The 288,358-nt window shown below is 42.0% G+C and overlaps 2 protein-coding genes across 2 annotated transcripts; both read left to right on the top strand.

The window, feature by feature from the left end:
• The first annotated feature begins 43,751 nt into the window (after nucleotides 1-43,751).
• Nucleotides 43,752-45,408, top strand: LOC148041438 (uncharacterized). The gene has a single exon (XM_087679469.1). The coding sequence runs from the start codon at nucleotides 43,779-43,781 to the stop codon at nucleotides 45,180-45,182; it is 1,404 nt and encodes a 467-aa protein (XP_087535595.1). The 5' UTR covers nucleotides 43,752-43,778; the 3' UTR covers nucleotides 45,183-45,408.
• Nucleotides 45,409-107,862: 62,454 nt separating this feature from the next.
• Nucleotides 107,863-221,236, top strand: SEX1 (Pyruvate phosphate dikinase, PEP/pyruvate binding domain-containing protein). Its single transcript, XM_087679456.1, has 36 exons — nucleotides 107,863-108,026; nucleotides 108,541-108,604; nucleotides 109,436-109,712; nucleotides 110,240-110,281; nucleotides 110,370-110,482; nucleotides 110,569-110,647; nucleotides 110,764-110,855; nucleotides 110,933-111,092; nucleotides 111,216-111,440; nucleotides 111,555-111,896; nucleotides 129,104-129,214; nucleotides 129,313-129,411; nucleotides 129,510-129,641; nucleotides 129,743-129,831; nucleotides 130,069-130,203; nucleotides 130,290-130,452; nucleotides 130,543-130,632; nucleotides 130,714-130,899; nucleotides 131,069-131,131; nucleotides 132,152-132,214; nucleotides 132,539-132,598; nucleotides 132,786-132,938; nucleotides 133,011-133,094; nucleotides 133,305-133,481; nucleotides 133,623-133,729; nucleotides 133,851-134,064; nucleotides 134,202-134,305; nucleotides 183,842-183,980; nucleotides 184,057-184,182; nucleotides 184,454-184,564; nucleotides 184,651-184,749; nucleotides 185,727-185,900; nucleotides 186,001-186,093; nucleotides 220,289-220,404; nucleotides 220,529-220,974; nucleotides 221,074-221,236. The coding sequence occupies exons 2-35, from the start codon at nucleotides 108,549-108,551 to the stop codon at nucleotides 220,731-220,733; spliced, it is 4,479 nt and encodes a 1,492-aa protein (XP_087535582.1). The 5' UTR covers nucleotides 107,863-108,026; nucleotides 108,541-108,548; the 3' UTR covers nucleotides 220,734-220,974; nucleotides 221,074-221,236.
• The last annotated feature ends 67,122 nt before the right edge of the window (nucleotides 221,237-288,358 follow it).

The following is a 288,358-nucleotide window of genomic DNA, read 5'->3' as shown; positions in this document are numbered from 1 at the left end:
GCCTACATAAACTGACTTACCAATCCAATAGCATAGCTCAAATCTGGCCTGGTAATAGTCATATAAATCAAACTTTCTACTATGCATCTGTACATAGTAGGGTCTTCGAGAAGCTCACCTTCATCTGCGCTCAACTTCATATTCTACTCCAAAGGAACTGAAATAGGCTTACAGCCTGTCATCCCATATTTGGACAGCATGTCCAATCCATACTGCCTCTGCAAGAGCCATATCCCACTTGGTCATCTAATCACCTCAATGCCCAAGAAATAACGTAACTCTCCCAAATCCTTCATCTCAAACTTTTGCTTCAATAGCATTTTCACATGAAGGATATCTTTATCACTATCACCTGTGATAATCAAATCATCAACATAAATGACAAGCAGCATAATACCTTTCTCTGTTTTTCTCACATAAAGTGAGAAATCTGCCTTGGAGATCTGAAAGCCAATAGTGACAAGATACTGTCCTATCTTGTCATACCATGCTCTAGGTGCTTGCTTCAAGCCATACAAGGCTTTCTTCAACCTGCAAACAAACTGAGGATGAACAGCATGCACATAACCTGGTGGCTGCTCCATATAGACCTCTTCTTGCAAATCACCATGCAAGAAGGCATTCTTTACATCCATCTGATGTAAAGACCATCCCTTTGATCCAGCCATAGTAATGACTGCTCTTACGGTTGCCATCCTTGCAACCGGACTGAATGTTTCTTCATAATCAATGCCATATGTTTGTGCATACCCCTTGACTATTAATCTTGCCTTGTATCTATTCACAGAACCATCTACATTGTGTTTCACCTTATAAACCCACTTACAACTAATTGCATTCTTATCTTTAGGCAAAGGTACCAATTCCCATGTAGCATTTGCTTCCAAGGCATCCATTTCTTCATCCATGGCTTTCTCCCATTTTTCTTTTCCCATGGCTTGCTCAAAAGAAGTGGGTTCCGGTTCCTATATCACTTTAACCATATGTGCATAGTGAATGGCTGTAAATCCATCATATTTCAGCCTATCCACAGGATACCTAGCTCTGGTAGACCTGCGCAAAGTAGGTTCACTCCTAGGTGCTCTCAAAACATCCCTGGTCTTCCTTACTCCAGGTGTAACAATAGAAGGAATACCCAACTCATCATCAATACTCTATTCTGAGCCACTCGATTCACCATCCACATAAGAGTGACATGCATTCACATCAAACATGGGCTGATCTACCTTCTCTTTTCCTTTTCGTGATACCTGCATACCACTATCTGTATTGCTTTGAGGAGATTCTCATGATCTCAATCTGCATATCCATGGCGAAGAATGTGAACCACTGCTAGAGGACACTCCAGATCCACTAATATTTTGTGACTGCTACTGTGAATTATGTGCAGCATTACCATTTTGTGCATCTACATCATCAATCACATTTACTGGTTTGTACCAGCTACTCATCTCATTAAAAACAATATCTCTGCTCACTGTAAACTTACAAGTAGAAGGGTTATAGCATCTATACCCTTTTTGCAGAGAGTAACCAATAAAGATGCACTTCTCAACTTTTGGATCCAACTTGGATCTCAGCTCATCTGGCACATGAACATAGGCAATGCAACCAAAAATCTTCAAATGAGAAATATCTGGTTTCCTACCAATATACCTCTCCTCTGGAGTCATCCCATGTATTGCTGCAGTGGGAGTCCTGTTCATTATGTAGACTGTTGTAGCAACTGCTTCAGCCCAGTAAAAATCTGGCAAGTCTTTTTCGTTGAGCATGGCACGAGATACGTCTCTAATATGCCTGTTTTTCCTTTCTGCAATTCCATTTTGTTGTGGGGTATGACTGCATGAATATTGCTGCTTTATGCCATGCTCCTGAAAGAACCTTGCAAACTCATTTGAGAGGTACTCTCCCCCTCCATCTGACCTTAGGCATTTTATTTGCAGGACTGTTTCTTTTTCAACCATAGCTTTAAGAGTTTTGAAATGCCCAAAAACTTCACTTTTCTTTTTCATAAAATACACCCAAACTTTTCTGCTATAGTCATCAATAAAAGTGACAAAATAATGACAGCCTCCAAGAGATGCAGCTTTAGTAGTCCACACATCAAAGTGGATTAATTCCAATGGCTTCTTACTCTCTTGAACATGTCTAGGAAATGGTTTCCTTACCTGTTTTCCAAACTGACAAGCTTCACATACCTTATGCATTTCTGCAACCTTGAATTTAGGCAATCCTGCAACAATATTTTGGGCTTGCATTGATTTAAGTCATTGTACATTAACATGACTAATGCGTTTATGCCAGATATCAATATCTGCAACTACACCGGTCCCATGTCCAAACATTGCTGCACTCAATTCAGGCATGTCTGCATCCAACGTAAACATTCTACCCTTCTTCTTTCCTTTTGCTATCAAGTGACCTTTATTTTTTATATCCTCAACAAAGCATCCATGAGAATTAAATCTGACCTGCAAGCCCTGCTCAACCATTTGACCAACAGAAACTAGGTTCTTGGTGATATTCGAGACATGAAATACATCCGACAGGTATTTCTTTTTCCCACCCTACATAGACAAAGGAATTTTTACAATCTGCACAATAGGATGTGTAGTATCATCACCAGTCTCCACAAATCCTGGTTTTTCCATTTTCCTTGCATCATGCATCCATTCTGCATGACCTGTCATGTGGTTTGATGCACCTGAGTCAACATACCACACATCGTTGCTTTCTTCTGCACTTGTCACAGAATCGGTCATATGTTGCACCATAAACAAATGCTCATTTCTGTCATCACCCTGTCTACTAGAAGATGCATAATTCCCTTGTTGCAATTTTCCATTCATGATGTCATTCTACTTTTTATAGCAGTCTTTAGCCATATGACCCATTTTACCACAGTAGTAGCATTCAACATTGCTGTTTGCATTTTGGCCTCTTTGCCATCCACCACGACCTCTTTGGCTCCCCCTGCCTCTAGAGTTACCACGTCCTTCTCCATAGGACTGGTTTTCTTGAGTTTGCTACATATTCTGATTTCTACCACGGCCTCCAGATCGGCCTCCTCTACCTCTGCCTCTACCTCTTCCAGCATTTGAGTAGAAGACATCTTCTTTTTAAGTTCCTCCTGAAGAAGATGCACCACCATTTCTCTGCTCCTCAGAAATTAGAAGAGCAATCAACTCCTCAAAATCAAGAAATCTTTCACGGACGGAAATCAATGTTCGGAACTACGCATAATCCTTACCTAGACCATTCAAGGTCACAGAAACTAAATCATCATCTTCCACTAGCGACCCAATGGAAGCAAGTGCATCTACAATCTTCTTCACCTTCATGTGGTAGTCATTGATGCTCATACTTTCTCTTTGCACATTGTGCAACTCTTGCTTGAGCTGCATTTTTCTGGCTTGCATGTTTGTGCTATACATTTTTGACAGAGTATCCCACGCCTCCTTTGGCGTACTTGCATCTTGAATATGCACAATCATAGAGTCTGAAATGCTAATAGACAGCCAGTACATAACTTTTCTGGCTCTCTCATGCCATGCTTTAAATGCATGCATTTGCTGTTGATTGGGAACATCAAGAAGAACTGGTTCTTCTTCATTTCCTGCAACGAATTCCCAATATCCTTTTCCCATAAGGAAATTCGTCATTCTAAACTTCCATGCTTGGAAGTTGTTCTTGTCAAGCTTTTTAGTGACAATCTGTGAAAGAGAATCAGACGCCATTACAGAACACTACAAAAAATTATGTCACTGCAAAGAACATAGCTTCAACCTTACAAGGGCAAATCTGCAAAACTGACGAAAGTGGTATTTGACCACACAGTCACTTCCTAGTGACGATTTTGCATCAATAGGCAATAAGGATGATTCTGTACCTCCCAATGTCTCTGCGCACACGCATACAATGCAATTTCTACGATAACTTTTCACCGACCAATAGAACAGTGGTCGCACAACATAAAACAGGGACTTTTCTTGAGTGCGTGCAGAAAACTTCCGCCTCCAAAACAGGGCCCGAAATGGCCTCAAATCAAAAAAACAAAGATACCTAGGGCTAAATCCCTATCTCGCAGCATATACTGCTCTCTTGCTACACCGCGAAGGGCGTCTCAATCTGAGACAATGCACTCTTGCACTTTCCGGCTGTGCTACCTGCAGACACTTGCTCCCAAATAGAAAAATGAAAGCAACACTGGTCCTCTTACCAGAACACTACGAACTTGGCTTGCTTTCTTGAGCTCCTTACCACAAACAAGGCTCTGATACCATGTCAAGATTGTGGGAGAGAAGGAAGGAGTCTCACTTGTAGCTTTCTTGCTTGCACAATGGGGGAATACACACACAAGTGGAGGCTGAAAACAATTTTCCTCTTCTTAGTTGTGTAAGCCAAAAAGAACTCAAGTACATAGAAATAGAGAAACCCTATATATGGGTCTCAAACCAAACTCAACTAACTAAGGTGGCATACTAACTGAGCCACGAACTAGAGTAGATAAGGATAGCTGCCATCTAGCTATTATTCATGGGCGGTGTACCAAGCGCATCTGCAACTGACAAGTCAGTGACATAAATGCACAATGATCACCCTCGCATATCACGAGTGGAGCTCGATATCTCAACACACCTTCCATGCCAGGACTCAAGACTTGCGTCCCCTTATCCCCTTGCTTAGGGTTTCCCTCGACCGGTTTTGCATTATCTTTATCACCCTCTTTAGCCTTTTGGCCTCTTGTCACGGCTCGTAGGTTAGAGGTTTCAGTGCCATTGACATGTGTAGCCTCAATAAGGCTGACTCCATTGCCTTGTGGCAACTCTTCTATAGTGGTCTTTCCCCTTTGCAATATTTATCTTGGTCCATCATTTTGTTGGAGGTTATTACCTTGCGCTCTATAATTAACTGGACCTGGCTATTTACTCCCTTGTTGGAGGGAACTAATCTTACTCCAATAGGTAGCGGCTAAATGGCCCGACTTCCCACAAATATCACATTTAACATTTGGACAACTTCTAGGGAAATGTTGTCCGCCACACCACTTACAGCTGAACCTTGAGGGACCACCCTCTTCAGGGCGTCGACTCCCTATCAGATTCTGCTGCTTCTTCAGGAAATTGATGTCAACAGCTATTTTCCAATATTGTTTAGAAATCATGTTGGTGTAGTGCTTCATCATGTCCTTAACTTAGCCAAGGACATTAGAGGCACTCGACTCATAGCCTTGATCGTCTATCCGTCGTTCCATTGGCCTAACAATTTGATTGGACATTGGTTGTTGACTCACAGGAACAACATTAGGGTTCGAAGCTTGGCCTCCAACATTTGGTGGAGTCAACTGACTAGCCATAGGCATAGTCACACTAGGAGGAGCTAGCAGCAAAGGTGCATTTTGAACCATGCTTCCTCTCCCATTAGGGTTATTCATAGGCATCCCTTGACTTCCATTTATCAATGGTAGGTTGCCTCCAGGTACTAGACCCGCATTAGGATTTATTCGAGAGGAGTAGGCCGTTTGTAATTGTGACTCTACTCCTTCTGCCCGCGTGATGGCAATGTCTATATCAGCCAAAGCCACAATGCTCAATTGTACCTGAATATTGAAATCCAATCCATGCAAGAAGTATTGCAATTGGGCAGTCAGCGGAATGGGAATGTAAGTTTATAACTTACGAAACACTTCCTTAAACTTCTTGGCATAGGCTTTCACATTCTCATGGGGGTCTTGGCGTGTTACATTCAAAACATGCAACCAGTATTGGCCACCTCTTTCAGGGGCATATCTTGCTCGAAAAGCTGCATAGAATTGGTCTATTGTGGTTATCATAAGATGTCCCTCATCTTGGATACGATAATTAAACATTAATCTTTGAAATTCACAAATGTGAAACTCTGCATCTTCTTTGGCTAACCCATTAAAAATGGGCAATGGCACTCCTAAAGCTGGTAGATCTGACGTCCCTGCAGGAATTGCAATGGGTTGTGCCATGACGATAATTGAATTGACAATAGGAATTTGAACTGATGGGATCACACCCTCACTTGAAGTGGGTTGACTTGGTGGAAGAGAGGAAGAACTTGCGCTTCCCCCTGCACCTAAAGAACTATGTGCAGCAGTTGGATTACTAAGACTACTTCCTCTTATGCGTATCGAGCTACTCCTTTGAGGAGAATAACGACTTACAATCTCCAACCACCGTCTAGCCCTCTCAGCACGTTCTGCTTTTTTTATTTCGGCTTGACGGTTCTTGTCAGAGGACATAAACCAACTTTTTGGTCCCTAAAAATCCTAAATTTGTGAACCACCACTTGTTGGCAACTCCCGAAAAATGCAATACTGATGGGACCTCAAATGGGCCGGCACTGGCTATGGCACTAGCCGGACCTCATACTCATAACAGACAAACACACCCTCACGGCCTCGCGAGCCAAGAGCGTCTATCTGCCACTAAAGGACGAACTGTTCTAAAGCCTAATCTATGCGTTTATAGTTTTATAGTCCAACGTTTCCCTTTCTATAAACTCCTCAGAGGGAAAACCCACACATATTGGCAATGCCACGATAATCACATATATGGGAGGAAACCTCTCGATGGAAACACTGCGGCCCCACTATAGCTCTCCTACATCGCAGGGATTGGCCCCTTGATGCTCTACTCAACATATAAAACAAATGAGCAAACTCCACTCTTTCATTTTGCAAGTACTCCAGGAGATACCATGTGTCCTTTCCAAATAATTCCCCAAGAAACGAACGTCTATCCTACGGCTTAGGATGCCTTTCCACACTCAAGCGTGAGTCATCGTCATTGAAAACAGGTGCTATGCATCCAGTCCTTCTTTATTCTAATACCCTGGTTTACATGCACATGCAAAGTGAATGATCCTAAAGTGCTCAAACATAATTTTCAATGAGACACGTGTTGTGCACAACCAGGCTTTCCAATGCTTATTCCCTAGATAGGTTGCTTTCAGCCTGACATCATGATCATGAGGGGGGAGGGCACATTTTTCAGCCGTTTTCTGATCACGACGCCATCTTCTTCTTCACATTTTTTTTTCATTATTTGGGCGCGCGCGGGGGGGGGGGGGGGGGGGGGGGGGGTGTCGGCGGTAAAGTCCCCAAAGGGCACCCCCCCTTTGGTCCTCTCAATGTCCACCTTTTCGAATCTTGGCCAATTTTTGGCCTCTTCCACGTCCGGGCTCCGTTTCAACCTCTAAAAAATCCTGTACATCCGTCTTGACATCCCGCACTGATTGGCAGCTCCTGACATCCCGCATGGCATTCGGAAAAATTATCAAAAATCTACAAGTGTCTCTTAGACGCCTTTTAAAAGTCGTCTTTCACTTGGTGCTCAAAATCGTCCTAGCTGCAGCCGCCACCTTCGATGTTAAATATTTTTCCTCTACATTCCAGATTTTTTGGCAAATTTTAGGCACATCCCGGGCACAAAACTCCGCTCTCACTTCTTCCTCTTTTCATTAAGCACATGTACGTAGGCAATGCAACCAAATAACTTTAGGTGACTAATGTCTAGCTTGTGCCCATACAATTTCTCATACAGAGTCAAATCATGAATGTTCGGTTCAACATATAAACTGCAGTAACCATTGCTTCAACCCAATAAACATTTGGCAAATTCTTTTCATTAAGCATTGCCCGGGCAACTTCTGTAAGCACCCGATTTTTTCTCTCCGCCACGTTGTTCTACTGAGGTGTGTAATTGCATGTGATCTGTCATTTTATGTCATATTTAGCAAGATGCATGTCAAACTCTCTAGATACATATTCTCCACCTCCATCAAATCTCAAACATGAGACAAGATGCATGTCAAACTCTCTGGATACATATTCTCCACCTCCATCAAATCTCAAACATGAGATATAATATTCAAGTTCATTTTCAACATGCTTCTTAAAGTCCTTAAAGACATCAAGCACCTCATCCTTGTGCTTCAGAATATATAGCCACGTGTATCGGCTAAAATTATCAATAAAGGATACATAATACCTAGTACCACCAAAAGATGCATTATGTGTAGGACCCCATACATCCGAATGTATCAACTGCAAAGACTGAGAACTGTTTTTGACATGTCACATGAAAGGAAATCTTGCTTGTTTCCCAAATTGACAAGTAGAGCATACATGTCCAAGATCAGTGTACTTGAACTTCGGCAAACCAAGTACCTCTTTCTGTTGTATATTTTTCAGCTTCTGTTGATGGGACCTAAAATGGACCGGCACTGGCTATAGCACTAGCCAAATCTCATGCATACGACAGACAACCCCACCAAACGGCCTCATGGGCCAGGAGCATCTAAAACTCACTTTGCACTAAATGCTTATGACGATTTTGTGTTTGTATCCAATATGTAGTCCAACGTTCACCTTCCCTTCTCCTTAGAGGGAGATCCCATAACATATATGCATAATGCCTCATAATACACACATAGGGAAGCACCTCTCGGCTGATTGTCGTGGCTCCACTGTGACTCTCCTACACCTCGGGGATTAGCCCCAAGATGCGTCGCTCCAATATATAAAACATTCGCACAAACTTCACTCTTTCATAATTCAACGTTCTAGGAGATCTTGATTTGCCTCACAAAACTTTCCCCAACAAAAGCACCCATCTAAACCTACAACTTAGGTTTCCTGTCCTACATTCAGTGGCTAAATGTCCTACTTGATGGCACTTTCCACACTATGTATTAGAATGCATCACATCTCTCCCACCTCCCGTAGGATTGGATATATTAGTGGCATTCACCTTCAACATTTGTAGCTGTTCTGTAATCACATCCATAAGCGCATTCTTGATACTTGTGACTAAGTTGGATAGGTAATCTTTCAAATTTTCACCTCGTGGAGTACTTGTAGTAGGGTTTTGGGAAGCTTTTATTACTACATACACTATTTAGGCTGATCTAGAGGATCCTCTATTCTGGTTCTAATTTGGAGCTCGTGTTGAGACTTGGTGTTGTTGATTCCAGTTGGTAGGATTCCATTGTTGTTGAGTCACCATTGGAGAAACTGTTTGGGACCACTATTGTTGTGGTTGAACCATCATTTGAGACATTATCGTCTGCGGTGGCCATTGTGGATTAGGTGCACTGTACTATGGCATTGTTTGCATCTAGGGGTAGGAGTAGGAAACTGCCCCTGGGACTGCATTTTCTGGGTATGCCATTCTTGGCATGGGAGGAGGTAAGACTCCTCCTCCTGAGGTCATTGCCAACCTTGCTTCAACTTTGTCATACAATTTTGCACCTTCCACTACAACTTGCAGATTGACTAGTCTTCTCAATTCCACAAACTTGCGAACTTTTGGTTGTAGGCGTTTGAGGAAAACTCCCTTCTAAATGCCTTCATCCAAATGATGGTTGGTTCATCTCTTCAGTATGGATTCCATTTGCAAGACATAGGCTTCTACTTGTTCACCAGAGGACTAACTTGGGTTCATGAACTCCTCTCACATCCACTCTTCAAAACCTTCACGCCTGAATTTAGTGAGGAAGGCCAATGTCCCATGTGCCAAAAGTTCATGTTGCTTGTCTCTCATACCACTGAAATACCGTGCCTTTGAAAGTGGCACGGAATATTGTTAACCAATGCTCGAGGGTTCTGGCATTGTTAGCCACACATGCTACCATAAACTCTGCTACATGAAGATCAGGACCTTCATTGTACTCTCCCTTAAAAATGGGCAATGGGACTACATTTGCTGGCTTGTCATCAATATTTCCAGGACGGATTTAACTAGGAAGGGGACCTTGAGTTGCCATGAGGACTTCTGTAAAGAGTGATTTTAAAGCGTCAAAAGAGGCTTCTACTACAAGCTTGTTCTCGACCTTGATTTTTTCCTTCTCTTCTCACGTATCTGTGGACTCGTTCTAGTGCTTGCCTCTTGATTGTGTCATTCATCAAGGGGTTGGCTCCAACCATTTGGTTTGTACTCAACAGAACAGAATCAGAGGGGGCTTTAGTCTCTGTGGGACTCTCTGGCCAACATTTCTTCCACTTCCTTCTTTTCTACGTCTCCGAATATAATTTTCAAACCACTAAGAGAGGAAGGTATTCCGTTTTGAAGGTATCAAAAATCAATCTTTTTGAGGATCGTTGTTGTGCCATCATCATAGTAATGCTAGCTTCTGATGGTTTCAATAGTGTATGTTGTGAAGAATACTCTATCCACCAACTTCCATTGGGTTGCCAATTGGACAAACAGGAGATTGTCAGTGCACCATGTGTCCCACGTATCCTGTTGTTGAGCATCCACTAACAAATGCCAACTCTTTTCTTTCTTGTTTTTGTGAACTTCCACTGACCATGACTCCTGAAGCTTCCTCACAATCTCCCACACTTGATGATGTTTGGAAACTTCTCAATGAATGTCAAATCTTCCATGGATGGTCATTCTCTCTGTTTCTGCACTTCAGCTTTTTCCCAATCAATTTGCCACCAAGATACATGTCTATGTTTCTTCAACAAAAAGAGGAAATAGTCCACCACAATAGAGCCTGCATCATGATGGTAATATGTTTCCACTATTGTGGGATGTACTTCTTATGGAAAGTGGCTTTGATTAATGAGAATCTCCAATTCTTCAGTAGTAGAAGGAACTTTGCAAGCATCCATTGAATTCTTCTCTTCTTGGCTATGCCATTTCCTTCATTTTCAGCCTCTTTTGATGCTTGTTGATGGTTTGTTCCAAAAGTCAAAGGGTATTTGGCTCTTTTATTAGTGCAACACATTGCTCAAAAAAATAAACAATGTACAAGTTAGCTAGGATTACTTAGATGTAAAATTTAGTTTTTTAAACTTTTGGAATCCACAAATCATAGAAATTCAAATTGCAATCCAATTTAGCAAAAGCATCCAATTTGGCTTGGTAGCCAGTCTCCACAAAGATAAGTAATTAGATCGCCAAGCAAGGAAGGTCCAACAAAATGATTTGTTATATGTAATTCCTCTTTAATAAAAAATTTGTCAATCAATGGGTGATATTTTAGCTATGATGATATGTCCATATTTCGAGCTAGGTGAGAGCTAGAGTTTGGGACTTGTTTTTGAAGTGGAAAAGTGGTCTAGGAGGCGCAAAAGACTAATTTTTCATGCAAAATGAAATAGTTGTGGATTGATGAGTTGGAGTTTTCCTAGATAGAGTTCGGTGCCAAGAACGCAAGACAAGTCTCGGTTTGTCAACAATCAGAGTCTGTTTGATCCCCCATTTAATCCCCGCAAGGTTTGGTGTAAAAAGCAGCTATATGATCCTAGAGCCAAAAAGTGTGTGGTGGAGGTCAAGTTTATAGATTTCGACTTCATAGAGCCGATTGGCCATATGGATCTTGAATTCAAGTTTGTTTGCCCCTCAAAAATGCAAAAATCCACTTACTGGGCAGTGTGAACACCTAAAGTGTGAGCTGAACATTTTTCTAAATGAAATGACATGTGAATAATTAAAAGACATGCAAGAAATCAATTGTGAGTAGGGAGGGGGCAATTTTTTTTGTGCCCCTTGTGGAGATTTGTGCCTTCTCAATGCTGGGAATCATCAAGGAATGAGGGCACATCCGTGACCTACTGCTCAAGGGCTTTGATTTCATTGTGAACACGCAAATTTTCATGAAGGAAATCAAAATTTTTATTTTCAATTTTTCTCTCTCCTCTCTCCTCTTGTTGTGTGTTTCCATGCATTAATGTATCAGAGAAAGGGGTGGGTTGAGTGTTGAATGTTTAAATGACTTGGTTTTTTGGTTGATTTTTGTTGTTTTTGAAAGCTGAATGGTTGATTTTTTATGGATTTTGAATTGTTTTGCAAGTGTTTGAGAGTTTTTTGGATGAGCTTGATTATGTTTTAGAAGCTCATGAATATTTTCAGTAAAGAATAATGAGACTCTGTGATGTTTTGATAGGCTCTGATGCTTTCTGATAGCTCTTGTTTAGCTTTTGTTTTGTTCTGATTTTCTTCTGTATGAAGGATGGAGCGTTTATTGTTGAAGTTTGAGAATGTTTGAAAGCTCATTGAATAGTTTTTGTTTGGAATGGTTTTAGTATGAGTTATCAAGTTGTGATGCTTTCTGTTGAGCTTATGTAACCCTTTGTTAAGCTTCTGTAGAGCCTCTGTTTCTGTCATATTCTATTCTATATTCCTCTATAAGTGTTCTATGGAATGTATGTATGACTTTAGGAAAAAAATTTAGCCTTGAAAAGAGGTGAATGTAAGCCATGGGAGAATTATTTCTATGATGCTACGTGAAGATTTCTTGCTCGTGGTGTTCTTTTTCTTGTTGTGGTTCTCTAAAGAATGAAACAAAAGCTTGTTGATGATAAAAGATAGATTTTCTTGCAGTAGAAACCCCTTTTCCTTGGTGTCTCTCTTGGGGCTCCATGTTTTTGGTGTGTAGCTGGGGAAATTTGGGAAGACCCGCATGTGAAGAGGGGCATACTCTTAAGGTTTATAACCTTAAGGAAATTCTCATTATTAAAAAGGAATAGAACTCCACTAGATTGACGCTGACAAAATCCACATATGCACAATCAAATGGGCAGCGATGAGAACAAAGAACACTATACCACTGTGCCAACAAATGAGAAGAATGAGATTCGATGAGCAGTGATGAAGATTACCAATGATGAAAACAAGGGAGTTCGAGAAGATGCCGTTGTAAAAATCAATAGCCATTAGGATATAGCCATTGCCAAAGACTATAAAGCCTTAGCCTTAGCTTAGGCTAATGTTTTTCCTTGACCCACCAATTGCACAGAGAGAGAGAGAGAGAGAGAGAGAGAGAGAGAGAGAGAGAGAGAGAGAGAGAGAGAGAGAGAGAGAGAGAGAGAGAGAGAGAGAGAGAGGAGAGGAGAGGAGAGGAGAGAAAAGAAAAGAAAAGAGAAGAGGTGGAGAAATAAGGAAGAGAAGGAGGAAAAGAAGAGGAGAGGAGAAGAGGAGAAGAGATCAGGTGGAGAAACAAGGAAGAGAAGGAGGAAAAGAAGAGGAGAGGAGAAGAGGAAGAAAAGAAAATAAGAAGATAGGGGAGGAGAAGAGATGAAGAGAAGAAGAAAGGAAGGGGTAGATGAAGAGAAGAGGATAATAGAGAGGAAGAGAGTGAAGGAGGGAGAGAGTGAGACAAAGAAGAGCAAGAGGAGGTCATCATCAATTGTGAAAGAGAGCACCACTCTAGATTATGAAAGATGTGTCTACCCTTCTTGCCTCTAGTGCCTGTGGAACAAGCCCTTCTCCTCTCTATGAAGTATTTGTCTCACTGGGAGCTCACCTAACCGTTTAGAGTTCTAATCAAGACCAAGTTCGAAGCTAGAATATGTGGACTCCCTACTCATGATGACCCCAATAAGATGGTATTCTAGAGTGCAAGGATCCTGGAAGTTACAAATACAATAGCGAATATGGTCAACGAGCCCTCACACACAACATAAATGTATGTTCTTCCATAGATTAATGATCATTTATTAATATATGAATAGAAACCGAAGTGAAAGAGTTTTATTACTTGGTGAAGAAGTTATAGCTTAATGAAAAATCAACAAGAAGAAAATGTTATAATAAATGAGGGTTATTAATTTAGAGTTTTAAACTCCAAAAAAAATGTAGAATCAATTGCATGATATTGCAAGGCATTGAATAAATTATCGCTAGTTACTTATAAACAAGGTGCATCAAGGAAATCAATTTTTTATTCAATAAGGATGATTTAAAAACCCATGATAAATTTTATAAATAACTAGGAAGTAAGTAATTGCATCAAGAATATTTCTTTTAGCATTTACAAATTACGTAAACATAGAGAAAACTGAAAATTATATCAAAAATCTTTTTTTAGTATTTCATGAATTATGAAGATGTAAGGCAAAGCAAAAATTACATCAATGAGATTTTTTAGTATTTATTAATTATATAAATATTGAAAAAAGATAAATAAATTATATATTTAAAATTATTGATTAAAATTACCTTCTTTAGAGAAAAAAATTTCCATTATTAATTAAGTGAAAATTATGGTGTGCATGGCTCATTAGAAATTATTAAATCGAATAGTAACTATTTTGAACCTAGGATATTTGAATAAATTCACTTTACCAACGCGACAAAGTGAAATACGAGTCCTAGTCACATGAGATAACCAAAAGAACAATATAATTCTCTTTTCAGAAAAATAGTCAAGACTCTAATAAGGTCAAGTAGCCAACCTTTAACAAGGGTTACAAGCAAGATAGCGAACAAAGACTAATGATAACCAAGGAAAGATCCAATGAAAGAAGACTAATCAAATTTAGATCTCAAAAAGGAGACTTAGAAAAAGCTTGCTTTGCATTAGTCGGAATAGTTACAATAAGGATTTTCTCACCATATATATGTGATCTTTTCCCATTCCACTCGCATGCCCTTAAATGCCAATTAATTTACAATTTGCATGGGAGTGAGCCCGTCTCGCCGCTTGAGAACTATTTTACAAAAAATTATTTGAGCATTCTTGGTATTGATTTTAATCGTGATTTTTTTGAGCACCCAACACTTTCATGTTATTTTTGTATTTTTCTCTCTTGACAAGCATTTTTTACTCCAAGCTTTGAATTTTGCCAGTTGGATGCGATTAGTGTATCCTCAAGCTGTCACTTTTGGGTTCTCCTTGATCCTTACACACATCTTACTTTTGACTTCTTTTGACACCTATTGCTTCTTTTTGTATACACTCACTACTTGTTGCTTTCTGCTTTTGTAGCTCTTTTACAAAAAAGGTTGACATTACCTCTCTCCTAGACAAGTGGTAGTCCCTTAGCACTGGTGAAGGCGCTTGGGACTTCTCTCGCTCTTTAAAATACTTGCATTGAGGAAAAGTTACGTGCAGTGAGCAGCAGGGTGTAAATGGGTGGATGTGTGATTGGGAGATGGGTCTGCACTAGGTGAATAGAGATTCCCTAGGTTTTATCCACACTTGAGGACCCAATCGGTGAGAGGTTTGGGTATAGTGAGGTAGTGTTCAAGGTCAAGTCTGCCAATTTCTTGGGATGTCTTTGCCCTTGAGGAATGTGAGAGGAGTGGGGTTGAAATAAGAGAGAATGGGGTTTTAGAGGTTGAAAAGAGCTAGTGGATTGCAACTATGGGCCATTTCCCACATGGGAATCCCTAATAGTTTTTTTTTTTTGGCAACTATTCCCTGTCTCTCCTTTGATCTTAGGCTGATGGAAGTGGAAGTTGTTGTCTCTATTTGCCTAATTGTTTTTTCCTCCCCTACTTTGGGTCTCTATTTGCACCTAAGGAGGATGACTCTTCGAGTGAGCTCTCTAGTTGTTGTTGTGTGTGGGATGGTTTGGGAGCATCTTCCACATTCCAATCAACTACTGGTAATGAAAGGTCAGAATCCTCATGAATCATGAATCCCAATCTTACTAGCTTCTCCCTTGTGAGGCATTCTTGTTCAAGCTATTGGGCCACTTCATCTCGAGTGGGCTTGTACTCTGATAGTTGTGGTAGTGGCCTCAAGGTGTTTTGGAGGGCTTCTTTGGCCACTTGAAGTTTTCACTTCAATCTCTCCATTGTGCCCTCTTCTTCTAGGTTGGTGACTTCTATGAGAGTCTTTATAAAACTCTTATGTTGAATTCTCATTATCTTTTCTGTTAGCTTGGCTCTATCTTTTGATACACCTTTGTCATGCTTAGCCTTTGTAAGGTCCTGCATAGGTCTTGAGCTTCCTTTCTCCCATTGGTCGATCTTTTTCCTTGCTTGCTCCAACCCTTGCTCTTGCCACTTTGTCAGGGCTTCTAAAATGCTAATGTGTTCTTCCTTGCTTTATTAGAGGTGCTCCTTCTCCTAGGTCAGCATGGCTATAGTCCTCTTGAGATCTTCTTGTCCTTTGGTAGCTTCCTTCCATTGCTCTACTAATTTGAGGGTTCTCTCTTTCATCTACTTCACTTCTGCATCATCTAGCCATAATTGTACAATTTGTCAATCTTGCTCCTTCAGCCTCTCTTCTAGGTCTACCATTATTTTTGAGGTCTTCTCATGGAGGCCTTCCACCTTTTCCCTATTCTCTTTGTCTTGAGTATACTGTGCCAATAACTCCTCATACATGTCATTATCCATCAATTTTCTAGCCAACCTGGCTAGCTCTATTCTGGGAGAGTAAATCTCCCTAGTGTACTGCCGCTGGAGCATTACATAGGCTTCCTTTTCCCTTTCCAAGGCTAATATTGTGTACTTTTTTTCTTCATCCTTTTGGTCCCTTTGCTCTTCCAAAGTCTTAAAAAAGTCATCAAAGTCCTATCTAGTTCCCTCAATGATATGGGAAACCTGAGATGATGTGTTCTCTAGTTGTGGTGCCTTCTTCATCCTCTTTTTTTGTTCAACTTCTTCTGCTCAAGCCTCTTTGGCCCTATAAGGGAAGATCCCACTGATGGACTTCTCAAAAAAAATTATTGCAAATCAGAGTTGAAGGCTTGAGAGAGTGTGCACAAGAGGGAGAGAGAGAGAGAGCTCAAGTACAAGACAAGATCTTGTTTAGTTAGTTGCTCAAAGTACAACTAGTAATCTGTTTATATAGCCACTGGAGGAGTTAGGGTTAGGGTTTCCCCTGTCCTCCATCCCTTTTACACCTAGCTACCCTTATCCTCTCTAATGTAGGGAGAGTTCCAATGCTTATCTTTCAACGCCCCCCCTTAATGCCAAGTGTCATTGGATACAAACATAATAGGATGCCTCCCTTAATTCTCAATGAGATGCCTTTTATAAATCGGGCTACAAGAAAAGGTTATAGGTAGAGAGTGTTACAAGACTCAAAAGAGTCAGTGACCTGTGGATTGGGAGGCAAAGTTTACCTCCAATTCCTTAGGTACTTCTGGAACACTGGGACACTTACTGGTGATATGCCCGGTCTTTTTGCATTTATTACACTTCATTTTGTCAGGATATTTCTTCCAACAGTTGCTCATAATATGCCCCTTTTTGTGACAGAAGGAGCACTTAGTAGAAGTTGTATGAACTAACACTTGCTCATGGGAAGTAAATGCTAAAGACCCTTCAGTATGGTTTCTCTTCTCTTCATCCAAGCATGACTGGATGGTACTTGCTAAAGTTGGGTTCAAGATATTAGTTAGGGTAGTCACAAGGGTTGGAAAAACCTTCTTCACTGACTTTAGCAGGATGGCAATGGCATCTTCATCATGGATAGGTGCTTGAACGGAGGCAAGCTATGCCATAAGCCCCTTCATATGTGAAATGAACTTGCTTAGATCTTCTCCCTGTTTGTATTCCAAGCTAAAAAAACTCAAACTTGAGAAATATCTTGGCGTTCTTCCCTGTAGCACCATAGAGCCTTTCGAGCTCATCCCATTTTTCTTTTGCAGTTGAGAGCTGGTCAATGTGATGAATTAAGGATTCATCTAAATGAAGCATGATGATGGCTTGAGCCCATTCATCATCTTCTACATCAAGGGGATTAGATGGGTCAATTACTTTGGTTCCTTTTATGAAGGGCCAATATCCTCTTTCCATCATTTTGTATTTGATCAAAACTTGCCAAGGATGGAAATTTTTTCCATTAAATTTCCGAATTTGAGGACAGACTTTAGCATATGTTATGGCCATTGGGAAGGTCTTACCACTTGTTAGAACAAGGGCAGTGTCTAGTCCCTTACAACCTTGCCACTGAATGTGAAAGAAAATCAAACAATTGATATCAAAGTTGTAATGCAAAAAAAGGCTAAAAATCATACATATGTAATATTTCAAAATATGACTTGGGTGGTCCTTTCTTATGTGCAGTCTTCTTTCGAGGTTTAATGGTCTTTTTAGGCTTCAACGATGTGAACCTAGACTAGACTTTGGGCTCCTCCTTGTGGTATGGCTTAGTGGATGAACCTTGTGTTGGACAAGGATGGTCTATGATTTTAATGCTTGCTGCTGATGATTCCAAGGGGAGTATAATGACACTCATCCCTCTAATTTCATTTACCAGTGTACTTGAAAAACAAAGTCACACAAGATATGCAATATAAGTTTAGGGTATGATGGTCTATGTGTTTATAATTGTACACATAGCCTTGCAACATGAAGTAAAGTACTCAATTGTTTTAATTTTCTAATAAAAAACATTCAGATTTTGTAAGTACTAGCAATAATAACGATTGAGCAATGTGCCTTAATGCTTACAAGCACTCATCTATAGCTCATGTTGCTAGAGGTGGCGATCTTGATGAGCTTGATGATGACCTTCCAAGTACAATAACCTCTGAGATAAGATTCCCAGATTAGTAACTGACTTAGGAAGACTTGACTCAATGATTAAAATCATTGTTAATGACCAGACATTGAAAGTTTTGAAAGTTGAAGAAGCTTAAAGCTTCATGGCTATGGCTGCCAACAAACTGACAATTAGGGTTTGGTTGATTTCAGCTAATACAGGAAGAATTTTAGCAAACCCCCTTAGAGGGAGATAGCTCACTTGTGGATCTTTAAAAGCCCTATGGTGGCCAAGGAGATTGCATCGTTTGCTGGCCACGCCATGCCTGGAAGTGTCATGCTGCCAAAACTGCGCCGATTCTAAGTTTAATGCAATGTCGTCCTTCTGTGTGGCTAATGTGGGGGTTTATGGTGCTGGGTTGTTGTGCCTTGAGTTGGAGAAGAGTTACTTAGAAGGAGTCTTGAGCTAAAACCTCCTCCTTTGTTCTCACCAAGTCCTCCATCAGAGGTGGGTTTGGTTTGGCTATGGAGGTAAGAGGTAAAGATGAAGATGATGGAAAATCGTGTGCACTTAGTGAAGGTGAGGGTATAGGAAGTTGAAGGGATCAAAGAAGGCTTTGATATCATGTTGCAAATCAGATTTGAAGGCTTGAGAGAGTGTGCACAAGAGGGAGAGAGAGAGAGCTCAAGTATAAGACAAGATCTTGTTTAGTTAGTTGCTCAAAGTACAACTAGTACACTCTCCTGTGCCTTGAGTGTGTACTTTAGGCTGTTTATATAGCCACTAGAGGAGTTAGGGTTAGGGTTTTCCCTGCCCTCCAGCCCTAGGTACCCTTATCCTCTCTAATGTAGGGAGAGTTCCCATGCTTATCTTTCAACAAAAATGAGTAGAATGATTCCCTTCACTTGAGATTTGACTATCTCCTTCTGGCCTAGGAAGCGATGGCAACAGTATTGGGACAATAGGTAATGTACTTCTTTCAAGTGGTTGGGTAGGTTGTAGTAGTGGCGATAAGGGATGGATTGGCTCTTTCACCTTACCCTCAAATAGCTTGTGCCCTTCTCCACTAGTTATGCTTTCCGCTCTGCTTGAGCTAATGCCTGGTTGATTGGTATTAGGTGGGGCTTCCACTAGGGTTTCTTCTCTTCTACATGTCTCCTCCATTGGGTTTCATACAATCAGGTGATATTCCTCCTCTCTTTTTTTTCCCTTAGATGTCTTACTACTTTAGCTTTTCTAGACTTCTCTATGGTTATTTCCAATGCATCTTCTTCTTCTTCTTCTGATGGAGTCTTTTTTTTTCCATCTTGTTTCTTGGTGGCGTCCTTCTTCTTTACCCCTTTTCTAGAGCTTTTCTCCTTGTTCTTTTCCTAGTCATCTTTATGTGGCTCTTCTTTGTTCCTAGCCTTCTCTTCCTTCTACTTTTTAATGGCTTCTAGCTCTACTTGTTGCATATCTTCCACTCTTTCTCTCCTCTCTTCTTCAGTCTTCTTATGTATCCTTTGTTTCTTTTTGTTGAGTGTTGTTTGGAACCATTCTTCTTCTTGTGTTTGCTCCCACCATTGTCATGCAGCTACATGGTCTTAATGTGCAAAACTCCAGAGTACGGCTTTCTTATTGATCTAGAGAGCAAATTCCATATTAGTTATTGATGTCGATGTTCGTAGTGTGGATGGTTCAAAAATACTAGATTTTAGAACAAGTTTAGTCAATTTTTGATATTTTAGATATTATCTCTTATAAATATCCAAAAAGCTATAGACAACTTCTAGAATAGGATGACATGTAAAAGAAAGCAAGTGGCTTTCAACCATTTTGGGAGGACTTTATGTAAAAAGAAGAATTGGCAAAATCACGCGATGCGCGATCACAGTTTTCTAGCAGTGAACAACACTCCGAACTAGGAGAAGAAGAAGGAGTGATCCAGGAGACTTCTAGCCAAGTGTGCTGGTATTTTTTCAGAGTCAATAGAAGCATTAGATTGGTGATCTAAGCAGCATAGAGGAAGGTATTGTTTTATGCACGTTTTTGTCTACAAGAGATTTATCTTCTCATAATGCAAAAATAAATTAACACTCTTCACCTATGTGAGTATTCTTCTACATATTCTATTTCTTTGAACCCCTTCTCTTCCATGTACTCCTCTCCCTGAATCTCTCTTCACGCTATTGTCTCTTACCCCCACAGTAGACTTTCGACCACAAATGCTCCGACACTGGTGAACCCAATGTGAAAGTCAGTAATAGAGGTGTGTAAAGATGGGGGATTCTGCAAGTTCAAGTGGTGGTGATGCTTTACACCAGATGATTGTTGTTACAACAACATATGCAAATTCGGCAAGAAGCAAAAAGAATTGATTTCTTAGTTGTGAATGCATTGCAGGCAGTGGGACAAGAATTGAAACAATTTAAGGGTCAAAATGTTTCATCCTTCATCCGGTTGTATAAAGACAAGATGTTGTTTCATGGGGTACCACAATATGCATGGAGTCGGTATTTCTCCCATTTGGCCATGCATGCTTTGCACAATTGGATTGACGAGTTACATAGAAGAGGTGTTGATTGGGTAGCTTTTAAGAAAGCTTTGAGAGAAGAGTTTTTCTTGGAAGATGCAAGATTGGTAACTAAAAAGACATTTATAGATTCGATTGAAAAGCCCAATAAAGGGTTGGCTACTACAGCTTTGCTCCGTGAATTTGAAAGTCGGTATGCGCAATTGGATGCCGATGAGCAACAATCATTGGAGAGTCAAAAATTTGATTTGTTTTTGAAGGTTGTAGATCGTGTCTTATAGGAGAAGCTGACTGATCATTTAGAAGATGTCTCTTCTGAAATGTGGCTGAAATCAGATTGGGCTAGTGTAACTGAGACAGTGCATATGTTGGTAAAGAGAGAGCAGATGAAATTAAGATGGGGTATAGGCACTACACCTGCCAGTGCTCAAGACGGGGGCTAAAATTATAGCCAAGGTGCCTCTAGCTATGGCGGAACAACCAACTATACCTATTGGTCCAGCTCTTAAAGGTGACACTATGGATGAATTAATCAAAGGCATGCGTGATTTGAGGCTGAATTTGACAGAAATCTCTACAAAGGTTGAAAACTTAGATGTCAAGGTAGAAAAGAAGGCTTTGGCAACGGCCCAAAGGCTGTATAGAGAAGGATACAAGAGGAGATGCATTTGGTGTGATAGTTTACAACATGAAAGCGAGATTGTACAGCCTATCGTGAAGCGGAAGTGAAAAGGTTAGTCTTTTGGAAATATGGCAAAATACATGCAACAAAAGCTAGTCTTCCAATAGAGCCAAATTTTGGAAATGGGGGCATGTAGAAGAGGTTGGAAGATATGGATGCAAGGACAACATTTATTGCCATAGATGCAGCCACTTATGGGTTGAGAATTGAAAGGACTGATGACGCTCATAAAGGAGGCATGGCTGGGAAAACATGATGGAGTGCACCAGTGGATTCATTTTCAGCCTATGCTTATTTGGCTGAGGTTCATAATCAAGAAGCTCTAGTGGAAGAAAAGAGAAGAAGAGATGAGGACATTGTTGGTCCTTCCTCTTCATGCCCATCTAAATGCATAATATGAAGTAAGAGGGAGTAGCAGAAGGAGATTGAGAAAGCCATACCTGAGCATGTTATGGAGGATGCATCTCAAGAGAAGAAACAAGAAGGGAAGAAAAGGGGCAAGCAGCCCGATTATAGGTTACAATCAGATCTTGAGACTGGCACAAACCTTAAAAAGTCTTGGAAGATCACATACTTGGCAGTAGAGTGGAATTCACACTTGGCAAAGTTCTTGGAATCGTGAAGCATAAATTTCATGATGCAATCATTGATATGCTAAAACAAAAAAGATAGTTTGATGGTGAAGTTTTGCAAGCATTGATGCAGGTTGACAAAGACATAGTGAAACATCTTGAGAGGGAATATGATAATGCATGTAATGATGTTTTGAAACACACTACTGCTGAAAATGGGCTAAATAGAAGTATAGATAGCAAGCTTGTGTCTAAAAATGGTATTATGGGTAGCACTAAGCATAGAGAGAAGGCTATGTATAATGGGGATGCCCATCAATAAGCACATGAAGAAGAAGGTGCTCATTTTATTCCAAACAGTCATTATTCATGAATGCATTAAGCTCGTGCTACAACAGAGACAATTGTTAAAGTGGGAGAAAGAGAGACTCCTTGCATAGCTCTCTTGGATCATGGTTTTGACATCAATGTTATGGCACACAGCTTGTATGAGAATGGAGGTTGGTTGATTGATGTAGATCTGGGATGGCACATGCGAGCAGCAAACAATTCATTAGGGGATCTTTATGCAACTTGTCCAAATGTACCCGTGACTATTGGAGATGTTAGGGATGAATATCATTTTTTTGTGCAAGATTCATGTAGTTATTTGGTGATTTTGGGGTAGCCCTATAATTCGGAATCAAGGATGGAAACAAAAGCCTTGGATGATGGTTCTTCATATGCTCAGATTTGGATAATCCCATGCCACCTAATGCACGAGAGTTTAAGGGTTTTTAGACAACATTGTAGTAAGTGGAGGCTATGACAATGCCTCTAGAAATATAATTATGCCTCCAAGAAAGGGGAAAACTGTGTTTATGTCTAGATTGCAGGAATGTATAGCATGTAGTCTTGGCAGTTTTGAGAATATTTCAGCCATGTGTAGAGCTAAAAAGAAATATGTAGGATGGGCTGAAAAAGAACTAAAGACATATGGTTTGATGGCTGCAAATGAAGGTATTTCAAGGTTGTTTTCAGGATTGGTTGATGTTGATACAATGGCTAAAATTTCTGCAACAATTAATGCTGAAAAAAAGGTAGAAAAAGAGGTTATTTATGTTGACACTTTAGAGATGTATGAAGTCATTCAAGATTTTGATGAGTATGAACATGAGAATATGGAAAAAGAAGAGGTAGAAGATGAAGACATTGACATGGCAAAGGATATTTCTTTTGACATTGCAGATCCATAAGACTTTGGCATATGCCGGAGGATGTGCAGGTTAGGAGGGGGTGGATATCATGCCGCTACACGATCATAGTGTGAAAAACTCTAGAGTGTGGCTTTCTTATATCTAGTTTTCATTCTATTGAAGATTAATCTATAGAGTTTAACTATCCATATACCTAATTTAGCATTCTAATGCTAACTTTTGCATTAGACATTGAAACCACTTAATATATAATTCTAGTTTGCAATCGAAAAAAATCATCTTTAATGTATTAATCTATATATTACCAAGTCGGAGCATTTGTTCCTTGATGAGCTTCATATGTAATCTTCATTTTACCTAGGATTATTGAGCTTCCAAAGATCTATATAGTTTTTGTTTAACTATTCACATACCTAACTCAATATTGTAATTTTAACCTTTGTACTAAACATTCTTAATGTTTTTAAACAAATGCTTTTTTGTTGGTACACCTAATAAACTATTGTTGCATATATAGTGTTCATAGTATGGATTGTTCAAAAATACTAGATTTTTTGACAAGTTTAGCCAACTTTCATTATTTTAAATATTATCTCTTGTAAATATCCAAAAAGCTGTAGACAACTTCTAGAATAGGATGACATGTAAAAGAAAGCAAGTGGCTGTCAGCCATTTTGGGAGGATTTAATGTAAAAAAAAAAGGATTAACAAAATCGAGCGACATGCAATCGCAGTTTTCAAGCAGTGAACATCACTCCAAACTGGGAGAAGAAGAAGGAGTGATCTAGGAGAATTCTAGCTAGGTGTGCTGGTATTTTATCTCCCTTTCAAAGCCAATGGAAGTGTCAGATTGGCGATCTAAGTAGCATAGAGGAAGGTATTGTTTTATGCACGTTTTTGTCTACAATAGATTTATCTTCTCATAATATAGAAATAAATTGATAGGCTTCACCTATGTGAGTATTCTTCTACATCTTCTATTTCTTTAAACCCCTTGTCTTCTGTCTACTCCTCTCCCTGAATCTCCCTTCACCCTTCTTTCTCTTACCCCCGCGGTAGACTTTCGACCCCAAACACTCAAATACCATCGTTGATCATTGGATCCCATCTTTCTTATCTTGTCTTTTGTTGAGGATGTGATCGTATCCTCTTCGGCACCTGTTATCACATCTTTGGGCATGTTGGGATCATTCAATGCTTCTTCAATGATGGTTGTTAATACCCCTCCAAATGCAACCATGTGTGCTCTCCTAGTGGCTTTTTCCCTAATAGGCTTCCGACTTCTCACTGTGACCTCTTCAAAACCCATGGGCTCCCTTAGTAGTGCAACCACTAAATGAATGGTGCTCCTTGTGTATGCATTCAGGTCCGCATCTTTTAAATCTCCTGTGACCAAATCTTCAAACATGTTAAGGTGGATCCGGTTTATCACAGCATTGTGGCGAGCACTTGAGAATAATGTGTGGATGAACTTGGCCTATAGTTGCATATCAAGGTCAAGGATCACCTCAAACTTGATGACATCATTTTCCATTTGCTACTATGTGAAATTAAACCAGCCATAACATATTTCTTTGCCTTTGGTTTGTAGGGGTATTGTGGTAGATCTAGGGCTCGTTGCACCAATCCTACTAAGTGTGGAATCTTTGCCTTTTGTAGTCCTTCAGGCATCTTCATCATGATGGTCCATGTTCTTTTGTTTCCATCATAATTTGTTAGGAATTCGATGCATTTTGGGTGGTTAACTCTGCCCCTGAATTTCTCCACATACTAAGCCAATGAACAAAGTTCCACCAGTTCTTTGGCTTTCTGTTCCTTGTCCACCACTTGTTTGAGGTTCTATATCTGTCCACTGTACCTTAGATCTCCATTTCTTAAGATATCAGCATTCATGTTGTATTTTGCTTGTTTTGCATCTGTAAAGGGGATTTCTGGCTTCTCATGTCTCTTTGTGGACAACCTTCTCATCGGCTCCTACCATTTTTTATATGTCTTTTGTGGAAAAGAAAAAACTACGATGACAGGAAGGTTTTAAATATTATATGAACTTGCACCCTTCTCTTGTTCAAAAATGAAGTGTTGCTTTCCTTATTGCAAAAATTCCTTATAGTGATATGCAATGACTAACTTTGAACACTTTTGAATACTTTATGAACCATCCCCTCCTTAGAGAGTTATCAATGCTTCCTAGTTTGTAGGGGGTGAGTGGGGGGAGAATTGGGGTGGCACAAGTCTCAACATGTTAGTATGAAATGACAAAAAAGATGAAAATAAAAGAATGAAATATGTACACGGTGACTAATAGAGATGCACACAATCATGGAGTTTAAGGAGATGGTGTTGGACCTTTTTGCACAAACCAATCATAAAAATGAGGATTGTATTCCATGGCATGGTCCATGTCAGTTGGGTTGATGCCCACATGTGTTATATAAGTGAGAACATCTATGAGAAAATCTCTGGTGTTGAGATGATAAGCAATTTGTAGCTTCTCCTCACATAGTACTCTATCCAAATACGGATGTAGGAGCACATGATCTCTAGAGGGGTCTTTCAAGTGATGGCCAACACCAGAAGGAAGTGGGTGTAGTTTAAGTGGGGTCATACTCAGTGACCTTGATGGCTTATCATTGTTTTGTGTTAGTCATTATCTGACAAACAAGTCATTTTGATTGTGCACACAAAGTGAACCACTTGGGAAGGAATGCATGTTCTGACATGGCTAGATTCTTTATGTTTGCTATTTCTATTTTTGAGGCTTGACAACTATGCTTAAAAGATGTGATTAATGGGCTGTGTATGGATTTCTCTTTGCCAATTTATGTGACAATGAGTTCTTCAACAATAGAGGTGTGCTTGGTGAAGATGAATTTGTACTCTTCCCAAGAGCAAGGGAGGCCTCTATTGCCATCGTAGTATCTTCATCTAACAAACCTAGGTAAAAGCGGTCACAGTTGTTGCAAGCAAATAGGGTGAATGTATTGTCAAGATGCCAAATGTTGTCGACTATACTACTCATATTGGTAGCCATGTTTGCTGTGAGTTCCACTATGGAAGGTCTGAAATATGTGGGCAATAACTCAATAGGGGGTTCTGGTTTAACATGATTCACTAATGATATACTTATACCTAACCTCACTAGAGGATTTGCCATATTTCCATTCAATGTTGGTGCACACTCAAAAGTAGTTGTGGTCTTTTAGGACTGTCCTTGTGGGGTAATTGGATTGGAAAGGAGGGTAATTGTTGAATCTTCTTGAGATGGAGAAGAGGCTACCTCCAGATCTAAATAGTTGGTATCTATTCATGTAGCTTCCATTGATATTGGTGTGAGGGTAGTAGCCTTCCAGTGCTTAGGTTTCTATTTACATGTAGATGGTGGTGGTTGATGATTTCAGAGGTCATCTAGGCCTTGATTGTGACATCATTGAATCATTCCATTTGGGCACCAGATTAGGTGGCTTATTGCATTACTGGCTACTACAAGAAATCATAGTGGTCAACTTAGCACTAGTGTAACTAGCCACATGAGAATGATTCCTTTAGTCTATGCGGTTGTGAGAGTGGTCATGGTGGGATTCTCTGGCAGCCAATAGCCAACAGTTGTCTTCATAATACCCTTGTGTGCACAGTAAGGCCTTGGGGACCCATCACAGCTTTACATGTATTATTTTTCCATAGAATCAACTTCTTCATTGAGTTTTCTGATAGTAGGTTCAAGACTTAGGTGGCCTTGAGACATAAGTTTTGTAGAAAGAATGTTCTGTGTCAAAACCACACTTGGCATAGATGTTTTGACTAGGGGTTAGCTTGCTTATAGATTTATGTTTGGTCATTTGAGCTTGTTGCAAGTCATGCAGCATTTATTTACCCCTCTCACTAGAGTTAATGTGGTAGATTAAAACCTTGGTGACAGCATAGGCCTAGTTGAGGCTTGGGTTCCCACACTAAAAGTTGTTATTATTTTGACATTTGCAAGAGCGAGGTGGATATGTTAGGTTGCATAGTCAACATTGCATTGAGTTTGTTTCTTGAAGGTTCGTTCCAATAGTGTTTCTTGTCTCAGTCCCTCAACGTTCAAAAGCACATAAAAAATAGCAAGAAGGCTTTCAATCTTGATGGTGATCATGACTTTGCACTTCCTTATAGCAAGGAGTATGGTTTTCCCCCATACATATTAATGTTGGGATCAATTGGGATTGCCTCAGTCGTCGTATGTGAGTATGTTATTATCAACACCTTCGTCAATCATCAATGCATAAAGGACATGGTCATTTTGGGTTGTAACACATAGCCACACAAGTAGGCTAGTGCAATGGTTTCCTCATCTTCAGGGTTGACTTGAGTAATTGATATTACTCATATGTTTATGGGTGGCATTAGCATAGGGGGCTCATATAGTGGGTGCGTGGGTGGGTAGTATTTCTTAGTGCAACTTCCATTGAAGAAGCCTATGCTCTCCCCATCTAGGGCTTCAAGCTCCACATTGCTAGTTCTACTAATATGATGGACCTTAAATTGTCCTAATATGTGGAACTTCATTTTTTGCTTATGACCCTTGATCAAATAGAACACTAGGTCACCCTTTTCAAAGTCACATTGTATGGCATGCTTATTAAACCATGCCTTCCTTCGTGCCTTTTCACAAATGAGTGTATGAGTGGCGATAAGTCGTATTTCAAATAATCTTTTCAATTTAGCTAAGCATCCAATCCAAGCCTTCTAGCATTCTCATCTCTCTTGCATAGCTATCCATGGGCTCAAAGTAAACAATTCAACTAGCTAAATCACTACCGCTTCGTACATTTAGCTTGAATGGCATTTTCCAATAGCTATTTTGTAGGCAGTGAGATACACCCATAAGGCTACCATTAGCTTATTGTCCCAATCAATTTGTGAAGCAAAGAGAATTTTTGTCAACACATTGATCAATATTTTGTTCATTGCTTTAGCTTTGACCATTGGCTTGGGGATAGTATGGCAATGACTTTCCATGGATAACCAAAAAGATGAACAACAAATGCTTAATGACCTCATTAATGAAATATGTGTCTTGATCACTAACTAGTTCAATGGGGTAGCAAAACCTGGAGATGGCTTGCTCCCAAAGAAACTTAGTAATGGTCCTTGCATCATTTCTCCTCGTTGCCCTTGCTTCAATCCACTGTGTAAGGTAATCTATGGTTGCTTTATGTTGTAGCAATTTTCAGCTTATTAACCTCGTGTTGAAGGGAGATAGATAGGACTACATGCAAATTTCTATGGTTCTTAGGTGCAAAAGAGCAATGGTGTATAGGTGCATGGATGTAGGTGACCTTGCCAAAAGAGGACGAGTGTCTCGATCTAGAAGAGACACACAACAAGGTTCAAAGATTGAAATTCACTCTACTAATACGATCGCTTGAAGCGCAATTTGGGCTACCATAATTGTTAGGGCTCAAATTCCATCATCTATTTAGTACTATTTAATACCTTAGTACTTTTATGCATGTAGGCTTTTTGGATCAACATGTGTAAAGCAACTTTATATGTCATATGATGTTTCACCTGAAAGTCAGGCGCAGGTCCTAAATGTCAGGTAGTTGTATTCAATCAAATGTTATGTGATCATGAATGGAATATGATTCAGGGCAATGCCCTGATGTGGTTGCTGATGTTTGATCCTATTGGTCTATGTTTGTTTCTTGAGTACTAATGCTATTTTTCTTTCAATTTATTAAATCAGGGATGGTCATGATAATAATAAATTGTGTGATATTTCTATGGATTGCAGTTTTGTGTTACTAAATATGATATGTGTTTCATATTTGAGTGTCTTTCTTGAATATTATATACTTATAATGGCTGTAAACCTGTTCAAGAAGTTTCCTGCAATATTCGGGTCATTTGAGGCAAATCAGTGTGTCTTGGGTTCTTATGATGTTTTGAGACGCCATAACACTCTGGCGATCCCTGCCAGTTTCATGGAAATAATTTCCTAATCTAGGCAACCAATTATCATGAAATTAGGATAAAAGATTGGGTGGCAAGAATGTTAATGGCATTGACAGAGTATCATGTGCCTTCTATGGGCAACATTTATGTTAGACAATTACCCTTATCTATCCAATTCTATTCATACCAGGAGCAGATCTCGAGAATTCATGGAAGCCCTAGCAAGATAGCAATAGCAGATTGCAAGACTGAATGATCGGAGTGGAGCAGAAGGCCTAGGCAAGTTGGATAAAGCACAATTTATTGATGTAGGGCAAACTTCTTTGGAAGGGGGTTACCTTTGCAGGTACCTCGATAGGGTTTCATTCCCCTGCCACTTCAACAGATTCACCCAATGTGCCAGATGATGAGGGAATATTGCCTCTTGAACGTCAGGATACTCCTCCTAGATAGGCACTTAAGAGGTTACAACATATAGTTCTAGGGAGGACATTTCTATTATGGAGTGCTAGAATCCCATCTCAGAGGTCTCTGAACTTCAATCCTTTACCACCTCAAAGGAAGCCCAAGAAGCAAAGCATAATGAATCCAAATCAACTTGTTAATCTAAAGGTTCGAGCATCTAAACTTTCAGGAAAAAACCAGGAAGACCCCGACTGCCATGTGGCACAATTTGAGACAAGGTGGACAGCTAGTGGATTCAACCAAATGTATGGAGATCAGGTCAAGAAGCAGCAGTTTGTTGCCACCTTGCAGGGGAAGGCCATGGATTGGTTTGCCAATTATGATATGGCAACTTTCAGTACATATGATGCTTTAAAAACAACATTTTTGGGCAGGTTCCATAAGGACAAAACTCTGGGAGATATTTTAAGGAAGATCAAGAAGATTAAACAAAAAACTATGCTAGTGGAGGACTATCCCTAGAAGTTTAAGAACTTGCTAAACCAGTTAGATGCTAATGATGCAGCTTCAGTTGAAATGCAAATTACATATTTTATGAAGGGCCTGAGGGGTAAGATTAGGAACCCCATCGCCAATGTGAAGATGGGTCAAAATGACACATTGGACACATTAAAGAGGAGACTTGGTACCTCCAGATCAAAGACTCCTAAGAATGAGGATTCTTCAACTTCAAATTCTAATGCATGTTCAGATTTAGATTTAGACGCGAATAGTGGTGATGAGGCAGTGATTACAATTCAGATTCAAATGATGATTATAGTGACTCTAATGATGATGAGTCTAGAAGGAAGAAGCACAAAAAGAAAAAGAAGAAATCATGATCAACCAGGACTAAGAAGAGAAAAGAAAAGGATAAAGATAAGAAAAAGGCAAAGAACAACAAGCTGGATAAAAAGATTAAACAAAAGCTAAAGGATTTGGGTCTTTCTCATACCAAGAAGAAAGAAAAGTATTGTGAAATATGTCATAGGAATGGTCATGACACTAGGACTTGTTGGTACAATCCTAATGTGAGGATGGCACAGCAGATGCCAATGATGTAGCCTAGGCTACGACCTATCTAGCCAGCTGCAGTCAATCAGGTTCTTACTGACACAATACCTCAAAGGCCCTTAAGGGGACCTAGAAGAATGTAGGCAAGACAGCCTTAGGGAAATTTTTTGGCACAGTAGCAAACCACCCACATGGGAGCATGCCACTATTGTGGAGGTCAAGGACACTTTGTTGGACCAAACTGTGAACTTTGGGCAAAGCATCGGACTGAGAGAGGAATGCCATTAGTAGCAAGGTCCCACAATGACGAAAGACCTGCAAGAGCATCTCATCCACAGCATCCACCTGCCCTAGTTGCAACAATCCTCCTTGAGTTACCTAATCAAGATGAGGAAAGGAAATTTCCTGAAGGTACAGGTACTACTAACTGTAAGAAAATTCAACAAGAGGAGGTTCAAGAAAGGGCAAAGGAGGTGTCAGGTAATACTAATGCTGTAAGTATGCATGTTCAATATGACTGTTCTACTTGTACTCAAGTAAAGGATTATCAAGAGGAAGCAATGGTCTTAGCAATGACTAGAAGCCAAGCTGGTATGAAGCTTGATTGGCAAGAATAAGAGAAGACAAGGAAAAAGGCAACAAGCAAGTTAGAAAGTTGCAAAAACTTGCTCAAAATTCTGAATTTGATCAAGTTGATGATGTAGGGGATTTAGGTATTCAAAATTCTAAGCTGTAGAAGCATCTTCCTAAACAACAGGAGTATTTTCCTAAATAGCAAGATTAGGTTCCTGATTGTTAGGAATGGTTCGCTGATAGTACAGTTTTTGCAAAGTTATGGCAAGGAGGTTCAGAAGAGCTATTTCAAGCCCTAGCAAAGTGTTCTCTGCACTTGACCCTAGAGCAGATCTTGGATTTAATACCAAGATTTAAGGAAAAGTTACTCTTGAAGATTAGGCAAAAGCAATAGGAAGTTCTTGAAAGTATAGTTGTCCTTACTATTAGGCAGCTATACCAACCCAACAAGAAGTTGTGGATTATCAAGTGCCTACCATTCTCAGGTCGGGATGGTAGACCAGAGGAGGTTACAGCCTTTGGGTATTCTTCGTAATCAACAAATTCGAGTGGCTGGCCTCAAATTTAGTGTGAGTTTTGTTATCTTAAGAATGTTAGAAATTGGGGATTCTCATACAATGCTTTTGGGTAGACCATGTTTGAAATTGGCCAAATTAAAACAGGACTTGGGGAATGATTATGTGTGTATTCCTAGAGGACTTAAGGAAATCAGATTGTCAACAATTAATAAGGTCAACTTGAAGAGTTCCTCTAGACCTGTAGTAGCTTAGACTATTAACCTTGCAGATGAAGTAGAAGATGATGAGGAGGAATTATTTCTTTCAGCAAATCCTTCAGTGGTTCTGGTCTTTGAAATCGAGGAGTTCAAAACTAGTCAAGACAGAATTTTGAAGGCCTTCCTGAAGGTCAGGAGAAACCTGAATTTTAGGGTAGGTCATGGAATGAGTAGTATAAAATAATTCAGGACCAAGGACGTAGTCATCCTGAAGTTTTCAGCAAGAAATACTTGAAAAGCAACAACCTGCTTTGGACAGTTCTATGGACAATCCTGATATGTATTGAAGGCAAAAGGACAAAAATCCATTATTCAAGATGAACCAAGATATGAGAATACAATGAGAAGATATGCAAGGGTAGTTGAGGATGAGATTCAAGAAGTTAATTTAAATATGTGGAAGAAAACTTCAAGCAGAATCTTATTAAGTTCTGCAAAGAATTTCAAGACATTTTTTCTTGGGATTATACGGAAATGAAAGGATTTGATCTAGCCGTGTGTCAACACATGATCAATTTGAAGAGAGATGCTAAGCCAATTATTCAAAAGAGGTATAGAATGAACCCTAACTATGCTAAACAGGTCAAGGAAGAAATTCACAAGCTTTTGAGAGTTGGGTTCATCAAATTGATTAATGAGGTTACTTGGTTATCTCCTAGTGTTGTGGTGCCCAAGAAGAATGGGAAGATTCGAGTCTGTGTGGATTACAAGAAATTAAATGTAGCTCTACCATTACAGATCCCTTCCCGATTCCTTTTACCGACTCTCTCCTTGATGATGTGGTACGCCATGAGATGTATAGTTTTCTCAATGGGTTTTCAAGATACAATCGAATTAGGATGCATCCAGAAGATATGGATAAGACAACTTTTATCACTGAGTGGGGAGCATATGTTAGCACAGTCATGAACTTTGGACTGAAGAATGGACCTCCTAAATTTCAGGGAGCTACTCATAAGATATTTGAGCCATATCTAACAACTTTTATGAGGGTATTTATTGATGATTTTTGTGTTTTTGGCAATAGGAGAGAGAGCATTTAGAACACCTTAGGTTATGTTTTGAAATATGTAGAAGATTTGGCATGTCATTGAACCCCTTTAAGTCAATGTTTGCAGCAAAGAGGAGTGTGCTTTTAGGCCACATCTTGTCATTGAACCCCTTTAAGTCAATGTTTGCAGCAAAGAGGGGTGTGCTTTTAGGCCACATCTTTTTTGAAGAAGGTATGAGTATAGATCCAAGAAAAATTGCAGCTGTCCAAAAAGCTAAGGCTCCAATTACTATGCAAGGAGTTATGAGGTTTGTGGGGCAAGTGAAGTGGCATAGTAAGTATTCAAGGTACCTGTCACATATTTGTTCTCCTCTTACAACTTTAACGAAGAAAGGGATGTGGTTTGTTTGGAGGGAAGGTCAAGAGAAAGCCTTTAATATTCTCAAGAAGATGTTAGTGTGGTAGCTCCAATATTGCAACCTCCAGCATGGGATTTACCTTTCCATGTTTTTGTTGATGCATCTAATCTAGCTGTGGGAGTTGTATTGATCCAGGATAAAGTACCTAGCTAGTATAGGCCAATCTATTATGCTAGTAAAAGATTGAGTACTGCTGAAAAGAATTATTCAATTACAAAAAGAGAAGCATTTGGCATAGTTTTCTCTATGCACAAATTTAGGCATTATTTGTTGGGAAATTAGGCAATCTTTTATGTGGATCATCAAGCACTCTTAATCCTGATAAATGAACCTCAATTGACAGGTAGATTGGCAAGATGGATGTTACTGTTACAGGAGTTTGACTTCAAGGTTATTCATACCGCAGGGAAAGAACATGCTATAGATGATTATTTGAGTAGATTGCAAAATGATGAGGCTGAAGTAGGTGTTCCTGATCAACTTCCTGATGCTGAACTCTTTGAGGTTCAGGTAATAAACCCTTATTCATATTATCACTAGTTGTTGCATTTCCTGAAAGAAGGGATTATGCTAGCACACCTTACAACAGATCAAAGAAGAAGATTGGCACTAAAGAGCAGGGTATTTCGGGTTATTATGAACACACTGTATAGAAGGGGAGTAGATAATGTCTTGAGAAGGTGTATTCCTGAATTTGAGGAACCAGCAATTCTTCATGTAGCTCATTTCGGACTGTCAGGTGGTCATTTTTCAAGGGAGATTATAGGCAGGAAAATACTGCAGGTAGGTCTATGGTGGCCTAGTGTGTTGAAGGATGCTCATTAGTATGCTAAAGAGTGTTTGCAATGTTTGAAGGAGGGTCAACCTCTTGACACGGACATGATGCAAGATCATCCTGAATTTGAGCAACAAGCAGTTCTTCATGAAGCTCATTTCGAACTGTCAGGTGGATATTTTTCAGGGGAGATTACAAGCAGGAAAATACTACAAGCAGGTCTATGGTGGCCTATTGTGTTGAAGGATGCTCATCAATATGATAAAGAGTGTTTGCAATGTTTGAAGGAGGGTCAACCTCTTGACAGGGAGATGGGATGCAAGATCATGTACTACCACTTGAGCCATTTCAAAAGTGGGGGATTGATTTTGTTGGGCCTATTAAGCCAGCTGTGCAAAAGAGTACACGAAATCAGTATATCTTGGTTTGCACTGACTATGCTACAAAGTGGATGGAAGCTCAAGCCTTGAAGGATAATAAAGCATCTAGTGTAGCCAAATTTTTTTTTCCAATATTATGACCAAGTTTGGTTGCCCTATTGAGTTGGTCAGTGATAGGAGTAAGCATTTTTTAAATCAGGTTATCCAAGAACTAACTATTATGTACATGATTTTTCATAAGAATTCTACCCCCTATCATCCTCAGGCTAATGGTCAAGCTAAAAGTTCCAACAAGATTTTACTCTGCATTTTGAAGAAAATTGTTGAGGATAACATGAAGATTGGGATGCTAAACTTGATTTAGCATTGTGGGCTTTCAAGTTAGCATACAAGGTTACAACAGGGCTTACACCCTTCAGACTTGTCTATGGATTAGAAGCTATGGTCCCCATGGAATTTGTGGTACCAAGTTTGAGAATTGATATTATATATAAACCGGATCCTCAAGAGTCTATGTAGCATAGAATGGAACAACTCCTAAAGTTAGAGAAGGACAAGGTATTGGCTGCCTACATTTCAGGAGTCACACAATAATGGAGACAGTAGGCTTGAGTCAATAGACATGTTAAAAAGAAACTTTTTCAAGAAGGAGATTGGGTTGTAGTTTATAATTCCTAACTTGGAAAATTTCCCGACAAATTAAAACTTTAGTATGCATGCCCATTTGTGATCTCCAAGGATATTGGTCACAGGGCACATTCTTATTAAAGGATTTGCAGGGAAATGTGTTGAAGCCTGCAATTAATGGATTTAAACTTAAAAGGCTTGTACAACCATATTATTCAGTTGTTCATTTAATCATTCCAACTGGGACAAGAGAATCATTTAGTGATAGTTATAGGTGTGAATTGTCACAATCATATGAGTATGAAGTGACATATGGCACGAAAGGGATCGGACTAAGTGAAAGCTTTGACTTGTGCATTTGCATGGAGAAGAACATTCACTCTTTTGGGATTTCATCCCTTTCTCCATTCTCTTCTTCTCCTCGACCTGCAACTATTGATGCCATGATGCATACATGGCATTCTTTAACCCACAAGCTCTCCTTGCTAAAGCGTGGTCGGTTGGAAAAGATATGGTTGTATGAGTATGCCCGATTACCATGGGATCAATGGGCTTCAAATGTACATGCTTCAGTGCAAATGGATGTGTTAAGGCAATCAAATGGTAAGATTGTTGGTCGGGTTGAGTTGACCACTGTAATTGTGAGCCAGAATTTTTCTCTCCCCACATGAATAATAACCTGGCATCATTTCGATGCACCGAAGATCAAATGCAGCATGTTTTTGGAGACCCTACTAGACCGAGGAATGTATATGTGTTGAAGCACATTGATGGGGTTTGGAAATTGCAATTATGATGGTTCATGGAGTCGTTTATGATGTTTATAAAGACTGAAAACATTGCCATGGAAACTTATGGAATTATTTATTATCCTGAGAATTTGGGGATGCCGAATTGGGCTAGCCTCATGTACAATAGGTTAATGGCTGAGATCAAGATCTCAAAATCTAAGAAGGTTTTTCAAAAATCTAGGATGGGTTGTTTTTTGGCAGGTTTGTATAAATATGCTCGGGTTTTGTATCCCGAACTAACAGTTGAATATTTGCTTAATTTGGATGTCAATTCTTTGTTAGAGAATGTAGTGGAAACAGAGGTCAAAGCTGCTACTTCTCATGATGTCAAAGATGTCACAGATGTTCATGGCTTGTTTGATGGTGATTTGGATAAGCATGCCATTTATCACGATTTGGTGCATGTGGGGTATGATGAAGCATATGCTAAATAGATTGCTTCAGAATTTGTCAAAGGGGATAGTAAGGATGCATGTATTGAGGATGCACTCAATGTTGGTAAACATGGTAATGTTGATGCTTCTAGATTGTGAAGTAATATTTATGCAAAGAAAAAGTAAAAGATTGGGAAAATATGGCTTAGGAGTATGTGTAAGTCAAAGGGAAAGCATCAAACTATTTCTCATGATTCTCAAAATCATCCTAATGATACACTTGGTGATCAGCATATTGCTGAGTTTCCAGCAAATGCACCATCTATTTCAGTTCATTATCGAATGCATGATGTTAGTAATGGCAGTCTTTCTCATGCAATGGGGGCTATGCAAAAATTAATGGTTTATTTTTAGGATTATGACAAGCAAAATGTTCAAAAATCCAATTCGGATTAGTGAGTTGCAAGTTTATTTGTCTACTCACCAGAAGACATCTAAGGATTTAACTCACAAATTACAGAAAAAATAGGCTGAGTATGAAACCATGGAATCTTAGCTCGGGGGAAAATTTGCAAAGTTGCAGTAGTTGTTGGACATGAATAAGATGTCTACTACCTTATTTGAGAAGTGGACTAACGAGCTTCAAACCAAATGTTTGGATGAAATCTAGACTTTATGGGACAATATGTCGGACTTCAAATTGATTATAAAATGTTGTTAGAAAGATTTTAGCCACTTCAAGAGGTTGAAAAACAAATCTTGCAGAATGTGGAAGTTGCTCCTAGATCCTTTTAGTTCTTAGCTTTGTTGTACTTTTTGTTGTTACTCATGACATGTTTTAGTTCATTCCACTAACTCTTAGAGCAAGTTATGCAACTGTACCAGAGAGCTTTGAGTATCTGAAAGGGGCTTTACTCACTTTTGCTCAGTGTGTCTTGTCAAGAGGTGCAAGGCCTCTGGCAAGGCATAAATGTGTTCTCTGAGTTGCTCTTCATCATACTTAGTTTCCATGCTTTTCAATAGTTAGTTGCATGCTTGTGGATTCGGGTCCTGACTGTCCCAATCATCCACCGAGCTGTGCCAGGTGTTAGGGCTCGAATTCCATGGTCTATTTAGTACTATTTCATACCTTAGTACTTTTATGCATGTAGGCTTTTTGGATCAGCATGTGTAAGTCATATGATGTTTCACTTGAAAGTCAAGTGTAAGTCGTAAACGTCATGTAGTTGTATTCAATCAAATGTTATGTGATCATGGATGGAATATGATTTGGGATAGCACCCTGATGTGGTTGTTGATGTTTGATCCTATTGGTCTATGTTTGTTTCTTGAGTACTAATGCTATTTTTCTTTCAAGTTATTCAATTAGGGACAGTCATGGTAATAATAAACTGTGTGATATTTCTATGGATTGCAGTTTTGTGTTGTTGAATATGATATGTGTTTCATATCTAAGTGTCTTTCCTAAATGTTATATGCTTATAATGGCTATAAACTTGTTCAAGAAGTTTCCTACAGTATTTGAGTCATTTCAAGCAGATCAGTGTGTCTTGGGTTGTTATGGTGTTTTGAGAGGCCATAACAATAATGTCTCATAGGATTAGATGTACCCCCTATAGAATGTTGTTTGAAGCCTATATCTATATTGGACAAGCTTTCCTTAGCAAAGGGTGCAGCTAAGATCCTAACTCAAAGATGGTGCAAAATTTGGTCCAAAATTGGAGAGCAATTACTCATGGGTTGTACTTGGAAAGGATGGCCTAGTCTAAAAGGCACCTATTCGATTAGTCATTTGGACTAGGCAGGATGCATTAAAGAATGTTTCTCTTTGCATGAGGTTAATCGACACTTCTCTCTTCCATGTTGGAAAAAGGGAATGCAATACTCATGGGTTGTACTTGGAAAGGATGGCCTAGTCTAAATGCAACTATTCAATTAGTCATTTGGACTAGGCAAGATGCATTAAAGAATGTTTCTCTCTGCATGAGGTCAATCGACACTTCTCTCTTCCATGTTGGAAAAAGGGAGTGCAGAGATGTACTAATGTTTGGGATGTTGCTAGATTATGCTTCAATAACCTGGGAAGGGTTGCAAGGGAATTCCACCTTTTTGGGGAGAAAGCAAGGTAGTTGACTCCCTTAATGAATAAAGTCAAAGGGGACTAACCCACTTCTTATGTCCATGTGTACTCTTTTATGATAACCCTCTTTCATAGTTGATCAACAATATAGGCAAATGTAAACAAGGAAAGACTTTACTCGTAGGGATGTAACCTAGATAGTCAAAACATGCATGGAAGAAATACTCTCAACCTCGAGGAGGTGCGCTCTCAACTTAGAGGAGGTATGCTAGGAAGGTATGGAGAGCTAGCCCCTTGACAAGAGTGATTGCCTTTCTTTGGAGAGTTTTGATAAACAAGTTACATGTAAAGGTGAAGTGCAAGTACAAAGGCATGTCCCTTCTTTTCCCTTTATGTAAGAGAAAAGAAGAGGATGTTATGCATATTTTTTGGACTTATATTGGGGTGAAGCCAATATGTGTTGAGATATAGAAGGCTATAAGTCAAGAGAAAAGAAAAGGATGTTGTGCATATTGTTTGGACTTATATTGGGGTGAAGCCAATATGGGCTGAGATTAGGAAGGCTATAAGTCAAGTTGGCCTTACATCCAAGTTTGGCCCTAAGTAGTGTTGAGATGGCAAGCTCAACATGTGCGGACATTGATGATGGACCGCCTGGCTAGATGGGTCTGCACGTCTACACTTAGCACATTGGTGGTCATTATGACACTCACATGGCCACTAACTTATCACTTATTATATTTAGGTTGTTACACCTACCTACAGCTGGCAAAGATATAGCACCAGTCGATTAGTGCAGTCGGTTGTGCACTGTTTGACTTAGAAGGCCACTTTCCTTTATGTTGTATCTTATCTATACTTTGTGTGCATTGTATAGTGTGTGGAAGAAGAAGAAAAAATCAGCAATAAAATTTTTTGGCCTCCATCTCTCTTCTTATGTTCTTGAGTGAGCTTCCTCTTGTGTATACAGTGTGTGTTTGGCGCAGCAGCTCAAGCAAAGTCCCCCACCACACGATTCTTGACAAGTAGGTGTTATTGGGTGATATTAAGTCAAGTTGTTCAATGATAAGGAGATAAAGTATTGTAATATTCTAAGAGTGTTAGTGCTAAGAGAAATCTAGAACATGTGAAGTGAAGTGCCATTTGGAAGAGCAGTGGACAACCTTGGAATAATGTGTAAAGTTCCTTGAAGGTGTCTATAGGATTTAATCGTCATTTTGAAATCCCTAAAGGAAAGTTCTCATAGGGTGTTGTGTGAAAATGTTGGAAAAGGTCTTATGAACACTTTTGTGAAGTTCCTTGTTGGGGGCATTGCACATATGTCTTATATCAATATATATCTACCTTTAGCATTAGATAAGGGAACAATTTTAAATACCTAACTTTTCCAATTGCCATTATAAGGCAAGTCCATCTATGAGAAGAAGGCCACTCTTGTGCCAATTGAAGGCTCGATAGGGGTGGTTACACACTATCACAGAGTGTTAGGGCAGTGAGAATATAGTCTAGCTTTTTTCTTGCACACATGCCATGCCCATGTATATCAAAAAAATGCAATTGGCCTACTTGTTAAGACTTGAAGCTTGTTGTAATATGCCATCCCGCCCCGCATGGGAACCCCCCCCCCCTAATTTTCAATTAAAGAAAAAGGAAAAAATTTCACGTCTTCCCCCCCCTATCGTTGCCAACAGGTGGTGGGGGGAAAGAGGAGGAAGACGACGCTAATGAGGAAGGGAGTGATGGTGATGATGACAAGGAAGGAGTGGAGAAGGAAGACAATGATGACAAAGACGAAGTGGGAGATAACGTTGTCGAAGAGGGAGATAGTGACGATGACACCAATGAAGGGAGGCCACATGGCCTACTATCTCTAGCTCCCTCGGCCAATCCATGAGAGTTCCCCTACCACCATGCAATACCACCCCAACCCCTATAACCCCCCCCCCCCCCCTTTAAGTGAAGGGGATGACGACTTCTCTTTCCCCCTTTCTACCGTAGTCCAATGAAAGAGAGAGAGAGGAAGAAGAAGAAGAAGAGGGAGAGAGGGAGAGGGAGGGAGAGGGAGAGAGAAGAACAAGAACAAGAACAAGAAGAGGAGGAGAGAATAGGGAGAAGAAGAGAAGAAGAAGTTAGAGAAGAAGAGACAACGATAGAGAGAGGAAAGGAAGAAGTTGAGGGAGAGAAGAAGATAGAAGAGAGAGGAAGAGAGAAAAAATAATAATAATTAATAGAAGAGGAGGGGGTCATCTCAAAGGCCCTACTCTATCACCTCTTGCAGAGTCGAAGCCTCTCGCATCTCTTGCGAAGACTCTACTATCTCCATCCTAGCTACTCAAAGCTAGATGATGCAACCCTCAAGTCCATTGAAGTTCTACTCAAAGAAATATGCATCCATCATGGCCCCTAAGAGGAGAAGTTTGGGAGCTATGGCTGCGGAAGTTGCAAAAGCTGCACTTGGAAATGCCAGCGGAGATAACAATTCAACCCCCATCATGCAAACCCAAGTTCATCTATTGCATGAAAGAGGGTGTCCACACGCATCCTTTCTTCCCCCATTGGCCGTGAACCTATACCTGTCTCGTGAGATTATCTCCCACTCGAAAACTCAATTCTCTCCCCAATTGCCCCCACTAATTAAGCACAAGGTGCGGAAGTCTTGTGCGACTCACGTCTAGGGGAGACGAAGATCGAGGATAGGCCCGAAGCGAAAAATAACATGCACGGATGGAAACCCCACAACGAGCAATGAAGCCTCGGGCGAGGGCACCATTGCCAACTCAACTGCAGTACTAGTTGTAACTAATGTATTTCTAAATTAATGTATGCTTGCTTTGATCCATGCATGAGATACATTAGACTCATACCAGACCACATGGGAAGGGATTATTGAAAAGGATAAATTCATCGCAAACATTCGAAAGATGGAATTTGTGACGTGCATGTATCAAGGGAAGTTAGTTGCACCTAGTTGCTATGAGACAAGTCCATACATAGCATAAGAAGCATACAAGATCCTAAAGTACTAAGCAACAATAAGTCTTTGATTAATCTTTACCTAGGACAATATTGTTAAGGCTCACAGATGCATGTAGATGGTACATGCATGGGAAAGATTATATGAAACATACATCGATGGTACACAAATTGATCTTGCATTAAAGTCTTGCTAATATCACAAGCTATTAGCTCATTGGGATCTTGAAGTTATGCATAGCTAGTGCAAACAACAATCATTAGGATTATAACTATGATGCCTTGAGATCCGCGGCCGTTCGATAGCGACTATGTTTATCAATCCTATTCGAGGTTGGGATAGATGCAACAACAACCCTTGGGCAAGCGAAGAGCTCAAGGATTAGGAAACCTTAAGTCGAAGGAAGGACCGATGTTTTTGTACTTGTTGGGAAGAAGGTCGAGTTGTCGGTCAATGCAAGTGACCTATAGAACTTAGGTCACGTACAATATTAAAACCCCTAACATATGCCTTAGCCGAAAGAAGGGTATGTTAGGTAAATTTTATATAGAACCGCTCCTGATCCCAAGGGGGAGAGCAAAAACGCGATGGAAAGGTTATCACGACTATTCCTGCAATGTTTGGAAAAGGATACCATTGTTTTTGTTTATTGATCAAATAATGTCCTAAATGCTTTTGCATTAAACTGATTATTGGGATGTGATTTGGATGATTACTCCAAGTGTCTGTGTTTGATGGTAAACATATGGCAAGGGTCAGTGATAACAAGTTGCCATGGGAAAATAAAGTAATGTTTTCCTAGATGATGATATTAGGCTGATTGCCTTAATTGTGCTTGGTTCTTAATTGGATTAATTAAGGAAGGATATTTTGCACGGGTGGATAATCTCCAAGGTCACGCCTGACGCCGCATTTCAATCCGAGAGGGCACTACTCGATTCACGGGCTGAAGGTCGAGTGGTGAAAAGACCAACCACGGAAATTGTGTCTCACTCCTAGGTCGCTTACGGTCAGTGGAGCTCCAGACGCCCCTTGCCAGAGTTGTAGAGCCCAACATCTGGGGTGTTGGAAGATCCTATTCTGGATAATGGATGGAAATTGTGGTGCCATGTGATTTGGACCAGTTACTTCTACAGGGCAGAAAGGGTACTTCTATTGGATAGAAGGGATATATAATTTCTCATGTATGGGCAAGAGACAAAGATTAACTTGAAGATAAGTTAAGGAACTTGTTTGTCCAAAGGACTGCTTGCTCTATTTTTGTGTCTGTGTTGTAAATTACATGAACGAACCCTGTTCCCTAAAGGCTCAATTAAGGAAGCTAGTTTTAAGTGTCACACGTAATTATGGTAGAACTTAATTAGAAAACTAAAGCTATCAAGGAAAATGGGTGGGTGGAACCCCCAACAGGTCTGTCCTACGGTAGGGTGGTCCCAAAGAACTAGGAGGCTTCTCACAAAGTTTTACGGCATTTGACCTTTAGGTATTGTTAAGTTAAAACCCGATTCATGCCGTTTTAGGGGACCGGAATGGGACTATGCCCTATGGGCAGAGAGGTTGAGTGGCACATCCCTCTCGTTTCCCATTCTCTTTGAACCAAGTGCGGCATGGGTCTGCTTTGGCTTGGGTATCTTTGCGTAAAGTAGGATATCCAAGACCCAACGCTAGAATGCTGTCAGGAGACCTTGTCCACTAGGAGTCCAAATTTCAAGTCGATCCTAATGGGTTATGGATGTTCCATTACGAGGCGAACTCGAAAAACCCTAGGCGATAAACCCCGTGACATTCAATGGGAGTGCTGGGCGGCATCATTTAAATTCGTCTCTTGATGGACCACTAAAAACGTGCTTAGACAGCAGCTGCTAGGTAGGCATGTTACATTTGGATGAGATTGACCAACCATTCAAACCGTGTTAGTCACACTTCATATTTTTTAATTAAATATGATTTTCTTCTTCTTACTTGGGTGCAAAAGCAATGCTTGGCCAAGGGAGATCCCCTGCCTAGATCTGCCCACCATGCGAGAGTTGAGGGCTCAATCAGAAAATTGGTCGGCACAACATCCCACCCTTAATTTTGCACATATCCCAATTTGTCCGAGGCGGTTTGTAACCAGCCTAATTAGGTGATAAAATTTCAAAGAGGGGAAGTAAAAGTCAATAGAAGGAAGCCATGCAACATGCCACGGAATCGCTAGTGCCTGGCAAAATGGTGTTGAAACGGGCATCGCATGTGAATGGCTCACCCGCTAGCACACCCTAGGTAGAATTTTCTGTAGAATTGATAATGTCTCGACCGTGAATTTTACTTTGTTAGATAATAATAAAACTGGTGCGTTAATTTCTTCAAGGCTTTGACTGTAACAGCTGGCCTATAAACGGGCGGGCCCTACGGCCGTCTTGTCTGAAGTGGGCCCTGATCTCTGTTTCTTCTTGCTCCAACCCTGGTTTTTATCAGAGCTATGGTGGACCAGCACAGATTTGAGATACAGAGCGCGGGCCCCGACCCTTACCAGTATCACCACGGCCATCATCGTCAGCACCACCATCATCAGGATGCTTTGCTGCAGGCCATGGCAGACGCTGCCGCCGCTGCGGCACGGCCTGCAGATGCAACAGAGCACAGCGGCGACGAGGGCGACAGTGACGGCATCGTGATTGTTGGCAGAGGCGAGGGCGGGCACAGCCCTGCCGAGTCTGGGCCATGCTCCCTCGCTGTTGCGCAGTTTCCATCAGAGGCTTTCGCAGATGAGAGAGCGGCATCTGCAGAGAAGAAGACGAAGAAGAAGAAGCAAGCCAAGAAGAAACTTGAATGCAGGCGTCGCAGCGGTGGCGGCAGCAGCGGTGGAGGAGGAGGGAGCGGCAGCGGTGAGCTGAAAGACAGGCATATCAAGGTTGAGGGCCGCGGCCGTCGCGTCCGCATGCCAGCCCTCTGCGCCGCCCGCATCTTCCAGCTCACCCGCGAGCTTGGGTTGAAATCTGATGGCGAAACCATTGAGTGGCTCCTCAAGCAGGCAGAGCCGGCGGTCATCGCCGCCACGGGAACAGGCACCGTCCCAGCCTGTGGGCTGAGCTTCTATGGGCCTCGCCTTGTTGAAGATCAGGGCATGAGTGCAGCGCCACTTGCAGACCCTCCGGCGGCCGCTTGTCCTCTAAAGCAGCCTGTCAGGGATGATGTAGGTGCAGTGGGTGCGCCTGCGGCAGCACGCCCTGTCAAAAGATCTGCGCCTGCGGATTTGGGCAGTCCTCTGGAGAACAACATCCATCGTCAGCATCATTATCATCAGGATCACCATCACCATCAGCAGCAACATCATCATGAGAATCATCATCATCATCATCCCCACCAGCAACAGGATCATCATCATCATCATCATCATCATCATCAGGATCTTCATCACCACCACCAGCAGAATTTCAGTCCGCCACCGCCTCCACCAATGCTGGTGCCAGCACCCCTGCCTGCAAAACCAAACCCCCTCACCCAACCCTGCCCTGCTACCTGGTCATCACCTGCCGCCACCGCCACCGCCACCGCTGCCTCCAACCACCGCATGACAACCCCCTTCTTCCTTTACCCCACTGCAGTGGATCCGTCATGCAGCAGTGACCACCATCCTCCCCCGGCATCCTCAGTGCCGCTTCCCGACCTCAGCCTCGACCTCCACCCTGCGCACATGCCGCCGCCCCCGCACAACATACTACGGGCGTTCACACACCATCACCTGGGTACCCTGGCTGACCTGAATGCCTTCAGCCACCCATCTGCAAGCATTCATCATCCTTTGCCCCACCATTCTGTGCCTCATCACTTCTACCATGGCATCAATGGAGAGGAGAAGAATCGAGCAGATGGGGACCATTGATATCGAAGGCAAGGTATAAGCTATGGTGGTGGTGAAGATATTTAATTTGTACTCTGAATGACAGCATCATGGTAGAAATGTTCTGTAGATACAACAGCTTTAATTTTCATGACCGTTTTGGAGCCTTCCATGTTTGTATTTTTACCAACATTCTAGTGCTTCATATGCATTGGATTGGCTTTGGTTAAGGCATGATTCACCACTCCAAAGGCTTACAATTTTGCTACAGCTTTTCTACGTATACCAATTCAATAGTCAAAGGTGAAATGTACTATTTTGCTTATGTGCTGATCCTGTTTGGATACTTCTTATTTGTTCTTCATGGCAACGATACCTTATGTTTGAAGGCGTGTAGTCACAACACATGCTTACTATAGTTTGTTTTTTCAAACTATCATCTTCAAATGGAGTACATTTCACTAGAGTAACGTCATTGTTGCTTGTTTCTTTAGATGTTTAGCCCAAGAGATGTCCAAAGTTCAGCACTAGGGCAAGGGGCTGGTGTCTCTTGATCAAGTTGGTGAAGTAGAAGATTGGCAAGTCCATTGAACTAAAGTTGGTGAAGGCAAGGATTAGCCAATCCACCAAACTAAAGCCATACATGGCATAATCAATAGAGTGCGGGATCAAGGCAATGTTGTGCTTCAATGGAGAGCGCTTGAAGGCTCTATGACATGTTGCATAGAATTAGAAGCTAGGCAATGTTTTCTATGGAGAGCATAGTGCAAGATAATTCTATAGATACACCACTTTGGGTGCTTTGTGAGGAGGGAAATCTTCCAATAAGGTTCTGGATCCATATGAGGAAGATTAAGCTTAGCATGACAAGGTGATGTTTGTCTTGCAAATCCTCATGCTATGATATTTTAATCAATATTGGCCAGAGAATTAATGGATGGGAATTAGCACATGTAACTCATGTGTAGGATGGTATGTTAAGGTAGCATTAGTCGTTTGAAGGAAAATTCATAAGTTTCAATAGTGCAAGAAAGTAAGAGAGGAGAATAGGCGTAGCAGAGTCTTGTTGAGTATTGACCATCATGGTTAGGGAGGTTGCCTATATTGATTAGGGCAAGATTGATTGCTTAGAAGGTGCACCTATAAACCTGAGATTGACTACGTTTTGCAAGAAGCCCGTTGAGGGATAGCGCTTCTTGCAATCAACCACTTTAGTGAAAAAATTACTACGAATAAAACTCCACGTTTCCAGTTATGATGACCAATCTTATTTTAAGATGTAAGGAGCTTTTCAAGGGATGTGGGTGCCAATGCACTAAGGTACCCATTAAAAAGGATAGGATTGAGGTGATACCAATTATTTTCTAACACCCTTTTGAGAAACATGATAGTAGCTTCATAGGATTGACTATCTTGGTTTCTCAATACTCTCAAACATGCTATGTCATTGTCATATTGGACTATCTAACCTATGGGCCAAGTCTAGAGCCACAAAAAAGAATGATGTCAAAACCATGACTAAGTTATTGTTAGAGTAGGTGATCTCTAGAACCGATCCTCTAATTGAGCTCATGAGTGATCAAGGGAAGCAAATTTTGAAGGAAGTGATTGAACATTTATTATTTATTATTCATTTATTTTATCAACTATCAGATGTCCTCACCCATTACTCTCTAACAAATAGGTTTACTAAATCTAAGAATAAGATGTTCGATAAAACGTAGATAAAGACAATCTCCAAATAGGACAAAAAACCATGGCAACATAATGGGCTTGTAGAATTTCTTATAAAGAGGTATAGGGAGAACTCCTTTTCAAATGACCTATGGCATTGATGCCATTGTGCCTATAGATTCTAGTCTCAAGCTTAAGGATAGCTATATAAGACGATGGGACGGTCATGCTTCCATCAAGCTTGATCTTGAGAAACTCATTAAAACTTGGCGCTTAGCTAATCAACACCTAGCTATAGAAAAGGCAAGAAGAAAGGCACTATATGATAAGCATGTGTAGCAATAGAGCTTTAGCGATGGTAATCTAGTACTCTTATATTCGACCAAAGTATGAGCAATGTACAATGAGTAGAAGCATAGAAGAATCAAGATGACCAAGAGCATGGGCATGAACAAGAAACACGAGAACACAATATCATTAGCAATAGATCTACAATAAGAATAAAGACAATATTAAACGAGAGTGATATTACATAGGAAGCTCTATAAGCTCTTTAACTTTCCTCCCTAATTCTCTAAGAACTATGTGATGACATAATGAGCGGGAGAGGAAGCATTCATATATACCCCCAAGTCCTATAAGTGAGATGCCTATAAATAACACGGGTGAGCATCCTCAACATTAATCTAATGAATGCCCCAACACAAGGCATAAATAAAACCTATGATATGCTCAGGCAAAACACCACCAACACCCTCTCTCAAATCATGGGTGATTAATACAATGATGTAAGCATGAGAAAACCTCAACATCATAGTATAAACAACAATGATAATAGATGCACCATGAATACCCCAACACTAGGTGCTCTAGCCAAAAAGTATGCCTCAAAGAAAGCATTGATGTCAATATTGATCATACAAGAATGTTGATCATAAAGGAGTGACAAAAATTTGTCTCAATTTGTCTCATACGACCTTGTCACAAATAGAGCTTGTCAACTTGGCATAAAGCATAGATCCATTGCCCCCGTACTTCTTAATCCTAAACAAAGATGGTTGCAAAAATGCCTATAAAAATTCAAAGCCAAACGCTAGTCCAAGTAGTCAAAAGATCAAAGGAATCAACAAAGACCAACTACTTTGACAATGACAAAATGATGATAGACTTGCATAGCTCACAAGCTCTTTTCATTCCTCTATAGAATAAAGTTTGGCTTGATGCCCTCTAATTTTAATGGCTTGATTGCTTCTTTTGCACCAATACCTACCAAATCTGAGTCTTCAAATATTGGAAGTTATTGCCATCCAACTTTTCTATGTTGAAGAGAGCACTGTCATTGGAAGCATTTGAAGCACCTACGATTATGTCTAACAAACAAAGAGAGTATGTGCTATTGTAATAACCACGAACCGGTTCCAAAACTAAGCAAAAAAGAGTATACCAATCTAGAATGGAAGCAATTTAATAAATGATTGAGTAGTAACTAGGATATATTAGAATCCATTTTCCTCATCTTCTTCATCTAAAAATACATAAAACTATTAAATCATTTATCTGCAATCTTGTGTTAAGCTAAGTATGCTAAATGCAACAACATCTTACTTTCTTGCACAGATTGTTGAACTTCATTGGCATACTTTGCTTATAGAGTATAAGTGGAAGTAATATATTTTGGCATCACTTTCTAAATCATGTTTATGCTTCATTTGAACCTCGTATGTAGTAGAAAAGTGGCTTCAACCATTGGTGTATATAGTGATATTGGGATGCTACATGCTTTTGTTGTTATCTGAATGCATTGTGATTATCTATGCTACTAGTAGGAGAAGTTTGATATCACCTTGACTATGATATCCCATCACCTCAAATACTAATTTTTATATTCTAATCTTAGTATTTTATGTTCAAGATACTATGCATAACATCTAGGAGGTAAGGTCCCACTAGAATATAACTATAGTTTTTATGTCCTAAATCTTAGTATTTATGTCAAAGATACTATGCATAACATCTAGGAGATAAGGTCCCACTAAAACATAACCATTGATATTGTTGTGGCATTGTTCTCTGGTCCTCAAATCATTTATCCTCATCATCAACTCAACTAGACCCTGCATCACCTCGATTGCTATTTTGGAAGTGATATTTCTCAATATCTCGCTTTTTGGGTCATACCTCATGACACCTAAAGGATGAGAATACATCAAGTAGGGATGTCAACCATTGTTTTTATCTAGTTTTGAAGGCCTCAAATGATCACCTCAAATAATAGCATCCATCACCTTGATTACTAGCCTCGAGGCTCTAAAAATCAACCTTACATGCATTTGTAGTTAATATCATCATGGAGAGTATCTATTGAATAAGATCCATGCATAAATAGTCACTAGGATCATTGCATGTCTACTTGAGCACATATAGAGAGTTCTAGCCATCACCTTGCTTGTATTCATCCACCATCATCTCCATTGTATGCTTTGAGGTCATTTAAGAGATAAACATTGCATTTCTTTCAATACTTAGGTATAGTATATAGTAGCTTGGAAACAAGGCCTAGTCATTGCATAACTCTCAAGACATCAAACATTTCTTTTAACCACACTTTAAATACTTGAGTTGACTACCCCAATGGCAACTTTCCATTACCTTGATTGCATCACGTTGAATGTTGATTTGTTGGGTGTGGGTCAAAAGTCTAAGCAAACCTTGCATTTTTTTCTTTCAAGCAAGAATTCAAATATATAAATATCAAGAATAGTCATTTGAAGGCACTAAGCATCATCCAGATTGCTCTAGAACTCAAAGTACTAATCACCTTGAGTTACTTCATCCATAACGCTGCATGGCTGTAAATTTATAAAAATTAACCCTTTCCTTCCATTTGAGTGCTTGGATACTGAATTTCACTAGAAATATCAAGGTCTAATTCACTGATAAGGATCAAAGTGGGAGCCTATTTGGGATCATCCATACTAGGATTTCTCATCAACTCAATTGCTAGTCATGATCACCTCAATTGTGTTTTTGGAGCTTTTAACCACCTAAGTTTATTGTATTTGAAATATGGAAGCTTATGGGTATATCCCATAACTTTAGATCATCAAATTGCTCGTATACAAGGTCATCTGAACGAAGGCTACCATTATCTATGTAGAACGTCCTCTTCACCTTTACTACTATTCAGGACCATCTTGACTACATCATCTTGACCAACCCTTGAAGAGGTGAAAACTCTTGATTACTTGATTCTAAGGGACTAAACCTTGTGGACACCGTCTTGGGGAAAGAGTCTATTGCCAATCAAATGAGCATACTTTTGAGTAGGAAAACCATCATCTAAAGTAAGTTTTTATATCACCTTGAGTGTTGTCTTGGATTAGGACAATTAACTTGTAGACCCTTGCAACTTTATGAGTGTATGTATTTGAAGCTAAATCATCGCTTTAAATGTTCTTGGGAATCATTTCTAAACACCATCTATCAAGGGGGAACACCATCACTCATCACCTTTACCACCTCACCTCTACTCATCTGAAAGGTTGTCATCACCTCCACTCATTTGGAAGGTGATCATCACCTCCATTATATTACTTCTACTCCATTACCTCCATTCATGTACTCCATTGCATCAGCTCCACTTATCCAAAAGGTGTTCATTATCTCCACTCAACCAAAAGGTGATCATCACCTCCACTCACACGAACGATGATCCAACTCATTGCCTCCACTAGCTCATAGGCCCCATCACCTTGATTGACAAGAGCATGTAATCATCCAAGTGTTGAGACCATCACCTCTCGTCCATAAAACTCAAAGAAGTAGGTGATTTAATTAAAAAACCAGCATCACCTCTAATGTCCTAGAAGTCCATCACCTCTACTTATCTAAGAGGTAATCATCACCTCCATTGTACTGGAAGGGGATCATCATCTTGGTATCTACCACATCCATTACATCACCTCTTGGGATCACCTCAATTAGGGAAAAATTATCACCTTAAGTGGGTAAAAAGCATCAACTTGATGGGGGGAAAAGCATCGCCATCTATATCAAACATTAATTTGATTGGGAAAACTCAAAAATCTAGACTCAAAGGCAAAAGGAAAAATCATTTTTGCTACCAAAGAATAAGCATGTACATTGCATAACCTCATCTGTACTGGAAACATTCAAGAATTCATCATTAGGGCTTGCTAAATCAACATGACTACCTTCGAGACGAGAACGAGCGCTACCATACAATCTAAAAGCTACATATTATCTAAGTTTTCGCAACATCTCACATCTCTTCAAGCCATATCTCCAAGTGTTGGGTGATTGTTGAGGCTTAGAGGCCGCTTGTGCCTAGCCGCCTACACTTAGTGCCTACACAATTATTGTGGGAGCTCTCACTCAACTGCCAAGACCCATGGACCACTTATTGCTTCAAGTATTCCAAGCCGAGTACTAATGGCTACCTCTCACATAGCCAACGCACCATCCATATCTACAGGTGTAGTGAGCTTATCTCCATGCCGATCGAGTTACCTCATCTCCTGCGCACTCCAATAGCTCCACGATCAAAGTGCAAGATTTAAGCAAGCTCCATCCTCAAGCTCCACGCTCCAAGGTCCATTGTCGCGAGCAAGACAAGAAAAGAGAAGATAAGAGAAGAAGAGAGGAGAAGATGGAGAGCTTCTCCTCCCCGGTCCCTTACCCTCACACACTCACTCCTTCACACTCTCACACTCCCTCTCTCAAGCACAAGCTCAAGCATGCAAGAACAAAAAGAAGAAGAAGAAGAAGAGGAGAGCCACTTTTGGCCACACACAAGAATGAGCTTCTCATTCACTTTTCAACTTTATATATATAACCCTAAATCTCTTTTGGGCGATCATCCCCTTATCCCCTGTTTTACAAGGCTGGCAGTGGCCTAGGCCCTTTTTCCTATTGTCCTTCTATCTTCCTAGCTTCCTTCCTACCACCCATCTACCTTTACACAGTGCACGAGTGAGAGCCCGGCGCTCTTTAAATTAAACCATGATGCGCTTGTGCTCTTTTACAAAAGTATTGACTTGTGCTTTTTCTTGTGCGTATTTTTCTTTTATTTAGGACTTTTATGCACTTCTTGTGCTTCCATATTTTTATTGGTGCGCCTTCATCTTCCATTTCACTTTTGCCTTGGCCTTTGTCTTCTACTTTAGATTTTCCACATTGTTCATTTGACAGTTAACATTACCCCCCTCCTAGACGAGTGCTAGTCCCATGGCACTCACCGTCGTAGTAGGTAGCAGGCTTTGGCATTCACTGAAGACGTGGGTGGAGGGGACATCTATGATTGCCATGGAGGAGTGTTGGTGGTGGTGTGGAGGAAGGTCATTGGGGGCATGTTGGTGGCCTAGGTGGCTAGTGGTAGGGTTGTTGGAGTTGGTGGTAGGGCTGTTCTTTGTTGGGGATTTCACTAATGGTCAGCACAAGTGGCAGTTTGTTGGGGATTCTGCACATGACAATTCTTGGCAGGCTTGTAGGATGATAAAGGATTAAAATTCAAAGTTGAGTGTCGATGAAGAGCGATCGGCACTTTCGTTGAAGTCTTCAATACCTGCAATCTCAAACCTCTCATATGTGGTCTCTCCCTAGGGGTAGTGCTAGTCTTCTTTATCGTGCACAAGATGTAGTTCAATTAGTTTGGGAGATAGATCGAACTCTAAGCAAGCTAAGAGTATTGCCTTGCACTTGAGGACCCAAACTATGTATATATTTCGGTGTAGATATTATGTGAGTGCTCGTGCATACTTAGATATTACGTTTTTAGAAGGCTCGAGGAACAGTTGTTGAGATGGGGAGATACACTTAAGGTTTTGCAAAACCTCTTTGTAACGTGCGATGTTGGTACAATTGAGGTAACAGCTGCCGTGAGTGCCAAGTGTAGAGTTTGACCAGAAAGAGAAAGTGGCCAACTGATCATGCTTTGGGCCATGCGATGTGGACAATCGGCAAGGGTGATTTTCACTTTCAGCGGTGTGGCTTCGTCACAACTCTTGTGAAGTTGGTGGTCTTGCGGTGACTTGGGCATTGAACGCTTTTGCACGAAGACATATGACGTCCTGCATCCACTCGTCAATTCATGAGAGTATATGCAAGTTGCATGCATCAAGTACAACAAAAAGATGCAATCATGACAAGATATTACTTTGTCAAAATCCTATGGTGTGGAGTGCGATGCATATTCCGGTGCTTGTTAAAGACGTGGCATATATTAGCAGTAGGCAAGGAAAGTGTATACATGTAGGGAGCCTTCCCCTTTAACCATTTAAAGACAAAAAAATTTGGCAGGATGGCCTTTGTTAAGCAGCTTATACATCATAGGGGCTACTCTATTTGTACGAGGCGGGGCGAGTCCGGGTGGTCGAGCAACTGAGGCTGTGCTAGTGAGGGGCTCCTGTGAGGCTGGGAGGGGAAGATGTCGACCAGGACCCACATGGTGTAGTCCCTAGCCGCAACTGTTTTCAGAATGCTTTTAAAAAATGCATCAAATTCCTGCTTATCTCGCGCTTCCCTCCCCTCTTTTGAGCACCTGGTGCCCGAGCGTCTGGTGGGGGCTCGCATGGCCAGTGTTGCCACACCTCGTGTGCTCCCTTGAGCCCTCGTCCTCTTTGCTTGGGGAGTTTGCAGCCTGCATCCTGGGTGGTGTCGTTTGGGGCCTCTTTTCGGCCCGTACCTCTTTAGAGTAGGCACGTAGCGTTCTAGTGGGGGCACTAGTGCCTTATGCTCCCTCCGACAGCGGAGAGCTTCCTTGCAGGCAAACTGCACTATATGGTCCATGACTGCTACCATAGGGGGACCCGCAAAATGCAAACCAAGGATTAGGCCCTGAGGCAGGATAAAACTATTTGCATGGGAGGGATTACACAGTGGGTTATTAAGCGCATATGATGAGGAGGGGTGAGGTGAAGCATGCAGCGTTTGTTGTAGTAGGACAGCCCCCTATTGATGTTCATGTTGCCTTTGGCCATTAGCAAATCTTGACTTATGCTAAGTTGCATGAACTGGTTGTCATAGAGTGGAGCATGTCTCATCCCCAGAAAGAATAGACCGGAAAGGGGAAAGGTGTATAGAAAGGGATGGTGCCCCGCCTACACCATTAGAGATGTTGGTCAAGGCTTCCTATGGCGGTAATGAGGGTTGCATGCCCTCCTGCTGGAGATGGGAATGGTCACCCGACTTCAAAAGTGTGTGGCGAGAGGAGGGCCTGAGAAGCTCAGCCTGTCAAACCCAACTCTTCTCCCTGTGCTTGACTGTCATTGCTTGTGTGTGTTGATCTTATATATACAGGGTCACAAAATTCATTGTATATTTATGTACATATTTACGAATTCATGTCACTTCACAAGGATAAAAAACAATTGTAGAACTCCGGATTGTACCGGAGTGTGGCACACGCATCCAGTACTCGTGGCAGCTTACTCAATAACGATAGATATTTTGCAACATTGAGTAGCATGGCACCTTGTCCGAGTCTACTGGCAACATGTAACTCCTCCTCATTGAGAATCTTATCAATCAAAGAGTTCTGTTGGGTAGTTCTAGCTAAGTCCGTACCCCGAATGGCAGTTAGTACTCGAAAGGAAGTCGGCGCCACATAGATTGGGTCTCTTTGAGAACACCATTTAGCCAATCGCTCCCTTGAGACTGTCATAATCTAGGCTCCTAGTTCGACCATTGCAACACGGTTTTCAAACCAACATTTTTCGAATTGACTTCGACCCTCTTATTGTCGCTTTAGTTTCTCTATCTCTAAGAGATTTGGTTGGCAGAGCACGTCATTGAATGTCACAATTAAGCGTAGTTCGTCGGCTTCCTCATCAGAGGTGAGTCGCATGCATTCATGCAGGAGCCTTTCATAGTGCTCATCAAGATGTTTTTAATCTTCCCAGGATAGGGAAAATGGCAAGTATTCTTTAAGCTCCCTAGGGAATGCGTCCATGTCTGCAAGGATGTAGACACGTGCGAACACTTTGAGCTTAGCATCCAACTCAGTTAAGCATTCTGTGGCACTTCTATGTTCGATGAGGGCTTGCTTGGTTGCTATCTCATGCAAGGTTCTAGGAGTTTCCCTAGGCTTTAGCATAGCTAGGGGCTCAAGCATAGATGAGCAGGATTGGTCAACACTAGGATTGCTTATGCTCTCAGGGTTTGTGCATTTTTCCTGAGGTTTTACTACTATTGTATCATGGTTCTCCTCGTATGTGACTAGTATAGATTTGTCACCGTATTGTTACAGTGTTATATCCACTCTTGATTGGTCAATGTGAGTTTTGTTGTCGATGGTTTGAGTGTTGCAAGCAACCGCTGATGGTGATGATTGCTTTGACTTATCAGAACACACAAATGTGTCTAAGGTTTCACCGCTGTTAGGAGAGATGGCAATAGGTTCATTGGTGGATGGGCTTGATGTTTTATTCCCAAGTTCTTCCATGCTCTTGGTCTCAATTGTCTTGGTGTCTACCACCACTTGCAACTGCCGTTGTTTCCCTTGTTTTGTCCTCTTTTTCTTGGACAATTGCGGTGTCTCCCTTAAGGACTCATGACCCTAAACTAGGTCAATCGTTGATGTTTACCATAGCACAGAGGAACGGAAAATGGAGCAGAAGTGTGGAAAAAATGGAAGCTTGGAAATTTAAATGATCTAAACGACAGTGTCGTCTCGACGAGAAAAAAAAAAGAGTAAAAGCATGCCATTAAATATGAAGGCGCTCTCGAATCTTTGTAAAAAGAGCGACGGGCTCACTCCTGTGCAAATTGTATGCATTAATGGAAACGGGATGAGTTGGAACGGTGGAAAATAGGAAAAGAGGTCCTAGGCTAATGACCGGCCATGTAAAAAAGTGTGTATGACCACCCAAAAGGTAGGGCATGTATATAAAGCTCAAAAGTGAATGAGAAGCTCATTCTTGGGTGTGGCTAAAGCTTCTTCTTCCTCTTCTCTTGCTTCTTACCTTCATGCTTGTGCTTGAGTGAGGGATTGAGGGAGTGTGAGGGAGTGAGGGAGTGAGTGTGTGAGAGTGAGGGATTGTGGAGAAGAAGCTCCCCATCTTCTCTCTTCATCGTTCCTTCCCTTCTTCTCTTCTCTTGTCTCGCGTGGCTATGGGGGATGGAGCTTGATGGAGGGGGCTTGAGGTTGCTTGAACTTTCCACAAGGATCGTGGAGCTACCGGAGTGTGAGAGAGAGGAGGGGACTCGATCGAACATCAAGGTAAGCTCACTACACCCGCAAGGTAGGTATTGTGCGTCGGCTATGTGAGAGGTAGCCATGGCCGCTCGGCTTGAAACGCTTGATCAATAAGCAGTCCCTGTAGGTCTCCGGGTAGAGCTCTATAGCTCCCCTACATTTTGGTTCCGTTGCCGGGACTGATGGAATTGAGCCTTGAGCGCCACGTGCGTCAAATCGAGCATGGCAGTAGGGTTTGCAGCCTGAATCGGTGCTTGAGATAGTTAGGAGGATTAGGAGGTTTTAATCCCTGGAGCAAGTAAGTATTTTGATTTGCTGTTGAATGTTAGAGTAGGACCATCTGTCTTTATTTCTCTTTCTGATTTCTGTTGCAATACGTTAAGGGTAGGATAGGAAAAAGAAGGGAATAGAAGGGTTCTGCTACTGCTGGAGACAGGGAAGTTGGGGCACAGATTCAAAAATCTGGCTGGAGGAGTGTATGAGATTAATCTTTGAGTCTACAGCAGACTGAGGTGAGGTAATAAGGGGCCCAGGAGACCAAGGGAGGCCACATTTGACACCCTGCCTTCTAAGAAGACTATGAGCCTGAGAGAGCGAGAGAGAGAGAGAGAGCCACGGGAGATCGTGAAGTGCTGACCAATCGAGCGTCCCATTACTTCGAGGTGTGCCAGAAGTTTCCCTCTGTTTCTCGCATCTATTTGAAAAGCACGGCACGATTTGATAGAGTAGGTGTTGACCTAAAGGTCCGTGTGTAACTTGCGGGCCGTCGTCCGCACCGTCAGACTAGTGTGTCCGATTCCCAGAATAGGACCGTCCGATTTCGAGAGTCGGACAGTCCGACTCCCATAATCAAACTAGCTGAAAGAGAATCGGACTGTCAATCCAATCCGACTCTTATATTCGGACCATTGGTCCGATCCGATTCTTATAATCGAACAAGCCCATCAAAGTCAAGCCACGTGTCCTAGTCCCGGACTCGAGTCACTCAACCCATTGCAGTGGTCGGACCACCCCCGTCCGACTAAGGGAAGTCAGACGGACCTGAGTAGGACTGGACCTGCCCCATCCGATTCCCATAATCGGACCACTCCGACCGATTCCCATAATCGGACTAGTTCACCAAAGTTTGAATAGAAGGTTGTTTACATGGGCCACAGTCCTGGGTACCTTAGTCACGTCTCTGATCCCCTAGGGAACCCAGTTTAATCTTGGAAGCTGAAGACCAGACAGGGTGACCGAAGATTCACCCCAAATGGCTAGACACCGGCCGGACCTAATTTGGAATTGGACGTGACGTTCGGCGACCAACCAACCCTGAAGCAGAATAGGGAATGCAGGAGGGTCTTTCTGTAAGACTTTAGATTGGCTAGGACCTGTGCCTAGAGCCACATCAGGCTACAAACGTAAGCAGTAGGGTGAATTCTGCATTAGGCATTTAGTGCATCCTCACCTCACCTTTAGATTTCATCACCTAGGGTGCACTACAAGGAAAGAAAAAGCTTGCTTCCGCACTGAGAACTAGAAAGCACGAAGCACAAGTTGTGGATAAGATTGACAACGGTTTCCAGTAATAAGGAGCTCAATAGGAAACATAATAACATCAAGGAACCCACTATTAGGAGAAGATCCCAAAGCATAGCTGGCTACTAGAGAACCCCATCCGTAGGGCCCTAAGAGGACACGAAGATCCGGAAGGCAACAACATAGAGAATCGAACGTTGCTAGAGTTACTCAAGCTGATTGACGACCTTGTGGACCCGGAGGTGGGAGCAATGTCAGGATCACAAGGCGGACAAGGAGAGGACCACCAACTGGACTTGGGAGAATTCCTAGTCATGGTGCAAGAGTTAGTCAACGAGTATGACTTGCTCACCAAGACGGTAGTTCAGGGTAGGCCAGTAGAGGAAGTGGTAGCAACCCTAGAAGAGAAAAGAAAGGTGATCATAAGGGCACTAGAGAGCATGATCGCCTATAACCACGAGCAAAAGGTTAGGAAAATTCAACAAGATATGGATATATATGAGGCCAGACGCATACTAGCCCTGGCAGCAAAAGCAGGACCAAATGCAGAGAGAGAGCAGGTAGTGGAGGCTAACTTATCATTAAGTGAACTTGTGCCCAAGCGGCTCATGGACAACACATCCGCTGAGCAGGCCGAAGCAGCCTTAGCCACAACCTTACTCTCGGAATTAGGGGTCATACAAGGGGCAAAGGGGCAATCTAGGATCCCTGTAGTGGCAAAACAACTAGACAAGTATGAACCTAGCAACGACCTATATAGCTTTGTGGAGCAGTTCGAACAAGTTTGTGAAGCAAACGGCCTCACAGACCCTGCACAATGCTCCCAAGCTTTTGGGTTGTGCTTAGGTGATAAGGGGAGGGTTTGATACACTATTCTAGATGCAGCCGAGTGCGTGAACTTTACCCATCTTAAAGACCACTTTATCAAGAGGTTCTCTGAGGCAGGATACTTTGAAACCTCATCGTCCGGTTGATGAATGTCAGTCAGAGGGAAAAGGAGGACGTGAGAGACTACGTCACACATGTACGTAGCCTTTTCAAGAGGATCCCGGCCAATGAGCGACCTAAGGATAAGGCTGTGTCTACAGTGTTTATAAATGGGATCCGAAGCGAGGAACTCTACAAGGCCTTGGCTAGTATCTCCACCCTACATAGAGATGTGCCAGCTAGGGTTTTTTACGAAGCAATAAGGGTGGATGACCAGCTTAGGGAGCGAAGCATAAGGAGTATCAGTCGGGACGGTACAGTCGAGAGGGCTTCAGAGTGGTCAATGACGTCAAGAGAGAGAGAGAGCTCTAGCGCACGGGATGAGGGAAAGGGAGTCGACCAAGGCCAAGACCTTGGCTGAGGTGAGAATGGAGCTTGCACGTTTGCAAGAACAAATAAGGAAGCCTACGCGAACTCACGTGTAGTGTATACATTGTGGTGGAAACCACCTCCCAGCTGAGTGTCAAGATCCTAGATCTAGGCCGTGTTCGAACTGTGGTAGGTTCGATCATGATGCATTGCACTGCAGATTGCCCAAGAGGTTTCCATATGCGCAGCAATACAAACCTCCTCACTTAGGCAACAGGCCATCTAACTTCCTTGGCAGGGGAGCCCAGCTGGCATTCCCAGCACCAAACGACACGAGACCAGCCATCCCTAGGCTAGAGATGAACCCAACAGGCATACCCAGACCACCAGGACCCTTTATAACCCAACCACCACCGAGTGAAGCTCATGTTCACTATGTGGAGAAACCTAGTGAAGAAGAAAGCTACGTAAACCCATACATCTCCTATGACAAGGAAGGCAATCCAGTCCTAATGGATTATCGACCAGTGTGTGGGTGATGGCGCTGGATAGAGGAAGAGGCAGAGACTTTGGAGGACCAAGCGAGGACTCAATCTCATGTTTGACTTGCGGTCATCCAGGCCATATCTCATCACGCTGCCCGGAAAGGAAACATGCAAACCAGGATAAGGCTGACCTTCGATGCGCCGAATGTGGGATCACACACATTTTCCTAACTGCCCTAGGCGGAAACCATCAACCAGTTTGGCCAACGTGCCCTCCACGCACTTGGGGCTCTTTGGAGTGGAGACCTTTGGCAGGGAGGACACACCCAACCCACTATATGTCATGACGCGAGCGCAAACAAGACAAACAGGCATCTCACTGCCTGGGCCAAGTAACCTAGTTGCAGCCTCGCTGGGAAAGAAAAGCCAGAGGAGAAGGAGAAAGAGAACAGACGCAAGGATCACCCTTAAGACTGAGGAAGCTACAACCTTAGTGGCAGGAAAGGGGATCACAGATGCCGAGGCAGAGACCTCAACCCCCAAGACGGCGGAACTAGGTAGTGCCAAGGTAGGGGAATACCCTCATCCCAGACGGCAACTCAAGGCTATAGCCAAGGTTAAGGAGTGGGTCAAGGATGCCCAAGAACACCTTAAGAATGTAGAACCCATATTGGAGGATCCGATGGAGGACTTTTCTAGTGCAAGCACACCTGCTTCGCCATTGCGACCTCAATCAGGGAATGCGTCCACACCACGAGAGATGCCACAAAGGCAAGACCAGGGAGAAGCTTGTCAACAAGCTAACCAGGACATGTGGCCAAAGAATGGTGACCAAGGAGGAAGCCAACTACCCAGCAACCTCCTCACCACCTTAGTAACCACCCCAGTGACCATGAGCTTGTGAGATTTGCTTCGGCAGCACCCTCCATTGTGGCAAGAATTGAGGCACTGGGTGGAGGGAAAGGGGGAGCATGCTGCCATTGACTTGTACGAGCAGGACGCAATCACGCAAATTCCAAGCCTAACGCTGCACTCAGCTCCAAGTTCGCTACACATCAACGCTTTCTGGGAAGGCAAGGAGATGCATGCAGTCCTACCCGTTTTAGCCTTGGGGGATGCAACACGGAAAGGAATTGTAGACACCGGCACCAGGGTCAGTGTCTTGAGCCATGCAGTTCTACAGGCCTAGGGAAACCCACATGTGGAAGCGGCTAGGTTTACAGGCCTGGGGAAACCCACCTGTGGAAGCGGCTAGGTTTAATGTTACGTTGGCCAATAGAATGAAGGTCATACCATTCGAGGTCTTAAAAAACTAGCCAATGAAGGTCGCAAGAGTGCAGTTTTCTGTGAACTTCGTTGTCATGAAGGGTGTGGACTACGACATACTACTAGGCAGGCCCTGGATGAGGAATGCGCAAGTGGTCCTCATATACTTGGGGAATAGGACGGAAGCAGTAAGGGTTGAGATGGACACATAGAAAACTACCCCAGCCGACCTCGAGCTATCTCGACCATGCTAAAAGGTGATGCCCATGCACGCAAGCCCTATGGGACACTGACCAAGTACATCCCCTACCCTGAGGACAAGAGGGATTGGATGCATGTCTTGGCAACCGTTGACCTGCCATTCTCAGATGAGGAAGAGCTCTATAAGCAAGCTGCTAAATCACCAAGCATGCCAGCAAAGGAGCCCACTGTGCCACTCTGCATGATGGCGGGAAGCTCACGGGACCTAGGAAGACCGGTCTCATTCCACACCCCCACTAACAAGCTCGAGCTTCAGGAAATCATAGAGTACCTGACCACTAAACTTAAAAGCAATAAGGCGGCTAATCTAAAACCCCTAAGTGATCTCTTGGGTCAGCCTGAATGGAAATGGACCAAAGTTCACAATCTTAACCTACTATACAACTAGGCTTTGATCACCAACGAAGAGAAGATCGGAGAGGAAAACCTGGGGGATGACGAGCAGTCAGAGAAGCAAGATTCCGGTGATGAGGGGTACGAGCACTGTTGTTCTGAGATGAACGAGAGCGAAGAAGAGTTTAACACGATAGATTATGACACTGAAGGGAGAGCAATCCAACAAATCGAGGCAAACTCTAGGCCAAAAAGGGAAAGGGCGGGCAGGAATGGAAAAGGAGTCATGTGGATGAAATGTGACAGGACGTAGCTGGAGAAGGTGGGAGCCATGGATTATGAGCAGGCAAGGGTGGCGCAATCGCTAGTAGTCCCAATACTAAAGATGGATTCACCTACTGAACTACGACCCCCAGGTGAAACCCCTTCCTCAAGCGAGGGATGTGAGTTTAACTCGGAGTCTGAAGTTAGTACAGAGAGTGATCCAAAAATACCCCAACCCTCTAAGGTCAGATGCACCAAAGGGGACTTGCCAGTCCACTTAAGGTACAGACAAATAAAGGAGGAAGCCAGGAAGCAAACTAGAGACTCAGAGGTAGAGAGGCAAAAGAAGTCGCAGGACCTCCCCAAACGCTTCACGAAGTTTAAGAAGGGTGATAGAGTGGTGGTTTTGCTAGGAGCAAAGAGATAAGGGCAAGCCAGTGAACCAATTGAGGGACCCGCTAGGGTCAAGGAAGTCGACCTGGCAAGGGAGGGAAAGAAACCTCGACATGTGTTCATTGCTGACGACCTGGCCAAGGAGGATGAGGCTAGACTGGTTGCTCTCCTACGAGAGTATGTCGATGTGTTTACCTGGTCCTTGGAGAAACTGAAAGGAGTTGATCCTAGGGTTGTGACCCATAATATTCCAATGGTCCCAAAAGCGGTGCCAACGAAGCAGTGACCTTACCCTATGAATCCCAAACACGCCCATGCGGTGAAGGAAGAGATCGATAAGCTCATGAAGGTGGGATTTATATATGAGATCGAGCACACAGATTGGGTATCGCCCATAGTGATCGTTATGAAAAAGAACGGCAAGATTCGGGTGTGCATGAATTACAAGAAGGTGAATGCAGCTACGAAGAGGGATAACTACCCCTTGCCATATACTGAGCACATGCTGGAGAGAGTGGTAGGCAAAGAAGCTTACAGCTTTCTAGATGGTTTCTCTGGCTACAATCAAGTGCAAGACCCTGACGATAGGCACAAGATTGCCTTCGCCACGGAGTGGGGTGTATTCGCCTACATTTTGTTATGCCCTTTGGGCTAATGAATGCACCTGCAACCTTCCAACGATTAATGTGCACGATCTTCAAGGATATGCTGTGATGCGAGCTGGAGGTGTTCGTAGACGACTTGTGCATACACTCTAGTTGGACCGAACACCTACAGAGGTTGAGAGTTGTCTTCGAACGATGTCGGTTATACAAACTCTCATTGAACCCCTTAAAGTGCCAGTTCTGGGTGAAGCACGGATGCATCCTAGGGCATGTAATGTCAAGGAATGGCATTGCCACTGACTTCTCAAAAGTCAGGGCCATTGCCAACCTCCCACCACCCACCAACTACATAGGCGTCCAGTGTTTCTTAGACCACACAGGATACTGCCGACGTTTTGTACTGAACTGCACGTTGATTGCTAGACCATTGTACAAGCTCCTGATTGTATTCGAGTGGACTGAGGAATGCCAACGCGCATATGAACAGTTAAAGAAGGCTCTCACCACTGCACCAATCTTGCGAGCCCCAGACTGGAGTGTAACATTCCATGTACACATAGATGCCTCCAAATTTGTTATCAAAGCCGTTCTATGCCAGCCTAGTGAACATAGTCTTGATTACCCTGTGAGCTTTGCCAGCAGGCAGCTCACCAAGACAGAAATGAACTATTCCACTACAGAAAGGGAAGGGCTAGCCATGGTGTTTGCCATAAAGAAATTTAAGCATTACATGTTGGCCACGCCCTTCATCTTTTTTGTGGACCATCAAGCCTTGATGTATCTTGTGAATAAGCCATGCGCCACAGGTAGCAAGATGGTTACTTCTCCTGCTAAAGTTTGATTTCTCAATGATTGTGCGCAAGGAAAAGCAGCACTATATGGTGGATCACATGTCCCGCATACCCATAGGGGAAGCTGCTGGTCAAGGCATACCTGACGACTTACCGGATGCGCACCTCTTTGGCCTGTCTAGTGAAGGGGACTTGTTTAGAGTTGATTTGACGCCTTATTGGGTAGACGATGTTGTCCAAGTGTTAGAAAACAGTCTGCTAGAGAGACCTATTGAGAAAGCTAGGCTAAGGAGACTTATCTTAAAAATCCAGCCATACCAACTGATCGTTGGCCAACTCTATAGGTTGGGGCAGGACGGGTTGTTACGTAGATGTGTGTGTGAGTACAAGATGCACGATGTATTGAGAGAGGCGCATTACGGGATAGCTGGCGGGCACTTTACTGGGGACATGACCGCCCATAAGGTATTACAATCCCAACTCTGGTGGCCCATCCTGTTCCTGATGCCGCTAAGTTCGTCAAATACTGTGATGAGTGCCAAAGGACTAAGGTGCCCACGCACAAAGATAAGATGGAGTTAACCCCCATGATAGCGTGACAGCCCTTCGAAAAATGGGGCATTGACTTCATCGGACCTATCAGTCCTACAAGACAGGTTGTTATGTAGATGTGTGTGTGAGTACAAGATGCACGATGTATTGAGAGAGGCGCATTGCGGGATAGCTGGCGGGCACTTTAGTGGGGACACTACCACCCATAAGGTATTACAATCCCAACTCTGGTGGCCCACCCTGTTCCTGATGCCGCTAAGTTCATCAAATACTGCGACGAGTGCCAAAGGACTAAGGTGCCCACGCACAAAGATAAGATGGAGTTAACCCCCGTGATAGCACGACAGCCCTTCGAAAAATGGGGCATTGACTTCATCGGACCTATCAGTCCTGCAGCTCAATACTCCCAGGCACGCTACATCATTGTGGCAAGGATTACCTAACGAAGTGGGCGGAGGCAAAAGCCACTAGAAGGAATGATGCTAGGACCACTGCGAAGTTCCTGTGGGAACAGGTCTTTTCACAGTTTGGTTGTCCAATCGAACTAGTAAGTGATCAAGGCACACACTTCGTTAATGAAGTAATATCCCACCTGCTCTCAACCTTTCTAATCATTCATAGAAGGTCCTCTCCCTACTACCCTCAAGCAAATGGCCAAGCGGAGTCCACAAATAAAATCCTAGTCAACATGCTTACTAAGGTAGTATCCACATCACGAAGAGACTGGGATAATAAACTGATGGCAGCCTTGTGGGCTTATCAAACGGCTTATAAGACGGCTGTCGGACAAACGCCTTTTAAGCTGACCTACGGGACGAAGGCCATTCTACCTTTAGAGTTATTTGTCCCTAGCTTAAGAATAGCAGCGCAGGAGCGTTGGGAGGGAAGAGACGCTTGGACTAACCGCTTAGTGGAGCTAGAGCGTCTCACAGTGACTCAACTTTTAGCCACCCACGCTCTGATCTATGAAAAGGCATGACGAAAGCTGTGGTTTGACAAGCATGTCAACCAGTGCAACTTTGATCAAGGGGACCTTGTCCTACTCTACTCGGTGAAAGGACACAAACTAAAAATGAAATTTTGAGGACAGGGACCTTTTCGGATGCGTGCAATTAGCAGAACGGGCAATGTCGAGTTGGAGACGCTCGAAGGGGAAGAAATAGGCTTCTTCAATGGCAATCGCATGAAAAAGTACTATCCTCCTTCCCATCTGTTGCACGAGCCACTGATGCACGAAGCTCCCGTCACCATCTACGTGGCCACAATTAGAACTAACAGATCAAGATGAAGAAGCAGTAGCACCCATCTACCTCTGAATCACGATCACTGCAGAACAGACATATTCTTTTGATGCCCTAATCGATGAAGGGGCCGATCGTAATGTCTTGACACATGACCATTGGACACGCATTAGTCAACCTAAATTACTGCCCACAAACGCAAAACTTAGCCCATTTGGGGGCAACACTTACCCTCTCTTAGGAAAATGCCAAGTGGTTGTCTCCATCGGGTCTGGAAGTATCCCAGTCGTCTTTTATGTGTTACCAAACACTAAAGGGGTTGGTGATAAATCACTACTAGGGCGCACTTTCAAAAAGCAAACAAACTGCAATATGGACTACAACCTAGATCGCATTCACCTGACCATGGGCAATGTGCGCATAGTAACTACTTTCAGCAAGGGCCATCTTGCACCTTCTACAACTACAGAGCCACCGATAGAGAACCCCATGGCCAAGCCTAAGGAGAAGGGCATGGATATCTTACCCCGTGCCCCAACCGCCAAAAGCAAACTCACCCAAGCCATTCACATGGCCAGGGAGCCCACGCACATATAGGTGCCAAAACAGCAAGTGCCACCTCCTAGTAGACCGCAGAAGCATGCTCCTAAACGCAAAAACTATCAGTTGCAGCCTAAGAGGCAGCCCAGGCGCCATCGACATGGGCGCACTGCCACGCCACAATGGATATCGAAGGATCTCCTACGAGCACAAGGATACTATGAGGGCAACCCCTGGATATGGGGGCCTAAGCATAGACACCCAAGAAGATCAACTTTGGGCAACCCCACTCCAACTGGACAGACCGGCACAGGCAAAGCACAAGTCGCAAAGAACATCGAACTAGCAATGGTAACGATTAAGGGCACCCAACACATTCAGTGTCCCAAACCGGATGATCCAGCACCATCCAGGACAGAGGAGGTGCGCACCCCCATACCCGCTTGAATGGATTGCAGCACGTCTCCTATGGCACGAGAGCCCGCTACAGCGTTTCCAAATGATCGAGAGTGCAAACTCCCATTGACGACGCATGCAAGGGAATCACCACTGTCCAGCCCAACTGCGCCATCGCCACCAACAGGTCTTAAGCCTTTGTACAAAAGACGATCCTTTCTTTCAGCGGCCAAGGATCTTGCTGAGACCTCGGGGAATGACGTAGTGACATGCATCAAGGAGTTGGACGACACCTTCACTACATTCGCTAGAAGTTACAAGAGGCTTGACCTAGGACTTCTTAACGAACCCCTCACTTTCGATGTTCGCTCATTGCCATGCACTTGGGAAGACTACGAGTTCATGACCATCAAATTTCCCAAAGTTGCTACCGAGCTAATCGCTAATGGAGAAATCTCGAAGGAACAAGCTATTCTCAGACGACTAGTCACCTCGTACCACAAACCTGCTCGCTCTACTCCTGAACGAGAACTGGAGGAGCTCGTGCAGCTTGCCAGCTCCGCTTCTCCATTCCTGCAATGGTGGTATGCCTTACGACTCCAATGGGAGAAGAAAGGCCGCCGGATCATGACAAATGCTGAGCAGAGGGCAATCAAAACGATTGAACGCGACCCCACGTATGTGGCACCTCTTTCATTCAGAGTTTTGGCCATTACATGCAGCTTACACTTAGATGATCATGTATTGGCCCATCCGTACATTGACCAGTTTCTCACAGAGGAGGAGTTGCACATTGCCAGTCACCTTAACTCGGGGGACATCTTCCATGACGTCTTGACCTACATCACTCAAGCTTCCCTACAGCCATGCGAACTTGATCGTCATGCCCAGTTTGAATATAACCCTAACCTTTATACCTAGCTTATGGCCAAGTAGCTCACCCCATGCAGCCCATTCGAGCCTTCCCCCCACCCCTACTACTTAGGAAAGAGGGGGAAAGAGCAAGTGACAACCAAGTGATGTAGCAAGTGTAAAGGCTAACAGTGCTCAACTAAATTCAAATAGGAAAGAAAGCAAGGAGGAAGTAGATGTTGGTAGTTAATTGTTTCTAAAAAGTTTCATCCCCTTAAAGCTGCCCGGCAAACTGTCACACACATTTTTTATTGGGATATGCTAGGAATGAATCAAATCGTAACTCTAACGTTGACTTGGGTAATGACAGGCACCTACCATGGCAGGATAGGGTAGACTTCCATTTACGGAAGCGGAGATGACGAAATATGGAATCAGCATTGAGATGCGGGGATTTAGCCAATTCACATTCAAGCATACCATGAACCTGGATGAGGCCATCTCGGAGGAGCCGGCCGTAAGAGAGCTAGTGGACAAATGCAGCCTCCAAAAGTACATAGAGAAAGTCGGGCAGGCTGTAGACTACAGCATGTGCGCAGATTTTTTAAGAAATTTTGATGAAGGACGAAGCTGTGGCACAGTCACGGTAAGGGCAGGTGATCAAGAAAGACGGGTACATGTGCCCCTTAACGCAGTCACTGTCGAAAGAGCCTTGGGACTCGTGCCCAAAAAAAAGATGCCCAAAAAGAGATGTGTATGCCATGCTGGGAGTCAAAAAAGAAGATGTGCACATGGCCAATGGAATTAGTCTAGCTGACATTCCAGACCCGACGACGAGGATGCAGGCTAAGATGATCCATTCTCTCTTCTCCAGCCACAGATACAACGCACTCATGAATAGAATCAGCGTGCCACTGCTGGAAAGCATTGCAGGAGTCCCGGAGAAGGTGGACTAGAACAGCTTTGTCTAGAAGACTATAAAGAGTTTAGCCACCCTTCTAGCTCCAGCCGCAGCTCCAGCCGATGGGGAATCTCCGGCCTCCACCGCACAATCCACGACAAAGAAACCTACCATCAAAGCCTCTACGATCAGATACGGAGGTATCCTTACAGCAATCATTGAACAGGCTGTCAAGGATGTCGACGTGGAGGGAGAGCAAATTGAGCACCAAGGCTCGCCACATCATGAGGAGGAAGGCTCGAGAGAAAGGACGGCTAGCGACGAAGGAGAGCCTGAAGTACCACCCACACAAACGGCCAAGCCTCAGAAGCAAATGAAGGATGACAAGAGCCAAAAGAAGGGGAAGAGACTGAGCAAAGCAGAGCGGGCCGAGGAAAAGAGGGCTCAAAAAGAGTCAGGTAGGTTGGAAGAACAACTGCAGAAGGAGGAGGAGGAAGAACTCGAAAGAGTTAAAGAGGAGTCAAAAAAGGCAGAAGAGGAACGGCAAAGAAGGGCCGAAGAGGAAGCCCACGAGCTGAGCATGAAGGAAATGGCCGAGTTGGCTAAGGCCACTCACAGGTCTGTTGAAGAAACTCATGGAAGAAGAGAAATCAATCCATATGGTCCTCACCATGAGGCCGAAGCAAGTGGCAGCATGAGGGCAACCCCGATAATCGCAAGCAAGGGAAAGTCATTATTACACCCCCTGCCTCCCTCCTTCGTGCCAGCACCAACAGACACCCCAAATGCCCCATAGCCCATGCCCTCTCTAGATGCGGCCCAGCTGATGAGCATGATGTAGATGCTTGTCCGTAAGGTAGCAGAGATTGTCCCAGAACCTGGAGCGAAAAGACCTACCACTGTTGATGCTAAGTCCAGGAAAGACCCGAAACGGCAAAAACTCGAAGCATCAACCATCACAGCTCCTATTCCCATGTTACCTGGTGCAAACTACGACGCCTACGTGCTCCCAGCACAGCTAGATACGGCAAAGGAGGAAAAGAAGGTGGCCCTGCTGGAGCTGGAAAAGAAGGTGGCCCTACTGGAAAAGAAAAGGGAAACCTCGTCAGCCTTGAGGCTCGAAGTTTCAAAGCAAGAGGCTAATCGGCAAAGGGAGGTCAAGGCGTTACAAGATCAGCTGGAGGCGAAAAAGAAAGAGGCCCATGACAACGAAAACCGCCTAAGACAAAGGCTAGAGGACAAAGAACAAAACGTGGTGGCCGAGCAATGGAGCTTAAAGTTGCTAGTGCAGCAACATGCTGACCTAGAGCAGAGAACGGCCAGACTGGAGGGGTATGGACCATTGGCAACTCAAGAAGGTGATCCGAGCGAGTGGCAGGGGGATACCATGGCAAAGCTTCAGTTCGAGAAACAAAATAGGCTAGAGAGAGAGATAGAGTTCCTAGCACGGGACTGCCGGCCGGCAACCCTCGCAACTGAAGCACAAGAACAACAACAGGAGGCACAACAGCTGCAAGGTGCGTTGGAAGTTGCCAAGGAAGACACAGAGGCCCTCATGGCCATGGCCTTCATACAATGAAGACTGCACCTTGCAGAGATCCAGAGCCACGAGCAGCTAGCATAGGAAAGATCAGAACTAATCGCTGAGGCAGAACACAAATTCAGTATCGCAACTCAAGCGAAAGAAATCGTCGAAGAACAGTTGGCTCGGAAGTTGCCAAGGAAGACACAGAGGCCCTCATGGCCATGGCCTTCATACAACGAAGACTGCACCTTGCAGAGATCCAGAGCCACAAGCAGCTAGCACAGGAAAGATCAGAACTAATCGTTGAGGCAGAACACAAATTCAATATCGCAACTCAAGCGAAAGAAATCATCGAAGAACAACTGGCTCGCAAGTCCGAGTGGCATCAACTCTGGGCCTTAACAAACGAACAGCAACAGGTGGTAACCACAGTAGCAAGTGCGCTAGAAGAAAAAAGAATAAAGATGGATGAAAGGGCCAACGCTTGGAAAGCAAACAACTTTGAAAGAATCAGGCAATTAACGAAGCGCTTGGCGGTGGCAGAGTGCGAGAGAGTGCTTGCCGAATCCAGAGCTGAAGGAGCCGATGTATGCACCCACGCACAGAGGCAAGCCTTTCTCAGCACTATGCTACATGTCACCCAAGCACAGGGCGATGATTCAATGGAGAGCGTGAGAAGGAAACTGGAATTGACTACCCAGGCGCTAAGGTATGGCCTTCAGGAACGGGAGCTTTCCACTGGCACGGGACTCATCAAGGAGCAACAATTCCACTACATGCGTAGTGCCGGCCTCTCCACCGTGGAGCTCAAGGAATTGGGGTTCGAAGAGCAGGAGCAACTCCCACCACCACCACAAATGACCCCAGCCGTGGCCGAACAAGATACCGAGGAGGGTCCGGATTTGGAGCAGGAGGCCGACGAAGAACAACGAAAAAAGCCCAGTCCCCCTCTACTAGACCTCCCACCAGACGAGCCTGAAGATGCCCACATACCGGAGCGCATCGTGGCAACCAAAAGAAGGAGGCAGGAGCTGGTAGAGGATGCACAACGCAGAGTACGGTCACTACCCAGACAATTCTCTGACGAGCCGATACCACTACGAGGGGACCGCAACCCTATCGATTGGCCTCAAGAATTGATCATCTGGCATGACTAGGTGTTCCAGACGAGACCTTTTGATCTATCATTTTCCTATCCACGATCGCTGGATCGGGCGTTGCCGCTAAGTATCCTATCCAAGATCAAGGATCTGGCCAATGACCTAGCAAACAGATGGATGGAAGAGAGGAGCCTAATTATAACCAGGTACAGGCGAGAGCCCATTACTGGCAGGACAAGGTGAACTGGATTCCCAAATCCGTCCAAGGCTACGAGGCGCAGCCAAAGTGGCGGAGGAGGATTTGGGACACCAATTTGAGACTTGGACCGCCTTCTGCAGCTCACTCCCCGAGGAACGAAATGACCCCACCTACATGCCCTACCCCCGCCAGCATGGAGTGGATTATGATCGCACTATTCATGGGGATTTTGATTTTCCTAGAATATATAATGTAAATGCCCGAACTCCCGAGGAATGCTTAGTTTTTAGAGTAGAGGATATCCTTCCATCCACCGTTTCCTCACGGACTTCTCCTCCTGCCCAGATCCTGCCTTCCTAACCACCTGCAATTATCTTAGGTTGATCAAATTCCTATTAATACAGAAGCCTACCGCTGAGGAAGCCCACCTTCCCCCCCTCTTTTTTGACATCAATCTAGGAATAGATAGTAGAGCTATGACTAGATTAATGATGAGGGCGACCCTCCTTCCCTCTTTTTGCTTAGAACTCTTAGAAAACATGAATGACACCCGTTTCACAAGGTGTAACCATCCCTTTTTGTCATCCACACCCCTGAAGGCCCGAGCTGCTACTAAAGAATACCTCCAAAGCCATGCCTTTCTATCCCAATGCCTGCAAGCACCCCGCGCTTCGGCTGATGGTGATCGACACTAGCCAAACAACTTTATGTATAATGTCTTCAAAAAAAAAAGCAACCAAGACAAGGGCACAAAGCCTTACTTTGCTCACCATACCTAGGGTTCACCCCTAGCCCCTCTCCCCACTTCACGCTTAGGGCACATCAAGGGTAGGACTTCCAAGCCTGTCACCCTAAGCTTTGCACTGCACCTCCAATAACATATGAACTGGGTCCTCAAGTGTGGGACATTACCGAGGGCTTGCCCAAGGTTAGACTCATCTCCCCGTTCCACTGCACATGCACTTACTCCTCATCGGGAGATAGACACACCCCCTAGGGAGTGTACATCCTTCTCTTGCAGGCTGTTTGTAACTCAGTCGGGGCCTACCATTGGCATAGATCTTGGAACCACGTGCTTTTCCATGGCTTACGAAGCCCCGGTTGTGACAGTCATCACCAACGACAAATTCCAACTGGGTAACAACGGCCGAGCACCTTCATGAAGATCAAAGCAAGCCGGAACCTCTCCAAATCATCAGGAATCAACATCCCATCATGTCTCTTTCATAGCAGCACCTTCTCCATCATGGTCATCTACCCGCCAATTCCACTTAGCACAATTCCCAACTTTACAGCTGCTCCCCACCCTAGTGCCATGGGACTGGCACTCCGCTAGGAGGGGGGTAATGTTCACCGCAGCACAGAGGAACGGAAAATGGAGCAAAAGTGCGAAAAAAAATGAAGCCTAGAAATTTGAATGATTTAAACGATTGTGTCGCCTCAAGAAAAGAAAAGAGTAAAAGCGTGCCATTAAATATGAAGGCGCTCTCGAATCTTTGTAAAAAGAGCGTCGGGCTCACTCCTGTGCAAATTGTATGCATTAGTGAGAACGGGATGAGTTGGAACTGTGGGAAATGGGAAAAGAGGACCTAGGCTAATGACCGGCCATGTAAAAAAGTGTGTATGACCGCCCAAAAGGTAGGGCATGTATATAAAGTTCAAAAGTGAATGAGAAGCTCATTCTTGGGTGTGGCTAAAGCTTCTTCTTCCTCTTCTCTTGCTTCTTACCTTCATGCTTGTGCTTGAGTAAGGGATTGAGGGAGTGTGAGGGAGTGAGGGAGTGAGTGTGTGAGAGTGAGGGATCGTGGAGAAGAAGCTCCCCATCTTCTCTCTTCATCGTTCCTTCCCTTCTTCTCTTCTCTTGTCTCGCGCGGCTATGGGGGATGGAGCTTGAAAGAGGGGGCTTGAGATTGCTTGAACTTGCCACAAGGATCGTGGAGCTACCGGAGTGTGAGAGAGAGGAGGGGACTCGATCGAACATCAAGGTAAGCTCACTACACCCGCAAGGTAGGTATTGTGTGTCGGCTATGTGAGGGTAGCCATGGCCGCTCGGCTTGAAACACTTAATCAATAAGCGGTCCATAGGTCTCGGGGTAGAGCTCCGTAGCTCCCCTACAATTGATGTGCTTGGTTGGTTCTTAGCTCTCTCTTTCTCTAGTGTGCTCTCATGAGACTTAGCTGCAACCTGCTAAACAACCTTGCTAGGTTGATTGGTCAGATGCATCCTCTCCTTGGCCACCTCTTTGAGATATTTCTCCTCAAGCCTTGGCTTTAGGTGCTTTGGAAGTGCTGGAGGTGTCAAGGATGTTGATTGTGACGCCTCTTCCATGGGTGAATTGCTAAGGATGTATTTAGCAAGGGGTGTCATCACGGCCAAAGGCTGTGACTATTGTGATCCCTGATTGGAAGTAGTAGCAGCTAGTTCAGTTCACCAGCTACTGTTAGTAGACTGTAGTGTCAGGTCCTTAGGCAAATCGGAAGTGGTTGTGTCTTTTGTTGCCTTTTGAGCATTCACTTGTGCAAATCGAGCCTCAATTGATCTAGCCACGCTGGGTTGCATAGGCATATCCTTGGGTCGAGAGCTACGGGTAGTATCATGCTCCACCTCTCGTACGTTTGGAAGCTTAGCTGGAGATAGAGATTGGGATTGAGCAGCTGCACTTGACAACTGTTGTTGTGCTTTCTGTATCCGTTTAGGAAAAGAGGGTGTAGAAGACTTGGGACTCCTAAGTGGCTTTGACACTGGCTGGAAGATTTGCTCGTGGCTATTAGATGATTTTGCCATTTGCTTTGTTGAGAATTTAACCTTGCCATGAGCAATGTTGTGCCTATGATGCCTGTTATCCTCTTGGAAAATCAAAGGCTCCTCTGGCACTAGTGGCTTTTTCTTACTCTCAATGATTACATCTAATATCTACTCGTCGCGCATGCTAGGTTGAGGTTCTACCCTTCGAATAGTCCTCGTTGGTTTCTTGATTCCGATCGTGAGGGGCTCAATCACTCCCATGTCTTTGACTCAAGACGTGGTTTTTCGTTTAGATCTCCTCCTACGCTTCTTTGCTATTGATACGATCTGGTCTTCAGTCGACAAAGGAGGTTTAGCAGGGGGTTTTGGCACCCAAATCCAATGGTTACCTGCGTAATACCCTTATGCACATAGCAATGCCTTGGGTATCCATGGCGGCGTTGTGCTAGCTCTCCATTGATGCCTTCGTCTATAAGGCTTGGGCTTCTTTTGGGGTCTTCTATGATATTTGTAAGTCCAAAGCCCATCCTTGGCATTGTCTCCAGACCTTCTTGTTTCAAGCATGGCCTCACTCACTGGTTCTCGTTGTTCAACCTATGCTTGCATAAACTCTTTCAGCATGTCCTTGCTCTCATTACTAGGCTTGCCTGTTATATCAACATCTTCCTTCCCTTTCCTTCGAGGTTCGATGAGGTCACCCTTACTAAAGGTTGCGTTTATCCTCACACCCGATAGTGTCAAGTATATCCTCTGTGCTACATAATCGACCTCACAGTTGGTCGCCCTTTTAAAAGGTCGTCTGAGGAGGGTTTCCTTTCCACAACTAGCACTATTTGAAAGAACATGAAATAGGATAGGCAAGCTTTCAGTTTCAATTGTCGCAAGGATTTTGCACTTCTCTATGAGTACTTGTGGGTGTCCCCCATAAGGACTAAGAGTTGCATTAGTCGGTGTGAGCTCTGGTTGGCCTAGTAGGGTCCATGATTCATAGGTCAAGATAATAAAATATGCTCCTTTATCGACCAGAGCATCGATAGTGTGCTCTCTTTTCGCGGTGAGTTTTACCCTAAGATAAGTAGGTGGTATTATGTCTTTGTCTTTTGGGTCTTGGCTTGTAAATTTAAGCCTTGTGACAAATGCCCTTGAGTCCCCAACTACACAACCAGATGTGGATTCTCCACTAATGTCTTGGATCGTCTGTGCAGTGCTATTCAAGGTGCATCTATCGTCAGGATTGTCATATCTAGTAATCCTTGCAGTTATAGCTTGATGCTATTGATTTTCGCTTTGCTTAAATGCAGTCCGAATGCAACACATACATGTTTTTGCGGTGTGGCCTTTTTGCCATTGTTGACTAGGTTGGCCCATTGAGGTTCTAGGGTCTTTGTTTATCTTTGTTCAGGTATGGCCTTTTAGTTGCTCTTTTGCAAGTGACAATCCATGCTCGTGTAGAGCCATCACTACACTAGGGTCTAATTTGGAGGACCTGTCACAGCACGCGTTTTCTCTCCAACCTACTTAGGGGAGGTGCAAAAGGAGCAGAGCCCCCCGCCCCGCAAGGCCATTACGGTAAACACCATGAGCTATTTGAAGGATTGTTCATAGCCAAGTTTTGAACTACTTACTCTAAATTTCAACCCAGTGATCGATCTATGATATGGTTTCAACTCTATATGGTCTCCCAGTCAATCTCAGGGTCTACATGTTAAAATTTGAAAAAATCCAAATTCAGCCCAATAGGTCCGAATTGTAGGGGTCGAATGTCCGATTTGGCCCAACTGTCCGAGGGCCGAGGGCCGAATGAGAAAGAGCCAAATGTAATTGGTCCGAATGTCAAATTCGGCCAGTCCGAGTGTGGTTGTCCGAGGGCCGAGCGGGCCGAGGGCTAAGTCAGGTCGGCCGAGTCAAGTAGGCGGAGGGCCAAATAGTAAATTCAACTGGGCCGAATGTCAACTCGTTCGAGTGGGGTTGGGCCGATTCGGCAGGGCCGAGGGCCGAATTTCAAGTTAGTCTGAATGTTTCACTCTCGAACGGGCCGAGTGAGAGGTGTCCGAGTGTTAGTGGACCGAATAGCCAAATGGTCCAAGGGCCGATTAGGCGAGTGGTCCAAGGGCCGATTCTAGGACTCGGCCCAGAATCGCCGTCACTCGGATGGATCGAGCATGATGCGATTTTTGTCGGGCTTCAAGGAATTCGTCACACCGAGCGATCGAGGGCTTCCTACACCTCCAAATCCAAGCTACTCATGTAGGGGAGGGTGTGGAATTACCTGGGTTGGGTGAATAACTCTGTCTCTCCTGCTCTCCTGAAACCCTGCAATGCAAAATGTGGCCTTTCTTGCCACTCCTGGGCCCTTATCACCCTGCCCAGGTCTGCACTCACCTTAGTCTTACTCCCTTCACCAACATTTAATCCAAATTTTCATTTTATGTCCTTCTTTTCCTTGTTTCAGCGTGTTATATAGCAACAGAAAACCCTACTATTTGCTCCAATGTTTTGCTCCTATCCTTCTTAAATGCAAGAAAAAATCATAAGGGAAATACCTACACTACTCCATCATGCTTTTTCAAGTCCAAAAACCAACTTGCTAAGGAGATCGACTTCCTATCTATCTACCTCAAGCACCAGTTCAGGGAAAACCCTACTTCAATGCTCGATTCGAAGCACGCAAGCGCTCAAGGCTTGAATCCATTAGTCCCCACAATGGAACCAAAATGTTTGAGCTTTCGCTCAACCACCAAGACCCACGGACCACTAATTGCTTCAAGCGTTCCAAGCCGAGCACTAATAGCTACCTCTCACATAGCCAACGCGCCATCCATATCTACGGGTGTAGCGAGCTTACCTCCATGCCGATTGAGTTACCTCCTCTCCCACACACTCCGGTAGCTCCACGATCCAAGTGCAAGCTTTAAGCAAGCTCCACGCTCCACGCTCCAAGCTCCATTGCCGCGAGCAAGACAAGAGAAGAGAAGATAAGAGAAGAAGAGAGGAGAAGATGGAGAGCTTCTCCTCCTCGATCCCTCACCCTCACTCACTCCCTCACACTCTCACACTCCCTCTCTCAAGCACAAGTTCAAGCAAGCAAAAAGAAGAAGAGGAGAGCCACTTTTGGCCACACACAAGAATGAGCTTCTCATTCACTTTTCAACTTTATACACAAAACCCTAAATCCCTTTTGCGTGGTCATCCCCTTATCCCCTTTTTTACATGGCCGGCCGTGGCCTAGCCCCTTTTTCCCATTGTCCTTCTATCTTCCTAGCTTCCTTCCTACCGCCCATTTACCTTTACACATTGCACAGGTGAGAGCCTGGAGCTCTTTAAATTAAACCATGATGCACTTGTGCTCTTTTACAAAAGTATTGACTTGCGCTTTTTCTTATGCACCTTTTTCCTTTATTTAGGACTTTTCTGTACTTCTTGTGCTTCCATATTTTTATTGGCACGCCTTCGTCTTCCGTTTCACTTTTGCCTTGGCCTTTGTCTTTTGCTTTAGATTTTCTAGATTTTCCACCTTGTTCGTCTTACGATCTCAATTTATTTTTTAGTATTTCTATGACAAAAAAAGAAAGGAAGGAAAGTCACATATTGTGATTGTGAGAGTTCCCACATACCTCTCTCTCTCTCTCTCTCTCTCTCTCTCTCTCTCTCTCTCTCTCTCTCTCTCTCTCTCTCTCTCTCATCCATAGATCTTGCTCCCTCTTACTTTCACTTGTGCTCTCACTCTTGCTCCACCATTTTGTTGGGGGGGTTGTTGGGGGTTAAAGGCTACTTGTGCTTAGCCACCCACACTTTGCACTTAGTGCTTGCACACTTGTACTCTGTAAGTGTTGGCCACCTATCACTATCACTTTATTCTTCATTTTTTCTATGCCAATTATCGGAACAAAAAATGGGCTACCGACACTAGCTTTAAGGCTCTAGCCGGGTCTCTATGCTCAACCAAAACACACCAAGTCTTGTAGCTAGGAGTGTCTTGAGGCTAAACACGCATGTCTAACTTAAACATGAATTCATATTGTTTATAGTCCAATGGATCCCTTCCCAACTCCTCACAAGGAGTACCCAAACATAATGGTCCCTAGCACCTCGTAGCACATACATAGGGAGGATACTTCAGCTAACTGCCACGGCCCACTTCGGCTCTCCTACACCTCAGGGTTTGGCCCCAAGATGCACCATTCAAACATATAACACACACGATACATATTCCTCTCTTTTAATCGATCATTGTAGGAGATAGTTTGTATCCTCACTTAATTAATCTCCCAAAGGAAACGGATCACTAATCCTATAGCTTGGGACTCCTCACTCTCAATGTGGATTGGCATTCATAAAAGCAAATGATATGTATCCAGGATATATGTGTCCAATACCATGTAATGAATGCAATTCAAGGATGGATGATCTATCATGCTCAACCATTGTATTTATTCAAAACAACATTATGACAATGCACAAACAGTTCTATTCATGCTTTTCACACTAATGCATTTACTTCGTTGAATAGGGAATATCACTGAGTATACTCGTGCTACTAAACCCTTTAACCTTAAATCAAATAGAATCTATATGCAAAATACAATGAATAAACCAGATTTAAAGCCACGATCAATACACATAAATCCCCCTTTCTTCCTATCGTTTAATGTTATGCTCGATGATAGGTGTAACGAATGTTTTCATGTCATTTTCTTATTCGAAAAGCAAAAATTCACGCATTATAACAAGGAAATGGAGCTAAAATGAGGCTAAACCTCATGCCTTGAACCCACCATACATCTACGAACACAATTATAATTTTTTGGCATATAAAATCTATTTTTTTCATTTAAAACTCATTTATTTATTTATTTATTTATAAGTTACTTTTATTTTTTAATTTTCTAATTCCACTTGATTAGGATTACTGAGATTCATCACTATCTTTCATTTCATTCCACATGAACATGATTTTCCCATCCGAAACGGAAAAAGTCCTTATTTTTTCACTTAAATACCGCATTTTGGGCTTTTCATTAAAAGTAACGGTCACATTTAATTACAAGTTCTACATATTATTACTTGCAACCCTCAAAGACATGTCAAACAAGGTTCATACAAATTTTCATACCATACACACTTCATTTGAATCATAAACTGTCAAAAACAAGCAAATCTTCTTTATAAAATAAACATATCGTTAAATTGCATGTTTCAGGTTACAGAAATTGAATCCATGGACAACCATCGGACCTGCCATCGATCTCTACATAGCACATAGCATCAATTCTTAGCATTCTCTCAATCTTGCATCAATCTAGTGCATGCTGAACAAGCATTATTCATCCCATTCTTCTCTTTCTTTCACCCGCATGTGTGATTTAGACTTCAAGAGAGAGAAAGAGAGAACTCTATATTCGAGCAACCATTCTTCATGCAGAGACCAATGAATCATATCGAAAATTTGAAGAAAATTGCTTGTAGGATTAGATCCATTCAGTATTCTTTAGCCCCCAATCCCCCTCTCTACAAAACAACATGGCTTGAGGGGTGTCTGCTGATCATACCATTTTTTCAACCCCCTTCCCTCCAATCATTAAATTTTTGCTTTGGCAATGCCCACTCAATCTTGCACTTAATTTGAGTTCGCCAAGTGTCTATTGGCCACTAGTTGCTCCCGCATCCAGTACCCGATTTCGCGTCCAAAAAAATTTTCGTTCGTCTTGAAGCCCTCAATTGCTGAACACTTGTCCTGCTTTGATCTGACACTTGGAAAATTTATAAAAAATCCACAACCACTGCAAAGGTCAGTTTTTTGAAGTAATCTAAATTCCCATCTTCCATGGCCACTTAAAAATTGTTGGATCTGCATCTTCTTCTTCCCTCGATCTTTAAATTTCGCTTTATATTCGTATCATTTAACTCTTATCTAGCACTTCCTGGTGTTTAAATCCCACTCTCATTGGCAATCACGGGATAGCGTGACAGCTCGTCAAATCCACAAACTGATCTACACATACAACAACCATAAAAAGTATCAAGTTGTCACAAAATAAAATACACAACAAAAAACACAAATAGCTCTCACCCTACCCCTTAACAAGAAAACCCACAAGCGATAGGCCAAGTATAACCTCATAGAAATCCAAAGCTAGTCACTAACTGACTGCTCCAACAAAGACAAGCTGAAAAGAACTACCAGAGAAGTCATCCTCTATGGTGGTCTGAACTACCTACCTATCCTAGGACAACTAGACTAGGAACTCCTACTAGTAGGCAAGGACTCTGTCACTAAATTGATTTCTTATTATGTATTCTCTATTTTTTTCAAAAATTATATCAATAAATTAATGACTCACTTTTCTTGGCCATGAGACCATTTAGAGACCAGTATTCCTAGTGCATCACTTAATGGGGTGATCAGAGCACTGTGGCGGGGATATCTGGTACAGGCAGCACAAGTTATGAAGGGGGCAAGAAGTATCTACCAAGTGTAAGAGTGTACACATGAACCAACGAGTTACACATAAAGATGGATTGAGTTCTAAGAAGAGAAAGTGCATCAGCATTGTGTATATGTATTTATGTGTGCACCCGGGGATGCCTGGGAACGTTTACTTGTGTGTAATGAGCATTGCATCCATTTGGGGTCATCCTCTCCCTTACAAGTCAAGGTTTAAGATCTTTTCTTTCATTAAGAAAGACGAGAGAGGTAATTCTCTCACTAAGAAAGACGAGAGACATGATCCGCTAGAAGTGAGGAGAGAAGTGATTTGCTCTTTCTAAGGTCTAAAATGACACAAGCTTTTGTGTGAAAGTCAATCTTAAGATTGAGACCCAATGCAATTTAATGAACTCTCCTTAAGATGGTTGCATGGACCACAAGTTAAGAGTACAAGTTTAAGAAGCTGATTTTTTTTTTAAAGGCATGGTGAATCCATTTTTAAAATATCTCGCGATAAAAAGATGATCTCTAAAAATGACCCGCATGAATTATTGAAAACAACAAGATCTACAACTTTCATGTTCGATGTTTTTTCATCCGAGTAACACACAGAGATATATCTCGAAATTGGTGCTGCAGAGTAGGTCGTGGAACAGCCACATCTTGCATGAAGATCAACTCAAGTCTCTCTCCAAGAAGAGAAGCTCTTGAAAGCCTATAAAAGAGGAGGCTCCCCTTGGGTTTGAGAGAGGTGAAGGAAGCATCACTTTGCAATCAAGTTCCAAGAGGAGAAGAGAAGGTGCAAGTGTTGTGGAACCTATACTAAAATTAAGTGTTGCAGAAACTCTGTTGAAATCAAGTTCCAAGAGGAGAAGAGAAGGTGCAAGTGCTGCAGAAGCTCTACTGAAATCAAGCGCCAAGAGGAGATCCCTACACAATATGTGTAGGAGAGAAGGAGACTCAAGAAGGATCAAAAGGTGCCAACTTCCAAGTTATGCAAGTGTTAGCTGGTTGTATACCGTGCAAGGAACTGTGATCTTGTGTCCAAGATATATGAGTAAGAATTGGTTTATGTGTAACAGAGCAGCTTGCTCCTTGTCAATAATATAACTCCACAAGGGGGGGGGGGGGGGCTGGCCCATCTTCCAGTCCCTAGTGTGTTCTCTCTCTCTCTCTCTCTCTCTCTCTCTCTCTCTCTCTCTCTCTCTCTCTCTCTCTCTCTCTCTCTCTCTCTCTCTCTCTCTCTCTCTCTCTCTCTCTCTCATGGTATGCACAGACTAGAGCTTGGTTTGATAGACATGGGCTGGACATTGATAGACTCCCACCTCTTCTATATGATACTCAGGCTCCCACTTACACCCTCTCTCTCTTTGAGAGGAACAGAGTCATCAGACAGGAGATATGGCATATTTATATACAGAGGACATGGGTCAGCCCTGCACAGCCACTGCCATCGAAGATGGCACATTATTATACACAGTTCTTGAACATATCAGAGCAGGGATTCATAGAGATTCCGAGATATATGAAAATCTATATGCCACATCGATTGAGAGTTCTTATTGGACAGCTCAGGGTATCATCACATTATCTTATGATTGAGAGTGGCAGAGCTAGTGGCATCCCACGGGAGGAGAGGATATGCCCCCTTTGCAGATCAAAGGTGGAGAGTGAGGAGCATTTTGTTCTCAGATGCCCGGCATACTCAGAGTTGAGATCTAGATACACATTGAGCAGCTCACTTCAGGGATGTATGACTGATATGGATCAGAGATCATTTGGCTGTTTTCTGGGAGAGGCATGGCACATCAGAGAGCAGAGCATACAGCGGGTCCCAGTCAGAGAGGGGCCCACCCAGACGACTATTACACAGTTCTTTCAGACAGACAGAGTGAGAGCTACTATACCAGCCTCTAGCCAGACCTCCGGGCTCACACTACAGCAGGCTGAGGACCAGCGTACCCGACGCCGCACGAGGATGCGTGGGTTTCGGACCCCACAGCCACACTGACAGGAGATCCGGAGGATTCTTGATCTACATCCACAGCAACAGACTGAGATCCGACGACACTCGACACATTGGATCTCAGACCTCCAATTTGCTCTTTCTCCACCCGCCGATGTACCACATCCTGCATCCAGGAGGGATCACCTGCTATTAGCGACTTCGACGACTGCTACTACATCCCAGGATAGTATATCTCCCTGCATCTGTTACATATACACATCGCACCACTTTATCACAGCCGATAGTTGTTCCCCTATCACAACCAACATTTGTTCCCCTTTTGTAGCCATTATCTGGAGTACCAGAGCTACATACGCACATACACATACACGACACTTATCACACTCACAACACCGTATTTTCAGTTTCCAGTTTTTAGCTTTTCATTCAGCACTTTTATTTTGGATAGTTGGACCTCATCAGTTGTATCACAATTTGTCTCATAGGCCAGTTTTGGTCTTTAGAAGACGTTAATATAACTTTCTTTCTTTCTTTCTTTCTCTCTCTCTCTCTCTCTCATATATATTCTCTCTCTATGCTAGCATAATATTTACCATATATCTTTTAAGTATATAAGAAAGTCGAGCATGTATTTGGGATCTTATAATAGTGGTATCAGAGCAAGTCTCTTTGCTTTTCTCAAAGTAAAGGCGATCCTTGCAAGAAGAAGGTAAAGATAGCAAATGATGAAGTGCTTACAAGTGAGCAATTACATGCTCAATTGACAAAATATCATAGCTTGTTGGAAAGTCCCAAAGTACGTCAATTGATTGACAGCTTAAGGGCAAGGGAAGAAGCTACTTATGAAGGACCGAATCCTCCAAAAGATGGTGATACTGGAGGAAACACCATTGCACTAATTGATGGTGAAGGTGCAAAGCACCCAATTGTTGAGAAGCTTCCTAAAAGAAAGAAGGACTATTGGGTCAAGAAGAGTAAAAAGACCTCACCTCGAGTGAGGCGGATAAGGAGGGATTCATCTCCCTTAGCAACCGGCAACTCCCTTGATTACTCAAGTTCCTCCTCCTCCTCATCGTCTTCTAGTTTCTACTCTCTTGGTTCTAAGTCTCGTGCAATCCGCAAAAAAGAGGGACCATAAGAGGAGCAAGCTTAAGAAGACTAAGACTTTCAAGTCTAGGGATAAGGACATAAAGTTTGACTCTTACTCTAGTAAGAGAGATCCTGCTAAGGCGTTAGCCTTTGTCAGGCAATTTGAAGTTACTTTTTATGATGGTAATTTCTCAAAAAAGTCCAAGCTTAGGCATGTAGACATGCACTTGAAAGACACTGCTAGCAATTGGTGGTTGACTCTCATTTTGGAGGGAAGGAAACCTACAACTTGGGAAAAGTTCAAGAAGAAGTTTTATGCTTAGTTCTTCTGCCTTTTGATTTTGAGAATGATGTCAAGAAGGAGTGGGATTGGCTAGGCCTGAAAGAGCATGAAAAGGTCACTAGTTATGTGGACAAGTTTTGGTCTACTCTTCTCAAGGTTACTCCTTTCATGGAGATCAGCGATGAAGAGAAAAAAAGGAAGTTTAAAGCTGGTCTACTCTCTCATTTACACAGAACCATGAAGGTGTTTCCACATGAAACCTGATCTCGTATGATGGAGTCTATCATCATAGCTAAAAGTTTGCATACACTTGGTACATCTTGTAAGTTGGAAATGAGCTATTATACAGCTAAACAAGAGGAGTTGTATGATCAACCAAGAGACAAGACTAATCGAAGAAGACCTATCTTTACCCATGACCAATATTCAAAGCCATAGGGTAACAAGAACAAGCGCAAATATCTCTCACCCTCTGAGATACAAAACTACAAAGAGAAAGGAAGGTGCTTTCTTTGTGGTGAGTTAGGGTATATGAAGCCTGGTTATCCTCACAAAAGGAAGGAAGCAAATGTGGTTAAAGATCCTCCCCCACCATCCTCAAATTCTATTTCGGATGTGCAAGCTAACACTCATTCAAATGAGAAGAAAAGACAACTCTTAAAGGGTTTGGGGACACTCAACAATCAACGAGTTTTGATACTCTTTGATCCAAGGTCCACAAATAATTTTATGTCAATAAATAATGTTGAAAGGTTACAAATTCCACCGGATCGATTAGGAACACCAATTGGATCAGGTTGGGCATTTAAAGGACTTACAACCAATTCTACTCCTATCCAAGGGAAGTTGAATCTTAGAATTGGGGATTACCGGGACCAAGAATCTTTTCTACTTGCACCCATTGGTAACTGTGATGTTATCTTAGGCATGCCTTGGCATTACAAGATTAGACCACTTTCCAATTTTATTAAGAAGACCCTTGCATTTCAATTCAAGGGTCGAAACATAGTATGCATTGCTGATGCTGGAGATTGGCCCGTACCAATGGTTTGTCATGTTAGCATTTCTAAAGAAATGAAGAAAGCTATTTTTGCATACATGTTTTTTGTGAGGGAGTCAAAAGAAGCTAATTATTCAAGGGCACTTGATGCCTCTAATGAACACACGATACCAACTAATACTTCTAAGTCTCAAAATTTAAACCCCTCTCTTTAATTGATCAAGCCAGACATGATTTTGTTAAACAATATGAAGATTGTTTTAGTGATTCCCTCCTAGGAGTTACCTCCTAAACGCTCGGAAGATCACACAATTGATATTATCCTAGGCAGTTCACCACCTAACCAACCTCTTTACCGAGTAAGTGCAAGTCAGCAAGAGGAGATCCTAAAACAAGTTCACAAACTGTTGGAAAAAGGGTTAGTTCAACCTAACTCCTCTCCATAATACTGCTCTCCAGTCTTACTTGTTCAAAAGAAAGATGGTTCTTTCCATATGTGCATAGACTACAGATCTTTGAACGATATCACAATCAAGAATCGTTTTCCTATCCCCAAGGATAGATGATATCTTGGATAAGTTGCAAGGGGCTAGTATCTTTAGTCGTATTGATCTCAAGAGCGGCTATCACCAGATACATATAGCACATGAAGATGTTCATAAGACACCTTTTCATACAACATTAGATTTTAGTCATGCCATTTGGTTTAACTAATGCACCTGCCACATTCAATCAAATGATGGAGAGAATTTCTAGACCTCACTCAAAGTTCACAGGTATCCTCTTTGATGATATTCTAATATTTTCACGGTTTGAAGAAGAGCATAGAAAACATCTATCTATTGTTTTTCAAGAGCTTCACAAGTATAGACTATAGGTCAATGCTAAAAAGAGTGAATTCTTTCTTTCAGAAATTCATTACTTGGGCCATATTGTTTCTCACAATTTGGTGAGAATGGATCTTGAGAAGATTCGAGCCATTGTTGATTGGCCTACACCTATTTCTATACATGAAGTTAGAAGTTTCTTGGGCCTATGTTCATACTACAGGAGGTTTATACGAGGTTTTGTGTATGTTGCATTTCCTAGACTACATGACCTTACTAAGAAGCAAATGCCTTTTCGCTAGGGATCAAGGCAACTACAAGCCTTTGAAAGAATTAAGTTTCTTGTGACTCAAGAACCAGATCTCATAGTTCCAGATCTTAAAAAACCTTTTGAAGTTCACCGCGATGCTTCTAGGGATTGCATTGTGCTTAACCAAGAGCATCATGCAATAGCATTTGAGAGCCAATGCCTCAAGGATCATGAGCTACATGCTCCAGTATATGACGAAGAGCTTATGGCAGTGGTACATGCTCTTCAAGTATGGAAACACTATTTACTTAGTGCAAATTTTGTTATTAAAACATATTACCAAATTCTAAGATACTTCCTCACTCAGAAGAAGCTCTCAGAGAAACAGATGTGTTAGGTGAATTTCTTATCTATGTTTCATTTTCAAATCCTTCATACATCTAGAACTAAGAATGTGGTAGCAGATGCTCTATCACTGCGACCTTGAGTGAATGCAATCACAACTGTTTACCATAACGAGTTCATGGATTTATCCAAAATGTGTGCAACCGATTCCAACTTCTCAACCATATGGGATCAGCTTAACTCAGGTCAGTCGATTACACCTTACTCAATTTGAGGTGGTTATTTATATCATCATCAAGCAATTTGTGTAGTATTACCATTGTGACACAAGGTAATGGATGAAGCACATGCATCCCCATATGCTAGACATAGGGGTATTCTACCCACTACTCAAGCGTTGGAAATATATTTCTTTTGGCTCACTCTTAGAGCTGACATTGAAAGATATGTCCACGAGTGCAATATATGCCAAAAAGTAAAGTATGATAGGCATAAACCACCTGGTCTACTAAAGCCATTACCTATTCCCAATGAGCCTTGGGAAAGTATAGCCATGGCCTTTATCATGGAGCTTCCTCGCACACAAGCATGCAATGATGCAATCTAGACTATAATTGATAGATTCAGTAAGCAAGCTCACTTTATACTTGTGTGAAAGACAATCAAAGCCGATCATATGGCTAAGCTATTCATTGCTCATATTTTCAAGCGTCATGGCATGCCTAAGTCCATTATAAGTTATCAAGATCTCTGCATGACTAGCCTCTTTTGGCAAGCTCTCTTCGAGAACCTATGGACAAAATTAAAATTTTTATCCTCTTATCATCCTCAAATGGATGGGAAAAGTGAAAATGCTAATTCTATTGTTCTTGGCCTTTTGAAATCATATGTCTTTAATAATCAAAGAGAATGGGAAAAGTATTTGCCTTCAGTAGAGTTTGCATACAATAATACGGTGCACTCTAGTGCTGGTAATGTTAGAGGTAGAGTCATCCCCTGGACAGGTTGTGCTAGGGTTTTTGCACAGTACAACAGTATACAACATACGGCAGAGGACATGTCAGCAATAGGATGCCACTTCAACATAGCTGCCAAGGCTGAAGCGAGCGTGGGCTTGCGGGAAAGGAGTCTAATCGGTGAATTTGCTGCAGGTTATTGATGTTCAAAGGGGAGGAAGGCTACATTTGAGGCCTTCCATTGCATATTGTACATTTTCATTGCCTCTGACGGGTGAAGAAGGTTTGGGCAGCGGAGGAACTAGCCCTAGAAGGCTACGTTTTCACAGTAAAGGGGGTTGATTTTGCGTTTGTGCAGGTATTGTAGGTTAACATGTCTATAGAGACTGATTTGGAGTTCCAGGCAATCATGGATAGGAAGGTGCCTCTCCTACCGACTCTTCCATCGGATCAAAAGCTTGATGGTGACAATTACCACATTTGGCGAGTGATGATGTTGACCATTTTGGAGTCTTATGATTTGGCGGAACTGGTGATGGAGAAGATTAACAAGCCCTTGGTGAGGGATAAGTCCAAACTCTCTACCAATGCTCGTGCAGAGTTAACCAAGGCCCAATCTCATTGGGACAAATTGAATGCCAGGATTCAATCTTTTCTGTTTTTGTCTTGCACTACAACCATGATAGCTCACATCTAGCACTTGACAGTGGCTCGAGAGATATGGCTGGAGCTTGATCAAATGTACAACTAGATGACCTTGATGATGAAGAGGATTTCTTTGGAGGTGCATATGCGGACTTTGTCCATGAATAAATCTTCTTCACATCGAGAACACATCAACAAGATTCGACAGCTTCAAATACAGGTTTAAAATGCAGGGAAGCCTATTTCCTCCGAAGACAGGGCGATCACTTTACTGTCCTAGTTGCCGCCACGATTCGGTACTTTTTATTCCGCTCTTATTACATCATGGCGGGAGTCGACCCTTCGATGGGAAGAGTTGGTTCCTATGGTCTTGGACCAGGAGGAACAATTGAAGGGACAGAATGCTTCCAAATCGAAGGCTTTGGTTGGTCTAGCCTCTCAGAAGAAGGGGAAGGACCAAAAGAAGAAGAAGGAAGACAATAAATCCAAGAAGGACAAGGAGAAGGAATTGACTTGCCATATTTGTGGAAAGACTGGTCATTGGAAGAAGGATTGCCCCGACAAAGACAAAAAGGACACCAAGAAGAAGGACACGAAGGATTCTAGAGCGGTGGCTGCACCCTCATCAACTACTTTTCTACACTTAGCAGTCATTAAGGACTCTACATTGAAGACTTCTGATGCTGCAATGGCAGCTCCCCAGGCTCGTGAGTGGATCGTAGATAGTGGTATTTCCTGGCACACGACTCCTTCTCCTATTGATGTTGCCCATTTACGACCTTCGGGTGGGCAGATTCTCATCGAAGACAACTCTTCTGTGTCTATTACTGCACGAGGTGAGATGCAACTTATTCCAGATGGACGTGGTGGTACCCACACTTCTAAGGTGTTGCATGTGCTAGATTTGGGGTATCATTTACTTTCGATCCATAAGATTTGTACTCTTGGCCTCTTGGTGAAGTTTGACAATGATACTCTTCAAGTCCTTGATCATGGATCGAGGAAGGTTCTCTCTGCAGGGTATGAGGAGAATGGCATCTACAAATTGAAGTCTTCTTCAGCTCTTACTTCTCTTCTTTTTACTTCTCAAACACAATTTGAGCTATGGCATGCTCGGTTTGGTGACCTAAACTACGAATACCTTCAAAAGGCATCGCGAGGGTCATTTGTTCAAGATTTGTCGGACATAGTGGTGAGCCATCAGCGATGTGTCTCTTGCATTCGTGGGAAACTGCATCGGGATGCGATTCCCAACAAAGCTTCTAGGTGGTCTGCTTCACCCATGGAGCTTGTCTCTATGGATCTTTGTGCCCCGATGAGGACCGAGTCCCTAAAAGGGAGCTTGTACTTCATGTTGACCGTAGATGACTACAACAAGATGACTTGGGCCTATTTCTTGACTTCGAAGTTAGAGGCTTTCTCTCACTTCAAGGATTGGCTTCTTTTTAAGGAGACCATTCTGACTAGTGAGGATTGAAGACCTTGCATTTAGACAAGGGAGGTGAATTTATGTCTAATGAGTTTGCTCATTTTTGTGTAGATAGGGGCATTCACCAGGAGTTTGTTGCTAACACCAACACTCCCCAAAAGAATGGCATTTTGGAGTGGAAGAACGGAAGTGTGATCAAGATGGCGTGCACCATGATGGAGCACTGACAAACACCTCAGATTCTGTGGGCCGAGGCAATGGCTACTGCAGTTCACATCCTCAATCAATCTCCCACTTCGGCCGTTGACAGGATGAAACCTTTTGAGGCTTACTTCGGGACTAAGGCTGATGTCTCTTATTTCAGGATCTTTGGGTGTGATGCTTATGTGCACATTCCGAAGATGCAACGTGATAAGCTTGAGGCGGCTTCCCAAAGACAGGTTTTTGTTGGCTATAGCTCCCAGTCCCCCAAGGTTATCGTCCGTTTGATCGCGTCAAGCATAGGATGTCTACATGAGCCGAGATGTGAGGTTCATGGAAGTTCCGACCACAACAGGGGGTGAGGGTCACCCCATTCTTGGAGATTCAAGGGAGAGTTGGGCTCCTAAGACAGTTCCTTTGGAGCCAGAGTCTTTTGATGGAGATTCTTCATCTGATTCTGAGTCTTCACTTCCACCGGCCACCCCCAAGGACATTCTACCAGTGGATGTTCATGAGTCTTCAGTAGAACGAGAGCGACCCTCCTCCTCATTGGGCCTGTGACACACTCCAAGATTCAGGGATCGAGGGGGTCCTTGAGGAGTGGGAACCGCAGGATGGACCATGAAAAAGTGACCTTATCCTACAGTTTGGGAATAAAATAATAGGTGAAATCTATTGAAAATACAAATGCGAGATTTTCTTGATTGTAGAAGATCTCTTATTATTATATTATTTTGGAATCTCTTTTTAGAGAGAGAGAGAGAGGTGAGAGAAACCCCTTAAGGGGCAAAAAAGAGAGTCTATATTTCTCCTAATTTCATTAATGAAATAGGTAAAATGAAATGTATGCAAACATGGCTAGAGTACCTTGAGATGTTGTGAACAAGCCTCAACCAAGCAAAACCAATTGCCCTATATGAGGTTGAAACAAATCTAAGATGTGACCATCAGGTGAGACGCTCTCCTTCAAGGAGGAAAGTGACTGCAACTCTGAAGTCATAGGTCAACTCTAATAGTGACCTAGAAATTCCATCACCACCTAAGATTCACTACCTAAAGGGGGATCTTCCAGTCCATGTATGACACAAAATATTGGAGGAGGAAAGGAAGAAACATCTACAAATTTAAACACTAAGAATAACATTAAAAACCCCAAGATCTCCCCAAACACTTCACCAAATTTAAGAAACAAGATGGAATCGTGGCATTGCTAGATGTGAAGCACCAAGGATAAATCAATGAACCAATATAGGGACCCACCTAGGTAAAAGAAGTCAATTTAGCTAATGAATGGGAAAAGCCTCATTTTTTATTCATAGCTAATTACCTAACCCAAAGGAAGGAGAGCAATCTAGTGAATCTCTCAAAAGAGTTCAAAGTAATGTTTGCTTGATCCCTGGAAGACAATGTTATTGTGGACTTGCTACCACCAATGAACTACACCAAGGTTTCATGCTTCCTTGACCACATGGGATTATGCATTGATTGCTTGGTACCATACAAGTTGCTAATTGTTTTCGAGTAGATCAAAGAAGGCCAATGTGCCTATGAGACACTAAAAAATGGTCTAATATCAACATTAATTTTACGAGACTTGAATTGGAAGATAACTTTCCATGGATACACATTGATGCATCAAACTTTGTTATGGGAGGTGCTAAGGCCAAGATGACTTGTTAAGAAGATGTGTCTATGAGCATGAGATGCACAAATTCTTGATTGAAGCGCATGAAGAGTTGTATGAGAGCACTTCAACGAAGACTTTATGGCTCACAAAATCCTATAGTCTCAATTATCGTGGTCCACTCTCTTCTATGAAGTTGCCAAATTTGTGAAACATTGTGATGAATATCAGTTGTACAAAGGTGCTAGTGCAAAAGAATAAAATGAAACTTACACCAATGATAGTGCATCAATCTTTCAAGAATTTTAGAATCAATTTCATAGGGCCTATTAGTCTTGCATCCTGATACTCCTTGGCTAAGTATATCATTGTGGGAATTGATTACCACAAAGTGGATTGAGGCAAGGACCACTCATAATAATGATTCTAGGATAACCATAGTTCTTTTGGGAGTGGATAATCTATAGATTTGGATGCCACCTTCAAATTGTGAGTGACAAGGCATGCACTTTATCAACAAAGTGTCTGCTCATCTATTATCAACGTTCATGTTCATTCACCAAAAATCACCATCATACTACCGTAAAGTGAATGGTTAAGTAGAAGCAACAAATAAAATCCTAATTAATATGTTAAACAAAATAGTTCCCACCACTTGAAGTAACTGGAAAGACAAGCTTATGGCAATATTGTGGGCCTATCATTGTACAACAACCTACAAATTGACCATTGGTCAAATGTCATTCAAATTAATATAGTTTTGAGGCCATAATTCTAGTGGAATTTTTTGTCCCAAGCTTGAGAACCGCTATGCAAGAGTGATGAGATGATCAAGAAGCTTGGACCAATCGCTTGATGAAACTCGAGCATGTATCTAAAACAAGATTATTGTTGATACATGCCCTAATCTACGCGAAGGCATGACAAACAACTTGGTTTAACAAAAGGATGTCAAGTAGAGAGACTTCAAAAAGAGTAACTTAGTGTTACTCTACTCTATAAAAGGCCATAAATAGAAGATGAAATTCGGAGCTCTCATCCTTTCCTCATATGCCAAATCAGCAGAACCAACAACAATCAACTTGAGACTCCTAAGAGCGAGGGTATCAAAATTTTCAATGGCAACTACATCAAAAAGTATTACCCACTTGCATACACATTGTATGAACCACCAATGATATTGCATTCAATTGCCATTTGTGTTGTGAAAATTATAAAACTTGACCCAAAAAATGATAAATCTATACCAATAGCCTATCTTAGAATCAAGTTCATAGCAAAGAAAGAACAAATAATGAATGCCCCAATTGATGAGAGAGCTGATTGTAATGTCATTACATATGATGATTAGACTAATATCGATGAGCAACCTCTACTGATCCCCACTACTATGAAGCTTAATATGTATGGGGGCACTCTTTACGCCTTATTGGAAAAATGCAGTGTTGTTAACTATCAAGACTAAAAGCCTATCCACCATCTTTTATGTATTACCTTATACTGAAGAAGTTGGAAAATAGACTTTGTTAGGTTGACCATCTAAATGATAGGTTAAGTGTGAAGTCAATTATGATCTACAACACACATATCTAGAGCTCCCCAATGTAAAAATCATCACGACTTTCAACAAGGATACACTTGTTTCTTTGAAGTAGGATGACACTAACAAGGTAAACCCCGATGATCACAAACCCTAAGGAGGACGTAAAATCCTACTTAATTAGTTACTTTGAGCACAAGAAGGCCACAACATACCAATCACTGTAGCAACTAAACCAAATCAAATTTGTCAAAAGAGGGTCCACACAAATACAAGGAAGTTACCACTCAAATTAAATGGTCAAGAAAATCTATCTCCCACCAATTGACTCGGAAGCATTTGCAATATTTTCCAATGTAGATGGGTCTCAAAGTCTTTGTTGCAAGCATAAGGCTATTATGCACGTAATTCTTGATTGTGGCTACAAAAGTTTTCATATCTATCAGTCCCCCCATGAGCCATAATGACACCATGGCCTTGCAAACAATGTGTACCAAATCAAAGGGCTAACCATTGCCAAAACCACAAAAAATGTCAAAGAAACAAGTTACAAGGCATAAAGCTCCACCTAATAAACTTAACTTGATATATAGAAAGAAACCATCTACCAAAATTCCTCATCTCACTACTGCAAAGTATATTAGAAAGCTCACAAGAATGTTACTGGGTTTGTAACTTCAACAAAATGAACCATGTCATGCACTATGAGAGTATAAAGGCAATACCTTTGCCAAGTGATAGTGTCCTTCTCATAGCCACCACCACAAACACACAAGCTAAAGTTGAAGTTGAACTCATAGTCCCACCCTTATATTTTTGTAGAAAAAAAATGAGAGCCAAGCTTGCTCTAATGCAAATTGTAAAATCACCCAAGGTTCCATTAGAAGACCTACAATAGATGAGGATGTTGTGGACAATTGTATTTGATTTCACCTTCAAATCATGCCCAAAGTGGATTGTAAAGAAAGAAAAATGAAAGAATAGAGGGTGCCCCAAGCCCTAACACTAATGCTATAATGTGTAAAAGTGAATAGAGAGCTCATTCTTATGTGTATAACATCTAAGTTTCCACTATTATATCTTCTTATCTACTTGGTTATTGCCTGTATTGCTTGAGAGTGAGGGAGAGAGACAGAGATTTTGTGTGTGTGTGTGTGTGTGTGTGCGGGGGGAGGGGAGTAAGGGATGAGTGAGAGTGAAGTTCAATCTTCACTCCCTCCTTCCATCTCTTCTTCCCCTCTTGCTTCCATAGCTTGAAGGATAAGAGGTTGAGTGAGAGGGAATGTGTGAGGAGGAGAGTGTAAGAGAGTGTGAGGGACCAATAGAGAGAGGCTCTTCTCCATCCTTTTCTCCTCCTCCTTCTCTTAACATTCGATTGACAATGATGTGGATTCAAGGGAGATGAGGTGGTAGGTTGAGGAGCTACACTTGTACCAATGAGCCTCTCCTCATGCATCTCATACTATAATGTGGAGAAGATAAGTAGGTAAGTCTATTGTAACCTTTGAATCTCCTTGCTTATTGTGTCCATGAGATACTCAAATGATCAACAAGCAATCGTGCATACAATTTTAAAAATCAATTGCATACAATGGACCCCGTTACTTACCTATCCAAAATTACCCATTCATTAAGCATAAGAACATCTCACAAGTTCTTACAAAACAGTAAGAGCTTTGCTTATTAATGCAATATGTTTTAAAAAAATGATTGACTCAAGGTCTCATTATAATTATTTAGTGTATCAACTCATAAATCTGATCTTTATAGAACCGATTAGGATTTGCATTCTCATAGGTTGGTGGTTTTTCTCTCTAGTGTGATAGATAATATATATATTGGGCACCTAGAGGTAATCCCAATATCCAACTCCAAACATGGATTTCTTTGACACAATGGTCACTCTTTCACTTGGTACTACCTATTGATGCTCACCGATAGACCCATAGTGTTTTAGACATTGGTTCATTGCAAATGTCAAGTAATCATTCCCCATATGAAGCATATAAGAAATATCTACCAATTGTCTTTAGTCTTTCCACCCCAATAGATTCTTCTTACTTCATACCAAAGAGGAAACTCTAGCTTGCATAAATTCCTATAGATAATTGATTATGTGGCAAAAAATCAATCATAAACCACCACCTTGATGGGGTTGCAAAATAGCTACTAGAGGAATGAATATCTTCTTTATAATCTCAAACATGGCTTTGCAATACAAAAAAACATCCAAGCCTACCACCACCTAATATATCAATAGAAAGATTTCTCTCAATTGGACAGACTCCTCTCTCTAGTTTTCCATTGGTCATGGTGTGCATTCCAAGATCGTTGTTTTGATACCACATATGAGATGCCTCCTCTGAAACCCTAAGAAGTCCTCTAGTAGTAACTAAAACTTGAGTTTGTGTGCAATGTTATCCAATCTTTCCTCAAAAACTAGTGGATTTACTTGGACATGGGAACTTTGGTTCTACTCCACATGGAAAGGATAGGATGGTCACTCCCTAACAATAGTCTAATGCTTACATAAGAAGGATCACTTTGCAACCAATCAAAGGTGAGAGTGGGTTAATATTACACTTGATTCAAAGAGAGTGAAGACATCTTTTAAACTTCCAAGGCCATTAGGATCGATACGCACTCTAGTCTCCTAAAATGTTGTTAAGTTAGTTCTATAATATTAAATTGGGGGTTCACATTCTAGTAGATATACCTAGTGTTTAGGAAAGCTACCTAGCTCATTGGATCTCCCTAGCCATAAAAGTCATCAAGACCAAGGCCTCCCACTTTCTTTGATGGGTTTGTTGTAGTTAATTAATTGAGAAAGGTATGGTACCACACTATTTGAATATATAAAAGTGGTTTCCCTTGATTAATCCATTACACAAGGTTCGTGAACACATCGTTTAAGCACATAACAAATGCTTCAACAACTAATCATTTAAATAAATTTAAAAACTCTTCAAAACCATCACTTTTGCAAGAGTGGTCAACAATAGTCCCACCTAGGATGGGACCTTCCAATCTTGCAAGCTTGAGCCATATGTGTTCACATTCCTTCCATGATCACAAAGAAGTTATGAGCTCAAAGCCCCACTAAGATTCCTTGAGCCTCCAACCAAAGCCATCTTGCATCACAAGGGCACTCACCACTTAGTCTTTTGCCCTATTAGGCATTTGAGCAATCACAAAACGAAATACCTAACTCTTGCAAGAGAGGAGGATCCTCACCCTACAATGTGAGTTTTTCAACCATCCCATAAGATGCTAAGGTGCATTGACTCGGGGATCCCAATAGCCTATACTGGCATCTATTTTCTATCTTGTTGTTCTATGTATAGAGTTTAAGGGGTAAGATAACAGTCATTTATAATCTAAAGACAGTTAAGAAAACATCACTTTTTAACACTTTATAACGATATCGTGCATGAAACTGCCTTTGCTTTTATCCCATTTTATATTCCTAAAAATCAAATGCTCAACTAGAGCTAATTTTAAGGCTTGTTAGGTTTTTGTCAAGCTACATTTTTAGATCTAGTATAAATTTTTAAGCCAAAGTAATAATTTTACATGTCTTTTTAGGCACTCTTGGGTTTATTTGTAAATTTATACTAATGTGCATGTGACCATTCACATGATTTAAAGAATGGAAATATGAGAAATTTAAAGTGAAATTTGATGTAAATTTATTGATTCATAATTTACCTAAAACTTATTATCCTCATTTGACCATCTATCACTAGGTAGAATCATCGTAACTTCAAGATGCATGATCTTCATGGCCTCCTTAGGTTGAACTTTAGTCACCAGATGCACTTCAACTTCAGCCATGGGCTCATTAATTATGAGTGCACAAGGATTCTCTCTACATCTCTTTAGGGGCATTGAAAATAGTCTTTAGAACATAATTTGTATGTGTTATAGAAAATAGACTTTACTTAATAAGATGATTTCACATTTCTTTATTTGTAGATTCTCATTGTCTATTTGTTGCATAACTGTGACTTATTACACATAAACACAGCATGTGACAATGGTTACATTGTGCTTGATAGATAGATGGTAGGAAACTAATATGTTTAGTGTAATGGTGAGTATAATATCTTTAATATGTATAATCTTAGAATAATAAATTTAAGACATTCTATTATTAAAATAAGCTTTCTTTATGGAATGCTTTGCTATTTTCTTTATGTGGTTCAAGCTTTCATGGCTTTCTATTACAAAGCAGCAAGATCATGTGCAAAATAAGAGAATAGAGCAAAAACTAAATTTTGTTGTTTCTTCCTCGTTCGGAGTTGGAATTTAGAGCTTTTGAAGCTATTTATGGTATTTTGCCACATTTTAGACATGATGGTGATGTCAAAATGTCATGATTTGGCACACAAGATTTTCTACATCAACTGCAACAAGCTTTAGGAAACCTCTAAATTCATAAGACTCTATAGTTTGATTGATATTTATTTTCGCTTTATAATTAGGCATATGATATGAACGCAAATATCTATGTAATCAACGTTCCATAATAGAGGATGACAAACTCACAATGTAACCAGTGTAACATGCAAAGCTTACATGTAGCAAGTCATGATTATGCAACAAATAGATAATGAGAATATGTAAATAAATAAATCCAAAATTATCTTATTATTATATTACTTTTTATAATATCTATTGCACAATCCCATGGTATAAGTTAACCCCTATCGCAATCTTAGCTGTATAATCTACAAAAAAACTCACAAAATGATAAGTAAAGTCTATTTTCCATAATATTATATACATGCGAGAATGGTCTCCAAAGTCAAAATTATTGTTGCTCATGGCAAAGCATGGGTATAGTAGCATGCTCGAATTTTTTGGAGTCAATCTAGACTTATTTTGGCACTCAAATCACCTCCCAAGGCTTGTAAGCAAAATCAAGAGCTTGAGTAGGTGGTTCAAGGAACTCACTACATGGAGGTGATGATTTCTTGCCTAAAAGGAAAGCCTTATATAGATGTTTTTGGTTGGGGTGGGGAGAGAGAAGAAGAAGAGAGTGTGAGATGCTCCTCTCTCTCTCTCTCTCTCTCTCTCTCTCTCTCTCTCTCTCTCTCTCTCTCTCTCTCTCTCTCTCTCTCTCTCTCTCTCTCTCTCCCCAAAAAAGTAGTCTAATTTGAGTTTACTAGTAAAAACATGCATTCTCTTCTCTCAAAAAAGCTAATTCTTTATAGCCCCTCTATTTGCACTTAAATGTTAACTTTTAATTTATTTTTCCACTCACTTTCTTTTTCCTTCCCCAATTGCTTTACTACATGAAAAGCATGTTCTTCCTTGTTCCTTGAGAGTTTGGCCTTTGGTGCTCCCAATAGTGTTGTATAATTGTAGAGTAACTAATTTGTGAGATGAATGCATCTACACAATTGTTTTTCTCAATTTCAATGTTATTATTTTGATTTTCTTGTTATTTAAATGTATATGATGAATTCAATTAGTTACCTCTACATTTGATAATGTGCAAATGTGCGAGTGACTCACATTTCATTATCAATAACACTAATTTAACATTTTTGCACATTAATTTCATTGTTTTGAAATTCATATTACTTTATCAATTTGAGTTGTGTAATGGAGACATTATAGCATTGGTAATATCACATGTATGCCAGGAGTTATTACCAATGTATGCACCCGTAGTTTTACTATGGGGTAGATATCACATATATGAATTGTCACTAATTTGACAAGTGGCCTCCTCGTGGGCCAAGTTAGATATCACAAGGGGATTATATTTTTGTTGTTGATGAGAGGCCAATTTTCCATGAAATTCCCTCAAAGCAAAACACATGCACTTTTCCACATAAGATATTTATGATCAATTGACAAAAGGATGTGCATTTAACTTAATGATCATTGAGCAAATGGATTTTGATTACTCAATCATGGAACAACTACCTAAGATGGGATACATTTAAAGTACTTTGCATCAAACTATAATGCTAAACGTTTTTAATATGTATGGCTAGCTAAGGATCTTTTAAATGCCTAAACATGTATAGCTACATTCATAAGATATGCCTTCTTCAATTGGATTAGATGGCTCCATTAGCATTTTTCATTTTAAATTGATGGATGTCTTTGCAGTTGGTATGCAAATCCATTTAAGTGCATTTGAAAGTAATTGCTGAAGTTTGAAAGACACACACACAAATTGTACCATGCTACATTGAGATGCCTAGATGAAAGGAAATAGCTTGATGTCTTTAGTTCATACATCATGGGACTATCAAATATGTTATGCTTATTAGGGACAATGTGCTCATAAGAGAATTGTATAGATCGATCCACAAGTATCAAAATTTGTAATACAAATGTTTTTTTTAAATTACATACTTTAGAGAAATTTATATTAACATTAATGGTATATTTACAATGCCTCACTAAAATGAGGCAAGTGACAAGCACTACACTTTATACCTTAGCTAAGCACTAGAGAGATAGGTGCCTCGTGGATAAGCCTAAAGAAGCTAGCCATACAAATGTCACATTTGCTGCAAGTAATATGCAATCAAGATCTGTAGTAATGTTGTGTTTGATTGGGGTAATGTACTAATCAAAGTTCTATATAGAGTTAGCCATACAAAGGCCTACAACTCGCCCCTTTAACAAATATCATTCCTAGCATGGAAGTTCCATGAAATAAAATAAGGGAACACCATTTAGAAAGCAACTCTCAAAGAAAACTTGTGTTTTAGGTGTTAAACCATATATGATGCTCATGTGAGACCATGTTTCTTGGAAATACTAAAATACTTAGACTACCTTGTATGAGTCTTTGTAGATGTTTGTAAGCTATTTTAATAATTAGTTTTGGGCTTATATAAGATCATCCTTTTGATACACATAAACACTAAAAATATATATTTAGTGTGATTTATTTCTTAATAGTATATTCGACTAAGAAAAGCGAGGGATTAAAGAGATTCTTTAAAAAAGTCAAAAAGGTAGAGAGAGCGAAATCAGAATCTCTTAACTTGGCAAAATGCTCATGATTCATTGACACTTGCTTGCCAATAAAATAGACCCAAGTTAAGAACTTAATTATGAACCACACATTTATGTTCTATAGTCACTTAAGATCAACACATCACGCACCTTGGCTACACACGAGAGTAGTGAGATGAGATTAGAGCAACAAAAATGTCATTTTTCTTTGCCAAAAACACCAAACAACAACTTTTAAAGTATTTATACTCATGGTTTGTAGAGTTTTTTAATGCATGCAACTAAGAGTGGTGTTAGAATAAGATATATCATGCTACAATTTCTCAATATTGTTATCATCCATAGTAATCATATGGGAATGCCACAATTTCTCACCATTGTTATCCCACATTAATCATATGAAAAATACTTTAAAATTTTCATAAATTTTACTAATGTATGCAATTGAGAATGGTATTATAATATAATATATAAAGATATACCATCCTTACTTATAATTTTGAAATACCACAATTTTCAATATTAGTATCCTGCCACGTCACAATGGATATTTGGTCAATGATTGAATTAAGCAAGGTGCAATTGATATTCAAGTCAATCTTGCCAATAAGTTTATGCTACTTTGTAAAAGAATAGAAGAATAAGGTGGTAGAGGCTAAGGTAAAGAAGAATAAAGGAATTGGTGATGTTGAATAATTGTCATATGTTCCACATAGGATAAGCGTGGTTAAGCCACACATTTACTAGTTCTACTTTAAGATTTTTGCCATGGGAGATTGATAGTATCAAGTTGTACATGAATACCTTTTGCGAAAAAAAGTTTGTTAGATGAAATTCCCTCTATGTTTCAAGGTATCTTATAATATCAATGTATCCTTAATGTATGTTTAAATTTATTTAACTTGTTCACATTTTTGCACTAGAGTGTGGTGTCATGGTGTTTTAGCAAGCATACAAATAAATTAATGAAATTTTTGCTACTACATCTGTATTCTTTAAGTTGGCCAACTCCACTTTGCAACGTGACAAAAGGGTCTAATTTTTTGTAGCTTAGGACAAAATAAATAATATGTTTCTATAAAGGTAGGGTGATGAACTTTGGTGATGCACAAATAAGAATCTTGCATATCCCTAGATATTTCTTGAATCTCTTTACTCTTTAGATATCTCTTCTACAAGGTAGTGTATTGTACATATGCACCTCTCTTAGAGAGGATGGAAGGTTGCTTTGTGGGCCAATGTAGGACATAACCGAAGGAGCAAGGGAAGAGCAAATGAGGTAATTATCACTTTCCATCATCGTGGTATCATAACACACACACACACACACACGCACTCTCTCTCTCTCTCTCTCTCTCTCTCTCTCTCTCTCTCTCTCTCTCTCTCTCTCTCTCTCTCTCTCTCTCTCTCTCTCTCTCTCTCTCTCTCTCTCTCTCTCTCTCTCTCGTGTGGAAAAGGATCTGTGAGAACATAAGCATGTTGGCTAGATGGAAGGTTGGAAACTATCCAAATATCATTCTTGAAGGAGTACATTTTTCACTATTGATGGGTGTCTTTTAACTTCTCCAACTAATTGATGGTTCCCTTTCACAAGGTTAAAGCACATGCACACAAAACAACAATGCTCCTTTGCACATTGCAAATATCTATATCATGGTGGTGAAGTAGACTATCTATATAACAAGAGTTTAATGCCTAGCTAATTTTCTTGAAAAGACCTTGGAGTCTCTAGAGAGAAGCTTTGTGTAAATAAAAACTAAGGGTGAGGTTAGATATAATGATTGAAAATTTCAAGACAAACACTTGTAAGGCATTCTAAGTTATGGTTGAAGATTTTTTGTATTACTTGTTTGGAAACTTTTCCATATAAGGTGACTACTATTGTGATAACTAGCATGCCCCCTATTGCTTGGGCTTTCTTCTTTCAATGAACAAAACCACCTCCATCAAGCCTCCATTAAAGACAAAGATGAAACGAAATCAAAAGATTCTTTGTGAAATTTATGAAGAATAAAGCGTTACTACTTGTCATAAATAAACAAAAAAGCTAAAGCAATTTGACATCATAGGGCTTGTTTTTGTGACATTCCAAGAAACTTAAGATAAATAGGATTCGAAGAATGTAAAATTATGTTCTTGCAATGGAGTTTCTAGATCCCATTCTTCTTAGATTTTTATTTAACTTTCATCTCTCAAGCTTATCCATCCTATAGGCATGGCAAAAGGTCATAGGTTAATGTCTTTTAGTTTACTAGTCCATTGTTAATATCATTAATATTGTTGAGAGAAAGTCATGGAGCATACTTCTACATAGCAAAAACCGAATCAGTGGATCTAATTAGCCCACAATTGTACAACCCAATTTGCCATGTAATAGCTCAACAACCATCAAGTTGGCATACAACCTTATAGATACATATTGCACATCATGTAAAATAATAAAAGTCACTTGTTGATAATGTGATGATAGCCTTGGATGGGTTGATGGTGGTGAAATCCTAACTCATTAGTATTCGATGGTATGAAGTTACAATAGATCAACGATTAGAAAATTTAGACTAATTGACCTAGATGTAGAGCAATGGGGCTATGAGTTGATGTATCATAGAGAGGGGCATTTATAAGAGTGTCTATCTCAAAAAATTGTGTCTAAACCATTCCCTTTGGCGAAAGCCCTTGAAATAGTGAAATATGTGGTTGATGATACTTGAATCACTAATCTCTTAATTGATCATCTCTTGAAAAATATTGGTGAGCTTCTTTCTTTTCTACAAATGTAGTTTGAATGATGTCTTGATTGAAAAGAACAAATATGTCTGAATGGGTATGAAAAGAACATTTTTTAATCATTTTATGGTTCCCTAGTCTCTTTTTAAAATGCACTATTGTATTAAAGAAAGAAAATTTTACAACACCATAAAAGGTAGAGTGTCTCTGTAGGTCTTTTATGGCTCTAGACCCTTCTCAAAACCTTAGTTGCAAACTTCAAAGTATTGTGTTGTTTTCCAAGGCTCTTGATGATTGTTTGTATTTCCCTTTTAAGTCCAAGCCACTCCTTTATATATCTGGCAACACTTGACCTCTTCCCAAAGAGTTTATCATTCGTGGTGCTAAATTTATTCAAACCATCATCACTTGAATGCTATTCCATGGCTTCATTGATTCTTAATTTAGTGATCCCTAATCTCTGAATAAGCCCTTCTTGGGGATAATACTATCATCAAGTCTTGCTTGTGTATCTAGTTTTTTGCACTTCTTCGTAGGGCTCTACTTTCTCCACATCCCCAAAAGAGATGCACAACATTTTTAGGCTCTCTTTTGGCCACAAGGGGATACACTAGATGCATTGCATAGCCATCAATAGTATTCATAAGGCCAAATTAAGCTTTTGGGCAAGCATTGACATCCAAACTCTTGAGACTCTTCTCTTCCACGCCCTTGCTCTTATCCTAGGGAAACATCCTTTGCCAACTCCATTTCCTTTTGGATGTGAGATCTCTTATAGAAATCCTTCCTCTCCTTGCTTTTTGGATGTGAGATCTCTTATAGAAATCCTTCCTCTTCTTGCATTTCTAAAGTTTTGTTTTAATTGGTGAGCTCATGCATTTACCATGGTTATCCTTGCAAATTTTGGTAGTTGTCGCCGATCTTATCTCTTTCTCACTAAAACTTGTTAGAGCTACCTTGATTCTTTCTCGATTAATCCATAAGTTTGTGTTATCTCCCCCATTGTTAGCTAAGGTTGTTGACTATTCCACACTTCAAATGTATTCCTCTCTTGTTGTCATTGCCAACTCATTTCATAGATTCAAATAGGCTTCTTTACGAGGTCACAAGTGCTTTGCCCACTTTTAACTCTTGAATTTTGATATTCTAGCCCACTATGATCATATCCAAGAACTCTAGGTTACTCAACACATTTTTCTTCTTCTAGCCATTCCCTTATTAGGATGGCTTGAGTTTGTTTGCTTTCTATCTTCTTGAAGTAAGAGAAGAGTAGCATTAGAGACATTTGCTTAAGGTTCAAGATGGCAAGACCCCCCTTAGCCTTTTGAGATGTTATCACATTATAACTCATTGCTTCTTTCTTTCTCTTTTGTCCCACATTAGTGCCTCCAACTCCTTTCCAACTCTCTATCATGTCACATTACTAAAACAAAAGACCATTGATAGGTAAATTGCCATATAGAATAGTAATGTTTTCATAATTGCTATGTATCTCCCAAGCTTGGGCCCCGCGGGGGGGGGGGGGGGGGGGGTTGCCTCTACCTTCCAATTTGTGAACTTCTCCATCACTTTGTCTTCCATCCAACAACCCTCTACTATATTGATATACCCACTCCCAAAGGACAACCAAAGCTCCTGAACACCTAGACTGACCCAATCATGTTGACCCCAAGCCTATCTATCCACCCATTGAGGGGGGGTCCTCCCAACTTAAGGAGACTAGCTTCATCTTGTTATAACTAAATGCTAGCTTTCAACAATGCTAAGAAATATGCAAATACCTCCAACATGTTGGTCATTGAATCCTCTTTCACACAACTATGTTAGATTCATAATGAAGGTTTGGGATGGAAAAATAGCTTCTTGGACTCACGGCAATTTGTTGATTGCTCATTATCCTTTAATAAGGGGTCAGTAATTAGAGCATAAAGGATGGGGGCTAGTGGGCACTTTTGTGCCATATATCTTTCTAGCTTGAAGGGCATAAAAATGTTTCCATTGATGAATACTGCCATGGTTGTATTCAAGAATAGGCTTTGAGTCATTTTGACAAAACCTCCATTGAACCACAAAGTTCTCATAACCCTTGTACTAAAATGTCCATTGATTCTATTGTAGGCTTTATCAAAGTCCATGGTTATCAAGACAAATATCTCTAGCTCAATGCACGATCCATCGAGAAATCTAGATTATGAGCTACATCTTGAATCTTTCATCCAAGGATAAATCCATGTTGTATTGGGTGGATAATCCTTCAAAGCATGAACTTGACCTTGTACGCCATCATCTTTGCCAAACTCTTATAAACTAGATTAAGCATAGCTAGCAGCCACCATTGAGAAGGCTTTCTTCTATCTAGAGACTTAAGAACTAACTTTATTAGCCCTTGATTACTTTCTTCATGGAGAGTTCCTTGCATCACAATACAATTTAATGATGTGAATACATTTGTAGAGCATGCCTTGCACATGTTTGGAATACTTCCACTAGGACACTATCTAATACATGAAATTTATATTTCTTCATTTTGCCTAATACAAATCCCAAATCCTCATTAGAAAAAGGTCCTTATCAGCGTTTTCCTTGCTTATCACCATCTCTTTCAACACTTCGAAATTCATTTGATTTTTGTACATATCTTGAGGGCAAATGCGGTCTAGTGCCCATCATAGATGAGAGGTGTTCTACAAATATCCTCATTCTTTCTACTTCATCCTTGTGTGCCACCCCTTAGTTATCATATGTCATTAATGTGATCATCTATCATTTCTTCTTTGCCTTAAGGGCATTTATAAAAAACGTGGTTCGAACATCTCCCATCATGTACCATACCTACCTTTCAATTTGATTTCCATTCCTTATGACTAATGAAATCCTCTATCTCTTTAAGGAGCTACAATATAACCATATCACCAGGGTTATTAACAAAAGCACAATAATACTAATTTCTGCACTTCAACTTTCTAGCCTCCTATGCTTTCAAGCATGAGCTTTACCATGTTTCTTAGCTATCTTTATTATTGCATTTGAGCAATTGAACCAATTCAATATGGGGTTATCTCCATCAACCTTTGCCTCCTTCCATCCTCTCTTTAACTTGTTAACGAATGAGACTGTGCTTTGAGTGTCATGTCAATGGTACATCGTATAAGATCTTCGGGTTGCGCTCCATCTTGATCAACAGTGGATCGTTGAAGTGTTCTAGTTGTGCTTGCAAAGTTTGACGTACTCTTCGATCCTCTTGAAGATGCATCATAATTAGGTCCAATTTTCGCTCCATCGTTGGTTCTGGCAAATCACCTTCGGCCACAAAATATTCCATGGTTTGATCAGACATATTGTAAAATCTCAAACAACCTCACACACTCGAAATCTCGTTAGAGGGATGAGCGTAGCTCAAGTTTGGGTTTACAAGGCTCGCTTTTTTTTTTTTTTGGGTGATCTTGCTTCTTTTGCGAGTACGGTAATTGATGTTGGTGTTCTTCCAATGAATACTTCTTCCATGTAGATTGCGGACGACAGCTTGCTTGCTAGAAATTGACTCTGTCAGGGTGCAGGTGTGAACAAAGGCTTGTTGAAGGTTCGAAATGGGTTTGGGATCACTATGGAGAAGATTAAAGAGTGAGATTTTGAAGCTTTTGGAAAGCTTAATAATCTTAAACTTTAAAGAAAAAGCTTTGAACCATTCTAATTATCTGCGAACAGGATGACGGCATGTCCTAGATGACGTCGACATCGTGCAATTCCTTCCGCCCTTGATGATTGAATTTGGAAGCCTTAGCTCTTTCTTTAGCTTTTATTAAGCTTATAAGTTCAAAGTAATTGAAATTCTCTTATCTTTTTTTTCTTTGAGAAGAAAACGTCTTGCAAAAGAGCTTGGGAAGTGGTCCTTCGTCGCCTGGAAGTGGTCCTTCGCGATCTGATAGCACAACAGGGGGTTCTTCATTGCTAGGAACATGCTGGTATTGATGGCGGTTCGTCGCGAGACTGCCTATAGAGCCAATTCATTCCAAGAGCTTCACCTTCGCGCGAGATGGTAAGTGATTGGAAGCCCTTGATCTCTGCTTCGCTATGATACCATTGGTGCGCAATTTGGATGCTGGATGTGTGCGTAGTGAGCATTGGAAGGTCCCCAAGAACAAAGAACTCTAGTAAAACTCATAAAGTAAGAAAAAGGTTTTGCACGACATGAAGCAAAAAGACAAATTGGGTACAATCTCCCCCCATACCTTGTGTAAGCGCTCCACAAGGCATGCATTTATAAATTTATTAAACTCCAAGCTAAAAAATATGCCAATTTTCAATTAGTACACTTTAGCTTTTGTGTTTGCTTTTGCCCAAATAAAGAATAAAGCGGTTGGGCATCCCAAAAGTTAGGCTGTGTCTAAATATAATGTCCAATAATGAAATATTTAAACTGAGTGCATATGTGCATACAAAATAATAAATATTTGTCAAGCGTTTCAATAAATAAGCACGCTTAAATAAATATTAACACCATGCCTTTAATGATAATGCACGTGTCCATAAAAAACTATAATTTTTTCTAAGTAATCTGAATACATACCATTGCACGGTGCTTCCCAATGCCACCACTGCCTACTCTACATATCAATTGAAGCATTCACATTTGTTGAAAATAATAAAATCAAACCGACAAAAGTGAATACCTAGTAGTCTTCAGCTACAAAATAAATAAATAGGTTGGAGCTCTGTCCTAACATTAATTTAATACGAGTGCACTCTAAACTTATAAACGTCTATTAATTTAAATATGTGTTTTGCGGAATCACCTGCTGTGGAATCACCCACGTGCATATTAAATTAATCTGATGCTCAAAAAGAACAGGCATCCTCGTCATCTTCTTGCACAAGGAATCCACCTTGTGTACGAGCCCTGACAAATAAATATAGTTTTACAGAATCCACTGTAAAACCTCACGAAATCCACCGTGGTATACGAACCTCATAGAATCCACCGTGGAATATGCCTCCTGGCATCATAACATCACTTTCTACTTATTATACCATAAATACACACAAAAGGTTTTGGCATTCAAAGACAATGGTTAAAGACCATTGCTCGATCCACTAAGTGATTTGACTAAGTTGTCCCATTTCTCTATTTCTTGAATGTGAGGATAGAATCTGAGTTCCCCTCGTCTTGGAAAGAGCACGAGCTCCCATGTATGTAATGGCTGAGGCTAGAGTCTATGGAAATCTAAGGCTTAATGTGAAACGAATTTGTATTGTGAACATCAAAAGCTCCCATGTATGTAATGGCTGAGGCTAGACTCAATGGAAATCTGAGGCTTAATGTGAAATGAACTATATTTATGAGGTTGGAGTTTTTAAATTTTAAGATTAATATGTTGTGGAGATATAAAAATAAAGAATATTTTAGATAATAAAAAATAAAAAATATTCTTATAAATATAAAAGCTAGATTTTTTAGAGATAAAAATTTAATAAATAATTTAATCATACAATTAAATAAAAAACTATAAAAACATATTGAACATTAATATAATGTGCCTTTATGTGTTCTTTAATTTAATCCATTTGAAAAAATTTACGTAACAAATGACGGACGTTCATTTTGTAAGCTTTAACCAATCAAAAGACTTATTTAAAGGTTGGGTATTTGTAGTCCTTCACACACTGGAGAGGATTTGATTTGTGGTTTACTTGCTAAACATGTGAACTCCTTGCCCAAGTTTTAGATGGGGAGTCTCTTCTATCCACTCTGTAAAGTAACGAACAAGGATGTACTTTTTACATTCGCAACAAATAAAAAAATTATAAATGTATTATTTTTATCTTTTTATAAATTATATCTATTTGGTGGGTAAAGGTTGCGCCCAATTTTAAAAAGTGCATGCCCACACTTTGAAAGGGGGTTGGCCATCGATCACTCTGTGCATAACCAGCCTTAAACGATTTTATTGTAAAGAGTGCTGGCCAAAGGCCACTATGGCAGAACGTGATGAAAAAAGAGAGAGAGGGGGGGCCGACGTGGCAGGCTGAGGTTGCTGGAAGCTCAAGCCCGTGAGAGAAGCCGGGTGGGTAGATGGCTCAATTTTCAGGGACACGTGTCGGGGCCGGGGAGGGGGCACAGTGTTCCCCCTCTTGGGATTAGCGGCGTCCTAATCCTCCCTACAATGATTAATCGGCATTTTTCCTCCCCCAAAAACAAAGGTTAATTTAACAAAATCGAAGGGCGATGCAAAACGAAAGAGGCTCTCTTTTTCTCTCTCTCTCTTCCGTGAAGACGTTTGAATTAATGAATTGAAATATTTACGAACGCCCTCCCGGCTCGCTCTCTCACTCACTCTCTCTCTCTCTCTCTCTCTCTCTCTCCGTGCCTCTGTGTCTCTGTCTCTGTGGCGCAGGGAGAAGAAGCAGACCACCCACCATTTTTGGCTCGGCCCTGTAAGTCTCTCAACCCCCCCCCCCCCGCCCCCCCCACAACCCATTTCCCCCTCTTAATTGATCTAAATCCTATCTGTTCTTATGGCATTTTTGAACTACTTGATTGATTTCTATGGCATTTTTGAAGTACTTCATTAGTTTCTATGGCATTCCTGAATTACATGATCGGAATCCCTTGAGCGTTCCCTTAAAATCTCTCAATCCAAAACATCCATCTAGTGCTTACAACCCCTGCAAGCTCTCTCTCTTTCGAACTCGGGTCATTCATGTCACTCGCTTTGCTTCTCGCGATTCATTCCACCAGTTCTCTCTCCCCCTCTGATGATCCCCATGGCTGCCCGGACTCTTCCCAATTCTAACTTTTCACCTGTTGCATTTGGTCTTTTCCATTGTGGGCCTTGCATCTCTGTAAGCCTCTTTTTGCTCAAGTACTCATTCTCCTCGCTTTATCGTCTTCGATTTTCCGATTTTGTTTGTGGGCGTCACATTTCTGTGCCTCTTGTTTCTATGACAGAGTCCGCAATGGTCTCTTGTGGTTGCAAGCTTCCAGTCCAGCAACAGGGCATTTGCAGCCAACAGTAAGAGGTGTACCCATTTCGTATTTCGTATCTCTCGTGTTCGTCTACAGTATTGAATTGAATCCATTGTGTGTTGTGATGGTTTGGCAAGTCTGTGAGTCATAAAAGATGCAGGAAGGCCACTAATAATGGGAAGATGGCCCTTATCAACTATAGCAAACCCCCTACTGTCCTTTATCAGTAGCATCAAAATGGACTTACCATCCATTGAAGGCATGATTTGAATTGAAATGATTTGACTGGAAATACGGTACAGTGGCCAATGCAAAAGGAGAGAAAGATGATAGTTGGTCAGTTAGATGTGAGCTCATTCGCAGGTATTCTGTGGTGGGAATCCTCTAAATTTTGATTTCTTCAGCTGCTTTCTGATAATGGATCAGCATAACCTGGCAGAAAATCATCCAATACTGAATCAACTGTAGAATACTTGGTTCGTGATTGAATGAAGATAGAGTCTTCTTTGGCACGGTGTTATTGAAAGACTAGTTTGATTTAGAGTACACGTACAGGGTGGCTCTACTGGATTAATTCAAGGTTGTATCAATTGTGACCATCTGGAATCAGCACATATTCTGCAATCCATCTGGGTTGGAGATGCACTTTCTGCAAATATACACTGTTGTAGGCTTTTATGCTGGCACTCACATCCCTAAATAGCCTATATGTGTTTTTGTTTTTGTAAAGGAAACTTGATGCTTCGGTTGCTGGTCTGACACTCTTATATTCATGAAACAATGCACAATATATTCACCTTTGAAGCTTACTTTAATCTCCCTTGTGGAGCTTTTCAGATTTTGACTGATTATTGTTGTTCATCACAATCCTCAATAGCAGAGTTCCTATCAAGACAAAAATAATGTTTGCCCACCCCTCTGCAGAAGCCAGCATGTCTTTGGCTGGGGGAGCAAGTCCGACTACACTTCTTTGCTGCTCTTGTGACCCTACCAGGGTATCATGTGCTGTTACCTGCACACATATGCAAAGTGCTAGTATTAAGTTTCAAAAGGGGTTCCTTGGAACTGTTATTTCCAAGCCCAGATGTGGAGTAATGAGTTGTCAACAAAAAATGCCACTTTTGAGCCAGGCAGTTTTGGTTGCTCCAACTGAGGTAAATCAATTCTCTCTTAATCAGAGTTTTTTGCAATTTCATGTCTCATTTCAGCTCGGTTGGAAAATTTCTTCACTCTTTCATTGCTCTGCATTATAGAGATCATATGAAATCCTATTTATGGATAGTTTTTCTCATTTAAGTACAAATGGAGGTCCTAGAGAGGAAGAACATAGAAACCACATAATTTGGTCATATAGAGCCTCTAACATAAAAACGACACACATTGCCTGTCAGTTGCTGTCATAATCCCCCCTTCCCATACTGGTTCAACATTCCTGTTCCCACCCATTAGTTATTCTAGCATGGACATTTCCAGCTGAACCTCTCTAGCATCTGAAAGGCTTTTAGATTTACTTGTCTTGAGAACTTGCAAAGGCAGAGGTGCCAAATATAAGTGTTATGAAAATAAACACTTTTTGATTATAGAAGGTAGCTGCCCGATTTTGTTGTATTGTGTCTTTAGAGCAAGATTTTTAGGATGTCTTTTTCATTGAATGTATCTTACACATCTATACCATGGACAGAATTTTCAAGAACATACGTTTGATGGAGGGTTGCAGCTCAAAGTACGTTCATATAACCCAGGCAACATTTCTTTTTCATGTTAATTTATTTCTTCTGTGTGCTGAGTACATTTTATGTTATTTGTGAAAGGTTAAGGTTATGGGTGCACGCTTAGGGTCTCCTGGAGCAGTGGAGTTCCAGATCAGCAATTGCTACTTGGAATCTCCTGTACTTCATTGGGGATTAACAAAGTCTGGGAAGAGGTATTCTGATATAACAACTTCTGCACAAAATACATTGACAAGAGAATTGCTTTCTGTTGATACATTGAAAAATATAATTTCACCAGGAACTGGGTCCTGCCATCAAAATGGCCAGAAGGAACACGTGATTTCCAAAATCAAGCACTGCAAACTCCATTTCGTAAGGTCAGTGTCTCTTCATTAATAGTGGGAATAAATGATTGATGAATGGAATCAAGAATATGCCTTAATAGTCCTTTAACTCTAAAAGGTTACTTGCATATTTGTTTGTGTATTGTCAGTCTGGTGATATTGCATTCCTCACAATTGAAATTCATGATTCGAAGTTTGAGGCTGTAGAATTTATATTGAAGGATGAATCTTCGAATCAATGGTAAGATTTGCAATTTCGACTTTAGCTGTGCCTTTCTGATATTTTTGGTTTGTTTCTAAGAGGTTCCTTCTGCACAGGTTCAAGTTTCATGGGGGCAATTTCCGCTTGACACTGCCAGAGCCAGACACAAGCATTGAGTACTCCAGTATCTCTATACCTGAAGAGCTAGTGCAAGTTCAGGCTTATTTGCGGTGGGAAAGAAATGGGAAAAAGAACTATCCCCCTGATCAACAAGCGGTATGCTTGAATTCAGCTGGAAACAGTCAGCCATTAGCAGAACAAAGCTTCTTCCCTCCTTTACTTTCTTTGTCTGTTAAGATTTCAAACTTTTTAATTTAAACAGAGGCATGATATCTGCAGGAGGAATATGAGAAGGCAAGGAAAGAGCTGCAAGAAGAAGTTGCTAGGGGTGTGTCTCTTGAGACGATATGGGCAAGATTACTACCCAATGAAGCTGATGACTCAACTGTTAGCGATAATGGGCCAGACTCTAAAATGGAAATCCCAGATGATTTGGTTCAAGTGCAATCTTACGTAAGATGGGAAAAAGCTGGAAAACCCAATCTTACTGCTGAGGAGCAACTCGTAATGTTCTCCCCCTAATGTCTGCTCTCTTTCTGAAACTGCTGGCATTGTATTTGCCAGTCCTGTAAACTCTTGAAAACTGGTGGCTTATTGGTTAAATGTTGCCTCTTACAGAAGGAGTTCCGAAAAGCTTATAAGGATCTGGAAAAAGAGCTGCTTAGCGGAGTTTCTCTAGAGGACTTGTACAAAAGATTGCTACCTAATGCTGAAAAGGATGGCAAAAAAAAAGGAAAGAGTTCAGGGAAAGGGAGGAAGCAAACCAAACCGCGAATACAGAGGAAAAAACGGGATCTATCAGAGCTTATTAGCTCCTATAGAACCTCTCAGATGCAGCAAAATGGTCCTGCTCCTTTGTCCACAACAAAGGCTACACCTATAGAACTAGTTGCTGACAGGCTAGAACTTGGAGGCACAGCGCAGAAGAAACTTTTTAAGCTTGGGGAGAATCATGTTTTGGTAAATAAATTCCCCTTTCATGAAGATTACTTATTGTTTTTTCTTAAAGGTTCGTGAATTAGGGATTAATTTGACCATCTGGCCAGCATGCTAAAGCCACATGCACAACCAAAAAAGCCAAAACCTAAAAAGCCACATGGCTGCTAGCAGAAAAATGGAACTTATCGCAGCCCTTGATGACTAAGAGTGTGCTGCACCATTTGATACACTCATTGTGTTCCTCCGAAGTTTTGGTGTGAACACTCTCTTATCCATGGGCACTTTTTACCTTCTAGTTGGAGAAGGGTATTTTTCCTTGTGTGAACACCTATTAGTGGGTGTGGTACTTAGTATTTTAGGGATTGTACTTTCATATCATTCTCACATAGTGGATGTGGCCTTCTAGCAGTCTCTTCCCTCTTGCTGTTCATTTGTTTTTCTGTGAGCGAGCGAGCGAGCGAGCGAGTGTGTGTGTGTGCTAGCTACTGAATCCTAACCTAATAGTGGTATTAGAGCCATACCTCCACTCAACCCCTGCCACCCTTGCCGTATCCGTTGTTGAGCCTCAAGCTCGGCTTCTCTCCTCTTGGTGGCTGATGGTGTACAAACTTCAGCCTTGTTGGCTACAGACTCGATATTGCTTGTGCCAAGCCTCGTCAATTGTTGCTGCTCCCCTGTCCCTTCATTTGCGCAATGTGTCCATCAAAACCAGCCATTGTTGCATCTTGTCCTGTACGTTGGTAGTCTCGCTTTGTGTGCTGACAACTCGAGTCAATCACATGAGGTCAAAAGCCCGAGCTAACAGCTTGGTGATCTGCCTCGACAGCTTGTGTTTCTTTATTACGCTAGTCCTTGCTCCATTGAACTGTGCACAGCCTGTCCACACTTGTCATCTCTGGCCCAATAGTTCTGCCGTCTCCAGTCCAATGGTACGCATTGCGCCAAAGCACAGCCTATCAAACCTGTCGCCTTTGCCTTGATAGTTTTGGTATTGACTTAGCTAAAGTGACAACTTCATTTAATGCCTTGACAGCTTGTGTCGCACGACTCGACAATTTCAGTTTAAAAATAACATTAATTTTTATCCCTTCAATAGCCTTTGAGTTACACAAGCTCTTGTTCACATGCAGTCCCTCCACGCGCTCAAATTTTGGGGATCTTTATAGCAGTCATCGATTTCCACCAAATATCTTTAAACTAATTGGGGCTTTTGCATGAAAATCCCAAATTTCACAATTTCATGCAAAAAATTTGGGGCTTTTTATCTTCAACGCAAAATTTCATCAAATTTCAGCAAATATATTTGGGGCTTTTATGAAATTTGTTCAAATCCATCAACATTAAGGCTAATTATACCTTCTTTACCGACATTCACAGGCAGTGGGGCCTTTTTAGCTGCAAATTTTTCTTTGCCATCATCAGTTTTGCTAATAATTGAAAGTTTTTTGGCCTTTTCTTTGCTTTATTCTTGTGCTGTACTTATATTTGTACTCTGGACAACAATTGGTCACAAATACCAACAATTTGTAACAAGGAATGATAGGGCAAAATTATTTGCCCAATATGTTTGGGGACTCCGATAAATTGAAGGGCACTAATTATTCCATGTGGGTATACATGATGAAACATATCTTAGTTGCTGAGTAGCCTTCGGGCTATGTATGTGGTTTAAAGGTTAGACCTACAGGCCCCGCTACACAAAGTGCCACAGGTTTATCTAGCTCATCCATTGTCACAAGTGGATCTTCCGCTCTAGCCCTAGCTGCACCTCCCATTGCAGATTGTTTGAGATGGGATGGGCATGATGCCCAAGCTCATGCCTTGATTGCTCTCTTGTGCAAAAGATAGGTTATCCGCATATTTGATTGTGCACAAAGGCCAAGGATGTTGGGGATAAGCTTGCTTCATTGTATCAGGTACATGATGAAGCTTGTGTAGCCTATTTGCGCAAACAACTTGAGATGGAGCACATGATAGAGGGTGATTCAGGCAATTTATATATTATATGTGTCAAGGACATAATGGAGCAACTTGCAAATATTTATGAAATAATTTCTAATGTCTCTTTTGTTTCTATAGTCTTGGCAGGCCTATTGATACTTATCAGAGTTTCGTTAGTACACTTCGCTTACTTGCAGAAGGAGATGCCAATGTATACATATTTGATGCGTTGGTGTCATTGTTATTGCAAGAAGAGCAATCAAGGGTAAATTGCTCTAACATAAGTATGAAAATGTACTTGGCATAAAGAAAGAATTGCTTTCAGTTTTAGGCATTGCATGTGTTGATTTTGTGGTTAAATTCCACATGGATCGATGTAGCATCTATGACTGTAGTGATAGGGATGGCCTCATTGTCACTGGTACATTGTATAGTGGGTTCTATCAACTTGATTTATATGAGATGAGAGCATTAGAGGATGCATTACATGTTGATGCCACCATTATGGATGACACTGAGTTATGGCATGCTTGGTTTTGTCATGTTAATTATGGCATTTTTCCCATGAACGTTGAACATTGCTTTGCCATTAGTTAAGAGGGAAGCAATAATGGATGCAAGATAGAAACTATGGAGTAGAGGAGGATTGAGAGAGAAAAGAACATATGAGAGTTATGTGGGTACAACATGAATGGTATCCCTGTTCTTTGTTATCTTCACCTATATATGACTATACATTGTGTATATATACAAGGGGTGCGCGCCTTGTCATAAGCCATTGGCCTTTACCCCAACAATCAATGTATCCAAAGACTTTTGAGTTGAAGGTAAAAATGGCAAGAAAAAGAAAAACATGCCAATCATAGGTGTACATCACGTTGAGATAAACATGCAAAGAATACAAATTTAACCTCTACATGACTAAACATCTAGTCTAACAAATTCTTGGGTGTCATATCCACCTCAATAGGATACTTGACGATGCAGTCCATTTAATTTATGCTATACACAAAACAAGGAAATTGTTGTGGTCAAACTTAGGTGTTTTTGGGAGCATGTCACTCCTTCAAAGTGTATAGGTGGCATTGCTCTTTTGATGTCAAGAAACACATGGTGGCTTTGTTAGCATGTCTATTTTAGTCATTTTAGTTTACCATCTCCTGGTTGTGAGCTCTTGTCAGAGTTTGACGAAGACAAAGGAGCTCTGGTAGTTTTAGGTGTGTATTTCCTCCAATTGTTGGCTTCTTGTGTGCAATTCTACTACGACCAACATTACGTCCTAGTAGTTGACCAGCATTTATGGCACTCTTAAGGATAGGTTGGCTAGTTTTGGACATTTATGGCTATATATAGCCAACCCTCCCACTTGGCAATTACTTATAAGCTTTTTCTAGTCTTTTATCCTTCTTGGTAGGTGCATACTACGATACTCCGACACTCTGTAATTGGTGCTACCATCGTCATCAGTCTGATCTAGTGCCCTCACTAACACTGTGGGTTGCATGCAAGGATTGGTAAGTCTCCTGCTTCCTGCTTGTCTTAGCATTCTTTATTGTTTACTGCTGCAGATTTCATTTTCTATTCTTGCAGTTTCTCTTTGTTCCTTTGTCTTTGTGTTTCCGTTCCTTTCCATTGTGCACTTTCATATTGTCGTGTCATGCGCGGACATAGTGTGTAAAACTCTGGAGTGCATCATCCGACTTTCTTATTGATCTAAAGAGTCAATGCCATCTGAGTCATTAGTGATAGTGTCAATGGCATGGATGGTTCAAAAATATTAGATTTTTGAACAATTTTAGCTTATTTTTGATATTTTGGATATTATTTATTGTAAATATCCTGAAAAGCTAGGAAAACTTCTAGATTAGGGTGGCATGCAAAAAGCAAGTTGCTTTTTTAGCTAGTTTTCAGATTGTTCATGAAAAAGAAAGATGGGCGAAATCGAGTGCGTCGCGATCGCAGTTGACAGACAGAAAACATCACTTTAAACTAGAAGAAGAAGGAGTGAACTGGGAGAATCTATCTTGAGTAGGTATCTCGGGGTTTTACCCCCCTTTCAGAGTCAACGGAGCCATCAGATTTGGGTTTTGAGCAGTAGAGAACAAGCTTTTGTTTTGATGCACGTTTTTGGTCTATGAGGGAGCTCTAGGAGATCTAATGCTCGGAGATTGCTTCTAAGTGGTGCCAGATGAGGGATTCCAGGTTCTATCAATACATATTGATTCGATTCATTGTGCTTTGCCTTTATTGTATTTATCTCTTGTTTATTTTTTTTCTTCTCTTCCATCTTCCATCTCCTATCTCTACTTCCTTTCATCTTTGATTCTCGGTGGATACGACCTTTCGACTAAAATCCCTCAGACAATGTGGTATCAAAGCATGGTATCATTGTTTGAGAGAGACACAGAGGTTCTGATTCTTACAGAGAAGACTATCCACATTCAAAATGCAGGTATTCATCCTTGTGTTTGTTGAGAACATTGGCTTCTGTGTGTGGGTGTCACGAGGATGTGAAAATTTGATGCTTTGCTTATGTTTAATTGACATTTGATTAAAGGATTAATCAAATGTGCAATTAAAAGATGCACATGTGTTGCACATGTGAGGTGCAAGCTACTTTTTCACAATTGAAGACCGAAGGACCTTGTGAAAAAGATGGGTGTCAAAGGCAAAAGTTGTAACAAGTTACACTCGTTAGATTCTAGGTGAATTTTGGTATCAGTTTGCCCCTAGGACCATTAATTGGCCATTAAGTGTCAGTGGTGACACTAGGGACTAGGCATTAATTAATGGATTAATGCTTGTCCAAGGGTCAATTAATGTATGGGACTCTCGTCCTAAGGACGATCTAGCAAATGGGACTTCTATGGACCGTGTAGCTTTATGATATTGCCTCAATTCTCGAGCCAAATCCTTTCTCTTTATGAGTTTGTCAGATTTTGTCCTGGTGCATGTTCGCAGGTTGAAGATTGTGGTAGAAGTGTGGAAGAAGCTTGCATCTTTGTATCAGCAGAAGACGTTTGCCCACAAGATTGAGAAGAAGTTGCAAATGCTCAGTATTGATGACTCCTTTTCCATGATGGAGCACATCACTAAGTTGGGGGACATGAGGGGTGAGCTCGCCTCTCTTGGTTAGATGATATTCTTTGAAGACATGGCTATGATCCGTTGAACTTAGGTACCATCTCCTTAGTTCAATGTCCTCACTAGCCTTATCACATCGAGGACTCGTGAGACGCTCTTATGGGAGGAGCTTTCCTTGCTTGCCTTGGAACATGATGAGTGACTTAGAGAGGTTGGGGCTAGTGGTTTTGGCTTCACCAAGGCATTTATTGTAGGTATAGGTGGAGGGAAGAAGAAGAAGAAGAAGAAGGAGAAGGCCAAGGAAAAGAAACAAGAGGACAAGAAGGATGAGAAGAAGGAGAAGCAGCCCAAATACCCACACTATGGGAAGGGTATTCATCTCAAGGGATTTTTGGCTATTTATAGCCATTTCTCGCGTGGCAGTCAGTCAGATTATCATCTTTTCTCCTTCCTTGGTAGGTGCACGCTTTGATTTGTCATCTTTCTCCGTCTCTTGTGTTGCCGTCCTCATCACCTGATCCAGTGCCCTCATTGACATTGTGGGTTGGGTGCATGGATTGATCAATCCTCCTTTATTCAGCATTTATTCCTTGTTCAATGTATGCTTCTTTTCTTCTTTTCTTGCAGATTGTCTCTCTCTTTCTTTGTGTTCGAGTTCCTTCTTCCGTTGTGCACTCTCATACTTTCTACATGACCTATAGAGAGGATTGGCTTTAGAACTCATTTCTAGAGGGGGCATAATCACCATTGGTGACAACTCTACCATTCCTGTTTGAGAAGTGGGACTATTTCCTTATTGTTAGGCATGCAGTCTTCTTTGGCTAGAGTCCTTTATGTATTTGATTTGGGTTTTAACCTCTCATTTGTTCATGGTCTAATATTGCTAGGTACCCGCATTGTCTTTATAGTGCATGTGGAGGGTGATTCTACAGATGTAGTTCTTTGGACTGGTTCCTAGGAGGGTGGGCTTTACACGCTCACAGCCTTAGTCATGAGGTTCTCCCATAAGTGTGGGTTGCTTTGGCATGCTTGTTATAGTCATTTGAACATTGATGCTATTCATTGGGCTTTTGCAAAAAGATGGTGGAGGAACTTTTAGACTTTCCTCCTATTCACACTTTATGTCCTAGCTATTTGAGGGACAAGTAGCATAGGCAGCCACATCCACCTGTTGCCACTAGGAGGGCTTATTTCTCACTTAAAGTTGATACATACCAATTTTTGTGGACCTATGGGCATGGCCTCCCTTGGGAAGGCCAAGTGTTTGATGTTGATTGTAAACCTCTTCAGTTGCTATGTATGGCCTTATTTATTGGAATACAGGAGTGAGGTATACTCCCAATTTTGCAAGTGGAAGGTGTTCAAACTACTTCCAAAGTTCGTGGCGTACGAGTAGATCATGTTGGAGATTTTACTTCTAATCTCTTTTGTTAGTTTTGTAGGGATCACGGTATTCGGGTGGAGTTTTCCCATTTGAACATACCATCGAAGAATGGTGTGGTGGAGTGCAAATCGGACCATGCTGGAGATGGCCCAATTGATGTTGGAGCATAGGGGTCTTTCTCATTCCCTTTGGGGTGAGGCAATGACTATTGCGGTTCACATTTGCAATCGCCCCTCAACTTTTGCATTATCGGGCTTGACTCCATACGTGGCTTTCTTTGGTGAGAAGCCTTTCGTGCCTTACATTTGTATCTTCGGGCGTGATGGATTTGTCCATGTGGATAAGAAGAAGAGGAAGACAAAGCTTGACTCAAAGTCAATGAAGCTCATTTGCATAGCCTATATCACTATCACGAAGGGATATCGGCTCTACATGTGATCTTTGATGAGGTTGTGGTCTCTGAACATCCTATTGATGGCTCTATTACAGGTGATTCTTTGTCATTGATTAACCCTCCCCCACCCTTAGTTCCTCTCCTTTCTTCCTAGTTGTCTCTTAGGACCCTTTCTTTGTCTTTAGTTTCTTCCTTTCCTTCTCCTCCCACCTTCTACACCAGCTTCCCTACCACCTTTGACGGATGTGACTACTTTTTCTTCGCCAAGTACTTCCACCCTCTCAGCCTCCCCTTTGGAGTCTTCTAGGGATGCTTAGCTGTTCCCGCCTTCTTCAGTTGAGGAGGATTTACCTTCACTTACTGAGGGGGAGTCCTTTACACAAATAGGTGCATTGCAGGTACCAAAGGCTACTCAGTCTTCCTGGTAGTAGGATGAGCCTATTCGGATTTCTCTTTGGTACAATGGCTCATGTAGGATTCAGGTGTTTCCCACTTTCCTTCTTACATTTTCCAAGTAATTTCTGAAGTCCCCTTTGGAAAGAAAAATCTCTAGGATGTCGTTCCAAATGACTCCTTCTACAGGTCCATGCAGATCAGCTCGCTTATAGGCCTGGTAGGATAGTTCACTATGGGTGAACTATGCTCTTATGTTGTAGTTCTTCACGATAGAGAGCCTACTACAGTTGAGGAGGCTCTTGCACAGGATATTTGGCATCAGGCTAAGCAGGAGGAGCTCAATTCTATCGAGTGTAATCAAACTTGAGAGTTGGTTTGGAGTTGACGGAAGTGGAAGGTGTTAGGTGTGAAGTGGGTCTATAAAACCAAGTACTTTGCAGATGGTTCCTTGGACAAGCACAAAGCTAGGCTTGTTGCAAAGGGTTTTCCTTAGAGGGTAGGTTTGGACTATTTTGAGACTTTTGCACCTACGGCTCAGGTGTCTACTATTTGAGCTATCTTGGCTCTTGTAGCCCACCACTGTTATGTGTTTATCAGATGGACGTCAAGGTTGCCTTCTTGGATGGCATCCTTGAGGAGAAGATTTATGTTTTACAACCTCTCGGTTTCTTCTATAAGGGAAGGAGGATGTCACGAGGACGTGAAAATTTGATGCTTTGCTTATGTTTAATCGACATTTGATTAAAGGATTAATCAAATGTGCAATTAAAAGATACACATGTGTTGCACATAGAGGTGCAAGCAACTTTTCTTACAGAAGGGTCAATTAATGTATGGGACCACTTTGGGTTGCAAATGGCCTAGCCAATTAATTTTTGGATGGGCAAGGTCAATTTTCTGGGCATGGATTAAGGGCTGAATTAATTTTCAGAATTAATTAATTTTGAAAATTAATTAAATGGCTGGAAATTGCTGAAAATGGATTAAGAAAGCTGCCACTTGGCAAAACTTTCCCATGCAAGTGGGGGAAAGGCTAAATAGGGCTGAAGGGAGAGGGAAATCTCGTTTTTTCATTTTGGAGCTGTTGAGAAGAGGTGTTGGACTGTTGCTGCCAGCTTTTGGGGCCATTTCCCAGCCATTGGAGACCATTTTGGTGATGGAAATTGCATATTCTTGACCTTGGGAAGCTGGCAATTGCTGCGGATGCACTTTCTCCTGAAGATCACAATCTCTGATGCTCCTATTGTTGTTGGTGCATCCGTTTGGGGCTGGTACAGCAGGGCAGCAGCTGATTTTGATCAGTTCTTCGCGACAAATCTCAGAATTTTCTCTCTCTACAGCATTCTCTCATCTCCTTCAGCTTATGCTCAGCCATTCTCAGCAATTCTTAGCCATTTGGAGGAGATCTCAACCATTTTTGGTGGGCTGATCTGTAATTTTTGCAGTAAACCCTAATTTACAACAGAAATCAGGGTTTAGCAGTCACCTTGGGACCCGTGATAGAGATTGAAGGCTCAAGGGACTGAAATCAGCAGCTGATAATTGAAGATTATCAAGGGATTTCAGGAGCCAGCCCATCCTGAATTGATTTGGGGTAGCATTTGGCCAACCAAGGGTCAAATTGGAGAAGTCCTGGGTGAATCAAGGGGCAAATGACCCAAAAGGCTTGCTGGTCATTTATGATGGCAAGAGCAATTGGTTAGCAGGAGGAGATTGAAGAATCTCAAGTTGTACTCCTTCCAATTGAATGAAAGCTAAAGAAATACCGCAAGGGGCGTCAATTTTGGGGCCAACAAGGTGTCTATTGTCCAAGAATGTTATGGTAAAGTGTGTATTTCATTTTATGTGCATTTATTTATTGATGCAATTAACTCTTAAATCAGGTTATCACCACCCATTCCAGGAAGGAAGGTTGGTTTCAGAGGACCATGTCTATAGATTGGGGAAGGCCCTCTATGGTCTAGAGCAGGCTCCTAGAGCTTGGTATTGATTCTTTCCACAAAGTGGCTTCCATTGATTAGCTCATGACCCCAACCTATACTACAAGGTTGAGGGTGATAGGTGTGCTTTAATCATATTGTATGTGGATCATCTTATCATCACAAGGAACCATGCTCAGGAGGTTGATTGGACTTTGGAGATTTTAAGATAGGAGTTTGACATGCTTGGGATCCTACACTTTTTCCTTGGATTGGAGATCTATCAGATGGTAAAGGGCACTTTCATTTCTGAGCACAGATACATCTTTGAGTTACTCTTGGAGTTTGATATGGCCTATTTCATGCTTCATGGACCCAAAGTCCAAGCTTTTGGCAGCATGATATTCCCTTACAAATGCCACCTGTTACATGTGTCTTGTTGGCTTCTCATTTGGCTTATTCGCACTTGGCCATATATTTCTTTTGTGGTGGTTTCGTTGTCTTCTTTCATGAAGACTCCTACTAAGGAGCATTGGAGAGAAACTTTGGGTGTTCTTGGTTATTTATAGAGGACTCGGTCCTACGATATCATGTATGGAGAGGGAGTTACTCTTTTTGGTTGGAGTGACTTGGGAGCTATCGCGTGGAGCAGTAAGAAGTAGTCTATTGTGGCCCTTTCTTCTACAGAGGCCAAGTATTGTACATTATGTTCTATAGCTATGAAGGCGGTTTGGCTTTGCCGCATGTTGGCGGAGATTGGCTTTCCCTAGCTTGGACCTATGGAGTTGTGGAGAACCGAAGTGCTCTAGTTGTGGCGAAGAACCTTGTGTTCCATATTGGCATGAAGCACATTGAGGTTCGGTATCACTATGTTTGAGAGTGGATTGTGGATTCCAAGTGAGTGGTGGCCTACTGTCCCATGATAAACAACGTAACGGATTTCTTTACGAAGCTTTTACCCCATGCTTCTATGCTTCATCACATGAGGTTGTTCGGTCTTTAGACACTCCCAGGATCTGAGAGGGGGTGTTAGCTTGCCTATTTTAGTCACATTAGTCAGTTATCTCCTAGTTGTGAGCTCCTATTAGAGTTTGACGGAGACATAGGAGCTTTGGCAATGCTAGTTGGCCAGCATTTATGGCACTCTTAGGGGGGCAGGTTGGCTAGATTTGGGTATTTATGGCTACATATAGCTAATCCCCCCACTTGGCAGTTACTCACTCTCTCCAGTCTTTTGTCCTTCTTGGTAGGTGCACACTTCGACACACCGACGCTTTGTGCTTGGTGCTGCCATCATCTCCTTCTGCTTTCCCATTTGTATCAGTATTCTTCCTTGTTCCGTCAGATTTCATTCTTCTTTTATTGCAGTCTCTCTTTGTTCCTTTTTCTCTGTGTTTTTATTCCTTTTTGTTGCGCACTCTCATAGGCTCTTCGATTAGCTCTTTTATATTGTGTCCAATAAACCTGATTTGGGGCATTTAATTCTTTGATTGATTTAATAAAGTGAGTTTGGTCAATGACCAGTTTGTACAATGTCCAAGCTGCCTTTTCCCTGCTGTGATCAGGCTCCAAATGCTATGCTAGTATTTTGCATTGGTAGATGGTTGGTCAGCGAGATTTGGTTGGACAACCCCTATTGTTAGGGGCCATTTTGGTCAGTCTGAGATTTAGGGATGATTAGCTATATATAGCCTTGTTGAGCTAAAAATGCATTAACTTTATTAAAACAGTCCCAAAACTCAAATTAATCGAGGAATTAAAATCTTTTATTAAAAAGAAACACAGTTCTAGAGAGTTTATGTGCCCCACATGCAAATCCTAATTTGGGAGGTTCCGAACTTTCTATCAATACCCTCCATTCAGCCCAATCTTGTTCTTGTAGTTTGCAGGTGCTAGAGCTTTGCTATCCACACCCCATTTGTGGAGGAGATCCTTGTTGGAGCTGCCCACTATTGCTGTCCATCACATGGGGCTTGCTTCCAAGCCTTTTGCTGCTGTACTAGAGCTGCCTAATTGCTGGCGATTTCTGTACAGCCTGTCCTTGCTGCCACCTAGCTGTTCACGACATCTTAACAACTGCTTTTTGCTGTTTGCTCTGCCCTGCCTGCGAGGTTATCTCTAAACCTGTGTTTTGCTACTTGTATGGCCTGTACAGCTGCCTTTCATCATTTAAGCCTGCATTTGCTGTTTTCTCTCTGTCTTTGACCCATTCGACACATTGATCTAGCATCCACTGCTGCATTTGCTGCTGCTAGACACCTTTGAAGGCTGCCTTGCTATGTTTTGGGGTCCATGAACGGACAACACACTCTCTCTAGCTCACACTCTTTGCCTCGGTCCTTGAGACACCGGAGTTCGGGGGTTAGCATTCATTCACTGCATAGTGTGTTTGTTGCATTGAGCATTATATTCTATTCAGATCGATTCATTTCATTATTCTCCGTCTTTATTATCTTTGAGTTACCCTAACCCTAATTGTGTTCTAGTACCAATTTTTACTTTGTCGTATGATTGTATTCGAGTTTCTATACTAGGGCATTTCTTTACAAGACCCCCATCAGTTGGGTAGATTATCCTCTTCCTTTTGTAGGTTGGCGCACAAATTGCAATGTTCATCTCCGTCTCTAGTAGGGGCTGTTGGTTGCATATTTGGTTTCTGGTCTCCGTCACTATCGCTGCTATCATCTCTGTCATCGTTTTCAGTGTTGTTACCATTTTCTAGTTTGATCCGGTGCCTTCATTAATGCTTTGGGGTGCGTGTAGGGATTGCTCAATCCATTATTGTATTCAGTATTCTCTCTAGATTTAGTGCAGATTTCTTTTTCCTCCCTTTTGTCTTCTCTCTTCCCCTTTTCTCTGTGTTAGTGTTCCCCTTTTGTTGTGCACTCTTACGTGGTATCGTCGCCTAAGCAAGGATACAGAGGTTTTCTTTAGAGGAGGCCACCTTGTTATTGAAAACACAAAATTTCAGCCTGTTGTTTGCTATAGAAAACATACATTTTTTGTGTTTTACAATTGCTTTCAACAAACTTTCTTTTTCATTCCTGCAATCTTCTCTCTTCTCCTTTTCTCTCGCCGTCTTCATGTTTCTCTTTTGTTGTGCACCTTCACACGACGGTTCTCTTTACCCTTGCTACTGCCAAAGTGTCCTATATCAAGGGAGTACAAAACACTTCAAAATCTTCTTAACTTGCTCCCATGAGAGACATGGCTATTGGAAAGCCTTTGCTTAGAGCACATTGTTGTAGCTCTCTCACTATTATTCATTCAATATTTGACATTTATTTATTTATTTCTTCTTCATTTGTGTTTTGTCTAAGCTCATTGTATTAGTTGTGTTCTCACACTCTCTGTGTTTTCTTTGCAAATCCAAGGGTGCCAGATGGCTAGGTGGCAACAGGGTGCAAGTTGTCAGTAGCTGTAGAAGATGGGGCAATAGTAGAAGGACAAGTGCATCTGCAAAAATGAGATGATCAAAGATGTTGGACAACCTCTTATTTATAGATGTGGACCCTCCCAAAATTAAGGTTTTGGCTAATGGGACACAAACTTTGGTAATTTGTAAGCTCTAGGGTTGTTTTAATGAGCTAATGAAGATCTAATGTGTGATGCATCCTTTTGAACTTAACACCCCCTCTTAGGCCTAAAAGTGGAACAAAAAAGGGATTGCAAGCATAGCTCATCCCATCTTTTACATGGAAACATCCCACTCCAAGCAGTTAAGGCATTGGTTAAAGGATGCATGGCTGTTGCCCAAGAACCTACCAAGATGATAGAGGTGATGGTTATCTTATCTTGGGAGCCCAAAGAGCCACCCCAAAGAGGTCAAGGCATCAAACAAAGGATGCTTGGCCAATGGCCTACTAGGACCTAAAAAGGCAAAGTCTAACCACTTTGAACTCTTTTTTTTGTTGGTGTGGAAGTAATTATGTCCATGGGTAAAAATAAAGGAATGCTCAGATCTAATATCATATAATAGAAGACTATTTGAATCACCTATCCAAAGTGTTGGTGACCAAGGATAAAGTGGTCAAGAGGTATAGATTAATGGTGGTAAAAGAATTGCTAGTGGAGACATCTCAGGATCCACTTAGGGGTGCTTCGCACAATGAGATGCACAGGTGAATGCTATATGATGAGAATATGTATGTAGCAAGGTGCCACTTGGACAATGTCCCTTGTGGGAAAATTGTTCACTTGCTTGAGCGCCCTTTTACAAAGATGATGACAATGATCGTGCAATGCAAAGGGTAGGTACAACATGGAAGGGAGGCCGATGTCGAAGACAAATGGTAAAACTTGTAGATACCAAGTGAAGGGTGGGAATCCCCTCTTAACCATGGATTTTATGTTGAGCTAAAAATGCATTATATGCTGATTAGCCATATTAAATAGCCCCAAAACAAGCTTAATTAATTAAATTACCAAACTTTATTTGAAAAAAAAGTGTTTCTAGAGTGTTTGTGTCCCATAAGCCAAACCCTAATTTGGGAGGATCCAATCACCACTCAGCCTTAATCTCGTTTTTGCAGCTTTCAAGTGCCCTTATCTTTGCTGTCCACTCTAGGTTCACAAAGGATATCTTAGTTTGAGCTATTGTCTAGTCCCTTGCTGCTATTGGCAGCTATTGGCAGCTAGATTTCAGCTTGTTTGTGCTATTGTCTAGTTAGTGACTGCTGCTTACACCCGTCAAGATCTATCGAGACCAATCGCTTGCTGCCACGCCACATTTGCTGCATTTATGCTGTATGACCAGCTAAAAGGCTGTGTTTCTGCTGTCTGCAACTTTGCCTGAGCTGCCACATCATCTTGAAGGCTGCATTTTGCTGATCAGCTGTCTTGATTGCATTTTGGTGATTAGTTGTCGATTGGTGCATTTTGCTATTTTCTGCACTACTTGCCCATTTGTCACAGATTTGGCCATTAGAGAGCTCTGTTTATGGTTACCGAACATTCTCAAAGGTTGCTTGCTGCATTTCGGGATCCGTCAGTGCGATACACTCTTTTATTCATACTGCCTACCTTGGTCCTTGAGACATGGGAGTTCGAGATTCAATATTCACCTTGTAGTGTATTTTGCATTGATCATTGTATTTATTCATTATTTAGATTTATTCATTTTTTGTGTTCATTGTCTTTGTGTTATCCTAACCCTAAAGGGAAGATGACATCGAACCTTCTGCACCACCTCAGTCTTCAAAGGAGTCTATGCCAAGAACTAAGTTGGAGTGGGTTCCATAGTCTACCTTGGATAGTTTTGACTTCTCCATTAGGGGGTCTCCTAAGTCCCTTGATGATCAAATCACTTTATTCCTAAACAAGCTGCCTAGAGTATATTTCCATTTTGTGTAGCAAGTGATCTCACAGCCTATCATGCCTAAATTCTATGAATTTGAGTGTCAAATACTGTGTTACATTTAGTTGTTCAACTAGTTTCATAGTGCATTCTCCATAGAAGGAGCTCTCATTGTTTCTTCTCAAAAGGGGCAAGGGAAAGGTAAGAAAAAGCAAAAGCAAAACCAAAATCAAATCAAACTTGAACTCAAAATCAAAATTAAGCTAGTGAGCCACAAGGGAACTCCCAGTCATCCTTAAAACCTCGATAGTAGAATGTACCAAAGCAAAACAAATATTGCGAACATTGTCAAAGGGCTTGTGGCTACTTTGACGATGAGTGTCAATCCAAGGCAAGAGGCACACAGCCCAAACAAAAGATTCAAACCCCGCCTCTGAGTTGGGTAATTTCCAAGGTAATTCCCAATAAGGAAGTCAAGGTGATGGCAACCAAAATCAAGGGTAGTAGCAAGGCTAGAGATGCTGCCAATAGTTAGCCATCACAACTAGTATCGTTCTCAACTCGAATGGGTATGTTTGACTGGTTTATTTGACATGATGTCCATTTTGTCTTTGTGGAGATATCCAAGGTTGCGAGCTTAGTCCAAATTCGCGAGTTACCTCTTGAGGAGGCAACCACAGAGGCTCCCTCTACCCAATTGAGCACATCTTCTCGTGTTTGGATTGTGGATAGTAGAGTAACCCATCATATGATCCCCATCCATAACATTTTTATCTTCCGAGTCCATGCAATTGGAAATGTTCAGTTGGGAACAACTCCTTGGTCAAGATTTGTGGTCTAGGTTGCATCAAGTTAGATACTAATGAGGGCCGGGACCTTGCTTTATTGGATGATGTTAATAAGTTTCCCAACTTGGGGTGAATCTTTTGTCCATTCAATAGCTTTATCGATCAACTCCTCAGTCAAGATCCATGGTTTAGGTCATGTCAAAATTCATACTGATGAGAGTTGGAATCTCGCTTCACTAGATGATGTTATTAAGTTCCCCAACTTGGGGTGAACCTTTTGTCCGTTCAGTTGCTTTGAACAATTATCCTTATTGCGACCACAGTTGAGGTCATAGATTCTCAGATTAGTTTAGACACCGTTAGCGATTGCTTGCCGTCAGCGAGGCACAATCTAATGGCCTCCACATGATGATTCAGTCACCACACGGGAGCCAATTAACAATAAGCATTTTTGGTATCATCGCTTTGGACACCTTGGGTATGGCTGGCTCTATGAGCTATCACGTCGTCTAATGGTTGAGGGCCTTCCACACCTTAAATTGTCCAAGGATTTGTGTCCAGCTTGTTGGCTCTAGAAACAATACCATGCACCATTCCCTTAGCACACCACACATAGAGCCAAGGCGCCCCTTTGATTGATTCATGTTGATATTTGTGGGCCAACATCCACTGCTACCCTTAATGGTGCACTATACTTATTTTTGATAGTGAATAATTTTTCTGGATACATGTGGGTACACAGCAGTCCATGATTGATGGAGGCTATCTACAGTCTAGGATGTGTAGACAGCTGTAGAAGATGAAAATCCAGCCTGGTTGAGTAGGCAGACTGAGAAAAAGGCAGAAGTTGATCAAAATGCAGCTTGTGCGGAGGAGAAGAGGCTGTCAAACAGGTCACCTGGATTATATGGTTCTGAACACAGCAGCAGAGAAGATGGCAATCCTTCAAGGGCACAGCTAGCTGGGTGGCAGCAATCAGGGCAGCCGCCAGTGAAGAGGTAGATGATGAAGGATGATGTGATGGAGAGTTGACATATGGATGGAAGGGAATGCCCACAACATGTCCTTAAATAGGAGTTTTTTGGGCATTTGTCCTACTACCAAATACTATGTACTTTTCTTATTCTGTTTGAGGCTGTCTTGATGAGTTAAATAGGCTGGACTACATTAAATTATATTGTAATTAAAGCCTTTAATTTACTTGGTAACCGGTGTTCCCATCAAGCAGGAAATATGTACTACCAAAGTACCAATGTAAATGTGCATAGAAGCTATATTATATTACTAAAATGATGCTGTACCATATTGGAGGCACACTCACTTATACATGTGACACAAATGAGAGCAAATGAGCGATGAGGGTACATGTAGTGGATGACATGAGGAGAGTATTTAAGAGTGCTTGCAAAATGCAACAGTCACCAAGTCTTGAAACCTCAGCTGGGTGCCCAAATAAAAAGGGCAACTGAAGAAAACATTCCCATGCCCAACAAGTCTATGGCATTCTAGTCTGCCTAGACTTCACTGAATCTCGAAATCTCAGCTGGGTGCCCAAACACAAAGGGAAACTGAAGGAAACATTCCCATGCCCAACAAGTCTACGACATTCTAGTCAGCCTAGACTTTGGCTCTGCTCACATCTAGTTTTTAATATCCCCATGGTTGTGAGCTTATGAAGCCAACCAAATGCTACAATGCCTTTGGAAGCTGGTGCTTCACTTGTGTGGAAATAGGTGTCTTAACTGCTTCCCAAATCCACATGTTGCGGACGTTTGTGCAGACTATCACCTTAAAGGATCCCATGTGTACAAGCCTATGACAAATTCTGTGAGAATGCATAGATCTTAGCAATTACATGTTTGAAATGTGGCAGTGTATGAGTGAGGGAAGGATTATATCGTTATTCACATAAACTATAGGAAGTCAGTTTAATAACATAACTTCTAAGGTTCCAAGGTCAAACCTCTTGCATTATTGTGATAAATACAGTAACCACCACCTGGAAAATCGTTTGACTGTTGTGAAGGCACTTGTGAGCAAACTTGAAGAAGATTGCCATGTGATCATAGCATCAGACTTGAGAGACCCTCTTGTACTTCATTGGGCTGTATCAAAAACTTTAACTGGGAACTGGGAGGTATGGTTTATCATTTTAATATACTTTACCTGCATCATGTTGAAACATGGCTACCATGAACTTTCTGCTTACATTTCTTTGATCTTGAAATATAGCAGACTCCACCAGAAACCATTATTCCTCCTGATTCTACAGTGCTCCAAGGTTCTTGTGAGACAAATTTCAAGAATGAGTTTGCTGGTGAATCAGGGTATCAGGTATACATGTGACAAGCATACTTTGATATTATATACTGTCTTCTTCTATGTTGTATTGAGCTGGTTCTTGTGTTGGTGGTTGTTGGCTATGTATGCAGTCATTGGAAATGACGTTGAAAGACTCTGGTGTTATTGGTATCCCATTTGTTTTACGGTCAGGAGGAAACTGGATAAAAAACAATGGGTCTGATTTCTATGTGTCATTAGAGGCAGCCAAAAAACCCAGAAAGGTGTTGTTATTACTGCAGATTTGTTTGACTTTCTGTATGTTTGGTTGATGTACTAGTATTTGTGATCAGCATTTGTATTTGTGGTAATTATCAATGTACAGGATAAAGGAGATGGAAAAGGAACTGCAAAGTGGCTCTTGGAGGAGATTGCTGATCGTGAAAGTGATGCTGAGAGATCTTTGATGCACAGGTGATTGTTGAATGTGTGCTTTTTTTTCTTGAATGTGTGCTTTTTTTCTGGAAAGACCTCTTTTTTCCAGAGAAAGAAGATTCTACCAATACACCTCAGAGAAATTCCTCCTGAGGTTTAAAAACAAAGTATAAAGAAGGCCCTGTAAAGAACAATGCATGCAAATGGATGATGAAAAATTTCTATTATCAATTATACTATATTGTGTAATGCATTGACTGGTCTTTTCATGTGCAGATTTAACATAGCCATTGATCTTACCATGAAGGCTAGAAATGGAGGGCCTCTACCACTTGTAGGGATTCTTGTATGGATGAGGTTCATGGCTACAAGACAGCTGAATTGGAACAAGAATTACAATGTGAAACCACGGTCTGTGTGGTTTAAATCTGAGGTCTCTTGCACTTTTGTATATCCAGGTGACAAGTTCTACGTTTGACAAGCTTTTTTCACTGCAGGGAGATTAGTGCTGCTCAAGATCGCCTTACGAACTTGCTTCAAGACCTTTTCAGGGAGCAACCTGGAGATAGAGAGATTATTAGGACTATAATGTCAACTGTTGGTAGGGGCGGGCAAGGGGATGTGGGGCAGCGCATTAGGGATGAGATTCTTGTTATACAGGTGATCCTTCAGATTATGTCCTTATGATGAGGAATACTTGCATCGTCTTTGTTAAAGCGTAAGCCTCACATAGGGTCTTTAAAATCTCAGAGGAAGAATGATTGCAAGGGAGGGATGATGGAAGAATGGCATCAAAAGCTTCACAATAACACTAGCCCAGATGACGTTGTGATATGCCAGGTCTGGGTTGATGAATGCTACAAGCTAAATCATATGCAGCTCTAGCTTTCCTCCATGTGTTTATGCTGCTCTCCCTTTCAGGCCCTTCTTGACTACATCAAAAGTGACTTAAATATTAAAGCTTACTGGAGAACATTGAAAGAAAACGGTGTCACAAAAGAGCGCCTTGCCAGTTATGATAGACCTATAGTTTCTGAGCCACGGTTTTCACCAAGCCAGAAAGAGGGTCTTATTCGTGATTTGACAGCCTATCTAAGAACACTCAAGGTATGCTTGCGGTACATTCTGAAAATTAACATGGGTAACTTTCATCTCTATCAAGTCTAACTTGATCATGAAGATGTTTTCTAACTATGATCTTTAAATATTTAATATCTGGAACTCAACTGTTTCTACTTTCACTTTGAATGGGCATGGGCTTATTCTTGGTTCACAGGCAGTTCACTCAGGAGCAGATCTTGAGTCAGCCATTGCAACCTGTATGGGTTATTCTTCTGAGGTATGCTGTTATTCTATCTTCATCTCATGTAACTGACAATGTGCTATCTGAAATCTATGAATCACTGTAATGCTTGTATTTATCTAAATGACCTACAAACTCTTAATGCCTTGAAACATTCGATCTTGTGGACACAATAAAGACTCAGCTTAACTTAGTTTAATGGTATACCTCTCGATTGCTCTTCCGATAAGACAAAGAATTTGAATAGGAGTGCAAATCAAATCTTGTCAATATCTAGCAGGTCAGCATGATCACTTATGATCGTAAGTGCTTTAGTAGTGCCACAGACATTCACCGATCATTATTTTACAAAAGATGGTAAAACTTGAAACCTGAGCTGTGGGACGCACACAACAGGAGATGCTATTACTTTTGTATTCCCGGAGAGAGCTTTCCTAAGCTTGAAGAATTCTTCCATCTTGTATATTTTCTTTAACTTGTTCGTATTGCTTTCTATTTCCTCAAGCTTGAAGATTTCTTTGTTATTGTATATTTTTCATGTGATCAAGTCAAGTGGTGACCATGATTAAGCGAAGAATAGAGTGGCCAATATGTCAGTGAAACATACTGAATTATGATCTACTTTTGCATATTGCAACTCATCAACCTATTAAAAGGCATAGACTACTTGATAGTCACTTAGACTGCATCGTGTCATTGTAAATGAGGTTATATCCGGTATAATGATCGAGCTTAAAGGTAAATGTGGGTGTTCCATGAGTTTGAAAAGTGTGCATGAAAGTTATGCATCATGTCATTGTAACTGAGGCTATATCTGGTATGTGGGTGTTCCGTGAGTTTGAAAAGTGTGCATGAAAGTTATGCAGTGACAAGCAATGCTGGACACAGGTCGAATGTTTTTGCATCAGCACACTCAAATTCCACGTTTCCATTTTTATCTACCATAGAAGTTTCTAGGGAATGTTGGGCAATTCAAATATCAATGAAACGTTCTGAATAGAGTGTGTTATTGGGCCACTATAATATTATTTTACTTAATGATGTGTTGTTGAACAGGGTGAGGGATTCATGGGAGGTGTCCAGATCCACCCAATTAAAGACTTGTCTTCAGATCTTCCGGTAATCACTAAGATGAGAACTTCATCACATTCTCAGTTGTATATATGAAAGTGCAAGCATGATCCAGGCTTTATTATGTTGGTTGATTGTACAGTCATATGTTAAATATCTCCATGTGTTGTCTTCAATTTTCTGCTGGTCTGAGCTCAAAAACTTCTGTGTAGACTAATTTATGTGCAATGCTTGTAAAACTCCAATGTGGATAAGTTTTCAGGAGGCTCGATTGAGAGAACAAAAACTATTACGTTTTTGTAATTATACTTGTTTGTGATAGTTTCAGGAGGTTCAATTGAGTGCATAATATCTTATTATGTTTTTGTGAAGGCTCTTTTGGAATTTGTCTTGGATCATGTGGAAGACAAGGCTGTTATTCCTCTTGTTGAGGTGAGAGACCTGAAAGACAAACTGTTTACTCTTTGCTGTGGTTATTCTACGTTGGCAGAACATATTTCAGTGGATTCTAATTTTCATACCTCATAGTATCTGAATTCTGCTAAAATCATATCGCATCGGACCAGATTACATTGTACAGTTTACAGGCTCTAAGTATGCAGGAAAATTTGCTTTTCAGGGTTTGGTGGAGTCACGTCGAGAGCTTCAACCAAATCTTCTAAAACCGCATGACAGATTGCGAGATATAATCTTTCTAGATTTGGCTCTTGATTCAACAGTTAGAACTGCAGTGGAGAGAGGGCTTGAAGAATTGAGTAGTGCTTCAGCAGGGGTATGTGCACTTGATTATTATGTTTGATAAATTTGAAATAGCTTCAAAGTTGATGGCATTCTGTATTTGCAGGACATCATCTACATGATCACCCTGATACTGGAAAACTTGTGTTTATCAAGCATCGATAATGAAGAACTAGTGTATTGTTTGAAGGCAAGTTTTGATATATAATGGCATAATTGTTGTTGAAAGTTTTGGTAAAAGGTGAATTGTCAGTTGCTTATTAATCTTGAATTGTCTGGGTAAAGAAAGGTTTTGATGTCACCGTTATACATTGGATGACTGTTGGCCTTCAATCATTGTTACTACAGGAATGGATGTCAGATAAATACTCAGTGACTATTGGCTATTTCATTGCTGCAGGAATGGAGTAATGTGTATGAAGCGTGCAAGGGTGACCACGAACAGTGGCCATTAAGGGCTAAGGCAGTATTAGATCGAACAAGGCTTGTACTTGCTGACAAAGCTGAACAGTATAATGAGCTTCTACAACCGTCTGCAGAATATCTTGGAAGTTTGCTGGGAGTTGAGCAATGGGCTGTATGTAACAACTTCCTTCTGTACATTTGAAGCTGACTTGTTATATCCAATGCTTTGATTTTCTTCTCATTTGATTGTTTCAATGTCGGCCTTGGAAGGAGGTTGTGACTATATTTGATGACATTTTCTTGGTAAAAACAGATTGACATTTTCACAGAAGAGATTATCCGATCGGGTTCTGCTGCTTCTCTATCTCAGCTCTTGAATCGACTTGATCCTGTTCTACGATCTACTGCACATCTGGGCAGGCAAGTACTGGGACTGGAACTTCATAGGCTGCACATCAGCTTGAAAAGTAGAAAAGATGTTTGGACATTTTGACATATCCTCAGCAATCTGCAGTATGTCTGATGTCATATACATTTGCAGTTGGCAAATAATTAGTCCAGTGGAAGTGCGTGGGTATGTTGAAGTAGTAAATGACCTTGGAGAAGTTCAAGATAAGACCTATCAAAGACCAACGATATTGGTTGCTAACAAGGTAAAAGGGGAAGAGGAAATTCCAGATGGTGCGGTTGCACTGCTAACTCCCGACATGCCAGATGTATTGTCACATGTGTCTGTTAGGGCAAGGAATGGAAAGGTCAGTAATCAGTAGACTTTAATGAATGGGATTGTAAGTACTTTTTTCTTAAGTTCTCTGCTTGGTATCGTTGGTGCTTCATTACTTGTATTGACATCTCCTTACTGGCCTTTTTTTTGTTGTGTTTCATTTAACAGGTTTGCTTTGCCACATGTTTTGAACCAGAAATATTAAGTGACCTACAGGCAAAGAAGGGTGTCCCTTTGAAGCTACAACCGACATCATCAGAACTTGTTTACAGGTATTGGGATTGCTTGAAACAATCCTCCTTTCAAAGAAACAGCCTATTTTCACAGGTATTTGGCTTGCTTGAATCAATCCTGTCCAAAAATCAGCATATCATTATGGGTGATTGAAGAACGAAATATGTGAGGATTCTTCCAAGTTGTATGCATTGGCACAAGTATGTTCTGTCTTCACAGATATGGTTTTGCCACGGCTTCACACAGCCTTGTGGTTTGTAATAGGTTTAGCTTCAGGTCTGATCGACATAGACAGAGATGAGCTGAGTGCCTACTTTGAGAGAGAGCAGTGTGCATGGCTCAATCTTCCACTTCCAGAAAGAAAAATACTGATGTGGTAGTGATGTCAGAGGAGAAGGTCAGCAGGGTGGCCACCAGCACAGCAAACAGAGCAGTAAATTGATGGTGCCTGCAGCTTAGGACCTCCTGGACAGGTGGTTAGACTAGGCAGCCCCTAGAAAAGGGTGACAGCACTCAGGACAACTCTGCAAACTGAGATATGCTTCTGCAGGGGTGTGGACAGCAGTGGAGAGTGCTGAGGAAGAATGAATAGAAGAAGTGTTGGGAGAGTGAATGAGAGTTTGTGGGAGAATGAGTGGTGGGGGGATGAAGGCCCACAACATGCCCTATTTATAAGGGATTTCGGTGCATTTGTTTTACCATGTGAAGTAAGAGACAGTAAGTGCAACTAAAGCCTTTTTGGGCCGTTAATGAAGACTAAAAATTAAGTGTTTATGCACTACTATAATTAATTGTTAATGCATGTGAGGACTTTGGTTCCTCAACAAACCCTCTTTGCCCCAAAAAGGTTCCACCACCCGAGAGAGAGAGAGAGAGAGAGAGAGAGAGAGAGAGAGAGAGAGAGAGAGAGAGCGTGCGATCGCGGAGCGAGCAGCCATGTCGTCGCCTGTGCGCCTATCCCTACTGCTGCCCGTTTGACCTGCGGGTCACTGCCCTTGCCTTCACCTAGACCTACGCGCCCTGTCAGACTGCCCCATCGACGCCTGAACGAGTGCATGCTTGTGGTCTCCTGCTTTATGTCCGCGTGCAGAACTAAGGAAGCCGCGTTGAGAGAGAGAGAGAGAGAGAGAGAGAGAGAGAGAGAGAGAGAGAAAGAGAGAAAGAGAAAACCTCTTCACATGATGGCCTTGTGTCATCATGTATCTTGTAATCCAGTAATCTTGTATTTTTTTCGTAATTAATATAATTACCTTTTACGAAAAAAAAAAAAAAAAAGAGAGAGAGAGAGAGAGAGAGAGAGAGGATGCTGCTCCCGCTCCGTGCCGCCCTGCCATCGCTAGGTCTGGCGCGACCTGCGGGCGCGTTTTCCTGCGCCGCCGCCGCCTGAAAACCCTACCTGTCGCCACCCTGCGTTTGCCTCAGGCTCGTCGTCGGCCCTGTTCGCCAGGCGTTCGCATGTCGTCACCACCATCGCGGCCTGCATCTCTGCCTCTTTCGACCAGTCGCGCCTGCGCCCTGCGCTGCTGGCGGCATCCCTGGTGCCGTCTTCAGGCCGTCCTGCTCCTGGAGCCGTCGGGAGCAGTCGCCCTGCCCCTGGAGCCGCCAGCGTCTTCTGTTCCGGCCGCCCTGTCAACGCCCAGCTGCCCTCTCGCTGATGCCCTATTCAGGATAGCATCCTCCTGACGCCCTGTTCCCGGACGCTGCTGACGGACCCCTACCCGGCATCCCAGCCTGTCCCGTCCTGCTGTGGAGACCGCCCGGCCTGTGTTTCGCCTGGCTGCCCCTGCACGGAGACAGGTAAACCTCGGTTTTCATTAGCTCTCCTTGCTGAGTACACCCCTGGACAGCGCCTCTGTACAGAAAAAAGGGAAAGCGAGAGAGACGGCAAAACAGAGCGTCAGTCCTCATTCGAGAGCAAATCATCATCTACGATGGCTGGTTTGGATCTGGACTTCATAGATCAAACAGTGGCAGCACTGGGCCCGGATTCTGATGCGGAGGAACCTGAGGATATGGTTCCATGCAACGAAGAGCTGCCCCCTTGTCCTGACATCCAGCCTGCGGGGAAACGAACCAAGCATGCGTCGGAAGAGATAGGCGTTTCTCAGGATCGGTCCTATGCCCAGGTTGCTTCGGATTCGGTGGACTCTCAGGAAGTGGACTGGGAACACTTGCTGGAATTTGCAAACACTTTGCTTGGCGATTATGTTCAACATAATCAGGAAGTCTTCTCCGACTCTGCACCTGACGATGTGCTGGATGCCACCATGGACCCAAAAACTGTCCTACGCTCCTTTTCGGTATTTTATGATCGCGCTGTGATACTTTTCTTCACTGGTCGAATCCCGTTGCTTTCCCGTATTCGCCAGTGGTTGCAACCTCTGTTACAAGGGGACTGTGTTGAAGAGATTTTTATTGGCTCCCGGGGTTTTTTCGAGATCCTGTTGAAATCAGAGACGCACCGTGCTGCTCTCCTGTCTAAACTGCCTTTGTTTTTTGAACGCCGGTTGGTTCATGTGGTTCCATGGTGTCCAATGGCAGATTTTCAGCGTCTGCTGCAACGTGAATGCCCGGTCTGGGTCAAGGTGGAAAACTGTCCGGCTGTTTATTGGCCGCTATTGAAGGATGCTATGGCCGTTGTGGGCACTGTTCTGGTCCCTCCCAGTCTCCGGGCTGTGAATCGCAACCGCTTGTGTATGCTTTGGGACACTGCAAGAAAAAGGCCTGCCTGGTTACGCCTCAATTGCCCTGGCATGCACCCATTACACTTTCGTTTGAAATGGGGCAATTTTGCAGGGCATTGCTTCTCCTGTGGACAATTGGGGCACTTTATGGCCGAGTGCCCGGAACAGCAACACACTTCCCATAATGGCCATGCTGTGCCGCCCATGGAGGAGATGGTGTGTGATGCTCCATCGCTGGATGCTACCCATCAGCCCCAAGCTTTGGCCAAAGGTAAACAACAAGTTGCGGGTCTGGATTCTAGCGCCACTAATTGGGTGAAAGTAGGTGCAAAAAAAGGCAACAGGGTTGTTGCGGCCATGCAGAACAATGTGCCTACTACATCACAAGATTCCATGCGTACATACATGCGAAGGAAGGAAATGCAGTCTTCTGAGCGCTCGGCTCTTGCTATGGTTTCCTCTGGCCCCCGTTATCAGTCCGCCAGGAAAATGTCTTCGGATCGTTCTAAGGGTCCCTCTGCTAAGTTGGCATTTGATACCAGAGGTAATGTCATTACCCCGTGGGACCGTCGTTATCCCCGGTCCATCCCAAAGCCAGTAGATATGCCGTCTACTTCCAAATCTGGTCCGCAGAACTCTTTTGCAGTGTTGGCAGATTTCTTGGACGAGGGAGTCCTGGACATTCTCGCTGACAAAGTCAAATCGAGGCAAGCAGCGCCTCGCACCTGATTTTGCTTGGAGTATACATGAAAATCGCCACGTGGAATGTGCGTGGGATTTGTTCTCGCCACAAGCAACATGCTATGTGGACTGTGTTGCATGAAAATCAGTGGGATGTCTTGTGCGCTGTTGAGCACAAGAGTCACGATGAAGCTGGAAAAGTGGTAGATTGCCAGGGCTTTAGACTGTTTTATGCTGGGTCACAGGCCATGCATTATTCGGGTGTGCTCATGATTGTCCATGACAAATATCAGCCTGTTCTGATTAAAAATGATGTTCATGGCCGTTTTTTGGTGATTGAAATTATATTCGAAGGGGAAATCTTATGGCTACTTGGCCTCTATGCTCCGAATGATTCCTTATCTCGTCGGGCGCTTTGGCAAACTTTGCAGGCCTCCTTGGCACTTGGCAGACGGGGCTTCTTCATGGGGGATTTCAATATGTGTGTGGATTCCTCCCAGTCCACATCGGAGCATTCGGTGATGGATACCCCGGAAAGTCGTATGTGGCAGGCGTTGGCTCTTGACGTCCTCAAGCAAGATCTCTGGTCCTGGCTACACCCGTCCTCTACAGGGTTTACTTTCCATTCTGCCCAGTATGCAACAACATGGTCGAGATTGGATCGTATATATATCATGCAGAATGATGATTTTCTTCCTGAGCTGCTCGAAATAAAAGTATTGCAGCAATATGCCCTGTCGGACCATTTCCCTCTGCAGCTTGAGCTGTTTGCACAACCCATTGCCCCGTTCAAGCAATTTCTAGAGAGACTCCCTTTGCGTTTCAATTCGTCTTACCTGAAGCATGCCATCTTTCAGGGCTATATGCAGCAATTGATCGACAGATTTCTCTTCGACTTCTCTTCTCAAGGCACTGCGTCATTTGAACGATTGCTCTCTAATGTGCAGCGGGTTGCTCGGCAGTATGGGATCCACCATGCCTCTCTTTGTCGGCAGCGTCGCAAGGCAGCTGAGGACATGCTGGCTTTGGTTCGTTCTCTGCTGGTGGACACTCCGGATGATGCCTTTCTGCTCGCACTGGCCATGCGAGTGGCGGATCTTATTAAAGAATTGCAATTGAAATCATATCAGCAGGCCAAACTGCAACATCTGACAGAGACGTTGCAAGATAATGCATGTCAAACCCATAAGTTCTTTCGAGCTCTTCACGCCTCTCCTGCTAGGGAGAATATGACCAGACTTGAGGATGCAGAAGGTCACCTTATCATGGATCCGCAGACTATTGTGCAGATGTGCAGGAATTATTTCCGTGACCTTCTCGGCACCACTTCTCCACCTTCAGATCAAATCACTCAGGCCCGTTCGGATTTTTATGACCTGGTCCGCAATCAGCTACCGCAGGACATGCAAGCTATTATGGAGTCCGATATTTGTGAGGCAGAGGTTATGGACGTCTTGTTACATTTGCCCAAGGATAAAAGCCCGGGTTGGGATGGTCTCACCAATGAGTTCTTCGAAGCCTTTGCTACCCAACTGGCGAAACCATTGCAGGCCTTGTTTCAGCAGGTGTGGCAAACCGGTATCATGCCTTCCTCATGGAAAGAAGGCCTTATTAAAGTGCTTCCAAAAGTTCCTTCGCCATCTACGTTGACGCAGTGGCGCCCCATTTCTTTGATGGGTTCAATGTACAAAATCTTTTCCAAAATAATGGCGAATCGGCTTCATAAGCATCTCCCGGCCATTGTGCATCCTCTACAGTATGGTTTCATTAAGGGCCGAAATATTCTGCACAATGTATTGAATGCTCAACTAGCTATTGATTATGCAAGGCATTCTAACCAGGAGGTAGTACTGATTCAAGTGGACCTGGAAAAGGCTTTCGACTATCTGGATTGGTCTTTCGTTGCTGAACTTATGTCGGCTATGGGCTTTGGTCCCCGGATGTCTCGTCTAATCTACACCGTTAGCGCTGCGGCATCTTCGCGAGTCATGCTGAACGGAGGTGTTACTGAGCCATTTGTACTTGCCCGCTCTGTCAGACAAGGATGCCCTTTGAGCCCGCTATTCTTTGCCCTCGCGACACATCCAGTTCTTTCCATGTTATCCCATATGGTAGCCTCTTCTCAGTTGGCCGGTCTGTCGCTTCCTTCAGGACAGCACTTCATTAGCCAATCCCTGGCGGATGATACTTTCATGATTTTGCGGGCGGACAAGGACAACCTCAAGCGCGCATTGGATGTTTGGGGCATCTTTGGGCAAGCCTCCGGCCTTCGCATCAATGCGCTCAAATCAGCCATTCTCAGCTGCACGGAGTCGGATTTGCGGTCCTTGGACTGGCAGGGTCTGGTTGTTCCTCGTGGCTCCATTGTCAGGCACCTTGGGTATCCTTTGGGTGTCGACGTTCCACCAAAGCAGCTTCTGCAGTGGATTTCTCGGAAAATGGTGGCCAAGTTTATGTATTAGAAATCTCAAGCGTGGCCCTTCCATATTCGTCTCAAAGTGGCCCAGACAATTATGTTGCCAATGCTGACATATTTTTTGCCATTGTTGCCCTGGACTACTACCACTCTCAATGCTCTTACTCAGTCTATTCGCTTCATGCTATGGAAGAAGGACTCATTGCATGCAGGTATCTCCTGGATTTCGTGGTCGCATGCCTGCACCCCTAAACGCATGGGTGGCGGAGCTATTTTAGATGCCCAAACTCACATGCAGGCACTCCGTTGGTCTCTCTTCCGCGCCATGTGCTCGGATCATCATCCATGGGTCGATATAGCCCGTTATTTCCTTGAGAGCCATGGGCTTCTACATGGCAATACCCAAATCCGGACTTCTTGGTGGCATGTTCTTAATGCTGATTCGAGGTTCTCCAGTTCCTCTTCGTCGCTGCTCAATCATTTGGTATTTTCCTGGAAACGGGTCCTTCTAAAGGCTAAGTGGCATCCAGCGGAGGATCGCTTGACTACGAATTCTTTTCAATTGGAATTATTGGCAGTCTCGCGTTTACTTGCATGGGAAGGCAAAAATGAGCTTAGACCACAATTCAACCGGATGGCTCGTTTGGGCTTGTCTTCGGTCGCGGATGTCACCCTTGCTAGTCGCAATGTGCTTATATCATTTCGTACAGCCAGGAGGCTTTACAGGATTCCGCGGGGATATAGGCCTTTATGGGAACAGCTTTTGTGGATGCTCCAGAGCAGACAACCCTTTCTTGCCCTTGCTTCAGATCATCCTTGGCAGGATTGGGACCTACAAGGCCGGCTGCCTTTAAGCAAAGCTTCTGCTAATCAAGTTTATCATATTTTGATCAAAGATCAACAATGGTTACTTACCAAAGCCAATGCTTTATGGGGCCTACGAAAATCCCGGTCCTGGTGGAGGGCAACTGTGATGGAGGGCTGGTTGAACAAGACCCCCTTCAAATGTAAAGTATTTCTTTGGAGAGTGATGATTGGTGGTCTTCCGCTTGCGTCGGCTCTTTCCAAGCGACGAATTTCCAATGGCAACTGTTTCTTTTGCACCACTGCGGTGGAATCAGCCCGCCACAGATTTATTTCTTGCCCTGTCGCAAAAAAAATCTGGTTCTTTTTGTCGGCTATTTGGCAAGGAGCGGTTGGATTCACGCTGCGCCCCTTTAATTGGGTTTTCGGGCAGCCCAAATACCCCACTCCTGCACAGCCACATATGAAACTCATGTATCATTTTCTTCGATATTGGGGCTGTTGGCATAACTGGACAATTAGGAATGCTTTTCTTTTTGACTCCGCCTATAATGTTCAGCGACATATTGCGAGGCTTAAGGGCCTTTTGTATTGGCAGTTAGATCTTCTCCGGTATTCTGATTTGCTCTCTAGGGAGGACTTCCGTCCCTGGCTTATGGCAATTTCATCTGCCCCCTTGCCATAACTTTGTAACATGTAGCACTTAGCCCCTCTTTACATGATGGCCTGGATTGGCGTCATGTATCTTGTAATCAAGTTATCTTGTACATTTTTTCGTAATTAATACAATTACCTTTTACGAAAAAAAAAAGGAGAGAGAGAGAGGATCGCCTAGACCTGCACGCCGCCTGAAGATCCATCTGACGACTTCCGCCTGACGAGTGCGCCTGACTGCCGCCTGACGCCTGACGATTGCCCGCGCGACGACTAACGACTGCTTGCGTGATGAGTGCTTGCTTCGCGATGGCCTGACGACTACCCGCGCGCTTGAAGACCCACCCGCTTGTATTCGTCTGTGGCCGCCTGCACCGCCTGTGCCTGTCTGCTCGCCTGACGCCTGCCGTCTGAAGCCTGTGGTCACAGAGCACAGGCTTAGCCGCAGCCTGCTCCTACTTGCTTCTTCAGAGAGAAGATAGTAGTATGGTTGGCCTGGATATGGATTTTCTAGACCGGACGGTGGCAGCCCTTGGCCCTAATTCCGATACAGAGGAGCCGGAGGATATGGTGCCGTGCACGGAGGAGATGCCTCCGGGTTCTAAACTGCCATCTGCGGGCAAACGCTCCAAGCATACTTCTGATGAGCCAATGGGTCCTCAGGAACGTTCCTATGCGCAGGTTGCGTCTGATCCTGTGGATTCGCAGGAGATTGACTGGGAGCATTTGTTGGACTTTGCCAATACTCTGCTTGGCGATTATGTCCAGCATAATAATGAAACTTTTTCTGACGCGGGAACTGATGATGTGCTGGAAGCCACGGTGGACCCGAAATCAGTCTTGCGGTCCTTTTTGGTGTTTTATGACCGTGCCGTTATACTTTTCTTCACTGGCAGGATCCCAGTGCTTTCACATATTCGCCAGTGGATGCACCATTTATTGCAAGGGGAGTGTGTTGAGGAGATCTTCCTTGGACCTCACGGCTTTTATGAGGTACTGTTGAAATCGGAAACACATCGAGCAGAGCTCCTGTCCAGGTTGCCATTATTCTTTGATCGCCGCTTGGTCCATGTTGTACCATGGCGCCCTATTGGCGACTTCCAGCGTCTGCTTCAACGAGAATGTCCGGTGTGGGTGGAAGTGGAAAATTGTCCGGTGGTCTATTGGCCATTGTTGAAGGATGCGATGGCAGTTGTGGGAACAATGCTAGTTCCCCCAAGCCTCAGGGCTATGAATCGAAACCGTTTATGCATGTTATGGGACACGGCCAGGAAAAGGCCTGCGTGGCTTTGCCTCAATTGTTCTGGCATGCATCCTTTGCATTTTCGCTTGAAATGGAGCAACTTTGCAGGACACTGCTTTTCATGTGGTAAATTGGGGCATTTTATGGCCGAATGCCCCGAAAGACAACCGTCTTTCGAGGATGCGCAGTTTGTGCTGCCTAAGGATGACATGGTGCTTGATGCCTCGACATAGGAGGCCCTTCAGCCACCTAATGTCGTGGATAAAGGCAAACAACAGGTCTTGGGTTTGGATTTTCGTAGCACTGATTGGATTGAGGCACGTAAAAAAAAAGGTAAAAAGTTGGATGCAGGCCTGGCGGATCTTGGGCCTAATGCTTCACAGGATTCCGTGTGCACGTATATGCGCAGGAAAGAAATGTTCACTTCACAGCATGTTGCGCGTACTATGGCTCTGTCTGCCCCCCATAATCAGTCTACAAGGAAAGTCTATACAGACGGTCCCAAGGGCCCACCTGCTAAGCTGGCGTTTGATACAAAAGGTAATGTGATTACACCCTGGGATCGGCGTTATCCCCGCCCCACTCCCAAGGCAGTAGATTTTCCTTCTACCTCTAAAGCAGGTCGCCAGAATTCGTTTGCAGTATTGGCTAATTTTCTGGATGAGGGTGTCCTGGATGCTCTCGCGGAAAAGGCGAAATCGAGGCAACAGGCGCCTCATTCTTGACTTCCTTATTTTGAAGAGATATGAAGATAGCCACGTGGAATGTGCGAGGCATTTGCTCTCGCCATAAGCAACATGCCATGTGGACTGTCTTGCATGAGAACCAGTGGGATGTATTGTGTGCAGTTGAGCACAAAAGTCAGGGTGAAGCAGGAGAAGTTGTGGATTGTCATGGATTCCGTCTGTTTTATGCAGGGACACATGCTACGTACTATTCGGGCGTGCTGATGATTGTCCCTGAGAAATACCAGCCTGTTCTTGTTAAAAATGATGTGCAGGGCCGCTTTCTGGTAATCGAAGTCTTATTTGAAGGAGAGATTTTATGGTTGCTAGGCCTCTATGCTCCGAATAATCCCGCATCCCGACGGGATCTTTGGTCGACTTTGCAGGGCTCGATGTCACTTGGCCGAAGGGGGTTTTTGATGGGAGATTTCAAATATGTGTGTTGATTCTTCTCAGTCCACTTCAGGGCATTCGGTAATGGATACGCCGGAAAGCTGGGTGTGGAATTCCTTTGCTTTGCGCGTACTTAAGCAAGATCTTTGGTCGTGGCTTCACCCTTCTTTTTCAGGGTTTACTTTTCATTCCGCACAATATGCAACTACTTGGTCACGGTTGGACCGAATGTATATCATGCAGGGGGATGATTTTCTTCTCGAGATGCTGGAAATGAAGGTCTTGCAGCAATATGCATTGTCGGACCATTTCCCCCTCCAGCTTGAGATGCGGGCACAACCTGTTGCACCTTTTATGCAGTTGCTGGATAGGCTCCCTTTACATTTCAACTCCTCTTATTTGAAGCATCCATTTTTTCAGGGCTATATGCCACAATTGATTGAGAGGTTCTTATTGGACTTCGCCTATGAGGGCTTGGCTTCATTTGCACGGCTGCTCTCTAATGTGCAGCGGGTTGCTTGGCAGTATGGGATTCATTATGCCTCTCTTTGTCGGCGACGTCGACATGCAGCAGAGGACTTACTGGCTTTGGTCCGTTCGTTGCTCGTGGATACCCCAGATGATGATTTTCTGCTGTCACTGGAGAGGCGTTTGGCCCATCTTATTCAAGTGTTTCAGTTGAAATCTTATTAGCAGGCCAAGCTGCATAACTTGACTGACACATTGCAAGATAGTGCCTGCCAGTCTCATAAGTTCTTTCGCGCCTTGCATGCTTCTCCTACTCGGGAAAATATGACTAGACTCCAGGATTCGGAAGGTTGCATGGTCACTGATCCGCAGACCATTGTCAATATGTGCAGAAATTATTTTATGGAACTTCTTGGTTCTTCTCCCTCACCTTCTAGCCAGGTTACGCATGCCCGCTCGGTCTTCTATCATCTGGTCCGCCAGCAGGTTCCACTTGATATGCAAGCCACTTTGGAGGCGGATATTTGCGAGGAGGAGGTTATGGATGTTTTGTTGCACCTGCCTAAGGATAAAAGTCCTGGTTGGGATGGTCTCACTAATGAATTCTTTGAGAACTCGGCCACGCAGCTCTGGTAAAGCCATTGGCGGTCATGTTTCAGCAGGTTTGGGAAACAGGGGTCATGCCTTCCTCGTGGAAAGAAGGCCTTATCAAATTGATTCCAAAGGTCCCTTTGTCGTCAATGTTGCAACATTGGAGACCAATTTCTTTGATGGGCTCGATGTATAAACTCTTCTCCAAAGTACTGGCGAATCGGCTTCACAAGCACCTTCCAGCTATTGTGCATCCTCTCCAATATGGTTTCATTAAGGGCCGCAACATTCTGCATAATATCTTAAATGTGCAAATGGCTATTGACTATGCGCGGCACTCCAGTCAGGAAGTAGTATTGATTCAATTGGACTTGGAAAAGGCGTTTGACTATGTAGACTGGTCTTTCACTGCAGATCTCATGTCTGCTATGGGTTTTGGTACTCCGATGTCCCGATTGATCTACACCATTAGTGCTGCGGCTTCTTCAAGAGTTATGCTCAATGGTGGGGTTACAGAGCCATTTGTCCTTGCACGCTTGGTCAGACAGGGTTGCCCTTTGAGTCCTCTCTTCTTTGCCCTGGCGACTCACCCGGTCCTTTCAATGTTATCCTCAATGGCGGCTTCTGCTCAGCTGGCAGGATTCTCTTCCTTTGGGGCAGCACTTCATTAGCCAATCTTTGGCTGATGACACCTTTATGATTTTGCGGGCGGACAGGGACAACATTCGAAAGGCATTAGATGTTTGGACGCTCTTTGGTCAGGTCTCTGGTCTTCGCATCAATGCCTTTAAATCAGCCATACTCAGTTGCATGGAGCCTGATTTACAGTCATTAGGCTGGCAGGGCCAGGGTGGCTCCATTGTCAGGCATCTTGGATACCCATTGGGGGTGGATGTACGGCCAAAGGACCTACTGGAGTGGATTTCACAAAAACTGGCCGGCGAAGTTTATGTATTGGAAGTCGCAAGCGTGGCCATTCCATGTCCGCCTCAAAGTGGCTCAGACAATTATGCTACCAATGCTAACATATTTCTTGCCATTGCTGCCGTGGACGCCTACTACTTTGAAGGCTCTCACCCATCCCATTCATTTCATGCAATGGAAGAAGGATTCACTGCAGGCAGGTATTTCGTGGATTTCATGGTCACATACATGTACCCCTAAACGCATGGGTGGTGGAACTATTTTGGATGCAGAAACTCATATGCTGGCTCTTCGTTGGTCTCTTTTTCGTGCCATGTGTGTGGATCATCACCCGTGGACCATCATAGCCCGTGATTTTCTTGAGGACAGCGGGCTATGCCATGGTAATACACGACTTCGGGCCTCCTGGTGGCATGTCCTTAATGTTGACTCTCGATTTTCCAGTCCCTCTTCCTCTCTGTTACTGCACTTGGTCGGCTCTTGGAAAGTGGTGCTCCAAAAGGCCCGTTGGCATCCAGTGGGGGACCGCTTGCAGACTAACTCCTTTCAGCTGAAATTGTTGGCAGTATCGAGATTACTTTCATGGGAAGACAAACATCAGCTCAGACCGAGATTTAACCGCATGGCCCGTTTAGGTGTGACTTCAATTGCGGATGCTACCCTTGCCACTCGCAATGTCCTCGCATCGTTTCGGACTGCTAGGAGACTTTTCAGGATCCCACGCGGATACCATGGTTTATGGGAACAGCTTTTGTCGGAGCTTCAGGGTAGGCAACCCTTTCCTCCTTGGCAGGACTGGGACCTTGCAGGCCGGTTGAGTCTGGAAAAGGCCTGTACTAATCAGGTGTATCATCTTCTCATTCAAGACCACCAATGGCTGGGTGTGAAAGCTAATACTGTTTGGGGATTGCGGAAATCGCAGTCATGGTGGCAGGCAACGCTGATGGAGGGCTGGCTGAATAAGGCACCTTTCAAATGCAAGGTCTTTGGTAATGATTGGTGGTCTTCATCTTGCCTCGGCCCTTTCCAAGCGTAGAATCTCGAATGGCAATTGTTTCTTCTGTACCACTACTGCGGAATCAGCCCGACATCGTTTTCTTTCTTGCCCGCTCGCCAAGAATATCTGGTCACTCTTGTCGCAAATCTGGTGCGCAGTGGTGGGGTCCTCACTAACTCCTTTCGATTGGGTTTTTGTGCGCCCAAAGTACCCCACACCGCCACAGTTACATATGAAGATCTTATTTCACTTTTTCAGATACTGGGGATGCTGGCACATTTGGACCACGCGCAATGCTTTTCTCTTTGATTCGGCCTCTAATGTACCGAGACATATTGCTAGGCTTAAAGGCCTCTTGCATTGGCAGCTAGATCTCATCCGGCACTCCGACTTGCTCCCTTGGGAGGATTTGCTTCCTTGGCATATGGCAATTGCCTCTGGGTCGTTGCCATGATTGGTGTAACCCTTTTTAGTGCATTAGTACGGGGATTTCCCACACGTTGGCCTAGGGCCCTCGTGTCTCTTGTAATCATGTAATCATGTAATCTTGTACCTTTTTTCGTAATTAATACAATTACCTTTTACGAAAAAAAAGAGAGAGAGAGAGGACACGAGGCAATGGTGTGACCCTGTCTGCTGATTTGAAGCTTGTCGCTGTCCTGCAGGCCTGTGACCTGTTGCTGCCCTGTTACTCGAAGCCTGTTGCCATCTTGCCCTGCATCTTGACGCTACCCTGAACCTGGCTGCCCAGAACACCAGCTGTCATGCTGCGCCTGTCTGCAGTTTTTCCCTGCACGCTAGTAATTCCTGTATGCAGTCCTCCCTATCCTTCAGCAATTGCCCTACTACTTGCCACGGATTTGGGCCTGCCCTGCAGGCCTGTTCGCCTGCTCGCCTGTGTGGCCTGTGCTGTGCAGAGCAACACAGCAACATCCTCTGAAGAGCATGCCATATTGACAGTGTCTGCTTGTTAATGGCGGGCCAGGGTACACAGAATGTGCCGAATATGGAACAGCCTACTCTGGCTATGGAAGTGGAAGAAGATATTGAAGACGCGGATATGGTTCCATGTACTGCTGAGCTGACTTCGTCCCCCCTTGCTGTCCAGCCATCGGTCAAATGCAGCAAGCACCTCCACAATGGATTTTGTTCTACCCGTAAGGGCCTTAGTGTGGGTGATTCTCCGCTTCACTCATATGCTCAAGTGGTCTCTGCTTCACAGAATTTGCAAGAACTCAACTGGATCGGCTGCTTGAGTTTGTGAATTCTCTTTTGGAGGAATATGTCGAGCACAACCATCTAGCTATTCTAGCTTGTATGGAGGAAGAGATTTGGACACATGTGCATAGTTAGGAGGTTCTTCGCTCTTTTTTGGCTTTCCATGAGTGTGGCATTATTCTCTTCTTCACCGGTTGGATTTTTGTGCTTGCTAGGATCCGTCAGTGGTTGATATCAATCCTTTGGATTTACAATGCTTAAAGCTTTTCATATGCATCTTATGAAGCCTTATGAAGGGCCTCCACCTTTGGAACATGTAATAGAGAATCCACCTGAAGTAGATGAAAGGAGGAGATACTTCAACTTGAGTAAATATTCTTTCATATGATTAGGAAATGAAAAAGAAACATTTTTAGAAAATTCCTTTTGAAATTTAAAAATTATTCTCATTTAGATTCTAAATGGATGTTAGAAGAATATTTTAAAGACTATCCAAAAATACTTGTAGCTTATGAAGAAGTTGTAGGATCAGAAATACTTCAAGCAACATTTTGAGGACAAGACGAATTTCAAGAGGAAGGGTTGTAACCAACCTTTTGTATATCAATTGTTATCGAGACATATTGGTTCAATGATTTCAAATTAATTTGATGCTCGTATACTTTGAAATGCGATTTGTATTATTTAAGTGTTTCAAAATATGATTAGATGTTCATCTTTCTTTTTAAGGGCGGCTAATGGCTAAAACACCCTATAATTATACTTGGGTTGTCATTGATGAGATGCCCAAGAGAAATTTAAAGTTTAGTTGGGGGGTTAGGTTGGCCAAAAGGCTCAGATGACTAAGACTTTACACTCAAATAGTCACATTGACTAGAAGCTTATATAATGAGAGGCTTAAAAAATTGAAACCATATAGTCATGATTAAAAAAACAAACCATGAAGAATTGGCGAATCTATATAATGAAGCTCTGTAGAATCTAAAATTTGGCGACTTCTAAAATTTGGGACATTACTATTTTTAAAAGTTGATTAAATGGAAATTTTGTTCGTGTCAAAGGTCCTAGAGGAACAATTTTGTCTTCAGTAGCTATCTCAAATTCTTATCCACTTGATATATTTTTAGAGTAGAAGGTTTTTAGAAGCTTCTTTCTTTAGAAAAGTGACATGTGGCATTTATAATAGGACATGCATCATTTTGAAAAGACAAGTGTTCCTACACTTATCATTTGTACCTCCACCTTTCCACTTTTGAGCACCCAAGCGCCACACCTATATATTGGAGATCTCTCTCTTCATTCGGAATAAGCTCTCATGGCGAAATTGTTAGCAGTTGTGTGTCTTGGTCATCTCTTGCATGTGAGTCTCAGTTTGAGTTAGATGAGGACATTAGGAGCTTTGACATTTTCTTTGTCTATTATTTTATGTGTTTTAGACACTTTAGATAGAGGGCACATTAGTGCATTTCTTGTGGTGCACTTTTGGCTATTTTTTAGGGGTTTGACCACATTTAGGGTTTTCCCTTTTTTTCGTCTATATATAGACAACTTGCTCTTTCACTTTCATTATCCGTTATCCATCATTGATTCTTCGTGATTAGTCGCCCCTCATCCTCTCATCCCCCTGCTACTATCTGGTGCCCACACTAACTTGTAGAGTTGCGTGTTGGGATTGGACTGTTGCAGCCATGCACCTTCAGCCATTGTAATCACATTGTTTCTTCTCTCTCTTGTGTTCTCTTTGTCTCCTTCTCTATGTGTTTACTTTCCTCTTTTTGTTGTGTATTCTCACATGTTATCAAAGCCACACGTAGGAGCCAAAGATCTTGAAGAGAAGCGTGTTGTTTGCGACAAAACCAGCTGGGCGCCATCCACAAGTGTTGCAGTCCTTGCATTTGACATCCAATAGTGCAAGGCAGCCTGTTTAACACAGATATGGCTGCAATAAATGCAGTCAAAACAGGTCAAAAAATTATTGCCTACCCAAGAAAGAGGCCACTTGGCAAAGAGAGAGTCTAGTAGAAAACACAGCATCAAAAGTAAATTGGTGTGCCTAATAGAGGCCCGATATGGACTTGAGATTGCATGAGATGCGACGAAGCAAGTAGGAACAAAACCTGCACAAAACACAGATCTAGTGACCTGAAAACAGGCCGCCCAAGCTGTGTTGATGCAGCCTAGGTAAGAAGAATGACCACCCTGCTGTAAAATGCAGGTCTGCTGCTTGTAAACAGGCTGCCCAACCTGGGTAGTAGTGCCCATATGCAAAATTCAAGATGTTGATGCCAAACACAGCTTGCAATGGGCTGAGAGAGTCCTTCCAAAACATGAAGTGGACAAATTTCATAAGGGCATTCAAAGTGGCAGTAATCCAAGGTAGAAGTGGTAAGAAGTAAGTGAGCATTGATAGCATGATGACTTGTGCAACTTTGAGACGTGCATGGAAGGGCCAAGCCTAGGATTTCCAATAGACATATTTTGCTTCCTTCGCGAAATTAATTTCAGCAAAATTTTTGTTGAACATCAACCCCCAAGGGATACCCTAGGTGTCTAACAATGTCGCCACGAGGTGTTATCGACCCTTGCCACCCCAAGAACCGAAGATCACATTGAGTGGAATTGACAAGAGAGGATTTTGCAGCATTAACATTAAGACCAGAAGCATGATCAAAGAGATTCCATACATCCAATGCCTTACAGTGATTGTTCCTTCTTGGATTATGGATCATGAAGGGGTCATTTGCCAACAATTGAGCAAGAAAATGTCATCCAAAAGGAAGAAACAAACCAAACAACTATCCAATGGCCACCGTATGAGATAACATAGTAAGTACTGGATGAGTTACCAGAGCAAAACAAAGGACTCAAAGGGTAGCCATGTTTGACTAAGGGTTGAAGACCATTTAATATCACCCAGGAGGATGCATAATCATTGATCATATATATCAACTGGGTCATACATGGTCCAAAGTCCATGATATGTATAAGCTTTGCAAGAAAGGACCAATCCACATAATCAAACGTCTTTTCCAAGTCCAGTTGCACTAAGAATACTTTTTGATTAGAATGCTTGGCATAGTTGATCCTCATCTGTACATTTAGTACATTATGCAATATGTTTCTACTCTTGATGAATCCATATACTGATTGGGGTGCACAATGTCAAGGAGGCACTTGTGGAGGTGATTGGCCAAGACTTTGGAGAAAATTTTGTACATTGATCCCATTAGAAAGATAGGCCTCCAATGTTTCAACATGGAGGGAGAAGGCACTTTCAAGATGAGTTTAATAACTCACTCCTTCCGTGATGCTGGCATAACTCATGTTTCCTAAACTTGTTGGCACATTGCAGTCGATCCTCATTTGTACATTTAGTACATTATGCAATATGGTTCTACTCTTGATGAATCCATATATTGATTGGGGTGCACAATGTCAAGGAGGCACTTGTGGAGATGATTGGCCAAGACTTTGGAGAAAATTTTGTACATTGACCCCATTAGAAAGATGGGTCTCCAATGTTTCAACATGGAGGGAGAAGGCACTTTCAAGATGAGTTTAATAACTCACTCCTTCCGTGATGTTGGCATAACTCATGTTTCCTAAACTTGTTGGCACATTGCAGCCAAGGATTTCACCAAATGAGTGGCATAAGTGTCGAAAAATTTGTTAGTGAGGCCATTCCAACAGGGTTTTATCCATGGGTAGACCCAATAATATATCCATGGGTGAAACATGATCCCTTACCAAATGATAAAAAGTTGTGAGTATCAGAGATCTATGCATTTGAACAATGGTTTGGACTCTGCAGATTTGTCACCATGTGATCCTTTGGATATTAGAGTCTAACCATATTTTCTTGCGCAGGAAAAGGGTGCATACGTCGAAAGAATTTATGGGCCTCATAGGAGGCATCTTGCAAGCTTTAAGTCAAAGATTTCGGTTTAGACTATTGGTAAGATATGAAGTGGAACTGTTGAATAAGATCGACCAATATCGCAGCCAATAAAGGAAAAAATTCATCATGTGGTGACTCAAGAAGTAATGAACAAACTAAGGCGATTAGGAGAGGTGTCAATTGCCAAATTCTTGGAGGGGGGGATATTTTTATCATTTATGGGAGGAGGGGTCGATGTGTCGTGAGGAGAGGAGGACGAGAATCGGTGATGAGTTTGCACGTGCTACGTGCGATTTAGAGGTATCTTAATTTTTAATAAAAATGAGCTAATCGTCACAAAAAAGCACACGCTGGAAAAAAAACACTCCACATCACCATTAATTTCTAATTAATGAATTTGCATTTAGAGACCCCAGTCTGGGAATCGTAGTCCGGGTTTCGTTTAAACACCGCTTCACCCTAATAAATTGTAATTAGAATTTTAAGAAGGAACCGCCATTTTCTTATTAAGGTTTATAACCTAATAAAATTTCACCTATTGTTAATAATTTCTTAAAATGAACCCTTGATTAAATCCATCTCTCCTCATTGCACTTTTTTTCTCATTTTTAATAAACACGCTTTGTGAGATGGGCACGTATAGTCCTTTAAGTTGACGTTGTTGGTCAAAGTTATGGTTAGGTCCTGATTAGATTTTTAAGGTATAATGGTTTGCTTGTGTGATACGATTAGGGAAAGGAGACATTTTGGTCCATTTATGAAGAAAGGGGAAGCTGAATCACACAAAGATTTAGGGGGTCTTAATGATTGGGGAGGTTGAGGGGAGGAGCGGTAGCTTTTTGGTAACTATTTGGGTCACCCTACTCTCCTCTTTTCCCATTTGAAGTTCTACCACCTACCGGCGCTGAATGCAAAGGGATGCATGGTGAATGCCTTGATTATTCAAAGGAGCGATTGCCTCCTGATGGAAGTCTGACAAGAAGTGGTCAAGTAACTGTCCCATATAACCATTAAAAACAAGCGTTTCAAATAAGAAGAATTGAAGCGCAAGGGAATCCTTTACAAGAATTGTGCAAAAGGCGTGATAAGTTGTGCAAGCATCTTGAATTGCAGAGGAAAATCATTTGATAAGGCATATTGCTGTAGGACTTACATATCCAAGATCTCTAGTAGAAAGGCATCGTTATGCATGACATACATACAATCCAATCTAGACTAGGTAGTCATATACTATACTGAATTAAATGTGAGTCCCAAATCCGATGGACGCAAAAAAGTAACCTTGGTCTACCAAGTGTCAAAGAGGTAGTCAGTCAACCCCATAGGTAACATCTAGACAAGGGATTGTTAGGAGCATAGAGATCAACCAATCATAGGACCTCCCCATCAAGCATAAAATAGATGAAAATCATGAGCCACCATGAGCACACTGGAGTAATGTTGTGTAGAGCCCCCATCATAAAATAGATGAAAATCATGACAATTCACAATCTTTCCTACTTCACCATGACTCTTGTGCTCAAGGGTGCACAAGATATCCCATTGATTTTTGTGCAAGATGCGCTAGATGTCATATTGCTTTTTGCTCGAGCAGATGTCACATACATTCCAAGTAGCAACTTTCATATGTAATCAGGAACAAGATCAAGGTTGAGGTTGGATATGTCTCGGTTTAGCTTTTTCTACTAAGAGCTCAAGATTTCCCTCGCCCAAGAAATTTGCCAAGACTACAAATGAGTTCAAACGCTAACTTGTTGATTTAGAGGTAGAGGGATCATTTCCCTTCTTTGGGGTAGATTGAGGATGATAATGATACCATGGAGTGATTACCTTACCACGTGTCAAAAGAAAGTGTGGTACAAGATTACAAGATGCAAGGGGGTTGTAGCCATCATGCATTTCTTTTTTGAAGAAGCACAAAAGTCACACGAGAAAGAAATACAGAAATAAGGGCAAGGTCATTGAGAAGAGCGCTTAATGCGACTGTGGTAAATCCTCTGCAGTCAAAATATTAGCATGCTGAATAAGACCCTGCTGCCACTGAAGAAGTCCTTTTAGCTTTGCAACATGTCTCTCGATGCTCGAAGTAGCATCAAGAATAAATGGATTGCGAGTAACCCAAATATGTAGCAGCCCTAGAATCTAGGAAAGAGAAACAGAATCTTGATATGGGGTTGCGTTGGACCATGATGCTTAGACTTATCAAAAATCCAATCAATTGGTGCCCATCACAACATGCCAAATGTGAGAAACGAGGAGCCAAATTTTGTGAGCGAAAGGATAAGAGATAAATTGGTGATGCGAAGACTTCATTGCAATAATACAGAAGAAGCAGTTCCCATTGAAAATACTGCAACGGTGAAGAGCCGAAGCAAGGGGGAGACCACCCACCAACATGCATGGCTCTAGGCTATTGTGCTTAAAAACTAAGACATCAAAATCCAAGTACAAAGGAAGTAGATTGACTAGAAGGGGGTAGAAGAAACTATAGTGTGTCGAGAGAGAAGATCCTCTCTAGGGAGAATATCTGCTATTAACTCAATCAAGTCGAGTTGCCAATGAAGAAGTCCTTTCAAGTGGACTATATGACTCCATACTCTCGATGAAGCATCACAGATGAATGTATTCTTTATGGTCCATATATGCCAACAATCCCAAAAGTGTAAGAAGTGAAAGAGCACTTTCATATCAGTGTGCACGGGATCCACAAACTTGGGATGTCCAAAGACCCAGTCCTTTGGAACCATCAATAGCCCAATTACTTAGAACCAAATGGTTGATAGTAATGACCAAACCTTTTGCACCACCAAGCAAGTAAGGAACCAATGGTGGTGGTCTCTATAAATGTGTGACAAAAGAAGTAGCAACCATTGGAAATCCTTAGCTTGGAGAGTATTGAGGCAAGAGGAAGCGTATCAATCAACATTCGCTAAATGAAGACCTTGGATTAGAAAGTTGTTTTGTTAAGCTAGCTTGTCATTACCATAGATTTTCACCACGCTTGGCCTTTCTAGAGACCCCAGGTGGTGTTGCACTTCTAGACAAGCCCTTATCACATATAAGAAAATGATATATTTGATTGACTTGAGGACGACCCAAAGGCAGCTGACCATTAATCATCCAATCTTGCCAAGGGGTCTCTTGGTCCAAAGAGGGAAGATGTTGCATGGCTCGTAAAGAGGTGGAGATGGTGTTTCACATATTGCAATAGCCTCTGGGAATACGAAAGTAGCGTCGAACTGATTTGAAGGACATGACAGCCCCACTGACAGGGAGAAGAGTATCAACAACAGTGATGCATCCTAGGCACGCCATCCTATTCAACATTGGCATTTGTTCCTATTTATCTTTCTAAGAGAGAAGCTTTGGGAGAGCTAGCTCTTTAGCTCTTACCTCCTGATTTGAAGGTGGGTGCCAAGAAGATTTAACAAGGACTGATTTCCAGGAGTGGACTAGATGATTCAGCAGCATAGAATACTTAAGATGGAAAGGCTGGCCAGCTTTAACAACATGCCACCATGAGGCAGAAATCTTGGTGTTCCCATGCTTAATACCCTAAGTTTCAAGGAAAAACTTGGCAATCAAAGACCAGGGTTGCCTACCCTCACAAAAAGCTTGGAACAGCGACCAATGAAGAGCAATCATGTGTCTTCAAGTCCAAAACAGTTCTATTGCCCATTCTTTTGAGAGTGCAAACATGGTGCTAAGAAATCTAGGAGATAATCATTTGTGTAGAATCTTTTTCCCAAAGCAAAAACCGGATGGGTTGAGTAGAATACGTCTCTCTCTCTCTCTCTCTCTCTCTCTCTCGTGTTCGTGTTTGAGAGTCTAGTAGTGATGATGATTGCTGGCATGATGCGGTACAACCCATTAGTATCCCATGAGATTATTAGACCGGAGATTGGAGTAGCACCTACGGTCATGGAGAGTGACTTGCTTACAAAGAATAAGGGAGCTCCCTAGATATAGATAGTGCCGATTGGCATTCACTTACTCCAAATAGTTTTCGTAGAGATTGGGATACACATTGTTGGTATGTAGAGATATAGTCATGCTAAAAGATTGGCCTTTAAAGATAGAGGAATTCAATTCTCCTTGAACTTCATAGCCGTGAAGGGAGTGGATTATAGATCTATATAGATCATACATAGATGCACTTCCGGATCCCTTGGTACCAAGATGGCATATTATCAACACCATTTCTCACGTATGTTGACAAAGGGATTCATTATCAGGCCCAAGTACATGGATGTCCACCTCTCCTATGAAATACACAGTGCTATTGGATAGATATGGACATCATCGCACTAACTCAAGATTGAGACAGGATGGTATACACACGTTTAAGGATTCACACACTTTTTGACTTATGCCACCAGGAGGTTGAGTTTGATGGGTCTCTCCGCAGGTGATGGCGTATGAGGATCAAAGATGCCCAGGACTATTCTATTGTAGCTATACAGAGAAGCTTTTGAGGAGCAATACAAAGACTGTTGCTGAGCTAATGAAACGACAATCTCAGCATTACAGTTAAATGTTATATAAGCATTGATTGTGAATGTTGGGCATCGTGGAGAGAGAAAGACTATGATTATGGAGAAAGAGAATAATGGATAGTCGTGGAGTGAGAAGAACATTGTGATCGTGGATTGAGAGAATAATTGGGTAATAGTGTTTTTTTTTGTTGGGGCACACACAGAGAGAGAGAGAGAGAGAGAGAGAGAGAGAGAGAGAGAGAGAGAGAGAGTATATTAACGTAATTAATACAATTACCTTTTACGAAAAAAAAAGAGAGAGAGAGTATATTAACGTCTCTAAAAGGCCAATGTGGCCTATGAGACCAAAGCAGTACATACAATGATGGTGTGTTTCTCATCTAGAACGAGAAAAAAGATGAAAAATATGCCTATAAGACTGAAAAACGAATGAAATAGTGTCCTATAAAAGGGAAACATGTCAGTGATCTGAAAGTGAGAGTAGAGAAATGAAAACTCTCCATCAATGATATGTTTGTTCTCTAGGGAGGTGTATCTCTGCATGGCTGAGGCGTCTTAGCATCCGTCTCCTGTGGCACTCAATGATGGCTTTAATTTGTCTGTGGTGTGGATGTCTAGGCCTTCGTCCAGGTGGACGTGGGCGCCTAGACCGGCTAACTACCACTACTCTATCCAAGGGGACACCTACAGAAGATGAGGTCCAATGATGATGTACTCCTGTAGGCTGTGGCAGTAGTAATGGTATCTGCCATACTCTGTCGTGTTTCAGTGAAAAAGTCAGTGACTGCTCTTTGTCTATGTGAGCCGAGCTGTGGGGGCCTCCTACTCCGTAGAATTGTTGCTCTGCGCCTCTGGAGCTCCAAGAGGGAAAATCCCAAGCATCTCTGATTCTCAAACTGCATCATCCGTCTCAGGGGTCCAAAACCCTCTCGAAACAGACGGTGGTATCTACCTCGTATGTCATAATATATAGTGCATCGGCAGATGTAGTGTTCCTCTGTCTCTGGCTCTCTGTCGCATAGTGGGCATATGCGTTCTTTTGTCTGTATACCCTCCCATCTGCCTGTCTCAATCCTCAGGTGGTGGGATGAGGTGCGGATCTGACCAATAACTGTGCGTAGTCCATGAGGCAGCTGCGTGTCCATGTGATTGGGTCGGGTGATGAAACCATCCTCAGATACCTGAAGGAAGTGGGTCTGGTAGTGTGCCATCCTCGTGCCATGGGGGGAGGGGGGTCGGATCCAGGTCTTCTCCGTATCTAATATAGTCTGCGGGTACAGAGAGAGAGAGAGAGAGAGAGAGAGAGAGAGAGAGAGAGAGAGAGAGAGAGAGAGAGAGGGAGGGAGGGAGGGAGGGAGGAGATGGAGAGCGTGCGTGCAGCTTGGTCGTCACCTGTGCGTCTTGCCCTACTGTCGCCCATCTGACCTGTGCACCACGGCCCCTGACGTCGCCCAGTCCTGCGCGACCTGCTATACTGTCGCCCGTTTGGCCTGTGGATCGCGGCCCCTGCCGTCGCCCTAACCTGCGCCCTCTGTCGAAAGGCTCCGTTGACGCCCGTCGTTTGCTCGCCAGATTTGCCGACCGCTGGTGCTGGTTCTGCGCCAGCGTGCAGCGCCCTTCACATCTCCCCCCTCGACGCCTCCTTGTGCCTGACCCCTTGCCGTGTGCCCTGTCGATGTCTGACCGGTGCAGAGAGCTCTGCCTGTGGTCGACTGCTCTGCATCAACGTGCAGGGCTGATGCAACCGCGTGGACGCCTCACCTGTGTCTGACCTATTACCTTGCGCCCCGGTTCATCTGCGCGTGTCTGTCCTGTTCTCCACAGGAGTCCCGTTGCAGTCTTGTTGCTGCAGCTGGGTGGTTTCCTGATTTTGTAGGTCTGCGGGACTTGCAGAGAGAGAGAGAGAGAGAGAGAGAGAGAGAGAGAGAGGGAAGCATGGCTGGCCTGGACATGGCTTTTATTGAACAAACGGTGGCCGCTCTTGGTCCGGATTTTGATGCAGACGAACCGGAAGATATGGTGCCGTGTACAGAGAAGATGCCGCCTGCTCCTGACTTGCAGCCTGCGGGTAAACGCTCCAAGCCTACGCCCGAAGAGACCATCGGTCATCAGGATCGTTCTTATGCTCAGGTGGTCTCTGATGCTGTGGATTCCCAGGAGATTGACTGGGAGTATTTGCTGGAGTTTGCCAATACGTTGCTTGGCGACTATGTCCAGCATAATCATGAAGCTTTTTTTGACGCGGGAATTGAAGAGGTTCTGGAGGCAACGGTGGATCCGAAAACTGTCCTGCGCTCTTTTTCAGTGTTTTATGACCGTGCAGTTATACTCTTCTTCACTGGCAGGATCCCAGTGCTTTCCCATATTTGCCAGTGGCTGCACCATTTACTGCAAGGGGAGTGTGTTGAGGAGATTTTTGTTGGGCCTCGAGGCTTCTATGAGGTGCTGTTGAACTCGGAGAAGCATCGGGCTGAGCTCCTGTCCAAACTACCATTGTTCTTTGATCGCTGTTTGGTCCATGTTGTGCCCTGGCGCCCTATGTGGCAGACTTTCAGCGCCTGCTTCAACGTGTATGCCCGATGTGGGTTGAGGTGGAAAATTGCCCGGCTGTCTATTGGCCATTGTTAAAGGATGCCATGGCCGTTGTGGGAATAGTGCTGGTCCCCCCAAGCCTAAGGGCAATGAATAGAAAATGTTTGCGTATGTTATGGGATACTTCCAGGAAGAGGCTTGCATGGCTGCGCCTTAATTGCTCTAGCATGCATCCTTTGCATTTTCGCTTGAAATGGGGCAACTTTGCTGGACACTGCTTTTCGTGTGGTAAATTGGGACACTTTATGGCCGAATGCCCAGAGAGGCAACCGTCTCAGAAAAGGTGCATGTTGTGCTGACCAGGGATGACATGGTGCTTGATGCTCCCTCACAGGAGGAAACCCAACCATCCAGTGTTTTGGATAAAGGTAAACAACAGGTTTTGGGTTTGGATTCCCGTAGCAATGACTGGATAGAGGCACGTCCCAAAAAAGGTAAACACTTGGATGCTGCTCTGCCGGATTTTGGGCCTACTGTGTCACAGGACTCAATGCGCACGTATATGCGTAGGAAAGAAATGTTCTCTTCACAGCATGCTGCGCGTACTATGGCTCCTTTTGCTCCCCGTAATCAATCTACAAGGAAAGTATATACAGACGGTCCCAAGGGCCCGCCTGCTAAGTTGGCATTTGATTCTAGAGGCAATGTGATTACAGCCTGGGATCTTCGTTATCCCCGCTCCATCCCCAAGACAGTGGATCTCCCATCTACCTCTAAAGTTGGCCAGCCGAATTCTTTTGCAGTCTTAGTTGATTTTCTGGATGATGGTGTCCTTGACATTCTAGCCGACAAGGTGAAATCGAGGCAAGCGGTGCCTCCTTCCTGATTTTTCTTTTTTCAGATATATGAAGATAGCCACGTGGAATGTGCGAGGCATTTGTTCTCGCCATAAGCAACATGCCATGTGGACTGTCTTGCATGAGAATCAGTGGGATGCATTGTGTGCGGTGGAGCACAAGAGTCACGGTGAAGCAGGAAAAGTGGTGGATTGCCATGTTTTTCGCTTGTTTTATGCAGGGACACATGCTGTGCATTATTCGGGTGTGCTTATGATTGTCTATGAGAAATATCAGCCTGTTCTTATTAAAAACGATGTAGAGGGCCGCTTTGTGGTAATTGAAATTTTATTTGAAGGAGAGATCTTATGGTTGCTGGGTCTCTATGCTCCGAACGATCCTTTATCGTGCCGGGATCTTTGGAAGACTTTGTAGAGCTCCATGTCACTTGGCAGAAGGGGTTTCTTGATGGGAGATTTCAATGTGTGTTGACTCTTCACAGTCCACTTTAGGACATTCGGTGATGGATGCTCCGGAAAGTCGGGCATGGAATGCCTTTGCTCTTCCGGTACTTAAGCAAGATCTATGGTCTTGGTTACAACCTTCATCTCCAGGGTTTACGTTCCATTCCGCACAGTATGCATCTACATGGTCGCGGCTGGACCGAATGTACATCATGCAGGATGATGATTTTCTTCCTGAGATGCTAGAAATGAAAGTCTTGCAGCAATATGCCTTGTCTGACCATTTCCCTCTCTAGCTTGAGATATTGGCACATCCCATTGCACCTTTTATGTAGTTGTTGGATAGACTCCCATTACGATTCAACTCCTCTTATTTGAAGCATTCTATCTTTCAGGGCTATATGCAGCAATTGATTGAGAGATTTTTATTGGACTTTGCCTCTGAGGGCACAGTTTCTTTTGAACGACTGCTCTCTAATGTGCAATGGGTCGCTCGCCAGTATGGGATACATCATGCCTCTCTTTGTCGGCGGCGTCGACATGCAGTGGAAGTCTTACTGGCTTTGGTTCGTTCGCTACTGGTGGATACCCCAGATGATGATTTTCTGTTATCTTTGGCGCAGCGTTTGGCTGATCTTATTAAAGAATTTCAGTTGAAATCCTATCAGCAGGCCAAATTGCACAATTTGACTGACAATTTGCAAGATAATGCTTGTCAGACTCATAAGTTCTTTCGCGCCTTGCATGCTTCTCCTGCTCGGGAAAATATGACCAGACTTCAAGATTCAGAGGGTCGCATGGTCACTGATCCGCACACCATTGTCGATATGTGCAGGAATTATTTTCGGGATCTTCTTGGTTCTTCTCCACCGCCTTCTGACCAGGTTACGTATGTAGGTTCAGTCTTCTATGATCTAGTCGGCCATCAGGTTCCACTTGATATGCGAGCTACTTTGGAGTTAGATATTTGCGAGGAGGAGGTTATGGATGTTTTGTTACATCTGCCTAAGGATAAAAGCCCTGGCTGGGATGGTCTTACCAATGAATTCTTTGAGAGCTCGGCTACCCTACTTGTGCAGCCATTGGTGGCTATGTTTCAGCAGGTTTGAAAAATAGGGGTCATGCCTTCCTCATGGAAAGAAGGCCTTATCAAACTGCTTCCAAAGGTTTCTTCACCGTCAATGTTGCAACACTGGAGGCCAATTTCATTGATGGGCTTGATGTATAAAATCTTTTCCAAAATCCTGGCGAATAGGCTCCACAAGCACCTTCCAACTATTGTGCATCCTCTTCAATATGGTTTCATTAAGGGCCGCAACATTCTGGATAATATCTTAAATGTGCAAATGGCCATTGACTATGCAAGGCACTCTAGTCAGGAAGTGGTATTGATTCAATTGGATCTGGAAAAGGCCTTTGACTACTTAGATTGGTCTTTCATTGCTGAACTTATGTCTGCTATGGGTTTTGGTACTCGGATGTCCCGATTGATCTACACCATTAGTGCTGAGGCTTCTTCGCGTGTTATGCTCAATGGTGGGGTTACAGAGCCATTTGTCCTTGCACGCTCGGTGAGACAGGGTTGCCCTTTGAGTCCTCTCTTCTTTGCCCTGGTGACCCACCCGGTTCTTTCAATGTTATCTTCACTGGCAGCTTCGGATCAGTTGGCCGGATTGTCTCTTTCTTTGGGGCAGCACTTCATTAGCCAATCTTTGGCTGATGATAGCTTTATAATTTTGCGTGCAGACAAGGACAACATTCGCAAGGCATTAGATGTTTGGACACTCTTTGGTCATGCTTCGGGACTTCGCATCAATACCTTCAAATCAGCCATTCTCAGCTGCACGGAGTCGGATTTACAATCATTGGGCTGGCAGGGTTTGGTGGTTCCCCGTGGCTCCATTGCCAGGCATCTTGGGTACCCGTTGGGTGTTGATGTTCGGCCAAAGCAACTTTTGGAGTGGATTTCACAGAAACTAGCAGCTAAGTTTATGTATTGGAAGTCGCAAGCGTGGCCCTTTCATGTCCGCCTCAAAATTGCGCAGACAATTATGCTGCCAATGCTCACATATTTCTTGCCATTGCTGCCCTGGACCCCTACTACTTTGAAGGCTCTCACTCGCCCTATTCGTTTCATGTTTTGGAAGAAGGATTCATTGCACGCAGGTATTTCGTGGATTTCGTGGTCGCATACGCGTACCCCCAAACGCTTGGGTGGTGGGGCTATTTTGGATGCTGAAACTCATATGTTGGCTCTTCATTGGTCTCTTTTTCGCGCTATGTGCGTGGATCATCACCCGTGGACCATTATAGCCCGTTATTTTTTGGAGGATAGTGGGCTTCAGCATGGTAATACACAAATTCGGGGCTCCTGGTGGCATGTCCTCAATGCAGACTCTCGGTTTTCCAGCCTTGCCTCTTCTCTATTATTGCATTTGGTCGGCTCCTGGAAAGTGGTGCTCCAAAAGGCGAGTTGGCATCCAGCGGAGGACCGCTTGCATACTAACTCTTTTCAACTAGAATTGTTGGTAGTCTCAAGATTACTTTCATGGGAAGACAAACATGAGCTTCGTGCAAAATTTAACCGCATGGCCCGTCTGGGTGTGACTTTAGTTGCGGATGCCACCCTTGCCAGTCGTAATGTCTTCGCATCGTTTCGTACGGCCAGGAGACTTTTCAGAATCCCGTGTGGATACCATGACTTATGGGAGCAGCTTTTGTTGGTACTTCAGGGCAGACAACCTTTTCCTGCCCTTGCGGTGGATCTCGTCCTTGGCAGGACTGGGACTTGGCAGGCCGGTTGAGTCTAGAAAAGGCCTTTGCTAATCAGGTGTATCATCTTCTGATTAAAGATCATCAATGGTTGGGTGTTAAAGCTAATTTTGTATGGGGATTGCGGAAAGCTCAGTCATGGTGGAAGGCAACGATGATGGAGGGCTGGTTGAATAAGACACCGTTCAAATGTAAGGTCTTTCTTTGGCGGGTGATGATTGGTGGTCTTCCTCTTGCCTCGGCCCTTTCCAAGCGCCGAATCTCCAATGGCAATTGTTTCTTCTGTACCACTATTGGGGAATCTGCACGGCATCGATTTATTTCTTGCTTGTTGGCCAAGAAGATCTGGTCGTTCTTGTCACAGGTTTGGCGTACAGTGGTGGGGTCCTCTCTAACCCCTTTCGATTGGGTTTTTGTGCAGCCAAAATACCCCACACCGCCACAGTTGCATATGAAGATCTTGTTTCACTTTTTCAGATTCTGGGGATGCTGGCACAATTGGACCACTCGGAATGCCTTTCTTTTTGATTCTGCCTCTAATGTACCGAAACACATTGCCCGGCTTAAAGGTCTCTTGCATTGGCAGATAGATCTCATTTGGTACTCGGACTTGCTCCCTCGGGAGGACTTGCTTCCCTGGCACATGGCAATTTCCTATGGGTCTTTGCCATGACCTGTGTAACTTTTGTGTGGCTTAGTATTGGGATCTTACACACGTTGGCCTAGAGCCCTCGTGTATCTTGTAATCATGAAAACTTGTACCTTTTTTCGTAATTAATACAATTACCTTTTAGGAAGAGAGAGAGAGAGAGAGAGAGAGAGAGAGAGAGAGAGAGAGAGAGAGAGAGAGAGATACAATTACCTTTTATGAAAAAAAAGAGAGAGAGAGAGATCCTGCGCAGAGAGAGAGAGAGAGAGAGAGAGAGAGAGAGAGAGAGAGAGCGATGCTGCTCCCGCTCCGTGCCGCCCTGCCATCGCTAGGTCTGGCGCGCCCTTTGGTTGCATTTACCTGCGCCGCCGCCGCCTGACGCCCTACCTGTCGGCACCCCCCGTTCGCCTCAGCCTCGTCGTCGTTTCTGTTCGCCGGGCGTTTGCGTGTCGTCACTACAATCGAGGGCTGCATCTCTGCCTACTTCTGCCAGTCGCGTCTGTGCCCTGTGCTGCCAGCGGCATCCCTGGTGTCGTCTTCCGGACGTCCTGCTCCTGGAGCCGTCGGGAGCAGTCGCCCTGCTCCTGGAGCCGCCAGCGTGTTCTTTTCCGGCCGCCCTGTCCACGCCCAGACGCCCTATCCATGGTAGCATACCCCTGACGCCCTGTTTCCGGACACTACTGACGGACCCCTGCCCGGCACCCCAGCCTGTCCTGTCCTGCTGTGGAGACCGCCAGGCCTGTGTTTCGCCTGTCTGCCCCTGCACGGTGCCAGGTAAACCTCAGTTTCCAGTAGCTCTCCTTGCAGAGTACACCCCTGGACAGTGCCTCTGTACAGAAAAAAGGGAAAGCGAGAGAGCCGGCAAAAGAGAGGGTCAATCCTCCTTCGAGATCAAATCATCATATACGATGGTTGGTTTGGATCTGGATTTCATAGATCAAACAGTGGCAGCACTGGGCCCGGATTCTGATGCGGAGGAACCTGAGGATATGGTTTCGTGCAACGAAGAGATGCCCCCTGGTCCCGACATCCAGCCTGCGGGTAAACGTACCAAGCATGCTTCGGAAGAGATAGGTGTTTCTCAGGATCGGTCCTATGCTCAGGTTGCTTCGGATTCGGTGGACTCTCAGGAAGTGGACTGGGAACATTTGCTGGAATTTGCAAACACTTTGCTTGGCGATTATGTTCAACATAATCAGGAAGTCTTTTCTGACTCTGCACCTGACGATGTGCTGGATGCCACCGTGGACCCAAAAACTGTCCTATGCTCCTTTTCGGTATTTTATAATCGCGCTGTGATACTTTTCTTCACTGGTCGAATCCCGTTGCTTTCCCGTATTCGCCAGTGGTTGCAACATCTGCTACAAGGGGAATGTGTTGAAGAGATTTTTGTTGGCTCCCGGGGTTTTTTTGAGGTCCTGTTGAAATCAGAGACGCACCGTGCTGCTCTCCTGTCTAAACTGCCTTTGTTTTTTGAACGTCGGTTGGTTCATGTGGTTCCATGGCGTCCAATGGCAGATTTTCAGCGTCTGCTGCAACGTGAATGCCTGGTCTGGGTCGAGGTGGAAAACTGTCCGACTGTTTATTGGCCACTATTGAAGGATGCTAAGGTTGCTGTGGGCACTGTTCTGGTCCCTCCCAGTCTCCGGGCTGTGAATCGCAACCGCTTGTGTATGCTATGGGACACTGCAAGAAAAAGGCCTGCCTGGTTACGCCTCAATTGCCCTGGCATGCACCCATTACACTTTCGTTTGAAATGGGGCAATTTTGCAGGGCATTGCTTTTCCTGTGGACAGTTGGGGCATTTTATGGCCGAATGCCCGGAACAGCAACACACTTCCCATGATGGCCATGCTGTGCCGCCCATGGAAGATATGGTGTGTGATGCCCCATCGCTGGATGCTACCCATCAGCCCCAAGCTTTGGCCAAAGGTAAACAACAGGTTGCGGGTCTGGATTCCAGCGCCACTAATTGGGTGGAAGTACGTGCAAAAAAAGGCAATAGGGTTGTTGCGGCCATGGAGAACAATGTGCCTACTACCTCACAAGATTCCATGTGTACATATATGCGCAGGAAGGAAATGCAGTCTTCTGAGCGCTCGGCTCCGGCTATGGTTTCCTCTGCCCCCCTTCATCAGCCCGCCAGGAAAATGTCTTCGGATCGTTCTAAGGGTCCCTCTGCTAAGCTGGCATTTGATACCGGAGGTAATGTCATTACCCCGTGGGACCGTCGTTATCCTCGTTCCATCCCAAAGCCAACAGATATGCCGTCTACTTCCAAATCTGGTCCGCAGAACTCTTTTGCAGTGTTGGCGGATTTCTTAGACGAGGGAGTCTTGGACATTCTCGCTGACAAAGTCAAATCGAGGCAAGCAGTGCCTCGTACCTGATTTTGTTTTGAATATACATGAAAATTGCCACGTGGAATGTGCGTGGAATTTGTTCTCGGCACAAGCAACATGCTATGTGGACTGTATTGCATGAAAATCAGTGGGATGTCCTGTGCGCTGTTGAGCACAAGAGTCACGATGAAGCCGAAAAAGTAGTAGATTGCCATGGCTTTAGATTGTTTTATGCAGGGTCACAGGCCATGCATTATTCGGGTGTGCTCATGATTGTCCATGACAAATATCAGCCTGTTCTAATTAAAAATGATGTTCATGGCCGTTTTTTGGTGATTGAAATTATATTCGAAGGGGAAATCTTATGGCTACTTGGCCTCTATGCTCCGAATGATTCCTTATCTCGTCGGGCGCTTTGGCAGACTTTGCAGACCTCCTTGTCACTTGGCAGACGGGGCTTCTTCATGGGGGATTTCAATGTGTGTGGATTCCTTCCAGTCCACATCGGAGCATTCGGTGATGGATACGCCGGAAAGTCGTATGTTGCAGGCGTTGGCTCTAGCATTCGGTGATGGATACGCCGGAAAGTCGTATGTTGCAGGCGTTGGCTCTTGCCGTTCTTAAGCAAGACCTTTGGTCTTGGCTACACCCGTCTTCTACAGTGTTTACTTTCCATTCTGCCCAGTATGCAACAACATGGTCGAGATTGGATCGTATATATATCATGCAGAATGATGATTTTCTTCTTGAGCTGCTCGAAATAAAAGTGTTGCAGCAATATGCCTTGTCGGACCATTTCCCTCTGCAGCTTGAGCTGCTTGCACAACCCATTGCCCCGTTCAAGCAATTTCTGGAGAGACTCCCTTTGCGTTTCAATTTGTCTTACCTGAAGCATGCAATCTTTCAGGGCTATATGCAGCAATTGATTGACAGATTTCTCTTCGACTTCTGTTCTCAAGGCACTGCGTCATTTGAACGATTGCTCTCTAATGTGCAGCGGGTTGCTCGGCAGTATGGGATCTACAATGCCTCTCTTTGTCGGCAGCGTCGCAAGGCAGCCGAGGACATACTGGCTTTGGTTCGTTCTCTGCTGGTGGACATTCCGGATGATGCATTTCTGCTCGCACTGGCCATGCGAGTGGCGGATCTTATTAAAGAATTCCAATTGAAATCATATCAGCAGGCCAAACTGCAACATCTGACAGAGACATTGCAAGATAATGCATGTCAAACCCATAAGTTCTTTCGAGCTCTCCATGCCTCTCCTGCTAGGGAGAATATGACCAGACTTGAGGATGCAGAAGGTCACCTTATCATGGATCCGCAAACTATTGTGCATATGTGCAGGAATTATTTCCGTGACCTTCTCGGCACCACTTCTCCACCTTCAGATCAAATCACTCAGGCCCGTTCGGGTTTTTATGACTTGGTCCGCAATCAGCTACCGCAGGACATGCAAGCTACTATGGAGTCCGATATTTGTGAGGCAGAGGTTATGGACGTCTTGTTACATTTGCCCAAGGATAAAAGCCCGGGTTGGGATGGTCTCACCAATGAGTTCTTTGAAGCTTTTGCTACCCAACTGGCGAAACCATTGCAGGCTTTGTTTCAGCAGGTGTGGCAAACCGGGATCATGCCTTCCTCATGGAAAGAAGGCCTTATTAAACTGCTTCCAAAAGTTCCTTCGCCATCTAGGTTGACACAGTGGCGCCCCATTTCCTTGATGGGTTCAATGTACAAAATCTTTTCCAAAATAATGGCGAATCGGCTTCATAAGCATCTCCTGGCCATTGTTCATCCTCTACAGTATGGTTTCATTAAGGGCCGAAATATTCTGCACAATGTATTGAATGCTCAACTAGCTATTGATTATGCAAGGCATTCTAACCAGGAGGTAGTACTGATTCAACTGGACCTGGAAAAGGCTTTTGACTATCTGGATTGGTCTTTCGTTGCTGAACTTATGTCGGCTATGGGCTTTGGTCCTCGGATGTCTCGTCTAATCTACACCATTAGCGCTGCAGCGTCTTCGCGAGTCATGCTGAACGGAGGTGTTACTGAGCCATTTGTACTTGCCCGCTCTGTCAGACAAGGATGCCCTTTGAGCCCGCTATTCTTTGCCCTCGTGACACATCCAGTTCTTTCCATGTTATCCCATATGGTAGCCTCTTCTCAGTTGGCCGGTCTGTCGCTTCCTTCAGGACAGCACTTCATTAGCCAATCCCTGGCGGATGATACTTTTATGATTTTGCGTGCGGACAAGGACAACCTCAAGCGCGCATTGGATGTTTGGGGCATCTTTGGTCAAGCCTCCGGCCTTCGCATCAATGCGCTCAAATCAGCCATTCTCAGCTGCACGGAGTCGGATTTGCAGTCCTTGGACTGGTAGGGTCTGGTTGTTCCTCGTGGCTCCATTGTCAGGCACCTTGGGTACCCTTTGGGTGTCGACGTTCCACCAAAGCAGCTTCTGCAGTGGATTTCTCAGAAAATGGTGGCTAAGTTTATGTATTGGAAATCTCAAGCCTGGCCCTTCCATATTCGTCTCAAAGTGGCCCAGACAATTATGTTGCCAATGCTCACATATTTTTTGCCATTGTTGCCTTGGACTACTACGACTCTCAATGCTCTTACTCAGTCTATTCGCTTCATGCTATGGAAGAAGGACTCATTGCATGCAGGTATTTCCTGGATTTCTTGGTCGCATGCCTGCACCCCCAAACGCATGGGTGGCGGAGCTATTTTAGATGCCCAAACTCACATGCAGGCTCTTTGTTGGTCTCTCTTCCGTGCCATGTGCGCGGATCATCATCCATGGGTCGATATAGCCCGTTATTTCCTTGAGAGCCATGGGCTTCTACATGGCAATACCCAAATCCGGACTTCTTGGTGGCATGTTCTTAATGCTGATTCGAGGTTCTCCAGTTCTTCTTCGTCGCTGCTTAATCATTTGGTATATTCCTGGAAACGGGTCCTTCTAAAGGCTCAGTGGCATCCAGCGGAGGATCACTTGGCTACTAATTCTTTTCAATTGGAATTATTGGCAGTCTCGCGTTTACTTGCATGGGAAGGCAAAAATGAGCTTAGACCACAATTCAACCGGATGGCTCGCTTGGGCTTGTCTTCGGTCGCGGATGTCACCCTTGCTAGTCGCAATGTGCTTATATCTTTTCGTACAGCCAAGAGGCTTTACAGGATCCCGCGGGGATATAGGCCTTTATGGGAACAACTTTTCCGGATGCTCCAGAGCAGACAACCCTTTCTTGCCCTTGCTTCAGATCATCCCTGGCAGGATTGGGACCTACAAGGCCGGCTGACTTTAAGCAAAGCTTCTGCTAATCAAGTTTATCATATTCTGATCAAAGATAAAAAATGGTTAGTTACCAAAGCCAATGCTTTATGGGGCTTACGTAAATCCCGGTCATGGTGGAGGGCAACTCTGATGGAGGGCTGGTTGAACAAGACCCCCTTCAAATGTAAAGTATTTCTTTGGAGAGTGATGATTGGTGGTCTTCCGCTTGCGTCGGCTTTTTCCAAGCGACGAATCTCCAATGGCAACTGTTTCTTTTGCACCACTGCTGTGGAATCAGCCCGCCACAGATTTATTTCTTGCCCGGTTTCAAAAAAAGTCTGGTTCTTTTTGTCGGCTATTTGGCAAGGAGTGGTTGGATTCACCCTGCACCCCTTTGATTGGGTTTTCGGGCAGCCCAAATACCCCACTCCTGCACAGCCACATATGAAACTCATGTATCATTTTCTTCGATATTGGGGCTGTTGGCATAACTGGACCATTAGGAATGCTTTTCTTTTTGACTCCGCCTATAATGTTCAGCGACATATTGCGAGGCTTAAGGGCCTTTTGTATTGGCAGTTGGATCTTCTCCGGCATTCTGATTTGCTCTCTAGGGAGGACTTACGTCCCTGGCTTATGGCAATTTCATCTGCCCCCTTGCCATAACTTTGTAACTTGTAGCACTTAGCTCCTTTTCTCATGATGGCCTGGATTGGCGTCATGTATCTTGTAATCAAGTCATCTTGTACTTTTTTTCGTAATTAATACAATTACCTTTTACGAAAAAAGAGAGAGAGAGAGAGAGAGAGAGAGAGAAAGAGAGAGAGAGAGAGAGAGAGAGAGAGAGAGAGAGAGAGAGAGAGAGAGAGAGAGAGAGAGAGAGAGAGAGAGAGAGAGAGAGAGAGAGAGAGAGAGAGAGAGAGAGAGAGAGAGAGAGAGAGAGAGAGAGAGAGAGAGAGAGAGAGAGAGAGTTCCCCACATGTTGGCCGAGGGCCCTCGTGTATCTTGTAATCAGAAAAAAGAGAGAGAGAGAGAAAGAGAAAACCTCTTCACATGATGGCTTTGTGTCATCATGTACCTTGTAATCCAGTAATCGTGTATTTTTTTCGTAATTAATATAATTACCTTTTACGAAAAAAAAGAGAGAGAGAGAGAGAGAGAGAGAGAGAGAGAGAGAGAGAGAGAGAGAGAGAGAGAGAGAGAGAGAGAGAGAGAGAGAGAGAGAGATGCAGCCTGCGGGCAAACACTCCAAGCACACTTCGGAAGAGACAATGGGTTATCAGGAATGTCCTTATGCGCAGGTTGCCTCTGATTCTGTGGATTCTCAGGATATTGACTGGGAGCATTTGCTGGAGTTTGCCAACACTCTGCTTGGCGATTATGTCCAACATAATTATGAAGCTTTTTCTGACTTTGAATCTGAAGATGTTTTGGAAGCCATGGTGGACCCGAAAAATGTATTGCGCTCTTTTTTGGTGTTTTATGACCGTGCCGTTATACTCTTCTTCACTGGCAGGATCCCAGTGCTTTCCCATATTTGCCAGTGGCTGCACCATTTACTACAAGGGGAGTGTGTTGAGGAGATTTTTGTTGGGCCCCGAGGGTTCTATGAGGTGCTGTTGAAATCGGAGAAGCATCGGGCTGATCTCCTCTCTAAATTGCCATTGTTTTTTGATCGCCGTTTGGTCCATGTTGTGCCATGGCGGCCGATGGCAGACTTTCAGCGCCTGCTTCAACGTGAATGCCTGGTGTGGGTTGAAGTGGAAAATTGCCTGGCTGTCTATTGGCCTTTGTTGAAGGATGCCATGGCCATTGTGGGAACTGTTCTGGTCCCCCCGAGCCTAAGGGCCATGAATCGTAACCGTTTGTGCATGTTATGGGACACTGCTAGGAAAAGGCCTGCATGGCTTCACATTAATTGCTTTGGCATGCATCCTTTGCACTTTTGTTTGAAATGGGGCAACTTTGCAGGTCACTGCTTTTCGTGTGGAAAATTGGGGCATTTTATGGCCGAATGCCTAGAGAAGCAACCGTCTTCAAATGATGAGTATGTTGTGCTACCGATGGAAGATATGGTGCTTGATGCTCCGTCACAGGATGCTACCCAGCCACCTAAAGTTTTGGATAAAGGTAAACAACCTGTTTCGGGTTTGGATTCCTGTGGCAATGACTGGGTAGAGGCACGTCCCAAAAAAGGGAAAAAGTTTGATGCTGGCATGGCGGATATTGGGCCTAATGTTTCACAAGATTCCATGCGCACGTATATGCGTAGGAAAGAAATGTTGTCTTCAGAACACCCTGCGCGTACTATGGTTCCTTATGCTCCCCGTAATCAGTCTACTAGAAAAGTATATACAGATGGCCCAAAGGGCCCACCCGCTAAACTGGTTTTTGATACTAGAGGGGATGTGATTACACCATGGGATCATCATTATCTCTGTTCCATCCCCAAGACACTGGATATTCCGTCTACCTCTAAATCTGGCCGTCAGAACTCTTTTGCTGTGTTAGCTGAATTTTTGGATGAGGGTGTCCTTGACATTCTAGCAGAAAAGGTTAAATTGAGGCAAGTGGTGCCTCGCTCTTGATTTTCTTTTTGAATGCACATGAAGATAGCCACGTGGAATGTGCGCGGCATTTGTTCTCGCCATAAGCAACATGCCATGTGGACTGTATTGCACGAGAATCAGTGGGATGTCTTGTGTGCGGTTGAGCACAAGAGTCATTGTGAAGCAGTAAAAGTTGTGGATTGCCATGGGTTTCACTTGTTTTATGCAGGGACACATGCCGGGCATTATTCTGGTGTGCTTATGATTGTACATGAGAGATATCAGCCTGTTCTTATTAAAAATGATGTACATGGCCGCTTTGTGGTAGTTGAAGTTTTATTTGAAGGCGAGATCTTATGGTTGCTGGGCCTCTATGCTCCGAATGACCCTTTATTCCGTCGGGATCTTTGGAATACTTTGAAGACCTCCTTGTCACTTGGCAGATGGGGTTTTTTTGATGGGGGATTTTAATATGTGTGTTGATTCTTCACAGTCCACTTCAGAGCATTCGGTGATGGATGCTCCGGAAAGTTGGGTATGGAATGTGTTTGCGCTTGCTGTACTTAAGCAAGATCTATGGTCTTGGCTACACCCTTCTTCTACGGGGTTTACTTTCCATTCGGCGCAGTATGCAACTACATGGTTGCGGTTGGACAGAATGTACATCATGCAGGATGATGATTTTCTTCCTGAGGTGCTGGCAATGACAGTCTTGCAGCAATATGCTTTGTCGGACCATTTCCCTCTCCAGCTTGAGATACTTGTGCAACCCATTGCACCTTTTATGCAGTTGCTGGATAGACTCTCTTTACGTTTCAACTCATCTTATTTGAAGCACTCAATCTTTTGGGGCTATATGCAGCAATTGATTGATAGATTTTTATTGGACTTCACCACTGAGGGCACTGCTTCCTTTGACCGATTGCTCGCAAATGTGCAGCGGGTTGCTCGGTAGTATGGGATCCACCATGCCTCTCTTTGTCGGCGGCGCCGCCACGCAGCGGAGGACTTACTGGCTTTGGTTCGTTCTCTGTTGGTGGACACTCCAGATGATGAATTTCTACTGTCACTGGCGATGCATTTGGCTGATCTTATTAAAGAGTTTCAGTTGAAATCTTATTAGCAGGCCAAATTGCAAAATTTGATTGACAATTGGCAAGATAGTGCTTGTCAAACTCATAAGTTCTTTCGCGCTCTGCATGCCTCTCCTGCTCGAGAAAATATGACTAGACTCCAGAATTCAAAAGGTCGAATGGTCACTGACCCTCAGACTATTGTCAATATGTGCCGGAATTATTTTCTAGATCTTCTTGGTTCTTCTCAATCACCTTTTGACCAGGTTACGCATGCACGTTCAGTCTTCAATGATCTGGTCCGACATTAGGTTCCACTTGATATGCAAACTACTTTGGAGACAGATATTTGTGAGGAGGAGGTTATGGAGGTTTTGCTACGCCTGTCTAAGGATAAAAGTCCCGGTTGGGATGGTCTCACCAATGAATTCTTTGAGAGTTCTGCTACCCAACTGGTGAAACCATTGACAGCTATGTTTCAGCAGGTTTAGGAAACAGGGTTCATGCCTTCCTCCTGGAAAGAAGGTCTTATCAAACTGCTTCCAAAGGTTCCTTCGCCGTTGATGTTGCAACATTGGAGACCAATTTCTATGATGGGTTCGATGTATAAAATCTTTTCCAAAGTGCTGGCTAATCGGCTCCACAAGCATCTTTCGGCCATTGTGCATCCTCTTCAACATGGTTTCATTAAGGGCCACAATATTCTGCATAATATCTTAAATGTGCAACTGGCTATTGACTATGCAAGGCACTCTAGTCAGGAGGTGGTCTTGATTCAATTGGATCTGGAAAAGGCTTTTGACTATTTAGACTGGTCTTTCATTGCAGAACTTATGTCTACGATGGGCTTTGGTACTCGGATGTCCCGATTGATCTACACCATTAGTGCTGTGGCTTCTTTGCGAGTTATGCTAAATGGTGGTGTTACAGAGCCCTTTGTCCTTGCACGCTTTGTGAGACAGGGTTGCCCTTTGAGTCCTCTCTTCTTTGCCCTGGCGACTCATCCGGTTCTTTCGATGTTATCTTCCATGGCCGCTTCTACTCAGTTGGCCGGATTGTCTCTTTCTTTTGGTCAGCACTTCATTAGTCAATCTTTGGCTGATGACAGCTTTATGATTTTGCGTGCGGACAAGGACAATATTCGCAAGGCATTAGATGTTTGGACGCTCTTTGGTCATGCTTCTGGTCTTCGTATCAATGCTTTCAAATCAGCCATTCTAAGTTGCACAGAGTCCGATTTACAGTCATTAGGTTGGCAGGGACAGGTGGTTCCCCGTGGTTCCATTGTCAGGCATCTTGGGTACCCTTTGGGTGTTGATGTTCGGCCAAAACATCCACTACAGTGGATTTCACAGAAACTAGCAGCTAAGTTCCTGTATTGGAAGTCGCAAGCTTGGCCCTTTCATGTTCGCCTCAAAGTGGCTCAGACAATTATGCTGCCAATGCTCACATATTTCTTACCATTGTTGCCTTGGACTCCTACTACTTTGAGTGCTCTCACTCGGCCCATTCGTTTTATGTTATGGAAGAAGGATTCATTGCATGCAGGTATTTCGTGAATTTCGTGGTCACATACATGTACCCCCAAACGCCTGGGTGGGGGGGCTATTTTGGATGCCGAAACTCATATGCTGGCACTTCGTTGGTCGCTTTTTCGTGCCATGTGTGTGGAGTATCACCCATGGGCCGTTATAGCCCGTTATTTTCTTGAGGACCGCGGGCTTCTGCATGGTAATATACAAATTCGAAGCTCTTGGTGGCATGTTCTTAATGCAGACTCTCCATTTTCGAGTCCTTCCTCATCCCTCATTTGGTCAGCTCCTGGCAATTGGTTCTCCAGAAGGCGCTTTGGCATCCTGCGGAGGACTGTGTACATGCTAACTCTTTTCAATTGGAATTGTTGGCAGCCTCGAGATTACTTTCATGGGAAGGCAAACATGAGCTCAGACCAAAATTTAACCGCATGGCCCGTTTGGGCTTGACTGTAGTTGCAGATGCCACCCTTGCCAATCGTAATGTCTTTATATTGTTTCGTTCTGCCAGGAGGCTTTTCAGAATCCCTCGTGGATACCGTGGTTTGTGGGAACAATTTTTGTCAGTGCTCCAGAGCAGGCAACCCTTTCCTGCCCTTGCTGTGGATCGTCCTTGGCAGGACTGGGTCCTTGCAGGTCGGTTAAATTTTGAAAAGGCCTCGGCTAACCAGGTGTACCATCTTCTGATTAAAGATCATCAATGGCTGGTTACTAAAGCTAATACTGTATGGGGGTTGCGGAAATCTCAGTCATGGTGGAAGGCAACTGTGATGGAGGGCTGGTTGAACAAGACACCTTTCAAATGCAAGGTATTTCTTTGGAGGGTAATGATTGGTGGTCTTTCTCTTGCCTCAACCCTTTCCAAGTGCCGAATCTCTTACGGCAATTGTTTCTTCTGCACCACTACTGTGGAATCGGCCCGTCATCGATTTATTTCTTGCCCTCTCACAAAGAAGATCTGGTCGCTTTTGTCAACGGTTTGGCGAGTTGTGGTTGGTTTCTCACTGAGCCCTTTCGATTGGGTTTTTGTATGCGCAAAATACCCCACACCGGTTCAGTTGCATATGAAAATCTTGTTCCACTTTCTTAGATATTGGGGATGCTGGCACAATTGGACCACTCGGAATGCCTTTCTTTTTGATTTGGCCTCTAATGTTCCGAGACACATTGCCAGGCTTAAAGGCCTCTTGCTTTGGCAGATAGATCTCATTCGGCACTCTGACTTGCTCCCTTGGGAAGACTTACTTCCCTGGCATATGGCAATTTCCTCTGCGTCTTTGCCATGACTTATGTAACTCTTTCCTGGTTTTGTACTGACAGTTTTCACACGTTGGCTTAGAGCCATCGTGTATCTTGTAATCATGTAAACTTGTACATTTTTTTCGTAATTAATACAATTACCTTTTACGAGAAAAAAGAGAGAGAGAGAGATGCCTCAAAATCATAAATGCTTTCAGCAATCTCTAAGTGACATGAGAGAGAGAGAGAGAGAGAGAGGGAGAAGCGAGTTCATAGTTACGTGAAGTCTAATATGGACACGTGGTGTAACATTTGTCCGACAGACGGGACGTCTAAAACAGATGGCACTAAGGCCTTACGGCACTTGGCGTGAAGGGACGGGGGACTGTCGGCAGGTTTCTTACCATGTGGGCCAGGGGACAGTGACTCCCATTAAAATGTGGCATGAACGTGCAAGGCAGAGCATTCGATGTTCAATCGTGGTTAAATTCATTTTTGCCACCTATGACTTTCGTTTTTTGCGAGATGGAAGAGTATTTATTTTGAAAGAATGCTTTTAACTTTTCATTCAAAATGATTTTGAAACTTACCCTTTTTCACTTGACCAGAGCTCTCCCCTTGTTCCATCACGTCCACTCCCCCAAAAATCCTCAACTTCTACATTAAAGTGCATAGCTATTTTGGCTTCTTTTGCTCTCCTTTGTCAATAGAATTGTTTGTCTCAATATAGGTCATGGGATTGTCAACATAAGTGTTTACCTTAGTATAGGTAACAAGCATATGCCTTTTCTTGTAACATGTTTTGTATCTACTCAATGTGCTAGGCATCATCTAATTGATATAAATCAAAATATACCATCCATTTGGCCAGCCATGAATTGATATTCGTCTCATCACGTTTCTTCTTCTTTCCTTTAAAGGGATCAAGTTGGAATTAAGGAGTCAACATTCTCATGGCCATGGGCACAAATGGAAACCAGTCGACTGGGGTTCCCATCGAGTTTAGCTGCAAGTAGGGGCAACCAATCGACTCGGGTTCCCATCAAGTTGCCTTAATCTTTAAGTTAAAGAAGTTGTCTACCTCGAGAGCAACTGGTCATATGTCTTCATTGTTGCATAAGAAAAGAACGGCAAGCGTAAGATCACTTGTAGCGAGGATCACTTGAAGGGCCATTGTTTCGTTTGCCGGGTCATTTTCATGGTGATTAGGAGTACCTTGAGAATAAAAAGGCGAACTCTACTTGCAAGACTTAGATAAACTCTCTCGAAGCTCTAGGTAATTGTCTGGAAATTCTTTTTGAAGAATGTTTTGTTATTGCTAGCAATAGCAGTAGTAGTTCCATTAGTAAAACTGTTATTGGTCTGCATAATCTTCTAAAGGTCACTAGGTGTATAAATGGCCAAGACATTACAATTTTATTCGATAATGGTTCTACTTAGAATTTTAGTTTTTCTCATTTGGTGCAAGGACTAGGACTCCACATAGTACTTACTAATTAAATTTATCATATCCAATACACGGAGAACCCTATGGTGGATCACTGGGATTGCATGATACTGGGCTTGGATCGTTTGATCTAACAATACCATCAGATCATGTATTTGCGTATAAGCCTTGACTATATCGATGTCATTCTTGGCATGGTATGGTTCTTTGAAAAATACTCCGCTTTATGTATTGATTATAAAAATCATGTAAATTTTTTTGAGCTTGATGGTCATTTCCATGTGATCCAAGGTTGTTTATTCTTCGGTGTTATAGAAAATAATATACATATGATTTCATCATGGAATTTATTGAATGTTCTTTCAATCCGAGTATTATTAATTATATTTTTTATGTTGGAAAAGTTGAATTGTTTGATTATCAGTGTAATTCAAAAATTTTAAATAATAATCTTAATATGAATTTAAATGTGAGTGAATATTTGGATTTGATATTACATGAGTATGTTGACATCTTTCCGTTTGAGCTATCCAAGGGACTCACGTTGTCTCATGGAACCTTAGACCATAGGATTGAAACGTTACCAGTAGCCATCCCATCTCCTGGCAACCTTGCAGGTTTAGCTTGAAAGAGAAGGACAAGATAGCTAGGCAACTTTAAGGCTATTTAGCTAAGGACTATATTGAGCTGAGTAAATCCTTATGGAGCACACTTGTGCTTCTTGCTAAGATGGCCTTATAGATCAGCTTTGCAGTGTGTAGTATCTCACCAAAATCGATCTAAGGTCCGAATACCATCAGATATGAATACCTTTGGAGGATGTTCCAAAAACTGCGTTCTAAATGCGGTATGTACATTATGAATTTTTTGTCCTAACTTTTGGATTGTCCAATGCTCCCGCAACTTTCAACAAATAATGGATGATTTATTTCATGCGTCTATTGAAAAGTGGATAGCCGTTTTCCTCGACGAAATCCCTATTTATAGTAAGTTGTTAGAGGAACATTTCAATACTTACGTATTGTCTTATATATTTTAATATGAGAGCAATTGTTTGCTAAATTGTCCAAGTGTGAATTCTTTCACACCGAGTTGATATACCTTGGTCATGTCAACTCCCTTGATGGCATCCATATTGATCCCGAAAAGGTACGAGTAGTGCTTGATTGGCATATTTCGAGGACCATAAGGCAAGCAAAATATTTTTTAGGTTTTAGTGGGTTCTTTCAAAAAATTCATTAAGAACTATGCTCATGTTGTTGAATCCTTGATATGTTTGCTTAAGGGTATTCTAAGCAAGAAGAAGCACATGAGTCCATTGGTTGTTTGGACTAGTGAGCTTGATTAATATTTTTAAAGATTGAAACGACTTGTTACTACTACATTGAAGTTGTAGATTATTGATCCGAATAAATCTATTGAGGTTCATACAGATGCGAGGGATTATGCTTTAAGTGCTATTCTTTATCAAGATGGCCAATCTATCATATTTAAGAGCCGTAAGCTCACTGATGCCCAAACATGTTATACCACCCAAGAAAATGAATTATTGGCGGTTATCCATATGCTTAAAGTATGGCCATAGTTGCCTTTGTACGACATATGAACGAGTTCATAGCATATGGTTGTACTGTGCGGGTACCGTATGAATTTATATGTGATTTTAGATGCATTTTTTCCACCCATCCTGCAGACAAAAAATGGTTATGCAAAACGATTTCAATGCATATTTGTCAGAGCTCAGAGAGCAACATTTGGCAAAAAGGGAAAGGTGACTTGGGGCTCATTTGCACACTCTCTCTAGTCTCACTCTCTCCTCAAGGCTCATCCCAACCTCTTGTCTCCAAATATTAATCTCCCATCCCCTCCCTCTTCAAGCATCATCTCCTCTTCCCCTCCTCTTCTTCCCACCCCTTCCCTCTTGGGTCCTCTAAAGCTCTCACTCTCTCCTCTTTCTCCCATCCCCTCCCTCTTCAAGCATCATCGTGATCGGAGGGATGAGTCTCGACTCTCTTCTCTCCATCGAGCCTCCCCTTGACGCCTTGGCATCATGACACGCGAGAAGCATGAGGTCTTCAACTTGGATGCCATCCATGTGGAGAAGGACACAAAGAAGTTTAACTCCCACCATTGAACATGCAAGTATTGCGGAAAGCGCCACACAAGTGGTGCGATCGGGCTTTTTCAACATCTTTCTAAGATCGCAGCAAATGATGATGTCACTAGCAGCTGATGCAGCATGGATGAAGGCGCCAACAGTAGGAGCAAACACGGATGGAGTAGCAGCAATCTCGATGGCTGGACAGCCATGTGGGAGGAGGTTGATGGCTGAAATGTGCACGTGGAGTGAGAAACCTGCACAGACAGAATAAGGCTGAATGGGGGCAGCCTGTCTATTTATAAATGTGGAAGGGCGCCCCAAAAATTAGGGTTTCCACTGAACTCTCTCGAACCACTCCCTGTTTTAGTGTTTCCACTGAACTCTCTCGAACCACTTCCCGTTTTAGGATTTTTACTCTAGAAGAGCATTTTTTAGTGTGTTTTGGGGCTGTTTAAGAGGCTAATTAGCAAGTAATGCGTGTTTTAGCTCAATAGTCCGTTGTCGACTTTTTGCATGATATGAAGGAGATGTTAACGATTGCTAGGGAAAGCATTACAATAGCCTAGGATCATGCCATGTTTTATAGTAACCAACATAGTACTCCTAGAGAGTTCCAAGAAGGCATGTGGGTTTACCTTGAAGTCCCAAAGGACTCTGATTCAATGAATATCAATAAGTACTATAAATTGTCTTCGAGGTATTGTGGTCCTTTCCAAATTACCAAGAAGATAAGTAGCGTATCCTTTGAGTTGGAGTTACCTTTGGAAATCCGGGTTTACCCTGTCTTTCACGTGAGTTGTTTGAAAGAATGACTGGGATAAGGTGAGCAGATTGTCTTGGTAGAGGAGGCCTTGTTGCTTGAGGATACTACTTGTTATATTCCACTAGGACCTGAATTGGTTCTTGATTTTAGTACTAAACACTCTTGTCAAACCATTTATCTCAAATATTTAGTCATGTGGAAAAACCATTCGGAGACAGAGGCTACTTGGAGGTTGGTACATTCATTGAAGAGTTGTTTTCCTCACTTCATTCTTAAGGATATTATAGAGAACAACAATCATTCATAAGGGGGGAAGTGTTATGTCCTTGGACATTCGGATGGGCGCTAGTAGGATTGGTAAGGGCACTTCAGGGTTGGGACACAGCCAAGTTCTATTTGTAGAACTCAAGGCCCTATTGTGCCCATTCATTGTGTGATCACCATTGTTGGACTCTTGGCTGTTGGTCAACACATCCATACACCGGGATGGTGTGAGTAGGTGGTATGGGATGCCAACCCTTGGGATGTGGTTGTGACTCGGAATGTTGCTAGCTCCCAGGCTTAGGGGTGAGCTTGTTTGGCTCTACAGTTGGGAGGTGAGTTTGATGTTCCTTTTACAGTGAGTCTGCTTGGGTCATGTCTTGTGTGCAAGTTGGATCCTAGGGGAATGTTTCAGTCACTCTCTCTCCACAAAGTAGACTATGATGTTGAGGGTGGTGAACAACCTTAGTCTCTTAATGGAGTAGATTGTGAAGTTGAGGGTCATTGAAGCCCCTGAACCCTAAAAGGGTGGGGAATACCTTTGTAGCTTGTTGCCCCCGTCTCTAGAAGCATGGCTTCCAAGTGCTCATAACGCGTTACGGCTCATCGGAGGTGTCTTATTGCCTCCAATAGAGAAATAAGCGGGGGAGGAAAGTTCACAAAAATTTACTCCTCTTTAGCATTTGCAAGGGTTTATTGTCGGTGCCTCGATGTGCTCAAAAGGCTAGCACGCCTTGTGGGCATTTGATTGCCTTGAGCATAGAACTTCAATACTTGATGTTACATGAACTATGCTGCCCAAAACAAGGAGGTGGCACAAGGAATGCCTTAGGGAAGGTGCATATACTTCGATGGTGTAGGGAGCACTGGTTGTTGACGACAGGTTGAGGTGAAGCAACAAGGCTTGCCACCTAATGATCAAGGTTGCAATTTCACGGGAGCTATCATAGCGGAATGGAGTGTAGAAACTGGAGTTCATAGTGGTCTTGTTGCTCCATGCAAGGCCCTATGTTTTGCACAAAGAATGAGGATCTTTAGCTCAAAGAGCACCTCTATTGTATGACCATGTAAAGAAATAGTAGGGTTTCTAGTTGAGAAAATAGAGTGTATGACAAAAACTACCAGTGAATGAACTTAGAATGTCGGAGACTAGAAGAATGATGAATCATGAATGAAACCAAATGATAATACAAGGGTCTGATGCCTTCATGTCTCTAGCACCAGGGGCTGAGGGGTGAGGTAAGGAGTCATTGATGATAGAGTGGCTCGAGATGACCGCACTAACCTGGCTGATGAAGGGTTGCATCACTTGTAGAAGGAATACCCACTATGTATGAAGCAAAACGCAATCCTCAAAGAAGGGGGGGTGGGCAGCAATAAAGGGAGTGAAACATAGTCCTTTGTAGCTGATGGTGAAGAAAAGTAATCTCTAGGGGCAGCGGCAGCAAAATGTAGGAGTCAGCAGCAAGAGGGTGGCAGCTGCTGTAAATGCTGCAAGGGATAGGTGATTGGGTGCAGAATGAGAAGCTTTGCAAAATGCAGGTAGTAGCTCACTGAAAGAGATGATGATTGGGCGTCGGCAACAACCTCCAAAGTGGGCACATGATGAAAATCCAGGTGGGCAGCAGATCCAAGACAGTAGCAGCAGCTCAGGAAAGAGCAACGTCCATCATGTGCTAGAAGAGAGGGAAGCTGATGAAGAGGGAGTGATTAGTTGGAAGATTTGAGGATGAATGTGTGAAGTAGATGAAGGATGACTGCTAGATGTCCTTTTATAGGGGATTTCTGGGCATTTTTCCTTTTGTGCACAAACAAAACCTTTTGACATAAATAAAGCTTTTAAGGATAAAAATTAGGCCTTAATGCATGACATTTAATTGTTAATGTGAGCCCTTGATTTTGGTTGTTCAACAAACCTACTCTCAAGACAAGAAGTGAGATGCTGACAACCATACTTGCATGCAATTGTCCAAATAACCAAAGCAGCTTATTTGTGACAGCATTTCTACTTTTACTACCTTTACCTATAATAGCAAGTGCAATTGCTTTTGTGAGACTCCCATGATTTAAAGGTGGGTTTTGTAACTTATGACCATGTTCAAGATTATCTGATAGGGATCCTTAAAATCAAGCCAAAAGTCTTCCAAGAGGAAGACATTATTTTGACACAATCTCATCACAGTGTGGGGGCTCAATCATGGGTTTTGTGGTAAAACCATGGTTGAAAAGATTTAGTGCATCTTTTGATAGGCAAGAAAAGCAATGGTAAAAAGGAAATTAGCATCTAGCTAGTTTTGACTTTCAATGGGTTGTACTAAGGATTCGATAACTTTTCATTACAATTTCTTCAAGTAGTGTACACAATTTGCAAACTGGGTATGCACTGCTAAAATGCATGATGCATCACTATTCCAAGAATGCGTAATGCAATTCCTAGTATAGAAAATCAGATAGAAGAATTTTATTTGCTTGGTGATTAAGAGTAAAGGTATCTGTATTGAAGTATTACAAGTCATCCAAGGGATGGCCAGTCTCAATGATCCCTATGTCCAGTGACTGCTATAGGTGTGACAAGGTGCTATCTAGAATTTTCACACATTTGCATGGTCAAGGGTCACCTACTAGACATACATATTACCCAAGCAAAGCCACTCTTGACACTGATCTCTTTGAGGAAATTTTTTTCCCAAACTTAATTTAATTGGCTTGCAACACTTTCATCAATAAAACGAGTGCCACTTATACTTGTCGTACACTTATATTTTGAATGAGCCTAAACTTCAAGTAAACTACAGCATTCTTATCATTCCATTTCATGATCTCTCATTAGGCTTATCACAAGAAAAAGAGGAAACCGAGTCTCTAAGCATGTTATTGACACTTCCATATTCTTTGCAACCACTATAGTGTTAGGATTAAAGTATTTTGATAACCCTAGCTCCAAGCAGTAACCTTTATTTCAGAAACATAGGAACAAGTGCCACGGGACAGCATTTTCTTGGGCTTATCCACATAGGGTTGATGTAGGAGCACACGTTCAATGAATTTTACCTTTATCTAGGTGACCCACATTTCCATGAGCAGCTAACATTCCAAGGATTACCATAGACCAAAGAAGTTATGTTGGACCTACCTCTGTCCCTATCCCTTTGAAACCTAACATTTCTGGATGTCACATCTTGTTTTCTAGGGTATCCAGCTGGCTACATGGATGGGAAGTCCCCTGAAGATGATTAACTGTTTGGGATTTTAGGAGGGGGACATTGGAGGTTTGATATCTCATTATGTCCTGAGTCCAGTAAAATTTGCAGTTATTATGACTTTATTAGAAGCACTGAGGTCCGATATCTCATTACACATCCAGAGTCCAGTAAAATTTCTAGTTGCTATCATTTCATTAGAAGCTATGCTACCTTTATGTTGCTATGATGATGAAAATAAACGTGCACTAAGAAAAATTTCTAACTATGAAATTTGACTGTTGTTTCCTCTTTGCAATAGAGCACTGATAAGGGGACTTCATATTTTTCCAGTGAAATTAGTGACATTGAGGTGTCCAATTCTGGGGGTATTTCCATTGCGGATGAGGAACTTCCATTGGGCATCAGCTTAAACAAAAAGATATTTTGTGGCAAGTTTGCTGTTGTTGCAGACGAGTTCAACAATGACCTTGTATGTTTTTCATTACTTGCTGAGATTGTGCATAAGTTTTAATCTGTCTCTTTTTGAGGTTTGTGTTGTTTTGCAGGTTGGGGCTAAGTCACGTAATATTGCTTACTTGAAGCAAAAGCTTCCATCATGGATAAAAGTCCCGACGTCTGTTGCCATTCCGTTTGGTGTTTTTGAGACAGTGCTTGCTGAGCAGATGAACCAGGTTAGCTATTGTATCTTAAAGGCGGATCCCTAGAATTGCTCACCTCATGTCAGTGGGATTTCTGTGATTTTTAACTTTCCAGCACACTTAACGATGTGGTTTTTGAGCAGTTTACGTTGACATCTAGCTTATTTTCCCCATTAAACCATTAAGAAATTTTCATACAATCTAGAATTTTAGCATTAGATTTGAAACGTCATCTCTGCTGTCACTTAAATGCTTTCAAATAACTCAGCTGGATCCAACTATAAAGCAATGTGGTATGATGTAGGCCATAGCTGATGAAATTAGTAGATTGACCAAGTCTTTGGAGAAGGGAGACATAAGGAGGCTCCATGATATACGACAGGCGGTCCTGCAGCTTCAACCACCACAGAAGCTTGTAAGAATGAGCAAGAGGGTGAAATAATTGTCCTTCTTCAGATTGAAATTTTTCATAAGAGGATTTTTGAATGGGTTTGGATGCAGGTCAATGACTTGAGATTAGTTATGAAAAAGTCAAACATGCCTTGGCCTGGTGATTCAGGAGACGCAAGATGGGAACAAGCTTGGACTGCTATTAAAAAGGCAAGAACATAATGCATGCATTTGCACATTTTGAGTTTCCAGGGTAATGACTGTAATGATGACATCTTTATATTTTGTTGGACTCTTTCAAAGTTAAACCTACTTCCATCTGAACTATACCATTGCAGTGTTAAAACTCTACTTTATTTGTTTTCTCTTGTTTTAAATGGCACAAACACATCTGAGGATTCTGGTACTTCAGGATGCTTAGTGAATATGCAATCCCTTCTTGCTACACTTCCTCAGAAGTGCATTTAGTCCATTATCAAATTCCTGGACCAGGGTAACCATCAATAGACTATCCAGTTCAGTGCACAAAGCTGATGCTTCTGGCAAATGTATGGTCTTGAGTTCACTGTGGTACTGAAGAAAAGTTTGAGTTGTTTTCTAGGGTTTTATTGGTTTGTAAACATTTCAAATTTACTAAACTTCTGGGATCAATCAAATCTATTATGACAAGAAAAGAATGGTGGCTTTTAGGCATACTATCAATAATCTGCATACTTTCAATAACTCCTAAGTATTACAGTAGGTTTTTCTCGTTCTCTTTCTTAATGTTTCTTCTCCTCTTTCTTTCCTTATCATCTCAACCTACTACCATTGGAAAATTTCGTTGTGCTGGTTGCTTTTGGTATTTCTTCCTTGTTGGGCTCAGATTGCAATACTCTTTAGATAAGACTGTTTCTCATTTTGAATTTTGTAGTTGCATTTGTGTAAGTCGACAGTGTGTACATCTCATTTTCACAGCGCATAATAACAATCTGTAACCATCAAATTGAGTCGTATTGCAAGTCATCAACATTGTTGTAACTTGTCATCCTGCAAGCCTAGTTCAAACTGCTTTCCTGATTATTATTTACTTCGCTTTTGGTATTCCTTCCTTGTTTGGCTCAGTCTGCAGTACTCTTTGGATAAGAGTGTTTCTCATTTTGAATTTTGTAGCTGCATTTCCACAAGTGTAAAGCATTTTTTTGCAGGTATGGGCATCAAAATGGAATGAAAGAGCTTATGTCAGCACCCGGAAAGCAAGGATAGATCACAATGATCTTTGTATGGCTGTTTTAGTTCAAGAGATTGTTAGAGCAGATTATGCATTTGTTATTCACACGACAAATCCCTCAAATGGTGATACGTCAGAAATATATGCAGAGGTGAGTGCTCAACAATAGTAAAAGTTCAGCAACTGTATTTTCTCTGTGAAAAGCTGGAGGGATAATCTTGTGTCATTGTCTTGGCCATACTGCTGAATAGGTTGTAAGAGGTCTGGGCGAGACTCTTGTTGGTGCTTATTCAGGTCGTGCCCTCAGCTTTTCTTGTAGGAAGGAAGATCTAAATAAACCTCAGGTATTTATCTCTCTGCTCTCACATGATCTTTTTGGCAGTCTTATAATAGCTGCTGATAACTCAGTTTAACTGTTGCAGCAGCCAATTAGTTATCTCTTTTCATTTGTGCAATTTATATGAAAATTACTGTATGCATATCCATACATGCCTATGTAGGCACATGGACTGAGGCCCAAGTTAACCCAAAGGTGGTTTATGTGTTGGCTAGGAACCTGAACACAACGGCAACTATCGACGTTTGAAACCTAGTGTGTACTGGTCATTGTCATCTCTTGTTTGTGAGCTCTACATTGAGTCAGTAATGGACATTACCAGCTCTGTTCATTTGGTCCATTTTGGTCACAGATGTGGTCATTCTTGGCCCATCCACTTTATTTTTGAGCACTTGGACTAGGCAAAGTAACATGGGATGGTGGACGAGGACAAGGATGTGATGAGGGAGGGGAATGGCCAAAAGCATGGGGTAGGGACAGGGGGTGTTACAAGGGAGGGGATGGTGTACATAAATAACATTTTAAATTTTGTAGTTACCATACGTATGCTTTTGATGTGGTGGGTGGAGATGTGGATGAATGTGTACTATAATAAAACATGTGCTGCATGCACACATATGTGTATTTTCCATTGTAGGAAAACGATGTGTAATGTGGGCTGATTTGGTATGACTCTATACGAGTATGATGATTTTGTATGTGTGTATGTGTGACAAAGGGGAAGAAACAAAGGTTACCGACATATTACACTCCATGTAAGAAGGCTGGGAACTTCGAAAAAAGAGTCCCTTGTCAGTCTTGACAAATGGATGGTTGGGATGGGGGGCAGCTGTTAGGGACGTGATAGGGGATACCTCTCATCCCATTTTGGCATTCTCTTCGGTAAATTTGTGTGGGATGGCATTCCAACTATGAAGCGCAAAAAGAATAACCACTAAAGTGAAATCCAAGGGCACAACTAGCTACAAACCACTTGAATCTTCTTGGCATTCTAGGCCATCCATGAGTCCATGTCTGGAAGTCGAATGTGATGGGTCAAGTCACGTATTGAAATCACCCATGATAAATCTAGGTCTTCCAAGCGAGAGGCATGCTCTCAATTGGCGCCATAACTCTTGACGACTAGGAACATCATCATGAGCATAGAGGCCCACCAGCCATAGCACTTCCCCATCATAAGTAATTTTCACAACTATGAATTTTCCTGATACATCTCTCTTGATCACTATTGGCTGAAATTTCTCTCAAACAAATAGCAACACTCTGGAATGGTTTTTGGTAGAAACACTGTCATAGAAAAGTTTGAAGCCATGATAGTGTAGGGTTCTCCTTGCTTCATTATGACTCTTATGCTCCATCACACACACAAAACATCCCATGCATTAGAGTGCAAGGTTTGCCACATAGCATGTTGCTTGCTATGCGAACAAATACGCCAAACATTCAATGTAGTAATTCTCATGATGAGAGGGGAGATCAAGGGTGGGTTGCAGCTGCCTCGTTGCAGCTTTATTTACCAAAACAACAAGAACATCCTCATCCAAAAAATCTGCCAACACAACAAAGGCATTTGTTCCATTACCACGCGCTTTAGCAGTTGAGGGCTGATCCACATCCACTATGCTAGGGTGCGGGTATCCTCGGTCCCATGGAGTAATGACTTTATGGCACTTGTCAAAGGCCAGACACTTAGGGGAAGCATGTAATGGCTCTTGTTGAGCCTAAGGATTAGAGGTAGTCTTAATGCTCGGAGGTGTAACAGCAGCAGCTTGGGATAATGGTTTGTCCTTAAGACGCACATAGATGCGTAGGACATTCTATGTATTCTCCAAGGATTCGATGTTCTGAATGTCATTTGACTTTTTTTCCTTTTTCGGCTGCACCTCTTGCCAGCCATGTGTACCATCAATGTGAGGTGAAAGCAATTGTTTGCCTTTGCCCAAAATCCCCCCCATGGGTTGGACATCTATATACATATGCGAGGCAAAACCACCTTGTTATACACCAAGAACAACATTTGCATGCCTTGTCTCTTCTTTGGTTTTAGTACATTCTGCCATAAAGTGACCTGAGTGTCTGCAATTGAAGCAATGTTCTGCAAAGGCTCCCCATTGGAGACGGAAGTGTAGTGTGTGCATACCAGGAGAATTCACTTGTAGCCAAGTGGGATGCTTGCTATTGATGGCTTGAGTACTAGGAGGTACCAACACTGTACCAATCATGGTTGTGGCATCAAGCAAAAGGGGCCAATACATGTCTGGGCAACCCTCCATTCTTGCTTTAGCAGTTCTATGAAATATGCCATTGGCCGCCATGGTACAACATGCACCAGTTTGCGATCATAGAACAATGGCAGCTTGCTTAAAAGCACATCACACTGATGAGAGGATTGGAGCAGGACCTCATAAAACTACCTTGAGGCTTGACCCCACAAACACATAGTCCTCTTGCACAGCACCCAACCATCAGCATACCGAAGACATTGTCTGGTAGTAAAGAATAGGATGACCGCTTTTTCATGGAAAGAGGAGAACGAATGCCACACCTTCTTTGTATCCACTGTAGTAATGACGACATCGCTCTCTTCAAAGTCATTGCAATTATTTTGATTATGTTGCACATACACCCCAAGCAATGTGTTGGCAAATTCCAAAAGATGCTCCCAATCCAGGTCCTGGGAGTCATCTAACTGCCTTGCTGCTTGAGCATAGGACAAAGTGTGACCCATCTCTGAAGCATGAGGAATTGTTTGCGATTCCCCACAAGGCAATGCATTTGTCCCTCCCACTATGGAGGTCTGAACAAACTTGGAGTGCTTGACAAGGGACTTAACATGTTTAGTGTAAAAATCTGGGACCATTTCATCCTCATCCATATCTGGTTGCAAGGCATCTACCACTGCATCATTGAAAGAATTATTCAACTCAGCCATAGAGCGGGCGCTCCATTCTCAGTGCTACCTAAATCCACATTGTGTTGCACAACCCTGTTGTCAAGGACGAGATCCTTGTCTAGGTGCTGGTTGCTTAGACAGAGTTACTGTAGGGACAGTAGCTCTCTGCAGCACCGTGCCTAATGCTGAAGCGCTCTGCTGCCCTTGTGTGCACGCCTGGGCAGTAGCCAGCAATGTCTGTCCTGTCAAAGTCTGCATCAGACCTACCTGCACCAACTGCAACAGCCCTGCCCTGTGAAATTGTGCATCTGCCCTGCCTGGAAAACCTGCACCAGTGTCAGAGGAAGTCAGCCCTGTGGGAGGCAGCCCGTCTTCTCTACACTTGTCTGAACCCTAACTGCACTCGCCCCCTGAAAGGAAGCGTGACGGCTATGCCTGTTTTCAGGGTAGCATGCTTGTTAGGAAGGGGGCACAAGGGGTCGATCAGAACTGGGGAACCACGCGAATCTCTGTGCATAGGAGGGCACAACGGAATCGTACAAGCCTGATCTAATGTGCTGGTGGTTTGATGTGATGCTTCTTACATGTGCTCTCTGGTTGGCATCTAAACAACCATGTCTTCGCTTGGCTGGAGCATGTGGATTTCCCTGTCTGCAGAGCACTGTTTGGAGTCTTTGCTCAACTATCTACAGGTGTGTGTGCATGTCACGACTATCTGTGGACGTGTTCCCACACATGAGTTTGGAGGTCATTGCCTTCGGAGCTCACATGCCTATCTGCAGGTTGATACCGATTGATGCTGGAGGTCCTATTGAGACTTTGTGATCACACACACACACACACACACTCTCTCTCTCTCTCTCTCTCTTTTTCTCTCTCTCTCTTTTTTTTCGTAAAAGGTAATTGCATTAATTACGAAAAAAGGTACAAGATTACATGATTACATGATTACAAGAGACACGAGGGCCCTAGGCCAACATGTGGGAAATCCCCGTACTAATGCACTAAAAAGGTTACACCAATCATGGCAACGACCCAGAGGCAATTGCCATATGCCAGGGATGCAAATCCTCCCGAGGGAACAAGTCGGAGTGTCGAATGAGATCTAGCTGCCAATGCAAGAGCCCTTTAAGCCTGGCAATATGTCTCGGTATATTAGAGGCCGAATCAAAGAGAGAAGCATTGCGCGTGGTCCAAATGTGCCAGCATCCCCAGTATCTGAAAAAGTGAAATAAGATCTGCATATGTAACTGTGGCGGTGTGGGTACTTTGGGCGCACAAAAACCCAATCGAAAGGAGTTAGTGAGGACCCCACCACCGCGCGCCAGATTTGCGACAAGAGTAACCAGATATTCTTGGCGAGCGGGCAAGAAAGAAAACGATGTCGGGCGAATTCCGCAGTAGTGGTACAGAAGAAACAATTGCCATTCGAGATTCGCCGCTTGGAAAGGGCCGAGGCAAGAGGAAGACCACCAATCATTACCCGCCAAAGAAAGACTTTGCATTTGAAAGGTGCCTTATTCAGCCAGCCCTCCATCAGCGTCGCCTGCCACCATGACAGCGATTTCCGCAGTCCCCAAACAGTATTAGCTTTCACACCCAGCCATTGGTGATCTTGAATGAGAAGATGATACACCTGATTAGTAGAGGCCTTTTCCAGACTCAACCGGCCTGCAAGGTCCCAGTCCTGCCAAGGACGATCCACAGCCAGGGCAGGAAAGGGTTGCCTACCCTGAAGCTCCAACAAAAGCTTTTCCCATAAACCACGGTATCCGCGCGGGATCCTGAAAAGTCTCCTAGCAGTCCGAAACGATGCGAGGACATTGCGAATGGCAAGGGTAGCATCCACAATCGAAGTCACACCTAAACGGGCCATGCGGTTAAATCTCGGTCTGAGCTGATGTTTGTCTTCCCATGAAAGTAATCTGGATACTGCCAACAATTCCAGCTGAAAGGAGTTAGTCTGCAAGCGGTCCCCTACTGGATGCCAATGGGCCTTTTGGAGCACCACTTTCCAAGAGCCGACCAAGTGCAGTAACAAAAAGGAAGAGGGATTGGAAAATCGAGAGTCAGCATTAAGGACATGCCACTAGGAGGCCTGAAGCCGTGTGTTACCATGGCGTAGCCCGTTGTCCTCAAGAAAATAACGGGCTATGATGGTCCACGGGTGATGATCCACACACATGGCACGAAAAAGAGACCAACGAAGAGCCAGCATATGAGTTTCGGCATCCAGAATAGCGCCACCACCCATGCGTTTAGGGGTACATGTATGTGACCATGAAATCCATGAAATGCCTGCCTGAAGGGAATCCTTCTTCCATAGCATGAAACGAATGGGATGAGTGAGAGCCTTCAAAGTAGTAGGCATCCACTGCAGCAATGGCAGGAAATACGTTAGCATTGGTAGCATAATTGTCTGAGCCACTTTGAGGCGCACATGGAATGGCCACGCTTGCGACTTCCAATACATAAACTTCGCTGCCAGTTTTTGTGAAATCCACTCCAGTAGGTCCTTTGGTCGTACATCCACTGCCAACGGGTATCCAAGATGCCTGACAATGGATCCACGGGAAACCACCTGGCCCTGCCAGCCTAATGATTGTAAATCAGGCGCCGTGCAACTGAGAATGGCCAACTTAAAGGCATTGATGCGAAGACCAGAGGCCTGACCAAAGAGCGTCTAAACATCTAATGCCTTTCGAATGTTGTCCCTGTGTGCCTGCAAAATCATAAAGGTGTCATCAGCCAAAGATTGGCTAATGAAGTACTGTCCCAAAGGAAGAGACAATCCTGCCAGCTGAGCAGAAGCCGCCATTGAGGATAACATTGAAAGGACCGGGTGAGTCGCCAGGGCAAAGAAGAGAGGACTCAAAAGGCAACCCTGTCTGACCGAGCGTGCAAGGACAAATGGCTCTGTAACCCCACCATTGAGCATAACTCTTGAAGAAGCCGCAACACTAATGGTGTAGATCAATCGGGACATCCGGGTACCAAAGCCCATAGCAGACATGAGATCTGCAATGAAAGACCAGTCCACATAGTCAAACGCCTTTTCCAAGTCCAATTGAATCAATACCACTTCCTGACTGGAGTGCCGCGCATAGTCAATAGCCATTTGCACATTCAAGATATTATGCAGAATGTTGCGGCCCTTGATGAAACCATATTGGAGAGGATGCACAATAGCTGGAAGGTGCTTGTGAAGCCGATTCGCCAGCACTTTGGAGAAGATTTTATACATCGAGCCCATCAAAGAAATTGGTCTCCAGTGTTGCAGCTTTGACCGCGAAGGGACCTTGGGAATCATTTTGATAAGGCCTTGTTTCCACGAGGAAGACCCCTGTTTCCCAAACCTCCTGACACATGACCGCCAATGGCTTCACCAACTGCGTGGCCGAGTTCTCAAAGAATTCATTAGTGAGACCATCCCAACCAGGACTTTTATCCTTAGGCAGGTGCAACAAAACATCCATAACCTCCTTCTCGCAAATATCCGCCTCCAAAGTGGCTTGCATATCAAGTGGAACCTGCTGGCGGACCAGATGATAGAAGACCGAGCGGGCATGCGTAACCTGGCTAGAAGGCGAGGGAGAAGAACCAAGAAGTTCCATAAAATAATCTCTGCACATAGTGACAATGGTCAACGGATCATTGACCATGCGACCTTCCGAATCCTGGAGTCTAGTCATATTTTCGCGAGCCGGAGAAGCATGTAAGGCGCGAAAGAACTTATGAGACTGGCAGGCACTATCTTGCAATGTGTCAGTCAAGTTATGCAGCTTGGCCTGCTGATAAGATTTCAACTGAAATACTTGAATAAGATGGGCCAAACGCCTTTCCAGTGACAGCAGAAAATCATCATCTGGGGAATCCACGAGCAAGGAACGGACCAAAGCCAGTAAGTTTTTGTTGCATGTCGACGTCACCGATAAAGAGAGGCATGATGAATCCCATACTGCCGAGCAACCCGTTGCACATTAGAGAGGAGCCGCGTAAATGCAGCCAGGCCGTCAGAGGCGAAGTCCAATAAGAACCTCTCAATCAATTGCTGCATATAGCCCTGAAAAATTGGATGCTTTAAATAAGAGGAGTTGAAACGTAAAGGGAGCCTATCCAGCAACTGCATAAAAGATGCAATAGATTGTGCCCGCATCTCAAGCTGGAGGGGGAAATGGTCCGACAACGCATATTGCTGCAAGACCTTCATTTCCAACATCTCGGCAAGAAATCATCCCCTTGCATGATATACATTCGGTCCAACTGCGACCAAGTAGTTGCATATTGTGCGGAATGAAAAGTAAACCCTGAAAAAGAAGGGTGAAGCGATGACCAAAGATCTTGCTTAAGCACGCGCAAAGCAAAGGAATTCCACACCTGGCTTTCTGGCATATCCATTACCGAATGCCCTGAAGTGGATTGACAAGAGTCAACACACATATTGAAATCTCCCATCAAAAACCCCCTTCGGCCAAGGGACATGGAGCCCTGCAAAGTTGAGCAAAGATCACGTCGGGATGCGGGATCATTCGGAGCATAGAGGCCCAGCAACCATAAAATCTCTCCTTCAAATAAGACTTTGATTACGAGAAAGCGGCCCTGCACATCATTTTTGACAAGAACAGGCTGGTATTTCTCATGGACAATCATCGGGACGCCCGAATAGTGCGTGGCATGTGTCCCTGCATAAAACAGACGGAATCCATGACAATCCACAATTTTCCCTGCTTCAGCGTGACTTTTGTGCTCAACTGCACACAATACATTCCACTGGTTCTCATGCAAGACAGTCCACATGGCATGTTGCTTATGGCGAGAGCAAATGCCTCGCACATTCCACGTGGCTATATTCATATATCTTCGAAAAAGGAAGTCAGGAACGAGGCGCTTGTTGCCTCGATTTCACCTTTTCCGCGAGAGCATCTAGGACACCCTCATTCAGAAAATCAGCCAATACTGCAAACGAATTCTGGCGACCTGCTTTAGAGGTAGAAGGAAAATCCACTGCCTTGGGAGTGGGGCGGGGATAACGCCGATCCCAGGGTGTAATCACATTACCTTTTGTATCAAACGCCAGCTTAGCAGGTGGGCCCTTGGGGCCGTCTGTATAGGCTTTCCTTGTAGACTGATTACGGGGGGCAGACGGGGCCATAGTACACGCAGCCGGTTGTGAAGTGAACATTTCTTTCCTGCGCATATACGTGCGCACGGAATCCTGTGAAGTATTAGGCCCAGGATCCGCCAGGCTTGCATCCAACTTTTTACCTTTTTTTTGACGTGCCTCAATCCAATCAGTGCTACGAGAATCCAAACCCAGGACCTGTTGTTTGCCTTTATCCACGACATTTGGTGGTTGAAGGGCCTCTTGTGTCGGGGCATCAAGCACCATGTCATCCTTAGGCAGCACAACCTACGCATCCTCGGAAGACGGTTGCCTTTCAGGGCATTCGGCCATGAAATGCCCTAATTTACCACATGAAAAGCAGTGGCCTGCAAAGTTGCCCCATTTCAAGCGAAAATGCAAAGAATGCATGCCAGAACAATTGAGGCGAAGCCACGCAGGCCTTTTCCTGGCTGTGTCCCATAACATGCATAAACGGTTTCGATTCATAGCCCTGAGGCTTGGGGGCACTAGCACTGTTCCCACAACGGCCATCGCATCCTTCAACAATGGCCAATAAACCGCCGGACAATTTTCCACTTCCACCCATACCGGGCATTCTCGTTGAAGCAGATGCTGGAAATCGCCCATAGGGCGCCATGGTACAACATGGACCAAGCGGCGATCAAAGAATAATGGCAGCTTGGACAGGAGCTCAGCTCGATGTGTTTCCGATTTCAACAACACCTCATAAAAGCCGCGAGGTCCAAGGAAGGTCTCCTCAACACACTCCCCTTGCAATAAATGGTGCATCCACTGGCGAATATGTGAAAGCACTGGCATCCTGCCAGTGAAGAAAAGTATAACTGCACGGTCATAAAACACCGAGAAGGACCACAAGATTGATTTCGGGTCCACCTTGGCTTCCAGCACATCATCAGTTCCCGCGTCAGAAAAAGTTTCATTGTTGTGCTGGTCATAATCGCCAAGCAGAGTATTGGCAAAGTCCAGCAAATGCTCCCAGTCAATCTCCTGCGAATCCATAGGATTAGAGGCAACCTGCGCATAGGAACGTTCTTGAGGACCCATTGGCTCGTCAGAAGTATGCTTGGAGCGTTTGCCCGCAGGCGGCAGTTCAGAACCCGGAGGCATCTCCTCCGTGAAGGGCACCATATCCTCCGGCTCCTTTGTATCGGAATCAGGGCCAAGGGCTGTTACCGTCCGGTCTAGAAAATCCATTTCCAGGCCAGCCATACTGCTTTCTTAGCTCTGCACACGGACGCAAAGCAGGGGAGCACAGGCGAACATGCGTGCACTCGTTCAGGCGTCTCTCTCTCTCTCTCTCTCTCTGTGTACAGATCAGGGGGCACTCTGGTCGAGGCGTTGCTTCTCTGACGACTGTGGAGATTAGGGTTGACAACAGCTGTGCGCCTCTGCAGAGAAGAACAAACGCGAGCACGCGGACCCGCGGACAGGACAATCGTCGAACCAAAATGGGTGTCTGCAGGTGTGGCAGCGTGACGAGACAGGAGACAGGCACAACAGAAGCCGGGACGAGGCAACACGGCGCGCAGGACCAGAACGTGAAGAACAAGGCCTGACGAAACTACAGGGCGATGGCGGCAGGGACCCCTACCCCAGGAGTGGCGAAACGGTGCAGGGGGCAGGTCACGACAGGGCGCAGGTGACGAAACAGTGCAGGCGCAGGCGGCAGGTCACGACAGGGCGCAGGTAACGTCACGACAGGGCGCAGGTGGCAGGTCACGACAGGGCGCAGGTGACGAAACGGGGCAGGCGCAGGCGGCAGGTCACGTCACGACAGGGTGCACGCTCTCTCTCGCGACAGGTCGCCATTCATTTCTCTCTCTCTCTCTCCTCCTCTCTCTCTCTCTCTCTCTCTCTCTCTCTTCGTGAAGATAATTGAATTAGATAGCGAGTATTTACATTAGACCATCAGGTCAACATTCTCTTTGTAACTCTTACTTTCTATTACAACAGACCATCAGGTCAGCATACTCTGTCTCTCTCTCTCTGAGTAACTAATATATACATGAGGCCTGTAGGATCTCAGAACAACCAGAACAACCTATTACATGAACAATACTAATAGATCACACAGAAGGAACAACTGGAGTAGAGCGAACAATCGCCAGCCAGGGAGCAGCAATATTCGGAAGAACCAGGTCCACTGACATCATAGAGGAGATTTGCCATAACACTATTCCACGCACACGGGCCTCATGGCCATGGATGCATGATGCTGCATCAAAAGTAAAGGCATTGCGAGTACACCATATATGCCACAGGGCTGTCCATCTAAGGAAATGAAATAGGCAGGAACAATCTGAACTCAAAGAGGGCATAGAGGACATATTCCCATAATCCAGGAGCGAATTGATAGGCGGTGTTGAGTCACCAAGGACCACACACGGGAAATGAAATTCCAGAATTGTCGTGCCATAGGGTAGGAGACAAAGAGGTGAAGCAATGTCTCATCACACGTAGTGCAGAAAACACAACTCCTAGCAGAGATCTTTCGGGCATGGAGCACTTCACCCATTGGAAGACCCCCAATGAGCAGCCGCCACATGAATACTTTTCCCTGATACGGGACCTTAGACTTCCAAAGCTGGATAAATCTTTCACGACACTTCTTTTTACTGTCCCTACGATGCCATAACCTATTCACTTTCTCCATGACCCATCTCTTGTCTTCAAACATATGATGATATTTGATTAGTTGACCTTTTCCCAAAATCATCAGGAAGCACAAACATCCAGTCACGCCAAGGATCCAATGGCTGTAACTCAAGCAAAGGAAAGAACCTTTGAAGATTGTCTTGTATGGACGACCAAATGTCCCTGTATCCACGAGGCACCCTAAAGTACTGACGAATACATCTAAAGGAATAAAGACGGGGCTGTCTAGGAATAACACCATCACGGATTGCTGTCTTTGACCCTAGCCTAGCTATCCGATTGAGCTTGTCTCGCTGCAAATCTTTTAGTGGCCAATCCAACAACCTCGAAGAAGCCAGTCTTTCTTCTTGTAGTGAATTTTCCTCTTTACGAATATTTGGGGGATGCCAAACTGCAAAACGAAGCATCTCTTGCTAGGAAGCTATCAAATGAGAAAGAAGAAAAGACTGGGAGACCTTTAAAGGCGCTTGTAGAATTAAGCGCATGCCACCAAGAAGCATGAATAACCGTGCTACCATGAGAGATGCCAATTTTTTCTATGACGAATTTGGCAATATGTGACTAAGGATGACACTGAGTAGATAGACTCTGCAATAGGGATAGCCTCAAAGCGGCCATATGCAAATTGACATCTAGCAAAGTTGCGCCCCCCATCCTTTTTGGAGTGGTCACATGTTGCCAGGAGATCCATACCTGCCCAAAATGATTGCCTTTCTTTTTCCAGAGCATAAATCTGATAGGGTGAACCAAATCCAAATTGGAGTTCTTAGTCTAAGGAAGCATTGATAGAAAGGATGAGATCATATTGATCATAATGCATTGAGCCACTTTTAGTCTAACATGTAGTGGCCAACTTTGGGATTTCCAGTACATGAACTTGTCATGAATTTGGGAGGCCATCCAATCCAGTAGAGCAACCTCCACACCAATAGGATATCCCAAGTGCCTAGTTATATTATCCCTTGTGATCACAATTCCATTTCAGCCCAGGGCCTGCAGATCATTCTCCGTACAGGAGAGAAGGGTGGATTTCTGAGTATTAATGTGAAGACCCGATGCCAAAGCAAAAAGATTCCAGGCCACCATTGCCTGGTTAACATTAATACGATCTGCCTTAAGGAACATAAAAGAATCATTTGCCAAAGATTGACCCACAAGCTGGTCACCACTGGGAAGAGTTAAGCCGACTATCTTATCTTGAGCTGCCAACTTATCCAGTAATGAGAGCATGGGGTGAGCTACCAAAGCAAACAGCAAAGGGCTGAGAGGACAGCCTTGCCGAAGGGACTGAGATAAGGCAATTTCCTCTGTAATTCCTCCATTAAGAGCAATACGGGCCACAACACCTTGAGTGATAGCATCAACTAGAGAAATCATACGGGGCCCAAAACCCATTGTAGACATTAATTGCTGCAAGAAAGACCAGTTGACATGATCAAAAGCCTTCTCAATATCCAGCTGAAGCATAACAACCTGTTGGCTAGAAGCTTTGGCATAGTCAATTCCGAGCTGAACATTCAAAATGTTGTGCAGTATATTTCGACCTTTAATAAAACCGTATTGACACGGATGAATGAGGTGAGGAAAAACTTTTTGTAATTTGTTGGCAATAATTTTGGATAAGATTTTATATAACAATCCCATAACAGAAATGGGCCTCCATTGTTTCAAAGAGGTTGGAGAGGGAGCCTTGGGCAACAACCTGATGACAACAATCTTCCAATCCTTAGGCATCATACCAGAGTTCCATACCTGCTGACACAAGCGAGTTAATGGGTCCTTAAGTAGTACAGCTCATTAGGAAGCCCATCCCAGCCTGGACTTTTCCTTGGAGGCAAGTGAGACAACACATCTACCACTTCATCTTCAGAAATATCAGCCTCCATTAGATTCACCCATTCTGGTTTGACCTGATTACTAACCGAATGCGGAGAGGTCATCGCTTGATTTGTAGAAACACAGGCATTAAAATCACCCATAACAAAGCCTTGATGAGCCATGGCAAGGCAGTGTAGGTCTTCCCAAAGTTGACGATGTTCCCTTGCATTAGAAGGAGCATACACGCCTACAATCCACAAAACCTCACCCTCATAAATTATTTCAAGAATCAAAAATCGGCCACAAGGGTCTTAAGAGACCAATGATGGATGTAGGGAGGATTTGACCGCCAACATAACTCCCGATTTGTGCGGAGGACGACCAGTAAAGAAAATTGCATAATCCTTATATACATATGAAGATCCAGCCAAAGCGTGCTGTTTAGGCTCCACAGCACAGAAAACATCCCATTTTCCAGCTAGCACCACTTTCCACAACTGGTACTTCTTTCCGCCCAAAGAAATATCTTTCACATTCCATAGAGCAATTTTCATAGTGAATCACAAATGAGAAGAACTACTGAACCGCCGCTTTGCCTTTCCCTTTTACATCAATAGCCTTGGCAGCTTGGAATCTCTCCATTTCACCTCAAATAACATCAACAAGATTTGCCCTTTGCAAGCCGGCAATGGAAGCATGGGAAGGGAAGTGCTGTTGTTGGAAGCGGAACACATCCTGAGGAGGCACAAGCCTCCCACGTGCATTGAAGCGCAAAGCAGAATGAGAAGGCCTTTTATCTTCTACTGCTGGAGCACACGAAGATTGGGGTTTCATATAAAACCACCTTCATCTACGTTGAAAGGTTTGAGTGATAGGGGGCGGCGGACGATGGGTAGGAGTGGAGCGAGAATCCTGTCTTGCGTTACGACGAACCACTATAACCCAAGAATCTTGCTGAAGAGGCGAATTCTACCCACCCGCAAGCCAAGCATGCTCCTCACCAGCATGGTAAACGTCCTTCTTGCCTTCATTATGATCATGTTGGGAAAGCTGCTCAGGATCAACCATGGGCTTCTGAATCGTCCGCTGAGGGAGGTGGTCTTGCATTTCCATATCTGGGTCCATAGGGCATTGCCCTACCTCCATATTTTTGTCGCATTCAGAAATGAACTGGCCTAACTGGCCACATCTGAAACAATGTCCTGCAAAAGTACCCCATTTCAACTCATACACCAACGTTTGTAGCCTTGGAATCTCAAAACGAATCTTCATCGAGCAAGGTTTCCTTGTATTCCAAAGCATACATGCCCTATTCCGATTGCGGGAATCCGGCGGAGGTTCAAAACCTCCCCAATGGTTCTCAAAACCAAAGGGAGGAGTCTCTAGAGATGCCAGGGAAATCCACCACCTCTACCCAAATTGGGCATGCTTGTCTTAGCACTTCGTGAAACTCAGCCATGGGCCTACAAGGGACCACATGAACTAGTTGTCCATCCATAAACAAAGAAATGCGTTGCATAATAAGAGCTTGTACTTTTGCAAATTGAAAAAGAACCTCAAAGAACCCCTTCGGGGCATCATAACTCTCTTCCACAAGGGGGACCTGCATATGCCCTGAAACATCTTCAGAGCATTGTTCAAAACTGGCAAGCATAGATTGCAGCCAAGCACGAATTTTGGTGATCAAAGGGGTCCTTCCAGTAAAATAAAATTTGGTTGCCCTCTCATGGAAAGCAGATATCTGTTGTGAAACCAAGTCTGTTTCCATGACTGCAACTACTTGATCCCCATCCGGTAGTGTGTTAGCTTTATCCTCATTATGATGGACATACTCTGACATAAGATGATTGGCAATGGCCAGCATGAATTGTAAAGATCCATTGGGCTGTGAACAAGAAACATGAACCTTTGATTGAGATCAATTCGGGTCCAAGACCGGTTCTTCAACTGACATTCTACGACGTTTGCCCATCTCTTCGCTATCCTGCAATGGCCCGAGTTCATTAGCTGAGGAATCGCCATCTAGATGAGCGAAGTCTTTGCCATTCCCTTGCCCAATCTACTGATCGAGAAAGGCCATATCGATGACATTAGATTGCAGAGCCAGAGTGTTACTTTCCATTTGGTCGCTGGTAGGAAAAATCATCCTTACAAAATCAAATTGAAGGTGCAAGCAGTGTTAGGGCGATGTAGGTGGTGTTAGAAATGGTGCAGCCTAGGCCAGCCTTGTCCTTCTGTGTGTGTGTGTGTGTGTGTCTACAGAGGCAAGACTGCTATCTATGTAAGTGTGCAAGGGCGGATTGCAGGAGTAATAAGAGAATGTCCAATCTGTAGCCTCTGGTCTACAGTAATCGTCACACACACACACACACACACTCTCTCTCTCTCTCTCTCTCTCTCTCTCTCTTTTTTCCGTAAAAGGTAATTGTATTAATTACAAAAAAAATAAAGATTACTTGATTACAAGATACATGATGACAATCTAAGCCATCATGTGAAGAGGTTCCAGTACTACAAGTTACAAAGTCATGGCAAAGACGCGGAGGAAATTGCCATATGCCAGGGACGTAAGTCCTCCCTAGAGAGCATGTCGGAGTGCTGGAGAAGATCTAACTGCCAATACAAGAGGCCCTTAAGCCTAGCAATATGCCCCTGAACATTATAGGCGGAATCAAAAAGAAAAGCATTCCGAATGGTCCAGTTATGCCAATAGCCCCAATATCAAAGAAAGTGATACATGAGCTTCATATGTGGCTGTGCCGGAGTGGGGTATTTGGGTTGCCCAAAAACCCAATCAAAGGGGCGTAGGGTGAAACCAACCACCCCTCGCCAAACAGCCGACAAAAATAACTAGACTTTCTTAGCGATGGGGCAGAAAATAAATCGGTGCCGGGCAAATTCCACAGTAGTGGTGCAAAAGAAATAGTTGCCATTGGAGATTTGTCGCTTGGAAAGAGCTGATGCAAGCGGAAGACCACCAATCATCACTCTCCAAAGAAAGACCTTATATTTGAAGGGTGTCTTGTTCAACCAACCCTCCATCACAGTTGCCCTCCACCATGACCGGGATTTACGTAATCCCCATAAAGCATTCGCTTTAGTAACCAGCCATAGATGATCTTTAATCAGAAGATGATACACCTGGTTAGCAGAAGCTTTGCTTAAATTCAGCCGGCCTTCTAAGTCCCAATCCTGCCAGGGATGATTCGAAGCAAGGGCAGGAAAGGGTTGTCTACTCTGGAGCATCGTCAAAAGCTGTTCCCATAAATGCCTATATCCACGAGGGATCCTAAAAAGCCTCCTAGCTGTATGAAACGATATTAGCACATTGCGACTGGCAAGGGTGGCATCCGCGACTGAAGATAAGTCCAAACGTGCCATCCGGTTGAATTGTGGTCTAAGCTCGTGTTTACCTTCCCATGAAAGTAAACACAAGACTGCCAGTAATTCCAATTGAAAAGAGTTAGTAGCTAAGCGATCCTCCGCTGGATGCCACTGAGCCTTCTGGAGGACCAGTTTCCAGGAACATACCAAATGAGTAAGCAGCGATGAAGAAGAACTAGAGAACCGCGAATCAGCATTAAGAACATGCCACCAAGAACTCCGGATTTGGGTATTGCCATGCAGAAGCCCACGGTCCTCAAGGAAATAACGGGCTATAACGACCCACGGATGATGATCCGAGCACATGGCGCGGAAAAGAGACCAACGGAGTGCCAGCATGTGAGTTTGGGCATCTAAAATAGCTCCTCCACCCATGCGTTTGGGGGTGCACGCATGCGACCAAGAAATCCAGGAAATACCTGCATGCAATGAGTCCTTTTTCCATAGCATGAAACGAATAGACTGAGTAAGAGCATTTAGAGTCGTAGTAGTCCAGGGCAGCAATGGCAAGAAATATGTGAGCATTGGCAACATAATTGTCTGGGCTACTTTGAGGCAAACATGGAAGGGCTAGGCCTAAGACTTTCAATATAGAAACTTAGCCACCATTTTCTGAGAAATCCACTGCAGAAGCTGCTTTGGGGGATCATCAACACCCAAAGGGTACCCAAGATGCCTGACAATGGAGCCATGAGGAACAACCATACCCTGCCAGTCCAAGGACTGCAAATCCGACTCCATGCAGCTGAGAATGGCTGATTTGAACGCATTGATGCGAAGGTTGGACGCCTAATCAAAGAGAGCCCAAACATCCAATGCTTTTCGAAGGTTATCCTTGTCCGCACACAAAATCATAAAGCTATCATCAGCCAAGGATTGACTAATGAATTGCTGTCCAGTAGGAAGCAACAATCCGGCCAACTGAGTAGAAGCTGCCATATGAGATAACATCGAAAGAACTGGATGAGTCGCAAGGGCAAAGAAGAGAGGGCTCAAAGGGCACCCCTGTTTGACAGAGCGGGCAAGGACAAATGGCTCAGTAACACCTCCATTCAGCATGACTCGCGAAGACGCCGCAGCACTGATGGTGTAGATTAGACGAGACATCCGAGCACCAAAGCCCATAGCAGACATAAGTTCAGTAACGAAAGACCAGTAACGGAAGACTAGTCCAGATAGTCAAAAGCCTTTTCCAGGTCCAGTTGAATCAGTACGACCTCCTGATCAGAATGCCTTGCATAATCAATTGCCAGTTGGGCATTTAATACATTGTGCAGAATGTTTCGGCCCTTAATGAAACCATACTGGAGAGGGTGCACAATGGCAGGGAGATGCTTATGGACCCGATTCGCCATTACTTTGGAAAAGATTTTGTACATAGAACCCATCAAAGAAATTGGGCGCCACTGTTTCAACGTAGACGGTGAAGGGGCCTTTGGAAGCAGTTTAGTAAGTCCTTTCCATGAGGAAGGCATGATCCCCGTTTCCCACACCTACTGAAACAAAGCCTTCAATGGTTTCGCCAGTTGGGTAGCAAAAGCCTCAAAGAACTCATTGGTGAGACCATCCCAACTCGGGATTTTATCCTTGGGCAAGTGTAACAAAACGTCCATAACCTCTGCCTCACAAATATCTGACTCCATAGTAGCTTGCATGTCCTGCGGAACCTGATTGCGGACCAGGTCATAAAAAACCGAACGGGCATGAGTAATTTGGGTTGAAGGTGGAGAAGTGGAACCAAGAAGGTCGCGGAAATAATTCTTGCACATATGCACAATAGTCTGCGGATCCAGGATAAGGTGCCCTTCTGCATCCTCGAGTCTGGTCATATTCTCTCGAGCAGGAGAGGCATGGAGAGCTCGAAAGAACTTATGAGTCTAACACGCACTATCTTGCAAATTCTCCGTCAGATGTTACAATTTGGCCTACTGATACAATTTCAACTGAAACTCTTTAATAAGATCAGCCATCCACATTGCCAGTGCTAGCAAAAATGCATCATCCGGAGTGTCCACCAGTAGAGAACGAACCAAAGCCAGCAGATCCTCCGCTACTTGTCGACGCCGCCGACAAAGAGACGCATGATAGATCCCATACTGCCGAGCAACCCGCTGCACATTAGAGAGTAATCTTTCAAATGAAGTAGTGCCCTAAGAGGAGAAGTCCAAGAAGAATCTATCAATCAATTGTTGCATATAGCCCTAAAAGATCGCATGCTTCAAGTAAGATGAGTTGAAACGCAAAGGGAGTCTCTCCAGAAATTGCTTGAAAGGTGCAATGGGTTGTGCAAGCAGCTCAAGCTGCAGAGGGAAATGGTCCGACAAGGCATATTGCTGCAACACTTTCATTTCGAGCATCTCGGGAAGAAAATAATCATTCTACATGATGTATATGCGGTCCAACTACGACCATGTTGTTGCATATTGGGCAGAATGGAAAGTAAACCCTGTAAAAGACGGGTGTAGCCAGGACCAGAGATCTTGCTTAAGAACAGCAAGAGCTAACTCATGCCACATACGACTTTCCGGCGCATCCATTACCGAATGCTCCGATGTGGATTGGGAAGAATCAACACACATATTGAAATCCCCCATCAAGAAGCCCCGTCTGCCAAGTGACAAGGAGGTCTGCAAAGTCTGCCAAAGCTTCCGACAAGATAACGGATCATTCGGAGCATAGAGGCCAAGTAACCATAAGATCTCCCCTTCAAATAAAATTTCAATCACCAGAAAGCGGCCATGTACATCATTTTTAATAAGAACAGGCTGATATTTGTCATGTACAATCATGAGCACACCCGAATAATGCATGGCCTGTGTCCCTGCATAGAACAAACGAAAGCCATGGCAATCCACAACTTTTCCGGCTTCTCCGTGACTCTTGTGCTCAACAGCGCATAGGACCTTCCACTGATTCTCATACAATACAGTCCACATGGCATGTTGCTTGTGTTGAGAACAAATTCCTCGCACATTCCACGTGGCTATTTTCATGTGTATTCAAAACAAAATTAGGTATGAGGCACAGCTTGCCTCGATTTGACTTTTTTTGCGAGAATGTCCAGGACTCCCTCGTCTAAGAAATCCGCGAACACAGCAAAAGAGTTCTAAGGACCAGATTTGGAGGTAGATGGCATATTTGTTGGCTTGGGGATGGAACGGGGATAACGACGATCCCACGGGGTAATGACGTTGCCTCTGGTATCAAAAGCCAGCTTAGCAGGTGGACCCTTTGGACGATCCGAATACATTTTCCTGGCGGTCTGAGGACGGGGAGCAGAGGAAACCATAGCAGGAGCAGAGCGCTCTGAAGACAACATTTCCTTCCTGTGCATATAGGTACGCATGGAATCTTGTGAGGTAGTAGGCATAGTATTCTCCATGCCAGCAGCAACCTTGTTGCCTTTTTTTGCACGTACTTCAACCCAATCAGTGGCACGGGAATCCAGACCCGAAGCCTGTTGTTTACCTTTGTCCAGAACTTTAGGCGGGTGGATGGTATCCAGCGATGGAGCATCACACACCATATCTTCCATGGGCGGCGCAACATGGCCAACATCTGAAGTGTGTTGCTGCTCCGGGCATTTGGCCATAAAATGCCCCAATTGTCCACAAGAAAAGCAATGTCTTGCAAAATTGCCCCATTTCAAACGAAAGTGTAACGGATGCATGCCAGAGCAATTGAGACGTAACCAAGCAGGCCTTTTCCTTGCAGTGTTCCATAACTTACACAACCGGTTGCGATTCACAGCCCTTAGACTTGGAGGGACCAGAACAGTGCCCACAGCGGCCATAGCATCCCTTCAACAGTGGCCAATAGACAACCGGACAATTTTCCACTTCTACCCACACAGGGCATTCACGTTGCAGCAGACACTGAAAATCTGCCATTGGGCGCCATGGAACAACATGAACCAACCGGCGATTAAAAAACAAAGGCAGTTTAGCCAGGAGAGCAGCACGGTGCGTCTTAGATTTCAACAGGACCTCAAAAAAACCTCGGGGCCCAACAAAAATCTCTTCAACACATTCCCCTTGTAGCAGACTCTGCAGCCACTGGCGAATACGAGAAAGCAGTGGGATTCGACCAGTGAAGAAGAGTATCACAGCGCGATCATAAAACATCGAAAAGGAGCGTAGGACAGTTTTTGGGTCCACAGTGGCTTTCAGAACATCGTCAGGTGCAGAGTCAGAAAAGACTTCTTGATTATGTTGAACATAATCGCCAAGCAGAGTGTTGGCAAATTCCAGCAAATGTTTCCAGTCAACATCCTGAGAGTCCAGAGAATTCGAAGCAACCTGAGCATAGGAACGATCCTGATGAACCAATGTCTCTTTCGAAGTATGCTTGGTACGTTTACCCGCAAGCTGGATGTCAGGACCAGGGGGCATCTCTTCGGTGCACAGAACCATATCCTCAGGTTCCTTAGTATCAGAATCCGGACCAAGTGCTGCCACCGTTTAGTCTATGAAATCCAGATCTAGACCAGCCATCTTGTATCACGATTGGATCTCGAAGGAGGACTCCCGCGCGGTGGAGAGCGGGAAACGCGACCTTGTCCTCCGCAGTCGCGACCTGTCCCAAGAAGGCACGCAGCAGGGCACAACCCTAACAGTGCAGGGGCAGGAGGGCGGAGCACAGGGCGGGCAGTCGATGGCAGAGGGGGAACAGTCGGGGGCGCAGGGCAAGGGCTAGGCGTAAGCAAAAATCCTAACGCACAGGGCGAAAGGGCGAAGCGCAGGCGAAACGCAGCCGCAAAGCCCACGGGGCTTCAGAGTTAGGCGACAGTGCAGGCAGTGGGGCAGGCGACGGGCGTCAGGATCAGACGACGGCCAGACAGGCGTCTGAGGTAGCACAGGGCGACGGGACTGCAGATTGCAGGGCAGACAAAAGTAGACGGGCGGCTACAGGCGTGGCAGCGTGAGTGGTCAGGGAAACGGCGCAAGGACCAGGACATCGCTGAGGAGCAAGTCGCGAGAGCCGAACGTTGGCGATACAGGCGGGCGACGGCAGGGACTCCAGCCTTCGAGACGAACGATGGGCAGGCGATGGCCTATGGCGTTTGTACGCGGGGGGAACCAGGCCACGGATGGCGACGAGGCGGCAGGTCGCGAGCAGGCGCCATCGCTCTCTATGTGTGTGTGTCTCTCTCTCTCTCTCTCACACACACACACACACACTCTCTCTCTCTCTCTCTCTCTCTCTTTGGCATGACGGGACGTATCTAGCGTGACAGACGTGTTTGGCGCGATGGATGCTTGCGTGACAGGACATGCCTGGTGTGATGGGATCCTAGCATGTCATGACCGTCCTACTAGAGGCGGCAGTTTGGCGGGAGCAACGTAGTGACGGCAATGTGGTGGGACTAGCGTGAGTGTTGACACGAAGGGACTGCTTTGCAAGGTCACATCTCTGCGCAGGGAGATAGCTGTTGTCCTGGAGGGCTATGTCTCTGTATAGGGAGACATACTTTCTTGGAAGTTGCAAGGGTAGTGGCAGTCGTTTAGGGGTGTCTATGGGGTCAATGTGGGGTTGTGCAAGGTACAAATGCAAGCACACTGAGTGGCTGTCTTAGACTGCGAGATGGCAGAGACTATTGATAAAGAAACCAGTGGATAGGAGACCAAACTTGATACACAAAAAATTGGGCTAACCATAGGAGGCACTGCATCTGAAGGGCAGTACAAGACCCCCGCTAAGGACAAAAAGTTCTAGTATAGACAAAACGGAAGGAGAGTTTGTGAAAATGCCACTCCCACAAGTGCCAAGTGATGGACAAAGATGCAAAGGCTGATTGCAACAAATGGTTTGGATGACATGAAAGCCCTCATAAGACCTAGAGATTGCATCAATATGCATGCCAATGATTGACAAGGTGTCAAGTGACATGAATGCAATGCATGAAACATGGGGAAAGGAATTGAATGCTAAAATGGATGCAAACTTGAAAGTGTGCATGAGGGTGTGGGGCAACATGCAACAAAAAAGTCATGAATAACATGGATACAAAGCAAAAAGATACGTATGGAAAATTGTAGGAGATATTCAGGAAAGAACCAAGTGTTGCTATAGAAGCAAATAGGAAATCATGCTCTAATGGCTGGGATGATGCAAAATATAAAGAATTCAAGGCTGAATTGCAAATGGATATGATAGATAACTTGAACAAGGTAAGGGACGCTTGGAAAGTAGATATGAATGCATAAGCGTAGATATGGATGCATTGAAATTTGATACAAATGCACACATAGCAGCCAAGGACATGGAGATCGCTGAACTCAAAAGGCAGTTAGAATCATGTAAGAATGATTTAGTGACATACAAGTCAATGATGGATGCACAAACAACAATGCCAAACGCACCTAAATTGAAGAAATAGGTGGAAAGTTTAAAAAAAGACATGCACACATGGGTGAATGTGGCAGAGGGAGCTCAAAAGAAAGTAGAAAATGTTTAGCAAACAATGAACGAAAATGCACAATGGATTGAGGTAGTCAAAGGAAACAAAGGGATGCCTCAGAACAAAGTAGAAATGATGAATGCAACACTAGAGGAGGAAGCAAAGAGGAAACTCCATGCATTGCGTGTCTGTGGTGGGGTGGGCTAAAAAAAGAAACCCCCAAGAGGATGCTAAAACACTTTGTGCTAAGATGGGTGCAGACGAGACACGCATTATGGATGCTTGGAGGATAGGTGATCCAAACGACAAAAGAGATCAGATCCTCATACTGAAATTTGAGGACATGGATACAAAGCAAAAAGATACGTATGGAAAATTGTAGGAGATATTCAGGAAAGAACCAAGTGTTGCTATAGAAGCAAATAGGAAATCATGCTCTAATGGCTGGGATGATGCAAAATATAAAGAATTCAAGGCTGAATTGCAAATGGATATGATAGATAACTTGAACAAGGTAAGGGACGCTTGGAAAGTAGATATGAATGCATAAGCGTAGATATGGATGCATTGAAATTTGATACAAATGCACACATAGCAGCCAAGGACATGGAGATTGCTGAACTCAAAAGGCAGTTAGAATCATGTAAGAATGAATTAGTGACATACAAGTCAATGATGGATGCACAAACAACAATGCCAAACGCACCTAAATTGAAGAAATAGGTGGAAAGTTTAAAAAAAGACATGCACACATGGGTGAATGTGGTAGAGGGAGCTCAAAAGAAAGTAGAAAATGTTTAGCAAACAATGAACGAAAATGCACAATGGATTGAGGTAGTCAAAGGAAACAAAGGGATGCCTCAGAACAAAGTAGAAATGATGAATGCAACACTAGAGGAGGAAGCAAAGAGGAAACTCCATGCATTGCGTGTCTGTGGTGGGGTGGGCTAAAAAAAGAAACCCCCAAGAGGATGCTAAAACACTTTGTGCTAAGATGGGTGCAGACGAGACATGCATTATGGATGCTTGGAGGATAGGTGATCCAAACGACAAAAGAGATCAGATCCTCATACTGAAATTTGAGGACATGGATAGAGAAAGGGCTTTCTTATCAAAAAGAAAGGATTTGAATGGTGAAAAAAATCACCTCGATGAGGATCTCACACCCACACAATTAGAGCACAGAAGGGCTAGCATGCCAAAAGTGTTGGAGGCATGTAAAGAAGGCAAGTATGTTGTGTATAGAGATGGCAGAGTAGTCATAGCAGAATGGAGGTCACAATGACGGTACAAGGCCTATGAGACATTAAAGATGTCCCTTTGGAATTGTAATGGTTTAATGAGACTTGGTGCAAGTTATTTTGAGGATACTTTTCGTGGGATAGACATGGCTATGTATACAGAGACACATCAATGTATAAATTCTAGATTACCAAATGTTGTGGGATACAAATGGGAAAGCGTCCATAGACCTCAACCCCGTAGACTAGGAGGAACCAGGGGGTCAAGTGGGGTGGCTATTCTTTATCATGAGAGCCTCCAAGTCATGATTCATGTGGTATCACGAGATGTGCATGCTAGATATATGTGGGCAAGCTTGAGGATAGGGCACCCAAGGGGTCTATATGTTGTAGTATGCTACTTGCCACATGTCTCTTCAACATTTGCTCCTAGGGAGGGATCACCATTGAAGTACTATATGAGGATATTATGAGATATGCAAGCATTGGGGACATACTACTAGTGGGAGACTTTAATGCTCAAACATGAAGTGAGCAGTCTGCCTTTTATGATATTGAACATGAAATGTTTAAGGAATTGGCATTAGATGAACTAGGGCTTGTGAGGACATCTCAAGATAAGGAGGTGACAGCATATGGATCCCATCTGCTAGTTTCAGGAAGTGCTCACGAATTGGCTATATTCAATGGCCTATTAAGATGGGCGGGAGTGGATGCTTTCACTTGTTGGAACAACAAAAAAGGTGCCAGAGTTGTGGACTATGTAATGGACTCGCCAACGTTAATTCGAGGAATTAAACATTTTGAGATATCTAATAAGCCGATTGGTATAGCAGCCGATCATGTGATCCTAAAATTTACTCTAGCATGTGGTCAGAGACAAGAAACATGCACACAACTACACACATTCTTGCATCATGAATTTCTAGAGCAAACGTTGCATATCTATAGTGATGCAGTATGAGATGGCTTAAGTCCGCTAGACCAACATGAACCATTGGAAGATGTCAGTAGATCTCTAGCGAAGGTTTTACATACTGTAGCTTCAGAGGCATTCCCATGTAAGATGGGCTCTACTGCAATACACAGATGTACTGCCCCTCAAAATGCTTGGTATGATGATGAGTGTAGACCCACGCCTACAGAGGGATATTACACTAGGGACATGCACACACAAGTAGGCACGAAAGGTCTTTCGTTGTCTTGTGCGGAAAAAGAAGAGAGATTATTTAGCCAAAGTAGAGCCAGAGATGTATCAATGCTTTTTAAGTAGAGACAGCAAGAAGGCATGGTGGAAGTTTCATGGGAGACAACCCCCAATTCAGTTGACATCACCTATGGTATGGCATGAACATGCTAGGGCACTGTGTGATGTTCCATCACAAGAACAGATACCCTGTCCATCAAACTCTAGGCCAACACAACGTGGTTTCTTTACGGAAAAGATGGTAAGATATGCCATTTGGAGGTTGAAGAATGGGAGAGCACATGATCAAGATGGCCTCGTGGCAAAGCATTTTGCACATGCATGTTATGCTTGGCCCCTATTTTGGCAAATCTCTTCAATAGAGCCGTATGTGAGGGGTTTCCAAGAAGTTGGTGTGACCACACAATAGTGCCGATTTTTAAGAGTGGAGATCCATTGGTTGCTAACAACTACCGTACTATTATGATTCGCCATATTCTAGCAAAGATATATGCCTCTATTGTGGAGTATGAGTTGAGTTGGTGGGTTGAAACAAAGAAAATATGGTCTACAAGACAAGTTGGCTTCTGCCACGGATACAATACACTAGACCATATATTCAAGTGAAGGGCTTTGATTGAGGAGGGATGATCATGGAGGAAAAAAAATCTATTGTTGTTTTGTGGATTTCCGCAAGGCTGTTGATGCTGTACCATGTGCAAGACTCATGCAAATTTTGCGGGTCATTGGGGTCCCAGAGGATGTGCAGTGGTGCATTGTATGAAATTGTGACAAGGAGAGTAGGAGTGCTTGGAGCCACAACAGACTCAGTGTCTAGCACGGTTGGTGTAAAGCATGGTTGTTCCCTCTCTCCTTTGCTGTTTGGATTGTACATTGACGAGATTTCGGATTACATGCAGATATGGGGTGGTATAGGAGCTAGATTGGTTGGGGTATTGATACCAATTTTGTTATATGCAGACGATATGATGCTTATCTCAAATTCACCTGAGCGACTATAATGACATCTAGATGCATTGCATGTGTTTAGTGAAGATAAGGGTCTCAAGGTTAATCTTGGAAAGATTAAAATTATGGTCTTTAACACCTCCGCAGCTTGGGTGACATTCTCAAAGCATGACTTTATGTATGACGGTCAACTTGTGGAAATGGTTAGACAATATGTATACCTCAAGGTCACTTTCAAAGTGCCACAATTTTCATGGAAGGAGACTTCAGAGGCTAGGCTTGCACGAGCATATGCAGCTTAGGGTACTCTAGAGCGGCAGTGTGCACACATACAGTTTCAAGAGCTTTTTGACACTTTAGTTATGCCCACACTACTCCATGGGGCAGCCATTTAGGGTCCAAGCCTTAATCATACTAGACGAAGTCCACTTATGGACTATGATGGACCCAAAGCACAACATTATGATGGCTGGGAACATATGGAAAGACCATTGGTCATGATGATTGCACGCATGATAAGGGAAAAAGCCTTGGTACCACAAGAGATCATCCAAGCAAAATTGGGCGCTGCACCCATGGTAGTTGAGACATTATTCCAAGCAATTACTTTCCTCCAGAGGATATGGCAGCTCCCTAAAGACCAATTTCCTAGTCTAGTTATGGAGTCTTCAGGATAACTTGCAGTAGAGGGAGATAGCCAGTGTTGGTATGCACATATGAGCACTTGGTTGAACTTACATGGCATGAGTATAGATAGATTGCCACCGTTCGATTACAGCCTTGATTGCCTTACTTTGAGTCTTAGTCGTAAAGAGCTAAATAGTGTGATCAGAGCAGACATCACTAAAGTGGAGATAGAAAGGACTTGGTCCAAGCCACCTTTCCCATTAGGCATGAAAATGGCACAATACCAATGTCACTTCTTGCAACTTTCTCATGAAAACAGAGCACTACATTTGTAGATGTACTATATACTATGATATCCGAGGCCACTATCATTGCCTCTTTCAGGAGGGCTTTAGACCACTAAGACGGGTGATGGACTATGAGGACCAAATATGTTTGGGCTTTTTCTTATTGGATCTCTAGCAGTGTAGAGCAGTATTGTTACGTGATAGGAGGCGACCCTAGCCTTATCCACCCCTCTAGAGAGCAATTACAGACTTTATCAGTGTAGCTGAACCCCTTGCCAATGCCACCCCAGACACTACATCTCCTACTGATAGGCATCATCAAGGGACATCATCAAGAGGCATCACAATTGACAGAGCTACAACATTATGTAGAGCACGACGCCCTAGAGTACCTACTCGGCAACATAGGCATGCCCATATGTGTCACATTCGCATCATGATTGCTCGTTACAGATGCAAATTGGGGCGCTGACTTAGTCGGAGGTAGCTTGCAAAGTCTTGGTGGATTCTATAGACTGAGGGGGAGATAGTCTACACTCTTTTTAATCTTTTTGAACTTAGTTTTCCAGCTTTCTCAGTTTTCGATACTTCTCATTCCAATCTGCCATGTAGACCTACACATAAATTCATCTCTTCTTCTTTGATGAGAGATGATGATACCGGTTGTGATTATGGTCTCATAGGCCATTCTGGCCTTCTAGAGATGTTAATATATCTTACCTTATCTTATCTTATCTCTCTCTTTCAAAATAGGTAATTGTATTTATCATGAAAAAGTATAGGATTACAAAATTAGAAGATGCAGGATGGCCCTAGGCCATCAAGCACATAGCTGAAACAACTGACGCAAAGATCCTCTCTAAGATATCACAATCAAAGTACAAAGGAAGTGGAGTGACTAGAGGGGGGCAGAAGGAATAGGCTTTCTATAGATATTTGATGAAAGAAGTAGCAATCGCTAGAAATCTTGCGCTTGGAGAGTGGAGAGGCAAGAGAAAGGGCACCAATCAACATTCACCTAATGATGTCCTTGGATCAGAAAGGTGTTTTGTTGAGCCATCTTGTCATCATTTCCACCACGCTTGGCCTTTCTTGAGACCCTAGGTTGTGTTGCCCTTCTGGACAACCCAGTCCTTATTGCATATAAGCAAATGGTATATTTGATTGGCTGAAGCATGACCCAAAAGCAGTTGACCATTAATCATCCAATCCTGCGAAGGGGCCTCTTGGTCCAAAGAGAGAAGGGGCTACTTGGCCCATAAAGAGGTCAAGATGGCATTCCAAAAAATTCGGTAGCTTCAAGGAACACAAAAGTAGCGGTGAATTGGTCTAAAGGACATAATAGCCCCATTGGTAGGGAGAAGAGTATGAACAATAGTGATGAGTCGTAGACATGCCATCCTATTCAACATCAATCTTTGTTCTTGTTTGCCTTGCCATGTGAGAAGCTTTGAAAACACACACACACACGCACCCACCCACCCACCTTCCCACCCATCCTTGGGCAGCTCATTGAGGCAACCTTGGTTTGATGGCTTGGCTTCTTTGGGATGGGACCTTTTGGGTAGAAAAGAGAATCTAGAAGTGACTCTATCTTGGGACTTTTTAAAACCACCTCAGAGATGGTATTGAGCCATTAGAATTAAGATATGCACTAATTAAAATTTGTCTCCATTAATGCCAATTTCATTCTCCTTAAAATAGCCTCAAAAAGTAATTAATGTTGATAACCAAACCAAAAGACTTTATTTTTGAACTATAGGACAAATGCACAAAAATGATAAATCCTCTATACATAGACTTTATTGTGGGCATCCACATCCTAAATCCCTTATCGTCATTCATTGAGCCTTGAGCCTACAACCACCTATTCTCTTCATTGTTGCTCATACTCCATCCAAAGTTGTTATTGAGCTAAAACACACTTTATAGTTGATTAGCATTTTTAAATAGTCCCAAAGTAGGCTTAACTAATGAAAAACACAAATTTGAGAGAGTTTCAGTGGTCTCCCAAAATCCTAATTTTTAGGGCACCCTTAGACATCTATAAATAGATAGGTTGCCCACCATTCAGTTTCATTCTTTCAATGCAGATTTCAGCTATCAACGTTCACCCACATGGTGGTCTACCCTTTGTGACTGCTGCCACTTATTCAGCCCTTGCAATGCTTGGCACCTTGCTCTTTGGCTATTGACCATTGTCTGTCGCCCTCCTCCCTACTGCACTTGGACTCCTTTGCGATCCCTAGTGCGTAGTCTATCTTCTCCAGCTTGCGTTTGGACACTCCTCCACTAGGCGACAATTGGTAGTGATCTCCCACACCTTTCGGCGACATCCTAGTGCTTGCATTTGATCTTCACCTTACGTGGTGGGAGCTAGCGACCTTCTTCATGCTCTTGGCGGCTCTCCTACTGCTGCGTTTGTGGCTTTTTGCTGCCCCCCACATCATCAGGCATCATCCACAGTGGTCACCTCAGTTCCGTGACACTTTGGTGATTAGCGTTTGGTGTTTTCCGCACTCGGCATATGATAGGTGATCACAACACTTCGGATTTGTCTTTGGTAGACATCACTCTCTGACATTGCATTGCTCTTCCCTTGGGCATTCTGTGCACTCTTACATTCATTGACATCATTCATTCACTTCAGAGTTTTTTCTCTGTATTCGTCTTTGTGTTTGAGTTTTGAGTTTTTGCGTTTTGCGTTTTGCGTTTTGCATTTAGGGTTTGAGTTTTGCTTGTCTCTGTTTAAGTCTTTGTGTTTCAGTCTTGGTTGTACATGTTGTGTCTCATCAATGCAAACCCTAGCATATCTTCACATGGTACCAAAGCAATGCTTTTGTAAAGAGTATTGTGCGGTGATTGTGGAGGCTAGTTTTTGTGTGACACTCATATACGACTCCATTGTAACTCATAATGTCTCAAGTACCTTCTTCTTCGGATCCTATGATGCCCTATCAGGCTTCTCCATCATTGGAGGCTCAAAGAAGGCATTATGGTCTCGAGGAGGTGGTAGACACACCTTCACCTTTACATTTTTCTTTTTCTCGTTTTGGTCATCTTATAGATGAAGAGTTTGAGGAGTACTTGCACATCACGTACAATTCGGCTTACACTCCTCCAATGAGTGCTACTACTCCGTTTGGACTGATTGGTAAGATTGGACACATCTCTGATCTTGGAGGAACCACGATATTTGGCGCGTTTGGCGATCCATCTCCTTTATCTTAGCCAAGCCTTGTGTTTGGTTTGTATAACCCTTTTGAGTCGTATGAGCCAAAATGCTATGTTATTTCTCTTGTTGGTGTGCAGGATCCAGATGATTCGTAGTATGTTAACTTTAATAGAGGAGGTTCTCAAAGTAGATACTCTTCATTAGGTATATCTCTACCATCTATTTCATTTGAGCAAGTGAACCACACTTCTCAACTCCCTTCCACCCCACCACTATCTTCTCCACATTCTGATCTACTCACATCCTCCATCCAAAATCTTGTATTACACTTCACTTCTGCTCAAAGCACACTAGGCGTTGGATCTTCCGTCTCTGCTCCTAGCACTTTCTCGTTCTTCATCCTACCATCTACCTACCCTTCATTCACTCCACCCCTCGGTGCATCGTTAGGGGGAATGCTATCCTTTTACTTTGTACCTTCCACCTACCCTCACTTTACCACATCCTTTCACTCAGGGACGGCTATGATGATGGGCATTCCCCTTACTACCTTGGGACACTCACAGCCTTCCCACACGATGTTTCAGATGTAGGGATATCCATCCTCTACTTATGGAATATCGTAACATATCCCTTGGGTCACTCCTATGTAGGGATTTCTATCCCCTGCTTCACGTGTCCCTATCCCTCTACCTTGGGCTCTACATGCGGTTACCATGCCCATACCCAATCTACCCTTGTCCACATTTGGATCCGCTATGCACACTTCTCGTATGCATGGTAGGCACTCTGGGATTCCTTCCCAAGTGTAGTTTGCTCCTCCATCCTATTGCCCCTATTTATCCTATGCCCATTACACACATTTTTCATCTCCTAGCACTACCACTCCTGTTGTAACTGCCAAGAATGCCTTTATGGATAAGACTCATTTTAATGGGTCGAATTTCACCATTCGGTCAAACTTCATGTGTCATCGATTAGCTCACCTTGATCACATCTATTAATAGAGAGCTCGCAATGTCACAACCAATGTTGAGTTAATGTAGGGGTTGCGTCCTGAGTTCCACTCTTAAATATAGCATTTTCCCCTTACATTTGAGCATTGGAGTCATCTCATTGATTGCTATATGGCTCAAGATCACACTCCATGTATCAATCTCCATTTTGAGCTTCAAGAGTTTTCCATCAAGAAAGGGGATGATGTGAAAGTCTAGTTGGTCGAATATCGGTGGTTACTTGTCGAGTTTTCCACTACTGGCTCCTTGAAGTCAGGTCACTTTGTTCTTGAACAAGTTGCCCGACAAATACTTTCATTTTATCCAACACATTATCTCATTACCTAGATTGCCAAAATTCTACGAGTTTGAGTGTGAGTTTTTGAGATATGTGAGGTGGACTCAAAGTCGAGATTGACACATTGAGTGTGATTTCGTGCCACATAGCAATCAATGAGATGACTCCAAGGTTTAGATGTGAGGGGAAAATGTTGTAACTTAGTATGGAGCTTAGAAAGCAATCCTTGCATTAACTTAACATTCGTTGTGGCATTGCAGACTCTCCATTGATGGGTATGCTTAGGGTAAGCCATCGAGGGTCCAGGCTCAAGACTGACTACTAGGTCCCAGAGTCCTTGAAATTCAAGCACTTGTTGTATGAATTTCCACCAAGTGGTGAAATTCAACTCATTAAATTGAGACTTATTCGTGAAGATAATGTTAGTTGTTGCAACAGGAGTGGTAGTGCTAGGAGATGTATAAGGTATGTAATGGGAATAGGGTATCTAAATGTGGGCATGGATTGTGGACATGGTGACCACATGAGTACTCCATGGAGTAGGAATAGGGACACATGGGGTAGAGAATGGAAATCCATGTGTGGGATTGACCCATGGAGTGCATGAGAATGCACCATAAGCAAACTATGGAAATCCTTGCTCTAGAAGGCCGATAGATGAGGAGGTGAGTGATTCGGGCTAGTGCCCATCATAGCCGTCCCAGGGTGAAAAGAAGTGCTCACTTGTGGGTATGTGGAAGGCATAGTGTTAAAGGGCAGTATTCCCCCTAACAATGTACCATTGTGCAAGGAGAAAGTGAAGTGAGGGTGGGTAGTATATGGTGTGGAGAAAGAGAGTGCTAGGAGTGAAGATGGAGGTTTCAACTCCTAATGTGTTGGATGCAAAAGTTGATTGCAATCTGAGGTTTTGGAATGAAGAAGAGAGGAAATCGAGGTGTGGATCAGAAGAGGGCTAAAATTTACACATTGAAAATCATCTAGATCTTGCACACCAAAAGGAGAAATAAGAGAGGGTTTGATTCATACGACTAAAGGGGTTGTATGAACTCGACATTGGGCTTGGCCGAAAAGAAGAAGATGGATTGCTAGTTGTTTCAAATGTTGTATGTCCTCCATGATCGGGGATTGGTCTCACCAACTGGTCTAGATGTAGTAGCAAAGTTGGTAGAAGGGGTGTAAGCTTGACTATACTTGATGCACAGGGACTTTTCAAACTCCTTTAAGTGATTGAAATTTAGAACACAAGAAGAAAAAGAAGGTCAAGATGCAAGTGGGGTGTTGTCTTCCTTGCCGAATCCATAATGCCTTCTCAAGGCCATCCAATGATGGAGAAGCTTGATAAGACATCATAGGAGTCTGAGAAGGTGTTTAAGACATTAAGAATCAGTTATGTGTTGTTCATGTGCCTCGCACAAAACCAAGCCTCCACAATTTCCGTAGGATACTTTGTACAAGAGCACCAACTCTAATACCATGTAAAGATATGCTAGGGTTTGCATTGAGGAAACACAGAATGTACGATCACAATTGAAAAAGGACTCAAAAGAGTGATGTGCAAAACTCTAATGCAAAACACAACACCCAAAACACAAAATGCAAAAACATGAACACAAACAGAGAAGAAAGAGAACTCTAAAGTGAATGGATCAATGCTGTAAATGAAGGACAGAATGTACAAGATGCTCAATAAGAGAGCTATCCAACAGTCGGTGGCTCTCATAGGAGTAGGCTAAGGGAGGTGTCAATGTGTGTCGTCCACCAAAGATGGATCTTGAGTGCAGTAACCACCAGTCGGAGCAAACATTGATGAAGAAAAGTGCTGAAACACAAAAACGACCTGATGTAGATGATGGAAGTATCACTAGTAGCAGTGGGAGATTGGGTGACAACTGGAGACCATGTAGTGGAAGAGGGTTGATGGTTGAAACCTTGAAGACAAGGATAAGGCGGAATGGTGGGCAGCTTGTCTATTTATACACGTGGAAGGATCCTCCCAGATTAGGGTTTTGCATGTGGGACACACAAACTCTCTAGAATCACTCCCGCTTAATGAAACTTTTGGTAATTTACTATTTTGGGGCTGTCTTAAAGACCTAATCAGTGGGTAATGAATTTTAAGCACATGTGAGAGACTTAAATGAGGGACTCGGCAGATTGGCACGTTTCCTAGAGACTTCAGTTAAGCTTGCTGTGATTCTGAGAATGACAGATTTCAGCCTCCAGCAATTGGATTACCACAATGTGGAATAGTATTGGGCCCATTTGGAAGGAAAGCTCCTTGTATATGACTTTTATACAAATGTGGGTTAGTTGTTTCATTGCCTTCGATGCATGAAAGTCATTGCTTGTGGCATCATCTTAGACCCATTTGGAGCAAATGCTTGTAGAGCTGAACTCTTGAAGATTCAATGAAAGATTAACAATTTGACGGATTGCACAGGCCACATTTGGCACATACCAAAACAACTAATCTGTTGTCTGAAGATGGGTTGTGAGTGTTTTACCAATTGTTGCCATATCTATGAGAAAACTAAAAAAGGTTATAGTCCATCTTGTTCACATTGTTATTAGATAGTCTCTTAAATGCCCTTGTTTTTTCTTCTGGACTCTCTAGCAGTTTCAAATCATGTGTTGTTCAAAGCATGGAACAAATAGGCATGTTTTGGCACTTTCGGCCTTTGATACTTCTACTTTTTCCCAATGTTCTCTACAACATTCTCTCTATGATTGTTATCAGCTAGATGATAGATCATCAAAAACCAGATGTGATTCCCATCTGTGTCTCAGACATTCTTTATGGATCAGATTTCTGGTTTGATCTACTAGAGTCAAGGACAGTGGTTTGACAAGAAGAAAAGTGTGAGCATGTCTGTGTGTGTGTGATGTACACACACTTTTGGCAATGAGTGTACCGAAATCATCAAGAGGCCACATTAGTGAAAGACAACACAAAGCATTAAATAGACCTGTTTTGCTGGTTTTTTAATGGTGAAGTTAAACGAAACCCCTCATATTTAGGGCATCTATAAATGAATAGAACAATGGTTTGCACGAAAGTAAAATGAGGGAGAGAGACATACTTGAGGCAAATATCTTTATACAGGGTTGCTAATGATAACTATTGGCAGATCTTAGGTTTTCCCAGTAAGCGAGTTGGCCTGTTCATCAAGCAATCAATCATTTTTAGATCTGACTCGAATGGTGAAGATCTTGAAGGTTATGCTGGAGCGGGGCTGTATGATAGGTATACATTCATTCAAATTTCCTGTCAATTTCTGGATATAGTAAAATTAACTTATCCTGTTGCATGTTTGGTAAAAAGTCTGATCAATTGTGTGCCTTTGCATGCCCAACTTTTGCATACTTAGTGTTCCAATGGATGCTGAAGAAGAAAGGCCTGTGGATTACTCAACAGACCCCCTCATTGTAGATCCTAATTTTCAACAGACCATATTGTGCAAGATTGCAGAAGCTGGTGCAGCTGTAGAAAAGCTATATGGATCAGCCCAGGACATTGAGGGTGTAATAAAGGATGGGGAATTATACCTCGTACAAACAAGGCCACAGATGTAAACTACAAGCATTTTTTGCCTCTGCCTAACTCCACCATTCTCACTTGGAAAGTATCTCCAGATATGTGTCTTGTTTCTGCAATATCATGGAGATCGGTCATGTCCACATGTCCCCTTTCTGCAATAATATTGTAGCCCTGGTCCAGATATATGGCTGCTTTCTTAGAAATTTCCAGAGAAAATCAAATTTATGTGGCTTCTTTCTGGCATGTCACTGCAGGCCTTTGGTCTTCTACTACATGGTAAGACCATGTAAACTAATTATTTATGGCAGGAATTAAGATTGGAATCAGTAATCATTTGCCTTGTATGCATAGGTGATAATGTGCCATTGGCTGCAGGACCATGCTATAAAAGAAAATTTCTATGAAGTGCATGCAGCTGAGCAACTAAAGTAACGAATAATAGACCATCTGGAAAGAGGAAAGTGTGCTATCGGTTACAGGACCATGTTGGTTTATACTACATAGTTCTGATAGTTTCTGGATACACAATAATACAACCTTGGTAATTAATAGATTGTAGGTGTTAACTTTCTTTTACAAACTTGCAGCCCTGCTCCAAAAAGCTCATAAATGTATTAAGGCTGTAGTGCATCCTGAGTTCTGAGGAAATAGTAGACTAATAACTTCATGCTTAAAGAGTTGGAAAATGAGAGTGGTCAACAGAAGGCTTCCACAAGCAAGTGATATATCTGAGCAAGAACAAGATCCTGATGATCACTCAACCGAAAGTACCATGTTAAGGCCAGAGTTAGCAAATGGGTTTGAGCCTTCATTGGTTATATAGTGGAAGTGGGGATTTATTTGGCTGTGCTGCAGTTGCTTTATCAAACTTCAACAATCTCACCTTTTCATATTGAAATACTGAAGTATCCATTTTTGTCACTAGCCTTAAGAGGCCAAACCTTGTGGCATTTTGACACTTGTGCAAGGATTGCTCACAAAAAGATATATGTTGATTCATTCTCCCTTAAACTTGGAATATTAAAAGCATAAAATAAGAAATTCAATAGCTTGATGGACCATATGAAACCTTACAGGGCAATACTTAAAAACTACCAAAGTAGCTTTCTTTGAAGTTAAACTCCAACTAAAGGCCTTTTTAGGATAAATTGAAATATACTTGAGTAAATTTGACTAAGAACGTCATTTTTGAACCTCCTAATATAATAATGATAGCCTAACATTTAAAATTTTGTTCATATTGCTACTTTATAAAAGAAAACCATACATGTCTAGAGAAGTCTATATAAATACATGTGATAAGTTACCCCATAGGTTGAGAAGTTTGTCAAAAAGTAGTATGCTTGTTTACAAGTGGTCTATCCTATGGCATTCATGTTTTTATCAATATGTGATCTATACGAGTTTGGCATATAGTTATAGATTCATTAAGTAGTGCTTTTGCATTGTATTTGTTGAAAGTGTTGCCTTTTGTTTTGTAACTCAATAACAAAGTAGTATGTTTCTTTACTAAGGTTGTTTAATTGTTTTGGAGTTTTGTTTCTAGTGCTTGGAATCTATCTATATAGTATTGTGCAAATGTAGTAGGATCGATTGTTAGGAGTATTCATAAGTACTTTGTGTGTGATTTTCTAGTGGCATGTAATACTAAAAGACAAAAAATTCTCCAACAACTACTTAGCCGTATGCAATTTGCTTATCAACATGTAACAACATAAATATAATATCAATAGAGCCTTGAATTATCACCAATACTCAATCCCTTAGTGCTTCAACTTTGAGCAACCTCTTGAGAGAATATAACAAGGGTGTGGCCAAAGGAAATAAATGGGGCCGAGAGAACAAGCTTGCCTAACCATTATGTGAAGATAGACTCCCTCAAGAATTTTGTCATCAACATGTAGAGACCTCTAGCATCCACAAATAGAGTAAATGTCGCCCTAGAGATCTTAGATCCAACACCTTAATGAAAATGTAGCATATTTTATCTAATCATATTTGTTAAAATCAAAGGCTTTCTCTAATCTATGTGGAGTATAATCTAATCTTGAGTTGGATGGGAAGTACCCTACTTGAATTGACAATAGACCTTTGGTCTATAGATATAGATTTGCATCCAAGGTCTACAATATTAAACATTTTTGTTTTGCTCAATATGAGCTCAACTATGGGACATTGGATAGAGACTCTTATTCTTTCAAGAGCTCAATACGTTAATGGCTCAACTATCTCATTTGGTTACTTTTTACTCTTGCTCTAAGTTGATTGGTTCTCTCCTCTTAATATGAATGCGGTGAGCATTATCATTGTCTTTTGCACTTCTTGAAGTCCGATCCACCACATGGTTTTTCAATAAGTTGTAGGAATTGAGTGTGGCTCCTCTCAATTTGTCAATGCTACCTTCGATACATTTACTATTATCATTTCAATGTCAATAGAAGAATAGAGAATGAGGTGAGTAAGGAGAATGAGATTAAGAAGATGGAGAATGGAGCTCTGACAACTAATCCCTCACTTTCAATATCTCTTATTCTCATGCTCTTATCTTTTACTTGTTTGGATAGTAGGATTAGGAAGAAGAAAAGGAAGAAGATAAGTAGCTTCTCTACCTTGAGTCCCTCACATACACCCTCTTCCTCTCACTCTCTAGATGTGGTGAAATAAGCAAGATGTTTAAAGAAGAAACTCTCAATAATTTGCACACAAAAGAATGAGATCTCTATTCACTTTTACATATTATATACATGGGATATTCCGAATAGGTAGCATCAACCCTTGTCCACTCTCAAGGTCCATTTTTGCTCGTTTACATACATTTGGCTCTTTTGTATAGATGAATGAACTTATCCATGGCTCCACTTCTTCTATGGGTCTTGTATGTATGAATGTAATTAAAATATAAATTTATTGAGATGGCAAGCTCAACATGTGTAGAGATTGATGATGGATAGCTTGGTTAGATGGGTTTGTATGCTTGCACTTAGCATGTTGATGATCATTATGATTCTCACATAAACATTGGCTTATTATCCATTATATTTCGTTAGTTACATCTACCTACAACTAGCATAATTATAGCTACGATCGATAAATATAGTTAGTCATGTACTGTTTGACTTACTAGGCTACTTTTCTTTATATTGTACATGATCTATACTTTGTATACATTACATGGTATGGAAAAGAAGAAAGAAAAAACCAACAAGACAACATTTTGGTCTCCATCCTTATTCTTGTATTCTTGAGTAAGCTGCTCTTTGCATGTATTGCAAGTATTTAATGCAATAGTTCAAGCGGGTATCTCCATCACGTGATTCATGAAATGGTATCAAAGCTGTATCATTATTGAAGGATGTTTTGGAGGGTTGGAGTGAGGAAGTAAAAGTAAGGATTTGAGCAACAGAGGGGGTGAGAAACTCTCCCATTCTCTCACTTTGTCTCTTGGATAGTGTATGTGGAATCTTAAATTGTTATGAGATTTGATGTGCAAATAGAATGGTATTTTGGGCTCTATTTTAACTTCGCAAGGTTGCAAACAATAGTTTTAGACCATACTAGATTTTTAGATGTATTTTCCATTTTTGGGTGCACAAGTCATAAATTTCAAATTGGGTATTTGACAAGAAGTAAACACAAGGTTTATCTGTAAACAGATTGTTGTGCACTTATGAAAGGTTGCGAAAGACTTGCTTATTCTATTTATACTATTTGCTACTTAGTTTTATTATAATGACTAAGATCACAAAAAATCCTATTATTAAGAAGCTAGACAAGAATAACTACCGTTCATGGAAGTTCAGTGTGACAAAATTTCTTATTAAAAAAGGCATATACAAGTTTATTTCATATTAAGAAAAGGAACCATAGCTAAGTGACACTTCAACTGTAGAAGAATTAAAGGTGTGGAAAGAATGGAATGCAAAAGACAAAAAAGTGATGTGTTGATTATCTATAGCATTGATAATACTATATTGGGGCATATCATGAATGCAAAGAGTCTACGTGTAGCTTATATCATCTTTGAAAAAGCTTTTTTACTAAATATAAAGGTACAAAAGATTCAACTCAAGTAAGAGCGAAATACTTTAGGTGGCCGTAACAATAAAAATGTATGGAAATGTTTTGTTACTTTTGTGTATATACGAAAGTAATTTCTAGCTTTTGATGAGTTAGTCTTTCTCATGATTATTGAAACATCAATATATATGGTGAATATTTAGAAAAAAGTGTTGTACATGTCTAAATATTTTACAATTTGATAATATATAGATTTTACGAGGCATTGTAACTTTAGAGGCATGGGGATAGAGATTTTGGTAGTTCAGGTGTTGTTTGTCTCATTAATGTGGAAGAACAATCATATTATAGCCCATTGTTATGTAAAAAAGGATGATATGGGCAATAGTAAATTGCAACAAGGGAATTATGCACCGTCTTCAACATAGAATGATGATAAAAATGAGTATCTATTCCATGTAGATGAATGCTATTATAGGAAATAAGATAAGTAATGATGTATGGTACATTGATTCGGGTACATCTAATCATATGACTAGACATGTTGAATGGTCTAGAGAGATATAGGATTGACAAAGTTCAAGTTATGTAGAGACATGTGATGATTCATGCCATTCAATTTTACATATTTAAAAATTTTATTTGTCCTTGTATGACGGTTAGACAAAGTGTTTATCATATGTACTACATATACAATCCATCACAAATAATTTGGTATCTATTGGTTCGATGATAGAGCAAGGGATACATATTAGATTTAATGTAAATGACTATTTTGTGGAAGACATTAATTATAAGTGTAGATTGATTGCAAAAAGTAGAGTTGACTGCATGTTTACTTTGGATGTTAGTATTCATGCTACAAATGTTGCTATGTATACTAAAGACCGAGATGTAGTTATAGACATTAAAAAATAGCATAAATGTATGGGACATGCAAATATACAAAGACTAAAACTAATGCAATTCAAAGGACTGGTTATAGATTTTTCTACATTTCAAGTTGTAGAATTACATAAGATCTATGAAGTATATTAGTTTGAAAAACAAGAAAGACAATCTTTTTCACATGACAAAGATATTAGAAATGTAATTGATGTTGTGATACATATGTTTAAAGGTCTATGTAAAATGTATCTCTTGGTGCTGCAAATATTTTATTATATTTATTGATGATTGCTCTAGAAAGCTATGGGTGTATTTTATGAAGAAAAAGAGTGAGGCCTTTGAGTGCTTCAAAAATTTCAAGGCTACCATTGAAATAGAAACATACTTGAAAGTTAAGTCTTTGAGGTCAAATGGAGGGGGAGAATACATCTCTAATGAGTTTAGTGTTTTTTTGAGGTCTCATGGAATAAAATAATAGTTTACATGTAGGTATACCCCACAAAAAAATGGAGTTGCAAAAAAACGAAAAACATGCAAATTGCGAAAGTTGCTCACGCATTGATGGTGGTTGAAAAGAATGTGCCAAAGTATTCTTTATTTGAGGCTATATATAGTGATACTTATATTATAAATAAAACTCCATAGCTATAGCTCATGGTACAACTCTTGAAGAATATTTTATCAGCAAGGAGCTTGACGTATCACACTAAACGTGTTTGGTTGTATTGCAACTAGATGAGTCATGTAAGAAACTTGATCTGAAGGTTGAAAAATGTAACTTGATTGGCCATTCTATAGAGCAAAAATGATACCATTCTTATAACCCTATCATCGATGAGTTTAGAGTAAGTAGAAATGTTATTTTTTATGAGATGAGTAGTTGATATGTATCTAGTGGAGATGATTTGATGATGATCATGGTCAAGATAGTCATGTTGAAATTGAAAAGTAGGAATCATGAATCCTTAGTGGACTAGATGCAGTATTTGGTAGCAGATTTGCAATTAATCCTTGGTCTGAGGGAAAACTAGGGAGCTACCCCTCATCTTCAAGTTCATCTAGTAATATTGCAAGTAATGACAAAGGGAAGAAGGAAGTATCAAATTGTAATGATGCATCTAGTGGTCATTCAGTTTTTAATGAAGCCTCTAATGGTTCAAAGAGTTTGGTATTCCTTTAGTTAAGATACCAGGTACACAGAGAGCACATAGTAATGTAAAGGCTCTATTAGCCAGTATAAGGGCAAGAAAGCAAGAACATAAGGCTAGCTTTGAGATATAGTGAACTCGCCAACTTACCTTCCCACATTGTAATCCAAAATCTTGAAGGATCAAAGATGGTTCCATGGCCCAAACAATACAATCCAATGCTTGAATATGGTTCCATGATCCAAACAACATGATCCAAAGCCATCACTCCTTTGATCCACCATTGAGCACATGAACATGTTAAGAAGATAATAAAGAAGAATATGAAAAGCAAGAAGATAATTTAGAGCTTCTCCAATTTGGTCCTTTTCTCAAACACACCTCTCTCTCTCTCTCAATAGGTGGAGGCAAGAAGATAGAATGAAAGAAGCAAATGAAAACTTCAACAATTGCACTAACAAATCTTTTGTGACATGGATGCACCAAAAGGGTAAATTGAAACCTCCCACCCTTATATAAATGAAGAATAGGATTAGGGTTAGGTTACTTCTCTAGCGTGGTGCCTCATTTACGTTCTAGGGTTTGCACCCTTTTTGCATTTTGGGGTTTCCACAATAGTGAATTAGGATTTGCACCCTCTCTTGAGCATCTTAGCCACTTTGTGGGATCTATCTCTCTTACAAGCTGCTCTACTCTTTTCTCTTCTCCACCCACCTCTTTCTACCTCTACATCCTCCTCTTCCTCTTGTGTCTCATCTCCTTTGTGTTGCTCTATCTCTACTGCCTTCTTCCCCTTCCCCTTCCCCTTCCCCTTCCCCTTTCCCTTGCCCTTCCCCTACCTCTACCTATGTCTCTATACTCTTTGCCCCTATCATAATGCCTAAGCCTCTTCATAAAGCCTTCACGTTACACACAACTCACCTTAAGTCATAGCCTTTAGTTTCTTTTTGTATCTACTTTTTGTACTTGCCACTTGGCACAATGTTCACGGACTGGTAGTTGCTATTAGATGTATAATTGCTTTGGCAGCATAGTGAAAGGTTGGAGTTTGCAATAAATGGATGTGAAGAATACCTTCTTGCACAATGATTTGCGAGAAGAGATGCATATGGAGCAATGATCAAGTTATGAGGATTTAGAGCATCCCACCTATGTGTGTAGATTAAAGAAGGATCTCTACGGGTATCTAGATCATGGTTTGACAATATGGAAGATTATCTTGTAACATTGGATTTTATGTTTCTAATGCAAACCACTTACTTTAAGTGAGAAAGGGTGATGTATATTTAGTTGTTATAGTCATCTATGTGGATGACTTGATTATTATAGGTGATAGTGATAGTGGGATTGCTTATGCCAAGGGTATTTTAAAACAAAATTTTGAAATGGATTTGGGTGGTGAGATGCTTTCTTGGGAAGACTCTTCTATTTTTACTAAGGTAGTAGGGAGTTTGATCTATATGAGTATTAGGAGGCCAATCTTGAGTTATACTATTGAGCTTGTGAGTCAATTTATGAAGGTACTTAGGAAGTCTCATTTGGATGCAGTCACTTGTATATTGAGGTATGTAAGTCCAATTTATGCAAGTGCTTAGGAAACCTCATACATTTGGATGTAGTCAGATGCATATTGAGGTAAATGGAGTCAACCTTGCATTATATACTTTTGTATAATGCATGTAAAAATGTATAAATATTTGGGTATACAAATGCAGATTGGACTATTAGCATGTTTGATAGATTATCTACTAGGGGGCTTCATGTTTTCTCTTGGTAGTGCAATAGCTACTTAGAGTAGAAAAAAGAAACCTACACTTGCTTTATTAGAGTATAGAGGCTAAGTATAGAGATATTATTATGGTAGCATGTGATATGGTATGGTTACAAATTTTTTTGAGTGATTTGGATGTGGAAGGAGATCATTCCATTGTGGTAGCATGTAGTATGGTATGGCTATAAAAAATTTTGAGTGATTTTTTGGATGTTGAAGGATATTATTATGGTAGCATGTGATATGGTATGGTTACAAAAGTTTTTGAGTGTTTTGGATGTGGAAGGAGATCATTCCATTGTCATTCATTATGACAATGTGAGCAACCTAAAGTTCGTTATAAACCCTATGTACCATGCTAGGACAAAACACATTGAGGAACATCATCATTTTGTGACAAAGAAGGTACTTGTAGGTGAGATTTGGTATATCTTAGCACATAGGATCAACTAGTTGGAATTTTCATAAAGGAATTGGGTCTAGAGAAGCTATAAATATTTTCAAGTTTACTTGGAATTGTAGAGATGCAATTGAGTTTAAGGGGGAATACTGGGATGATAAACTCAACATGTGTGGATATAGATGATAGATTGCCTAGTTAGATGGATCCGCTTGTCTACATAGCTCATTAAGGGTCATTATGATCCTCATATTACCATGGCTCATCATTTATTATATTTGGTTAGTTACACCTACCTATAGCTAGCATAGTTATAGCACCAATTGATTAGTATAGTTAGTCATGCAGTATTTGACTTGGGAGGCCACTTTGGTTTATGTTGTATTATATCTACACTTTGAGTACATTGTATAATGTGAGAAAGACTAAAGAGAAAGCTAGCAAAAAAACAATTTTGGTCTCCATCCTTGTTCTTGTGTTCTTGAGTGAGCTTCTCCTTGCATGTATTGTGTATATTTGGCACAATAGTTCAAGCAAGTATCCTTACCACATGATTCAAACAACATTTACAACAACTATTCTCCGCATGCGATATGAATTTGACAATTGCCTCTTAAATATCATATTTCCAACAACCATTCTTTATACATCATAGAAAATTGACAATTGACTCTAACTTATAGTGGACTAGTTTTGGGTGTGGTAAATAAATAGAGATACATATTCAAGAGACATCGAGGTGTTAAATATCTTTGAATATTACTATGTTATTTTTCAAAATCCTACCTAAGTTCTTTCTTGTATTTTTAACTATTTTCTATCACTTGCTACTTTTAGGAATAATTATTTATGGCAAGTGCTATTTATGCTAACTTGTGAAAATGATGATTCTAGTAACTCCCAATCCCTTGGTATCTTCATTCAAACACCATATTAGATAATTTGGGAATTTTCCAAGTCCCAATTTCAAATAAGTGATAAATATTTGACCACATGGCTAAATATTGATCAATATTTGAAAGAGGGATTTGGAAAGGTAGCTTATATAACATTTGGGGTAGACTCCACCTTTAAGTAAGACAATAAGATTTGACCATGTGGTCAAATAATAAAGATTTTGGGGGTTCCCAAAGTGCATGGAAATTCCTAAATTCCCTAATATAGTGCTTTCATATTTTTACTCTTGCAACTACTATTTTTGATATTTTACGGCATTTAGGAGTACTATTTTTGGCAATTCTTGAATTAGATTAACATTACCCCGCCCCGTATGAATGTCAAATCCTTCTCCATCAAAGGTAGCTTTTTTGGTTCCTACCATAAACATGGGATGTGGGGATCGGATTTATAAGGTTGTACTAATTGTTGTTATACTTATTTGGTGGTCCTTTCTTGTTGGGTGGAGCTTAAAATGTTATGAATGATGGATTGTGAGGTATGGAAGATTGGACACTTGCTATAGAAGTAGAGATGATGGCTCATGACTCTCTAGGAACTTTTGAATATGAAATAAAAACCTCACATACATTCACTTCCTAGAGGAAAAGCTGGTCTTCTATTCTCGTACATCGAACATATTTAGTTGAATCGTAAGATGGCTCAAACTCCACGTCAGCCTAGATTGTTATCCCACACTTTAGGACCCAATTTGCATTATTATTGCACAAATATTATGTGAGTGCAAATGCTTCCATAAGTGGTACTTAGTTAGAAGATTATTTTCATTTCATGGTTCTTCTTGTAGGTGGTTGTTGTTGTTGATGAAGCAAGTTGGATCCTTTTAGTTGAGGAATAAGAAAAATGCCTTCTCTATGATGAGAAATAGATTACATATGGAGATATAGAACTTTACAATTGGTTGTCTTGATATGCTTATGTTAAATGCTTTAGCAGTGGGGCCTCGAATGGATTTGAGGGGGAAGGGATAATGCAAGTGATTCAAGGAGACACGTCTAGCCATAAAACATTCCAAAATCCCTAGTTATGTTCTACCCTTAAAGCACCCTTACTGTGTGGAGGGGAAGTTAGAAAGAGAGGCTATGAGGTAGGTAGAGCCAGCCGAACCACCAGTGAGCATCTTTAACATGAGAACCCTTAGGTGTTATGCAATGCTCATGGGTGCTCCTTTTATATTTTTCTTCTTATTCTTTCCCATTTTTTGGTGATTTTGAAAAAAAAGCAGTGATATGTACTCATCTTACATTAGGCCTTCTAACCTTGTGTGAATTGAGATCGATGTATAAGAGAATACAAGGGTTGATTAAAGATAGTAAGCTCAGTTCTCAAGATTGGTTGGTGCACTTCGGATATAGAATGAGTATTGAGGGAAAAAATAATTCAAGTACAAGGCTTTGATATTGATGAAAATGTTGTTGACAAAGAACTAAACTCTTAATAGAAGTGAAGGTAAAAAAGTTGAGATGTTGTTGAGAAGGGTGGCAACTCCTCTTTTAGAAGCTAGTCACTAGTGAGGTTGAAGTTAAAGTGTATCTTCCTTGAAAAAGATTGGGTGTGAGTAGTTAATTACCTTGAAGCCTCTTCTTTAATTATTGAAGCTTGTAGAGTGGGACTTGCCCCCTCCTAGTCTTCTCCACATATTGAGATTGTCAAGTAGTCCTTCCTTTATTGGTGTTTTCTTGAAGCTTGGTCTCCTACTACTATGTCACTTGTTGCTATCCTCAAATTGCAATTAATAAATAATAAGCATAACATGTAGTTATAAAGGTTCTTCGATATTTCTTGCTTGTTATTTATATTCTTGGTGTGTAGTAAAGTTTTTAAAAAACTAAATATGATCTCAACCTTGAAATAAGCCAATCGTAGAAGTTTGAGCTATAACGAAGAGGTACATAAGAATCTGTGGTGTCATGGCCAAGAATGAGACATTAGGGGAAACTTGGACTCACATTTGGGCCTTTTAGTTTTAGAGAGAGAAGCTTCTCAACCAATAGGAAGAGCTGCTACCATTACGAAAAAAATGGGGGTAAGATGGGGTTTTCCTAATTTTATGTGTCTTATCTTATTTTTAAAATTCTCAAAAATAGAAAACATTTAGGTAATTTTGGACATAAATTTATGGAGGCACAAAAAGCAAGAGATATTAGTACAATTTGGAACATTGGATATAGACATTTTTTGTCACCTTGTGCACCCTTGTAGTCTCCCTATTGTTTTTTTGAGATTCTTGAATATTATACCAAATGCTTGAAATTCTCTAATGCTACATCCAAATGCTTTCCCCCCATTGTAGTATCCCTATCTTTTTTCCAAAAATCTCAAAAAGTTTAATAATGTGCATTTCCTCCCTCCATTTTGCATACAATTTTCTATTGTCACTTTTCATTCAACATATTCTTTTGCTTCATCTTTTGTTTCAATGGAAGCTTCATATCCTCCATATCCTTTCTCTTCTATCAAAGAAATCACAATTCTAATCTTGATAAGTAATGGTGGATTTCTATCACCATCTTTATTGCAACTTGGATTACTTTGTAGACAAAGAAGAGGAGGACATAAAAATGAATCCATTTACACTCACAAGGGTCGAGTCAAAGATTTCAAGCTTGGAAGACTAAGAAGGGAAAAGTGAGAAAGTGCTTAAATAACATGCATGTATGCTCTCAAACTTGCGCTTAGAGAATTGGCCCATTGACATGTCATGCCATAGACCAATGCGTAAGTTAAGGTATAGCTATATGTTTCAAGAATGTGCTAAAAAGTTTATATCTATATTTATAGAATTAAATAGGTAATGGGCCAAGGATATGGTTTTCTTTTATGAAAATTTTCACATGCACCATCAAGTATTATAGGACATGGATCTCTTAAGCCTCTTCCACTCTCGGTTTTGATAGCACAGAAACACTAATCCCAGAACCAAAAACATGTGAATCCTTTAAATTAAAGATTTGTACTACTATTCAAAGACGTATATAGCCTAATGTAGCAAGTTATCATGTGAAGGTTGCTATCTTTATGCCATTTTATTTCTTTGTGGACTTCTTTTATGATAATGAAGTTTAAAAAAGTCATTGACATTTATATGCAAATTAGAGAAATGCATGGACTTTCTAGGTCAAAGCTAGAATATGAAAGAAATGCATGGGATTACATCCAAAGTACAATAGAAATCCATTATTTCAAAATATAAAATTGCATTGCAAAATTTTATTTTGACTTTTGTTACATGAAATGACATTACATGAATGAAAAGATTGTGGTGATTAATTAAGACTTACATAATGACAGTGATAATCATGTGATGATCTTGGAGGTTTGGTTGAAGGATGAGCTCTTAATGATGCTTAGTATAAGGGTAAACGTCTCTTTACATCATATGCAAGTGGATGTGGAAAATGAAGACCTAAATATCCCTACTACATATTTGTTCAAGAGTAATGGTTGTAATGTAAGCAAAATATGTAATTCAAAACTATATTTGATTATTAAGATGCAAGTATTGCTAATGTTTATGTAATTAGAAACTATATTTGATTATTAAGATGTAAGTATTGCTAATGTTCATTATTGTGAGATTAATGTATAGGTGCCTCAAAGAAAAGAGAAAAATATTATATGTCATGAAACAAGTATTCATGTTCCCTCTATGAAAGAAATTCGACAACATGAAACTAAGCTTCCATGTTAATGATATAGATGTATAGTTGCCCAGTGGTATTACTAATTATGTCCATACACATCATACCAAAATATGATAACATTGAGATGAGAGAACATAGAGGTGGGCTTGATTTATGGAGGAAGTAGCAAAGGAGGATGTTGGTAATGTTCCAATAGCTTTTCTCCCGACCTTTGCTATTGGCAAATTGAATATATTCTCCTGATTGATACAATAAAGTATTTAGAACATCAAGAAAATTATTGCTTAGCCATTATCACATAGAATATTGAAGAAGATTCATTTTATTATTTTAGATTGGGTTATCAACCAATTGAGCATTTAAGTATGGAGTGAAATCATAGAAGTATCTCACTTGGGGGAAATCACAAAATAACCCGAGTCTTTACAAATCAACCAATTAACCATTCAGTTATGGAATGAAAAGATGCTTATTTGTAATCAATGACCAAGCACAACCGCCACAAAAATGGCGATAGGCATACTCAGAAGTGACACAAACAAACATTGACATCACTTTCGACATTTAGTGCCCGGGTTGTAGAGTGATACATATTCATGGCACAAAGATGAAACACCAAATGTACTCAAGACTCAATCCAAAATATATTGCTGAAGTAAGAATCAATACAACACTTAGGGACAAAGGTACTAAACAATTGCATGGATACAAGACCAAGGCAGTACTACTGCCAAACATGATGATTGGGGATAGTACAATGTACACTCTAGTGTTAAAGAGCACTCAGGATGCCAATCAAAGAAGACTAGCATAAAAGACTTAAGAAGGATATCGCATGGAGTAACATGACCCTTTGTTGCTTGACCTCTAGGGCTATGCATATGCTTGAACAATAAGAATAGTGTTTCACTCTCTTTCTTTATATAGGATGTTGCCTGCATCGAGACATTCTCTTCGCCACACTAATGTGTTGTGCTAGGTAGTCTTTATTGCTTCTGCACCTCTCTACTCTTTAATGCGTCACTGGTGTCTTCTAGCTTTAAAGGTCACTAATTGCCACCACCTTTAATACTAGCATGCACGGTGGACTCAGATCTATGAAATTACTCATTGATGTCATCGTCATCCACGGGGTTTATGCGAGTCTAGAGGGGACGATGCGAAATGTTGTGGTAGATTAGCTCTATTCATGAGCTTCTCCTTCTACTGTGCGCAGTTGGTACTGTTCAAAGGTGATCTAGATGAGGTGGGCATGAACTCCTTCTAGTTCAAGTTTATGATGTGACTCGGCACGTAGGAGGGTGTAGATCGAATGGCGGTGCTTGAGAGAGAGAGTTTCGGATTGAGTGAGGTAGGCTCGGAGTTGGGTAATACTAGCCAACTTCGTGATGCTAGAGGTGCAGAGGCAGAGGTGTTTTCAAAGAGTGCATCATTAGGATTGGGATAATTGCCTCATTGATCCTGGAGTGGGTCACTCAAGTTGGGGAATTCGGCTTTCGAGTTTTAGTGTGGTTCTTGTTCCGCTTTGTTCTTGGGCTAGAGGTGCATGTCATCGGTGCTTTGGGGCAGGGTGTGGGTTTGCTGTATCCTAGCTTGCTATTTAGCCCTAGGATAATGAGCTATTGGGACAAGTTGGCAGGGAGGGAAGTGGCTATAGGGACTAGTGAGTGAAGAAGTGTGGATGGGGGGACTTGGTGTCATTTATGGTCTCCTCCTCCCTTGGGCGTTTTTGGTCCTTTCATTTGAGGAGGGCGATTTTAGTGAAGAGACTGGTGACAAAGTTGGACTTCTTGGAGGATTGGGGGGATGGTGGGGCTCCTGTGGTGTGGAACCTTGTTTGGTGGGTTGCTTGTTGGTAGTGGGGTTGACCATCCTTTTTGAGAACTTGGTCTTCTCAACTTTGTAGGATGAGTTGCTCCTCCTATTTGAGCATCTTGGTGCTCTCCATGGTGTCCTTGGTAGGATTGGGAGTGGGCTCTACCATAGCTCGTGTCTCAGGATGAGACTGGGAGGCGTCTACCTTGCTGACTATTGAGGAAAGCTAGTGGACCAAGTCAACAAGGGTGGGTGGAGGAGGGAGAAGGGTGAAGTGCTATTTACACATCACCTTGATGGTTTTGACAGTGGAATGCCTATGGGAGAGGTGTTGCTCTTTGACAATAACGGTCTAAAAGGATATGCACGCAAGTAATATGAGTATTTGGGGGGGGGGGGGGAGAAAAGAGCAACTACCTTTCTCGAGACACTGAATAGTAGGAATTTGAGGGCGTTTGAGCTTGCTCTTGTGGTCATTGATGAAGTTAGTAAGCTAGTATTCCTTGTTGGTGATGGGACCGAATAGTGCTTTCATGATGGCGGTGGGGAGGGATGGTGGATATTGTTTGCTCATTATGGAGAAAATAGACTCAAAAAGGGGCTCATAAGAAATTGATTAGGAATCCTTAATCTTGGATAAGTCCCTCTTCAATGGTCATCATTGCATGTCTTTTTGTCCCTTGGCCTCTCTATATTTCTAGGCTTCACTCACTTTTTGTGGTGGACCCTACCTAGAAAGGAGGGGTGTCTCCTTTTTGTTTTCACCTTGGTAACTAGCCCTTTTCCTCCTCCAAGTTGAGACTACCACTCTTCCAAAGGTGCCACATTAGCAACTCAGATTTATTTTTGCCCCAAAAAATGACTTTTTGAAAAAATTAATAAAAACTAGGTTTCTTTTTCTTAAAAGGTATACAATCATATTGCAAATTGAAATACTCATTTTTTGTATATGTTTTTTCATTAAAGGCCCTCTAAATCAGTTCATCCTCCAAGAAGGGATCACCACTCTTCCAAAAGTGCCACATCAACAACTCATATTTATTTTTGTCCCAAAAAATGATTTTTTAAAAAATTTCAAAAAAAAAGATTTCTTTTTCTCAAAAGATAATCAACCGTATTGCAAGTTGAAATGCTTATTTTCTATATACTTTTTTACATTGAAGGTCAAAATTAGCACATATTTTTCAATACCCACACATGTGATACCTAGGACCCTATAGAGGTAGTTACATACCTACTTTATGCTCCAGTACTCCTCCTAATTACAACATCAGCAGGGCATACTAATTTTGACCCCAAAAAATGATTTTTCCCCACCCTTCTCAAAACATAGTCTTTTCCATCTCTAGTGGTGCCTAACCATATTATATATGCATCTAAGCATTTTTCATGCTCTCTTTTGCCTTGTAGCCCTTTCAAATCAATATTATCCCCTTAGGTACATAATCAATCATAAGAGAAAGGTGGATTTGCATGTTCATATAGATGAAGAGTATGCTATTGCAAAGTCCCCTTACAGCAGCAAGCATGGGCTAGATGCAACAACTGCTTCACAATATCATTTGGAGGGAAAGAAAAATATTGATATTTGGGGGGATGGTTCCTTGTATCCTAATGAGCCTAGCACTAGGCTAAATCCACCTTTCAATTCCACTTCTTTGTTGCTTACTTTTATCAAGGATGGTGAAAATGGTCTATTAGGTTATTGCAAGTGCTTAAATGAAAATATTCATATACACAAATATTATCAATCAATGTTATATAGTACTCATGAATTTTCAGAATGCTCGGGGCAAAAGTTTGGCATTCTTTTGATAAGCTAGTGTGTATAACACTAAAACCATTAACATATCGTTCCATTGAAGTTGAATTTTTGGATGAGCTTCTATGTCCCTTTTTGAATTCCAGGGCCACTGCTCAGATACCTCTCCACTTGGTTGCAGATCTTCATGCACAACTTGTTTGTTTTTCCCCTATACAAGGTATGTTATTTGTTGTTCTAAGTTTCGCCCACGAGTTAAACTTCATAGGCTCCAGATCTATAATCAAGTTGGGGTTTGGGTTTTTCCATGCTGGGTGGAAATGAGTCTTCGCAGACTGTTGCATTCCTTGGGTGGGTGGGATATGCTGAGTAGATAGCAATTTCTTTGAGCTACCATATTGATTTCCAGGTTTAACCTCCAGATTAAAGCATGGGGCCCAATGTTTTATGGCTGTCGGCTTTGTTGCTTGTAGTCCATCCTACCACTTGGTGTGGTGGACTTTCTCTTGCTCGGCCTATGAAGGGCCCATGGGGCGGCACAAAGCGACATCCTTGTAGGTTTTGTTGGACTAGACAATCACATGCACCTTCGATTTGGGCAATTCCTTGATCTCCATTGTATTGGTGCCGGGCATATGCGTTAGGCCTTGTCCTCCTGGTCTTTTTTGTGCACCAGGCTTGGGCATCCGAACACTCGAATTAGCTGTTGTGTCCTTCCTATATGCAAAAGAAGCAATGTTTAATAAAGGGTTGAAGATTCCATTGGCCTCTTCCACCTCTACCATGCCCACCACAGCCATTGCCGGGTTGTTGGTAGTCCTGATTGGTGTACACCAGAGCTTGAACTGATCTATCACCTTGCTTCAGGCGATAGAGCCTTTCAAGATTCTGTGCATTTGTTCAATTTGGTTCGAATTGGATATAGAAGGCATTTAGTGCTTCATTCCATGATGGCCAGCCATGTTCTACCATTAGCAAGGTTATAGCCTTTTTTCACATTGATGATTTGAATACGACGACCTTGTGGGCTTCATTGATATGACCAAGGTAATTGACTGTGTATGCCACATCGAACTATCAGATAAAAGCATTTAGATCTTCATTGGAAGATCTAGAGAACTTTGGGAGAGATATGCTAGGTTGGTGTGCTATTGTAATTGGAAGGAAATGTGGAGTTGTGACTATTGATGGAACACCTATTGGGTTGAGTGAATCTAGAAAATGACTCATTAGGCTTAATGGCATAATGGGAGAAAAGACCAAAAATTTAGGTTCGCTCCCAATCGAAGGAATGGAACATAAATGATGCTTTCAGAATTCCAAAGAAGCTTTCTGAGCTTTGAATATTGTCTCAGTAAAAGGAACGGAACAGCAGGTGGTATCGTTTGGCATTGTCTAGATTGGGATTACCATGTGTGGCCTCAAGCCAGAACTACCTTAGGCGGATTGTCCAGATGCATTTACATTCAGCATAGTGTGTGTGGAGGAATGGTAATCATGGTTGCAGTGTCGTGTAATCGGTGTCCAAGCACAACCACCATATAAGTGGTGATGGTGGGCATACTCAAAATCGACACAAATAGACTTTGACATCACTTTCAACATTTAGTGCATGGGTTGCAAATCAATACATATTCACAACGCAAAGATCAAACACCAAATGTACTCAAAACTCTATCCAAAATATATTATTGAAGTAAGAATCAATACAACAGTTAGGCACCAAAATGGTTGCAACACAATTCTTTGGGAACAAAGTTATCAAACAATTGTAGGGATACAAGACCAAGGTAGTACTACTACTAAATGCAATGACTGGAGATAGTACAATGTAAGCTCTGCTGTTAGAGAGCACTCAAGATGCCAATCATCGAAGAAGACTGGAAAAAAAGACTCGGGAAGGATATGGCATGGAGCAACAAGACAGTTTGTTGTTTGACCTCTAGGGCTGTGTGTATGCTTGAACAACAAAAACTGTGATTCACTCCCTTCCTTTATATAGGCCGCTACCTACAACGGGACATTCTCTCTGCCCATGTGCCATGTTGAGTAGTTTTTACTACTTCTGCATGCATAAGCTCTTTAATGTGCTAGTGGTGGCTCTCTACTACCATCACCTTTAACACTCTAAAATGGTCATCTCCTGGATTTAAAGGACGCTAACTAATGCCACCTTTAACACTTATTCTAGATAAAAATGAGAAGGTTTATTTTAAGCTAAATTTATGTGAATAGCATATGGTTTTTCATAAGAGTTTAACAATAATTAATAAACTATATTGCTATTTTTTCACTCCTTGTATATGACAATGTCTTTATTGGTCATGCAACTAATAGCAAATGGAAGGGAGATCTAGGCAAAGACACTCCTTGGGGTAGTATATTGAAAACCTCACCTTTTTGAAGTTTGTCATTTTTTATCAGAAGTTCTCAAGGCACAATGTGAAGTTTCTTCTTGTTGCAGTGAAGACCTATCAATATATCTTAGAGGACATCCTATTGGATGGAATGTAGGGAAAATAATATTCATCAAGGAGCAACAAACTCTATGAGTTTTTTACCAAGGCCTTAGTTGTCGCACACTACATAATAGTAACTATCATTTAGAATATGTCATCAGGGTTAATGTGAGAGATCAAGGATCTAAAATTTCTTGAAGAATATGAAAAAAGGCACCTACTTAGATCTAGATCAATTCCAATAGTAGAGCAACAATCATTACAAGTAGAGTATGGAGCGAAGCTGTTGGGACAAAAAACAAACCCGACACTTTCTCTAAGGCTTCAGCCGGGCTCCTACACACACCAAACAACCCCCACAACCTTGTGACTAAGAGTGTTTGGATGCTATGAAATGATTTATCTAATTAACATGTTTGTAGATATAATCTACAAACATTTTAGTTAGATACAAACATGTCTAGATGGGTGAAAGAGAGGGAGAGGTGAGAGGGTACTATCCATCTTGACTCCAAGTAAAGGGAGCATCCCATACATATAGGTGACTAACATCTTGTTATACACACAAATAAAGCAACCCCCCACACTGATTGTTAGGGCTCCTATGGCTCTTCTATACCTCAGGGATTGGCCCTTGGATACACCGTCTTAATACTTTGAAAAAAACAAAACATACTCCACTCTTACCTCACTAATATCCCCTATGACCCATATATCTCAACAGCTTGGATATATCTTGCACACTCGATCAATAAAATACAATTGCAATGTGACGAGATATGCAAGATTATGCTTGTATACAAAATCTAAATGAATGTGCATAAACATGTTTAATGAGACAACCAAAGTGTGAATGTGTAGCAATCATTCCTTTATATCTTTCCATGAATTTTCTACTCATTTTGCGGCATTGTTAAACACACCTCAAAGGCATTGAGACCTCCTCACTCATGCTATCTTTGGAAACATAAATAACACACGACCATCGTACTCATGAAGTGCAAAAAAAATCATTCTTTTTAGCAATTATTCTCTAATTTTTAACACATGGATTCCTTTACTATACTGCAATGACACCGGGACTACTCCCGTGCTACTAAGATGTCTTATTTAGATACAAAAATTCTTGTATTTATGATTTTTGAATCTATATATTAAATATAATTATGTTTTATGATTCTTAGATTAATTATAAATATTTTACTATTTAGTGATATTTTTTATATTTTTTATTTTCCTTATTTTTGTCTATTTATTTAATAGATATTTTTTTAAAATAGCAAATAGAAAATTTGAAGTATTAAAAATAAGCATTCATATCCCTTGTTCACTCTCTAAAAATAAAATTTCAATCCCACTCCATTTACTATGAAAATTAATGAACTTACTCGAAAATTGTTTATACCCCGTAACATGAATGAGGTGTCATGTGGATTCCAAGACCATTGCTGATGCTTAAGATAGCCGTTAACATACTTGGTGGCACTTCACAATGCTCTAGCAACATGCCAAGAGTCGTATCTTTTAGATAACTCTCACCTGTCCCTCTCTTTCACCCATCCCCCTTCTCTCATAAGAATAGCAATTATGCAAGAGGAAAGGAAGGAGAGAGAAAGATTAAAAAATCAGTACTCTTTATTCTTCATACCATGCCACGAAACTTACATCATCGTGTAAAGGATAGTGAGGGAGGTTCGTTTCATTTATCACACATGAGAAATGATGAGGATCTCATGCGCAACAATCGTTAGACCCAAGGAGGTTAGTCTCATAAATATATGTATGTATCATGTGGGTTCAACATAAGGGATTTTTAAAATACCATTTTTACAAATTTTATATATAGAACAGTCTTACATAAAGGGGTTACTTATAGATTGAATAGAAAACGATTATGTTTTATCAATGGAAAATTCACAGATAAGGATATTTATAAATAGGCCTTGAATGCACATGATATAGAGGATATACATATAGTGAATTACCAGGTCATCAAAAATCCAACATGATGGTGTTTTTCATTTTTTGCTCACTTCTTTTCTTTCTTTCTCTTTTTTAATTGACTAAACACATCAAGAAAAAGTATCCCTTTGAGACGGCCTACCATAAGTGCCCCTTCAAATTGGGCATACTCACATGGTTTTGGAGTTTTTTTAAGCCTCCTTGTCTGTCCACTCTGTATTTCCACATAAATTAAGGTCTTGTGGCCTTAAATTCTGCTTCAAGCGCACAAAATTAACGCCCAAGTGATGGTTGGATGCTTCTTTATTATTTGTAGACTCAACTTGGTGCTTCACTGTGGTGGCTCAAACTTCAAAATGCTTTGTCTCTTGTGCCTTGATCACTTTGCACCACGAATCACTTTGGAGCCTAAAATCTTTATTTTCACCTACAAACGCCTTGTGGATCATCTATCTAAAATTTCCAAAATTTCAAAAAGTGCGCCGCTTTTCTCTCAAATCATGAGTTTTTACTCATTTTAAGCTTCTTAAGCTTAATTACTCAAAAAACTAGTTCATGTCCTTTGCTTTCATACTATTAGCAAGTGGTTTGCTTAAAATCAGAGGCCCAAACGAACTCAAAATTGAAATATGAAAACACTTCTTGGCATTGAAAACTACTACCCTAACCTCCTGGATGCTATTTTTGGCTTTTAAATCATGTAGCTACTTTACAATGCAAAACCTTGCAACCATTAAATGAGGGTCAAACGGATTTCGATTGACAAAGGGACATTTGTGTTGGATTCTCAGTGTCGAAATGCACCTAGGAAATTCTAGCTCCTTGATCTGTAATTGACACATTTTTTGCCAAAGTCACCTCTTATTAGCTCCTAGGCCACTTTTGTGCTTTAAATTCCGCCTTAAAATCATCTCTCACAAGCCATCTTCAAAGAGGCCATAAGTAGAGAATGAAGCTAGGCTATCTTCAAAGAGGCCATAAGTAGAGAATGAAGCTAGGCTATCTTCAAAGAGGCCATAAGTAGAGGAGTGAAAGATTATTGTATTATCATAGTATTTTATTATATAAAGATTTTTACAAAATTTGATATGTTTCATTGTGTCAAGATTTCTACACAAATTATGAAGCGTTCGTCCCATTGTGTATGGGCTTGTGAGAGGAACTATTGGTTGTGGCCTTTTCTTATATTTGTGTAGTTTGTCACGAGATGGCATGTCTAATTGTTGCACTTGAATGTTTCCGAGATTCCTTTCTTCTTTGTCTCTTCAAATGCTACATTGCTTTATTAATTACAGATGTTCTTAGTGCTTATTTCCTTTTAGTTCCATGGTGTAGGTCCATTGATGTAATTCTTATAAATGTTAGCTTACTCCACTCTTTCACCATGTCCTATGGCTGAAATAAGCAAAAAGAGCTTCATAATGGATTTTCTTCCTTTCTTGAGTTTTCTTCGTAATAGTCACGCACTTGCAATTCAATGATTGGGATTTATAAAACTTTAAAACTTTAAGAAGACAGAGTATCATGGAGTGGGTGATATGTTGATCTTTCCATGGGCTAACAAATTGTTGAACTTGTCTAATGTTGTTTCAAACGACAAATAGTCATGCGTGTTCTGTAAATATCCAAACACTTCTAGACATGGGCCTTGCATGATCATGCCTCACCATGATTTACATTGTATACAAGAACATGCAAAGACGAAGGCCTATCGGGTAACATGGCAAGGGGATCTCACATTCCTCGTTGAATGCCGCGAAATGCACGCTACCTCACCCGCCCCGCCGGATGCATTTGCACAATCGTTTCAAACATGGCCCCTCGAGCAACCTTCCTGATTTTTGAGAAGCTCTCATTCTCCTATCCATCGCTCCTCACTTCACTTTGTGCTTTGTGCTCTTATTCTTTTCTCCACACATCTTCCAACCTTACTATCCTATCCATTATCCAACACCAACACTAACACTAACATTAACACCAACAATGTGATAAATATTTACAACTAATAGTATTGGCCTCACCCCATCATATAACAATCTAGATGGTGAAGCTTAAATGCTTACATTCAAGCAAACATAGCATATCCCGTATAGCAACTTAGAAAGATTATCCATGTGTGTAAGTGAATTGTCCCATAAATGTGGGCATGTGGGTAGAACATGGAATGTGCGTGACCTCCATCACATGTGAAATATGGCTTGTTATATGTACAATTATTTTTTGTAGCCCATTATGGTGACCTAAAATGGCATTTTTTTAAAAAAACAACTAAGTTGTACATTATCTACTACTGCATGCAATTACGTGTTGCACCCCTTCGACACAAAGGACTTGCCTTAATAGCTTGCATTTAAAACTTTGAAAACATACCCTTGATAGAGAGTTTAACAAGATCAACATCATTGAGAGATTGCATTTGATACTTTGAAACCATATCCCTTAGCTTGGCGAAATGATTATTATGTACCAAGAATAAGATTATGTCTCTTGCTTTATTGTGGCAATGTCAACCTTGATATAAGACTCATGTGGAGCAATTGCTAGCTAGCTAGCAATAACTATCACCATGATTTTTATTTTGTGTGCAAATGAGTTGTTATGTTAGTGTAATTAGATAGACCAGCACTCAAGTATGCTATTAGGTATTGAGGAGAAGGAGACAAGAGACACAAGTTTATCAGGTACTATTGTAGTCAATTTTGTATTGCACCCCTTCAACACAAAGAACTTGCAATATCAATAGCAATTCATTATTTTGAGAAATTATATGTACCTTGCAAAATGAGTATTATACATAAAAAAACAAGATCAAAACTATTGAGTGCTTGCACTTAATGCTTAGAAAATATCCATTGAAAACAAGTAGTATGTAATCATACTATAAAAGAAAAGGAGAGTGCTTCATCAAAGTTCTTCTTCATATTCACTACATAAAGAAGTGTATTATTGCACTTCTTCATCACTTCCTGAAATGCTATCATCACAACATGATGACCTCTCTCCACTGGCAGTTGCTACTTGTTGAGAAATAAGCCAAAAGTCTAAGGCATAGTCTAAGCCTTATCATATTGTTGTATGTAAAGTGTCCTTAAGTTTGGGGGCATCTATCTTTTGAGGATACCATTTTAGTGTGTGAACTGTTTTTTTGAGACAGTGTGGGGGAACATTGAAGAAGAAGAGAATGAAGAATGGTTGAGCCTCCATATCCCATGCTGTCCACTCTCCGTTGCGTGTCTTTCTCCCTCTCTTTTCAGTTGGTATCAGAGCACGAGTGCGGGAGCTCAAATTGGAGTGAGGAGCGCGTCGAATCGAGGTCTACATCGACTTGGGAGCTCACTGTCCACCATTGAAATCATGTGCACTAATCTCGATCTAAGCCACCCAAAGCAGGTACCGGGCTTGAGGAAGCCATTGAGGCTCAAATTTTGAGCTATTGAGCTCGCATCGGATGCATACGGGAAGAGAAAGCGTGCTGAAAATCATGTATGACAGCAAGGAATCGGTTTGTTTTTGGTTCAAAATCGAGTCATGGATAGATGCCGGAAGCTCGGGGGCTGCTTGAGCTCAGCCCCAGCTTAAGCACAGGGTCTGCTTGCAAGAAAGAAGTAGGGAGCCTGCTTGCAAGAAACACAGGGCCAGCTTGTTTGAAGTAGAGAGCTTATCTTTAACAAACAGGAAAGAGTGTTGAGTTTGAGAAGATTTGATGGTGCTTAAGGAAGAGCTTTGGGCTCACAAAGCTGATCGTCTGTGGCAGGAGTATGCTCTTGGATCATTCGACGTCATCAAAAATAGCCCGCAGGATGACTAGGAGTGCGCCGTTTTTTTGAAGGCGGCGACCTGCACACGTGATGGATAAGGTTTTTTAAACCTTATTAGCCTTATTACAAAGGCTTAAGGTCCTCTTAAATTACCCCTGTTCACACTTGTATGCATTGAACTAGATATTTTGGAACCCATGTTCATACTGGAGGAAGATGGAACTAGTTAACTGGTAAACTGGTTCACAGTCAAAGGATTTCACACTACAGAAGAACTTGGACTAGTTGTTTTGGAGCTGAGAAGGGCAGTTTCTATGCAATTTACGGGAGGCCATTTGAAGGCCATATTTTGCTCAAAAAATTCCAAGAAAATTTCTGTAGCTTCCTCTTGATATGCACTTCCAACCTGGCATGAAAAACTACAGAAAAATTGCAGGAAAAATGGTCAATTTTAAGCCTGTGTTTTGATGCATTTTGGGTCATACGGACACCGTTTGAGGTCCGATTTGGATGTTTCTTGTTGGGAACTGAATGTATGACATGTTGGCATCATGGATGGATGTATATAACCATTTTTGGACACATGTATGACAGTCATATTGCTGAATACCATTTCTGGACAGATTGTATTATTATTTTCTTCTGAATTTGCAGTAGTCATAATGTCCGACACGGCACAAATCACTCAGATCGTGGGGGACAAATTGACCAAAGACAACTATAGTGTTTGGTCCTACAGGATGGAGAATTTTTTTATGGGTAGAGGTTTATGGGATCTCATAACAGGTGATGATGAATGTCCAGAAGTTCCCGAACATCCAGCTGAAGAACAAAAGAAAGCGTACAAGGATTGGATTGGGAAGAACAGGAAGGTTTTGCATTGGATCTCCATATGTATTTCAGAAACATTGATTCCTCATATCAAAAAGGCAAGTACTTGTAAGGAGGCATGGGAAATCATAGAAAAAATGTATGGAACATGTACAGAGGCTCATAAGATACAACTTAAGCAGAGATTACATGGTGCATGGAGAGGCAATCGCAGTATCAGTGACTATGTGTCAGAAATCAAGCAAATTGCAGAAGACCTTGCATCCATTAATGCACCTGTTGATGATGATGATTTAGTGTCAGTGACATTAAATGGGCTTGGACCAGCTTTTAAATCTTTGGATACCTCTATTTCTGTTAGGGGAGGCTCTATGCCTGACTTTGAGGAGCTTATTGGATTGCTACTTTACAGAAGAAATCAAGTTGGGATTGAATGCATCTAGCAGTGGCAAAAATGCAGGTGGAGATAGTGTTTTCTATCACGAGAGAGGTCGTGGCAGCTCATCTAGAGCTAGAGGCTCTTCACCTGGTCATAGTAATTATGGTTTTGCTCATGGAAGAGGCAACTTTGGTCGTGGTGACTTCATGCATAGAGGCAGGGGGAGATCTTTCCCTAGAGGTAGAGGACGGTCTAGTCCTTCTTCACAGAGAGATGGCACTTTTCATTATTGTGGGCATTTTGGTCATTTTGAGAGGGATTGTTATAAAAAACAGAATGCTATGTCTAGGGGTTGTGGAAGGACCCAATATGGCCGCTATGCAGGCACTTATGGTGGTACAGGTTATGGACCTAGAGGTGGATCGCCTAGAGGTCATTTATTTGCTATGGAGCATGTGCTTGGGAGCATAACTCATCCTCCTCGTGAGAATGACTGGCTTTTGGGTTCAGGAGCTACAAACCACATGACTCATCATGCTGAGTGGTTTGATAGCAAGGAGCAAGTGCAAAATGATGAATATGTTGCCACTGGTGATGATACTTTACACAAAATTACTCATATTAGTAGTGTGCCACTTGTTACTAAAGATAGGATTGAGAACAAGCTTGGTGATGTAGTTTATGTGCCCACAATAACTAAGAACCTAGCATTGGTTGGTCAAATGGCAGATCAAGGATTGCAGGTGAGATTCAATAAGTTTGGATGTTTCATTGAAGAGTTCCATAATGGGAGAACTGGCAGGGTGATTGCTCATGGTAGAAAGAAAGGGAGATTGTTTGCCTTGGATGCAGGTACTCCAGTGATTCAAAACTCTATGTATGTTGAGGGGGGACATGGGCAAGATAAGGATGTGGAATTATGGCATAGACGGATTGGTCATGTTAATTTGCAAAGATTGAAGCAAATGCAATCAAAACATATAGTCCGTGGTCTACTGCATTTAGGATATGTAAATTTTGATCATGTATGTGAGGCTTGTCAATTTGGCAAGCAGTCCAGATTGCCATTTCCAAAGAGGGGAAGAATAGGCAGCTATCCTTTGGAAATAATACACTCAGATATTTGGGGCCCATGTCAGAATGTTTCCATGAGCAGAAAATGTAGATTCTATATCACTTTCATTGACGATTTCAGTAGGATGACTTGGGTGTACTTTATGCAGCATAAAAGTGAAGCGTTTGAAAAGTTCTTGGAATTTAAATCTATGGCTGAAAAGCAGTTTGGATGCTACATAAAATGTTTGAGGTCAGATAATGGGGGAGAGTACATGTCATATGAGTTTTGTGACTTCTTGAGAGATCATCGTATCAAAAGGCAATTGACATGCAGGTATACACCTCAACAAAATGGTGTGGCTAAAAGGAAGAATCGGATTATTGCAAAGGTTGCAAGGGCAATGATGAACCAAATGAACATGCCATTGTCATATTGGGCAGAAGCAGTGCATACTGCAGTTCACATTATGAATAGAACACCTACAGCCTTGATTCATAATATGTCACCATATGAGAGAATGTATGGCATGAAACCTACTCTTGCATACTTTAGAGTCTTTGGATGTGTCTGTTATGTTCATGTTCCGGATGATTTGAGGAAGAAGATGGAACCTAAGGTTGTAAAATGCATTTTCCTTGGATATCCTGATGAGAAGAAGGGATACAAATGCTATGATCCAGTGAGTAAGGAAGTATACATAAGCAGGGATGTCAAATTCAGTGAATATGAATCATGGTACAAGCCCAAAATTGTAGTGGATGTTGATTCCTATAAAAGCAATGATGATAATGGCTATGGAATGAAATTTTCAGCAAACAGCAAGGCTGAAAATCAGCATGCGGAAGATGTTTCAGGACCTCAAGAGAATGTGGAAAGCAGTGGTAGCTACAATCCATGGAGTGATAGATTGAGAAATGCACAAAGGAGTGCAGAAGTTGCAAAAGGTAAGAGACCAATGATTGAAAGTTCAGAAGATGAATCTATAGATGATGAGTATGTCATTCTGCATGTTAAAACACCTGGCATTAGAAGTGCAGGAAAGTATGTGCCACCACATGCTAGATCAGATGAGACACACGGTAGTGTGCCTCAATTGAGAAGGTCAGAAAGAGTAAGGTATCCAGTTGATAGATTGACTTATAATGGGTTCATGAAGATGCCTTATGCATACATGGTTTCTTATGTACAATATGTGGAACCTACTTGCTTTGAAGAAGCAGTAGAGAGCAAAGAGTGGAGACAAGCAATGGATGAAGAGATGGATGCACTAAGGAAAAACAAGACTTGGGATTTGGTGAAACTACCTTATGGCAAGAAGTCCATTGGATGTAAATGGGTTTATAAGGTCAAATGTAAGTCGGATGGTTCTCTTGAAAGGTATAAAGCAAGGCTAGTTGCAAAAGGATATGCACAAACTTATGGTTTGGACTATGAAGAAACATTCAGTCCAGTAGCTAAAATGACGACATTAAGATCAGTAATTGCTTTGGTTTCTATCTATGGTTGGAGACTTTATCAAATGGATGTGAAAAATGCATTTTTGAATGGCAACTTAGAAGAGGAAGTGTACATGGATCAACCAGAGGGCTATGTGGATCCAAAATACCCACATTATGTATGCAAGTTGAAGAAGGCTTTATATGGACTGAAGCAAGCACCAAGAGCATGGTGTGATAGAATCAGCAAATTCTTATGCAGTATGGGATTTCAGCAGAGCAAAGCTGATTATTCACTTTATGTGAGGCATACAGAAGATGGTATGGTTGTTGTGGTCATCTATGTTGATGATCTCATTATTACAGGTACACTTGAGAAGGAGATTACTGAAGTCAAGTATGGGTTACATAAAGAGTTTGATATAAAGGATCTTGGTTTGTTGAGATACTTCTTGGGTATTGAGGTTATTGATACACCTCATGGTATATGGCTGATACAAAGGCAATATGCATTGGAGATGTTGGAAAAATATGGCATGACAGGATGCAAACCGGTTGATACACCATTGGATCAAAATGCTAAGTTGATGGATGATGGATCTTATGTTGAGGATGTTACTATGTTCAGAAAGATGGTTGGTAGTCTTATCTACTTGACCATTACAAGACCAGACTTGAGTTACGCTGTTGGATTGGTAAGTCAGTTTATGAAAAACCATGCAAATCACATTTGGATGTAGTAAGAAGAGTTCTTAGATATGTGAAAAAGACAGCTGGATTTGGGTTATTTTATGGAAAGGAATCAAGCCTACACTGTTTGGATACTCAGATGCAGACTGGGCAGGTAGCTCTATGGATAGAAGATCTACTAGTGGCTATGCATTCTCATTTGGATCAGCCATGGTAAGTTGGAGCAGTAAGAAGCAACCTACAGTTGCTTTATCAAGCACTGAAGCAGAATATAGAGGCATTGCATTGGCAGCATGTGAGCAGACATGGCTAGATTGATCCTATATGACATGTGGATAGAGATTGATCCTATATGAGATGTGGATAGAGATTGATGGTGGAGTTATTATGTATTGTGACAATGTTAGCAGCATTATGTTGGCAAAGAACCCAATCTATCATGCAAGGACAAAACATATAGAAGTGCACTATCATTTCATTAGAGAAAAAGTCATTGATGGAGAGATTGACTTGGTCCATGTGAAGACCAATGACCAAGTTGCTGATATCTTTACCAAAGCATTAGGTAAAGATAAGTTTGAGTACTTCAGAAGTGCACTTGGAGTCTTATGTGTGCAAGCTCATTCTGAGCTTGAGGGGGAGTGTTGAGAAATAAGCCAAAAGTCTAAGGCATAGTCTAAGCCTTATCATATTGTTGTATGTAAAGTGTCCTTAAGTTTGGGGGCATCTATCTTTTGAGGATACCATTTTAGTGTGTGGACTGTTTTTTTGAGACAGTGTGGGAGAATATTGAAGAAGCAGAGAATGAAGAATGGTTGAACCTCCATATCCCATGCTGTCCACTCTCCGTTGCGCGTCTTTCTCCCTCTCTTTTCACTCCTATTGTTGCATCTAACTTGTGTCAAGATTGTGGGAGAGAAGGAAGGAGTCTCACTTGTAGCTTTCTCACTTGCACAATGGGGGAATACACACAAAGATGGAGGCTGAAAACAATTTTCTTCTTCTTAGTTGTGTAAGCCAAAAGAACTCTAGTACAAAGAAATAGAAGAACCCTATATATGGGTCTCAAACTAAACTCAACTAACTAAGGTGGCATACTAACTAAGCCACGAACTAGAGTAGATAAGGATAGCTGTCATTTAGCTATTATTCATGGGCGGTATACCAACCACATCTGCAGCTAACAAGTCGGTGACATAAATGCACAACGGTCATCCTGGCATATCACGAGTGGAGCTCAATATCTCAACACTCCCCCTCGAGCTCAATCCCAATTCTTGCACACCAAGCAGGTATCTAAACTTGCGCAGCTTCTTTGCGCCCAATGCCTTCATGAATATGTCAACTACCTAATCCTCTGTCCTGACATAAACTAGATCAATAAGACCTAGTAAAGCTCTCTCCCGCACATAGTGATAATGTACCTCAATGTGCTTTGTTCTAGCATGATAGACTGGGTTATTTGCCAAGTGTATACTGCTCATGTTGTCACAATAAATGACAACTGGCCCATCTGTAGGCTGATGCATATCATAAAGTAGCTTATGCAACCAAGCTACCTCACATGCAGCCATTGCTGCACCCCTGTACTCAGCCTCTGTGCTCGACAAGGCAATTGTAGGCTGTTTCTTGCTACTCCAAGTGACTGCAGCACTCCCAAAAGAGAACACATATCCACTGGTAGATTGTCTATTAGAAATACTACTAGCCCAATCAGCATCAGTGTATCCATGCAAGTGTATCTGAACCCTAGTCTCATAAAATAGTCCATACTGCAATGTGGACTTCACATACCTGAGCATGAGTCTAGCCACATCCAAATGTGGTTTCCTTGGAGCCTGCATAAACTGACTTACCAATCCAACAATATAGCTCAAATCTAGCCTGGTAATAGTCATATAAATCAAACTTCCTACTATGCGTCTGTACATAGTGGAGTCTTCCAGAAGCTCACCTGTATCTGTGCTCAGCTTCACATTCTGCTCCAAAGGAATTGAAATAGGCTTACAGCCTGTCATCCCATATCTAGACAGCATGTCCAATCCATACTGTCTCTACAAGAACCGTATCCCACTTGGTGATCTAATCACCTCAATGCCCAAGAAATAATGCAGCTCTCCCAAATCCTTCATCTCAAACTTCTGTTCAATAGCATTTTCACATGAAGGATATCTTCATCACTATCACCTGTCATAATCAAATCATCAACATAAATGACAAGTAGCGTAATACCTTTCTCTGTTTTTCTCACATAAAGTGAGAAATCTGCCTTGGAAATCTGAAAGCCAATAGTGACAAGATACTGTCCTATCTTGTCAGACCATGCTCTAGGTGCTTGCTTCAAACCATACAAGGCTTTCTTCAACCTGCAAACAAACTCAAGATGAATAGCATGCACATAACCTGGTGGCTGCTCCATATAGACCTCTTCTTGCAAGTCACCATGCAAGAAGGCATTCTTTACATCCATCTGATGTAAAGACCATCCCTTTGATGTAGCCATAGCAATGACTGCTCTTACGCTTGCCATCCTTGCAACTGGACTGAATGTTTCTTCATAATCAATGCCATATGTTTGTGCATACCCCTTGACTACTAATCTTGCCTTGTATCTATTCACAGAACCATATTCATTGTGCTTCACCTTATAAACCCACTTACAACCAATTGCATTCTTATCTTTAGGCAAAGATACCAATTCCCATGTAGCATTTGCTTCGAAGGTATCCATTTCTTCATCCATGGCTTTCTTCCATTTTTCTTTTCCCATGGCTTGCTCAAAAGAAGTGGGTTCTGGTTCCTGTATCACTTTGACCATATAGGCATAGTGAATGGCTGTAAATCCATCATATTTTAGCCTATCCACAGGATACCTAACTCTGGTAGACCTGCGCAAAGTAGGCTCACTTCCAAGTGCTCTCAAAACATCCCTGGTCTTCCTTACTCCAGGTGTAACAACAGAAGGAATACCCAACTCATCATTGATACTATGTTCAGAGCCGCTGGATTCACCATCCACATAAGAGTGATCTGCATTCACATCAAACATGGACTGATCTACCTTCTCTTTTCCTTTTCGTGATACCTGCATACCACTGTCTGCATTGCTTTGAGGAGATTCTCCTGATCTCAATCTGCCTATCCATGGCGAAGAATGTGAACCACTGCTAGAGGACACTCCAGATCCACTAATATCTTGTGACTACTGCTGTGAATTCTGTGCAGCATTACCATTTTGTGTATCTACATTATCAATCACATTTATTGGTTTATACTAGCTACTCATCTCATAAAAAACAACATCTCTGCTCATTGTAAACTTACAAGTAGAAGGGTTATAACATCTATACCCTTTCTACTGCAGAGAGTAACCAATAAAGATGCACTTCTCAACTTTTGGATCCAACTTGGATCTCAACTCATCTGACACATGAACATAGGCAATGCAACCAAAAATTTTCAAATGAAAAATATCTGGTTTCCTACCAGTATACCTCTCCTCTGGAGTCATCCCATGCATTGCTGCAGTGGGAGTCCTGTTCATTATGTAGACTGCTGTAGCAACTGCCTCAGCCCAGTAAAAATCTGGCAGGTCTTTTTCATTGAGCATGGCATGAGATACCTCTCTAATATGCCTGTTTTTTCTTTCTGTAATTCCATTTTGCTGTGGGGTATGACTACATTAATATTGCTGCTTTATGCCATGCTCCTGCAAGAGCCTTACAAACTCATTTGAGAGGTACTCTCCCCCTCCATCTGACCTTAGGCATTTTATTTGCAGGCCTGTTTCTTTTTCAACCATAGCTTTAAGAGTTTTGAAATGCCCAAAAACTTCACTTTTCTTTTTCATAAAATACACCCAAACTTTTTTGCTATAGTCATCAATAAAAGTGACAAAATAATGACAGCCTCCAATAGATGCAGCTTTAGTAGTCCACACATCAGAGTGGATTAATTCCAATGGCTTCTTACTCTCTTGAACATGTTTAGGAAATGGTTTCCTTGCCTGTTTTCCAAATTGACAGGCTTCACATACCTTATGCATTTCTGCAACCTTGAATTTAGGCAATCCTGCAACAATATTTTGGGCCTGCATTGATTTAAGTCGTTGTACATTAACATGACCAATGCGTTTATGCCAGATATCAATATTTGCAACTACACCGGTTCCATATGCAAACATTGCTGCACTCAATTCAAGCATGTCTGCATCCAGCGTAAACATTCTGCCCTTCTTCTTTCCTTTCGCTATCAAGTGACCTTTATTTTTCATATCCTCAATAAAGCATCCATGAGGATTAAATCTGACCTGCAAGCCCTGCTCAACCATTTGACCAACAGAAACCAGATTCTTGGTGATATTCGGGACATGAAATACATTTGACAGGTATTTCTTTTTCCCATCTTGCATAGACAAAGTAATTTTTCCAATCTACACAATAGGATGTGCAGTATCATCACCGGTCTCCACAAATCTTAATTTTTCCATTTTGCTTGCATCCTGCATCCATTCCGCATGACCTATCATGTGGTTTGACGCACCTGAGTCAGCATACCACACTTCATTGCTTTCTTCTGTACTTGTCACAGAATTGGTCATGTGCTGCACCATAAACAAATGCTCATTTCTGTCATCACCCTGTCTACTAGAAGATGCATAATTCCCTTGTTGCAATTTTCCATTCTTGATGTCATTCTGCTTTTTATAGCAGTCTTTAGCCATATGACCCATTTTACCACAGTAGTAGCATTCAAGATTGCTGTTTACATTTTGGCCTCTTTGCCATCCACCATGACCTCTTTGGCTCCCCCTACCTCTAGAGTTACCACGTCCTCCTCCATAGGACTGGTTTTCTTGAGTTTGCTGCATATTCTGATTTCTACCACGGCCTCCAGATCGGCCTTCTCTACCTCTTCCAGCATTTGAGTAGAAGACAGTTTCTTTTGAAGTTTCTCCTAAAGAAGATGCACCACCATTTCTCTGCTCCTCAGAAATTAGAAGAGCAATCAACTCCTCAAAATCAGGAAATCTTTCATGGATGGAAATGGATGTTCGGAACTATGCATAATCCTTTCCTAGACCATTCAAGGTCACAGAAACTAAATCATAATCTTCCACTGGCGACCCAATGGAAACAAGTGTATCTGCAATCTTCTTCACCTTCATGTGGTAGTCATTGATGCTCATACTTTCTCTTTGCACATTGTGCAACTCTTGCTTGAGCTACATTTTCCTGGCTTGTGTATTTGTGCTATACATTTTTGACAAAGTATCCCATGCCTCCTTTGGCCTACTTGCATCCTGAATATGCACAATCATAGAGTCTGAAATACTGATAGACAGCCAGTACATAACTTTTCTGGCTCTCTCATGCCATCCTTTAAATGCATGCATTTGCTGTTGATTGGGAACATCAGGAAGAACTGGTTCTTCTTCATTTCCTGCAATGAATTCCCAATATCCTTTTCCCATAAGGAAATTTGTCATTCTAAACTTCCATGCTTGGAAGTTGTTCTTGTCAAGCTTTTCAGTGACAATCTGTGAAAGAGAATCAGATGCCATTACAGAACATTGAAAAAAATTATGTCACTGCAAAAAACCCAGCTTCAGCCTCACAAGGGCAAATCTGCAAAACTGACGAAAGTGGTATTTGACCACACAGTCACTTCCTAGTGACGATTTTGCATCAACAGGCAACAAGGATGATTCTGTAACTCCCAATGTCTCTGCGCACAGGCATACGATGCAATTTCTACAGTAATTTTTCACCGACCTGTAGAATAGTGGTCGCACAGCAAAAAACAGGGCCTTTTCCTGAGTGCGTATGGAAAACTTCCACCTCCAAAACAGGCCCCGAAATGGCCTCAAATAAAAAAAAAAGGGCAACCAAGGGCTATAGCCCTTTCCCGCAGCATATACTGCCCTCTTGCTACACAGCGAAGGGCGTCTCAATCTGAGACAATGCACTCTTGCACTTTTTGGCTATGCTACCTACAGAGACTTGCTCCCAAACTCGTAAAATGAAAGCAACACTGGTCCTCTTACCAGAACACTGTGATATTAGTTTGCTTTCTTGAGCTCCTTACCACAAACCAGGCTCTGATACCATGTCAAGATTGTGGGAGAGAAGGAAGGAGTCTCACTTGTAGCTTTCTCACTTGCACAATGGGGGAATACACACAAAGGTGGAGGCTGAAAACAGTTTTCCTCTTCTTAGTTATGTAAGCCAAAAGAACTCTAGTATAGAGAAATAGAAGAACCCTATATATGGGTCTCAAACCAAACTCAACTCAACTAACTAAGGTGGCATACTAACTGAGCCACGAACTAGAGTAGATAAGGATAGCTGTCATCTAGCTATTATTCATGGACGGTGTACCAACCGCATCTGCAGCTAACAAGTCAGTGACATAAATGCACAACGGTCACCCTGGCATATCACGAGTGGAGCTCGATATCTCAACAACTTGCCTTGCATGTTAGCTCTTTTTGTCCCTGCAAAACAGAGGGGAAAGATTTGGGATCATCATTAACTGACCTACACCTTCTCCTTGAAGCATGACCTCTCTCAATGAAATGTCTTGCTCTTTTTAACGTATTATTGATTCCATCCTCAATGGACTTAAATGTAGTACAAGTATGTGCACACATATTTGGAAGGGATGCTTTGTACTATTGAATCTCCTTTTATAGTCACATTAAAAGTCTATGGGCATATTTTGGACTCTTGTATCATCCTTTTTATTTAAAGACCATGTTAGCATTTAAATGAATAAAGAAATATATTCATAAGCACACATTTGCATGTATAATGTATCCAAAACTTGCATGGAGGGAGCATGTGCTTTATTTGTGATAATTGCTTGGTCAATATCAATCACACCATTATCCTCTACAATGTGTATATCAAGTGAGTCGACATTGATCTAATCTCCTATGAGGGTGGAAGTTTTCCCACATTCATAAAAATTAAAAGCTTAGAATATATATATATATATATTCAAAAATCACTAGACAATTTCTAAACAAATCATGGCAATGGCATATTGGATATGTTCTTTGGTGCTCATGAAATTGTGCACCATATAGTTCCATGGACTTTCCTACAATGGTCTCCATTCCTATTCCATTCAACATAAGAACCCTAGTTTAATGTTTACATATATTCCTAGTTTGTGACCGATCATAAGTACAACATGCCCAGCTACAATCAACATTTTGAACATGGTACCACTGGCAATCTCTTGTGCAACTTTGTATTGAAGCTTGATTCCTATCATTGGCAACAAACTTCAGATGAGAATCATGTATTTATTTTGCACTTTGAATGGAGTTTTCCACCACCTTAAGAACATTAAAGTACTTATCGAAAGCAATATATTTTAGCATATCTTGATTCCAATAGTATGCATAACATGAGCACACCAACCTCTCAATCAACTAATCAATGTGCCAACCATGCAAGTTGCATTACTCACTAAGAAAGTGACCCGTCAAAACCCAATGATAAGACTTAATGCTACCATTTGTTTCCTAGTTTGCATGAGGAAGCATTCTTGTAGCATGTATCCACATCCCTATGTATCAGAAGTGAAATCATAAAATGTATAATGTAACTGCACTAATATATATAACTTTATTAGTTGGATAAATTTATAATACTGTAAGCATAATACCATATATAGGGTTACCTATGCAAGAGGACCATGTATCCTTGAAGTACTTGATGAATGATGCTTGCTCTTTATATTTCATAAAACTCTACGAGAGACAGTGAGCCTCATCTATCCTAGCATTCACATGTGAATTAGGTGTACCTTGCATGTTCATAATTATGCCAAGTGCTCTAAACATATTAGCACAAACTTGAAAATCATTGACCTTGTGCACAAGGTTTTCAAGCCAAGACCTTCTTACATGCTGTATATATGGATCTACCGAAACACCAAAAGGATCCCTAAAAATACAAACAAATGAACTATTTCGTGGTTGCTTATGGCAATAAAAGACATCAAATATATAATTGGAAAACTATACTGAATGTCATTGATTTCTGCTTGAGCATTATCCACCATAAATGCATTGGGTTCAATGACTTGTTATAGTCCAAGACTTGATTTCTTAATGCAACTAACCACACCAAGATGTAACTATTGTGGCATAAGAAGAGGATGTAAAGGTCCATGACTCGGGAAATAATTGCGAAAGTGATCAAACACAAGAATTGTATAGAGAATCATTAAAATCAAAACACATATGGATAACATAATCACAAATCTTAAGGCAATTAAAAATATGAAATATAGTACCTTATACTTATTAGTACCAAGGGTCACATCCATTGCTAATAAGCTATTATGTACATAATTATTGAGCACTTGAAGTTGCCATGTTGTCTGGATGCTCAATATCAAAGGATATCTCCATCACCCATAAGGTTGATAGAAGAAGATAATACTAGGATTGGCTAAAGCCCAATTATGCATGCTTTTGGCATAATCTAAATCAGTATTTTTTGAGATAACACTACTAGCTTCTTGGCAGCATTTAGTATGTCACAAAGTGTCAAAAGACATCTCTTATAGCTTGGAATGTACCTATAACATCACTTTCTTGAATTAGTTGACTGTGTTGCATGAACACTTGCTCAGAAGTAAAGCCCCTAAGTAACATCTCACAAATCCAATCTTTCATCTCGTGTGATAGCCATGGTGTGAATCTAATTTGGCATGGTTGATTTGTGATACACAGGGAGGCATGTCAAATATCCCCTTATTATCATAAACCTCTTTGACTTTAAATGGAGCTAACCATTGAATACAAAGTTTTATGGGACAAAACTAAATCATTCTTTTGAAAAAGCCTTAAGGTTCAAACAACTATCATGCCAAGATTTCCATAATTTATAATGTGCCTCTATATGCTATAAGGCAAACATACGATCTTCATCAAGGTTAACCAACTTACATAAATGAGTGGCAAGAGATTCCTACTCATCAAGGCAATTAGGTAGTGCGATGTGCAAAGTAGGAACTTCCAATTCAATAGAAAGTACAACCTCTAATCCAAATCAAAATGTATCTTGTTGGTTGTCATTTTATAGGAAATTCAATATTCCTAGAGCACAATCGGCAGTCATTCATCCCAATAATGCCTATTCTTTGCTATTGTTTTGGCTAAAATTGTCCTTGGGTTTTGTGTGTTGGTACTGCACATAATTGATATGAGCAATCCATGGCCATATGTACAATTATGATACCAAAAAAGGGCATAGACAGATCACAAGCTCTTTTTCCTAAGACAACACACCTTTTCTTTACTAGCCTTGGCTCTAAAGGCTTATCCCTCAAGTCCTTTGATCCATAGGCACACCAATATCCACAATATATCAAATAAATTTTTATATGAAAAGAAAGTATGAACACTTGTAACTTGATGTCATATATGAAAGTAAATTTTCTTATGCTTTTAGCTCTTTAAAGCTATCATGCTTTGGGTTTTTTAAACAACTTTTCATTGTGTTTTTTAGTTTATTTAACACAAAAATTTGTGGGGGCATTGGGCCTCTCATTTTCACCCTTGATAAAATCACCAATGCAATCCATGGGAATGTAAGCTATACTCAATATATCATATTTGGAAGAGGTAATCAACTTCTCCCATTGGAAGGATGAAGTAGAGATTGATCCTTGTGGTGGCAATGGTAATTTCATGCATGGCTACATTTAAAAACAAAAAGCTTTGGCATTTTATAATGTAAATTTTTAGTAGCTTTGAAAAGAAACTATGCAAATATTAAGGTTTTATAGAAGAAACTCACTATTTAGGGATTGAAATGACTAAAATGCAAAGTTGTACTAGAGTCCATATTATGTAGATTAAGTTTAACAAGTTTCGATCAAATAATATTGAATTCAATATGAACAATGATGCATAACTCACCTCTTTACTCAAAGTAGACAGCTCGTTCTATGTAGACATTGCAAAATATTGAATATATTCCCTCAAGAAGTTTACAATTCCATAGAAAATATTATACAAGAGGCATGCCCAATGATATTTTGCAATTTGTGTCTTGAGATAATAAAACTTCGAAGCTAGGCTTTTTTTTACAAGAAACAAGGTGCCAAGGCCATGTCAATGGTAGATACAAAATAAAAGGGACGTCCGTTGAGATAAAAGGTGCAAAATGAGAATGATGTCTTAAACGATTATAGATTGCAAAGAACACGAAAACACAATCATTACAATGTATTTAAATATCAATACATATGAGCTATAAAAGACATCACTTATCAAGATACTTGAGGCAAAGTAAGAGTACAATTATCTTTATTCTTCAACATTGGCATCCCACACTATGATCTCCAAAATCACACATTTTAAGCCAAAAGCATGCTTTTATTTAGAGTGCAACTAACCCAAGCACATAAATTAATCCAAGCACTTAATAGTGCATTATTAGTCTAAGCAGTTAATAATGCATTCACACTAAGAGGAATAAGCTCACAAACATAATAGTATTGTCTCTTCATCTAGGACCATATAGTGCTTGGAAACATGTCATGGTTGGAGGTTTTCTACATTGGACAAAAATGTATTCATTGATTTACCAATGTTAGGCTCCTCTATGTTCCCAAAACATGAAGCACTCTGGCTTTTCATATGGTGAGCGATTATCCATATGGCATCCACCCCCTCCAAACCTACACATCCCCCTGATGTGCCACACAATGTATCCATTTGGATTGTACACCCATATGGTCATCTCCTCACGGAACATATGTATTCCCTAGATGTGCTACTTATGCAGCGCACTAGGATCATAAATTCATACCATCATCTTTCATAAACTACTTATACAAGAACATCCACTTGGATCATACACCCATATCCATGTCATAATCATACTCCCTCCTAGATCATAAGGCCATGTATGCCTTGTCCAAGCAAAGATACACCCAAACCACCGGCTTTCCCCTAAATCATACAGACCATCCTTGTTCCCTCTATTCCCAATGCATTGGAAGCAACCCATACTGGCACTTTGACACCTGATTCTCTATCTCCACCATGACCATAGCCTTGGTCAAATCCTATAGATCACTCATGTAGGGAGAGACCAATGCATAATCACACACTACAGTGTCAGAATGACCAAGCTCAAGAGCACCAATCACAACATCATCAGGATTAGGTGCATCATATACATCCACAGAGACTCTAGTATTCATTGCAAGTAGAGCTATAATATCGTTGCTCATTACATCATTGACAAACGTAATGTCTATGTCATTTTCATTATAATATATGATATCCTTTGTATCTTTAGTAGTCATTGTCAGTGCATGCTTTTTTTTTGCATATTCTCAACTATCACTACCTTTGTATCCATAATCAATTCAATTGTGTCTATCAGAGCATCATGTAGCTCTACCAAAACATCTCTCAAAGCATCTGGTTTCACTATATATGTAGCATCAGAGTACATGATAGGTAGAGTATCAACCATAGCCACTATCCTTGTAGCATGTACATGTAATAATTGATTAGTATTCAATCAATCCCTTTATCATCAAGTAATGCATGTGGATCATATACCTCCTCATAGTAGGCATTCACAATCAATACATCTATTTTAGCACTCTCTACTCGCACACTGTCTTCATCTGTAACTCATGTCAATCCATCAATTTCAAGCACTACTAATGTAGCCTCTACATGACTAACGAAAGCCTCAAAGGAGAGTACTATAGTATCAAAAATACCATTTTCCTCCTCTATCAAAGCATCTTGTGGAAGAACAACTAAAACATCAGACAAGTCTTATGCATCATATATATCCTACACATTATTATAGAATCCGAGATACACGCTCGACTTTCTTATATACTTAAAATATATACGGCGAATATTATGCTAGCACAGAGGGAGAATAGATGAGAGAAAAGAAAGATGTAGAGAGAGAGGTAGAGAAATTGGCAACACACTAGGGACTCGAAGATGGGCCAGTCCCCCCCTCCCCCTTGTGGAGTTATATTATTGACAAGGAGCAAGCTCCTCTGTTACACATAAGCTAGTTCTTACTTGTAGATCTTGGAAACAAGATCACGGTTCCTTGCACGGTATACAACTGGCTAATACTTGCACAACTTGGAAGTTGGCACCTTTTGGTCCTTCTTGAGTCTCCTTCTCTCCTACACAATATGTGTAAGGCTCTCCTCTTGGCTCTTGATTTCAGTAGAGCTTCCGCAGCACTTGCACCTTCTCTTCTCCTCTTGGAACTTGATTTTGGTAGAGCTTTTGTAGCACTTGCACCTTCTCTTCTCCTCTTGGAACTTGATTTCAGTAGAGCTTCCACAGTACTTTACACCTTCTCTTCTCCTCTTGGAACTTGATTTTAGCAAGGCTTTGTAGCACTTGCACCTTCTCTTCTTCTCTTGGAACTTGATTTCAGCAGAGCTTCCGCAGCACTTGATTTTAGCAGGCTTCCGCAGCACTTGATTTCAGCAGGGCTTCCATAGCAGCAGGGCTTTTGCAGCACTTGCACTTTCTCTTCTCCTCTTAGATACATGCAAAGTGATGCTTTCTTCAACTCCCCCTTACACTCAAGGAGAGCCACCTCTTTTATAGACTTTCAAGAACTTCTCTTCTTGGAGAGAGAGTTGAGTTGATCTTCATGCAAGATGTGGTTCTTCCACTCTACAGTACTAATTTCAAGATATCTCTTTGTGCGTTGTTTGGATGAAAAAACGTCAAACATGAAAGTTTTAGATCTCCTGTTTTCGATAACCTTCGAGGCCCGTTTTTAGAGATTGTTTTTCTATTGAGAGATATTTTAAAAATGGGTTTTCCAAAAAATAGCTCTTTAAACTGTGCTCTTAACTTATGGTCCATGTAACCACCTTGAGTCATAGATAAGGAGAGTTCATTAGATTGCCTTGGGCCTCAACCTTAAGATTGAATTCTACACAAAATCTTGTGTCATTTTAGACCTTAGAAAGAGAAAATCACTTCTCTCCTCACTTCTAGAGGATCATATCTCTCGTCTTTCTTAGTGAGAGAATTCCCTCTCTCATCTTTCTTAATGAAAGAAAAGACCTTAAACCTTGACTTATAGAGGAGAGAATGGCCCCAAATGAATGCAATGCTCATTACACACAAGTAAACATTCCCAGGCGTCCCTGGATGCACACATAAATATATATACACAATGCTAATGCACTTCCTCTTCTTGGAACTCAATCCATCTTCATTTATGTGTAACTCCTTGGTTCTTGTGTACACTCTTACACTTGGCATACACTTCTTTTCCCCTTCATAACTTGTATTGCATGTACAAGATATCCCTATCACAATGCTCCGATCACCCCATTAAGTGATGCACTAGGAATACTTGTCTCTAAATGATCTCATGGCCATGCTAGATCATCATCAACACTTAAAGAAAAGTGTCATTAATTTATTGACATGAATTTATTAAATAGAGAATGCGTAATAAGTAATAAATTTAGTGACACACATTCCCTAAAGCAATGTCTACCTCTCAATCTAGTGTATGAAACTCCACTTCTTGAGCATGATTGAATCCTTTCCAAGATGCACCATGTATCCACTATATGTCCTCAACTTGTATCTTGAAGTTGTTCTACACACATCATGGAAAATAGAAAAGCCTTTGATCCTCAAGAATATCATATAGTTGCATACACCCATTGAAACCTCTAAGATATGTGGTTACATCTCTTGGATCAAAGAGACCCTCTTCTTGGATGATCCATTCAAGTACTTCTATGGCATGATTCTCTATCCCACTTTCACCCTCTTCCTACATTGCTTGTTGTTGCATATATAAATCAACCATCATCCTACATGTGTCCACAAGTACCTCTTGAATTCCAAATCTACAATCCCAAACTCAATTATCTATGAGCTTGGCTCCAGTAGTTGCTAAACATCTTGTAGAGAAATCACATTTCTCTCCATGTAACTTTCCATAACCAAACATTCATCTTGGCCAATTTCACATCGAGTTCTGCACCTAGTAGGAGTCCTTAATTTATAAAACCTAGTTCAACCTCCAAAACATTTGAGTCTTAAGAAGATGCTCTTTTTGCATTGCAATTGTGTTCTCAATAAACTTTGAACTCTTGAAGTTTTAAAGAAAGAAGATTGGGCCTTTGCAGATAGGAGTAAGGGGGAAAAAAACATCACACTCAAAGGAAATGAGTTGGAAGAGATTAAGATGTTGATGGCTCTTAATCTTTGGCAATTAAAGGCTAGATTCATCCATTAACATCAAAGTATTATGGGAAAAGCTTGGTCATGGTGAGCCACAAAATTTCCATGATGATTCTCGATCATCTACATAGTACTACATTGATTGGAATTACACCCTTAGTTAACCAAAGCTCCTTCAATAAGAGACTAGCTAAAGGACAAGAGATCTCCTTACACATGGGAGCAACTACTTACAAAGGCATGGCTACTTGTCACCCTATTCAAAACTATAGCAACACAATAGTCAAGAAGCTTGCATGTCATATCTAGTAAGATTTAATCATGATTTCATGGTCACGTAGAAAGCACACTGGTTTCCTGGACTTTACTTACATGAGACTCTTCAAAACATGTCACCTTTGATGATAGTCCTCCTTCTACTAACCAACTCCTCTACTTTCTCCATGTATACACTTTCCTTATTTTCTATGGGTGATGACCAACCTTAATTATGGACTCCCTCCTCCATCATCTCAATCTCCTCATGCCTACCATACAAGGTGTTTTGCTCCCCTTCTTCTTCCCTTTTATAGCTACTTTCCCCTACCCTCCCTACTGATATGAGTTATAGCTTGGATCTACTACAATGGTGTACTACTTCTGGGTTGAATTATAGATGATGATGCTCAAAAGTAGAATAGATGATGATGTTGATTGTATCCTTTATCCTAGCATTGTTGCCCTAGAATAAGGATCATTGAATTAACTCTATGCATAGTTGATGACCTCCAAAGTAGAGAATGTTCAAAGAGAGGGAGAGAGATAGACATAAGATGGAGTTATATTGAACAAAGGGAAATGTACCATCATTCCATCATTCTTCCATTGATTCAGAATAACCTTAATCACACACTACACGGAATAGAGATAGGTCACTAGTTGACCACACACACTAACTAGGGTTGAGTCACACAGACTCATTTATTATGTTACACATGATGGTTGATAGCTAGGCTATAGCTATCCTATAGTGTTCGTCCTCCACTAAGGGTGATTCTCAACACTCCCCCTCAAGATCAAGTCAACTGCTACACTCCAAGTAGCTCTCTAAAAAGTAGATGAAGTTATCTCTACTAAGTGATTTGATAAAGATATAAGCTACCTAGTCTTTAGTCTTTACATGACTCATATCTATCTTCCCTACAAACACCATCTCCTTGATAAAATGATAATGTACTTCAAAGTGCTTTGATCTAGATTGTTGGCTAGAAGTACACTACTCATGTTTTCATAATGTAATGTGGACTAATCTATCCATCTATATGCCCAAGTCATTCAGTAGTTTCAAGAGCAACTTGGATATCCAAGAGAGGGATCCCCCCGTGAAGGTAAATACATACCCTAAGGTGGACTTCCTGTAATTCACCAAACTACTTCACATGCAGCTAGTGTTGCACCTCTATACTCTACCTGTGTGCTAGAGAGAGAGAGAGAGAGAGAGAGAGACTATAGGCAGCTTTTTGCTACTCCAACTAATCATACCACTTCCAAGATTGAAAGCATATCCACTTGTCAATCATCTATCATATGAACAACCAACCCAATCAGCATGAGTGCATCTTGTCAACTCAAGAGGCTTTCCAAACTCATAAAATAGCCCAATTCTCAGTTGTACCCTTAACATACCACATAACCCTCTTGATTGCATCTAAGTGAGGTTTACATGGCTTTTTTGTAAACTACCCCACTGAGTAACTAAGGTCAGGACACATAATTGTAAGATAGATAAGGATGCCTACCATTTGCATGTATATTGTAACATTCTCTATTTGGATGCCAACATCAATCCCAGCTTTACATTTTGATGTAATAGGGTTTTGATGGGCTTACAGTGCAACATTCTATATTTGATCAACATATCTTGTGCATACTCCTTTTGTAGTAGGCAGCCAAATCCCTTAAGGTGTAGTCACTACGTCAATGCTAAGAAAATACTTCAAATCTCCCAAGTCTTTCACTTTGAATTTAACTTGTGTAGCATAAACTTAATTTCAACAATACTAGAATCATCATCCTTTGTGATGATTAGGTCATCAATATAAGTGACTAAAAACACATAACATGTATTTGTCTTCTTAGTGAACACACTATGGTTTGCATTTTCCATACGAAATCCAAGTTCCTATAGATAAGAGTTGATTCTAGCTTTCGATGCTCTTGGTGCGTGCTTCAAACCATAAAGTACATTTTTCAACCTACATACATGGTTAGGATAATCTAGATGTACATAATCCTCCAGTTGCTTCATGTATACTTCAACCAAATCCTCATTCAAGAATGCATTAATAATATCTATATGCCAAAGTTTCCACCCTTTAGATACTGCCAAAGTAATGATAGTTCTCAAATTGCCATTTTAGCAATCAAGTTGAAAGTCTCCTCATAATCAACTCCATACCATTGCTCATAACCTTTGGCAACGATCCTTGCTTTGAATCTCTCCAAAGACCCATCTTGTTTGCATTTCACCTTGTAAACCCATTTGTAGCCAATGGGAATTTTTCCTTTAGGTAATTTGACCAAATCCCAAGTATCATTTTAAGCAAATACAACATACTCTTCGTCCATAGCTACATAACAATTTTCATCCATAGTTGAGTACCCATTGCTTTGTCATATATGCAAAGTTTCTGGCTCAATATCCACTATAAGACAACCTATCAATAGGATTTCTAACTCTCTCTAATATCCTCAACTATGTTGCACTATGAGACTCCCTCTCATGAGGTGGTACATACATGTTTTGCCTAACTCCAGGCGTAATCATTGATGGTATACCAAGCTCATTGTCTAAAATATCACTCCCATGTGACTCATGACCAGAATTAAGTGGCCTAGTAACATCTTCAAACATTTTTCATTTTCCTTTATCCAATCTCCCCCTCATTGACATATCCGTGTTAGTGGACATAGAACCATGACTGCACAAGCTGCTTGTATCCATGGACTAGCAGTAGAAGAGGTGTCACCTATAGGCCCACTAATAGTGGTACTATCCAAAGTATAAATTTTAGCATGAGTATCATCTATTGGTGCATTAGAAATAACCACATTTTGACTACCATACCAAGAATCTAGCTCATCAAATACAACATCTCTGCTAAAGAATGTCTCACACATAGAAGGATTGTAGCATTTGTATGCTTTCCTGTCCTATGTATAGCCAACAAATATATATTTGACTATAGGCAAGACATACAAATATATATTTGTATGCTTTCATGTCCTATGTATAGCCAACAAATATATATTTTCCTTTCCTTTTCTCATCTAGTACATGCCCATAGGCAAGACATCTAAAGAAAGGTGGATTCCTCGCGACATTCTATCATTCTATTTACCCTTTGCAAGCAACTTGTAGCCATTTCCATATTCTTCTATGAAACATCCATCTTTATTGAATCTAACTTGTAGATTCTACTCAGCCCTTTATCCAACAAATGATAAGTTTTTGGCAATAGGCAGTACATGAAAAACATCATAGAGACTCTTTTTCCTACCATCATGCATGACTAAATGTACAGCACATGTATGCTTAATGGCATGCTATATATCATCACATGTACATACATAATCATGAGCTCCTATAGTCATCTCATCAAACCATTCTCCATGTTGGGTCATATGATTCCAACCACTTGATTCAATGTACCATTTCTCATCAACTTTGCCTTCCTTAGGCATATCTTTTGACAGATGTGTCATTGCGAACAATCTATCTAAGTGCTCATCATTAGCATTATTGAATGATGCATGATGGCCATGTTGTCTACCCTTAGCTTTCATATCAACTTGCTTCTTGTGACAATATTTTGCAATATGACCATACTTGCCACAATAATCACAATCCTTATCTATATTTGACATATCAATAGACTACCAAGTATCTCTACCTCTAGATGATCTTCCCCTACCTCTAAAAAATTTAGAGCCTTTCCAGCCCTATGCATTTTGACCATTCCAAGAATTTTGTTGTTGTTGCCCCCATAGCCATTTGGAGTGTCACCATAACCTTGAGAGGATCCTCAAGCCCTACCACCTCTAGCTCTCTGACTAGAGTAGAAGACTATATCTCTGTCTAAGAGGTACTACATCATGTGTTCAAGCCTAGCTTGACTTCTTCATGCAGCAACAATGCAAGCAGCTCATCCTAATCAGGGGGTTCCAATCTTATAGAAATAGATGTATCAAAGGCCTTTTATTCTTTATGCAAACCATATAGAGTAACTATAACCATATCATCATCCTTGACCTTTGAGCCAATGGAGGCAAGCTGCTCAGAATGGTCTTAATTTCAGTAGTGTAGGCTTGTATACTTATGTCATTTCTAGTCATGTTGTTAAATTGCTGCTTAAGTTGAATTTCTATTTCATATGTTACATTCCCATATTTTTTCATAAGAATCTCCCATGCATTTTTTGGAGACCAATAGTCAATTATCTACATGGTCATAGCATCTAATATGCATAATGAGAACCAATGTGGGACTTTACTTACTCTTTTTGTCCAATGTATGTGAGCTCTCTACTACTTAGGAGTAGGATTTCTATATGCTGATTTCAAATTAGCTTCATCTCTAGTACATAAGTCCCAATAACGTCTTTCAATCACGAAGTATTGCATTTTAAACTTCCACAAGGCAAAATCCTTATAGTCCAATTTCTCCCCCACAATTTGGGTAATATTTTCCATACACGTTGCATTTGCCATGATGCTACAATCAACTATTCAGAGTAGTAAAATGGTTGTCCACTTAGGCAATAGCACTCCCTTCAATAGTCTACAAAGACCTGTCACACAGTTTACTTATTGTAGCTACAAATATTTCACAACCAATATTTCAGCAAACATCAACTGCTCAAGACATATAAGATCAAGTAGGTTGGCTATAGTTCAGTTGCAGTCCACTATGAGCATGCATTTATTTCCCACAATGACATAAACCAAGGTATTTTAGACCCTTTCTAGTAAATCTTGCTCACTTTCTTCACTATTTTAGATGCATTTGTAGCTCATAATAGCATTTACACACATCTATACATTAGTCACAGTATCCAAAATTTTAGCCAAGTATAATAGGCATAAACCTTGCCAGGGAGAACAAGTTTAGCCCTTCAATAACTAGCAACAGAATCTCTACAATAACTAAAGCTTTCTAGCTCAATAACTCATCAAGTCATCTCAAAACCTTTGCCATATCAATCAGCAATTGAAACATATTCATACAAGCATCATTGGTAGCATAGATCTCATGTAAACATGAAGGAGAGTCTTCTCACATCTAGTAACTAGCAAAAGGCCTATTATAACTAGTAGTAAACCAACTCTAAACTAAGCAAACAGTGCTCCAGACATCCCACATGACATCCCCTAGTGATCAACAAGAACCAATAGACATTAATAGGAGCTCTAATGAGCTTGAAGCAGTGAAGTTTATGTTGTCTTTGTGTGTATGACAATATACTATCTACTATATAAAACCAATGGCTGAATCTTAGTCCCTTTGAGAAGTGCGGAAGTGCATGGAAATGAGGTACAAAGTGCTAGCATCATATTGATGGAATGCTCTTGTTGCTAGCCACACTGAGATCACAAACCCAAGCTCCAATAGACCCAGATGAAGCCCTAGGTGAGGCTCCACTAAGCCCTGATAGCTCTAGAAGAGAGAAGCATCAAATGCATACCTTGTAAGTTGAGGCCATGGCTGCCAATATCTTTAGATTTTTGCATAGGTTGAAGGCCTAGGCCAAGCTCCATTGTTGGGCCTTTACGGTGCCGCTTCCATGATTTAAAAAATCAATTTCTGAGCTTGCAATGATCAAGGGAATCCTCCAGACTATGATCTCCACAATTTTTTCACTCTTCATCGCTTCAGGAATGACCGGATTGGATGCATTATTAAGCAAGATCTCATTTTAGTCTTTCTCTCTCCTCTCTTCTCTCTCCTCTTGTGGAATGTTCTTATGAATCTATGTAGAAGAGAGGGGGATGGACTGAGATGCGCGTTTTTTGTCAAACAATGATGCGAGAGTGAAAAGACACATGAATTAGAGTTGGATGGATCATCAATAGTCGTCAAAGAGCATCAGCGGACCTCCAATGTCAAAAAGCGCGCATCATTTTTACTATTTTATGATGAATTCTTAAGTGTGAAATGGTTAGTAATGCTTGGATTTGATTGCCAATTCTTTGTTTGATCAGTCATGTTGAAAGAATAGGCGGTTTAAGGGAAAATATGTGGTTTTTGGGTTTTTGGTGTGCATTTGCCATTTCCATGGAATGAAACATGCTATGAAAATAATTTTCTATAAGAGTAATCAGTCTACACTTGAAAATTAGTAATTACTTGTCATTTTCTAGAAATAAATAGAGAAAATTAAAGAAAAATAGAAAAAATTAGATTTTGTGTGTCATTAAAAAAAATATTAATGCGTGTGATCGTGTAATGGAGCTGAAGCATGAGGTTTAGCCTTAGTTGAGCCCCATTTCTTTGTTAGAGTGAGTTTTTATTGCTTTAAATAAAGCAAAACACATTAAAAACCATGCCTTACACCTATCAATGCATGGAAAATTTTAAATGGTAGGGGGTTGTTGAGTGGTTGAAGTGCATTAAATTCTGATGTTTGATGTTGCATATCATATAGAGTTCATTGTTGTTTAAAGTTTAAAGGGAAATCGCTGCTAGCCCTAAGCAATGAAGCACTCACATAGAAAAGGAAATCATGAAAAGAATTGTCATTGCACTTTCACGTTGCTGATTTTCAATGAATATTTATTTGAGCATGATGGCCATATTCACACTTGCATTGATGTACCTCATGGTATCTTATCCTGGATGCATAGCATGTGTTTATATGAGTGATGACCCGACATTGAGAGTGTGAGGTATCCCAAGCCATAGGGCTAGATATTCAATTCCTTGGGGTTTATTTGGTGAGGTTTATATATCACCTCTTGGACCGCTTATCAAAAGAGTGAACTTTGTTTCCAATGTTTTTTATGTTCACGGCACATCTTGGGGCCAATCCATGAGGTGTAGGAGAGCCATAGTGGAGCTGTGGTGATCAACCGAGGGGTGCTCCCTATGTGTGTGCTATGTTGTGTATAAGACTAGCCTGTTTAGGGACTCCTTTTGAGGAGTGGGAAAAAGAGTTATTCATTGGACAATAAGAAACGTACAAACACAAAGTTTATAGACACTCTTGGCCACGAGGCCATGTGGGGTGGCTTTAGGTGAGTAGTGAAGCCCGGCTACTAGTGTCTTAGAGCCATTGTCAGGCCCGTTTTAGGTCCTGACACTCCACAACTCCTACTCTCCATGAAGCCTTCTCATACCATGTTCAAAGAGAGGGAGAGAGATAGTAGACACAAGCTAGAGCCATACTGAACAGAGGGCAATGTACCATCATTCCATCATTCTTCCATTGATTCAAAATAACACACTTAGTCATGTGCTACCGTGAATACAGATAGGTCATTAACTAACCACACACAATAACTAGGGTTGAGTCACACCAACTTATTTATTATCTCACACATGATGGTTGATAGCTATGCTACAATTGTCTTGTTGTGTCAGTAACCACTGAGCTTGATTCTCAATAGAGACAACTAGCTCATCTTCATGGACTGTAGGCTCATTGTCATGCTAATCATGCAGAAATCCATAGCTACTCAAAGGCCTTCCCAATCCAAATGCGTCAACTTGAAGGCTTAATACATTTATTTCATGCAAAATTGTGTAGAAATTCAAACCTTTAAGACTCTTGATGACTTGAAAATGGCTCACGATTAAGTCCTTGAAGCAAAGGTAGGCAATAGTGGCATAGTCAAATTCAATAGAAGCAATATTGTTTCTTCTATGAGACAATGAAGGTCTGTTTCACTTGCAAATAAGGGGATGGTGATTCAGCATTAGTGAGTGGATGGCAATTCAATGATCTCTCTCCCTCTTTGATGCATTGTCCCAGTGGTAAAAGGATGCAATAAATTTTTTCATGCCATAGTACCCCATGCAATCAAACTTCCAATGCAAGGTATCATATAGCATGAAGCTTTTTACCATCCTTCATTCAATGTTCTCCAAAAAGTACCATTGCATGCACTAACAACATGCTTTTTCACCTTCCCTCTCCTTTACCATATCAAGGCATAAGGTTTCTAAAACATGTTTTCTTCCTTCTTCTTTAACCCGTTCACATGAATTAACACTCCATGTTCACATTAAACATGCCAGTTGTATGCAATTGTGTATGTTAATGAGACCACATGAATTATCCTACTACCACTTTGCCTTATAATGACCATTGCAACAATTTCACCAATGTCTCTAACTTTTGTAAATCACCTTCTTCAGCTTCTAAGTTTTGCAATCTCTAAGTTTTGCTCATATCTCACACCCCAAAGGATTGTAGGTTATGATCACCTTCTTTAGCTCACTAAGAACATCATGTACCACCCACTTCATTCCATCAATAAAGCATCTGTCTTCTCTAATCACAATGCTTGACCACCATACTTATCATCTTATTCGAGCACTAGGAAAGTAAAATCAAGCCACAAAGTACTTACAAAACATATAAGAGAGACAATGTCTTTATTCCAACTATGCTATCAGCACAAACATCCGTTTCCCTAGTATTTTTGAGAATGAATGTGCAATGCCATGACATCAACCCCCTCTAAACCTAAACTTCCCCTAGATGTGTGACACTATGTAGCCACCTGGATGATACACCCATATAATCATCACCTCACAAAACATGTACATAAGCAACCATTCCCCTGGATCAAATAAACAAGTCACAAATATCTTTTGACATGCATAGCAACCCTAATTTCTCCTGCCTAGATTCATAAGGCATTATGAGTGCATGACATCTTTTAATCATCAAACCCTCCACAAATAGATCTATGAACTCATTAGATTCTCCAAGATTGAATGGCTAGCTCAAATCCCATTGCAACTTCAGAAATTCAATAGATTCCTCTACATAGATCATTCTTCCCAACTATATCCTAGCATCAAATGCATCCTATTTTACCTTTCTATCCATACTTTTGTACCTAATGTCAACCCTGGACTTCTCTCCTCCTCTAAAAAACTTAATTCATGCAGTATATGTGTAGTACTGAACTTTGTTTGGCTGAAAATAACTAGCCTTTCACTCTTCAAACTACATGAAAACAACCCTACAATCTATTCGTTAACATATATCAACAATATAATCTGTTGACCAAGATACCTCAGCCCTCAAAATCATGGTGATTGAAAATGATTAGCGGTCTTTTCTCTTTGCTAAAATAATTTATTCCTGTTCAACATCTTTGGGCTTCTTTGTAAAAATAATTACAAGTACAATGTTTTTTTTGTAAATTTACTCAATTTAAATTTCACTTCATATGGAGAGAACATTTCCAAATTATACACATGCTGATAAGTAACTTTTCTATTTGGTTATTATAGATGTCTTCACAAAGGAAAAATATTAGTAACATACTTGCAGTGGAGGTCTTCAATAGGAAAGATAGTGGTGGTAATTGGATTTGTGATAAGTACTATAAGTTGGATTAGATTTTGATGCACCCAAGTACTCGAGGGAGTTTCAAGGTCAGGCATAAGGATGTTGCAAACCCTAGAAAACATTGAAAATGTAGAATTTTAGAGTTCAGAAAAGTGTTTAATGGAACAAGTACAGTAACAGAAGTGTTGATTCGACATGTTTATATGCACAAACAAATCTCTGTACACGACGAGAACTACATTGAAAATTATTAACAAAATAGTAAGTTTTTAATGTTTATTATTGGTTAATATTTTGCATTAGAGTTGTTTTTAAAAATATTTACAGTGTTCTAATTCAATCTTATTTTATTGATAGCTCTATATCCATCAACTTTGCATGAATGGCAGAATGTGGAGTGTTTGAGCAACAAGAAATATGTTTGGCATGAAGACATAGGTTCTTTGATCTATGATAATAACTCTGCAAGTCAACTTCTTGCAACTCATAATTCATTGTATGTAGTAGAAAGCTAGAGATTATAGCATGTCCCATTGCCGCTACTATCTAGTGGTGAATGGTTGATTGGTAGCTTAGAGTTGTCAGGACCATGTAAGTCCATGATTAAATCTGACATCAATAGTGCTATGAAACCCACCATAGGCTCCAAAGATGTGCATCTTAGTTGATTTATTCCATTCTCATTGTTTGCACATTTGTTTGGTTCATGTGATGTGCTGAAGAAAATAAAGATTACACATCAATGCAAGTGTCCATTCGAGGAATGGATGAGTCAGCTATCGGGTGAGTCTTGGCAAGTCAAAAGAACACATTTAAATGAGAGGATTGAGGGCATGGTCAACTAATCTGATCTCACATTTAGGTAAATCATTTTTACTACTTTGCATGCCTTGATTTAATTGACATAGGTCTTGCTTAGATGAATTGTTGTGTTAGCCGCATTTACTTACCATTATTTTTGTTTTTATCACATGTATTTCATTGCTAGACAAACTTTGTGCATTCGTTGTTGATATAGAAGATGGCAACTTGCGAGGGGAGTGGATTAGCTTGGATCAAGATACCCGAGATGAGACACATACAGCTCTCATAGATGTGGTTATCTTGTGGAATGGTCATAATCCTTTTATGGTCAGCACAGAGAGCCATTGGCCCATTTCTTTTCTGAGACAAGTAATCCAATTAATGTCCAATGAGCCCCTCTACAACTACTATTTCAAGTTAGATAATAGAAAAGTGAGGATTCGTAGTAATGAGCAATCCATAACATGTAAACAATGTGCTTCTCCACATATCCTTGAGATAGTACAATCCTTGTAAATCTTTGTTAGAAAGAACGAATACAAACTTTTTTTAAACTTATGAGTACTTTCAATTTTGATAATCTTGGTTTATTGTGATCCAAGCATGCGATAATACATACTGTAATTAGTCAATCATGTTGGTTAAAATCATAATTAAATTACAAGCTGGAGTTACATAATCTATGCAATATTGTCTTTACATAATGTTATATTGTAGCTCATCTCTTCTATTCATTTCTTAAATTTAAATATTAAATTGGATCCAAAGGGATTTTGAAGGTCTTTTAGATTTCTTTTCTTGAAATTTTTTTTTATTTTATCTACTTGGTCTTGAATATACTCAGTGATCCAAGTATATTCGAGGATATAATAATGTAGAACGAAGTGTTTGTCTGTATGAGTAATTTTAACGGTGTCTTTAAAGTATTGAAATAAAAAAACTAAGGTAAGAGTTTTAATTTGAAATTTTAGGGTTAAAAAAGAACCTTTATTTAAAACAATAGATACATAAAAGCTAACTCTAAACTCATTTTCACTTTCATTCTCTACTTCCCTACACTTGTGCTCTCCTTCCTTTTCTCTTTGTGTGCCATGGCTACCACTCCCACCTTTGCCGCATGGATTAGCTCTGCACGCTATGCACACATAGGAGATTAGATATACCCTAGGTTTGTGTGACCTTGAGTCTAGAGAGCTCGCTTTCCTCCGTAGACCCTAGCTCTAGTAAAGTGGCATTGTTTTTTGATGGGGCAAACCCTCTCACTTGCTCTATTCCGGACTCTGCTCTCAAGTGGATCCCCATAGATTTCTTGTATAGTTTATGTGCTAGATCGAGCCATGCAAAGGTGATAAATTGATCCCTGGTGCATGTGGGATAGCATCTACGTGCTAGAGCCGTGGCCATCTCATCCCAAGACCATGCCACGATGGATCTCATCGAGTGCGATGTAGCATTTGCCATATATGTTTTGTGCACTAAGGTGCAAGAGGACAATGACGAAGACATCGACTCACCCTCTCAGCCACAACTAGAGTATTTTGAGAGAGAGGGAGCTTGAGAATATTGCACTCAATCCGAGTGTAGAGGCAATACAGAGCTTAGCCATTGTGCACCCACTTTCTTGCCCTGATGAGACGTCGACAAGCGATGAGCCACCCCTTGCTTCTCTCCATGCTGTCATCATCAAGGGGATGGAATATCTACTCATGTATGATGTATTATAAAATTTGGAGCTAAGAGAAGAAGAACTATGATGTATCATGGTGCATGATGCACCTAATGATTTTATAGATTTTGATATACAAGATGGTCCCGCACATGTTAATGAGGTGGCTCGATATGATGGCACGAGTGTCAATGACATCTCTACCATTGTGAGCATCCAAGAGAAAATTGAGGATGTGGCGCCATAGTATGAGATCTCAAAAGAGAAGTTTAAGTGGTTACAAGAAAGCCTTTTTGGTCCTCAACCCGACTACATAATACCTTCCCAAGAGAGAGACGAGGATGGCCCAGTTGCAGGAGCAGACCTGGATGCTCCATTACAGAACGGATAGATGATGTAAAGAAGGTAATGTTATCGGATTCACACACAAATTCACTAGTAGGGCCTCTAGGGCATCATGACCCTTGGGGTAGATTTTTTTTGGGATCGGACCCCAATGTAGGCCCCCAAACGCAAGCTTTGGGCAAGGGTGCTCTGGGGGCCTGATCCTAACAAAAATTTACCCCAAGGGTCCCGATGCCCTAGAGGCTTTGCGGGTGAATTTGCGTGCAAATACGATGTATATATCTTTAGCATACTCCATGCATAGTGAGCCTGACAATGAACTTGTGTGATGCAGGACATTCTCTATATAGATGAGTTTTCATCTAGGCAAGGTTGTCGATTTGGTAGCCAAGAAAGCGTGCAAGACTTGGCATTAAAGGAGTACATTGACTAGCTTGTGAGCGACATTATTGTATTTCATAAGATATGATCTCCGGCTTTTGCTAAGAACTTTCTAAAGTTGAGGGCAACAAAGGTTGGGGCCCTTCATCAAGACCATCCCAACCTTTGACATTCAAAGCTCCTCTACTTATTCTCTAGTACTAGGTCTAGGCCACTTTTTCCATGGTGGCCCGTGGCATGGTTGCTGGTGTTCAAGATCCCAATGTCATTAGGCATGAACTACTAGGGCAAAATGTGTTGCTGCCATGATTAAAAATAGCTCTGACCATGGGGAGTGTAGCTCTAAGAAGCCTAGGAGAGAGTAGATGTACTTATTGTCAAATGATATCTCATCACCAATGTAATGAACTTTGTAATCTTCTCTTAAAATAATGAAAATCGATGCTTGTTGGATTTGCATGCAATGTAATTTTTCACATGTGTAATTAATTATTGTTTTTTACTTGAATGTTACATTTATTTTTTGAATTTATATGCAATACGACTTGTATCCTAAATTTAATACGAAGTGCTTTATTGAGTTTGTGCACAACATGTATTCATTCGAACGCATGTAATGATAACTCAAATACATAAGTAAAACAAATAACAAGAGAATAAACAAAAATAAGATACACAAAAAATTTTGTATTCATATTCATAACATTGTACATGGGATCCATTACAACTAGGGTTTTACAAAATCTCTTTGGAAGCTATTGTAGAGGCGAGCACGACTGCTAAGACCCACGGACCGCTTATTGTTCAAGTGTTTCAAGCAAGCACTAGTGGCTACCTCTCACATAGCCGATGCACTATCCCTCTCTACGAGTGTAGTGAGCTTACCTTGATGCATGATTGAGTTGTTTCCTCTCTCAAGCACTCCGATAGCTCCACGATTTGTGATGCAAGCTCAAGCATCCCCAAGCCTCTTCCTCCAAGCTCCATCCTCCATTGCCATGCGTGAGACGAGAGAAGAGAAGAGAAGTAGAAGAGAGAAGATGGTGGAGAGCTTCACCTCCAAGGTCTCTCACTCTCACACACTCACTTCCTCACTCACTCACACTCCCTCCCTCAAGCACTCACAAGCAAGCAAGAGAATAGAGGAAGAGGAGAAAAAGAAGAGTCCACTTTGCCACCCACCAAAGAATGAGCTCTCATTCATTTTTTGCAAAGAATGAGCTCTCATTCACTTTTTGAACTTTATATACAAAACTCTCTTTCCCTTAAGCAGTGGTCATCTCCTTTTTACATGGCTAGCCATAGCATAGGCCATTTTTTCCATTGTTCTCCTATTTTCCTAGCTTCCTTCCTACCACCCATCTAACCTTATGATTTGCACGATGGGTAAGAGTGGGACGCTCTTAAAATAAATCAAGGTGCGCCTTACACTCTTTTACGAAAGTATTGACTTACACTTTTTCTTGTGTGCCTCTCCTTGATTTAGGACTTTTTCACACTTCTTGTGTTTCTTGATTTTTCTTGGCATGCCTTCATCTTTCATGCCTTCGTCCGCCATTCTACTTTTTCCTTGGCCTTGTCTTCTGCTTTAGATTTTTTGGATTTTCCACCTTGTTCCTATGGTTAACATTACCCCCCTCCTAGTTGAGTGCTAGTCCCATGGCACTTTCTAGGTGGTGAGTTGGATGCTGTTGTTGGGTTAGCCAGGTGGCTTTTTGAGTTTGTATACAAGCCATGTTGGGGGGTGGGTTGAAGGGATTTATGGAACTGAAAGGCCTTTGAGTTGGGAATGAACCCTAGTGTTGGAGGGATTTATGGAACTAAAAGGCCCTTGTGTTGGATATGATCCTTGGTGCTAGAGGGATTTATGGACCTGAAAGGCCCTTGCATTGGATATGATCCCTGGTGCTGGAGGGATTTATGGACCTAAAAGGCCCTTGCATTGGATATGATCCCTGGTGCTGGAGGGATTTATGGACCTGAAAGGCCCTTGTACGAGCCTTAGTGGAAGGTGTGTTGGAGGGATTTATGTCTTTAAAATTTAAGATAAAGTTGAACGCAGATCCTTGTGTGGTGACAGGCTAGTGGACAAATCCAGCTTTGAAATTGAAGATAAAGTTGGATAGTTCGTTGTCTGCCCCTTGGTCTCTCGCACGGTTTTTAATGAGATACTTCATTCACTTTTTGACTAGGGTTGTTGTGTCCGCCCCTTTCTTTGTTGTCCTGTATGGTGACATGTAGCATAAGATGGGGAGTACATTGCATGGATGATGGGGTCTCTAGAGTTGGTAGTGGGAGCCTTTGTTTGTAGCTGGGAAGAAAAGAAGGTGCACTACATGGGGGTGTGTTTGCCTTACCATGGAGTGCGTGGTGCTGGTGCTTGTGGAACTAGGAGATGGGGCTACCTTGGGCAAGGCCTCAGTGGTGTCCCACACTTGAGGACCTAGTTGGTGCATAAGGGAGGTGCGGTGCAAGGGGCTTAGGGTGACATGTGTAACCATAGGCGAGTGTTACCTCCCTAGGTGTGTCATGCCCTTGATGGGCTCTAAGCGTGAAGGGGGGAATCAAAATGAAGCTAGAGGGTTAGGGACGGAGCCAGCAATCGGGGCCACCAAATGCACCTAACTTGAGAACCCCTACATGCACTGACTGTGATCGATGTGCAACTTGCGGTGGCTACATGTGATTTCTTTTTCTTTTTCTTTTTCTTTTCTTTTCTTTTATTTCTTTCTTTCTTTCTTTCTTCTTCTTCTTCTTCTTCTTCTTCTTCTTCTTCTTCTTCTTCTTCTTCTTCTTCTTCTTCTTCTTCTTCTTCTTCTTCTTCTTCTTCTTCTTCTTCTTGAATAAACAATTTCTTGAATTTGGTGAAGTAGTACAAGATAACGGATTCATTTTATGGGTTCGTGGACCTGGGATGGGGAGGTTGGGGGCTTTAATGATTTACTAAGAAAGTGTCTACTTAGCATATATGTGGACAAGAATGGATGGCTACAGTTGGTGATTTGGCTATCATTCATTTCCTCAAGGAGGGCCATGCAAAAGGATGGGAGCAGTGCGCAGCATTAGCCAAGTCATGGCGCACCCATCTATTCCCACATTAATGTCAAAAAAGAGCTATGGAAGATGGTACTCTGTTGGTGTGGGGGTTGCTTGAGGAGAGTCCTAAGTAATCTAATATAATTACATGTTGTTACAAAGGCGGGGTCTAGGCAAGAGAAGAATTCCACTGGGAAATGGGCCATGGAATCCCATAGATCTTGTTCTGAGAAGGTGAGTGCCTCCTCTGGTTTTATGGCATTGACATTATAGACCTTAGGAAAGTCATATTGGCCATGGAGTCAGGGTCAAAATCTACTCCCATCCTCCGAGGGTATGGTAGATAGGTTGGGTCATTCTGTTCAAAGGGTAGGGAGCCACAAAATGACATCGAAGCCTCCACATTGCCGTTCCAAACTCTTCTCCTCCACTTAGGTTGGTATTCATAGCCTTTTAGCATGTGGGGTACTCCTCAACCTTGTTTTCCTAGTAATATGGGGATTCTGTCCCCCAAGCCATTGGATTTTCTCTCTTTCAGTGAGACACATCTTTCACCAAGTCTTCTTCCCATGATGATTACTTCTGTTACTGCTTCGGTGGATAGTACTTTTCTTAAGCCTGCTTAATATTGGAAGGTGAAGTCGAAGGGTTGGCAGCGATTTTCCCACTGCTCCCACACCGACAGCTCTGTATTCCAATTCATAGTTAAGCAATGCCTTTCTAGTTTGATGGGTGGCTGTGGAATTGCAAGCAATTGTGCTTGAGCTCTTTTGCATACTTGATCTAATATTCTGGCCCCCCTCTTTTTCACTTATGTCTTCCTTTCTGATGTGGCATCTTGTTCTTGAGGGGACTCTGGTTGTGTTGAGGGGGGTGGTGGGATCCACTCCTCATCTTGTTGTGTTCCTTCACGGCTTGACCATACCCCTGCCTCTTAGGGTTGTCATTCTAGAAGTTCCAAGGCATCAATCTCCTTTGCTGTCAAGCCTACTCTCAACTGATTCTCTTGTTGATCTTGACCGATCGAGTTGAGGCTTGTGTCTTGGACCTGGGAGCACAGCCCTTTTTTTATCGCCTTGTGGGCTATTTCTAGTTTCCTTTTAATCACATCAACTACCTCCTCCTCCTCAGAGAGTATGATGTCTAAGATCGTGCTGAGAAAGGGATGTTGTTGGACTTTGAGACTAGCTTGAGCGGCACCGGCCCTACCTTCTGCTAATATTCAGCCTCCCTCTGTAAGGGCCAAGTGGCTCACTAGATCCTTCACTTGCTTCTCGCTCTTGGCTTCCCATTCCCTTGCCTTCTTTTTCATTTCTTCTAGGCCCTCTCTTTGCCTTTGTGACAGGGCCACTATCACGGGATCCTGCCTTTTCCATTTTTGTACAATGTCCTCTTTTTCTTCTGTTAGACACCCGATCTCCTTCTTTAGTGTTGATCATTCTTCCCTTTGTCATTGCATTCCACGTTCTACTTCTTCTCTCTCTTTTTTCCATTCTTCCTACTCTTATGCTCTCTCTGCTTCCAGTGTGGCGAGATCTTCCATGCCCTCTTGGAGTCTTCTCACCTGTGCTTTGAGCTCCGCTTGCTGTAGAACCAGGAGTTTGTATTCCCTTTGCATTGCGACCATCTCCTGGTTCTCTTCCTCTAGTATTTTTTGCCACTGTTCTTCGTTGTCTTCCTTGGCCCTTAGCTCTACTTTTAGCGCATGGATTTCTTTTTGTTGCAAGGCCACTTAGCGAGTCTTTTCTAGCTGGGAGACATTTGCCATTTCCCTTTCCATTTCCAGCTTTGCCACTGCCGCTCTCTTCTCCTCCTTTGGCTTTCCAATTGAGCGTAGAGCTCCCTGACATGCTTCTCCTGTCAGCATGCTGCGGCTCCATGGTGGTAGTAACTATTCTTGGTCTCTTAGGCCCCTATTGAGATTTGGTGTCTGCAGTAGCTAGCAGTCTTTTCACTCGTGTCATTGGGGTTTCATCACTGGAGATGGGCATTGGGGTATATGCCTTATCGACCAAGAACTACACCCATGCCATGAGGTTGATGGCGTCCATTGTGGTTGGGGTGCTTAGCATTGCTATGGTGGTCGGGGTATTAGGCAAGAGGGTAGACGGGGTCAGGTGGAGTGCAACCTTGCCCTTTCCTTTTAGGACAGGTGTAGGTAAGTCTTTACGCTTGGGCACTGGTTCTTGGCCTCTGTCCTACCTAGATGGACTCATTGCTGCTAGTTCCTTGTGCATGCACTGTTGTTCTATGGACATGTGCACAGCTTGCACCAAGTTCTCCTCTTCTTTCCTTCTCAACTCCTCCTCTTGTGTTCAGTAGCTTTTCTCCTCCTTTCTTCCTCGGCTCTTTGTGACTTAGCCTTGTCTTTTAGTAGGTCCACTTCCTCTTTTTTATTCTTCTCTTCCTCCTATTTCTTCTTTATCGTCTTCTTCTTAGGCGTCTTTGCCTTTCTCTTGCTAGATTGAGCTTCTTACTCTCCCTCTTCTTCACTAATTGTCCTCTCACTTGATTGTTCTTTGTCGTGATGAGGAGGTGACCTCTCAGGTGTTTCAATTAATCCCTCTTCTCCGTCTTGCACCTCTTTTATCACCTCTCAGATAAGGGAGGTCAAGACTCCTCCATACCCTATGAATGAGGCCTTGGCTGAGGGCTTCTTCCTGTCAGTTCCATACTAGGGATTCTCCACCCATCAGTCTACTTCCAAGGTCTAGTGTCTTGGATGATTGGTCTATGGTTTTCCTAACATAGCCGTTTCAATCCACTTTATGCAGCAATGAATGAGCCGCCACACTCTCCAGCACGGGCACACTAATCCTATGCATGAGCAAATTGTATCTTAGGCTGGAGAAGAGGGCGTGGATCACCTTGGCTTGCAATCTAAACTTTGCATTGGGAATGTCGTGGATACTTATGCCATCATTCATTAAGACAGTTTCCTTCTTCATCCCCAGCACGACATAGACATCTCTTTTATGCCTCTTCTCCACCTTCGGTTCCAACCCCAATGCCTTCTCCACTAAGGCCTTGCTGAGCGGGACCTGCACCTACTTGATTCCTTCTTTGCTTGCCAAGGACACTGTCCCACTCTCCTTATCGAGGTCATACGTCCTCAAGAATCCCACACACCTACTGTGGTCAGGCCGAACTTTTTGATATACGTGGTGAGGTTGCACTGATCCACAATCCTCTTGACGGCTTCCTTATTAGTCACTATCCCTTTGATGTTGTGGATGCTTCTAAACCTAAGCTAGTTGTACGCCCGATTTTCAAGGGAGAGGATGTACTTCAATCTTTCCTCTTCGGTGAAGGGTAGGTGATGGGCTCAGTCTTGATGTGACATCTTCAGCTCTTGTCATAAGCCATGGTTTGCCATTAGTGCTTTTCCAAATAGGTACTCACTAAAAGAAAAGACTTCATGCTTGGCAGATTAAATTGTTTTAGTACAGAATTAGACTTTTTCCTCCAAGTAGTCTAAGTCTATTGCTTTCAAATCATATTGTTAATTCCTCAATCACAAGTTGCTTCGTCCTACCATTGAGGTTCCTCATGTGTGATTTTCCTATATGGTTTTTCTTATGTGTTTGGTTTGTCTGTGATTTTTCTTTATGGTTTTTCTTATGCATGTGATTTTCCTTTATGGTTTTTCTTATGCGTTTGGTTTGATTCACCTTATCTCCGCCTCTTTGAATTGAGAAGAATCCTTCCTAGGATTAAAGGGTTAGAGGATGAAGGGCATTCAACACATAATCTTAGTGCTTTACCTTTGCATGAGCCAGGCATAGAAATTTAGATTATACTCAAAATTAGCATAGCTATCCATGTCAAAAGGGCGGATGCCTACATGCATAATGTAAGTGAGGACGTCAAGCAAGAAGTCATTGGAGTCCACTCGTCTAGCGCATGCAAGTCCTCCTCAGTGAGGATGCGATCTAAATAAGGATGTCCCTCAATGTGTTCTTCTAGGGGTTGGTTACGAATGGAAGTCAACACCCTATAAGGATGCAACTCCTCCTCAATGAGGATGCGATCTAAATAAGGATGTCCCTCAATGTGTTCTTCTAGGGGTTGGTTACGAATGGAAGTCAACACCCTATAGGAAGTTGGAGCGACATAGGTTGGGTCATATTCAAATGCCTCGATTGTGCATTGTTGTTTAGCATTGGTCATTATTTGGGATCCCTCTAGCTCCCATTGCAGGTGTAAAGCATACCATTTCCGCAAGAAGGAGAAGTCGTGGTTGGTAAGCTGTTTCAACTTCTCAAATCCTTGGTTTGTGGCCATGATTGTATTCTTGCTATACAACGTAATGAGACAGTGCTTGATTTCTTGCTCCTGGGATATCTCAATTACAATTAACTCCTGAGCTACTTTGCAAGCCTAAACGAATACAAATTTTGACTCCGCCCAAATGCAAGGGAGTGTTCATTCTTCCATTTTGCTATAGGTTCTTCCAAGAGGCCTATGTCTAGTCGATCGTAGCTTTTAGCCAAGGTCATGAAAGTAGCATCCAAGCATCAGAGGCAAGCAATCAAGTCATCCCCCATACTTTCAGCTAATTTTGCGACCAAGGATAGAATTGATCATCGCTCATAGGAGGGTCAAAGGCTGGTGGGTGGTTGAGGCTTGACAGGACTAGAGAGTTCAGTAGCTAATGGTCGCAGCTTGGTTTGCTCTTTAGGTTAGAGCTTGGCTTCACGTTTGATGGGTTTGGTGATAGTTGCGGTTGTCATGCTACTAGATGCATTGGACATTTGAGGGGTATCATCAATGCTAAAACTGGACATTTTGTCAGTATTAGGTTGCGATTTTGGACGATAGATTGGTTCAGGCCCTGCTAAGCTAGCCTTTGGAGGTTCTATGGACTTAACAGCCTAATTCTCTTGTGTTGTGAGTGTCTCTAGCATGATGTTTTGTGTGGTTAAGCTTGAGGGTGGTGTTTGTGTAGGGTCTTTGGTTGCTTTGGTTTTAGGCAGCCAAATCCAAGTGTTACTCGCATAGTAGCCTTGCGCTTGCAATAAGGTCTTGGGGACCCATCGCGGCTTGTGATCGTACATCGATGCTTATAGTTTTATCTTCGCATCCTAGGTTTTGGATGCGGATCATTAGCCTTGCGAGGCCATGGGTTGCTATTTCTAGGTGGCGTTCTGTGTTTAAGTACCCATTTGGACTAGGGTTCATGGGCTTCAGTGTTGGTTCTAGTGGGTTGTTGGCATTGAGGCTTGGTAGGTTGCAATGAGCCATGACTCCCCTCCTTAGTCTTGATAGCGGGTTCCTCTACTAGTGGCTTTGCGGTCTTGGAAAGAGTCGCATCGCCCTTGCTGAAAGATATAACAATGCGAATGTTGCCCACGGCTAGGTGGATACGATGCGACTGATAGTCAACATTGCAATGAGCTTGCTTCTTGAAAGTTCGTCCCAACAACGATTCCCTACGTGCATTCTTAGTGTTGGGCAACACATAGAAGATTATTGGCACGCTTTCAAACTCGATAGAAACTGCAACCTTGCACTTTCCTAACAACATGTAGGGTTGGCCTCCATAAGAGGTGAGATTAGCATTAGTGGGCTGCAAGTGCAATTTTCCAATTTGGGTCCAATGGTCATGAGTCAAGATATTAAAATTAGCTCCTTCATCGATCAATGCATTGATGGTGCATGTGTATTTAGTAGTGACCGTCATGGGTAGGTAAGCTAGTGGTACTGCTTCCTCATCCTCATTGTCCACCTTAGTGATAGTGGCTACTCGTACGTGGACAGGGGGTGCTAGAATTGGGGGCTCATGCAATGGGTACATGGGAGGAAAATACTTCTTTATGTGGCTGCCATTGAAGAAGCCTATGCCCTCACCCTCTAGGGTTTCAAGTTCTACATTGCAAGTTTGGTTGATGGTTCGAACCTTAAAAGGTCCTAGCCCCTAAAACTTCAACTTTTGCTTATGTCCTTTGACTGAGTATAGTAGTACTAAGTCACCTTGTTCGAAGCTATGATGTTTGACATGCTTGTCAAACTAGCTTTTGCGTCTTGCCTTCTCACATATGAGTGCATGGGTGGATAGAAGCTGGGATCTCGTTTTCAAGTTCAATCAAGCATTCCATCCATGCCCCCTTCCCATCTCATCTTTCTTGAAGGGATATCCTAAGGCTTGGTACGAATAATTCCAAGGGAAGGATTGCCTTGTACCATATGTCAATCTAAAGGCCAAGGCCGTCATCAACTTGTTATCCCAATCACTATGTGAAGCAAAGATGACTTTGGTCAGGACATTTACTAGGATTTTATTTGTTGATTCGGCTTGACCGTTTGCCTGTGGGTAATAAGATAAGGATTTCTGATGGATGATTAGGAAGGAGGTCAGGAGATGAGCCATCACTTCATTGATGAAGTGTGTGCCTTGGTCGCTGATTAGTTTGATGGGACACTCGACGAGTCGTGAGATCACTTGCTCCCATAGGAACTTAGCAGCGGTTTGAGCATCATTCTTTCTTGTAGCTCGCACTTTTGTCCATTTTGTCAGATAATCAGTAGCCACAATTATGTATTTGGCTTGTGAATACTGTGTTGTAGGACTAATGGGTCCGATGAAGTCAATCCCCCATTTCTCGAAGGGTTGTCGTGCGATAATTGGGGTTAGCTCTATGTGATGCTTACGAATCAAAACTTTAGTCCTTTGGTACTTGTCATATTGTTTCACAAGTCATGCCACATCTCAGAAGAGGGTGGGCTAACGCAGCTGGGACTGCAACACCTTGCAGGCTATCGCGTCTCTACTGAAATTTCCTCTTACAATTCCATCGTGTGCCTCTGTCAGCACGTCATGCATCTCGTGCTCACACACGCATCTGCATAGTAACCCATCTTGCCCTAGCCTATATTTATTTGGCTTGTGAATACTGTGTTGTAGGACTAATGGGTCTGATGAAGTCAATCCCCCATTTCTTGAAGGGTTATCGTGCGATAATTGGGGTTAGCTCTATGTGATGCTTACGAATCAAAACTTTAGTCCTTTGGCACTTTTCATAGTGTTTCACAAGTCATGCCACATCTCAAAAGAGGGTGGGCTAACACAACTGGGACTGCAATACCTTGCAGGCTATCGCGTCTCTACTGAAATTTCCTCTTGCAATTCCGTCGTGTGCCTCTGTCAGCACGTCATGCATCTCGTGCTCACACACGCATCTACATAGTAACCCATCTTGCCCCAGCCTATAAAGTTGGCTAGCTCTATCAACTAATAGGGTTGGATTTTTAGAATGAGCCACCTGAGTCGGGCCTTTTCTATATTAGTCATTTCGGTAGTCCGTGTTCAAGCCCTTGAACTATGTCATCTGCTCAATATGGCCCCATGTTAGCTCTAAAAAAATATTTTTCTCTTAATAAGTGAAATAGATGTGCGTCTGGCAGTTCGTCCACAATGCCTTGTTCAGTCGCTTCTCCCATGGGGATGTGGGACCATGTAATGTTGTTTCCCTTTACATACCATCACGGAGAAATCAAACTCCAAAAGTAGAAGAAGCCATCTAGCAATGCATCCTGTAGCGCATGGTTTGTAAACCAAATACAACAAGGCTTGATGGTCAACAAAGAAAGTAAAAATCATAGCCAGAAGATAATGTCAAAATTTCTTTACAACAAACACCATGGCCAAGCCCTCTCTCTCCGTTGTTGAGTAATTCATTTTAGTCTCAATGAGTTGTCTGCTAGCAAAACTCACCAGATAGTCCAGGCTATGTTCACTAGGTTCGCACAACACAACTCCTACGATGAATTTCGAAGCGTCGATGTGCACATGAAACGTGAGTGTCCAATTTGGGGTTCATAGTATCGGTACTGTGGTTAGACTGCTTATCGTTAGGATGCACTTGCACCTGATTGTATCTAGAGAAACCGTCTAGAAAATTGTAGGCCTCTTTGCCAGCCACTCTCTCGAGCATGTACTCTATGTAGGGCATTGGGTAATTATCTCTCTTTGTAGCTACGTTTACCTTCTTGTAATTGACACACACTCTAATCTTTCCATTCTTCTTTAATACGATAACTATGGGGGAAACCCAGTCTGTGTGTTCAATTTTGTAGATGGATCTTGCTCTCATTAGCTTGTCAATTTCTTTCTTGAAAACATGGGCGTGCTTTGGATTCATAGGATATGGTTGTTGTTTGACCGGTGTTGTGTTAGGTATCATGGGTATGTTGCAAGTCACGACACTCAGATCTATCCCTTTGAGCTCTTCTAGGGGCCAAGCAAATATGTCTACATACTCTCACAAAAGAGTAATGAGACTTGATTCATCTTGCTTAGCAAAGGCATTAGCTATAAAGACAGGTCGTGGGTTCTCCCCCTCCCTGGCTAAATTGACCTCTTTGACCTTGGCAGGTCCCTCGATTGGTTCGCTTGCTTGCCCTTGTCATTTGGCTCCCAGCAATATTTCCACTCTATCTCCCCTTTTGAACTTCGTGAATCTTTTACATGCGTTGGCATTCCTTGGTCTATTCGAATATAACCAACAGCTTGTATAGAGGTCTAGCAATCAATGCATAGTTTAACACAAACCGTCGATAATACTCTATATGTTCTAAAAAAGTATTGAACACCCTTGTAATCAGTTGGGGGTGGAAGATCAACAATGACCTTGATCTTTGAGAAATCTG

The sequence above is a fragment of the Lygodium microphyllum genome, chromosome 1 (genome assembly GCF_053477565.2).
Source record: "Lygodium microphyllum isolate KBCC chromosome 1, Lygodium_microphyllum_v1.1.10, whole genome shotgun sequence".
Classification (NCBI taxonomy): domain Eukaryota; kingdom Viridiplantae; phylum Streptophyta; class Polypodiopsida; order Schizaeales; family Lygodiaceae; genus Lygodium; species Lygodium microphyllum.
Note: the sequence above shows the minus strand (reverse complement) of the source record. Positions and strands in the feature narration are given on the sequence as shown.

What these genes read in the sequence shown, in the direction of transcription:
- LOC148041438 (XM_087679469.1), top strand. Translation starts at nt 43,779, where the DNA reads ATGGTGGACCAGCACAGATTTGAGATACAGAGCGCGGGCCCCGACCCT.
- SEX1 (XM_087679456.1), top strand. Translation starts at nt 108,549, where the DNA reads ATGGTCTCTTGTGGTTGCAAGCTTCCAGTCCAGCAACAGGGCATTTGC. An exon ending in GAGAGATCTTTGATGCACAG is followed by an intron (nt 129,832 to 130,068) that starts GTGATTGTTGAA and finishes TTTCATGTGCAG; the next exon opens with ATTTAACATAGCCATTGATC. An exon ending in ACGAGTTCAACAATGACCTT is followed by an intron (nt 183,981 to 184,056) that starts GTATGTTTTTCA and finishes GTTGTTTTGCAG; the next exon opens with GTTGGGGCTAAGTCACGTAA.